This window comes from Xyrauchen texanus, chromosome 17 (assembly GCF_025860055.1).
Source record: "Xyrauchen texanus isolate HMW12.3.18 chromosome 17, RBS_HiC_50CHRs, whole genome shotgun sequence".
Classification (NCBI taxonomy): domain Eukaryota; kingdom Metazoa; phylum Chordata; class Actinopteri; order Cypriniformes; family Catostomidae; genus Xyrauchen; species Xyrauchen texanus.
The window spans coordinates 30,938,776-31,227,133 of record NC_068292.1 but is presented as its reverse complement, the minus strand read 5'-3'; the positions used below and the strand labels follow the sequence as shown (position 1 = coordinate 31,227,133).

General features: G+C 38.7%; 9 protein-coding genes across 13 annotated transcripts; 3 read left to right on the top strand and 6 right to left on the bottom strand.

Annotated features, from left to right (window-relative positions):
* Window positions 1-81,069: 81,069 nt before the first annotated feature.
* LOC127658279 (ras-related GTP-binding protein C) lies at window positions 81,070-93,212 on the bottom strand. 2 transcript variants are annotated; one of them, XM_052147483.1, is made up of 7 exons: window positions 92,759-93,212; window positions 89,641-89,844; window positions 88,011-88,210; window positions 84,126-84,240; window positions 83,601-83,743; window positions 82,788-82,936; window positions 81,070-82,690 (listed from the first exon to the last, which is right to left on the bottom strand). In XM_052147483.1, exons 1-7 carry the CDS (start codon window positions 92,936-92,938, stop codon window positions 82,539-82,541), a joined length of 1,143 nt encoding a protein of 380 aa, XP_052003443.1. In that variant the 5' UTR covers window positions 92,939-93,212; the 3' UTR covers window positions 81,070-82,538. The 2 variants fall into 2 exon arrangements, with proteins under 2 accessions (XP_052003443.1, XP_052003444.1); XM_052147484.1 differs by lacking the exon at window positions 92,759-93,212 and adding an exon at window positions 92,619-92,750.
* A 432-nt stretch (window positions 93,213-93,644) lies between these two features.
* Window positions 93,645-97,382, bottom strand: LOC127658045 (gap junction alpha-9 protein-like). Its single transcript, XM_052147122.1, has 2 exons — window positions 97,257-97,382; window positions 93,645-96,687 (listed from the first exon to the last, which is right to left on the bottom strand). The coding sequence occupies exon 2, from the start codon at window positions 96,663-96,665 to the stop codon at window positions 95,169-95,171; it is 1,497 nt and encodes a 498-aa protein (XP_052003082.1). The 5' UTR covers window positions 96,666-96,687; window positions 97,257-97,382; the 3' UTR covers window positions 93,645-95,168.
* Window positions 97,383-99,815: 2,433 nt separating this feature from the next.
* LOC127658223 (rhomboid-related protein 2-like) lies at window positions 99,816-108,723 on the bottom strand. The gene is made up of 8 exons (XM_052147395.1): window positions 108,382-108,723; window positions 107,638-107,857; window positions 104,822-104,970; window positions 104,139-104,251; window positions 102,886-102,986; window positions 102,730-102,790; window positions 102,556-102,617; window positions 99,816-102,090 (listed from the first exon to the last, which is right to left on the bottom strand). The coding sequence occupies exons 2-8, from the start codon at window positions 107,851-107,853 to the stop codon at window positions 101,908-101,910; spliced, it is 885 nt and encodes a 294-aa protein (XP_052003355.1). The 5' UTR covers window positions 107,854-107,857; window positions 108,382-108,723; the 3' UTR covers window positions 99,816-101,907.
* A 312-nt stretch (window positions 108,724-109,035) lies between these two features.
* LOC127657971 (akirin-1B-like) lies at window positions 109,036-121,798 on the bottom strand. The gene is made up of 5 exons (XM_052147012.1): window positions 121,439-121,798; window positions 115,428-115,574; window positions 114,877-115,011; window positions 109,646-109,717; window positions 109,036-109,520 (listed from the first exon to the last, which is right to left on the bottom strand). Exons 1-5 carry the CDS (start codon window positions 121,641-121,643, stop codon window positions 109,510-109,512), a joined length of 570 nt encoding a protein of 189 aa, XP_052002972.1. The 5' UTR covers window positions 121,644-121,798; the 3' UTR covers window positions 109,036-109,509.
* Window positions 121,799-122,970: 1,172 nt separating this feature from the next.
* Window positions 122,971-127,428, bottom strand: cnr2 (cannabinoid receptor 2). Of its 2 annotated transcripts, XM_052147521.1 has the most exons (3): window positions 127,340-127,428; window positions 125,917-126,013; window positions 122,971-125,719 (listed from the first exon to the last, which is right to left on the bottom strand). In XM_052147521.1, the coding sequence occupies exons 2-3, from the start codon at window positions 125,990-125,992 to the stop codon at window positions 124,644-124,646; spliced, it is 1,152 nt and encodes a 383-aa protein (XP_052003481.1). In that variant the 5' UTR covers window positions 125,993-126,013; window positions 127,340-127,428; the 3' UTR covers window positions 122,971-124,643. The 2 variants fall into 2 exon arrangements, with proteins under 2 accessions (XP_052003481.1, XP_052003480.1); XM_052147520.1 differs by lacking the exon at window positions 127,340-127,428 and having other exon boundaries at window positions 125,917-126,022.
* Window positions 127,429-137,052: 9,624 nt separating this feature from the next.
* Window positions 137,053-140,877, top strand: pnrc2 (proline-rich nuclear receptor coactivator 2). The gene is made up of 3 exons (XM_052146790.1): window positions 137,053-137,212; window positions 137,764-137,979; window positions 138,186-140,877. Exon 3 carries the CDS (start codon window positions 138,207-138,209, stop codon window positions 138,672-138,674), a length of 468 nt encoding a protein of 155 aa, XP_052002750.1. The 5' UTR covers window positions 137,053-137,212; window positions 137,764-137,979; window positions 138,186-138,206; the 3' UTR covers window positions 138,675-140,877.
* Window positions 140,878-142,573: 1,696 nt separating this feature from the next.
* Window positions 142,574-174,064, top strand: dop1a (DOP1 leucine zipper like protein A). Of its 3 annotated transcripts, none has more exons than XM_052146768.1 (38): window positions 142,574-142,907; window positions 143,893-144,085; window positions 144,203-144,384; window positions 144,479-144,649; window positions 144,733-144,922; window positions 145,050-145,148; window positions 146,591-146,690; window positions 147,318-147,400; window positions 148,319-148,433; window positions 148,558-148,678; window positions 148,774-148,893; window positions 149,219-149,330; window positions 149,790-149,819; window positions 151,997-152,230; window positions 153,979-154,531; window positions 154,732-155,003; window positions 155,093-155,245; window positions 155,360-155,460; window positions 155,572-155,837; window positions 155,947-158,059; window positions 158,582-158,693; window positions 158,915-159,097; window positions 159,485-159,610; window positions 159,720-159,854; window positions 159,977-160,032; window positions 160,135-160,239; window positions 160,343-160,409; window positions 163,442-163,586; window positions 163,697-163,776; window positions 167,311-167,420; window positions 167,641-167,790; window positions 167,902-167,963; window positions 168,119-168,271; window positions 169,913-170,049; window positions 170,285-170,340; window positions 170,871-171,035; window positions 173,110-173,239; window positions 173,475-174,064. In XM_052146768.1, exons 2-38 carry the CDS (start codon window positions 143,948-143,950, stop codon window positions 173,775-173,777), a joined length of 7,428 nt encoding a protein of 2,475 aa, XP_052002728.1. In that variant the 5' UTR covers window positions 142,574-142,907; window positions 143,893-143,947; the 3' UTR covers window positions 173,778-174,064. The 3 variants fall into 3 exon arrangements, with proteins under 3 accessions (XP_052002728.1, XP_052002727.1, XP_052002729.1); XM_052146767.1 differs by having other exon boundaries at window positions 147,291-147,400; XM_052146769.1 differs by lacking the exon at window positions 149,790-149,819 and having other exon boundaries at window positions 147,291-147,400.
* A 1,109-nt stretch (window positions 174,065-175,173) lies between these two features.
* On the top strand, window positions 175,174-229,002 carry LOC127657959 (clathrin coat assembly protein AP180-like). Its single transcript, XM_052146996.1, has 29 exons — window positions 175,174-176,039; window positions 190,247-190,389; window positions 193,602-193,677; window positions 194,031-194,133; window positions 195,179-195,272; window positions 195,492-195,603; window positions 195,727-195,833; window positions 196,119-196,160; window positions 202,149-202,210; window positions 202,572-202,577; window positions 203,221-203,233; window positions 203,728-203,864; window positions 203,968-204,050; window positions 204,853-204,867; window positions 206,096-206,284; window positions 208,242-208,322; window positions 210,489-210,707; window positions 212,291-212,371; window positions 212,582-212,650; window positions 213,824-213,922; window positions 214,598-214,669; window positions 215,769-215,951; window positions 223,884-224,108; window positions 224,246-224,270; window positions 224,556-224,649; window positions 224,738-224,824; window positions 226,036-226,149; window positions 227,163-227,257; window positions 227,352-229,002. Exons 1-28 carry the CDS (start codon window positions 175,910-175,912, stop codon window positions 227,247-227,249), a joined length of 2,748 nt encoding a protein of 915 aa, XP_052002956.1. The 5' UTR covers window positions 175,174-175,909; the 3' UTR covers window positions 227,250-227,257; window positions 227,352-229,002.
* Window positions 229,003-229,202: 200 nt separating this feature from the next.
* LOC127657958 (inactive serine protease 35-like) lies at window positions 229,203-240,236 on the bottom strand. Its single transcript, XM_052146995.1, has 2 exons — window positions 239,748-240,236; window positions 229,203-231,613 (listed from the first exon to the last, which is right to left on the bottom strand). The coding sequence occupies exon 2, from the start codon at window positions 231,598-231,600 to the stop codon at window positions 230,335-230,337; it is 1,266 nt and encodes a 421-aa protein (XP_052002955.1). The 5' UTR covers window positions 231,601-231,613; window positions 239,748-240,236; the 3' UTR covers window positions 229,203-230,334.
* Window positions 240,237-288,358: the final 48,122 nt, after the last annotated feature.

Here is a 288,358-nt window from a genome sequence, read left to right as displayed (position 1 = left end):
CTGATGGTTAGGTATAGGTTTGGTGTTTGGGTTTGGTATGTACAATTTATAACATATGCATTCCTCTTCACTGTATTCAAACTACTGTTTCCGATTTTACTGTATAGTTAAGTTAGACTATACACAAAGTACTTGACCATAGAGTTTATTCATTTTCAAAGGGCAGCATCATCTGAAATGCAAAATAATACATCATGGAAGCCTTCACTATTTTTCAGTTTAGGGAAGAACATTTTCCAAAGCATGTGATGCATTGCTGCTAGCTTAAGCCAACACTTTGTCTCACATGATGTAATTACTCAAACAACAAGAGGTGATGACAAAGCATTCAACTCACATTTGTAAACTCCTATAATCTCCACAGAGGTTTAGGAAGTTGCCACGTCCATCGTGACCATTTTTGGACCCCTTTTAAATGTATAACTCTCCCCTTCCACCACGTACAGCCATTGAGTGCATAAAGTATACAATATACATTTTTTATTTTTTTTATTTTTTTATTGAACCAGTAAGTAATCTGGGTACTCATAGTATACTATGTCTAATTGCATTTTTCAGTATAAACACACTACTTACACGATTATTCTAGAAAATATATAGTAGAATAGTGCAGAAATAGTAGAATAATGCAGAAATGTTTCATCTCATCTGTCACCTGTTGTGCATGCATTCTCCAACATTTATCATCATACAAAACAAGACATGACATGACCTGATTGAATGGAGACTTGAGAAGTGATTCAGAATTTTTCGCCCTTCCTTCCAGCAGTGGTCAGTGTGAAAGGTTCACTCTCTAGCTTCAAGCACTACCTGTCTCTTTGGGCTTGACAGGTATCTGCACTGTCAACATGGATCAGACCACCAGCCTAACCTACAGTGGCAGCACCTTACCCCTGCAGCAACACACCTCAACTCAGGCGTGCCCGCTGAACCAACTTCAAGCACAGTTGGCCCTAACAGCGGCTCTAGATGGACTCATCGGCTGTAGGGGTGGCAGGGTTGTTCTGGCAGGCTATCTCTGAATGAGGTGGATGGAGAGTATCTTGGGTGAATGTTATGAATCACTGGAATTTTGTTGTGTTTTTTTTTTACCCAAAACAGGTAGATGGAGACCAACGAAATGGAATAGAACACGGGGTCTCGAGACTTGTTTATTTATAAGTATGATTATTTTACATTTTACACATTTTAAAAACACGCTGTCTTGAAAAACGCAAAGCAAATGTCAAAGATGTCCATCCTGACATAGACCGACAATTAGAAAATGTGCAGATAGACCCGTGAAGGATTTCAATATCTTCCACAAACTTTTGGTCATCAATTAAATAATCAGTGGAACAACAATAGGAATCCATATAAAATATTGGTCAAACTTTTGACTTTTTACGTTCTAAATATTTCCGTCTATTTCATTTTAATGCTGCTTCATTTTTCTTCAAACATTTTTCTGTCCATTTTGACTTTAGCTTTCTTAGTGTTTTGTACACCTTTGTTTCATTTTAATACACATGACTATAAACCCTTCCCCACCCCCCTCACTTCTATCTTACCTTCTTTGGTGTTCTCCAGGGGGTCTCTCTCAGTTGACTGGTCCCACTGGAGACCGTGGAAAGCTGTTAAGGCTGCTGTGGCATCTCCTGATATAGTGCCATTTGTTCATGTGAGCCGGGTCCCAAAGGGAGCTTCCACCTGGGAACATGGATATTTTATGAGATTAAACAAATATGGCTTGTCTGCATTTCAAAAATGGTACAGAAAGCTGTGGCTAAACTGTAATAGAGATCAAGCAAACTGGAATTGAGGCATACAAATACATTGTTGAATAAGAGCGGAATACAATCTTGTCTATAGCCAAGCAGGTATGACGCAGGATGACCAAATCCATGGGTCAGGGCTAGGGATCCACTGCATGTAAGAACACTTTGAACTGGCAGTCATCATTCATCGAATCATTCAAATATTCAGTAGATATTAATTGCATTCTGGTGCAAATAGTGTAAGATACAATTTGCACCCATATTTGAATACTAGCATAGAGTATGGGCATCCCTGCAGTGTGTTTATTGGGTTAATTTAGTGAGTCCCACAGACACACTACATAAACATCTACCCCTAAACAGAATCTTAACCTTACCTTACAAAAAATAACCTTTGTTTTATTATAGTAACCATGGTTTCATGTGGGAACGAGTGTGATCAACAGACCCACCCCACCCCCGCCCTCAGGATCAAACCCTTCTCTGCACTCCTCGACATTCACCGTGACCAAATCACTGTGATGAAATCAACATTTGTATTCATTTTGATCTATTATTATAAGTGGTATTAAAATAAATATTAAGAGTGGAATGGGACAAAACGCTTATTTGAACCATGGTCGCTAGGACAACATTACACATTCACACGTGTCTTTACATCCCACACCACTGTAGCGACACCTATTGGTTAGTTTGTCGTACATTTAATCTCGAAACTGCCACGATATCTGTAACAAACCATGTCATTTTGCAAACATATAAGCACAGTCATGAGGTTGACTGACCACCTCCGACTATGGCTGAAGTAAACAAATCTCCAAAGGTTTTTGGACCCCAAATACACCTGACTTTATCATCGTCCAGTTTCAAACTGATCTCCCCAAAATATATCTTAATATCAGGTGTAAACGGGCATAATCCCATCTAAATAATACACACTGAAACACACATGAGATTCTATTGCAAGCAAATATGCAGTTAAATGAAAGACAATGCAACAGATACAGGCATTTTAATAACAATTGTGAAAATAAATAAATAAAATATGGAGTTCTCTTACAGTATTCTATGTGGGAAATAAAAGGTCCTTCCTCTGCATACACTATTTTCTCTGTGTCAGGACAACCTTGCTTCTGAGAATTATTAATGGCTCCCTTGTAAGCTGTCATCTTTTTTTTCCCCCTCATTTTGCATTTTCCTCCAGTCTCTACCAAACAGCACAACCACCAACCATCAATAGATCAGCTCCAGCAAACTCAGTGAGAGTACCCAACAGTCCCTTAGGTTGAAATGGGCTGCCCAAAAAGTGGATCCCCTAGTTGTGTTATTTTGATAACTAAACATCATCTAGTGAGTGTGCTGATGTTTTGCGAGGAAGCCAAGATGAAGGGGTGGGGGACAAATCGCAGCATTGGGAGCGACATGTGGCCTTCGTTTAAACTGAGTAATAAATCAGAACACTGACAAACAGAGAGAGAGAGAGAGAGAGAGAGGAGAGTGAGAGAGAATCAAACTCAAAACTTAAAATTGCCTAGGCTCATTTTCTCTGTTTTCACAGTTTTCCTCTGTTTTGTTGATTCACATTCCTCTCCTCATCCTGGTACTTTGTTTACACACCTTTTTAAATGCAATATCTCTGAAGCGTTAGCCTTCCTCCCTCCATCGCAGTCACTCTTCCCTGGGTTAAAAGTTAATAACTATAAGCTCTTTCCTGCACATACCTTTTTCACTCTCTCTCTCTCTTCTTCCCTCAGTCTCCCCCACTCTAAGTAAAGTACACAGTTCTTCCCCTGGGCTCACAACCAAATGCCACAACCACGTTAACCCCCATCCGAATTCTCACCACTTCCCCTCGCTTTCATTTGGCCCTGCATGCATTACACCCTTACGTGTCCTCTGAGCATCTCTCGAGGACACCGATCTACCCAGCACCCCGCCATCAACCACAGTTCACCGCCCAGAGAGTACATAAGGTCAGTGTGAGGAAAACCAAGGGCAATGTGGCCTTGTGCAAAAACAACAGACGAATAATTTCTCTGTATGTATACTATATGTTTTTTCCTTCACCAACAATTGCTTGTTTGTTCAAATTTAGGAATGGACACTTATCGGCATCTAGTGTATATAGATTGGTCACAGATATGTGAAAGAGAGAGTGTGTTTGTTTATACTCATTGGAGAGTTCAAAAGAGTTGAAGTGAGGAGTGAATTGAATAATAAGAATCTCAGCAGAAATCGATATCTTCAATTCATTGCTTCAATTAATTCATAAGCTACTTTGTTCAACTCAGCTGAAAAACAATACATTCATTTCAATACATTTATGCATCTCATCCAAACTTTTAAGAACACGTTCTATAACCACATACTTTGGAAAAAAATGACGTTAGGAAACGTTAACCAAAAAGATTAATTCATTGATTCGTTCATCAACCATTTCTGCACATAAAGCCTTCGCACCTGTAGATGGCGCCAAACGCATATTTTACACTTTGAACGTGTAAATTGTTTAGAATAAAAATAATAAGAGTCATTCACAATTGGCACAATTCTAATGAACCTTTATTCAAATTTGCATGTCTTCAAATTTACAAAGAGACTTCAGCACTTCAGAGTGTTAAAGCATCATAAACGTTTCCCAACGAATGACAACTAACCATATCTATCATCTCGTCCTCTTGTGCAACTGCTGAGCATGGCTTTTTATCAAGCTATACAAAAAAAGATAACATAACTTGCCTAAAAAATTATTTATGTTTCAATAACATTCACATGACATTATAATGTGTGGTCATCACTCACTTTTTGTATAGTTACAACCCCGTTTCTTGTTGACGGAGATCGCCGAACTGAACTTGAATGCATGCCTCCTCCTTTTGTTCAGCCAGTCAGTATCTTCATTCATGAATGAGATGATTGATTCATTCAATTCATTCATGAACGAGTATACCAGTACATTCACTTTGGTCATGAACAAGATGCCTTCTCTCGTTCCATGGCCAACTAGTTCAGTGAAGAGGTGTATTCGTTCATTGGCTCAAACCAATGAATGCTCCTTCACAGGCCCACTTTTGATTGCTAATGACTCACGTTTTAGTCAGTCTTTAAAAGCAGGATAAAGCTACACAAATGGAATTTGTATGTCTAAAAATGAACAAAGACACTTTCAAAATAGATTTTAAACAGCATAACCATTTTCACCACAAATGGCGGGTGTTATTTTTCCTATATTTTGTCAAACTCTGGGCTTAACATTTACCAAGACTTACACTGTGAACCAAAGCACAACACTTCCATTTGTAATTAATGTCATTTTTAACTGTACTTCATCATTCATTTTTACACATTAATAATTTGAGGATTATGTTTTGTGCATGCCTATAAACTTGTTTTAGTGCATTTCGGGATTGACTCATGCTGAACTGAACGCATAACATGCCTTCTCTCTTTCAATCAGTCAGCTGATCTTCGCTCATGAACAAGATGATTTAGTGATTCATTAATTTCATTTGCAAACAAGCTGTACATTCAGTTAATAAATGAACAAGGCATCTCATCTTGTTTATACTCAAACAACTGACTCGACTGGTTCAATAAAGGGCCATATTTGTTCAGTGGGTCAAATTAAAGATATGTTACTTCACAGCCCATGCTTGAATGCTATAGGATCAAGATACAGTCAGTCTTTACAGGCATTAAAAGTCACCATAGATAACTTGCTTCAAACAACAGCTCATTGGCTTCAAAATGGGGAGATGTCAGTGAACGAGACATATGAGTCAGTGTATGGAGATAATCAAGAATGACTCATTGAAAAGACTGTTTTATTCATGAACTAAACATCATTAATTTAATGCTTACAAAGGCCCCAAACGTATCCTTTAAGTTGTCCATGCAGCTTTTGGGTGATATTTCAAGTCTTCTGAAGATTATTTGAAAAGATTGTTTGCTGTTGTATTGAAAAGATGGGCTGGGATATTCATTAACCTCATTCGACCCTATGTCCACATGTGTGGATGTTGAATTTCGGCTTCGCTTTTTGCAACACATATACTGAATACTGAATACTGTTCGCAAGACTCTACACTTTCATTTAAGGGTTAAACTTATGGCACATCACGTCACGTGGCATAACAGCATAATGTTGATTTCCAGGAAGCACTGCTATGGGCACAGCACCAACAAAAGTGCCTCTGGTAAGAAACCTCTTTATGTGTTTTTACTGAAAAGAGTAGTGTCTCTAGTTTAATATACCATTATACTATACCTATTAAAAACTAAATTTTTCGCATGTCAACGCACTGATTAAGATGATGTCCACATATGTGGAATTTAGGACTGCGTTCACTCAAAAGTTGGAATATACATGTTATATTTTAACATTAACATTTGTGGGCCATTTTGCTTTATTTTAATATAATTTTAGTTATCACTGTACAATACAGTTCTATTCATTAACATTAGTAAATGCATTCTTATATATGTAATATGCATTTTCACATTGAGAATAAAAGTATGAAAAAGTTTGCTTTCAGAGACTTTATATGGTGTTAGGATGAAAATAACGTGCATTTCTGACTGTTCTGAGACCAGTGCAGACAGACAGCACAGAGGTTAAGTCATTCACTAAATATGGAGCAAGCAAGCAAGGGTGCATCCTATAGCTGACCAAAAGTTCAGTTTCAGGCTGCAGATGATGATTGGACCACTCAACATGTTTGGCAGTCATGGGACAATGATAACCAATACATACAGTATATTCAGAATTATACAATGCAAATTTATTTTAACATGTTTGGAAGTGATTTGATGATGCTGGCCATTACTTTTCATTAGAATGATCAATTCAGCTTTATAGAAATCAGCTGTAATATCTATAATGTCTCAAAAACAATAACCAAACCTCCTGGACACATAATAAACTTTTTGATGAATTTATATAGCTTGGTATTACTTACAATTTCACAACTTAGTTCCACTCTCCATATTTGCTCTAGAATGTTTTTTAATTATTTTTTTTTATTGTTATTATTTTTTTAGTTTTTGCTTGTTTATTAGGTGCTAATAAAGGGAAATGGAAAATGCACACATCAGTCATGCAGGGGTCTCAGGAGATTTAACTTCTTCTGAATAAGGTAGAAAAGGCCATAATGGTTTGAAATGACATGATGTTGAGTAAAGTATGACAGAATTGTAATTTTTGATGGGGTGAACAATTCCTTTAAGATGTGATAGGAGAAAGTATTTAAATATTGAAAAAAATAAGGTTTAAAAAAACAATTATATGTTTAAATTATATAATTAAAAGGTTTCATGTATTCACAGTTTTCCTCTGTTTTGTTGATTCACATTCACAAGAAGGAATTCAGATCTCCTGATGTAAAATAAGATATAGATCAATGCATTGATTTAATATGTTGCTATGTTCAACTAACAAACAATTTTGAGGCACCATATGGTAGCTAAGTAACTGATTATTATGTATTGTGTTTTCTTTAGTAACAATATAAGTAATAATAATAACAATTGTACTATTGTATCATGTTATTGTATTTAAGTCATTAAATACACAAGAGGGTTTTAGCATATCTTTTTGACCTAATCCCATTTGCATCAATTGCCACTTATCGGTATCATGCAAATACACAAGTGCTGTATTACAGTTTTTATAGACTTTCTAAATGAAGTGCAGAAGATTATTATAATTGCTCAATATTCAGCAACTTGTGCATGTAGAAGAGCCTAATAATGGTCTTTGGTAGCTGGAGCTGTAATTTTTATCAGCTTTTCAATAATCTACAGTGTTAATGTCAATCATGCAAGCACTTATTCATGGGATTGTATTCAAATCCCTCCAAAAGGAATCCAAATGCCATTACGAATGATGTAATACAAATATGATCCAAATGAGAATAAAAATCAATGTGAATTTTAAAGAATGAAAAAGAGTTTAATGTGTGAAATGTTCAAAAGTAACATATCTGAAAGTCACACAGCAGTGTTTTCGGGGCCAGCGGAGAGAAGATGCTAAATGAAAGGCAAGAGATTTTTGCTCTTTGTCTGCTTTTGCATGATTAATATTCTAGTCCATGCCATCCCACTGCGCCCCTGCAGACAGCCCCCAGCCTGTAGCTCGGACATTCCATTTTCCTCCAAAATTTCAACCCCAAAACTCTCAGAGAGGTCCATCAGTGGTGGGAAGGAACATTCTGGTGATGATGGTCCTAGTATGGAGGCTAATGATGATGATGATGATGGTCTGCAAAACAAGTGAGGAGCCTTCTGGGGAATGAGGTGTTGGGGTGATGGGGTTGGGGGGGTGCATGATGCTGAGGTGCGGAATAGCACCCCCACCCTTGGCAGCGCTGTGGGGTGTGGTGATATGCAGGGTCCATTTGTATAGCGATTATGTAGGATGAACACAGAAGGTGCTAATCTTACTGTGGGAGGGTACATGCTTGTGAATGATTGAGCATGAGGAAAAATAGAAAAGGAGGAGAGAAGATGAGGAAGAAGAGAGAGGGAGAGGAATAAGACAGAGAGAGAGAACTCCCCTTAGCAGCGATTAAGAAATGGTCTGTCACAGATTAAAGCTGCAGGGAGGCTGAAGGGAGATGAGGCGAAGCCTCCCACAGACACAAGCTCGTGAGGACACTTTGCCGAGATTACCTGCAGTTATACGCAAGCGACTGCTTGGGCACACACACAGAAGGGAGGGTGAGGGAAAATGAGAGAGAGAGCTAGACATTGAGATGGATGAGAGGGGGTAAAACAAACCTAAACCAAATAGGCTTGCAATTTACAGAAGGTGAATGGAGAGTAAGACAGAGATTGAGAAAGAGAATGGTGCCTGGGGAGAAATGGAGAAATAAAAGGAATATGGAGCTTGAAAAGCTGGCTGCCTCTACAAAAGTGACTAAAGAAGGCCTTCAGTGTCTGCAGCCAGTATTCATCGCTTTCTTGTCTAATATTCTTTTCTAAGACCTCTCTATTTATATTACTGTTTGGTTTCAGACAAAAAGGAGAAAGTACTTGATTCTGCAGGAGGGAAAGCTACTTATGGCTGAATTCTTCATCCCACAACTATCTTGTTTTCACACTCTACAGCTTCCCAAGGTGTACTACCATGTAAAGGTGAATATTTCTTGACTCCTTCATTGACTGATTGACACATATGGGCATGCTCTTTCTATCAATTCATACTATGCTGTCAGGTCATGGTGTGCTTTGGCTTCATACGGAGCAAAGGAAAAGAAGACTTCCTCGGTTTGTAACAGAAGAAACACGCTCCAGTGATTGGCAGGTGAGGCCTGTTTTGAACTGTTCGAGCAATTTATTGATGAGCCAATTAAAAAGAGGTGCCAAAGGTAAGTACTTCACAGAGAGTGAGAATGGATTTCAACTGTTTAAAACAAATGTTGACACAAGATAGACAGTGATACAGTTCCATTTAACCATATCAGAAAAAGAGCAACAGTTTTACCTGGAACCAAATTGAAGCTGACCACATTTGATGGCATTTTGTGGTTCGACATAGATGGTTCACCAATAAAAATTGGTCATTCAAGTTCTCATCAATATGTATAAATACAATTCTAACAACCAACATATTTACAGTTGCTCCACAAAGACAATTAAAAGACACTTGTTGTTACGAGTGCAGATGAAGGCAGACGTGGAGTGAGGATCTATATGCAGTGTTACTTTATTTGAAACGGTGAAAACTAAACAGACAAATCCAGAACAAAGGAAATACCCGCAATGGGGAAATAAAACAAAAACACGGAAAACATTGAAAGGTTGAACAGGCAGGATAAACATAGAAAGAGCATGGAAACAGGCTTCCACAAACATCAACGATCGACAAGGGAATGGAGAACAAACAGGGTTTATATACACTGGAGACATGATGATGACAAACTACAATCAGGTGAGCACAATGACACAGGGCTGGCAGTGATGAGGGCCGGGGATCATGTGAAGTGTAGTTTTAGACAAAGACAAGTGAAACCCAGGGCAGACAACAAGGACACTTGTATTGCATTAGATAATAAAATAACATAGTAGAAGCACAGTTTCCCAGCAAAGCATTTCACAAATACAACGTTTTAAAGGTATAGTTCACCCACAAATTAAAATTCTCTCATCATTTACTCACCCTTATGCCATCAGGAACTCATATAACATTTTTCTTCTGCGGAACACAAACAATGATATACTGTATGATGTGTGTTTTTCCATACAATGCAAGTCATTTGGGTTTAAAACTTTATATCTCCAAAAAGGACATAAAGGCAGTATAATCTATACGACTCGAGAGGATTAATCCATGTCTTCTAAAGCGATATGGTCAGTTGTGGGTGAGAAACAAACCAAAATATTACTATTTTTTCACAAAAAATCATGACATCTGCAGTCTCCTTGGCGCATTCACAATTCGATTACATTTACTCACTCTTACTCATCTTTCAAAAATACTGTATCTCTGTGTTCAGCAGAAGAAAATCATATGAGTTTGAGATGGCACAAGGGTGAATAAACGATGAGAGAATTCAAATGTTTGAGTGAACTATTCCATTGAGATAAACCAAAATGAAAATGAAAACTAAAATGTATTATTAAATTCACAAAACATGTTTACATTTTAAAGGAACAGTTCACCCAAAAATGAAAATTCACTCATCATTTACTCCTGCCATTCCAGATGTGTATGAATTTGTCTTCTGAACACACAATGATTTTAGAAGGATATCTCAGCTCTGTAGGTCCACACAATGCAAGTCAACTGGGTCCAAAACCACATGAAGGCAACATAAAAGTAATCCATATGACTCCAGTGGTTACATCCATGTCTTATGATAGGATTATAAATGTGTTTTACTATAAATCTCCACTTTCAAACACTCTTCTCTCCTAACACCATGTCTACACTGGATGTGTGTGGCTCATCACGTCAAAAGCAATATAACCCATTTTAATCGATGATGCTGTCTACACTGGAAGCGTCTGTTGAGGCAAATAAAACATTTCGAACGTCCAGTGTAGACATCCTCAAGCCATTGCGTTGCGTCAACAGATGTGGCCGGTTTAGACAGGGTGTAAGAGTTCTTCTTTTGATTAATTTATAGTTAAAAAATGACTTAAATTTTGATCAGCCACACCTATCAGGTCCAGAGCACATCAGAAGTATGGCCTTGTGAATGATATGATTTCAATCTGGGAACCCACTGGTCCCTGGTCCATCTCCACAAGCACTAATAAAACACTGATAAAACGCTGTGAGTTGTGAATTATTACTACATCACTCCCGACATGTCTCTGACAGGCTACGGTAGGCGAAGATAATTGCCCTTGCACTTGCTGCCTAATGAACATAATTACACATTATTTCCCATTCTCCCTATGATTAATTGTTACAACGTTTCTTTGTAGGGTTCCCGACAAATTGCCACTTCATAATGACACTATTGCCTTTCTGTAGAGTGCACAATCAAAAATGGTGCTGGCACTTCAGCTAGCAGGCCCGAGGTCCATGACAAGCAAAGATAAAATGGTAAAGTAAACAGTCTTGATGTGTTTGACCAGTAAGCAGTTAAAGCTCTTTTATAGTGCTAGTTTTTTACTATGTAATGAAAATGGAGGAACTTTAGCAGTAAATCACTGTGAGATAATTACTTAAATCATAGCATCAGACTGTATGTCAAGTAAAAAAAGAAGACATTTTTAGTAATCACTTGTAACCAGTTATGGATCATAATATAAAAACTACAGTATATCATTTAATGCTGTCTTTACAATGCAAAGGTGGCACAGAAGCTTTCATTTCTTTCCTCTGTAGAGGACATTTTGATTTTAATATTTCTCTGAGACCATACATGCCACAGATGTCAATCTTAGGATATGTTATCTTGGGCTTTTCAGAGATACCAAATGTTTTGGGGGTTGGCTACGACAACTTCCTCTCCTCTCTCGATATTCATTTATTTTCTTGTAAATAAACATCTGAAGAAAAAAATTATGAGTTTTTAAAGCAGGGTATGATTTTATTTTATAAGAAAGACGTTGTTTTCTTTGATGTCCTCAGTGAGGGACATCAGGACTCAGTACTTGTGTTTTCACCTATTGGGTAACACTGCAGGTGAATGTGGTAAAACAAAATAATAACAATATTTTTATGAAATATGTGATATACCTATAAAATTAGATTTATATTCCTTTGTGCTGACAAACACTCTTTATAACTAAACAGATTAAAAGAAGGCAATGTAATTTTATGTGTGTACTATAGTGTGTTAAAAAAATATAATAATCTTTTATATACATATTTTGAAATGTGTTAATTTATGCAGTGTTGCAGATTATGTGTTAAAGAAGAAAATCAGCTCAAAACGTAAAGCTTAATTTTTAAATAAAAAATTCCTAAATTCCTTTTCCAATAATAACATAAACAAATAAATTCAGAGTGTTCAAACTTTTGACCGAATAGATGAATTTTGACTCTCTCTCTTCTCTCTCTCTCTCTCTCTCTCTCTCTCTCTCTCTCTCTCATCAAAAATTGTTCACTGTAAGGATACACAGTTCTTTCAGGAAGAATCGCAGACTTGAATCGCATGACATTTATTTGATGAATATGAAACAGGAATGTAATGTCTCTCTTTGGCGTAAGCCCCATCTGACAGTCCAAATAATTTGTACTCAGAACCATCAGATCCTGCTGGAGATTGAAGGCAGGGGTGAGGAGCCTAGTGCAAAAGAGAAATAAAATACTACCCCCAAAGAGAAGACGATCCGGTCAGGTTACGAACCATGGTATTCAATCTTTGCAATAGAAGAAGCCGTGCTTACATTTACTGACGGCTTTTATGATAGAGGGGTACAGTGAGTGATATACTTATAGGAGGATAGCCCTTGTTGAGAGACAATGAGTTTGATTTTAAGTAATCCGAAGAGGTGCCCGTAGTTGTGCAGAATCTTTGCAAAAAGATGAAACATGTAATATGAGGCCCTGCGATAAGGACAACATTGTTGTGCAGAACCTTTTGTTGAAAGATAAACAACATTTGATTGTGACCCCTCCAATGAGAGCAGACGTTGTTTGAAATATCTTTGCCAAAAGATGAAGACCATAGCTTAAACCCTATAATAAGGGTGATGATGTTGTGCAATACAATCTATTGAAAGAAAAACAACATTTGATCAGCAGCATGCTCTTCCCCCAAACACACAAAACAAAACTGGTGTGTGTCCATTTCAGCCATAGAGCATAAACATGAGAACACACACCGCTTGCTTTGTTGATCAGTCATTCTTTTTCTTCTTTTTTTTTAAGAAAAGAGAAAGAGAAAGAGAAAGGTTTCTGTGCACTGCTTAATCATTCTAACTCCTAACAGAGGAAAGAAGAAAGTTTCTGACAGGCTCATGAAGCACACACAGAGTGATCTGAAGACAAAAGATCTGACGATGCACCTGTGACGCATCTATTTATAGCCCTGCTACAGGTGCATCCTATGATGTCACCGGCAGAGGCTATAAATTCCGGTCAATGTTCATTGACGTGTTGCACACATATTCACAGCTGGACACACCTAAAGTTGTTCCCAAAACGCTAACTCAGCGCGGCATCATAAGTGTAGCTTTTTGAAAGGGAACAAGGCATCATCTTAACTGAATGGAGTGATAAGACCCTGTACGTTAAGTACTGTGCATCATGACATGCATGAGTAATAAATCTTGATTTCCAGATAGGGGTACACTCGGGCATGCAACACGGTGAACAAATCATGCATTGTGAACCTTAACTGAGTTACCCTCATGGCACTTGTGGACAGTTTTGCCACTTCCTTTGGTGATCGTTGTGCTGCACTGATAAACTGAACAACGATCACATGGCAAACTGTCCACAAGTTGTAATGTAAGTAGGAAAAGCTTTAACATCTGCTTGTTTAGGGTGACAACACATTCTTACCCCTGAAAGGGACTTTAAAAATGTCCGACCAGGATTTCTAAATCGCCTTAAATGCCCAGGATTTGCTTGTTTTTATAGTGATGTACTCTCTGTAGTCATACATGTATACATGTCATAAATACGTTTTCGTTTGCCATTTAAACCTAGCGTATCAGTTTAATTGTAACCAGCTTTGCTTTGCGTGTCTCAATCTCTGCTCGTCCGCTGTGTTGGTGATAGAGGAAAAGAGAGCGTCTTCACTCTTATTCAAGTATGAGAGTTTGGGCATGCAAAGATGGCTACTTGAACACTTCTGGTGGCTTCAACTCCTGCAGGCAGTTTATCATTGTGTCAGCAATCCAGTTCTACGGGGAGCCTGCAGCTGTACAGCTGTACACACTGTGCGTACCATGAGAGGGCACTAATTAATGCTGTTTTTATTTTTTACATAATTTTTAAATATATTATTAATCTATGTACACTCAAGAGATATTTAGAAAGCAAGAGAGAATGAGAAAAAAATAAAGGTGTGCATTTGTGTGTTGTATAATGTGTGTATATGCATGCATGTGTGGGGGATGGGTGAAAAGAAATCTGATTGGTTAGTTTAGATTTTTTTTTAAATGGTGCTTTTCCACACACAAAAAATGACATAGAGTTAACGTTTGAACCCAGACTAAAAATGAGTAAACACTCGCTAAAACAGCTAAACATTATCGAAACATTTGCAAAAGGACTAAAAGTATTGTGGCAAATGAAGCAAATGAGATCGCTCATTCTCCGCTGGAGACCGCAGTCTACTCGGCACCTGAATCTAGGGAACCCCCGCCTCTTTCATCGGATGCATCTAATGCTAGCTGCTCATCCTCCTCACATGGAACCTCTTCCCTCCATCAGCAAACTTCTGCTAGTCCTGCCAGCCCACAGGTACCTGTTAGCTGCCCTCTAACGGTAACTGACGTATCAGATATTGGCAAACTTAAAGCAGATGAGCTTAAATTGGCCACTGATTCCACCCAAAGGCTGGGTTGATCTGTCAAGATCCATTTTTGGAAAGCAAAAAAAATCCCTGATGAGTTTTTCAGTGAGACTTTATATCCAACATTGAGATACAGCATATCACAGGATGGCCTGCTCTGTGTGGCCTGCATACTTTTCTCATCTGGCGACATGATTCTCAGGTCAAAACCACTCAATGACTGGAGTAATGCCAAAAAAACTATCACAAAGCATCTATCCACACAAGCACATCAGAGTGCTCAGTTACGTGCAACAGATTTTCTATGTGTGTGTACAGGAAAGAGACAGTCAATTTGTACAGCATTAGATCACTCACACCAACACACAACAGAACGCAACAGGTGTGGAGTCAAAGCAATAATTGATTTAATTGCTATTTGCAGAAAGTAAAATGTACCTCTTAGAGGTCATACAGATGAACACAGCAATTTCCATGCATTCCTTAACTTTCGTACAGATGGTGATGCAACCTTAAAGCAGTATTTGCAGCTTGCACCTTCAAACGCAAATTACTGTGGACATCAAATACAAAACAAACTAATTGAGTTGTGTGGGAAACAGATTCAGAACACAATTCTTGAGAAATGCAATTTCAATTCTCTGCTGTCGGATGAAACGGCTGACATCAGCAATTCAGAACAGGTCTCGTTATTAGTCCGCTATGTGGATTGTGACTCTGGAAACTATTCAGTACGAGAGGATTTTGTGTGCTTCATTTCCACTGCTGATACCACCTGCGAGACCTTGACAAAAATGTTGCTGGACAAGCTAGAAGAATTTAATTTACATCCTGTTAATATGGTGGGATAGGGATATGATTGGGCTGGAAACGTAAGTGGCAAGGTGCAAGGTGTACAAGTCAAGTCAAGTCAATTTTATTTGTATAGCGTCTTTCACAACACACATCGTTTCAAAGCAGCTTTACAGAATATTAGCATTAACAGACGATAAGAACTGTAATGTCTATAAAGTCGATTAATCATCATTGTGTAATTTAGATAAAATACGAATTTTAATAGTGTTTATAAATAATTAAATGATAATTGTATTAATAACCCCAGTGAGCAAGCTGTAGGCTGACTGTGGCAAGGAACACAAAACTCCATAAGATGTAGATTAATGGAGAAAAATAACCTTGGGAGAAACCGGACTCACTGTGGGGGCCAGTTCCCTCTGGCTAACATTATGAATGTAATGTAAATATTAATTATGTATAGGTAAAATCATGGTTTAAAATTATTAAACTAAGTGATAAGGGTCATTGATTAAACATAGATTGTGTTTGAACTGTAAGATTAATGACCAAAGTCTTTGAAGTCCATCTTGATTAATTGCAGAAGTTCACATAGATGCAATTGTCCTTGTTAATTGGCTGATGAAGGCTTTTGTTGGCAATAGTTAGTCTATGCATTTCATTTCAGGATCGTAGTCCATAAATAGACCGAGGTGATGCAGGTTGGCATAATTTCATCCTCTGAAGTCCGTCATAATAGATTGAAGTGATGTTTGGCTGGCACCGGCTGCATTTTGTCATCATCATTCTGCGACATGTAGCAGTGGAGTCCAACATGAAGCAGGAATGGTGCTGGATCCAGCCGGTTCTGGTGACCTCAGGATAGGAGTCCCGAGGTTGAGACAGGGAAACAAATAAAAAGATGTAAGCGTAGATGCCATTGAATTTATTTCAGAGTTAGAGATCATGGTCAATGTTTCTGGTTTCTGGTTCCGGCAGACCCAACTAAAGCAGCCTAATTGTGGGATAAATTAGGTGTATGCCTGGCTAAATAGATGAGTCTTTAGTCTAGACTTAAACTGAGAGAGTGTGTCTGCATCTCGAACAGTGTTTGGGAGACTATTCCATAGTTTAGGAGCCAAATATGAAAAGGATCTTCCTCCTTTAGTGGATTTTGATATTCTAGGAACTATTAATAGGCCAGAATTTTGCGATCTTAATGAATGTGTTGGAATATAGCGTGTTAGAAGATCACTTAAGTACTGCAGAGCTAGACCATTCAAAGCTTTGTACGTAGTTAACAGAATTTTAAAATCAATACGGAATTTAACAGGTAGCCAATGTAACGATGATAAAATGGGGCTAATATGATCATATTTCTTGGTTCTCGTCAGCACTCTGGCTGCTGCATTTTGAATCAACTGAAGTTTATTTATTGAACTTGCTGGACATCCTCCCAGTAATGCATTACAATAATCTAGTCTTGAGGTCATGAACGCATGAATTAGTTTTTCGGCATCAGCAACCGAAAGCATATGCATTAATTTAGCAATATTTCTTAGGTGGAAGAATGCTGTTCTACAAACATGTGTAATTTGATTTTCAAAGGACAGATTGGTATCAAATATAACACCTAAGTTCTTTGCTGTTGAAGATGATGTAACAGTACATCCATCTAGAGTCAAATTATATTTTAGTGGCTTATTTTTAGAGTTTTTTGGTCCAATAATTAGAACCTCTGTTTTGTCAGAATTGAGTAGAAGGAAATTTCTGGACATCCAATCTTTTATTTCATTGATACACTCTGCTAATTTTGAGAATTGTGAAATCTCATCAGGTTTTGAAGAAATGTAAAGTTGTGTATCGTCAGCATAGCAGTGGAAACTTATTCCACGATTCCTGATAATATCTCCCAGGGGAAGCATATACATGGAGAAAAGCAGAGGCTCTAAAACTGATCCCTGTGGCACTCCATACTTTACTTTTGTTTGGTTACAAAGTGAAGCCTGCATTAAACAGCTGTATCCTGCTGCCACCTGTATACGTTGCAGAAACCATGCACTTAATTTGGGAATAGTGCACTCAACGTGTATCCCGTTGGTTCGAAACACACTGAACGGCATACAAGACATTGTGTCTTTCATAACAGCTTCACCAAAACAGCCGCAAATCTTTTTAAGTGACAGCAGCACGAATCAGTGTTTACCATGTTTTTACGATACACGATGGTCTCAGCAAGATGTGTGAATTAGCACTTTCATCCAAACTATGAAAACATCTATGTGACAATGGATCAGCTAAAGACTGAGGGGGACTCCAAAAGCTGCAATTTGATTCAATATCAGAATTATTGTGATTCAGGGTTTGCTGCAATATCTACCGCCTTTTAGCAACAGTTTGCAGAACCCAACTTGTGATCTACCAAGTGCTGCTAGCAATGCCAGTGTGCTAGTGATGCTGCTTCAAAAAAAAAGGGAAGATGCAACGTTTGAAAAATATGGGATCACACTTGAGAGTTGGCTGTCAAACTTCATATCAATCCCTCAGTCCCTTGCATAGTAACAATGCAGACAAAGAGGTCAAACACACCAGCAACAACCCCGGAGGACTATAAGCAACAGAATCGGTTCCTTCCATTCATATACTACCTCACATCTGAAGTGAGAGACCGAGTTTGCCTGGCACTCTCACGACTAAAATGACAGAATTTGCTGCCGTACAAACTACCAGAATTGTCGGACACGGTGTGGCAGGAGATACGATTTTTGTACAGGGCACTGATGCCCAATCAGGATGGCACTGATGTTGAACTGGAGCTGTAGAGGAAATTTAATAATACAGCACCTAGCAGCAGTGACATTTGTCAGGTTTTAAAGAGCATGGAGGGATTCTTCCCCAATTTATACTGTGCACTGAAAGTCCTTCTAACTATGCCAGTGTCCATGGTGTCTGCAGAGCAGTCTTTCAGCACGTTGATGTGTCTAAAGGCATAATTACGCAACATGATGACAGGCCACAGGCTTACTGGACTTGCCTTCATGAACATTCATCCTGAAATTAAAATCAACAGTGAGGAAGTGCTCAAACATTTCAACGTGACCAGGAGCAGAGTAAACTTAAAATAGGTAGGCAAGGTTTATTTTGTATTAATCATTTAATGGCATTTCTTGTGTATATGCGTGTGTGAGTGCTTTGTAGTGTGTGTGGGTGTGGGGGTGGGGATGGAGATGGGGATGGGGGGGCGTTGCTTTCTGCATACCCTGAGATTAAATCCTGCAGGCACCTCTGCAGTTCTATATACATATCAGTGGTTTTATCCAATATTTCAAATTCTTTGTTATAACAATGTAAGACACAGGTAAGGATACCAAGAAGGGAGGTGATGTAACTTCTTAGTTTACATTAAGCTGCTCAGATATTTTGCCGGACGGTTGTCTTAAATCTGGAGAAGAACATAAACCTCTCTGCAAATCTTCAATGTAAAACAGTCATACTGTAAATTAAAGATTGTTGGCTTGTTGCGTATTTATGACAGTAGACATGTTATAACACACTTTGTTTGATGTACTGGCGCTACCCACAGGTATTGTGTTGATGATGGATAACTTTATAAAACTGTTTACTTCAATTTTACATGCCTTACTCTAACCCTGAGGGACTAGTATAAATATAAAGGATAGAGTCTGTACCAGTGTACCAGTGCTTTGCATCCTGGGAGCCCAACAGTCCTGGTAGTGATAGAGATACCATATTTTATATATACTGTGTGCATATATATATATATATATATATATATATATATATATATATATATATATATATATATATATATATATATATACTATATATATATACTGTATATATATATATATATATATATATATACATAGTGGTAATCAATATTATCCAACAAACACTGTTGATTGAGTTTAACTTGTATTGAACCTGAAACATTTCTGTAATATTTTATATATGACATTATGAAAATAGAAACATTAAATGATAAATGAAGAAGTACAATTATCAAATGTAGGCTCTGTCATAACAACAGTAAAGTTTAAGGCTACAATGATGCTGCATCATTTCCACAGGACCAAAGCAGCATCAGAGCTGAGGTGTGTCAGAGCTGTCATATTTTTGTATGGTATTTATGCAAAATTGCATCTTTACATTGAATTTCGAATTAAGAGCAGCTATATAAAGCTGCTTTAAAATAAGCTGTTTTCCATCTGACTGCATAAACATTCATTATGAATATATCAGACATTAAGTTCTTAGCCAGTTCCCTGGGGTTATTGGCAAGGGTAATAAGTTTTGGATGTTGTGCAAAGAGAAGACTTAATTGAGAGTTAAGAGAGGACTTTTTTAAGACAATTTGCTTAATAAAGGCATGTGCTGATGCAATAGGGTGCTTATTTTAAATTAGCCTTGACAAAGACTAATTTGAGCAAAGAGAACGTATTACCATACGTGAAACAAAGAGGGGAGACTAACTGTGACTGAGAGCCAGAAACTGTGACAAAGACGAGGGTAGAGCCTAGGGAAATGAGGAATGGTTTTTCTACAAGAGGTAAAGCGAGTTAGCGTTCCCCCAAAAATGTCTGAGGGCCAGGCCTGAGGAAGATGAAGAACTGGTCATGACAAAGGCTCATGCTGAGAGGATATGCTTGTCTCTCTGCCTCAGTTGGTGCATTCCTGCAAGTTGATTGATTTGCTTGAGTGGCAACTCGTTCATATTGACAAATCATCCGATGACACTGCAACACAAAACCAGGCCTGTACCCTGACACCTAACCTGTGAGGAGAACTGGTGACACTGGAAAGAGGGAGGGATGTAGGAGTTGGGAAGGAAGGGAGGGGGTGCAGAGTTGGCTGACCTAGAAGAAGACAGTGGTGGTAAACGCCTCTTCTCTCTTTCTTCCTATCACTCTCTCTGGAGCCGGGAGTGATGAATTCGCCTTTAGTTCATTTATACAGGAAGGCAAGGAGATGTGTGTGTATGTGTTGTGATGTGATCCATCTCAGGGCTGTTCAGGAGAGCAGACTGTCCCTGATCACAGACCTTATCAATCTCACTCATAGCCTGACATCACAGTTGTTGTCACAGACATCACTACATGTACCTAAACTGTGCTGCTTTACTGTTCCTGTGCTATGCATCCTGGGAGCCCTACAGTCCTGGTAGTGAAAGAGAAGCTATCTTGTCTGTATTATAGTGACGCTAACAGTCAAATATTTGAACAAACTTGACTGAATTTATTTATGTTTTTCATGATCCTAAAAACTTTTATTATATTATTTATTTATTCATTCATTATTAATGTCCCAAATTTGTGGAGTCATTTCAGCCACAGCAAACAATTTTGCCTCCCCAAAAGGTTTTTTCCAAAGCTAGAATACTTGTTAACCAAGTTGACAAAAGTGACATTGAAGAAAATGCTTAAGATTGAATATAAAGAAAATTCAACATAAGTATCATTTTAACATTTTATGGGGTTCCATTTCCTATTAAGCTGTAATTTTGCAAAATTATGCAAAAAGTGTTCAAATATGATTTCATTGATTGTATTCAGGACACATAATATGTTAGCTATAAAATTGGCCTTTAGAAGACATGAGTGTGGGCCGTTTAATTTTTTTAAATTCCATCACCGAATTTTATTAAACACAATACAGAATTTGAAAATGACACTCTGACGGTGGGAATTTTCATGATTTCCATAAAAAAAAGACATAAATCTCCTGTGAAGCACGAACACATACTACACAGTTGGACACATTATAAAACTAGTGAGAGTGTGAAAACATTTTTAACAGGACTTTACTTTCTAGAAATTCCATGTGATAAATAGTGCCCAACACCCATAAATTGTGCCTATATATGAATTTATTTTAAGAAATGCAGCCAGAACTTTACCAGCATACATGTTACCATCTAAAATATTTAAAAAGCATCCCAGATGGCACCTCATGAAGTTGGTTTAGCCACGTGCGACCCCATGTACACAGGCGTGGGCGTTGTATTTTGGCTTAGCTAGACACAATGCATAATTAAAATTTATTTCAAAAAACTAATCTCAGTTTAGAAGTCTCTGGGCTGTCAGTAAAGGGTTAAACTTTCAAAGTACAGAGTCCTGTGACAAAACAACATAGTGCTATTCACAGTAGAGTTTGTCTTTGGGAGAAATGCCAACAAATCTGGTAAGAAACCTAATTAAGTTTTTACACTGAAACCTGTTTGAGGCAAAATGTATAGTCTCTAGTTTCATTCCATATTACATTTTTAAAATCGAGCAATTTATTGCATAACACCACAAATCCTATATTTACTGTGCATTATCACATTGAGAATCAATAGGTTCATCCAAAAGCTGAAAAATTATGCTTTCAGAGGCTTTATGTGGAGCTTGGATGAAAATAAGGTGTATTTCAAACTGTTCTGAAACCAGTGCAGACAGACAGCACACTGGAGGTCAAGTCATTTACTAAATTTTACTTGGGAGCAAGGGAGCATCCTACAACTTTCCTATGTAGCTAAGTGCAAAATTTCAGTTGCAGGTGGCAGATGTCTGGACCACTCTACATGTTTTGCAGACATGGGTCAATGGTAATCGGTACATAGATACAGAATTTATAATATATAATTTTATTTTGACATGGTTGGCAGTGATGATGCTGGCCATTACTTTTAATCAGAATTATAAATTCAGCTGTAATGTCTCAAAAACATGAATAATCAACACTCCTGAACACATAATAAACTATTTGATGACTTTCTATAGCTTGATATAATTTAAAAATTAACAACTAAATTCTGTTGTCCACATATGTGGACATATTTTTTAGGGAAACTTTTTGCTATAGGAAAACAAATGGCCTTTTTAATAGGTGCTACTAGTTACAAATCAAAAGGGAAATGGAAAATACTCACAGCAGTCATGCTCAGGTCTCAGGAGGTTATACAATGCAGAGCTGTAATATAGGTAAAGGATGGCTACTTTTAAGAGGCTATAAAACATTTAGATACGGTTGATGTACATATGTATAGATGTACAGTATACAGCAATAACACATCCACCCATAATGAAATATGCATAGAGACACAACTAGTGTATGTTCACACCTCATTAGCACAGAAAAACAGCTCCAACTCACCTACCCTCCACAACGTACCTGTGAAATGCAAAAAGTGGAGGACAGAAATCTCAGGTGAGAACTCACTCAAGACACACTTAAAATAAACAGCTCCAATTCACCACACGCTCACACAGAGATCACACGTCAGAATCAGCAGGCCATAGAAGGCCTTGTTCGCACCCACATTTTCAACTGATCAAAATAGTCTTAACCAAAGTATGCTATTCAAGCAGGCTAACGCTGAGACACACACAGGTATCCATACTCAGCAGAGCCCAGCTCAGGCTCTGACCTTGGGAGCAATTAGCATGACTGGTGCACCCTGAGCTGCATACAGAACCTGCCCTGCACATCCGCAGATTCTGCACACAAACACACAGTATCACAAATACTGTCACAGTTTGTCTGACAGGCCTGGCATTCAGACATTTTTGATCATCTCCACTAATAGAAAAGATGGCAAGGTATTCATAAATAATAACGGCATGTTCTGGGTTCAATGCAAGTTAAGCTTAATCGACAGCATTTGTGGTATGCTGTAGTGGCAAACTAGATAGCAATTTAGCCCTGCATTTTATTCAAAAATAAAAGTTAGCATTTTTTTTGCTAAATAAAAAAAACAATTCATAACCCAGTTAATACCAGCTGAATAATTTCAGTTAGATTCATTATAATTGTTTTAACTAAATGATTGCACAATGGGATTGCACTACGGTCCCAAAAGCTACAACTGCAGTCTGGGTCCATATATCTTCATCTAACATGTTTAAATATTCCCCAGCCACAGCTGATACATACAGTATACTGGATTTAATCCGTGAAGCATGAGCACATGGATTTCTGTTGGTAAGCCTATAGAAATGGCTGTAATCCATGATTCAGAGCAGAGAAAATGGTGTTCAGCTCATAGGCCTCTGTGATTGGTTTTACTGTGGCTTGAAAGTCAATTAGCACTATAAGTGTAGATAAAGCAGGTATTCTATTACTGTATGATATGAATGTGAGTGAACTGGAAAAGGAAATAACACAAAGCATTAGTATTAAAAAATGCCAATTGCATGCTTTGCCTTTGACTGCCATAATAGCACCATCAAGCTTATGATATGTATAAAGGAGAGAGAGTTAAGAGTATGTGTAACTGCACCACAAATGCTTTTTTTCTAAGGCAGTGGTTCTCAACTGGTATGGTCTGTCCACAGACGTCAAGGAAAACAGTTCCAGATTCAAATAATAAAAATGAAACAAACCATATAATTGGTCATAGTTATGAAAGCAGAACAAATAGGCTTATTGACTTTTAAAAGGGATTAAATGCTTCCGATATATATTGTTGTTGATGTCGTAGGTAATGCCTCCAATCAAACTCAACTGTATTTTGCCACAAATTAATTTGTCATTTGGTATATAAATCAAGTTTATGCCAAAATGGCCAAGTTTTGTGACATCCTTCATCCTTGTGTAGCCAAGTGGATAAATTCCATATAATTTAAATTGGACGTAGTCCCTTTAAGACAGGATTGTTGCGACACCAGAGTTTTGCGACACCTGCTTTCACCCATTCTCTCATATTAGAGACGTAAGAGCATACATGGAGCAAGAGAGCTCCCGGTTTTGTCCGGTTAACAGTTCTTTTGGTAAATATAAAATTTTGGATAAAATTTGATAATAAATTTGTTCAGAAGAGTTGCATGTTAAAATTGAGTGTTTGTAATGGGTTATTTTTGAAAGGTGCATATGGATTGCATATGTGGAGTTTATTTAATGATTTATAGACCAGAGTGTTTTTTAATTTAGTGAATAAGTGTAATACGTATTATAAGTGGAAAATATGAGAATTATATTGTTTTAAACTGTTAGGCGTGTCCTTAAAGCCTGGTTAAAAATAAGTAAAATACTACGAGTGATTTAAACGTGTTAAATGTATATAATGCTGTGAGTGTTTAAGCATGTATTAAGTATGTGTTGAAGCATAGGAGTAGGCTAATGCCTTGTTTGTGTTTTCTATTCACATTAGCCTTTACTGTATTTCTTTCATTTTTGTATTTCATTTTTTGTAATTAATTTAACAATATGGCCCCATCGACTGCTGTATTTTATTTATTTATATTTGTTATACAGCCATCATATTAAACCCCTAAAAATTGTTTTGTATGCTGTGGTGATTATTTTCAACCCATCAGCTACACTTGAAAATCATGAGCAAAATTATGCAATGATATCACAAGTATAAACATGGTTTGAGCAGCGAATAATTGGCTGCAGATAGTATGCAACCAATAAAATTAAAGAAATATAAAATACATCAAGATACATTTAGAAACCAAAATTGTCAATTTCCCTATTCAGCTTTTGTCATATAAATATTTTTTTTTCATATGGTTGAGCTTATGTAGTTAATGGTAATATAACTACATTTCTAAGTTTGATTTTTTGTTTACTTTTGTATGGTAAACATTTTTGTGCTCTTTGTTGGGTCGCCACTTGATGTCCAATGTAAAACCTGGGTCCTTAAAGGAATAGTTAACCTAAAAATAAAAACTTCTCTCATCATTTACTTATCTTCATGCCATCCAAGATGTGTGTGACTTTCTTAGTTCTTCTGAACACAAAAAAGGATTTTTAGAAGAATATCTCCGTTCTGATGGTCCTCACAATGCATTGTGAGGACCTATGATGCTGAAAAATTCTTCTAAAAAAATGTATTTGTGTTCAGCAGAAGAAAGAAAGTCACACACATCTGGTAAGGCATGAGGGTGAGTGAATGGTTTTGAAAATTGTCATTTTTAGGTGAACTATCTCTTCAAGCAAAACAAGTAAAGAAATAATGTTCTAAGGGACACCCTCTCCCAGGAGACATACACACACTCAAACTGCTTGCACACATTCAACCACACGCTAAATGTGTGGTTTTATACCACCGCGATGTGTACACCTCCTCACTGCCAAATTACAAACAAAGCAACACTATCTATCAATTTTCTTTCTCCTTTAGTCTCTCTCTCTCTCTCTCTCTCTCTCACACACACACACACACACTCTCTCTTTCTCCTCCCTTTCTTTATCATCGGCGCAAAATCTGTCTGATGCTTACATATTTAATGATGACCAAATGTGTTTACATGCGCAAACAAATCTCTACATAATACCTTTCTCTCCTTGCATGATAACGTTTCAGTATTATGCTAAATATCCTTGCTTCAATCTGTAGCATTGAAAATCAAAAGCACTTCTTCATCTGATCTGTCTTTCTTCTGCTACACTGAAAACAAAAGGGTAAATCCTGATTAGGTGATTTTGATATTCTTGGCTTCTGTTCTCTGTAGTCTATTTATTCATTCAAAATTGTGCTGTAAACTGCCGTGTTAGTTGTCTTGTGCTTCTTTATGCATTTAATTACATTCAATCGTGGTGCTGAGATATCGAGTACACATACTTATCATTGCTTCGCTCAGCAGCAGTGTGCATTCAGCTTACCAAGCTTAGAATAGCAGTATGTGTAAACCTGTGGATGTTATAATGTGTGAATGCCATGGGAAGTACAGTGTTCGCACAGTAGATTATTATTTATTTTTTTATCAAAGTGCTTTGATAGAGTGTTATTTTTGTCTGTTGGTCTACAAAGTATCTTGTTGCATGGGCACCAATGGCAGTGCTTCAGTCTGGTATTTTGGTTTAAAATAAGTTAAGCACATATCTCAAAAGACTCAAAATGATGTGTATATTATTCCAAAAGAGTCAAAACTTATATACTGTAAGTGTCTGCTAGCCAAAGTGTCAAAACTTTAAATCTGGGGGAAGATAGAACCATATAATATTATGATCACAAGCTTAGAAGAAGAAGAAAAAAACTACTAATGAGGTGTTTAAGGTGTGTTAATCTAGTGTTATAATTTTATGGTGGTAGTAATTTTTGTTGGGTTCAGCGTTTAAGGGGACACTGGTTATATTGGAATCCCAATAAAATGTAATATAATGTAATATACTGTAAAATATATATATATTCAGTGATAAGGTGCATGTTTGTACCTTTGGGTTTGCCCGAGATCTGATTTTTAATTCTGTGTATATTCTTATGAGTGTGTTACAAATCTGTGTACGCTGCTGCTCATTAGTTGTTCATAGATAACCAGGTCTGATACATTTCATGGGTTAAGACAGCACCTAAAAACGTAAAGACTAAATGAGGAGCTCAGGAAACACTGTGGCCTTGACTAGCCGTGTCCTGCCCCGCAGCTACTTTATTGAGCCATGCTAATAACCTGCCTTCGTTCATATAAACTGACTTTAACACAATTTTACCAATTTTACACACATACACTCCCTCCTCACATTTGAAATTTCAAGCATAACAAGTCTGCCCACTCTCTTACCCACTCTCTCTTTCTCTCTCTCAAGGCTGTATGGGCACTAGTTGCACGTGTTTGCACAGATTTTAATAAGTGCAGGAGAGAGGTGTTTAAAGGAGAAGCGCCAGTAACGAGAGGCAGCAGCCACACCGTTAGCAGCACCGCTTGTTTTTGACTTAAACTCTGTACAAGCTCTGAAACTCGCCACACACACAGCTTTACTCCTGTTAATTGGTCATTAAAGGTAGTACGTTTGCGGGCCTCACTAAATCTATTAACAGACCATGAAAAAACAGAGGAAGGCCTGCAACTGCTCTAGGCCTGAGGAATGGGAGAGTGATAACATGAATGCTTTTGATCGTTAACTCAGAATTAGGCTGTTGAGAATTGTTTTTATTTCAATTTAACAATTATAAAGATGTTATGAAAGGAATAAAATAATGTATTTTTATCAGCTCTTTGAATTTTGCATTGCAGATGTAACATGATTTTATTGATTGAATGAATGCACCTTTGGAAGTGGCAGGCATTGCAATTGAAGAAATTGAAATATTTCAATATTTATTGAGTTTATTGGTATAGTATCCTTTCTTTAAAGACAGCATCACAGAATAATTGTTCTCTGTAAAAGCTCTTCTACAAATCCCACCCCTGGTCTTCACCTTCAGTGGGGGAACATTGCACATAATGTTTTAAAACAACATGCGAGTTGTTGTGCACAGACTTCCTGAGCAAAGAACACTCTGCAGTGGACAGGGAGCAATTTTTGAATCTGCTGATCTCCAGGAAATGTGTGATGTCACGTTCACTTACTCTCTGAAGAGCAATAGGACAGACTTTATCATTGATTTGTGGTCCCACTCTTTTAAAAAAAAAGTTTGGAAAGTTGCTCTCTTGTTTTCATAATTACTCTGATTAAACTATTGCTATCTAATTTATACTTAATAATGTTAAATCTGAGGGTCTCATGTCTGGACCTATTGAGGTTTCGATGGGGGTGCATGCCACAAGGTTCGATTCTAGGACCAATACTATTCTCTGTGTATATCAATGATGTTGCTCTTGCTATTGGTAACTCTCAGATCCACCTCTACGCAGATGACACCATCCTATACACATCGGGTCCTGCATTGGACACTGTGCTAACCAATCTCCAAGAGAGCTTCAATGCCATTCAAAATGCATTTTGGGGACTTAAGTTGCTTCTAAACTCGAGCAAAACTAAATGCATGCTGTTTAACCGCACACTGTCTGTACCCGCCAACCTGACTAGTATCTTGACTTTGGATGGATCTAGACTAGATTACGTGAATAACTATAAATACCTGGTTGGATAATTCACTTTCTTTTCAGTTTCACATTAACGAGTTTCAAGCCAGAATTAAATCTAGAATTGGCTTTTTATTCAGAAATAAAGCCTCCTTCACTTATGCTGCCAAACATACACTGGTAAAAATGACTTTACTACCAATATTGGATTTTGGCGATGTCATTTATAGATCTGCCTCTCCCTCCCTTTTGAAAAGGTTGGATGTGGTCTACAACAGTGCCATCCGTTTTGTCACCAATGCCACTTTCAATACTCACCATTGCGACCTATATGCATTAGTGGGCTGGCCCTCTTTACATACTCGACGCCTGACCCACTGGTACCATTTTATATATAAAACATTATTACGCAAAACCCCTCTGTACTTGAACTCTCTCCTTGTTATTGCTCTACCTATCCGTAACCTGCCCTCTAGCAGGTACATCTCCTTAGTAACCCCAAAAGCAAATACTTCTTTCGGCCGTAACTCCTTCCAGTTTGCTGCTGCATCCGACTGGAATGAGTTACAAAAGACTATGAAACTTGAGAATACCATCTCTCTCACTTCCTTTAAAAAATGACTATCAGAGTTTCTGCCGGTCCGTTGCACATTTTGACTCCTTTATTATAAATTAATATTTAATTTATCTCTGCTCTAGTTGCTTTTTTTTTTTCTCTCTCTCTCTCTCGATAACAACTTGATGCCTTTACTATAGATTATATTTCACTAATTGTTTATATACCGACACTGTCTATTTTATTGCCCAGAAAACTTGTATTTTACTTTTTGTTTTTTTTTTTTGTTTCTTGTGTATTTAATGTTTAATTTGTATAATTTCATGTGTAACTATTTGTATGTCATGCACCTTCGCTTTATCTTGGCCAGGTCGCCGTTTCAATTGAGAACGTGTTCTCTACGTGCTCACCTGGTTAAATAAAGGTCAAATAAAAAAATAAATATAAAATATATAAAAATTACATTTTTAGTGAACTCAGCATAACAGTTTAGCTTCACAGCTTTTGCATTTTAAGAAAACATACAGGGGCAAAATTGTTCTTCATATTTGTATTAACTCAGAACATCTTAATCTTTTAATGATCAAGGTATGGACATAAAAAATCTGTGATATTGTGTGATTAAGCACCATGACAGGGCAGCACTCTCAGATATTGAAATGTGGCTTACATTCCATTTCTAAGTCCATCAATACCACTATCAATTCAAGCCTGCAATGAGATAATTCTGAGACAGAGGCTTCATTAGTTAAAAAAGAGCAGATAAATGCTGTCATTCAAACATGCAGGCACACACGCAGCCTCCCGAAGAGTAATGATTTTGTTATACTTTCATGACTTCTCTTTTACTAATTTCAGTCATAATATCACCAGATCCTTTTCATCCAGAGCCTGTGTGGGTGCACATATGTGCAAAATACCAGCAGTTGGTGTCCACGCATTGTGTATGGATGTGTGTGAGTGGGAGAGTGAGGGAAAGAGAGAGAGAAAGCCAGTGTTAGGGTCTGTGGGTAAATATGTCCTATTTTCTGTGACATCTGTGGGAGCTGGGGCTCATTGTTGGGGTATCAGTTCAGCCTGTCAATAATGAGGCAGTAGAGTGTGAAGAGAAGGGCGTGACCGAGTCCTCTCCCAAACACACACACACACACACACACACACACACACACACGCAGACACACAAGCATAAACACAAACTAACCCATATCACTGACCCCTATGTCAACACCCACCTTCACTCACTCATTCTCTCTCTCTCTCTCTCTCTGCTGCCGTCTGTGCCCCTGCACCCCAGCCGGTCTCTTTTCAGTGGCTTTCACTCATTGTCCCCTCCCATCTCTCTATTGTCTCAGCTGGGGATAAACAAGGCAGACTCAACCCTAACATGTGTTGCAGACAGGGAGCCTCTGTTCTGGGATCAACCCTAAACTCACCTTGAACTAAATCACTTAGTGTGTTGAAACACTGTAGGTTAACTTGATGCTGAATTTAACCCACAGCAAGATTTGGCCAGAAAGTTTACCAGAAAACCAGAACGGCTTTTGAATGTGTTGTAGGCCTATTCATAAAATGCATAAATCGGCATGACATGAAGTTTCAAAAACTCTTAATCTAATAGAGCAGAAAATAGGTCTAAACCAAATCTTTGATGATAATAATAGCAGCCTAAACTCTTTTTTTTTCTTTTTTTTTTTTGTGTGACTTTAAATTTGCTGTAGCCTACCTTTTCCATGACTGAATGAGTGTTGAATTAAATTATTTTTAAAAGTGATCCATACACCGAGATTTGCCAATCTTAAGATTTCAGGGTTCTCTCTGTTTCTCAATCGAGTGTATTTACTTGTACACCGAACGAATAAACGTGTCTGGCTGTTTTTACTGATTGACAGTGAATCATATTTCAACTCTGCGGATTGTCAAGGTTTTGACTGCCATCTTCAGTCCGTTTGTGTTATTGCAGCCTTCTTTTTCAACGAACAGCATCTTCGTCAAAGGCGCTCCTATGGAAGAAGAAAAATAAGCAAAATGTCTTATAAGATGCATTATGTTAATATATCGGGATTTTTATTTTTATTTATTTAGCATAGGCCTAATATCTGTGTGTTGTGTAGTCCAATTGAATAGCATCAAGGTGCGTGACGTAACGAGTAAAACAACATTTAACTCATTTTCGCACAACGAGTTTTCGTTTATCTTAATTTAGGTTTAGACAAATTCCTTGTTTGAAATGTAGCCTAACTTTAGAAATACTATCACAATAAAAGTTACACTGAATGAGCTTATGAGAATGAGGGAAGCTCAAGAGTGTCCCTGATATTACACTAGTTATAAATAATCCGGTGTGAATTGAGTTAGACTAAATCCTTGGGGAGGGGGGTTTGCTGGGATGAAACAGTGGCTACTTACCAACGGAGAGAGAAGAGAATATATAAACAATACAATTATCTCTCTCAATAACTACACGATGTATTCTGCACAAACGAAGTCCCACAAGTATGTTTAAGAAAGGGTGCAATTGATTGTAGTTATGCAAATATACACAAAGATAGGAAATGTGGAAATAATTTTCCCATACCTAGGAATAATTTGGGGATTCATTCCTATTTCATTATAAAGTTATGACTTGTCCTTATTCTATATAGCATATAGAATAAGGACGAAAGTAAATACTTTTCATGAAGTATTTGCGTCATTCATTTATGAGAGTGATTTTGCGCGCATTGGAAAAAACGACACAGGTTTTTCAAATAGCCTACACTGACGCTCTTGTGTTATATGTGTTGTATTGTATTGCTCTTGCTCTTATTTTAGTATGTAAGACTGATTAAAGATTGTGAATTAAACAGCAGTGTCATTCTCTCTCCTTCTGCTCCAGATCAGCTCTCCTACCATCTCACTTGCCTAAAGTGATTTTCTCAATAATGTATTAAAGCGCTTGTTTATTATTTACTGTTTACACAAGCTGTGGTTGGAGTGACAAGCTCAGGCTGTATCAGCGCAGTGAGGCTCGCAGAGACGCGCTACATGCTCCAGCGAAGCCAAAGTTGCTGGACTGCAACATGAAAGACATCTCGCTTCATACGAGCTGTTCTACACGCACCCTTAGGTTGTCAAAGAAAAGGGAAAACTGGGGCTAAACATGGGGGTATTGAGTAGTTATATAAATATTAATGGAATTGGGTAAAAGTGACTATTGAGTCTATTATTGCATTCTTGTTTATGTCTAGTCGTTAAGTTTCAGAATTGGCATGGCAGTCTCATAAGATCTTTTAAGAGCAGCAAGGTGGATTTGGTTCCTGTGTCTTTGAATGTCAACCGCTTCTATCAATACAGTTTGACACTGCATGTGTTGTGTCACTCTTTAAAAGAAGTCAAAGTCTAATTATATTTATGTTAAACGATTTGTGTTGTTAACCCGAATGTACAAAGGGGTCAAATTGACCCAAAAAGGCATTACTTTTGTTAATAATCTTTTCAATAAAACACTTTATGTCCTTTAAATTTTCGGTAAGCCTCAAAAACTCGTTTGTGACCCTCTCCAGAGTCGTTTCAATAATTATTGTTTATATGTTCAGAAAAATTGCTGTTTTTGTATCACTACCCCAAGTCTTCATAAAGGGTGAGGGGGGATTCCCTTCCTAAAGGGATTTTTACTCATTATGGTATTGTTTTTCATAAGTTTTGTCAGTTAGAATATTGTATTCCCTGACATTCCAATTATTACTTTAAAAATGGGTTGTGACCAGACCGGCATTATATCTGGTTACATTTATGCAATTTCATATTAAACACTGCAAAAAAAAATGTTTCTTAATTAGTATTTTTGTCTAATTATCCATTAAGAATGTCTAAACATCCTTAAAACAAGAAAAGGTTATTGTAGAAGTACAGTAGAATTACATAAAATAAAATATTTTGTGTTCAGAAAAATCTATAACAATATTTTGTGGGGTTTATGCTTTAAAAAAAAAGACTATTTGCTAAGAGATAAGAAAACTAAACTTGTCTTCCCTTTGTATTTGAATGTCAACTAATATTAATACAGCATTACACTGTGTCTGTTGTGTCACTCTTAAAAAGAAAGTGAAATTCTATTTATTAATATTGCAATTAACTACTTGCACTAAAGGTTGGAGAAAGCTGGTGTTAGGACATCAAAGATATAGTCAGACATCCACAATGATTAGGCTACAGTATGTGATTTTCTTGTGCAAGAACAACAAATTATCTTATCATTTACCAAGGGCGAGTCTAGCCCCTTAATAGGGGTGCTTCAGCACCCCTAAAAAGGGGGTCAGCACCCCTAAAACTTGGAGTAAGAAATGATGTTTGTCTAAAAATTTTGTTCGTCTTTGACAAGGTTAAATAATGTCCAAAACATACTCCGTAGTTTGTGGTTTAAAATGTATGTGTTAAGGATGAAAATGAAAACACCCCCGCTTAGCAAATGGTGTCATCCTCTTCTCTTCTTCTACTTCTCCTCTGTACCTGCACCGCTCAGCACGACCGTCATCCAGCGCGAAACACACGCAGAGGGAGAACCCGTTATGTAGTGTTGTGAATCAACTAAGTTGCTCCAAAGCTGTGTCTCACACTTCTTTCCTTTTTCCTAGAGTTGTTCCGATTCCGAAACCATATCGGTGAGTACTGGAGTCAGTATCCTGAATCACCATGGTACACCTATAATAAATGTTTATTTTTGGACTATTTTAGTCCAGCGGGTCGCCTCCGCTGTGGAGTAGCACAGGACCTGGGTGACTCGTCCATAGTCATAAACGGAGAGAAGTAGCGCCGGTTACAATGTTCTTCCGCAAGACGCATGCAGTTCTGTTTATTAACTGCTAGAGCGTGAAACAAAAACAGCAGCGCGACAAATAAACTGCGTACCTGTGTAGTGCGTACGTGTGTCTCTGTTGGTAAAGTTTATCGTTAATTTGATACTCATTTTAACAATCGGAGTCATGTAAACATGACATCACGTGCGTCTTTTCTGGTCAGTCGTCATGGAAACATGAAGCCCTGGTGTTTGGACCAGAGTAAAACAAACATATCACTGTATACCACCATTATGTGTGAAAACACTCACTGTGGCTTTTTAAATGAATTGTTATTCATTCCTAGATTTATATCTGTTATTTTTCAGTTGTGGCTGACTATCAAACTAGACAATAAAAGACAGTTTAATGTTTTTCTTTTGCTGTATTTATTAATTCCTCTCACACAGAGGATTTAACCTGAACCAGGCTTAACTCCTGAACTCCTAGCATTTCTCTCTCTCTCTCTCTCTCTCTCTCTCTCTCTCTGCGTGTTTGTGTGTGTGTGGCCTGCCAGTGAGCAATGGACATACGACAGTTTTTTAAAAGAAAAAGACAGATTCAGGTGAGAGACTAGGGACAGTCCATAATGACCTCTGTCTTTTTTGTTCTTCTGAAAAGTGTTAAGCTAAAGTAACAGATAATGCAAACCAGCTATCTGTTCTTGTATCAAATTACTTATCTAGGCAATCCCCTGCTTTTATTTATTTTATTTATTTCAAACCCTCAATGGAGAATACAGCTTCTCTTGTGAAAGGAATTTGTGATTTAAAAAAGTTTCTAAGCCCAATAATAATAGTTAAGACATTGAAAATGGCACGCCTCTGTGTGCCTTTTGATCATATCCTTAGAATCTGTAAATGGTCTCCACGACATTTTTGTGACATGACAAACTGACCTCATCTCTCCTGCCTACAATATATTTGTGTATGATTGTCAGTGCCAAGTCAGGGAGATGGAGAAAGGGAAAGGGAGAGCATGCAGGAAGAACCAGGTGAGGAAACAACAACAATAAATTGACATATAGTGAATAGTGGCAAGCAAAAGAGTAACTACTCATACTCCTATACTAACTTATAGGCATTAAGTAGCCTATATTACATTTACTTTTTGTAACATTATATTACACCACATTTTTTCATAATAAAGGAGGAGGAAAACAACAGGGAGAGTCCATAAGGGATGAGAGGGAATTGCATTTTGTTGTCCAAGTACCTTTGTTCAATGACAATAAAGTTGAATCTAATCTAACCAATCTGATGACTGTTGATAGGAGGCACATGGTCAGGAAAACCAGCTGAGTGAAGAAACTTTTGTGTTTGTTACAGGGGGCTGTCTGTGTGAACTCTCACAATTAAGCTGGTGCTCTGAAAAGTTATTTTTCAATAGACATATTTTTTGTTTTTGTGTGAAAAGAGGGTGGGTGGTGGCAGTGGGGCTCATTGGGTGCTCAGCACCCCTAAAGCTCTGACCCTAGAATCGCCCCTGTCATTTACTAACTCACCCTCATGTTGGTCCAGATAAGTATGACTTTCTATCTTCTGTGGATCACAAAAGGTGATGTTAAGCACAATGATAGCCTCAGCCACCATTTGTTTTCATTGTATGAAACAATTGTATGAAAAAATAAAATGGAGTGATTGTGAATGATGACTAAGGCTGTCATCCAGTCTAGCATCTCCTTTTGTGTTCTACAAAACAAAGAAAGCCACATGGTTTGGAACAACATGAGGGTGAGTAAATGATTATGGAATTTTCATTTTTGGCAGAACTATACTATAAGTTTGATCGAATGAATGTTTTCAGAATATGAATACAAATAATTTATAGAAACTCAATCTCAATGTACTCTATGTTTTAAATATCCATTATTATCTTGTTTTTATAATAAAAAGAAAGATTCAGTGGTTTAATTTATGCTCCAGTTTGATGGAAACACCAAATGAACACACAAACAGCCAACCAAAAGCTAAATAAACACGCGCACACACACACACACAAACAAACATGCAATTTTCATATAAAAACGAGTGACATCAAATGCAGCTATTTGTTTGAGGCCTGTTGTCGGGGGAATAGGCTACACGACTGCCTGGCTTCATTAGAATTCCTTTGAAGTTGTGAAGTGCGGCGTCCCTGTGTTCATCTCTCTATATCCCCTGACCCTGACGATGCATCTCAGTGGGGCTAAAGAATGGGCGAGGCATGCATACACACACACGCACACACACACATGCACCTTCCAAACACTGTCACCCCACTGCATCACCCTCCCAGGGATAGACAGAGAGTTCCACCTTCACTCATAGTCTGGGGAACATGGGACTGAAGTCAATCTGTCAAAAAATGTGATTGTGGTAGCCTACTTTGCATTTATATGCTTGTGTTATGAGGTAGAAGGGAGAAAAGTGATTTTGGAAATCAGATTAGTCACAATCTTAAAGGGTTAGTTTGCCCAAATATGAAAATTATCTCATCATTTACGCATTCTCATGCCTTCCCAGATGTGTATGACTTTCTTTCATCTGCTGAACTCAATTTTAGAAGAATATCTCAGCTCTTTTGGTCCACACAATGCAAGTGAATGGGTGCCAAAATGTTGAAGCTCCAAAATCCACATCAGGGCAACATAAAAGTACTTCAGACGACTCTGGTGGTTTAATCCATATCTTCTAAAGTGCTAGGTGTGGGTGAGAAAAAGATCAATATTTAAGTCCTTTTTACTTCACTTTCACTTTCTCTTTCTTCTGTTTTTGGTGATTTACATTCTCTGTGCATATCGCCCCCTACTGAGCAGGGAGGAGAATTTATGATAAAAAATAACTATATATTTGTTTCTAACCCACACCTATCATATCGTGTCTGACCACATGGATTTAACCACTGGAGTCAAATGGATTACTTTCATGCTGCCTTTATGTGAATTTTGGAGCTTTCAAATTTTGGCACCCATTCACTTGCATTGTATGGACCTACAGAGCTGAGATATTTCTCTACAAATCTTTGATTGTGTTCAGCAAACCAAAAAAGTCATACATATCTGTGATGCCAGGAGGGAAAGTAAATCATGAAATAATTAAAATCTTTGGGTGAACTAATCCTTTAAGTGCCAATGTTAATTTAAGTGAGTAAAAAGGAAAAATAAAAAAGTAGCAGTGGAAATAAATACCTGTCTAAATTTCACTAATATATATGAAAAAGCCCCTAAATAAAGCAATTAAATATATATTATAATTGCTTAATTTACTGTTAAGGTATTAACAGTAAATTAGAGGGAGAGAGCCAATGGGATCATGAAAATGACTCCAGGCAGATTTGAACTTTTGTCGTCATTAGTTTTCTAATATGTTCTTATATGTTGTGAGTGTGTGCACTACCACAACTCTAACAATTCTTACTTAAATGTTTTAAAAACACAGATGAAAAGGAGATAGTACACCCAAAAATTCTGTCATCATTTAATCACCCTCATGTTGCTCCAAACCTGTATAACTTTCTGTCTTCCATGGAACACAAAAGGCGATGTTAAACTGTATGTTAGTCTCAGTCACCATTTAATGTCAATGCAGTGTTGTAGTACTCGAGACCGGACTCGGATGCCTTGACTCAGACTCGAACCAGTGTGGACTCGGACTCTACACCAAGACCAGTCGAGTCCCTTTTAAAAAAAAAAAAAAATGTGAAAGTTTTGACTTATCTGATGAACATTTTTTGACTGACAAAATCAGCAATCTTAATGTGTGTCCTGTATTTCAGTAATCTCCATAGATTCAGAACTAGTTATGCAGTAAAACAACATTGGGATATTTCAGAAAATGGCGAGCATACCAATCATTGGATAAAGTGGATATTTACCTACAATCATTTGAGTCATCACTTTGAGAAACTTCCATTGTTGCTGTGCCATGTTAATAAGGGCCCGTTCACAACAAATGCGTTATTGCATCCACCCATGCAGTTTTTCAGCAACTGTTCTATGTAAATGAGTTAAACTGACATCTTTGACCAATGCACCATGTATTGCTGTGTTTTTGGCATCTCGTGCAGGGGTGGCACTTTTTTTGAAGTTTTTTGTCAAGTTAAAAAGAGCATCAACTTTTAAAAACCTGTCTAGAGACACATGTGTCAATAATAATTTAAACTATACATTTAATACATTCATAAACGGTCTTGTCTCCGACTCTGCCTTTTCTGGTCTCGCCTCGGCTCAAACTTGGCCCTCACCAGTCTTGGTCTTGACTAGGACTTGACCCTCTTCTGGCCTCGGTCTTCATTCAAAGTCAACCTACTCTGGTCTCAGCCTGGACTTGTACTCTGATTAGATTAGTACTGATTAGATGTCACGATTCCCTTGTTGTCTGCCCTGTGTTTCACTAGTCTTTGTCTCAAATTCCTATTCCCTTTGTAAAAGAACTACACTTCCCATGATTCCCGGCCCTCATCACTGCCAGCCCTGTGTCATTGTGCTCACCTGATCGTCGTTTGTCATCATCATGTCTCCTGTGTATTTAAACCCTGCTGTTTCTCCATTCCCTTGTCGATTGTCAATGTATATGGATGCTTGTTCTCATGTTTCTTCATGTTTATCCTGCCAGTTTAACCGTTGTATGTTTTCCGTGTTTTTGTTGTGTTTCCCCATTGCGGGTGTTTCCTTTGTTTTGGTTTTGTTTGTTTAGTTTTCAACCTTCCAATAAAGCTAACCCTGCACTTAGATCCTCGCCCCTCGTCTGCCTTCCTGCTCATCATAACATTAGAAGTGAATGTTAAATGAGTAAATGATGACAGAATTTGTATTACTTAAAAGTATCTTATAATTACTACATTGTCACTTATATTGTCGGATTCAGTGTAACGGATACAATCTAAAGCATCAAGGATGCGAATAAGTCAAATATGTGATTAACAGCTGTTTAATTAATCACAAGTGAACATCATTTGTTCTGGATCAACTAAACGTACTATAAGCTGTGATTATGTTTTAAAAAAACTTGACAAGTCTGGAACTCAAATTAATTTTATAACTATAGAATTATATTTCATCATCAGGTCTTTAGCTGATAAAAATGGGTGGTATATTCGATCTCAAGAGCAAATGTTCAGTGATACAGAATAGAAGTTCATGGTAGTTAGGGACATTTGGGGAGGGGGTTGTGGAGGCCTCTGGAAGGTGGCCTTTGGCAGGAGTGGCCGGATGGCTAGTGGTGAGTGCCAGGCCACGTGGGGTGAGGAGGATAAAGAAGAGGAGGGGGTTGAGGAAGGAGCCTGGGCTGCCCGTCACACCCCACTGCCTGTCTGACGGGTCAGGGGCCAGACTGACACCCATAGAGAGAGGGAGGGGGGAGGGGGAAAGTGAGAGTGAGAGTAAAAATCTCAGTGCCCGGCATTGTGTACAGTGCCAAAGTGGCCTGAGGGCAGCTGCTCAGTGAGTGTGTTAGCAGCAGAGCAGCCCTTGTGTGACACAACCAGAAGGTGAAGAGATAATAGACCAAAAAACAAAAAAAGAATAGTTCACCCAAAAATAAAGATGTTGTCATCATTTACTCACCCTCATGATGTTACAAACCCATATGCCATTCTTTATCACAAGAGAAGAAAATCTACGACTGTTGATGCTTTTTCCCTTATAATAAAAATGAATGGTGACTGAGGCAATCAGTCATGGAAGACAAAAAAGCAAGAGGGTGAGCCGAAAATTAGCTGCCAATGTTCCTCTGCTGTGTGAATAGACTTATTTGTAGATCAGAAGAATGAACCTATAAAGCACCAAGAACATCTCCTCTAATTAAATTTAAAAGGTTACAATTAATATCATTGTCAACTACTGAATCTCGCCATCTTCATGTGTCACCACATGTAATGTTTGCACACAACAAAGCATATTGACTCAATACTGTCCACCTAATGGAAAGCCTATATGTTTAAAGGGTGTTTTGTCTATATTTACTTTATTTATGCTTTACATTTAGAGTTATGTTTACATACAATATGTGTCTGTATTGTCTGCATGTAATAGTTGTAATAGAAGCATTTTTACATCCAGTGTCCCTTTGTAATCTGTGCAAATGACAAATAAACTAAACTTGACTTGGCAAAAGACTTATACAGTATAATACATTTCCTATATAAAGAGAATTATTTGCAATTACAGTAGCTGCACCTGAAATTTGGAATAATGAATGTGTTGTCTGCCACTGCCAGGAAGAATTGCACTTTCTCGGTGTGCTAACACAAGACGTAATGATGCTGACTTTGATCTGTAAACACTACGATCTTCACAATCATTTCTAAAGTGCTTGTTCACACAAAACTGTAATGTAAAATGTTTGATTTACAACTGATTTACAAAGTTTGAGAGCACAAAGTTGCAAATGATGTGTGCATGCACACCTTTATGTGTGTGTCTTCGAGAAAAAGTAAATAAAAGGCTGACAACTGGGGGGCATATTTTTGACAGTGAAAAATGTGTTTGTGTGTGTGTTAGCGTGCTGACATAATGCCTTTCAGGGTAGTTGGGTGCCAATGTAAACATGACACCATTACAGAGAAATGCTTATGTAGTGACAGTGGTAGCCTTGTTGATTCAAATTACTCTAATTCGCTCTCTTGCTCGCTCTCTCTGTCTCTCTCTCTCTCTCTCTCACACACACACACACACACACACATAGTCAGCCAGTGCCAGCCATTAAGTCAGTTAAGTGAGTTATGGTTATGTATATTGCTGTGTTGTGCAGTCACATTTCTGTATGCGTAAAGGTAAGTACTGTTTATTACAGTACTGTAGTATATAAAAATGTTTTATATGTATATATGTGTATATGTGCACAAAGAGTTGGGGGCCTCAGGGGCCCTTACTAATGAGCTATCTGTGTGTGTTTCTAACAAGAATGCACTGCAGCGCTCACAGCACTGTCATCAGGGGCCGTGGCTGACCTTGCTCTGCTGCTAGGCTCTGTCATTTGCTATATTTATGGAACCGGCACCTATTTTGTGTGTGTGTGTCTTATAAGAGTGGGGAGGGAAAGAAGGAGCCTGTTCAGGAACAAATTCTGTGTATATCAGCATAATGAATCAAGTGCCTGAGCGGGGTAAAGAAAGAGAGAGAGAAAAAGAGTGGGAGGAAAGGAGATCCATTTTTCTCTGTTGCTTTTTCTCCCTGCCAGACACAAACCCCTGTGGTTAGTCTTCCTTCAGTTAGTCATTTGGTCTCTCTGTTTTATTTTTCTCTCTCTTGAACAAGAACTCTCCCTTTCCTTCTAGATGGAACGAATGCTAATTTTGTCCCTCTTCTTATCACAGGCTCTCCCATGCGTTCAGCGGTCACTCACTAGGGGACGATCCTCCACGTATCACTCACTTGATAGTCTTCGTGGCAGGTTCAACCAGTCTCAGATATCGCTTTGCTCTTCAAACCCTTGCGAAACATCTCTGCAAAGTTTACTTGACGTTTTGGTAGTATTACCACAGCAGTGCCAGGTGGTGATAACAGACAAACCCAGGCATCGGCATGAAGTCACTGGAAACATGAATGCATGTGCATGTAAATTTGCGTTCATTGCCTGTCTTTATGCAAAGCCCTGGGCTGTAGTTTAAAAGTCAGCAGTTCTGTGTAGAATACTCATTGGCACATATTGGCACAAAAAAGTGTGTGTTTCTAACGGTGAGCAATGCCATGAGGCACGTGCCACATGAGAGGATCCAACCATGTAGGATGCACATGTATGAGATAACATAAAAAGAAACAGGCCTGGAAAAAGTAAACATTTTTAATTCTGTCCTCAAGGGTGGATGCTTACTCATCCTTCCATCCTCACCTGAGGAGGGCTCTCTGTCGGAAATCTATTTAAATCACATTTTCTCTGGCTTTTATTGCATTCCGCATCATCCCATTACCATATGACAAATCACCTGTAAGGCTGCAGACAGACTCGGTCCCACTGCCCAAGTTCCACCTCCAACTGAAATGTTCTTTATTTAAGTCCTTAAGTACTAAACAGATAAAACTCTGGAACATACCCTCACCGCAAGCACCTGCTGTCTGTCTGAAACTTTTTAAAAAGTGAAAAGATAAGGTACAATGGGTGTCAACAACTCCACGCCTGATGGAGTCCCACTAAAGCTCTCACCCACATGCACTTATACAGGATACTCGTCTCCTAATAAAGCCAGCCGTTGAGAGTGTTGGAGAGGATAATTAGTTTATCCCGACACATGACAGCGGCACTGGCTGAATTCTTATTATTTCCTCTCTCCCGTTGCTGTGACACTGGCGATGCTTCTGCGCCCCAGCCACCTCTCCCCACATCTAGCTCAGCTCCACTTGATATATTCCTAATGTTCCTTAATATTTTCATTTTGATGTAATTTGTGGCCCCGGTTTTTTAAATATCCGCTCAGTAATAATGTTTAATTTCAAGGGTCAGTCTGCCAAGGAGTATATTAAAGCAGATAAAACTCATTTTCCAAAGCTCCAATATCGTGCCCAGATCAGGTTAGGAGGCCAGCCGCCGTGAATATTTCATCTTTTATCATGCTGATAATGGGCTGATGACAGAGGCGCATTATTACAATGAGAGAATTGCTCATTTTCTAGGAAAGGGATGGGCTGTGGGAAGCTGGGGGGTCTGTGTGTGTGTGTGTGTGTGTGTGTGTGTGTGTGTGTGTGTGTGTGTGTGTGTGTGTGAGAGTGAGTATGCGTGTCGACTCACTCAATAAAAGGCAATTCTTCCAAACAGGAGAGGAGAGTGGTGAGGAGAAATAGTGGGATAAAGGGGGTGTTGGGAGAAAAGCAGCTTGCTCCAGTCCGCCTTTGCTCTTATTTGATTGGGATGAATAATAAATGTGGGCTGGGTGCGGCGGTCATGAGGCTGAGTAGGGGAAGGTGATGAGAGCTGATTTGAGGAGGGCCGCCTTGGAATTAACCTCTTTAATTGAGCCATTAGAAAGAAACAAAAGATGATGAGAAAGGTGTGGAGGAGAGAAGAGGGTAGGAGAAAGAGAAGGGCGGGGGTGCAGAGCTCAAATTGGACTTGAAAGTGGAATGACTATGCAAGCATCCCCGGCCCTTTGGCCCATAATAAATAGAGCCAATCGGAGGGGTCCTGGGGGCCAGATGGGTCCTGTACAGGTCAGAGCCATTACAGTCAGATTAGCCTGCTGACAGACCCATCATATCAGTCAGTCTAAGCCACTGTCATCATCTTAACTCAATTCTGCTCCACTTATAGCTCACACCCTGGCAATAGGGGCGGATATAGAGCTAGGCTAGAGCAGCACTGTATTTGTCAAGACCCAGAACATCTAACTCAGGTGAGAAGAGAGACTCGAAAGCTAGTAACAGCTTCTAATATGGCTTGTCTTGAATTTAACACATTGAATTAATTATTAATTAGAAGTGCTTGCAAGGCAAGCTTCCCTATTACTACTGGTCATCCTAACTTCACTGTTATATCGGTCTGCACTGTTTGTTCGATTTTTGCCTGGCAAACAATGTAATGGGTGGGGAAAATACCATAAGCTTAAACTGAAGGAAAAACTTAAGCCATACTTACACTAGAATTGTTTAGCTTCATGTGGTAATCTCTAAATTAACTGGTTTTATTCACATCAAAAACATTATTTAGTATCACTGAATTAGCATGAATGCATTAGGTTACACCAGCAAACTAATTTTCAAGGATTAGATCAGGTAGATCAGGCAGATACCTTAAGGTAACAATTGGAGGTTAGAGACCAGAAAGTCATAGAGGCTTAGGGGTAGCCTCTTCTGACTTTTGACCACATAGCAACCACCTAGCAATACCTTATCAACCAACCAGAAAACCCTTCATAACAATTATTCCTTACATTTATATAGCACTTTTCTAGACACTCAAAGTACCTTACATAATGAACAGTGGACTCTCCTCAACCACCACCAGTGTGCAGTATCCACCTGGATGATGCGACGGCATCCATAGTGTGTCAGAACGCTCACCACACACCTGCTATTGGTGGAGAGGAGAGGGTAGAGTAATACAGCCAATTAATGGATGGGGATTATTGGAGGCCATGATTGAGAAGGACTAATGGGCGAAATTTGGCCAGGACTTCAGGGTTACACCTCTACTCTTTACGAGAAGTGCCTTGGGATTTTTAATGACCACAGAGTGTCAGGACCTTGGTTTAATGTTTTTTACAGTACAGTGTCTGCGTCACTATACTGGGGCATTTGGACCCACACAGACCACAGGGTGAGCACCCCCTGCTAGCCTCCCTAATACCTCTTCCAGCAGCAACCTTAGTTTTCCCCAGGAGGTCTCCCTTCCAGGTACTGTCCAGGCTCAACCAGAACACCCTTACGCCATAGCAACACATTAAAAACCACTGAGAACACTTCAGCAATGCCCTAGCAAACATCCCTAACATTCCAGCATTGTGAAGGCTACTTTTGCACAGGAGAGCACCACTCACATTTTCTTCAGAAAAAGTTAGAATCTATGTAAATTTAAGAATGCATATTTCCACATAGTAAATTTCAAAACACGCTAGATGTTAAATACCTAAATGTTAAGAGTATTGCATTGAAAAGAGTCTGAACACAAATGTGTTGAATGTATAGAGGCAGATATGTTAAGTCAAGATTAGAGCAGCAAATTTAATTGATTGTATTAGAAGGAATCGGGTTGCCCTAGGTGGTAATGTTCAACTCATATACCTGCCTTAAACAGCAGGAGATACAAGGACTACACTAATCAAATCATTCCTCCCTTCCTGTTTCTCTCTCTCTGTCTCGCTTATTCTCTGAAGTAATCAGTGTAGCCAGCATTGTGCAACAGCTCCAGGATAGTCTATCAACCCCCTCCCGTGCTCATGCAAATATTAGAGTGGCTCCTCTAAGTCTCTCTCTAAGTGCTATGAACATGTTCATGCAAGGTGTGTGATGTCATTAACAGCAGTGTAAGTAATTAGATTCAACAAACTTTTAACTTTATATTTAAGGCAATGGTATTGGGTGAGGTGGATACAGATGTCAATATGTGCTTACTTTATCGCATTCACTACTTGAGGCCAAACATATAAAAAAGAAAAAGACATGGTTTACCACAAAATCTTTTTCTTGTTCAATATCAAATGTTGACATTAAGCACTTGGCTTTCCATAGGGTTTATAAACCGAAGCACATCATAGTTAAAGTGGCAGGTAGCTGAGACCTAATCAAATCAGTGCGTATGAGAAAGATATTGAGAGGCAAGTGTGGAAACCCACAGTTTGTCAAAGGAATAGTTCATCCAAAAATGAAAATCATGCCATTATTTACCCACCCTAATGTCACTCCAAACTCGTATAATTTTTTTTCTTCCATGGAAGCTGAATTTTGAAAAACTCTTCAAAGGGTTTATTTGCCATATGATGAAAATGAATAGTGACTCTGGTCTTTTGCAATTTGATAAAGGGAAAAAAAACACACACACCATTAAACCACAGTAAATTCAAATCTCATGCACTATATTGCTAGTCTACTGAAGCCATACAATCATTTTGTGTGATGAACTGAACTAAATGTAAGCTGTTAGTCACTCTCAAATCAAATCTTTTATAAACTTTGTAAATCAAATATGGCGGCAATGTTGAGATTAGAAATTAGAATAGATTTTTTCAAAGAAAACGTTCTGGGCCTCAAGAGAACGACAACCAGCTAAGGGCATCTGGGGGGCACCGGAAGGCAGGGTCTGGTACAGCCAGTGGCTCACCTTGCAGCAGACTGCCAGCCCACTCCAAAGATCCAAGTATGAGATTTTTAACTTATACATGCATCAAATGTATCAAATGTCATTTTTTTAGCAACATGACATCATGACGTTTGGTCACAAGACACGATAGGAACCAAATGCTTTTCACTATAATTACATGGCAGTTAAAGGGATAGATCACCAAAAAGTTATGTAATTACCCTCATGCTATCCCACATGTGTATGACTTTCTTTCTTCTGCAGAACACAATCAAAGATTTTTAGAAGTATATCTCAGCTCTGTAGGTCCATACAGTGCAAGTGAATGGTGGTCAGAACTCTGAAGGTCCAAAAAGCATATGAAGGCAGCATAAAAAAAAATCTATAAGCTTCCAGTGGTTAAATCCATATCTTCAGGATTTATATGATAGGTGTGGATGAGAAATAGATCTATATTTATGTCCTTTTTTACAATATTTATCCACCTTTGACCAGCTCCAACCAGTAGGTGGCGATATGCAGAAAGAATATGAATCGCCAAAAAAAAGAATGTGTATGTGAAAGTAAAAGTGGAAATTTATAGGGGGAAAAAAGGACTTAAATATTGATCTGTTTGTTACCCACATGTTTTGGCCAGCATTCACTTGCATTGTATGAACTTACAGATTTTAAATATTCTACTGTAGAAGAAAGAGAGTAATTTGTATATGGGATGGCTTGAGGGTGAGTAAATGATAAGATCATTTTCATTTTGGGAGAACTATTTCTTTAAAACCCTGTGAAGACTTTTTAAATGTTCACCTTTTGTAATTCAGATAGGTAAATAATGACAGCGTTTTCATGTTTGGGTAAACTATTCCTTATAAAGTCAACACAAAACTGCATTCCAATTCTAATTTACCTTAGTAATGTGATGTTTTTTTTTTGTTTTTTTATGAAACAGGATATTCATTGACAAAAAAATTTATACATTTGGAAGGGACTTGATTTTATACAGTTTTAATAGATTGGATCATGAAAAAAAAAAACAATTCTAACTCTGTTTAGCTTACCAATATGGTGCTGGCACTGTTGTATGATGTAAAAGGAATTTTATCTACATGACAGGTGGTTGAATGGGAGGGGTTACAAATATTGAGTTTGGTGATGTCAGCCAAAAACAAGTTATAACATTTTGTTGAAAGTTTACAAAGGCCAAATTTTTCTTTGGAATAACATGCACTGATGAATCATTTATAATAGGACAAGGACTGTGTATTAAGAAAGTAAATATAGTCCATTTTGATTTCATGCTGACTTTAAGGTGTGAAACAGATGAGAAGGAGAAGAAGAGGAAAGGGTGGGGCAGATGTCTTCTTCACAGAACTAACCATGAATGGGGTGCCAAGTTTGTCCCCAAAACCCCCAGGCCAGGGTGGAGAGAGGGGGGGATGGGCCAGCAGGCTGGGGCACCTTGGGGAGTTGAGGAGGAAGTGGCATGCACCACATGTCTTGCTCCTGTTGTTCCCTCATTTGATTTTGATGAATAATGTATGGGGAGGGGGGCCTAGTCTTAAAGGGGCACCGCTGCCACAGTGGGAGTCATTACTGAGAACAACACACTGATGAGGCGAGAGAAAGAAAAAGAGAGAGAGAGAGAGAGAGAGAGAGAGAGAGAGAGAGAAAGAGAAAAAGAGAGGGAGAAGCAGGGGGATGGGTAAGAATGTAAAAACAAAAAAGAAAATGAGGGAAGTAAAACAGTTCTTTCAATCTTCTTCAAACATCAGATGAATTTCATTTCACATCTGTTTCTTTGGCATCTGCATTTTAATCAGAAATATTTAGTTTTGGGATATGTTTTTCCTTCACTTACAATATTAATCATGGCCCCTGTTCCGGAAACCCACAAAATAGAACCAGAGTCCTGTTTGCTATTGTACTTAGGCAGGCTGCGGCCTGCTTTGAACACTCAAAATGTTCCAAAGTAAACGCTCTGGGCCCCAAGAGAACGGACAACCATCTTAGGGTATCTGGGGGGCACCGGGAGGCAGGGTCTGGTGGATTTTACGTATATTTATGATGGAAATTTCTCTCACTTTGTCCGCCATATTGGATTTATTTTTCCACGAAAAATACCAAACTCATAACGGTGCATTTTGGGAATGTCTACACAGGAAAGTATACATATGATGATACCTTAGAATTATGAGATATCTTAGGAGGCAGCATAATTATGATACCTACCTTTTGGGACACCGTTCGCATCAGGAGCGTGCCTGTGTTGCCACTAATTTTTGGAACAGACCCATAGTAAAAAAGGACTTAAATATTGGTCTGTTTCTCACCCACACCTATTATATCACTTCTGAAGATATGGATTTACTGTATCTACTGGATTTGTATGGATTACTTTTATGCTGTATTTATGTGCTTTTTGGACCTTCAAAATTCTGCCCACCATTTGCATTGTATGGACCAACAGAGCAGAGATATACATTTAAAAATCTTTTAAAAAAAATTTAAAAAGAAAGTCATACACATCTGGGATTGAATATACAGTATGATGAGATAATTTTAATTTGTGGGTGAATTATCTCTTTAAAGCGTCATAAGAGTAGTCAATATGACTCTTTTTATGTAATTATTCACTGAATAATGAACCCCTCATGGTCATTATATGGAAAAGAGCAGCTTAGATACTGCTATAAATGACTGCTTTTTTGTTCCACAAAAGAGTCATGCAGGTTTCAGAAGACATGAGGGTAAGTAAATGATAACAGAATGTACACTTTTGGGTGATCCCAAAATCCCTTGAATTTGATGTATATCTTTACCATTAATCAAAGTTCCATTCACCTTTTTGCAACCACCAAGCAAAATGAATTCTTACAGTTCTGGCTGGACTCTGTTCCTTATGAGCAAAATGTGAGAAACAACCCTTTACTTTTATGTTACCAGTTTGCTGATGTTATTTATCAGCGTGGTGGAAGGCCGTCTACAGTATACTCCCTTTGGACACTAGATGGGCTGCACTACAGTCACAGAGCTCATCTGCTTTATAAAACTGGCAATACACAGCATATACATTCTTAAAAGTATGGCTTTCGATTTTAGCATTACAACCCCAGTAAGTCACATTTACAGAGCAGAGTTGCTGACTCACATGAGCAAAAGGCATTTCCACTTGGGACCAGACACTGACTTCTGAGAACACATAAAAAAAGTACCATGTTCAAGCAGAAACTGGAGGCAGAGAGAGAGAGAGAGAGAGAGAGAGCAGGGTAATGCTACAGAAGGGAATGCAGCAGCCACAGTGTCATCACTCATTGTGATTGGGTATTACAGCATGACGGATGGGGCCCCGCGGGCCACTGTGCATCTCCTTTGTGCTTATTACGGCTGTTCATAAGTGGGAGTTGATTTAGCTTAAATAGGTTGTTTCATAAGGAGAAGACACCGGCGCTGTCACCGCATCTCTGTTCCCTCGCACTGTATCCCGCCACTTTAATTGAATAATACCTCCTCTACATACCTATTAGTGTGCTTAGCTACATACCATGCCCCTATAATTGCTTATACAACCCAGCTAATTCTACAGCTACCCCTCCTTTCCTCTCTTTTCATGTGATATTTCACACGGTTAATATAGAGAGCGTGCAGGTGAAGATAAAGACGGCTTGTTTAAAGGGTTATCAGGTCCATGCTGCAGCATGTTGTCTTTTATCCATACTCTGTAATATATTCGTGTAATCATTAAGCTGCAGTTTATTGTGTTTTAGGGCCTTTATTAATTAGTAGGCCTATACTCAAGCGATTTCATGGCACTTTTTACACACATTATTGGGGTCACTTAATACGCAAGCATTTGTCACGCTGCCTGTAAAAGATAGATGAACAAGGTTTTCACAATTGTGTGTGACATAATTACAAATATTTATCGGAGATCAGAATGGGACTGCTTTAATTTGAATAATTTAAACTCAGACAATCTGTAATTGTCCTGTGATACAAATTACTTTTATATTATGACAAGGCTCTCATTTCGTCATGGTTCTCATGGATCTTATATTATCATTAGCTCACCCTCGTGTTGTTCTAAACATGTATGACTTTCTTTCTACAGTGTAACACAAAAATAAATGTATGGTTCTGTATGTTTTTTCGATACAATGAAAATAGGTGTCACCATTCATTTCATTGCATCTTTTTTTATACAATAAAAGTAGTTTTTAGGCAAAATGTTAGCTTCACTCAGTCACCATTTACTTTCATTGCATTTTTTTTTTTTTTTTTTTTTGCATACAACGAATGAAGATGAAAGGCAAAATGTTAGCCTCAGTCACCATTTATTTTCATTGCATCTTTTTTCCATGCATTGAAAGTAGATGTTAGGCTAAATGTGAACCTCAGTCACTTTTTCCATTCATTGCCACTTTTTCTGTTCATTGGACGTGAATGGTGACTTGGCTGTCTAGCATCTTCTTTTGTGTTCCACGAAATAAAGAATGTTCTATGGGTAAGCAACATGAGGGTTAGTAAATGATAACAGAATTTTCATTTCTGGATTGACTATCCTCTTAAAACTGGTAAATCTGTGTGGGTCCTGCCAGGAGCTCTCTTGCACAATGTATGTTCTCATGCTTCTAATACGAGAGACTGCTGGAAAGCGTACCTTGCAAAACTCTGTTGTTCCAAAAGACTAGTCTTAAAGGGGCCATGTCCAATTTATGACTAGAGTTAAATTGCATGTTATTTCTCCACTTGGCTATGGTTCAATATAAGTTTCATTTAATCCAAAATCTGCTGTTTAATAATACATTTGTTGGACCAGTATTCTTGCTGAGATATACAGCTAAGTCATTTGGCCAACAACAACAAAGTATTTGGCCCAGACATTTATTTGTGGATGTAGCAAAATTTTTGGCTTTCCTGAACTGTCCAGTCAGCACCATCAGTAGAACCCACTTACATCAGCACCATAGACAGCTCCAAATAACCACCCTTGCTTTCCCCGTAGAAAAAACTCTTCGGTTAGGAATTTTTTGGCATGATGTCCTTTCTTGTAGGAGATGTTTTACATTTTGCAAAATATAGCAAAGGCTAAGTTGCCTTTTTAAATATTTCTTTCTTTCTATCTATCTTTCTTTCTACAATTCTACTATCATCTGATTACTTTGTTTTGTTTTTTATTTTTATTTATTTTTATAAAAATAAATTCACAAACTGCACTGAAAAGCTCCCAACATACAGACTTTCATCTTTCTAGTCAGGGATATGTAGTCCACATTCAAGTTTATATTCCAATAACAGACATGTAAGACTGTTAAAATGATGTTGCTATTTGCTAGCACTGATTTAATTATGCTCTTTTATTGTTAGATCTAAAAGCTTACATCTAAGCTGCGGTCACATTGCTGATTAAGTCGCAGCCTGCAAAAACTCCACACAGCAGAACTTGAATTCCTGTTTGCAAAGTAAGTTGGCATTAATTGCTGATGCAGTGGCACATTTGTATCTGAGCTGTGGGAGCTATGGTGTGCTTTTAGAACGGATGTCAGCTTGCACAAATTAAGAACAAGGCAAAGTGGAGCTGTGCCAAAATACAACACACACAAACATGGGTGATGCCAAGTGTGCTGCCAGTCATGGCCCACAAACCTAAACATTGAAATTTGTTATCAAACCCTTTAACCGCTCACACATACAGTATCTGTCCCACCCTACACAACACCAGCCCGGCTGCCTGAGGTACCCGCTGGTTCCGCATGATTGATGATGCCAATTGTGAGGTAGATCATTTGGGTGCCTCTCACTACCCAGGACGTAAATCACATCAGCCAACTCTAATGATTTCTCCCAGACCCATTTGGCACAATTCACAAAAACCTATTGAGACTTGCACAGGAACAAAACAGAAAAAAACATCAGTAAAATCAAATAATTATTTTATTTAACCACTTTATCAAAGATTGACACCCATTTATCCAAAGTTGGATGGGGAGAGAGAAAAAAAGGAAACTGTCAAGGTGTGTTGGTATGTTAAGCCTCAAGGGTCATTGCTTAAAACATTGAGGACTGACAATGTCCATTTGAGCTTGACAGAAGTTTGCTGTAAGTTTCAGTTTTCTAGGGTGTATCACACCTCTTAGATAGCTGTTATCAGTGATAAATGACTATTGGGACAGCAGATTTGGACACGCAAAGCCCTGAGGGATGACCCATTTCAACTTTCATTAAAACGTCCAGCCCAGGCCAAGACATGATTTGCTCCTAATTGATGAGGTGATTATGATCTAATTAACCACACATCAGATACTTTCCAAAGATATTTTGTAAAGCTAAATATCATACTACCAGTGTTGGGTGCAATACAGTACTAAGTAATTAATTACTGTAATTAAACTACTTTTTCATTGAAAAAAGTAATTTGTCATTAATTTAATAACAGTTACTTCTGATTTAATTTCATTAAATACCGTATAGACTGTAGAACAATTTTATGTAAAATAATAGTGAATTTAAAATCGAAATTTAAAGTCTAATGTTAAAATGTATGTTTTCTAAATTAATGCAGCCCCCTTAAATTTGTTGGCCAGTTCATGAATAATTTATTTTATTTTATATGATTTATTTGAAAGAATTAAAAAAAACAGTTTCATGTCTATCATTTTTTCATCTGGTCTAGGTTGCTCAGGGTTTTGAAAGTAATTCGTTATAAGTAATGCAATTACTTTTCAGAAAGAGTTCTTAGTACAGTAATCTAAATACACTGTTGAAAATGTAATTAGTGGTTAGTAATTAATTACATTTTTAGGTAACTTACCCAACACTGCATACTACAGGGTGAATACTGTATGTACTGTATTTGTATACTGTATATGCACATGTAATTTAGGAATAACATATTCATAAAATGATTAATGCAGTCCAGATTAGCATCATTGGGCCTAACAGTTGCCTCTTGAGTAATATTGCATAAGGTTAAAAGTTCAGAGATTTGGTTCACAGATTTTTCTATTTAATCTAAGTCAGTTCCCAAGTTTATGCCAGGACTCAGTAATTGAACCCTGTGATTGAAATGTAAAAGCTTGTTGTTCAGGTGGTTGGCAGCGTAATAGCTCACAAAACTGGCTGCCAAACATTTCCTTATGGTCCATGCCAAAGATTAAATCAGTGAGTTGCATTGATGGAGATTAAAAGTTTGTATAAATAGTTTTAGGGCCAGTTTTGCCCAGTTTAGCTCTCCCCTCGTAACTGAACCAAAATTCAAAGAACATGCCAACAACGGTGTCTATGCAATTCAGATTATGCTTAGCCTCTAGTCCCAGAAGCATTCATTTGTTTTATTGATTGATATTAAAAGTTGTTTATAAGGCTTTTACCCAAAAAGCATTGCAAAAAGCACCTGAACTTTGGTCTTTTGAATCGGGACTCTTCTGGTTAAAGATCATACTGGATAAAGTCTTTCCAAAGTGTTACATGTGGTTTCCTGTTGTTGAAATAGCTGAAATTACAGCACATGCTGAAGACACATTTCATGCAATGACAATGACTGTCTTCAACAGTTTGCCATGAAGAAGGTCTGATCCAGTCAGGGCACCCTGGCATGAAAGTCAATCAAGTGAAACTTGAGTTTTTGCATGCTTTATTTCCTTATTAGTGACACAAAGCTGGGTAGGGTGAAGTAAAGTTCCATTCAAATAAACTTGCTGTCCCCAGGCCAGATTTTGAGTGTGTGTGTGTGTGTGTGTGTGCGTGTGTGCGTGCGTGTGTGCGTGCGTGCGTGCGTGCGTGCATGCGTGCGTGCATGCGTGCGAGAGAGAGAGAGAGAGAGAGAAAGAAAGAGAGAAGGCCGGGAAAGAACAAGATGGAAGAACAGTTGAATGGTTGAATGGAAAACTTTCTTTTAATTTGGAGTCTTGGGGGAAATGTGCATATGCAATTACAGCATATACAACTGGAGCCAGAGAGAGGGGAATGGCACAAAGAAACTGAGAGAAATAAGATGATCTGGAGTGTTATCATTTATTCCTCCCTCCTCCCCACAGTCTATCATGCAGGAAATTATAAATGTAAGTAATGCCACTGTAATCCATTACTAAGAACTGACAGTTAGCATGAATAGGCCAGAAAAGTTGGTGAGGGAGGGGGTGTGGGAGTTCTATCATCAAACTCAATTATCATCTTATTACAGGCACTAAGTGGCCTCATATTAGGGTCACTGCCCTTAATTTTAAGGGGGGAAATAATTGGTAGCCCCATAATAGCAATACACAGACACCATTTAGCAAACCCTGAGGGGATCCTTCGGGCTAATCAATGGGAAGTCTGATTACGCAATATGACAGCCATCTGAAAAATGTCTGTCTCTATTTTTCTTTGATGACTATAAAATGTCATCAAGACTCACTAAAACAAGCGGTGATTATGTAAATATTGCTCCAATAACGCTCCATTCTTACTATATACAAGCTTGCAATTAAGTTCAATCATTTGTTTCAAAAGATCAGGTTGGATTTTATTTTATTTTATTTGCCAGTTTGCCTTCAAAGTCTTTATATTTCTGAGGACCTTTGGATATGCAGTGTTCCCAAAACGTTTTTGAAACCTTTCACACATAAAACAAAGTATTTATATTTATTTTTTTGGTTATCATTTTGAACTTACAAACTTTTTAAATATTTAGTTTGCAAAGTTTTGCTAACATTAGTGCCACGTGGTTTGATATTTTGTTATATAATGCAAAGACATTCATAAATTATTAAGTGTGGCTTTAGATTCCAAATACTTTTTGGGACCGCTGTATATGGTATGTCATGGAACCCCATGTGGCGCCCTCAACTATCGCATTTAATTTAGAAGTAAATTCCATCTCTATGAGCCAAGCTGAGTGAAAGGCTTCTGAGAGGCAGATATGGGCAAATAACCTCTCTAAAGTGATATTGATATCAGATTTGACCAAACGCACATTCACAGCCCTATTTTTCATCACCCAAAATATGCACCTCAAGTCTCAGGAAGGATCGGTCAGAGATGAAATAATCCATCTGTACTGTAAAAGTAGTTTTCTTATTCAAAGAGCAGCCCCTCCAGCCCTCTGTTTTTCAGATTGAGAGTGACATGGCCCATAGGGCTCCACACACTGAATGCTTTTAGAGACCCCTCTAAGTGAGTTACCTAACTCTGTGGACACCACAGATTCAATAAAACCCTTTCCTGTCTGTTTTTTCCTCTACATACGCTTACTCCAGCCTTTTCTTCTTACATCTACTCCTCTCTCCATTCCATCACTGTTCTATTAACTTGACAAGTAAAAGTAGTCACTTTAATTTAGAACTTTCACTCCAAGATTCTTTAAAGTGGAATGGTCTCTTTAATTGAAGCAAGAGCTGAGGATGGTTAAAAATCAGGGCTTCTAACCAAAAAGTTGTTGGTTAAAACCTGGGCACTTAATGGAACAGTGCACCTAAAATTTTAATTCTGTAATCATTTACTCACCTTTACATTGTTCCAAACCCCTATGACTTATTTCCTTCCATGGAACACACACAAAGATGTTAGGCAGAATGTTAGGAACTGACAGCCTCAGTCCCCATTTGTTAATGTTTTTAAATAAAAAAAATCATTAAAAATGTTTTTCTTGGGTTCTACGGTAGTGGTTCTCAACCAGGGTGCTGGGGGCCCATAAGGAGGCTTCAACAAACAAAAGACATTTTGTAGTGCAACATTAAATATTGAAAACGTATTTAATGTTTTAATTCAAATCCTTTCAACAACTGTTGTTTTTATTGAAGAACATACAGTTCTTGGGACTGGCGACCTGTCCAGGGTGTCCCCCGCCTTTCGCCCAATGTTAGCTGGGATAGGCTCCAGCCCCCCGCGACCCTGTACACAGGATAAGCGGTTGACGATGGATGGATGGATGGATACAGTTCTTGAAGCCTTTGGAATCACAAAATGAATAGTGATTGATTATTTTAATATATTGACACTCCCAGTTTTTCTTAATAAAATTTGTAAACAAGCAGCTTTGTCATAATTTCAGCAGTAATACCCGAGGAAATGTATTCGCCTGTAAGTTGGGTCCTTTGAATAATGTCTTGGACAGTGGGGGGCCTTAGACTCATAATGGTGGAGAACCACTGTTCTACAGAAAAAAAGGGATTTAGGTCATGAGAGTGAATAAATGATGACAGAATTCTCATTTTTGGGTGAACTACCCCTTTAATCCAAGGTAGCTCCAGGGGACATTCCCATGCTTAATGTGGTGACTATGTTAAAAACACAGAAACAACGGGTTGCACTACAATAAATTAAGATTCTATTTTATTCAAAAGAATGAGCTCTGGGGTCCATGAAATAAGTAGAGTGTGTGTATGCAAATATGCATTCGGTTCACTCCTCTAAGCATACTCTACCCATCTTATCACTATCCCATTTTGGTTTCCTCTTACCATGCTCTCTTCTTTATTTCCCAAGAGTGGAGGTGCCCAGGACACCTGGGGATACATGACAGTACTGTACAAAACAATTAAATAATAAAAGACTCTTCGGGGACTTCTTAAGACTCTGTATTTTGTTCCTGTCTGGCTTACATGCCCTCTCCATCTCATGTATTATTGTGTCTATTACTATTACATTCTGTATATTACTATTCTGTTTACTAAGTTTTTAAAAGTCATACATCAGTCATTCATTTTCATTAAAAATGTCACATTTATTCTGAATTTATATTACGTAATTCAGTTTGATAGAAAATTTATCACACAATCGAAATACAACAATCTTTAAAATAGACTGAAATGTTTTGTGTATGCAATCTCTTCAATTGATTAGATGTTATTCAGAGTGCAAAAAAGTAGGAACTGTCTTCGTAAAATGTTTTCTGAATGTACATTTCTGCAAAATAAATATAAGACTGTCTGTAAAATAAATGACCAAAGTTCAGCCATGAAACTCTATGTGGCTCAAATTGACAGATCCTTTGAACTTGTTGTCTGTTATCCAATTGACTTGCTCACATGTTAAGCCAATCAGCTCATGTGGTGTAAGCTGACTGGTCCTTTGAAATGTAATTGGTTAGCCAATCAACTTGCGTCTCTCTCTCTCTCGTTGTCTAATATTTAAATTGCTCAGTTTTGAAAATAAGCCAGTTTCTCTGAAGCTCACTGTAAACGTTTTTCTCTGAATCCCACCTTCACCTCAGCTCCACCTGTCTAGATCTGTTACATGGGGATTGATTATACTGTCTATTTGTGCAGCAGCATGTCATACATACTCGATGCAGTATGTCTTGCATTTTGTCTATATGTGCAGCAGTCGCAGCATTTCCACATGCTTAACTTAGTATGTATGTGTATTTTATAGCAGTAACATGTCTGTGCAATTGCTCTGCAACAGCAGCAGCAGTAGCATAGCAGATCGAGTCGGCCAAGACCAATATCATATCAATATGTCATACCCACATGCTAAATCATTCTGATAGTTGTCATGACTGAAATGAATTAGTAGTAAAGTAGCATCATGTGGGACTTTGTTTTCTCTTTCAATTAGGGGATGTAAAACTTCAAATGTAATACTTCACCAAAATGTTTTTAAAGGTGGTAATTTAGTTTGTATTCAAATGGGTCAATTCCAAACCTATCATTGTACACTAGTAAAAAAAAAGTGTCACTATAATAAAATAAGCTAAATCATACATTCAAGTGTAAGACCATTGGCAGAAATACATTAATCAATCAGAAATCACCAGCACACAGAATGCCAAAACATCTCTCTCAGCCTGCCACAAGCAATTTATATTTTCCATACAAGTCATAGTGTGCTCTTCTTTCCTGTGCTGGTCCTCCCCAGGAGACAAGGCTGGTCAGAAGTCAAGATCATTTTAATTCCTCTCGTCTCCATTTCCACGGCAGCACTGCAAAACAACTCAGCCTTTCTCCAGTGCCATACTGGGCAAACTTTTCCTCTCTCTAAGGGAGATACTGAACTATTTTAAAAGGCAATTACTACAGTTTTAGGGGCTCCACTGAGGAGAGGGCGGAAATGTTGAGAGAAAAATAGTGGACTGAAAAATAGGATAAAGTAGAAAATATGTAAATGAACATCAGGAACTTTAGCAGAGCAGGAGTTGTGTGTGAGTGTGTGTATGGGTGATCTAATGTGCTGACCTGACCTGTGAGGTGTGTGTTTTGGTGATAAGGGCTGAAGATGAGGTGGGGGGGTGCAGTGACAGTTCAGTAGTTGTAATTATTTTCAGGTTAGGTCACTTTGCCTGAGAGGGCAGAGGTAAAGGAGGCAAGAGAAGGAGGGAGGGAAGGGTTAAGAGGTCATAGTGTGGTTAGCAGAGCAGTTCTTACTTTCTTTCTCACCCTCACACACACAGACAAAGCCCTGTCCCAGCTACATGGAAAAAGCTGCACAAATTACTCACATAACATGAGAGGTTCTTAAAATTACTCTCTTCATTTAAACAACTTAAACTTTTGTTTCTAGGCCTGTACTGTTCTGTTATTTTTGTTTACTGTCTGTGTTACAAAAATGAAGCATTTTAGTTATATACTGTTTTTAAACACCCAGAAATAGATAAAAAATGTGATACTTTATTCCAGAAGCAATGTTAAAGGAAAAAGAACTAAGGCAGTCATCTGTGGAGGCACACCCCACACTTTGAGAATCACTGCATACAGCATCATGAGATACTCAGATTTCAGTAATGAGAGATACATGACATCTTGAGAATAACTTTGAGGACAACATATATGCCAATAAGGTTTGAGGTTAATAATGTCCAATGACATTGGTTATTGTTTGTTGACCGCATTGTTGGGTGTAATCTAATTACAAAATTATCAATTACATTAATCAAAAAACTTTTATTGCAAAAAGTTATGTATCTAATCAGATTACAGTTACTGACTTTGAATTATTTACTTTTAATTACTTTTCTTGGGTTATACATATTTCCAAAATAATATTATATTGCATGTGTGGAATATATTTAAAACATAAATTACATTAATATGCACACCTGTTGCTGCCTGGGTAGCTCATCGAGTATTGATGCTGACTACCACTCCTGGAGTCGCGAGTTGGAATCCAGGGCGTGCTAAGTGACTCCAGCAAGATCTCCTAAGCAACCAAATTGGCCCAGTTCCTAGGGAGGGTAGAGTCACATGGGGTAACCTCCTCGTGGTTGCGATTAGTGGTTCTCGTGCTCAATGGGGCACGTGGTAAGTTAGCATGAATGTAGCTGTTATGTCGTGTTATGTTTTGTCATGGTATGTCTTGTCCCTGTTCTTTCTCTTTACTCTGTCGCCCTCTGCTGCCCTCTTTCGTTACCTCTCCTTTCCCTCTTCTCTCCTTCTCCAGCTGTTCCCTATCTTCCCTGAATACTCCGCTAATTCTCTTCCCACCTGTTCCCGTTTTCCTCTGATTGTCTTCTCTACTTCTTTCTCTGTTTTCGCTGCTTCCTTTGTCGAATTCTCACTTGAGTTTCTCTCTCCTAGGAATACATGCTCTGTCCAGTTTGTCGCTGTCCAGCCTGTCCTGTAGGCTTCCGCCTCACATAACTACCTGTTCACTCCTAACACCCGTTATTTGTATTCTGTCCAGCTCGCCTGGCGCTGCGAGAGAAGCGGACTACCACTACGGGTTGTTTATGTTCACTTTTATTCTCTCAAGGAGAGATTTATGTTTTTCATTATTGGCAACTTGAACCTACATTAAAAGACTCCTTTTGTTAATTCGCTTTTGGGTCCTCACTTACCCACACAACAGTAGCATGAGCCTTCACGTGCTGGGATTCTCCACGGTGTCATGCATAATGAGCCGCGTGATAAAATGTGCAGACTGATAGTCTCAGAAGTTGAAGTAACTGGGACTTGAGAAAAAAAATATGCACACCTTTTAGCGTTTTGTGACAGCTGAAGAGTCCCCATATGATCAATGAACAATGAGAAAATATAGATATTATTTTATATTGGCTGTACGGAATAAAGACTTATCTAAAAAAGTGGTTTTTTGAAAGTATCTTAGTAATTAGCAATGTGATAACTTTTTCAATAAAATATTTGTAATTGATTACAATCAGTAATCAGATTACAATTTTAGATTAGTAATTTGTACTAAATTACTTTTTTGAGTAATTTACACAACACTGGTTGACTTATCATGACCACTAGTTTGAATATTCAGACATGCAAAATAAACATGCAACCTATGGCAAAGGGGAAGAAATTAAGAAATTAATAGCTTAAATTTAGCTCCTTTCCTCACAAAGCTATTGAACAGCTTCAGAACACTTTGGAATAGTGTACAAGTGTTATTGTGTACTATTAGTATTCTTATTTTTCATTTTTCTCTACAGCGTCCATCCACATTCGTTGAATTGTATGGAACAGAGCAGCGGGAACATGCAGCCCAACATCTCCTTTTGTGTCCCATAGAAAAGAGAGTAAGTTTGGAAAGTGAACTAATCATTTAAGCAAAAGTTCTGCAATGTTGCAGCAAAGACTATTTTATTTAGAACTTCATTGAAGTGAGCAGTTCACCTATTAAGTATTTTTATAGACCGGTTTCTAAAAAATTATTCCAACATCATGTCTTTTTAACACAGGACAGTTTAAGCTTGCCAAACCCTCACTGCATAGTACTACATTTCAGCATGCAAACACATTGGGCCACAAAAAGAGGTTATTTTCAATTAGAAGATGAGCCAGGCCATCAGCATATGATCTCCCCCTTTGACCCACTCACAACTGTGGTCTTTTTCGTCTATTTTCTCTCTTTCCAAAAACACCCTACTCTTTATCTGTGCAATTATCACACAAACAGATCCATCACAGTCCCAACTGTCCTCTTGAATCGCCTCTCTTTCACCAGGCAACCTAATTAGTCCTAAAGAGATAAAACTGCTGCTGGAATAGAAAAACAGAGAGAATGGACCTATCATGTCCTTCTGTGTATGTTTGCAATTGTGATCGTGTTTATCCTTTTCTCCCTCGCTTTCTTTTTTGTTGTCCCATTCTTTATATTTTTTATCAGTGAGGAGAAAGCCTTCAAAGGAACGATTGTGCAGGCGGCAGGCTGAAGTGGCTTGTTGGTAGCGGCAACAGTGAAGGCGGACAACACAACATAACAAACATGGTTGCATCTAATCAGGGGCCTCGGTTAATGTAAGCAATGTCATTTTTTGGCCTTAATGAGCCAATTTTCCCTAGACACGAGAGGCTAACAATTGGGCCAGCACCTTTGATGTTCTTCATTTGAAGGTTTGTTTGTGATTGCCGGCACTTTTGTTGGAAGCCCCTGTGCCGGGCTTCTTTCATCTCACTGAAAAAGAGTCACATCTCACTTGGATACAAAAAAAGGAGTGAGAGAGAGAGGGAAAGTGTGAAAGAGAGATGACATACACCCTATTTACCATAAACAATCCCTCATCAGCTGATCTTCCCCATTCCTTTTCCCAAACCCTCCTCCTCTTTTTCACCTTCCCCTTCTTCAGAACAAACACACACAGGCACATCAAGGTATAAAACAAGCACATAGGTTTGGTGTCCATAACTATCAAATGGCAGGCTCATTAAAAGGAGCCCCGGTGAGGGTGCATGTGTGTGTCTGTTTATACGCGCGTGTGTGTGTGTGTGTGTCGTTGACGGGGCTTAATTAACATGAGCCTGACAAAAGGTGACGCAGACCAAAGAGGCAGCCGGTGAGCCAGGTGTGTGTGTGTGTGCGTGGTGCCTTTCAACATCATACTGTGCAGATGTCCCATGCTGACCAATATCGACTATGTTATACATAGCGAGAGCAAGAGAGAGAGAAACAGAGTGTCAAAGCAAAGTTCATGATAATTAAGCATCTACTTTCCATAGATAAGACATGAGCCATTTATAATGTGTCATCTCCCATGTGTTGGAAAAAAAACTTTTAGGAGCATGTAAAATTTACTCCAGAGTGTTGAAACAAAAAAGAGAATGGAGGAAACTTTTTTCAACAGCACAATATTTTATTTTTTCCCTCGAGTGTAGTACAAAGTTTCATTGAGATGAACTTCAAATTAAGTGTAAAACATAAAGTGAAACATAATTAAACTCATAAAAGTTTACATTTCAAGAAATGTATAAGACAAGATTTAGACAAAATAACAACAAATTTGTCCAGGCTTTTATGAGTCAAGTAAACCCTTTTAGAGTTTATACACAGACACACACACAAACACATACTAGCTCTGTGAGTCAGGGGCCTTTGGGGCCTTTTCACTGCACCTGCTGGGCCCTGCGGAGGCCAGCTGTCAGCTCACATGTGCACCGGACTCTATATGTAAGTGTGTTTGTTTGTCTAGAGGTGAAGGGTGACGATGTCCAGGGGAGAGAGGGATGGAAAGAAAAGAAACAGACAGAAAAAGAAAATGCAAATAAGAACGAAAGTTACATGACTCGGTTGTTAAAGTCGAAGAAACAAGCAGGGTAGAGGCTGAACGTGTTCTTAAAAAGTTCTTATCTCAGGGCATAGTATTATCTCAGACAGTAACGATTTTGAAGAAAACGTCCTCAAATGTAACAGAATCAAGTGATAGCACTCTGTTAACTGTAGCATTCCATCTTTGCTGACTAACTGGATCCATATTTTTCAGAATTCAATGTTAAAAATGTAATTGGAAATTGGTAATTTAATTCTGGAGCTGAAACTGCAGCTGCAGCCTGTTGTGCAAACATTTTGTTTGCCAACATAATGTCAAAGAATAGCAGAATATTCAGTACATGTACTTGTTTTACCCTTTTAGCATATTCCTCAGTAAATGTACTATAAACAAACACAGTTAAGACGTCCTTGGCAACCCTGAAAAAAGTTCATTAAATCAGTATGCTCAAGTACATTCAAATAACTGGATGAAAGGAGACTATGTCCCAAAAACAATTCTACAAAATTATTTATTAAGAGGACAAAATGTGCTGAACACTTTTGGCTCTTCATAAAAAATCGAGTAGGATGTTTTCCTTGGACATGTTTTGTGAGCTCTTCTTTTCAAATTTGAATGATCTTTGAAAAGTCTTTGAAAAAAAACAACAACATTTAAGTAACCAGAGTAACTGTGGTCTGTAAGCTCATGCCACTGGAGATGGGGAAGGGGTAAATACACTCAAGAGACAGAACTGTCTCAACACACCTCAGGTATCCTCACCCTGAACCACTTCAGTCCATTTCAGAACACAGCAGCAGTCACTTCTGATTGAGCTCTCCCAGGGACATTTTGACAGGTGAACAGAGATTAACGTTCATAAGGAGGATCACAAGACATCATCATCTTCACAGTGCACATGCTCAAAGACTGTTTCAATCTCTTAGGGACACACCAAAGCAATTCAAATCAACTGCATTGTTAAAGTCTATAATTTTCACATGCAAAACAAATCAGTGGGTTAAGTGAATCGTAATTTCCCTTACATGGTGTCCTGTTGTATTCATTTTTAAAGCATATAAATCAATTCATAATGTTTGCCAATTTACTGCCAATCTGAAAAACATTATAAGCCAGCCTAAAATGGTTTGCTGCAATCCCAGTCTGGTCAAGCTGGCTCAGTTTGCTTGTTTTAGAAGGGCTTTGGGCACAAGCCAGCTAGCTGACCAAGTACACCAGCTGAGCACCAGTTTAGCCAGGTTGGGAAACCATCTTAAATCAGCTAAAACCAGCAGTCCAGTTTAGGGTGATTTAATTTAATTTTGTTTATTTTTTTGTTATAATCGGAGGTAATTTGCTCTCTGATAATATATAATTAATCTTCATGCTTATTACCATTAGGAGAAACATTCCTTCTATGACAGTTAACGTGTAAACAAAAATTCTGTTGAATTTTACACCACTGTGTTACTTCTAGAAAAGGAAAAATGGTGATAATTGTACAATGGACAGGTGTTCTCTACATCTGACAGCAGAAAACAGCAGATGTGTAACCTGCTGTGGAAGAGAGAGAGAGAGGATAATAGAAAGAGACACAACAAAGGCAGAGAGGGAAAAAATTGGCCGTTTTGGAAAAATCAATAATGTTCACTGATATGAATCATTTCCCAGCAGGACAATCTCTGCTGTGCAATCCGGTCTCGTTCCCCTGAGGTCAAGTGTGTATGTATGTGTGTGTGTGTGCACGAGCATGTGCGTGCGTGCGCGTGTGTGTGTGTGTGTGTGTGTGTGTGTGTGTGTGTGTGTGTGTGTGTGTGTGTGTGTGTGTGTGTGTGTGTGTGTGGTTTATGAGGAACATTTTTTAGGTTACAAACTGGTAATTACATGGGTATTATGCTATAAATGTGGTTTATGAGGTCCCCATAATTCAAATAATACAACAAAAAAACACTAAATTACATTTTTTGGAAAATGTAAAAATCCAGAAAGTTTTTTGTGAGGATTTAGGGGTAGAGTTAGGGTTGGGGGATAGAATCTATAGTTCGTACAGTATTAAAATCATTATGTCTATGGAGAGTCCTCATAAGGATAGCCCCACCAACGTGTGTGTGTGTGTGTGTGTGTGTGTGTGAGAGAGAGAGAGAGAGAGAGAGAGAGAGAGAGAGAGAGAGAGAGAGAGAGAGAGAGCGCGCACGTGTCTAAGCCTTAGAGACCTCTTTCCAGGCTGTTTGTGCTGGAATGTATTGGAGCAGACCATGTCAAAGCAGGATAAAGTGCACTTGGCATGGGATAAATTCCACTGGGCTATTCTCACTACCCTGCCGGACCTCTGTAGAATGCCCTCTTTAGAGACCAGAGATACATATCCCCTCATTAGGCTGCAACAGTTCAGATTTTGTCTTTCTGATTTTCTTTTTATTGTAATCGCTGTACGTATAAGAAATGATGGACAATTATGCCAGAACAGATAGAGATCCATTAAAACAAAAGGCTTGAGCTCTTCAAAATGGGTATATATAGAGTAACAAAACAGTCTCATGAGGCATTATAAGATACAACATGATATGATATTTGCTCTATATATATATATATTGCTGATGATTTTAATAAAAACAAACATTTAAATCTTTTAAAGCTGTAAACCATAAATAATGAAATAGCACTGCCTGATCCACTAACAAAGCTCCTTCTAATAAAGCACTTGTAAACGTACAATAAAATGGGAACATATCTTGTTTGAAAGCACTAATGGCCAACAGTAGTAACTGTTGTTAGTTAGTTAGTTAGTTAGTTAGTTAGTTAGTTAGTTAGTTAGTTAGTTAGTTAGTTAGTTAGTTAGTTAGTTAGTGAAGAAAGAAAGAAAGAAAGAAAGAAAGAAAGAAAGAAAGAAAGAAAGAAAAAGAAAGAAAAACACAATAAACGAATGATGTTGAACTGCTCAGATTTATCCTTAGAACCTTATATCTTGCATTAATATGAAACAGTATTAATGCCTATGAAAGCTAGTTTTACCCTCTCTTGCTTTGTACAATTATTGAGATAAGAAATAAGACAGTGGCAAAATAATTGCACAATAACAGCAATAATGAGGCAGGATGAACAGCACTCTTCAAAATAAAATCAGTCAAATGAGGGCATACAGAGTAAGACAGCTGGCTAATTTTCAATGACCATTCCGTTCTGCACAAATCTTTTTCTGTTTTCTTCCCTTCTTTCTTATCTCACTTTCTCCCCACCCTGGAGAATGTGTGAGTGTTTGCATAATGGCTGTGTGTTGTGTTGTTTTGTGGGCAGGGAGGTGGGTCGAGTTGGGCTGGCACTGAGATAAGTTTTGCCTTATTTAATTCTGACCAAACCACCCACTCTCCTCCCTGCTCACTTCCACAAGCCTCCCAAACATTCCCTCATCTTCACCCTCCTCCATCTACATGTCACCCCTACACACTGGCTGTCCCCATCTCTCCAGGAGGCAGTTGTCAATCATCAGCATCTCTCAGAATCCCGCTGGAGCTCATTGTGCCTGCGGTCGCCGGTGGAGGCAAGCGCTCGGAGGCAGCGGCGGGCCGCAGATGGAGAGTGCGCTGTCAATCATTGTCACTAATTATTAATTTCTGTCACTCAGCCCCATGGCAACCACGCTCTCTGGCTCCATCTCCCTCCCCTCTTACCTCTTTTTCTCTCTTTCTCTCTCTCTCTCTGTGGCTTTTCTCTCCCAGGATAAGTTGATTTGGTATGCCATCTTCGTGACGGAGAGTTCAACCTTTCATTATATGTCACACACACACAGTAGTCTCACCTAGGTCACTTCCCTTGACTACCTGGTTGGTTTTAATTGTATTTTACCTTCCACCCCCAACTGAACCCTTTGCACCCTCTATCCTCCATCCTATACTTTAACCTCCTACCCAGACCTTCTCTGTACCTTTGTCTTAACTCTATCATAGTCAAAGAAGAGTAGATTAGAGGAGAGAGGTGGACAGTTATTTTGCGGCATCAAATAACATCTCATTCAATTAAGCCAATGATCATTAGTTTGATTCGATGGGGAGGAGAGAAAGATTTTGACTTGCTGAGTTGCACTTTTCCCATCCTGATCTGCTCATTATCCCACACTAAGTTCTACATAGGAGCTTTTCAGAAGTTCATTCAGGCCATGACCAATTTCAACTCCAATTCAGATTAATATTTGAGACTGAGATTTATACTCTGGGAAAGTGATATAATAGCTATGTACAAAACTATCCCTGCACAGATGCCACTACCAAACCAAGCAACTTCCTAATAGTCAATGCTGCGAAATTGCATTTTAATGTTCACTAAACTTGAACCCCTCATGAAATTTCTTCTTCGTTGGGAAAATTATTTGCAATCAAGCGAAATTCTTGATTGCACGGATTCCCATTGAGATGACTGTTTTAATCCTGTGTAATTTCGCTATGCAAAGATAAATGTGACTGAGCCTTTACACCCCCTCCCCCATACCCATTTGCATTACATCTTCTCATGAACATGAAATGAACATGGTGTGCAAAATTTCACTCACATATACTTTGGAGCCCAGTTGAATGTTAATATAATAAAAAAATAATACAGCATTATTAGTAGTAGTAGTAGTAGTAGTAGTAGCAGTTATTATATGATATATATTATTAACCAAATTTATATACTGTATTCCTGTCATATTTCTTTCACCTTCACTTGGAGCTTTCATTTTGGCGAAACACTAAGATTGTTGTGTATAATTGTCCATTTACAATGTTGCAGTTTAATAATCAAATATGACAATATTGGGATTTTTTATGTTCTTTTAATCAATTGTGCAGCCTTGAATGATCGTGAAATTAGTCTAATGGTGGGCTCTTAAGGAAAATGTAGTGGCTAAATAAAGCACATTAAAATGATTGCAATATTCATGATATTTCATAATTTTACTTCATCACAGTAATATTGTAAATATTAAATACATTGCCTGGCCCTACTTTGTTTCTCAATAACTTCCTTATCCCTGCTGGTTCTATTCCTATCCTATACTCAATACCCCCATCGCCCACCCTCTTCCTTCCTTATTCCCTATGCGTCTCTGTCCATTCGCTCTGTTCTACATCTTTTTTCACGATGCATCGCATCACTTTACATCCTTTACACATATATATCTCTCTCTCTCTCCTTGTGTTTTCAGCCCTGCAGAAAGAAGGTGTTTAAAACTGAGATGATGCACTTATCAGAACCCTTCAGCACATCCTCAGTTCATTCTTTAAGTCTGAGAGTTATGAAAAGAGGATCCTCTCTAACATTAAGCACTTGCATCCTCTGGATCCGGCAGCTCCGAACCAGACTCTCAACGAACGTCAGTGGGCAAATAAGACATCACTGCAAACTAAGCGACTTGATATTCCTCAAAAACAGCTGTGAGCTGCACAGAGAACAGCAAACACCATTTAACTGTCTGATATCATAGAAAAAAATTTTCAAATCCAATTCTAATCTGTCTAATCTTAATTAGAAATACCATATATGTTTGGACTTTTAATTAAGTGAAGTGATTAGGGTTCTAACATACAGGCCAGCTGGTTCTGAACTCATCTATCAGGTACATCATGGTACAACAATATTCCTCCTAAACATATTAAAATATTACCATCTGAGGATGATTCAGTGGTTGCAATGAGTGTACTCTCTCTGTTACTGGAACAGCAAAGAGAATAATTCAAATGCTTTTTCTGCTGATATTGGATGGAACATTAACATAGCAATTCTGGATGCTTTTGTTTCCATTGATGGCAAAAAACACATCAAAGGAAGATTCTGTTTGGCTGAGTGTATAAAAGACAAGTGAACTATGTCTGTTTTCATACACTAAAGAAATAACAGATGCAAGGTGGCAGTGCTGTTTTTAAGTGTACACATCATGTCCCAGTCTGACTTAAAAGCCATTAAATCCAACAATACGCATGCTGTACAATACATTTCATTTTGTGTTCCCCTTTTTTGACATTGAAGACTTGAAGAGTTATGTATATAATTGTAAGAGAAACCAAAATTAAAATTGCCCACCAATTATAATTAAAACATATTTCCAGAATTGAGCTACGTCTCTGAGAGAGAGTAAAATGTTCTTGTGCATGTCTTTTGAGCATTCTATCAGGTATATTAAGTATACTGCTTTAAATCACTGCTATATCCCTACTAAACAAAAAGACAAATCATATTGAGCCACATGTGATCAAAAATGAAGCAAAATGTCCAGAAAGCAATGGATTACATTTCCAATATGAAACTTCTTCCAGCTGAACACTCAAATAAGCTAAACCTGTAGTAAAGACTATGAAAAGATGGAGCTGAAACTAAAAGCCTGCTTTGTCTACACTGATTGGAGTGTTTTTGAAGCTGCAGACACCAATCTGGATGAGCTCACAGATACTGAATCAGTATATAAGTTTCTGTGAGGATATGTGTATTCCTACTAGGACATATTTAAGGTTCAACAACGACAAATCATGGTTTAAAGCAAAACTCAGGCAGCTTCATCAGACCAAAGAGGATGCTTACAGAAGTGGGGAAAACATCCTGTATAATCAGGCCAAAAAAACACTGGCAAAGGAGATTAGAGTGGCTAAAATAAGCTACTATGAGAAGCTAAATACATTTTAGGCTAACGACCCTACATCAGTGTGGAGAGGCCTGAAAGACATTACTAACTACAAGACACCATCCCCTAAACAGTAGGGAATCAACAACTGGCTGATGACCTGAATGTTCTTTAATGTAGATTTGAAAAGCCCAGTCTCACACCCCACACTCACTCTGACCTTCACTTCACACAAACCCCAACACCTCCTGCATCCATTCTTCTCCCCCCTCCTGCTACTCAACCTGCACTTAAGATCTGTAAAGAGGATGTGTGCTGTGGCTTCCATTAAACAAAAGACAAGGAAAGCACAGTTCCCAGAACCTGTGTGTTTCACCCACTTGTATAAAAGCCTATGCCAAGCAGCTGGCCCCCATCTTCACACAGATCTTCAACACATCACTGGAGCACTGTGAACCTCAAATCACGGGACTTAATCAAATCCCTTTACTGTCACTCAACCATATACACAAGTGCAACAGTGAGTAAAAGTCTGGTTCCCACCCAAGACTTTCACCCACTGTATCAGTGTGACTACAGATCCGTTGCTCTGACGTCTGTGGTCATGAATTCATTTGAGAGACTGGTGTTGGCCCACCTGAAGGACATAAATGGACTCTTTATGGATGCCCATCAATGTGCTTATCAAGCAAACAGGTCTGTGGATGATGCAGTCAAAATGGGATTGCATCATATCCTGCAACATCTGGACAGGCCAGGGACATATGCAAGGATACTTTTTGTGGACTTCAGTTCGGCTTTCAATAACATCATCCCACCTATTCTCCGGACTTAATGAATCCAACTCTCTGTTCCCACATCTATCTGTATGTGGATCACCAGGTTTCTGATGGACAGGCAGCAGCTATTGAGAAATTCACATCCAGCACCTGTACGATCAGCACTGGTGCCCCCCAGGGATGTGTTCCCACCCCACTACTCTTCTCTCTGTACACAAATGACTGCACCACCAAGGACCCCTCTGTCAAGCTCCTTAGGTTTGCAGTCGACACTACTGTCATCGGCCACATCCAAGATGATGATGTGTCTGCATACAGAAGAGAGGTTGAACAGATGGCTGTCTGGTGCAATCAAAACAACCTGGAGCTGAACATGCTCAAAACAGTGGAGATCACTGTGGACTTCAGGAGGAACACACTAACATTGACCCCACTCACCATTCTAAACAACACTGTAGCAGAAGTGGAGTCATTCAGGTTCCTGGGCTCTACCATCTCACAGGACCTGAAGTGGGAGACCCACACTGAGGGTGTGCACCCTCACAGCCCGGCCACAACCTCTGCTGGGCCTTTTTCACAACTTCATTGTGAAAAAGACCCAGCAAAGTTTGTTCTTCCTTTGCCTGTTGAGGAAGTTCAACCTGCCACAGGCACTGCTAATCCAGTTCTACTCAGCAGTCATTGAGTCTATGAACTATGAAATCGGACATCAGAAGACTACAAAGGACAGTTCAGACTGCTGAACAGATTATTGGTTGCCCCCTGCCCTCCTTTCAAGAACTGTACACTTCCAGAGTGAGAAAATGGGCTGAAAAATAATTCTAGACGTCACTCACCCAGCCCACTACCTTTCTGAACTGCAGCCTTCTGGCCGGCTCTACAGAGCACTGAGCACCAGAACCATTAGGAACAAGAACAGTTTTTTTTTTCCCTCAGGCTATCCTATTCATGAACAGTAAAAACCACCCCATTGAGCAATAAATATATGCAATACACAGTTTAGTCTATTTATATGTCTCTAACATATCCTATCTCTTCTGCCATTACTTTCCCTTGCACTATTTGTATATAACAGATTTGTATTTGTACATACATACATATATATATATATATATATATATATATATATATATATATATATATATATATATATATATATATATATATATATATATATATTCTGTTCACATTTTATTTTTATTCAAACTCTGTCTTGTTGTTGTATTGTTTCTGTACTGGAAACTTCTGTCACCAAGACAAATTCTTTGTATGTGTAAGCATACTTGGCCATAAAGCTCATTCTGATTCTGATTGTTGTAATGGGACTAAAGTTTACCACTCACCTCTACAGCCAGCAATATAGAAAGCCAAATGTAAACACCATCCTCTTTGTATAGGAATAAATATAGTTTACTTTTAAGTAAAGTGTTACTGCGCTACTCCAAAAAAAGTAACTAATTGTGCAACACTGACACTTTTTATGGAAATTAACACATACTATACATAGATAATATAGATACATAGTAGATAGATACTTCCATTACCTTTGCATTTAGTTTTAAAGCCTTGTTCAAACAGGCAGCAACTTTTAAATTTAATATGACAACTTACAGTATGTAGACATGCCAGCAACAGCGACTACAGTCTGAACAGGAAAAAAGTCTAGCCACATATAAATTGCAGTTTGAACATTTTATATCCAAATAATCGGATTTAAGAAAAAACTAATTGGATTTCCCCTGCAGTGTGAACAAAGAACAAGATGCGGAACAGAAGCCACACGTGAAGTAGCATATATTCCATGAAATGGTGCTATTAAACAGTTTTTATGTCAAGGCTGAAATATATTGAACAGAGTGATAGTAATCTACACCTTGCCTAGTGGTGTTCTTTACCTGAGGGGAATTACAACTTTCTAACACATAGAACAAAATAAACTGAATATTGTACAGCTTTCAAGAAAAAAAATACACATTTGTAATTCTGAAATCATACATTCTGGTTACAAAGATTAAATAGAAGAGAGATGGAGAGAGAGAGAGAGAGAGAGAGAGAGAGAGAGAGAGAGAGAAGCCATTGGATTGAAAGCCAATAGCCAGAGGTGGTTGTCCTGTCTGATTTGCTCTTAGTACAAAATGCTTTCACACAGTAAAACCGCCCCATCACTACAGGTGTTTGGCACAATGCTGTGATTGCCCTTGACAAGAGAAAACAGCGGAAGGGCTCCAAAACCAGGAAACTTTGAAAAGACAAGGTCACAACTTTGCTTGACATCAAAGTTTTTTTGTTTAGTTTTTTTTTAAGTTATATCGTAGAAATAAAAGAAAAAAAAAACAATAAACAGGCAAGTTTATTCAATGTCCTTGAGACATCACCTTCACCCAAAGGGAATAACAGCTCTTTTGTTTTTCAGATTTTTCTGTTAATGTTTCTTGGACAATGGTGAAGTTTTAAATGAATTTTCCTGTGAGGGAAACTACTGGTATGGCTCCAAACATCGAAAACGAATGGGTTACAAAACACTTCCCTTTGCGAAAGAAAGATTGTGACTGTGTGATTGTGGAATAAAGACAAAAAAAAATGACAACAGACTGAAACGTCTGCAACAAAACATGGAGAAAGGGGAAATAGTTCAATCCCCAAATAAAGCTGGGGGAAAAGGAAAATTCTATCATTTATTCAACCTAATGTTGCTCCAAACCAGTTTGACTTTCTCTCTTCTGTGGAACACAAAAGGTGACGTCTTCAAGGATTTATTTGCCGATATGTAAGTAAAAAGGGACTCTGATCTGACAAGCTAGAAAAAACAAATACATAAAATCACACTAAAAGTAATCGAGATTAATGATGTACTATTTTCCAAGTCTTCTGAAGACATGCGTTCACTTTGTACTATGAACAGAATGAAATTAAGACGCTATTAAATCGAATCATATTAATAAAGTAATGTGGCGAATTAAATATGTCGACAATGTCAGTAACATCAAACCTGGTCAGTTTTCATTGCATCTATCCTCAGTGTTTATGTCTGTGTGCCAAATGCAGTTAGCGTCTATCAGTACAGCAGATATAATGTACAAAATCTATACAGTCTTACCCTGCCTGCTGCGCATTTCTCCATCTCTATTTCACATTCTCTCTTGCTTTCTCACCGACAGACACTCTATACATTCCCTTCCATCCTCACAGCACATCTTGTTTGTATCGCTTGTTTCTCTGAGATACATATTTGATCTGTGCAGTCAGTCTTAGCTGTACTTTTTTCCATCTTTTTGCTCTTGCTTAGTTTTCAGCTTCACTACTATGTAAGCACATGTACAGCGCACTAAAACACTGTGCTCGCAGTAGCAGTTCTCCAACTGTCACTTCTATTCCTCCACACTTTCGTTCCATCATCCAACGAAGGCCCTAAGCCTGACAGTTGCAACAAACACCATCTCACACAAAACTGAGAGAGTCATCACTTTTAGATTCAGCAAAAAGAGCATCACTGAAAACAGTATGTTTGCCAGAGATCTGACGCTCCCTTGCAGAATTGGTTGCTCAATTATAAACTTTTCTCTGAAATATAAAATTCTGCTGATGGTCTAGCATGAGTGAAAGTGTGACATGCATTACTGTAACACCAGTGTTTCTGTCATTTGAAGCTAAATACTGTTTAGATCAGTGGATAGTGCATTGCTACTGAAACATTTAACTGTGTTGCTCATGTGGGTTGTAGGTTCAAGTCTGGCTGGTGCTATGTTCTAATTCCATTCCCACCTAGAAATTATATTTTTGTACTTTATCACTACTGTAACTGTCAAATTAAAAAGAAAATGCATTTGGTGAATATTCTTTACTCAGTCTAGAAATGTATAATGCATATGTCAGGGTTCCCCAAACATTTTGCTGACATTTTGTTTCCAATAGGGGCTGTAGTGAGCCTATGATATTTTTGTCACAGAGATTATTTTTCTGCTTTTATTACATGGATTAATTCTATATTTAAAACGCATTCACTGAACATGATTCTGACCGGGACAGTCAAAACATTTCATAGGGCCGTATTCAGCCCGTGGGTTGTAGTTTTGGGACACTTGGCATATGCATTGGTTCTTCTCTGGATTAATACCCATGTTTAACAGAGGCTCAGTAATTGTGAGAAATGCTTTTATTCAGCATTATTTAATTTTTTATTGATTAATTTACATTACATTTATGCATTTGGTGCAAATGACAACGTGACTTACAGAGCATTCAAGTTATATAGTTATAAACACTTGCCAGCTATATGGAACAGGAAGCACAGAAACTACAAATGTAATAGTGGCTACCAGGTACGTGACTGCTGTGCAGTTTGTAAACATTACTCTCCTGGACTTAAGAGACACACTAGCGACCGAGGCTAGTGACGATGGCTTTTATAGCCTCCTTGCTAGCGCATCCGACTCCCATGGTGAGGTTCGTCGATTCAAATCAAATATGACCACATACACTGATGCCGTTACCTGGATGGGAGTGAGGTTTAGGGGGGCGAGTGGCCAGCTGGTACGTGATAGCTATGCAGTGTGTAAACCTCACTCTCCTGGCCTTAATATACGCACTAGCAACCAAGGCTAGAGGCAACTGCTTTGATAGAGCTTCCGACTCCCATCCGACTGGCTGGGGAATGCCGGTTCGAATCTCGCTTGGGCAGGTCGAATAGGACAGGTGACACAAGGGCATAAATGTGAGCAGGCATTACAGGATAATTTGCGGTGCTGATTTAAATCACCCTCATTTAATATATAGGATTTAAATCACCCTCATGTTGTACCAAACATACATTACTTGCTTTCTTCCATGGAACACAAAAGGAAAAGTTAGGTAGTTTATTAAGCTGCGTTCACACTGCTAGCTGCTTTGTCGCTGCATGTCACAAGTGGCTGGTGGTTAGGTTACTAGTGGTGTGTATGGAGAGCCTAAACAGCACAGTTTCTTTACAATTAATATTATTATTAAAATATTAGGATCACGTGAGCTCTACCATCTTCTCTCGTATTGGATATCCCTCCCGAAAGTCGCTCGTCATTTGCATAAAGTTAAATATTTCTCAAAACTGTAGCATCACTGGACACGCCCACATCCGGTTGCCAACGGTCGGCATCACTCTTGTTGCCGGAAGTCGGCAGCTCTCATTGAAATGAATGAGTTGAGGTTGTTTTGTCGCTGCGTGTTGCTGGCAGTGTGAACGCAACTTTAATTTCAGGAAAAATAGTCATCCCTATGACATCGTAGCAGCACAGGCTCGCTCGGGCAAGTACCACCTACATCCTCTTCAGAAAATTTAAAATCTAGTTTTCAATATACTGATGCTAAATATAATATACTGATGCTAAATATAACAAGTTAAGCACAAAATGAGGGCCAATGTGAACCTAAAAGTGTGATCAGATGGAAGGGTTTAGATTTTTAAACAGTTTCAGGTCTTCACACTACTACAGTACATGGTTAAAAGCATTTATACTGTAGTAATTGATTCTTGGTGCATATCACAAGGCAAGATGTAAAATAGCACAGGCTGAGAGCAGGGACATCAGGCTGAGCCATTCAGAAGTGCTGAAGTAGGCCACTTCAGAGTCTCTGACAGTGACCATGCTGTTCCTGACCAGTGGAGAGGTGTTACAGTCTGAGATGTGGTTTCAGTGGGATTTATTACCACCATGGTATTCTGTCCTCAACTCTCACACTGCAGAAAAATTTGATCTGCACTGTCCTCCGCTCTACAACCTAAGACTGTCTCAACTCTCAAATGGTAGTGGCCCATCTATCATAGTTACAAAATAATGTGAGATCTTTACAGTTTTCTTTTTGATTTGAGTGTCCATGAATTGTCACTGGTCTGTCGCTATGGATTCCAAACTCACTGGTGCAGGAGCTTTGCCAGCAATGTGCATTTGATACACTGAAAGGAGGACAGGAAACAGAAAAAGGACTCTCATGTGAAGGACTGGATGAAGAGACTTTGATTAGTCCAACAATGTCAGAATAAACCTACAAAACAACCTGTGGACCGAAAGTAGCAGAAAAAGACAGGAGAGAGAAGGGAGACAGGCCCACCAAACAAGAGAAAGATAGTTGGAGTGACAGGCAGAAAGAAACAGAGGACTCTGAGAAGAACACAATGGTCACTTCATCTGCCACTACTATAGAAGGTTTGGAAGTAGTGGAAGAGAAAGAGCAAGAGGAACTGTGAGACATTTCAAATGTGCCCCCAACTTTCTCATCCCATCTCTGGATAGTCATGGCAACTTCATATCTGACTTGAGACTCTAGCAAATGATTTGAGAGGTGCCATCTCACTGTCAACAGCCATTGCCATGGTGCATATCACTGTCCCATGTCACAGCACCAAACTGAGCAAGGATCACATTTGTTATAATCCCAAAAATATTGCCTAATGACTCCCTCTCTTTGCCAGAGCCCTCTATGCACACTTGCACACTCTGCCCAACTGCCGTCCACCCAATAGCCCAGCAATGCGAAAACAACATGTTTTAAATCCAAACCTGATGAGAGTGGAAGGCCGGCAATATGTTTTTCAAGATGCCCCTGAATAGGCAATGAGTTGAGCAATGTGTCAGTGAAGAGCGCACGTATGTGTTTGTTCATGCATTTCGACAGCCTTGGACAGACAAGAAGAACAGGCTATAATAGTCAGTGAATACCCAATCCATCGTGTTCCATTAAGTTTAAACAAGCGTGGGGGTTGTGCTCACACACAACTTCTGCGCTGGGCTGTGCTGTCCAGGACATTGTATCTACATGAGGATGAGATAATGGCATCTGTCGCTGTTCCTTTAGTCACAGTCGACCCAGTGCTGCCCATTAGCCGGCTGCTGGCTGACTGCCCCAGCTCGACACGCTCTGATGGCCCAACACAAAAAATACAGGATCCGACCAGCGCTCTTGTCTCGCTCCTTACTTCTCTTTTCTCTCTCCCTCCCCCTCCCTGTCTCTCGTCTTCCTACTGTCATGACTAGAGGCTGTCTGGTGCTGGATATTGTTGGCAAAGCAGTGCTTTAATAAAAGAGGGCCCTGACAGTCTTGAGGTATGAGTACTGCTTCCCTCTGATCCATACCAGAGTAGGACAGGCCTGCGGATCAGCTTCCTAATTCACAATCAGAGTCCTGTTCCTGTAAGGCAGATCTCTCCTCACAGGACAGCTTGCTGTAAAATTGACCGTGGACCTGCCAGACTGTGCTGTCTTGATGTAAAAAAAAATAGCTAGGATAAGACAGCTGGCAAAATGGCAAATGGAGTGGTTGTTTTGTTTAGAGAAAAAAAACAACCATTGTTTCATCTACCACAATGCTTCTGGGTTTTTTAAGAATACAAAAAATAATGAACATCTACAGTGACAAAAGATAAAAGTGAATACCCTCTGACAAATATCTATCAACACTGCACGATTCAATCTTCAGTGTGTTCAAGGCACTTTCTAAACTTGGCGATATCATAGCACCCCCTTAGTGGTCACAAAAGCTGAAACGCATTAGTATTTGGAAAGTAAGAAAAAAAAAATCACAGATCGGCAAAGGAGGAGGAGTGAAGCAGTAAGTGTTCCCAATTATCAGCCAAGTTTGGTCATTAATGTTTGCGAGCAGAGGGTGCTATGCAGCTGCATCACTTTTGATAAAGCAAAGCATTTTCAGTGGCTGCTATTCAGCCAAATTACAGTTGTACATCATGATAGTTTCTCCCTTATTGCACAAGTGCATAATGTTAACATTTCATTAGCATGTTGGTCGCCACTGGAAGGGTGAGGGAGAAATACAATACAGTACAATACAATAACTTGATATAGCGAAAGAGAGAGAGAGAGAGAGTGTGTTATTCTGGTTTAATTGATTAACATTGGCGCCATCTAGTGGATTCAATACAGCAGAGCAATGCTTTTGTCTTTGTGTAACAGTTTTACAGGATTTGTATGTTGTCCTAGAATGCAAATATGGAACTGTTTCAAACAACCATTTAAATAAATAAATTTCAAGCAAAAAAGTATAGTGCATAGATAAGTATCACAAGGTGAAGTTAAGCTGAATCGTCAGTGTTTCTGGCATACTATTGATAACCCCCCAAATGATTTTGACTCCGAAAGTCAAAAAATAGTGGTTACAGTTGGGCACTTACAATGGAAGTAAATGGGGCCAAAAACATTAAAGTACACATTATTTCAAAAGTTTAGCCACAATGTCTAAACATTATACATGTTGACATGATTTCAATGTGATAAAATCGCTCACTAACCTTATCTGCATAAAGTTATTATAAAATATTACAACTTCGTTGTTATGACAAAATAATGCCAATAAACCCTGTAATCAGGTAAATGTCATAGCACTGGTACATCTGTGATTTGATCACACTAAAATAACACATTTAATATTTACAGTTGAAGTCAGAAGTTTACATATACTCCTTAGCCAAATATGTTTAAACTCAGTTTTTCACAATTCTTGACATTTAATCGTAGAAAATGTTCTCTGTCTTAGGTCAGTTAGGATCACTGTCAGAATAATAGTAGAGAGAATTATTTATTTCAGCTTTAATTTCTTTCATCACATTCCCAGTGGGTCAGATGTTTACATGCCTTTAAATTGTTTAACTTGGGTCAATTTGTTTGGGTAACCTTCCACAAGCTTCTCACAATAAGTTGCTGGAATTTTGGCCCATTCCTCCAGACAGAACTGGTGTAACGGAGTCAGGTTTGTAGTCCTCCTTGCTCTTTTTCAGTTCTGCCCACACATTTTTTTTATCATATTGAGGTCAGTGCTTTGTGATGGCCACTCCAATACCTTGACTTTGTTGTCCAAAACCAAAAACGTATATTGTTGTCCCTATGTGCACTTGCAAACTGTAGTCTGGCTTTTTTATGTTGGTTTTGGAGAAATGGCTTCTTCCTTGCGGAGCAGCCTTTCCGGTTATGTCGATCTAGGACTCGTTTTACTGTGGATCTTGTCTAGCTGTCTCTTCCAGCATCCTTTCAAGGTCCTTTGCTGTTGTTCTGGAACTGATTGTTTTTGCTGTTTTTGCGCCAAACTACGTTCATCTCTAGGAGACAGAATGAGTCTCCTTCCTGAGAGGTATCATGGCTGTGTGGTCCCTTGGTGTTTATCCTTGCGGACAATTTTTGTACAGATGAACGTGGTACCTTCAGGCGTTTGGAAATTTCTCCCAAGGATAAACCAGACTTGTGGAGGTCTACAATTATTTTTCTGAGGTCTTGGCTGATTTCTTTGATTTTCCCATGATGTTAAGACAAGAGGCACTGATTTTGAAGGTAGGCCTTCATTTGACTCCAATTAGCCTATCAGAAGCTAAATAAGGCTTGAAACAATTGTTTTGAATTGTCCAAGCTGCTTAAAGGCACAGTTAACTTGGTGTAAGTAAACTTCTGACCCACTGGAAATGTGATAGTCAAATAAAAGTGAAACGATCTGTTTGTCAACAATTGTTGGAAAAATTACTTGTGTCATGCACAAAAAAGATGTCCCAAGCGACTTGCAAAAACTATAATTTTCTAATATGAAATCTGTGGAGCAGTTAAAAAAAAAATAGTTTTAATGACTTCAACCTTAGTGTATGTAAACTTCTGAATTCAACTGTATATCTTGTACTATATTTTTGGAAAACTGTGTATTTTAATGTTTATGGACTGGCCCAATTGACTTACATTTTAAGGGCCTACTGTAAAGATCCTTTTTTGTTTATAAACGAGGGACTAGGTGAATTATTTTGATGGCTATTATTCCACAAATGCAGTCGATTAATCTGAACTTCTATTGAACCTGGAACATTCATTTACATCAGCTACTTGTTGATTGTTAGTCGCTTTTCAAAGATTACAAATAATCCCAAATTAATATTTTATGATAGAACAGTAATAACTAGATAAAAGTTAGTCAAGGCAAAATTTGATGATGTCTTGACAAAGCCTTGTCTGAAAGTCTAAAATAGTTTAAAAGTTTGATGGCTATACAGACATTACAGTAACAAAACAGCTAGCTAGAAAGTCAGTCAGACAGACTCTATCTATGCAAGTTTATGGGATTTCTTTTTTGAAGATTTGATCATCCACCATAAATGCGTTTTTTAGTTTTAGTTTTTTGATGTGATATTGCAGACACATATTTTTCTCATCTTTTTTTATCTCCTTTTCTCTCAGTGTGGATTGCCCAATTCACACTACTTAGTAAGTCTTTTTGGTGGTGCGGTTACTCACCTCAAGATACCTCCGTTACTTAGACCGTCAATACGCTCATATGATCACGTGGCTCCTTGTGCATGACACTGCAGAGACTACGCATGTGGAGTGTTAAGCTACACTCCATGATCCACACACAACTTACCACGCACCACATTGTGAGCCAGAACCACTAATCGTGACCACAAGGAGGTTACCCCATTTGACGCTACTCTCCCTAGCAACCGGGCCAATTTGGTTGCTTAGGAGACCTGGCTGGAGTCACTCAGCACATCCTGGATTCAAACTCGCGACTCCAGTGGTGGTGGTTGGCTTCAATACTCGCCATCTACCCAGGCCCCATATTATAATTTTTTATTAATGCCCAAATGATTCAATGACTTTAAATCCCAACTCATAATTGACCAGAATCATTTGTTTAATTACCATATTAACACACAAATCAGAAGATAAGAGTTGCTCGATTTGGCACAATTTTCAGCAGAATGACAAGTCAGTAGCCATTTCAAGGATTAATGCAACATTATCTACAAGAAAAAGCTTAATGAATTTGATGCTGTTAGTGTTTTATAACCTGTAACTTGTGATGTGGGGGTCTCTTAATGATTCGTGACAACAGCTGAGGCAGCTAAAAAATTGTCATCTAGCGATATATCTGCGTTATTCAAGCTCGTATTTAAAAAGACAATCAAGTAATGGCTGCTACAGCCAATAGTGGTCTTCATAAAACTGTTTTGGCCTTCACCACTTCAAAAAAAAAAATTATAAATAAAATACAGATCCCACCACTTTGTTATTAGACTTTAGCCAGGGTATATTGTGTAATGACCCTTTTCTTCCACAAAATTTTCCATAAGGACTTAAAATCAAGAATATTAATCAGAGGTAAAATGGTTTCAAAGTCTTTGGACATCCTCCTAGAAAGGGACTTACCTCAGCACCATGAGCAAGTACTTTGTTGAGAATGTTTACAGTTAAGGTTTAAGTACTGTACAATTCAATGGCACCCCCAACAGTCAAACAAATTGTTTTAAAATATGGTCGGTTTAGATTAGAATGCAGAGACCATATTTTAGAGCTCGTTAAATTACACAACACATCTTTAATAGTCTCTAACTGATTGGGGTTCTTAATGTGTATGGACTCAAGAATGATGATTTGTGGATATTTTGAAAATGTTCTTGCCCAAAGTTAGCCTAAATTCAAAGGTTTTAAAAAACTGTCCCAATTTAGGCTTATTAATTATAACTTTTATAATAACCTTAGTTAAAGGCATAGTTTACCCACTATGGGTAACTATTAGCAGCACTATTAAAAGTGAATGGGTACCAATATTTTAAAGCTCTAAAATGCACATACTGGCAGCATAAAAGTAAAAGATAAGACTGCAGTGGTTAAATCTATATCTTCATAAGCAATATGATAGGTGTGGGAGAGAAACAATACAAAAAGTCATTTTATACTATACATTCTCCTCCCTGCCCAGTAGGTGGCCTCTTATATTGCTTCTGAAGATTTGCTTTAACCACTGGAATCGAATTGATACATTTCATTCTGCCTTTGTGTCAAAATTTTGGAACCCTTTCACTTGCATTGTGAGGACCAACAGTGCTGAAATGTTCTTCTTTTTTGATCTGCAGAAGTCAGTCTTACACATCTGGGATGGCATGAGGGTGAGAAATGAATTTTTCGTTTTTGGGTAAACTGTCCCTTTAAACAGACAAAAAGTTACAAGACATACATTTTACAATCTCTCTATCTGGGCTCCACAGACAAGCCAATGACCGCACATGAATACTGTTTCCAGTGTGTGTATATGTTTATTATTTGTGAAGGGTGCCACCTTTGGCAAAGACATTCATACTCTTTGTACTATATGTAGTCTGGGAAGCAAGACTCACAAGAAAGCTTGAAGATCAAGCAACAAACAAAGATGTCTTCTGATAATCATTAAATGACACATACGTTTGAGTTCTCTCACTTGCCATCTCATTTAGGTAATGCTTTTATCCACTATCCAGAAAATTAGAAAGGTTCAGCTGTTTGCAGACAATATAAAGCATCTCTATAGACATGCTTGGAATGGATCTAACGGATACATTGTCCCGTCACATCCGCTATCCTTTATCTTTATTTTACAGCACAATTTCTCAAATTCAAAACAACAAGCTGATTGGTGATTTGAGGAGTAAAAGCAAAAGATTAGAGAGTTTTAATCGGAGCAAAACTGTATTGGCACCACAGAACCGGAATGTAAGTAATTGAACTTCACCCTACAAAGTCCTCAGATTGCATGAGCTACATGCCATATAACTGAACTGGAGAGCAACAGTACTGAACAGCATAGTAGTTTAAATTTCATTAGTTAGCATCCCTGACATCCTCGGAGGTAAGTGCAATCACAGTGTCCCAGAGGTCGAATGGAATGGTACAACTCTTTCTTTGTCTTCAGAGACATAAGCACTTTCTTCTTGTGTGACATTACAACATCTAGGTCCCTTTCACGCACCTGTGCATGCAAGTACAACCACACTCACCCATTCTCTCCAATGCTTATATTCAAACACATATACATCTACATGCATGCACGCATACACAGTCTCCACTACAACAACCAAAAGACATACCTAAATCCACATTTCAATCCCTTTAGTTAACCTTTCAAACACAATACAGGGGCAGTTTGGTGACTGAGTGTGCATGTGTGGAGTAGGGGTTTGAATCAGGCAGGCCTCTACTGCATAAGGCTTCAGAAGTGTTGGTGTACACTCAACCAAAGCTGTCTTCAAATGGGTGCACCACAAATTATTCCACATTCACTTGAGTAAACCATGCATTTTAAAGTTGGCTACTGTGTTAAAGTGACCAGCAGTATATCATAGAGCATTCATCCAGATTCTGCCAAGCAGTACTAGCCAGATGGGTTTCTTGCTGTGCTTTTTTTTTTCTCAGTGACTTGCACTTTGTTGCTTGTTTGCTGTCTTTTATTTTCATCTTGAGGAACAGTTTGTTAATGCCTTTAAGTCACAAAAAATGTTCCACCTTATTTTGTGCCTCTTCCCTTCCATCCTGCTGCAGCTTTGCAAGCTTATGCATGTTACATTTGAGCATCAAGTGTATTTCAGTAACTTTCAAGTCTTTTGCTTTGCTTATAAAGATTTTGTGAGCAGAAATGATGGTTGGCATCCTCAGAAAGCCATCTCATCCTGTAGTCCCTCTTTTTTTTTACCTTTTCCATCGACTCAATTCTTCATCATTTTCTTTGTCTCCATCGTTCTACACAGTGCTCCTGGGGGTGCCATTTAAGGCAACAGTCTTCATAAGAGCGGTGCCAGTTGGCCGGATGCTTGTCCTTGGGGTGGACACGCCCACCTCAAACACCTCATGAATGGCTTTCCGGAAACAGTGGAAATTGTAGTCTATTAGTCCTGTGGCACAACGAGATGAAAAGAGCATTAAAATGAACCATTGCTACAAGAAATAAAGCTCTCATTTGGAGCACATAACAGAATCATTGTGGTTTACCTTTGCGCTCAAAGCTCTCTTCTCTCAGGATGCAGACCAGGGCGAGGAACTTGGTGACCTCTTTCAGGTAGAGCACTGTGGTGTTGTTGAGTTTGATGATAGCCATAGACTCCTTATCATATGCACTGCTGCTGCCATCCTCCTTTAATCTGCAAAATGCAGACTCACAAATGTTACATTGACAAAACTCGAGCCAAAAACCAGAACATGTCAACTCATATCTCTAAAACTTAAATAGTTTTAAAGCTATTTGTTCTAATTGCTTGTAAATTGTTTCTTTGTTCTTTAAGGTGAGAGCAGGGATTAAGAGCTGAGAGCCAATCATAACAGTGTGTTGTCAAGTCTTAAAGGAGAAGAAGCGTCAAAACCGTATTTTAAATTTTTTGTGCCAAAAAAAAAACTGTATTAATATTATAAGTGAACCTCAAAACAACATATTAAAAATAATTTAAAAAAGGCATGTAATGACCCCTTTAACATTTGCAGTGGTATTGAAAATCATGACATTTTACTGATTTTGGTACAGACCACAGATATTTTTGTATCATGACCCCAGTAAATACAACATCTTCTACAAACTTGTTATGTCCTGTTTTTACTTATAAACAGTGCAAATGAAAAAAAACAAAAAATGTAACAATGCAAAATTTTGCATTGTTATAATGTACATTATTAACATAATGAAATTCACAGTTTTAACACTGGAAGACACAAACTAAGTACAGACTTAATATTGGTATTATCTGTGCTGATAATACCAATAACCATATACATGTACTCCAATACAAGTACCTATAATATACAAAGTCTCACCCATAAATACAGGAGACGTCGATGACCACATCGATCATGTCACAGCAGAGCTCATAGGACTGCATGTCCACTGGTGAGCTGTCGGTGGCGATGTAAATCTTACTGACAACATCAAACAGGAAGGCCTTCTCAATACCTGAATTCTATCAGCAGAGAAATGCACATACATACGCACGCACGCACACACACACACACACACACACACACATTACATAATGCCCTACAGGCTTTGATATGAGACCTTACAGCAGTGAGAACATAATAAAACATGCATGAGCATGACTGCGTTTACAGAAAGCAAAAAGCCATTTCCCCCACACAATGGAACTATTTTCTTACCATCTGTCAATAAACACTGCATATTCCTCATAATGCCAGTCTACATAGTTTAGAAAATGCATCAGAATAAAGTAGCAATTGAATAACATATGAAAATATATACCAAACATAAACGTATGACCATCATTAAGGTAGCCTAGCCCACTTGGAACCAGAATAATTGAGTCTTGAGGCTGAGTCACATACAGATATAAAGATGTTGAGAAGGTTCTCCAGCGTAGGAAGCTGAGGGATGAGCTTCTGCACCACTTTACTGAAGGCCTCGAAGATGGAGTGATCATAGATACTAGTCAAATAGAAACTGTGGAGGACATAAGAGAAACTAAATACATTAGATCAAACAGAATTTTTGGGGTGTGAAACAGCAGTTCAACACAAACATCAAATGAACTATCGCTAGTGTCCCAGAAATGGGACACGTGTCAATATATAAAATTGAATCTGTGTATTATGCCTTGCATTGGCAATGCAGCCCATTTGTGATCAAGTTTATGCAGACAACTATGTTGCCAAATAAACAGTAATCAAGACAAAAGGACAGCAGAATCTTGCAGAACAGAAGTATCAGAAATAGCTCTGCAGTGTTGGATAGCACACTCTGCTTTAATAAAATATTCACATCATCCTTTGCTCATAAAAAGCTCTTTACAAACTGAATATTTCACTAACAAATGAGAACTATAAAAAAAAAAAAAGGATGTTCAAAATAGAGGTCAAGTATTACAAATACAAAATAATTAAACAATTTAAGGACACCATAAGAGGAAAAAAAAAAAAAGAGCAAAATATCTGCTCAAAAAAGGAGGTCTAATTTCTATATTTAATGGAGCTTTACATTATAAAAGTGAATTCTCAATTAACAAGACAATGTTCAGAAAGCAATTTTCTGCACTTAAACAATTCACATTACTAGGCAAATGTCATGGAAGAATCTGACAATGTTACAGTATGCGGAACATCCTAGAAGAATGCTCGCAATTCACCCTTGCTTGTTATTCACGAGGCATTGGAATACTTCAACTGCACTGGTTTCACAAAACAGAGCTGCAGAAAAAAAAAAAAAAAAATGCTCCTTTCGTCCCTGGTTTGGCATGTAATTAATACTTTTATGTAAGTGTTAAGAATTCCTGGGCAGGGCTGAAGATTCTAAGTCCTGGCCTCATTGGTTCCAATTTTTTTTTGTTTAAACACCATGTCAGCAACTAGGCTATTCACATAGCAAACAAGGGTTCGTCACTACATATTTGCAATATTAGATAAGACACTAAGTTTATACAAGATAAAAACTTCAAAATCTGTTCAGATGTATTTTTTTTATATCTATTAAACAAATCTCTGTATAAAAACATTGTCTGATAGTTCTAAAAGTTTTACAATTCAGTAGAATGTGCTTGATGGTCACAGGGGTTTGGCAAGGTATACATATGGGAGGATCTTTACCAGTCAGTAAAAACGCATGGGTTAGTCTTGAATGGCCCAGTCGGCATCTGGTAAACACTATTTGGTCATGCCTAGATTTGAAATTTTGAGTAATTTCTTTGGATCCTGGGGCTCATTTCAAATAACTTATTGCTGTCGCAACTCATTCCATTCTGATTGCCACTTATTGGTGATATACGAGTTTATTAATGGCCTGAGGTCAGAGGGTGGCATCAGACATTCTGAGATCTCCCAGTTTAATTCCCCTTTTGCAGCTGTATCTGCTTTTTCATTTCTTGCCAGACCAATATGTCCCGGCACCCAACAGAGGATAATGTTGAAGCCCTTCTTCTGTAATCTATGTATTTTAGTCAAGATGTTTATAATAATGGGGTGATCAGTCTCCATGGATTCAAGTGCATGAAGGCAGGATTTTGAGTCTGTAGCAATTAAAAAGTTTCGACCTCAGCCCTGCTCAATGTTTTCCAGTGCCAGTAGCAGCGCTCGGGCCTCAGCTGTGAAGATAGAGCTCTGTTCTGGAATACGTATGCCGTATTGTTTGTCTCCAATCACTACTGCTGCTGACACACCGTTCATCGGTTCCAATTAACTATTCATCAGTCCAACTTCAACTGCTTATGAGGGTTGGAACACAGACCGCCTGGTAAATTGAGAGCTTTGCGTTCAGGCTCAGCTCCTTCTTTACCTCCACAGTCCGATACAGTGACCGCATTACAGCAGCCACTACACCAATCCAATTTTCCCCTCACTCATGAACAAGACAAGAGATACTTGAACTTCTCTACTTGGGGAAGTTGCTTGTTCACTACCTGACGAGGACAATTCACCCTTTTCCGGCAGAGAAACATGGCCTCAGATTCGGAGGTGCTGACCCTCATCCAAACCGATTCACACTCATTGCAAACCACCACATTGCAAGCTGGAGTTCACAGAGTGACAATGTCATCAGGACAACATCGTCTGCAAATAGCAGGAATGCAATCCTAATGCGCCAAAACTGGACACGCTTGCCATCTCGGCTGTACCTTGAGATCCTGTCCATGTATATCACAAACAGTATCAGTGACAAAAGAGAGCCCTGTTGGAGTCAAACGGCTACAGGGAACAAGCTTGACTTAATGCAGAGGATGCGGACACAGCTCTCACAATGGTTATATAGGCACCGAATGGCATGCACAAACGGCCTCGGTACCCCATACTCTTGCAGCGTCCCCCACAGGACACACTGGGGGACACCGGTGAGTTGTATGCCTTGTCAAAGACCACAAAACACATTGTAAACTGGATGGGCAAACTCCCACGCCCCCTCTAGAACCTAAGCCAAGGTGAAAAGCTGATCCACTGTTCCATGACAGGGATGGAATCTGCATTGTTTCTCCTCAATCTGAGGTTCAACAAATCAACAGGTGTCTCCTTTCCAGGACCCTGGCATAAGCTTTCCCAGGTAGGCTGAGAAGTAGACCCTCAATAGTTGGAACACACCCTCCGGTCCCCTTTTTTAAAAAGGGAAACCACCACACCTGTCTGCCAATCCTCAGGTACTGCCCACAACCTCAAAGCAGTGCTGAAATGAAAATTTCAGCCATGACAGCACAATAACATTCAAACCTTTATGCATCTAAGGGTGAATCTAATTAACCCCTGGTGCCTTGCCACTTCGGAGCTCTTTGACCAGCTCGGTACCATGGAAGTGAGCATAGATACCCCCTCCAAAACAAAAGAACACATCCAAACACTTATCTACTAGCACTTAATACAACTGTATTGTATTATTGCTGGCACGTCATGCTTTTGTCTTAATACTAGATTTCAATTTCTTAAAAAAAACTGTTTTAGCATTGAGAAATTTGTTTTCTTGGCCAAAGTATTATAAAAAAAAATAAATCTGGATTTTTTTTTTAAATCCTTTAGTAAAACATGCCTGCAAAGACAACAACGTAAATGAAAAAATACTCAAATGCTTTAAACATTAATTCAGAATTAAGACATTTAGCAGTCTCTTATTCAGAATGACTCACAAATGTGCTTTAGCTACACATTCATTCTCTCGCTTAAGTGAAGATAGCAGTAAGACCATGTAATCTTGATCTGACCAAGCCATAAGAGGCACGCTTTTCAAGCCCTTATAAACTTTAATTAGCCAATTAATATTGCAAATGTCTATAATCACCAAGATTTAAATTGGCTCATGAAATACCAACACGGCAGTTTCCTTAGAGTACAAAGGAATGGGTATAAAGTCTATTATACCCATTCAATTTCAACACTAGAGTGGCTCTAACTAAAAATGTTTTCTCCGCTTTCAGTGGCATAAAATAAACAAACCAGTTGCAAGGAAAAGCCTTGTTTGATACAGATAACGTGGCAGAGAGTTTTCCATGAAACATTTTAAAGCATAAAATCAATCTAATTTTTAAAACCATATAAACAGTTTAGAAACATCTTTTAAGACCGTAATTAGATGTTCAGCTAAATGAAACCACTGATAATGTCACATTTTAAAATAATAATAAAAAATAAATTCACTGTGTGTATATACACCAGTGTTAGCTTTCTCTGATCCCAAAAATAGTGGGACACACACACACACACACACACACACACACACACGAAAATATAACACGTGCTTACCTGAGATGTAATTTCTCTAAACTGGCATCGGCCAGGTCATCATTAGCTCTCTGGTGTATATCTCTTTGGGTCTCAATCTTGTGGTCGTCAGACAGACCGTCCACTTTATGAATGAACACTTCGAAATTAATCTCAGGGTTGACCCTGTAGGCACGTGACACTGTTAGGTGGAGTCGACTGAGGGCCTCTACATAGTCATCCTGTGACACAAAGGAAATATGCAGCATGCCGTGAGATGCCATAGGTCTGTGACTCACAAATTAAATCTATGCAACTTTGACTCCTGTAGTAAACAGTATATTTATATGCAACATACATGACAGTGGTTGGCCAGGTTAAACTAATTGTAAATTTAAAAGTTACATTTAATACATATTTTTTTATAAAAAGAAATACAGAATTACAAAAACAATTATTGATAGAAAATACCTCTGGTTTCCCAAATAGAAGTCAAGAACCTAAACTGCTCTTCTTGATATAAAAACATAACTTCATACAAATTCCTATCATATTACATACAGACTGCTACAATTCCACAAAAACTGCACCAGTTCTACAGAAACGTGATCTAAACGACCACATTCCCAATGCGCTCCAAGTCATCGTGGTGGCGTAGTAACTCGCCTCAATCCGGGTGGCGGAGGACGAATCGCAGTTGCCTCATCGTCTGAGGCCATCAATCGACGCATCTCATCACTTGGCTTTTTGAGCGCGTTATTGCAGAGACATAGCACATGTAGAGGCTTCACCCTATTCTCTGCGGCATCCACGCACAACTCACTGCGCACCCCACCGAGAGTGAGAACCACATTACAGTGACCACAAGGAGGTTACTCCATGTGACTCTACAATTCCTAGCAACCGGGCCAATTTGTTTGCTTAGGAGACCTGGCTGGAGTCACTCAGCACGCCCCAGATATGAACTTTCAACTCCAGGGGTGGTACTCAGCGTCTTTACTCGCAGAGCTACCAGGCCTCCACAACCCCATCCTTTATAATGCACTTTCAGCTAAAAGTGATGCAGAACAGCCAACAAAAAATTCTGATATATTCCATTTAAGCAGTAAACATTGCTAAAGACACCCAATTGCTGAAACAGAGTCAATCTTGTATCTGTTGTTACCTAAAGCCAATAAGATTAAGTAAGCTAAGCCTCAATAGCAAACACTACTTAATTGAAACCAGAATGTCTGGACTCTATGCCAAGACCCAAACAAGCTAACCGTTTATAACAATTAAGCCATTCAAATGAACAGAAACATTATCTTTAAAAAAATAAAAAAATGCTTCTCTATAAGTTCAATGAAGAGGAATTCTACAGAAAAAAGCTTAAAACATTTTATTTGACATTATGATGATAGAATCTAAAGATCACATCAACTTTAGTTTTGAAACAAACATTATATTTTATGTCACTTGAAGCCAAATTTTACATGGAAAATTTTTTTCCCTACAAATATGAAATAAACAAAACCAACAAAAAAACAAACTACATTACACCAAAGCTGATCAGTACTTGTAATTTCACACTTTCATGAAAAGGATTACTCAAATTATTATTGACCAAACTACTATGTCATTTGGGTGTGAACAGCAATTAGAGTCAAGGTTTTGAATTTCCCCATTTCACCTGTGCGTCGATGACAAATATCAAGGCCCCGGTTCCTCTAAAAATCATCTCATAGTCAAAGGTGGGATCGAAAAAGTCCACTTGTCCAGGGAAGTCCCAGATCTGGAAGTTGACAAAGGAGCTGCTGGAGATGTCATCTTTATAGATCTTGTTGGTGCTTTCCAGAAAGAGGGTCTCATTGGGGGACATCTTATGAAACACCACCTAATCAAAGATATTGCATTTCAAACATTAAATAATTTTAAAAGTGGCTCATTTCAACTCCAGTGCATGGGAGCTTAATAAAGTCAAACAGTAGTTAAACATAACTATAAGCCCAGTCACATGCTTCACAGCCTACAAAGAGCTTGCAAGGTTTAATACTAAGAGGGCTCAAACGACTGCTGTATTGCCAGATTCTTAAACCAAACAGTCACGAAATCTGTGAAGAAAAAGTCTTGGGCATATTTTAACCTCAAATCAATAAAGAAAATACATAAAATTACGACCATTAGGATATTTTGCATTGTAACATTATTTTCAGGACACTTAATTACATTTTACCCCCAACTCTCATTACTATAAAACAGCAAAATATCCAAATATTTTTACTTTAATATAATATTTTGTGCATTTGTGACAATGTAAAAATAAAAATCTTTTTAGGTCAGGTGGAATCTGTTATCTCTGATCCAGTTCATTTGCTGGCTTCCATGGCTGCAGCACGTAGTGTTGTTTGCCTGCAAACTTGTTCAAATCCGGCAACCCGGCGATGTCGAAATACTATTGGTGAGTGGGATCACACAGGCCAAAACATACACAGGAATTCTGGCCCATGGAAACATCAAAGTAGAATATACTGGCTGTGGCATTGTTATCGGAGAAGCCAATATTTCAACTTAGCAGGTTTCCTAATTCTCTAATGACATATTATGGTATTAGCAGTAAAAATATTACATATAGAACCTTTAAAAGGCAAAAATGTGAAGCTCATAAAAGCACTTACATTAATTCTGCTTTTAAAACTGGGGTATTATTTCAGCTGTCAATTTGTTTAAATAGTTCCTACAGTCGTTTTAGGGTTTGCAACGTAACATTGTGGTGGCCAGTTGTAAAACTGGATATAACTTAACACAATAAAGCTTAGTAAGTGATTTTATCATACTAAAATTGTTAATGTGCATATTGTTTACGTATTGTGGCTATACCTTTGAAACCGTTTTTAGGCCCAATTGTAATTTGTACAATTGCAAGTGCCTCACTGTGACTTCAATTTTTGCTTTTTTTTTGGTTTAAAGAAAAATGTATTGTCAAATGTCAAAATGTACTTTTGTGGTAATCAATATTATGCCACAAATATTTTTGATTGAGCTTAAATTGCAATGAACCTGTATTCCTTTAACTATTCCAATTGTTTTCAATCATGATTCTCATTACCACAATACATATTTTTTTTATTACATTTTAAAAAGATGCTCTTGCAGTGTTAAATTAAAATCTATGAAAATGAAAGGCAGTACCAAGGGAGAACTACTATATAAATAAATGTACAATTAAATAAAAAAATTATTCACATTGCGGTAATGAGAAAATTATAATGGCCATCTTTTTTTTAGCATTGCTGTAATGAAAATTGGAGGTAAAATATCTGTCATTCATATAAAATTGTCACAATGTGAAAAAAAAAAATCTTAATGGCCCTCAAAGTTTCAGTTTTAATTGATACATTGAAGAAATAAGAGGGAATATCTGGGGTGGCTTTAGATTGTTTTTTTTTTCCTACTTGAACAGGAAATTTGTAGTGAGATGTCCTCCTCTTCAACAATAAATTGTTGTGTTTCACAGGGATCCCTGTTAGGGCCCACTTCGTTTTCTCTATATATGCATAGAGAGAAGCATTCCACTGCTTGGTTCTCCGATTAAAAATTACAACATACATTTTCATTGCTATGCAGTTGACCTACATTTGTATTTGTTGTTGAGTCCCAATGATCTGACTAATTTAAATGTTCAAGCTTGTATAGCAGCAGATTAAAAAAAACTTGATGGTATGTAATTTTCTTCATTTAAATACTGATAAAGAGGTTGTTGTAAAGTCAGATTGAGTCAGCACTTAATTAGGTGGTTCCAAATATTCAGCAGGTAGTGAGACATTTGCGTGTCTATTTTGATACAAATTTAAATTTTGAATATCATGTCAGAAAGTTAGTTTAGTTCTGTTTGTATCAGTCAAGGAATTTCCAAGAGGCGAGACATGTTTTGAGTTTTATGGGTACAGAACAGTTTATATATGCTTTTATTTTGTCCTAGATTATTGTAATGCCCTGTTTTTAACGTTAAATCAACACACTTTAACATGGCTACAATCCGTGCAAAATGCTACAGCTAGACTTTTGACATTAATTAGGTCTTCTAATCATATTACTCCAGTTTTAGATTCCTTGCAATGGCTACCAATTAATTTTAGTTATTTTTTTAACGATTTTATTAATTACATATAAAGTATTATATGGTTTGGCGCCAGAATATTTAGCAGTATTTTTAAGTCCTCACAAAATAGTTAGACCTCGTAGTAGATCTTCTTGTCAAGATCCAGATAAAAAACTAAACGTGATAGAGCTTTTGTAGTGAAGGCACCGCGATTATCAAACAGCCTGCCCTGGGATATCAGACCTGCTGAATCTGTCGGTTTAAAAGCTCATTTGTATAGATTTGCATTTACTAATTAGTGATTTAAAAAAAAAAAAAATTAAGTAATGATTTTAAAATAAGGCTTTATTTTCTTGACAAATTTCGTGATAACCAACCGTGAATACGCATTTCAGTATAATGATATAACGAGATCACGTGACACATCAATTCCGGTTATCACAACATGAACAGGCTATATGTATGGGATGTACATACAGTATTTTGTCCAAGTCTCATTTTATTTAAACGTATCTCTGGGTAAGAATTGGATAGCTATTATGCATGCTGTTTTGTGAGAGGCTGGCAACCTGGGAAGGCTCTGACCGCCTGAATACGCTGATGGTGTCCCGTTGTACATGATGCCACTGCGTGACTCTGCGACGGTTTCAACTTGCTCAGCTAAGTCAGCAGGGAGAGGCGATTCTAGTACACCATCTTTTCCTCCTACCTTCTGGATAGACGACTTTCCGCTCCTCCGCAACCCCATGAGCAGCATTCTCGGTTTGCTATCGGAGGGTGTCGGGCTGTCCTCAATGTCGCCCTCCTCTTCTCCGTAGCCGAAATCTTTGGGAAACGAGTCCGCCACCCCGTAGCTGTCCGCCAGCGGTGCATCGTACTGGATCGACATATTAAAAAAAACAACTCCCAACTACTTTAAACCTGGCCAATTTTAGCGCACATCTGTTGCGCTATAATCAGCACTAAAGAACTTTTGAGTGAACGCATATAAAATCCCTTTTGAAGATCAAACTTGTGTTAGTCTTGTGTTTCCCTTCTCGATGAAACGCCCACTTAAGATCGACACTCAAGTATGATTGGGCGGCCGTCATTTGCCTCGTATGCTGATTGGCTAAAAAAAAGTGTCGCTCTAGTAGCCAAAAAAAAAATGGGAGGATCGTTCCAAGTCATGTGCTTTAGTGGTCATCTGACTTACGGATTTGCGTGAACTGGTTGTGTATTGTTGCGATCTTTCACCTCAAACTTCGTTTCTTATCTGGAGATGCTGACTAAGATTATTGGTAAATGTTAATTGTTGTTTAACACAAATATAAAGGTTATATTTCAAACAAATCTACTTTTTAACACTGTTGTTCACATGAACATTTTCATGTGAACAGCAGGCTGTTTACAAGTTGGGCTTTTAGACAATAACATCGCTGACTGACCATTGTGTCACAAGATAGACCAGAGCCAACGTTGTGCAGTTTCATTAATCTAAAGCCTAGTCGTTTTTGCAATTTCAGCAACATAGAGGGTTGTCTAAAATGTAATTTATAATATATTTGAATTTAGAGATATATATAATATTGATATTAAACTGTTAGGGGGAAACATATTGGTGGTTAGGACCAAATATGGGATTCGATCTTAAGATATCTTGAAATAGTCAAAGTTGACCGTTTTCAAGTAAAATGGGAATTAAAAATAATCTGACAATCCTCCTCTTTATTTTTTGTAGTTCAGAGGACGTTTGATGTGTTCTGTTGTTAACACAAATCTTCATCTTTAAAACAGCAAGACAAATAGATCCAGTTCTTAACACTCAAATTCGAGCACTTTAATTAGCTAATATCTTAGACATATTTTCAGTGTGAGGATTTCAAATATATTCTACAGTCCAGTAGATGGTGCTATGAGAACTTCAAATAGAAATAGTTTGAGCTCCCATAACTACACCAGAACTGTTGTTCAAATTGAGGGAAACATGAGATTGTTAAATTAAAGAGAATGCTTGGTCCCCTTTTAATACAAAGTAACATGTTTTGTTTATCAAAATTGTTCTACGAATGTATGAAAAATAGTTTAAAGCCATAGTGTGACATGTAACGAGAGATGACAGCATTTTAAGCTGACATTAATGGCATCAGACCTTGATGTACAGACAAAAAAAAAAAAAACAGTAATAAACACAAGCATGTATATTTGGATTTAGTAATGTAATAAAAAGTTCCATTCAGGCCTAAACTTTCTATTAGCCATCTTCCATCCGGAACATCTCACAAACGTATAACTTGGACCAGCAGTGGTAGTTACTAAGCCAACTTCATCCTGTTGGTAAAAAGTGCATGATCATTAAAGATTACCCAGTTGCCCACTCATATCTTGCTAGCAAAAAAACAAAAATGTATTCTACTATATATTTACATATATCTTTCTGAGACTTTATATATTCCCACTGTTGCAACCTTGTTTAGACATGATGATTGTCCAAAAATGGGAAAATGGTTTCCTATAGCTCAGTTGGTAGAGCATGATTCTAACTCTCTATGCCAAGATCATCGGTTTGATTCCCTGGGAACATAAAAAATGATAAAATGTATACATTGAATGTACAGTAAGTTGCTTTGGATTTTCAGAGAAGTATCTAAAATTTGGCATGACTGCATTGTAATTGTTGTGACCAGTTTTGTACCTGTAACAAATCATTTTTGAAAGTGTTACAGCTGTTAAAATTTTGTAAATAATGAAACTGAAGATCTATTGAACAGGTTGTTCTCTATTTTACAGTCATTCTGTTCTTTATTGAAATATATTGCTAATTGTTCTTAAATTGATATGTAAAGAAATCAACAACAATATATTTATTACATCAGTTGACACTCCGTTAAAGGAGTCAACTGATGTAATATGGAAAATGCGCTTTTGAGTTTTCTGTCTTTCTGTCCTCAATTTAAATAATGGTAAAACTTTAACATCTGAGCTTTATAGACATTAACAGCATTATTCAAAATATGAATTATTTAAAGGAAATGTCCAAAAATATAAAAAAAGCCTTGCCAAAAAATGTAATGTGAATATCCTGAAATGTAGGTAATTTAATAAATAATCTTTAATTGTGAATAGACTTAAAGTTGTTGTCATATCTGTAAGTCTGTGGGAGCTGCCCGTCTGCTACTGGCACTGCTAGCCAATGAGGTGCGACGGCTTGGTGACAATCGTTGTGGACTATGCCGGGACTCTGAGCTGGATTCTTCGATTGAATCAGGAGTGGTGGGCCTACTTCTTCTGGGGTCGGACCTGGAGGACGTACGTGCCCGCACAGTTGCATATGGACAGCTGGCTTTTGCGCCTTCCAAAGAATCAGAGTCTGAGACGTTACCTTCAACAACTGTCGAGCAATTCCAGGGTGCACTGACTTTCCATGGCTTCTTTCCCACACCAGATGATGTGTGAGAAGAATCCCTTGGGTGGCTTGAGGAGTTGGAAGTCTTGGACTCCAGCTCTTTATTATGTGGAGGTATGTGGGCAGAATCGTCACCCTCCTCTTGCTTTGGTGGTGTGATAGAGTCACAAGGTGGCGAGCGTGTGTCACTGCTAGTATTGTTAGAATTGCTGTTGTGCTCAGTGGGGCTGTGCTGTGAGTACTTTGGTGCATCAGAGCCATTTTTAGTTGGCATATCACCCTGAACAGGCAAGAAACTGGAGGATGGGTTAATCAAAGGAGGGTAGCCAGATCCATCAGGTGGTTTATCCAGCAAGAGGTTGTAGCCGCTGGGTGCTGATGCAATTGTGTCTTTGTGGCCAGTGGAGGTCCCAATGCATGTCTGATGCACCACAGAATCTTTCTTCAATTTGTTGGGATAGTAGCTGTCATCAATATCATCCCTAAACTGTGGGTAAAAGTTTAAGATGGCCTTCTTCAGCTTCTTGTAGCCAAGGTGCATGATCTCCAAAATATTGAGAAATAATGAGATGGCAGCTATGCATTGCATAAACACCATGAAGACACTTTTCTCAGTGGGTCGAGACACAAAGCAATCCACCGCATTTGGACAGGGCTCCCGCTCACATTTGTATAGCGGATTTAGTTGGAAGCCATAGAGAACATATTGTCCTGTCATGAATCCCACCTCTACTGCAGAGCGGGTGACTATGTGAGCCACATAGGTGCGCAACAGGGACCCTCGCAGTGGAGCTTTGTTTAGCTTCCCCTGGTCAATCTGCCGAAGCTCACGTTCAATCTTGCGCCGTACCTCTACCATCTCCATGTCCACTCCCTCAAGTTCACGTCTCAGTGCCATTTTTTTGCGCTGACGTTCTTTCTCAAGGGCTCTGAGACGGTAGAGGGCATGGCCCATATACACCAGCGAGGGTGAAGATACAAAAATTACCTGCAGCACCCAGTAGCGGATAAGGGAAATGGGAAATGCTTTGTCATAGCACACGTTGCGGCAACCAGGCTGCTCGGTATTGCAGATAAAATCAGCCTGTTCATCGTTCCATACGTCCTCTGCCGCTACTCCTAGCACTAGCATGCGGAAGATGAAGAGGATGGTCAGCCATATCTTCCCCACCATGGTGGAGTGGATGTGCACCTCCTCCAAAATCCCACCGAGAAAGTTCCAGTCCCCCATCTTCACTCTTGCATCTTTGTGTCTTTTCAGAGGAGATAAACACAATGACTCATGAAAATTAAATGTGCAATATCATTAATGAAAGAAATTAAATATTGACATCTATTGAAGTAAAAAACATGGTGAAATTAAGTACCAATAAGGCACCAAACAATAAGATTGTACAGCATGTCCCTTTCATGATTATTTAAAAATGTTTCGCTTATTCATTTTCAGTTGACATTTTCCAAGAGAAACTAAGAATGTCTTAAAGTAACCCAATAGATTTATATAAATGCACAAACCAAATTTTTTTTTGAATAGCATGCATTGTTTTAATGAAATATATGAATAAGGTTTAATAGACACAAAATGATTATGCCATACGGAAGCGTGATCATAAAGTCTCCATCTCAAGCGTAACAGCATCTCAGTCATATCGGGTGTAATTACAGAAGGCTTTTAACTAACATCTTTGAACAACTAACTATATCTTAAACAGCAAAACTACTTGTGCAGTTCTACAAAATATTATCAAAATGCATCACTGCCTCTAGCATCTTTTTGGTGAGACTAAATATAGGTAAGTATAATTGTGTAACACAAACATACCTTTACCAATCAAGCAGTAAATAAGAATCTTCATTGTAAATCAGAACCTTTTCCAACACCCTCCCATTGTTAAAGTACATAAAGTTAATCTAAACTCATGTCATCCTGGTCATTGTTAAAGGTCTTGACTAAACACAAAACAAGCAGGTCTTCTTGGGTCCAACTTATAGTCATGCAGGAGAAATCAATGTGCCAGCCGATGCCATTTACCTTACAGCAGAATGGACAGACTGCCGGTGATTTAAACCCCCGCGGGTCATGTAGGCACGACAAGGCCACCAAAATATTTAAAAATCGTTGGTGCCCTGCACATCTGACACAAAACATCACCTAAACTATTGTGACCCCCACTGTCCTCTCTGCTGGCTGCAAACAAAGGTTTCCGAATGTGCCGGGGTCTGCTGGCAAGCACACCGCTTCTGTATGTCAGCAGCATACAGTGCGTCAATAACCAGTACTCCTCTGTCAACATGAAAGTAACACTGAATTGATTCAGCATGCCAATGACTGCCATGCGTAAATAAATGATTGTGGAATGATAAAGTCCCCTTCCCTATGAATTTGATGCTCAGCTACACTTATGTACATTTCATGCTCCTGTGCTCTTCATCACAGAAGATGCTATTCATGTGTGTTTGATTGCTAATTGACACCCGTCATGGAATGATTTTTCAGCAGAATTGCAAAAATAACTAAATGAGCTATATGCACCCTTAAATCCATGCCAATTGGAGCCAAACTCGCACATAACCTCAACTTGTGCACATTTTTAAACAGGGAAATTAAGGCCTGTTGTCTATTTTAAAAACAGAAATAATGGGTGACATTATTAGTGAAATATGGAAGAATATAGCAAAAAAGCTGAGGGGGGATGTGTTTATTGTTATCCATGACTGCTACAACACCACTCTTTCTAATTGCACACATCCACACAGCCTACATTGGCACTACTTTTATTAAGTCAATACTTTGCAACACAATCAATCGGTCATGTCCGATTTCATACTCTGCTGGGTCCAGCCCAATGTAATTAAGTTGTCTCTGCTAGTTGTGGTGATATTTTATTCCATTTAAAAGAAATCAATGGCGCAGCCCCATTAGACTCACTATGCCGTTGGTTGGTTTTATCAGAGATATCAATTTAAGGGCATGTCAGGCAAGCCCTATTTAACATAGTCTCTTCATTACACAAACTGATTCATTATCAGTTTTAATGAATAGCTGAATTATGAGCTGAACTATGCCAGTGTTCCACAAATTTGGTATCTTAAGCTTATATGAGTATTTTGAATGCATATTTGATGCTCTGTCCTTAAATTCAAGATGCATGTCCATATTCATAAATATTATATTATTTATACCTCATCCTGTTCCTCATAACGCAATATGATAATTCTCTGTGGCTGAGCCATTAAGGTGCATTAACAATAAAACATAATTTATTGACATAAATCTGAGTTCACAGCTCACTTTAATGTTTAAACTATCTACTTTACATTACTTTAGGGTACAGTAGATGTGACAGACGATGACTAAAATCCCACATCTAACAAAATATGTTATATCATATAATACCTGGTTGTGGGTAGCAGGGAAATGCCCCTGGAGGTGGCCAATTGATCATTCTGTATGCAGGTCAGGGACAAATAATTGAACTTTTGATAAACATTTAGTTGAAAACACCGTCCAAGACATAATCAATTATTTTCTAAGAATAGCCAAGAATTAGACCAATACACATTATTCTTGGAGCGAGTTAACCAAATATTTTATTTAATTCTACAATTATGGTGTCTACTGGTTTGAAGGTTTCACTAGTCATAAAGTTGCCTAATTTGTCTGGTTGGTCCGCATAGGCTGATACAAGACATGTGGCCTCTTAGCAAAAACCCTCTTCTCATTCTCAAAGGTCACACCAGGTATGCACAGTTTCTGTAAATTTAGACATGCATTGAATGCTCAATGGCAGTAGAAAAGCTAAAACCACTATTCAGACCTTTGTTAGAAAAAGGGTCAAGGTTATATGGACATAATAGGATCACTTAATGAAAACATACTTAAACAGCCAGTGAACAATTATGTGCCGTGTGACTGGATTTTGTTTTTCATTTAATTAAAAAAATGTTTCATAAATTTTAAGAAGCTTTCCAGGCAGAAAACACAAGTTATAATACTAAGCATTATGAAAAACCTCAAATGCTTACATGCCATTAATAATATCACACAAGTGTAAATTAAAACTGTCAAAATTGATTTTCTTTGACTAAAAAAAGCATGGAATGTTCTATTTAGGCTGGCAAGAACACTGTATCCATACTGGCCAGCAATCAATTATGTTTTTTTGGAGAGCCCCATCAGCTAATTAGAATTGAGGGAACAGAAAGACTCAGAATAGCATTTGTTGTGGGAAACGTTCCAATGTAAACTCACTTCACCTTCAACCACTCATCTTCCAGAGCATTTACCTCAACAAATTCATCAACCAGGACACAAAACAGCTCTAAAACAAGTGAATATAAAATATTAAATAGGCCAGTGTGGACAAATTGGTCTTTCAAATGTATAATCATTTTTATTTAATTTTTTATCTGTAGAAATGTAGAAACAATTCTCCTAAAACAATTTACAAATATCTTACAATTCCAACCTTAAATCCATCTTTAAAACAGAATGAAATGGTAACAGGGATTTGTTTTTTTAAAAGGTAGTTCTAGATGCGTGTCATTGGCAATGATTTGACATAATTTCATATTGATCACAGGTCAATAGCTTATGCAATACCACATTTAAACTACATTGGTGTGACCTCAGTTTGAGGTCTGCCCACATGTTGATCAGTGATGCCCTCTACTGGAATTCTAAGATGAGAAATCCAATGAAAACTACATGGCATTACGTAGATTTTTCTAGACTAGGGGTGGGTAAGTTGTAACCATGAAGGTAATTTTTGGCTCTAGATGTCTAAAATCCATCCTGAAACCACAAATTGGAGAAAAATGGCCAATTTATTAGCCGAGTTTCAGGCCTATAATGGTAGGGTTCCGTTGGGCCATCCATGAGTGGTGATGGTGTAGTGGTCTAAAGCACATTACTGGTAATCTGGTAATCAGAAAGTCGCTGGTTCGATCCCCACAGCCAACACCATTGTGTCCTTGAACAAGGCACTTAACTCCAAATTGCTCCGGGGGGTTTGTCCCTGTAATAAGTGCTCTGTAAGTCGCTTTGAATAAAAGCGTCAGCCAAATGCGTAAATGTACATTTCTGGCATACTAACATGCCAATAAAAAAAAAATTCCTCCCATTTTTTCCTCATGACAACGCGGAAACTCCCAGCATGTGGAGCCTCATGCTACCCTCTGCAATCCATGAACAACTTACCACATGCCCAACTGAGAGTGAGAACCATTAATCATGACCACGAGGAGGTCACCCCATGTGACTCTATTCTCCTTAGCAATTGGGCCAATTTGATTGCTTAGGTGGCTGGCACACTAAGGAACCAAGCAGGTCACTCAGCACACTCTGGATTCGAACTCGCGACTCCAGGGGTGGTAGTCAGCATCAATACTCGATGAGCTTCCCAGGCCCCCCTGAAACTTAAGTAAAAATTATATCTATGCATTTTATCAATAATCTTGTCAATAAAATGACAAAGCATTTCAAATAACCATTAATATTCTGGGTTCAATCCAATTTAAGCTCAAGCAATAGCATTTGAGGCATAATATTGATTACCACAAAAAAAAATTTAGACTCATCCATCCTTTTCTTAAAAAAAAGCAAAAATTAATGTTACAGTGCTGGCACTTACAATGGAAGTGAATGTGGTCAACTTTTGGAGGGCTTAACATGCAGAAATGTAAAGCTTATAATTTTATAGAGGCACTTTTACATTAATTACTCTGTTAAAACACATTCATTATTCAAGCTGTACATTACTTAAATTGTCTTTCACTGTCATTTTAGGGTTTTGTTGACATGACATTGTCATGGCAACAAAGTTGTAAAATTGGCTATAACTTTACACAGAAATGGTTAGTATGTGATTTTATCACACTAAAACCATGTTTACACACATACTTTTGAAATATTAAACATTAAAATATTGGCCACCATCCACTTCCATTGTAAGTGCCTCGATGTAACCCAGATTTTTACTTTTTTTTTTTAAAGAAAAGGAGGAGCAAGTCAAAATACATTTTTGTGGTAATCAACATTATGCCACAAATGCTGTCTATTGAGCTCAACTTGTATTGAACACAGAACGTGCTCAATAATCATGTTAATAAAAAATAAATGGTCCTGTAGAAACAACCCCATCAAAATATAAATATTAAACTTATCTTTGTTCCTGAGGATTTAAATATATGAGGAGGTATGCTTAGGTCTCCAAAAAAGTGAATATTTGGATATCAATTACAGCATTTCACAATCCAATTCAATCCAATCTACAGTACATTTGATTTACTTTAGAATCTGTGTAGTGTATTAGCATCCAACCTTAAATCTGTTGACACAATGACGAATAGAACGGTCTTATGAGTTTTATTGACCTGAGAAAGGCTTATTTAAAATAAAATAAAAAACAACGATTGTCCATTGTGAACACAGGCGTTGTGAACAAGGCTTAAACCATTACAGATACGCACCCTCACGCGGGTGCTGGGGACAAGAAGATGTTGAAAATGACAGCAAACAAAAAGAAGGCAATGTATCCCACAATGCACATCCAGAAGCGAGGGTCCTTAAGGAGTTTTTTATTGTAGTTGGTGAAAAACACATAACCAATAGTCATGCCGGCTATACCTCCTCCAATGTGGGCCACAAAAGACACCTGATAAAGAAAGATATGGGACATTCTCAATGAAAATGTAATGATAATAAAAGAACACATCACCTTGATTAAAATCGATTCCAGATACGTGATGTATGAAAACTAAATTCAGAGGGAATTCTTGTTGTAAGATGTAGCCTAAAGCATTCTAATCAAGCATCAAAAAAACCTGATACACAGGTTTAAATGTCAGATACCTGTTAAAAGTAACCAACAAATTAACAAATTACCCCCTAACTTTAAATGAAAGAAAAAAATATTTCAGCCTTCAGTTCATTTGTCTGGTGAAAAGTGTCAAAAACATAAAATAAAAGAGGTAAATGAATGGAACATTTTACCTAAATTAATTTAACTTTAGGATTTAAAATGGTTTAACTGTGTAGCTACAGCAACAGACAGACAAAAAATATATATTCAATGATTTCGCAACTGCTTAAATTCAGTGAAAAGGCAAAAAAGTGTCACCTTCATGGCAGTCTCATGGACAATAAATCTTCTGTAAAGTGCAAAGCCAACGTCTGTCCCAACTGAATAAAAATATATTATCATTAATTAAATATCAGGCAATAGGTCAGGACTCAATGCTTAGTTTTTTCAGATGTCAATAGTAGAGTAGAAAGTAGAAATACAAAGACGCACCAATGAGAACAATAACTAGGATCCGAAACACTCCCAGAATCGGAAACATCTCCCTGAAATTCTGAAAGGAAACTTTACAGTTTGGATGTCTGAATATAGAATTTGAATCAGAATTGTATTTTACATTTCAAATTATATGATAACTGTAAATCTCACCACCACAGCATTCATGAAGTAACCACCCATGAGGGCATAGACACCACCTGAGGCCCCCACAAGTGCACTGAGAGGATCAAAAATGGAGCTGGCGAGGGAACCTGAAAAAGTATTTATATAAATCTTATACCTTTTAGTATGCCATGAGAATATGCAGGGGGCCAGAGAAGACAAATGTCCAATATAATATACATAGAGTACTATGTAAAAGTTTTAGGCACTTGTGAAAAATGTTGCATAGAGAGGATGTCTTCAAAAATAACGCCATAAATAGTTTTCATTTATCAATTAACATCATAAGTCCAGTACACAAAAAACACCTAAATCAATACTTGGTGTGACCACCTTTGCCTTCAAAACAGCACCAATTCTCCTAGGTACACCTGGACACTGTTTTCCTTGGTTGTTGGCAGATAGGATGTCCCAAGCTTCTTGGATAACTTGCCACAGTCTATTTAGCTGTCAGAACTTCTTCAACTCTTCAAGTATTCCCAGACTGACTCAATAATGTTGAGATCCGGGCTCTGTGGGGGCCATACCATCTGTTGTAGTGCTTCTTGATCATCTTCTATTCAGTTCTATTTGAAGGGAATGCTGAAATCTAAAATTGATATTTCCTTCTGATACACTAAAGGCAGAATATATAAAATAACTGTTTTGTGAAAAACTATAATGTGCCTTAGACTTTTGCAGAGTACAGTATATAGTTAAAAAAATATCAAATTTATAGTAAAGCAAAAAGATCAACAGAGTAAATTCATATCAAGCAATGTCTAGAGTTTCTTTCCAATTGGTACAACACAGAGTCTGGAAATGTTTTTAATTTCAAAGGACATTTTAAGACTTAAATCTTGTTCTTGTTGAGTACAACACAGTGTGCAGAGTCTAACAAACATTTTAAACTGTTGTACACTATATTGCTGTCACAAATATCATGTTGAAACTAAGTTTTGGTAATCTAATCAAACAATAGTAGTCAAAAAGTAAATAATAAGATTGCGATTAAATTCATTTCAGGTTCATTCATTACTCGAAACAGAAGGCCAAGTCAAGGCATTGCAATGTTTGATACAGTTTCCCATGCAGTGTGCTCTAATTGAATACTCCATTTGCCAAAATATGCAGTAGGTCATCTAGGTATTCCATGCAAACAGATAATTTGCATACTGTGCACAGAATGATGCCCATAGTATCCCAATAACAAAACAAATAAAGCATAAAAAAACAGACTGATTATACTTGCAAAAGCCCACCTGCAAGGACCCCAGCCATATAGACCATGCCCACTTCAAAACCTTTATGCACCAGCTCCAGGGGAATGCCCAGCAGCAGTTGCATCAACAAGTTACCCATGATGTGCTCCACCCTAAACAAAGACAGACAATCAAATACATTTATCAAACACCAATAAAGCACTAAAGTTGATGTCTGCTACAGATTTCAACCAGATATGTCATTCTACAGTGGAACAGGAGTTACATATGGTCACTGAAAGAAATTGATAATTTGGATTATTTTCTTCATTTGTGGATATTAAATGGATAGTTCACTCAAAAATAAAGATTCTGTCATAATTTACTCACCATTATGCTGTTCTGAGCCTGTATGACTTTATTGTGTGGAACACAAAAGGAGATGTTAGGCAGAATGACAGCCTCAGCCACCATTCATTTTGATTATATGGAAAGAAAGATGCAAGTAAATGGTGACTGAGCCTAATATTCTGTCTTACATCTTTTGTTCCATGGAAGTCATACAGATTTGGAACAACATGAGAGTAAATTAATATTCATTTTGGATAAACTATCCCTTTAGGTTCCTTGTCCTTCTCTTCAATAGGCTAAACAAATGTTTTTCAGTGAGTAAACACAATTGTCTTACAATAGAATGTCATACTAAAAGTGCAGCAAGTAGAGAAAAGAAGCAAGCCCCTTACCCGGCATGCACAAACATGTAGGAGACAAACCGCCATGCCTCTTCGCGTTGTTCAGGTTTGTAGGTAAGGGGACTCTCCCATATTCCCGTACCTAAGGTTATCCACTGCTTCTGGGGCTTCCATACTGCGTAGTAGATAAATACTGCCAACTGAAACGGGTTAAAAAAAGAGGTTGACCTAAGGAAATTGCATACACAATTTTAAACACCATTGCGGCCAAAGTGTATATTATATTGTTCTGCTTTTGTTGAAGCCTTTCATTATGGAGTATAAAAGGCTCCTTTTAAAAAACTTTTGACTTTCTGACTTGCAAATTATAAGAATTTTCAATTCAGTTCAGTTTTCACCCATAAAAACTGAGGGTAATTTTTTTTTTTCCCACGAATTAAGCAAGGGTTATAACACCAATAACACCACTTGTTAGGCCTTTCACTGATGTATGACCTGAGAAAAAAAAATAGTCAAAATTAAACAGAAGTGGTTTAACAGATGAAGAAGACAGAGAGTTTTTACAGGCAACTGACAATTTCAAATATATTATTTCCAAAACATTTGTAAAACAATATAGAGTCAAACCATTTCTTATTATTTCATTAAATTATATTATCATTAACCCCCATATCACCCCCATGCCTCTCCAGATATGAATGACTTTCTTCAGCAGAACAATTATTTTTAGAAGAATATCTCAGCTCTGTAGGTCCATGCAAAGCAAGTGAATAGTGGTGATCAGACCTTTGTAGCTATAAAAATACCAAAGGAAACATAAAAGTAATCCCATAAGACTCCTTTTTTTTTTTACTCTAATCGAAACTTTCAGATGTAAAAGAGAAAGTGGAGATTTAGAGTATAAAAAAGGACATACATTTTTATCCGTTTCTCACCCACACCTATTATATCGCTTCTTAAGATATGGATTTAACCAATGGAGTCTTAACGGATTTCCTTTATTACACCATTCACTTGCATCATATGGACTATACAGTGGAGATATTCTTCTAAAAATCTTTGTTTGTGTTCTGCAGAATGAAGAAAGTCATGCACATCTGGGACAGCATGAGGGTGAGTAAATGATGAGAGAATTTTCATTTTTGGGCGAACTATACCTTTAAAGGTGCAGTATGTAAGATTCAGAAACCCTTGTTCTTAATGACACCTGTGGCCATTAAATGAACTGCTGCCAGCTACCTGTTGCTTGTGCTAGAGAGCATCGCCCAAAAACAATGAAGTAACGTACAGAGACTGAACGTGATCATGCTGACAGATGAGGTAGTATAATTAAAATTCCGCAGTTATGATTGTTTTACTACAAACATAGAGACTAAACTAATACTACTTATCAGCTAACATATCATACTGATACACATACAGTTACATACTACCGAACTATACCAGACAGTTTACTGTTGCACTGCACTGTTATGTTGCACTATTGTATGTTCTTATTGTACTGTTCAAGAAACCAGCATATTTGCTTAAATTTATCCTGTATACCTGACTTTTAGTATAAAGAGAAGATCGTTGAAATTATTTAAAGTTAAAAAGCAAGGTAGCTTGCAATTCGTCAGCATTAGCAGGCAAGATTAAGTTAGCTAAAATTATACAGATCAATCCTTATGGCACTATATTTCACATGCTTTGCATTAATGTAAGCTTAGCTGTCCAACAAGAGGAACAACAATTCTGGGTTGATCCCCAAAACCGAAAGAAGGTCTCTCCAGGAATCAAATGCCCTGCTGATGTTCACTCTAGTTTTCACTCGACCACGATCACGTTCCCGCTTAGCCAGACGGGATTCAGTAGAAGGCTACTGAATCCTTTGGATTTTCCCAGCAAATCTAACCCGATCCCTTCGCATGAAAATTAGTCAACAGGCTTTAATAGGCAACCTAGTAAGTCCAGGAAGGGCTCATTTTTTTAAGTTGTGTTAAGGCTTGTTCAAACATTGGCAAAAAAAGGCGAATATTACATGAAAATTGTTACAAGTGCACCTTTAAAGGTTGGGTTAAGATGATGCCTTCTAAATGGGGTAACTTTTTAAAATCTTTTTCATGACTAAAAAGTCCAGAGACACGTTTGACACCATATTTTGATAATGACACGATACAGAAGAGCAGAAAAAAATTACTCTCAGAGACGCAAGGCAAAATGACTTGGCGGAAGAAGAAAACAAGGAAATTTCAACAAAGCTTTAAGCAATATGTGTGAGCTCACTGTGCCAGTTCAGTTGTCAAAAGGCATTGTCCAAAATGATGGCCAAGCAGTATTTAACACATCTTAAGGCACATGCCAATACCAATGAAAAAATACAATTTGTGTAAGTAGCAGATATAAACTCTAGTTAATGCAGGATTTACTCTTTTTCTAGTGGGAGTTTTGTAACTTCATATTTCAAAACACTGATTTTTAGTGACTAGTGGACAATTTTGAGACATGCCAAACCAGGATGAATCTAGTTTTTCAAACACTGTGGCTAAGATTTCCCATACAGGAATAGAAAAGTGGAAAGCTAAGCTGAAAAGACTCCCTGTTCTCTCACAGTGCCACATCCCAACCTAAACATTCTAAAAGGGATGGAAATCTACTGGTTACTGTGAACAGTTCTTGCAATGGCTTAGCATTAATACTTTATCAGTTAAAATAATAATGACTAAAATAATAATAAAGGCAATAGGCCTATGGCACAAACTTTGGAGTGTGTTATAGTCTGACATACACTTTGGAGACAGTAGAAACCATTTTCTTTATCATATCACTAGAAAGATAAATGTCTAATGATACAAAGGTTACTGTTTTGAGTCAATCATTAACAGTACCTCTGCTAAACTGATGAGGATGATGAAAATAGGTGGCGGACAGCAGTTGGCTCGCTCCAAGTACGTCTCTTGTAGCTCCACTGGAAGCATACATCTAGAGACTTTCTTCTGAAACTTCTCTACCCTCAGACCCCTTCTACTCCGTTCTGCTCGGTTCTCACCACCTTCATCCCTCTGCACTGGAAAAGTATCTTGCTCTTCGATGTCATTGTCCATTTCTCTGATTTGAAATGAAAAACGCACATCAAAGGGTTGTTTTGGCTGCATGGAAAAGAGTTCAATCTCATACCCATGACTGTCAGTACCTTAGTCAGTCTTGGGAATTACAGTCTATGACGATAAGTTGGCGTCTTTGTATAAATAAACAAAAACAAGCATAAAATAAGACATTTCGATAGGCACCGGTACAGAAGTTTCAGCCTCAGAAGTTTTTGTCTTTTTTTCTGTCATTTACCCTCTTCTGAGTTATTAGCTCTTCCCGCGTAAACAAACTCATCCGGACTGAAATTTTATTTCAGGTCACTACACTTTTTTTACAACATGGTATTTCAAACGTAATTTTCTGTCCTCTTGTGAGACAATGATTCCTATTCATTGAAAAACGCACAAAACTTGACGCGTTATGATAATGTGGTCAAACGAGCGCTAGTTGCATTTGTAAGGCTGCAAAATAAATCCTTTATTTTTGATGGTACTCAAACCTATATTAAATCTAAATACATGTATAGTACCGATTCAACTTACCCCTTCTGCTCGTGCACCTCTCACGCAAGCCAATCAAATTTGTCCAGGAGTTGACTCAACCCAATGCGCAGTAATGTTGTTGATTATTTGAAGATCGAAACAGAAGCTATTTTTATTTATTTTTTTTTTTAAAGATATCTATGAGAATATTTCAAGACAGAGTGACCACAACAAACCAAAGGACGTTCTCCTTGAGCGATAATTAGAGAGAGACTTCATCCGGCTTTTCCGGTTGCAGTTTTCTTTTCGCTCGTTACTAGCCGCAGGGTCTGCAAGATCGTTTTGCGTTTACTTTAGTTGAACAAAAAGCAACCTCTGATAAGTCAAAGTTGGGAAGACGTCCTCTTTACATGCGTTTCCTCAAAAAAAAAAAAAACACACACCTGAAGTCACGTGACTGATTAATAATAATTTCCTTTAAACAGTTCGTCAGATCAATGCATAGCAATGCTAAAACAGTAGATTCTAATAAACAAACAAACAAACAAACAAACAAACAAAGACAGTATCGGCAAAAACAGTGCAACTAAACCTATTAAAAAACAAAAATATGGCATCGATATTTTAAAACCACTAGAGGGAGACACATTCTTGAACAGTGAGCTGTGATACTGTCAGTACAATAGACATTGATACTCAACACAAACCTATACAACTTTATTATTTACAAAGTAACTGTAAGAAAGAAAAATCAGTCAGATGGTTGACTTACAGGTCTTTTATTTTTCAAAAAAAAAAGAAAAAAAAAATGATGGAGAGTTAAAAGTTAGATTTAAGGAAAGAGTGACAGTCTGGTATATCTGCTGCAGGTCAGTGACATTACATTATACAGAGATGATCACATCAGCCAAGCTTTTACAGCGATAATTTGACATCTTTTCCCAAATATTTTCAGAGAGCTTAAACTTTCTTAGAATGCATCTACATATGCATGTTTGATGTTGGGCCATCAGTAACAGTTCAGCAATAGAAATTAGTTAAATGTGGATATACCATGGCACCAAAGCATTATTTAAAAAAAAAAAAAAAAAAAAAAATGTAAATGGAGGAAAATTCAAGTGAAATGAAGGGGGCTGGTTCTATAGCAACCAGTTGCTGAGGGGTGGCTAGTACCATATATAATGTTCTTCAAGACACATCTGCAAATACAGAAAGACAAAAATGATCAGCAGGCATTTGGACAAAGATGGTGTATCGGTAAAATAATTTACACTGATCACATAAATCTTTAATGAGAGAACTGCAGACAGGGAAAGATACTTACAGCTTGCGGTCCTGGCGCCATATCTTCGCATAATCTGGTCCTGTGTGAATTTCACAAAGGACTCGTATTGTTCTTAGGAAAGAAAAACAGCGCATTATAAACAGGGTCCACATTTTATGACAGGACAGATGTGACTGTAAACCGTTAGTAAACCAGAGATCAGAATATGAAAAAAACCTGTTACACTATTCATTGAAGTGTCAAACTACAATATTATCAAACTTTCCAATGGGTTGCAAATTCCTGACTGAAGGAACATTAAAAATGTATAAATAAAGAATGGGATGCTACAGGAATAACCTGGGTTATGTACAAATTCAGCTCAATCTGCAGTATTTGTGGAATAATCTTGAATATCAAAACAATTAATAAAATAAAAATACAATTGATTTGTTCCTCCTGTTCTTTTTTAAAAAAACAAACAAAAGTAAAAAATATTGGTTACATTGAGGCTCTTAGGCAGGCTTCAATCTCTTTTCAAATCTAAATTTTCCAGGACATCTGATGCATCCAACGGGTATGGTATTTAAGCAAAAAATGGCAGAAGTAATGATGTACAGTATATTGTGGTAATTGGATGGTTATTTTTCTGAATTCCAAATTTGACAGTTGCATTCAATTTTATTATCAAAATGGTGTCTAATCAAATTAATTAAAACTTTAATTCAAAGTAGAATTGTTTTAATTAATCACATTTTCAACATAAAATTTCATCACTTTTATTAAATGAAGCACTTTTATATAAAAATCCTCATAGCACAAGCCGAAACAAAACTGGAAATATATTTGTCAAATGAAGTGCTGCACAACAGAACATCACAGATGTGAGATATTAACATTACTATATAGTAATACATTTTAGTCTTTTTCCCTATTTTATACATCTATTAAACATCATGATGGTGCTGCGGATGGCCGCCTCGTTGTGGAGCGCTTGTATTCTTTTGTTGTTGTTTTTTGTTTGTCCTGTTTTTAGTAATCATTTTCCAGTCAGTTTTATCAGGGACGAACTGCTGAACATTCGGCAGCATATATGCCAGACAACCTTTTCCCAGTTTTTGAATAATCGGACGCTTTGATGGACATTTTAGTCGGAGGCTCAGAGGCCAAATACAGGCCCAACCAGATACAGAAATATACTGGATCAATGCTACACAACAATAAAGGATTTTGCTGTAGTAGACTGTAAAGAATGGACCCAATGAAGCAGAGCTGGAACTACAAGCCTGCTTTGACTGCACTGATTGGAGTGTTTGAGGCTGCAGCCACCAACCTGGACAAGCTCACAGATAAGGTGACATTAAATATCAGTTTCTGTGAGGATATATGCATTCCTACTAGGACTTAACATTCAACAATGACAAACCATGGTTTACAGCAGAACTCGGGCAGCTTCGTCAGGCCAAATAGGATGCTTACAGAGGTGGGGATAAAGTCTTGTACAATCAGGCAGGGAACACACTGAATAAGGAAATCAGACTGGCTAAAATATGATATTCTGAGAAGCTGAAAAACAAGTTTCAGCTAACGAATCTTCATCAATGTGGAGTGGCATGAAACAACTTACGAATTACAGGAATCCTGCACCCAACCCTGTGGTTGACCAACAACTGGCTGACGACCTGAATGTGTTCTACTGTATTTTTTTTTAACTCTTTGAAATCCCCAATCTCACACCCCACACCCGATCTGACCGTCACACAAACACCACCACCTTCTGCAACCCCCCCCCCGCTACTCAAGCTGCACTTAATATCTGTGAAGAGGAGCTGTGCCATGACTTATGAAAACAAAAGACAAGGAAAGCACAGGGTCCATAAGGTGTTTCACCCACGTGCCTTAACACAGAGCTAACCAGCTGGCCCCCATCTTCAGACTGATTTTCAATAGATCACTGGAGCATTTTGAAGTCCCATGCTGCTTCAAACACTCAATCATCATTCCTGTCCCAAAGAAACCAAAAATCACAGTAATTAATGATTACGGACCTGTCGCCCTAATGTCTGTAGTCATGAAATAATTTGAGAGCCTGGTGTTGGCCCACCTCAAGGACATCACTAGACCTTTTCTTAGGGATGCACCAATGTATCGGCATCGGCCAATATTCGCCTTGACTGACATCGGCCTATCTGCAAATACAATGTCATTCACTGATAGCAGTGGCCGATGTTTATATGACTTTGTTACCTGTGGTCGACTTGGACAACAGTTGCCTACCCAGCTGCAGTTTCAGAGAAGATCCAACAGGTGGTACTACAATACCACACACAGCCACAAAACTCTGGCATGACATAAGAGGGCAACGGATGCCGTGGCATGTGTGGTTGGTTTTCAAATAAGTGCAAGAAAATGTCGGTGTGTGGGAGTATTTTACTGTCTGGTCTGTGATTCAGTGAAAAATTCTGCTGTATAGCAGGCTAAAAAGGCACTTGAAAAAGTATTTTTTCACAAAGAGTCTGTTATTTTAAAGAAGGTTATATTAAACATTGTTTCATAAATTTGTATGGTTGAATTTGTGCTCATTCAAAGATAGTGTGATGCAGGGCTGAAAGATTTAAAAACAGCTCATTTATTTTTTTATAATGAAGATTTGTTTCACTGGCACAAAAGGGGATTAAATAAAAGCAAAAACAAAACGGTATCGGCAATATTTATATTTTAAACGTCGGTATCGGCCCAGAATTTCACAATCGGTGCATCCCTACCTTTTCTAGATCCCCATCAATTTGCTTAGGAGCAAACAGGTCTGTGGAGGATGCAGTCAACATGGGATTGCATCATATCCTGCAACATCTGGACAGACCAGGGACATACGCAAGGGTTTTTTATTTGTGGACTTCAGTTCAGCTTTCAACACCATCATCCCAGCTATACTCCAGAATAAACTATACCAGCTCACTGTTCCCATGTCTATCTGTAAGTGGATTAGCATCTTTCTGACGGATAGGCAGCAGCTGATGAGACAGGGGAAACTCACATCCAGCACCTGTACAATCAGCACTTGTGCCACCCAGGGATGTGTGCTCTCTCCACTACTCTTCTCCATCTACACCAATGACTGCATCACCCTCTATCAAGCTCCTGAAGATTGCAGATGACACCGCAGTAATCGGCCTCATCAGAGATGACGATGAGTCTGCATACAGAAGGGAGATTAAACAGCTGGCTGTCTGATGCAGTCAAAACAACCTGGAGCTGAACATGCTCAAAATGTTGGAGATGATTCTGGACTTCAGGAAGAACACCCCAACACCGACCCCCCCACACCATTCTAAACAGCACTGTGGCAGAAGTGGAGTCATTCAGGTTCCTGGGCACTACCATCTCACAGGACCTGAAGTGAGAGACCCACATTGACTCCATTGTAAAAAAGGCCCAGCAGAGGTTGTACTTCCTTCACCAGCTAAGGAAGTTCAACCTGCCACAGGTGCTGCTGATACAGTTCTACTGAGCAGTCATTGAGTCTGTCCTTGGCACTTCAATAACGGTCTAGCTATGAAATAAAATATCAGAAGACTACAAAAGGACAGTTCGGACTGCTGAGAGGATTATTGGTTGCCCTCTGCCTTTCCTTCGAGAACTATACACTTCCAGTGAGGAAAAAGGCTGGGGGAAAAAAAATAAAAATAATCACTCTAGACCCACTCACAACATTTTTGAACTTTTGCCTTCTGGACGACACTTCAGAGCTCTGAGATCCAGAACCGTCAGTCACAGGAACAGTTTTTTCCCTAAGGCTATCCATCTCATGAAGTTAAAACTGTCCCATTGAGTAATAATTATGTGCAATTCAAAATTAACTTTTTATATTTTTCCAACACATCCAACCTCTTCTGCCATTATATTCCCTTGCTCTGTATATAACAGATTTGTATTTAGTTTTGCACTACATATGTGTATGTATGTACCTGGTGTATGTGTGTATATATATTTTGTCTATTTGTGTATTCTATATATAGACTTTATTTTCTATTCAACTTATTTACTTTATAAAAACATTTATTATCAATGTCTTGTATTTTTGTGCACTGGAAGCTTCTGTCACCAAAGCAAATTTCTTGTATGTGTAAGAAAGAATACTTGGAAATAAAGCCATTTCTGATTCTCCATTTAATTCAAGCTTTTATTTTGGCATTTCAAAAAGCTGTGATTTAATAAATATATAGTCTGTATGTGCTTCAGAGCTTTCTGCATCACACACTACACACACATACGATTCATGATGCTTGTTTTCAGTGTATGAGCACCTGGCTTCACACATTCATTTTGAAGTGTGCAGCATATGCAGATTGTATTTATTTAGATAATCCTTGGGGAATTTTTGGCCACTCGTACCATCCACACCATGCGTGGAGACAATATAGACACAAAAAATTCTTGTAGCTTTTGTTGTTTTTACATCAACAACAAAAATAATGCCACTTGATGCATGCCCTTATACTTAAAAGCCATGATCAAACTATGCCAGATAAAAGAAAATGCGACCCAGGATACATTAAATACAGGTTTACATTTTTACTATAGTGGGTCGCCACTTGACTTCCAAATGTAAAATCTGGGTCCTGAAGCAAAAGCAATTGAGAACCACTGTCTATAATATTAAATCTGTGGAGTGGTTACATTTTGTTTTTGAATGTCAACTGTAATTACTTTCCAGAATATTTAGGTATTTTTCCAACATGACTGGAAAACAGCATTGCAAAATTCCAGGATGTCCAGGATGCGTGGGATTCGTTAAAGTGAAAGTAAAAAAGGCAGAAATGTGAAATGTATAATTTTATAAAAGCACTTACATTAATTATTCTATTAAAACGTGTATCATTTGAGCTGTAAAGTGTTTTAAATCATCATTTACGGGAATTACAGTGTATACAGACGTCATCACAGCAACAAAGTTGTGAAATGGAATAATTCTTCAAAAAGATTAGCAAGTGATTTTATCACAATAATATCATGTTAACATGCATGTTGTTTACATCTTGTGGGTTTACTTGAGTATTTAAATGTTTACGAATTGGCCCCATTAACTTCCATTGTAAGTGCCTCACTGTAACCCAGATTTGAGTCCCTCGGGTCAGTATTAATTTTTGTTATAGTTATTATGCCACAAATGCTGTCGAATGAGATCAACTTGTATTGAACCTGGAATATTCTGGGTTTTTATTAAAAATAAAAAATAAAAAAACTGGCCAGCATTCTTTGAATTGTGTGGAACATGCCTTGTGTTGTACCTGCAAGCTTTGTGTTCATAATCTGTTCGTACTCTTCACGGATCTTCTCCTCATGATCTTTGATAAGGCGTTCACACAAATATCCAACCTGCCTCAGTGTGAACAATGGCTGATCCTTCTTCAATGATGAGGCACCTACAAACATCGACACACAAATCTGAAATAACCATTCTTGATCATGTCACTTTGGTGTGCATCCTAACAAATCAGTAAATGGTTAATGTTCGCAATAAGCCACAATTGAAATATGTGCTCACGGCTTTAGTAAGTGCTGAACAGGCATGAAGAGTGGCTTCTTCTCACTGTCACATATCACTTATTCTATTGCATTTCATCCTCATGATAAATCACTGCTATTGAGAAACACACTTTTTAAGACTGGTGTATGCACTTTTAATTTCACACTCTGACATGTCCAGACTCAACTGCCCAACTCTGCATATTTTCACCCTTTTTGTGTTGAACCGAACACTAAAACAGTTAATAAATAATGGTTGGCCAATAGTTTGAGCAGCCAGTGGAGTGGGCATTAGATTTTTGAGTGGACTGACCTGTGGGGGAGCTGGGTGAGGTGAGGGTGGGGCTGGAGCTCTGGACATCATTGGAGCTGCAAGGCTCAGTCTGGTTGAAGGCCCCTTCTAATTGCCGTCTCCTCTGATAGCGGCTGTACTCCTGGCGAATATTCTGGAAGATCTGCTCTGTAGGGCCATATAATTACAACTGATAAAATGTAGGGAAATGTTTTTTGGGGGGGAACACCATCTTTGAGAATAAACAGCTCAATATTTAATAATCTTTGCTAAATAACACTGAGGTGGAGAAAATAACTTGACTTGCCCACAATAATCACTGGCATTACTTCAGCAATACACAATGCACAGAGGATAATTGTGTAAAGAGGGTGTAGAAATAAGTTTCACTTCAGTTTTATTGCCACAATACTTCACTGACAATGTCACTCATGAGTCAATACAGCCAAATCAGACACTAATAAACCTTAAATCACAGTAGAACTGCATTTGATTTTATTTTAATGGGAATGAAAACAAGGCTCTGAGGGATAGGTTTAGTAGTAGTAGTATGTTTTATTTAATGCCATGTCAGCGATCAAAGCTATTTTCATGGCAAGAATTCAATTACAAAAAACAAATATCATATAAATACAATAAAAACAAAACAAATATAAATAGCAAGTGAGGGATAGGTTTACAATCTCTTCAAAGATATGTGCAGTAAATAGTTAAAAGCAGGGTTAGAAATCATTACAAGGAATGTAAACCATTTTTTTTGGCAGAACATAACTGAAAATGTGAACTTTCAGTTGTTCTGGTGTGAAAGGCATAAATGTTGGTAACCAGTTATTTTTGTTCCAATAATTGTTCTATGAAAACAAAGTCTAAATGGTTTATCACAGTACATTTTCAGAATTACATCACGTCCTGTCACCCAAAAAGGCTTCTCACTTTTTAGTTGAAAATAAGCATTTGCTTTGATTATGAAGGAAACTGCTGCACAAATTTCTTTGCCTTAATGCACATTGTGGATGTTGCCTTCTATGACATGCTGCTATGACATTGTTTAGGGTGAGGCAATAACATAAACTTGGGAAAACACACACACAAAAAAAAATGTTTATGCCTTATATTTATAAAATCCACAGGGGAGGAATAACTTCAGGGGTGAGCAAAGGCCAAAATAACAAACAAAAAAAACAACCTAATACCCAACAGACACTAAATTGCCCAGCATAAGAAAAGAGAAGTAAAATACAAGAATAACATAACACTAACTAGCAACAACAACAAAAAAAAAACTAAAGCTCTCACCCCCTACAGCTTCCCAAGTCACTAAGCTACAGATATTTACAATTATTTACCAAATGTATTAAAGTTACAGTATCACAAACAATGAACAAGGAGCACAGATCAAACAAACAAGCAGACAAGCTAGGAATCTGGAATAAACCACAGCAAGCACTCCAGTCAAACAGGTTTAATCAAATGGTTTAACAGGAAGTCCCAAAAATCAAGCAAAGCCCCCTCTACAGGAGTAGCAGACTAATTTATACTTCTGGTCTCTTGGGCCAAACCAATCACAGGATGGGAGTTATCAAGATTGGTCCAATCCTGTGAAAGGGAGACCGGAGAGACAGAAAAAAAAAAAAAACAGGAGAAAAGAAAAAGAGAAACAACAGGAACAAAACAGACCAGTATGTCTATATATATATATATATATATAAAAATATATATATATATCTTATATAAATCAATACGTAGCAGATGCTGAAGACCTTTTAGACAACTATATTATTACGTATCCATGTAGTATACATTTAATACCAAGAATACATTTATTTAAAAAGACCTTATTTTATATATGCTACAGTATATTTTGCTTATGATTTTTTTATGATTTATGATTTCTGTCTGATGTATAAACGCTGCATATGCACAAAATGGGCATTGAAATGTGCATAAACTATTTTTCACAAACATATCGCGATTTATAAAAAGATAAACTTGCCGTAAATATGTGCGCACCACCAGGACACTCTTGACTCTGCGTTCACACTCTTTTACTTGTGTGTGTGAAGTGGCGACTCCAGCTGGACAAATAATATACTAAACAGACCGATTATAAACTCTGATTTTCATTTAATACACATTTAGAATAAAAATTGTAGTTAAGCACAGAAGCTATATTATTTTTATGCAACTACTTGAAAAGGCATTCAAATTTAAGCTGTAAATTGGAAATATTGGTTTGGGATGTGCTGCGTTTAGAGAACATTCCCGTGTCATCATAGAGAAGGAAAATACAGTGTTATAAATAGGCACGACAGTACCGTTTTACAAATCTGAATTTATTTTGTGCATACGCTTTTGCACTTACGCACACATTTAGGAAGCATTCCAAACAGAGTTTTATACATGAGACCCAAGGTCTCTTTTCTTGAAAGACCTAGTAACACTGAAACTGGTTTATCACCCACCCTTAACACAGAGTACTGTCATTAAAAAAAAAAAAGGAACGCTACCAACGATTCTTTAATTTCATTCCAACCAGTTACCAACTGCAGCAGAATGCTGGAACAGGAACGAAAATTAAAAAACATTTTGTATTTAGCTCCTGGTTTAAAGCTCCAACATCACATCTAATTATCCACAACTTATATAAATAGCTGTCAGTTTGTCCAGATACTCGGGTGACATTTCACCCCACAATTCCTATAGCACTTGCCATAGATGTGGCTGTATTGTAGGTCACTTCTCACGCACCTTCCAGTCTAGCTGATCCCACAAAAGCTTAATGGGGTTAAGATCTATAACACTCTTTTCCAATTATCTGTTGTCCAATATCTGTGTTTCTTTGCCCACTCTAACCTTTTATTTTTCTGTTTCAAAAGTGTCTTTTTCTTTGCAATTCTTCCCAGAAGGCCTGCGCCCCCGAGTCTTCTCTTTACTGTTGTACTGAAACTGGTGTTGAGCAGCAAGAATTCAATAAAGCCAATGTACTTATCCTCTTGTTTAGTTGTACATCTGGCCTTCCACATCTCATTCTATCCTTGATTGAGCCAGTTGTCCTTTGTCATTGAAGAATGTAGTGTACACCTTTTATGAAGTCTTCAGTTTTTTGGCCATTTCTAGAATTGTAGAGCCTTCATTCCTCAAAACAATGATTGACTGACGAGTTTCTTTTTTTGCCATTTTTGACCTAATATTGACCTTACGACATTCCAGTCTATTGTATACTGTGGCAACTCAAAAACAAAGACAATGTTAAGCTTCATTTAACGATCCAAATGGCTTTCAGCAGTGTTTTATTTAATGGCAAGTGATTTTCTAAAACTTAGCAATTTAGTATGATTTCTCAAGGATAAGGTGTTGGAGTGATGGCTGCTGGAAATGGGGCCTGTCTAGATTTTAAAAAAAATTACTTTTATCAAATAGTGATGGTGCTGTTTTTTTACATCAGTAATGTCCTGACTATAATTTGTAATCAGCTGAATGCCACTTTGGTGAATTAAAATACCAATTTCCTTACAAAACGGCTAAATCTGTGCATGCATATATATATATATATATATATATATATATTATACACACACACACGCGCGCATATACATATATATACACATACACACATATATATTTTATTTTTTCCCCCAAAAAAACCTTTTGTCAGTGGAATGTTCCAAAACACTTTAAACAACATTGACTCATAGAACAGTACGACATATTCCTCAGCTTTTTTTTTTTTCTTCATAAAAAATGTAAGATGCCATTACTGTGAATAAGGCCTATGGAGCAGGGGAATATAGATGCAGGTTCGTTTCTTTTGGCCTTGAGGTGGGCAGGCTTATTTCTGGTAACTGAATCTGGGTGACAGGACTGCAATGCGGAGGGGAGCAATGCAACCAGGAACCTCTTCTTCTTGAAAAACTGGGTTGGGTTTAGTCCTAATCTTCAACACCAGCATCCTGAGTATTATGAACCAGTATTATGGCTTCCATGAACTAAGGTTAAACTCTTTAAAAATATATCCTTTGGTCATTTGAATCTATCAGACAGCAAAGTATTTGAAGTAGTGACTAGTGTTATGAAACTCTGATAAGTAGCTCATTTAAAGCTTCAAAGGTGGAGAGAAACACTTTTGGTCCCACCAAGCAAACTAGATGACAGCTCATATCTATCCGAGTGAGGCTGAATCACTTATCTCGGGTGGGGAGCTATGGGTTTTCCCACTATTAGCGTCTGCCTTCAACTAGAGGAAGAAAAAGGGGGAGAATTCAAGGGGTGCCAGCTTTCGATCTTGATGCTAATGCATTCCAGCAAAGCTGGCTGTGTGGCTACAAACCTAACAGAGGGCCTCACTGCAGAAGAGATGTCCTGTGTTTACAATGCAGCTTTTGTTTGATTGGTTTTTATTTATTTAAACACAGCAAGGCTTTTTGTGTCCAGTAAAGAGGTATTATGGGGGCTCACGCGTAACCATACACCAGTGTTCGCTCTAGTCATGACTTAAAAAAATCCAACACTCGCCAAGCATTCTTGTCATAAGGGTCTGGATCACACTAAAGGAAATCCATGGAGACAGCAGATCCTGATTCTGATACAGACAGGCACTAATCAAACAAAAAAAACATGATGGAACGGTTTTGACAATATAAGGGCAACACCAGCCACCTTGAATGACAGGTGAATGCTAAGGAAGCCAAATACTAAGACTGGGTCCAACAGGTTACTTAGCAACTGTAACCTTATATGGAAAAACCAAGCAATCAATCACAGTGGCTTCCTGAGAGAAAATGGGGAGTGATTCATGGCCCAACCACAAAACAGGGAGGGATAATACTACCCTACAATGGAGGTGTGGGATGAACTGCACTGGGGGGGCACGCAAGAGGGTGTAGAGATGAGGGGTCTAATTCACTTCCCCATTGATGCTTTGAGGAGGGAATTTAAAAAACCCAAACCACCAGGAAGTGCCCCAAGCTAGGGGCTCAAATCTATGGTATTTTCCAAATACTGCAGGGAGCTTATTTCATTTGGGATCAGTAAAAATGCTGAATAGAAAGGCTAGTTAGATATTCTCAGTCAATTTCCACTTTCTTCTTGTATTTTTAGAGATTCACATTATTTGTACATATCGACCCCTACTGGGCAGGGAGAAGCATTTCAAGCCAAAAAATACTTTAACTGCTTCTCACTCACACACCCATCATATCACTTATGAAGATATGGATAAAAAAACAAAAAACATATGGATTACTTTTGTGATGCCTTCATTTTGGCACCCATTCACTTGAATTTTAAGGACCAACAGAGCTCAAATATTCTTCTAAAATCATAATTTGTGTAGTGCAAAAGTCAGTCAGTCATGCACATCTGGAATAACATGAGGGTAAGTAAATTAGAAAATGTTCATTTTTGGGTGAACTATTCTTTAATGGACAACAGCATAAATTGGGATGTTAATGAGGGTTGTCCTTTAAAAACAATAGGGCCCTTTGGTTTCACAAAGGCACGACTATACCAAATTTGGCATTTGCAGTCTCTGCACATACCCACCTTTCCTCTTTGTTTGGACATACTGGTTCAATTCTGCCGATAAACTAACTCGCTCAATGCTAAGACAAATGTTAAACACCCAGGCTAGTGCCAGGCGTTTGGAGAGAAAATACATTGTCATGTGTATTGTCTTCGGCAGTAATGGTCGATGACTGTGTGTTCAGACTAAGCCATGGGAGTTAAATGAAGCTCTCTGTCAGGCAGCTAGTCGGTGTTATCGGCCGCTTTCAATCTAGCTAGCCGAGCTCAAAATAGCTATTCGTCCAAACTGCATAATTGACTACTGCCCAACCACCACCATGCCCTCTATTAAGAACTAACTTTACACATTAGGAATAATTATTCAAGGCAGCTTGACGGAGGACTTAATTAACGGACTGCTGAAATTCAAATGTCCAAGAGCTGGTTAGCTAAGACTAAACAACCTCCCCATCCCCTCATCCATGTTAAAATGCCAACGTTAATCGAGGAGTATCAAGCCTTTTTCTCACCTGGGGTAAGCCGGTGTTCTCCGCCCATGGGCTGGGGCGACATCGAGTGTCCTGGGCTCTCTGTTGGCGGGTGAAGGCTGCACCTCTGTGGGGAAGGAGTAGTCGCAGTCCCCGGTAAGGGATTGCACCTCCTCCGCTTGGGGGACTGCGGGCTGAGAAGGGCCTCAAACTCCATAGATCGCTTCAATGTCGCGCCACAAGCCATGGTCGCTGATTTAATAAAACGAAAAACAAAACAGAAGGTAAAATAACACGCTTTCGATCATAAAATGCCGTCTAATCCCCTAACTGTTTCGCTTTTATTCTTTTTTTGTTGTTGAGCTTTGTACTGTATCTGTGACTCCCCCTGTGCTCGCACACCGGTTTAATCGTCAAGTGCCAGATTTGTAGCAAAAATGCTAAAAAGGCACAGTCGAGGACTGTACCATTCTGGGAGAGGGGCGCATCTTACAAACAAGTTTGTTTCCCATTAATAAAACTAAATAATAATTTTATTTGTAACCAAGCACGTACACGCTGCGGAAAATATAGTACAATAATGTAATCCATATCGTTAAGAAAAGATACTTTATTAGTAAGGCTGCTACAATAGTAAGCGTCCTTACCTCCAGCCAGTAATTGTTTATTTATTTATTTATTTTATTTACAAAACTACAAAACTTTACAACAAAAATTAAAAACAAAATGTAAAAAAAAAAATAGGAAAAAAAAGCAGTTTATTAAAAGGAACCGAACATCCCTCAAAGAATCGGACTTCCCAACGTTTTTTGTGTTGCTGTCCTGGCCTGCGGTTACAAATCGCAATGATTAATCATTGTTGAAATTAATTGTTATATTAACTTGGATTTAGTCAATATTGCCAATGTTTAGCTGATCCTGCACAAGGCTTCTTGCACCAAATTTAGTTCTATGACATTCTTTCATCTGCAAAACACAATTTAAGATATTTTTAAGAATAGTTCTGCTCTGTAGGTCCTCGAAAAGCAAGTGAATGTGCCAAAATGTGAAATTACGAAATCCACAAAGTGAGCAGCAATCCGTACAACTCCAGTGGTTAAAACAGTACTCCAGATGACTCAGGTTGTCAAATCCATATTTTTAGAAGTGATATGATAGGTGTGGATGAGAAACAGTTTTACATTTATTTAATTTTATTTATAAAAAATCTCTTCTTTCTGCCGAGTAGGGGACAAAATGCATGAAGATTGTGAATCACCAAAAACAGAAGGAGAACAAGAAAGTGAAAGTGGAAAAAAGCAGGGAGAATAATTTATAGTAACAAAGGACTTAAATATAGATCTGTTTCTCACCCACACCTATCATATCACTTCTAAATATATGGATTTGACAACCTGAGTCATCTGGAGTACTGTTATTTTGCCCTTATGTGAATTTTGGAGCTTCAAAATCTTGGCAACCATTCATTTACTGTATATTGTATGGACCTAAAGAGCTGAGAAATACTTTGATTCAATCTTCGATTGTGTTCAGCAGAAGTAAGAAAGTCATGTACATCTGGGATGGCATGAGGGTGTGTAAATAATACGGGAATTTTCATTTTTGTTTGAACTAACCCTTTAAGTGTATGGTGACTAAGCTTACATTCTGCATAACATCTTATGTGTTCCATTTAAAGAAGAAAGTCATATGGGTTCAGATCAACACTAGGATGAGTAAACAATGACAGAATTTTAATTGAGTGAACTAACCTTTTAGATGTATAGGATAAATTTACATCAGTTACACTCCAATTTGCGTTCTTTGCAGACAAACATGTTAACAAATCAATGTACAAGAATAAAGGCCTACTTATATTGTTTCATCATAACAATTACTTTTCATAATCTAGTAAGAAATACAAACCAAGAACTGTGATTAAGCCAGAAACTAGCAACAATAATATACTGCCACAAAGCACAAGTTACAATCTATCAAAAGGGGAAGTAAAGTTTAGTAGTCATCATTAATGCTGTGGGGGTATTTTATTTCACAGTGTAAACTACTTATACTCTGGGAAAGGAGTCTTTTATGCTTGGGTCTAAACTCAGCTGTTCTTTGTGTGTTTAGTAGGACATTCCAACCCAGAAAGTTTATCTGCAGAGATAGCCTTTTACACAGAGAGATAGTGAACTTTTTACAACTGAGCACAATGGCCAGATTACGTTTTTTAGTAAGCAAGCTGTATAATTGTTGTACTGTATGAAATACTGATTAAAATGTGTTCTTCTGTTTACAAATATAATCTCTAGATGATAATGAAGCTAGTGTACTACAGAGTTTTATCAAGTCTTCCCAACACATTCTACTCTTAAACATAAATAAATACAGTTCAGAACAAGTAAACTTGAAGGCATCTATACTATATATAGGAATTTCTAAATTGTATTTCTTATTGTTTAATTTATTGTTTATATCCTGCATTAACAGCAGAATATTTTTACAATGCAAATGTTGTGTGTGCTGTGGAATATTTTACAGATTGTTAAACACACTGTATGGCTTTCAGGTATGTCTAGCTAAAGAACTTGCCCCATCAGTTTATCAGAGCCTTGTGTTGTGACTGTTGCCAGGGTCCAGTGAGCAGCTTTCATTATTCTTTGCATTATGGTGTTATGACTGGGTGAGTTTATAAATATTTAACTCAATTTACACAGCTTAATTTAGAACAGCATCCTGTCGGAGATGAGTATAACCTTCTTCAGACATTTAAAATGATGCAAAAGAACCTCTCTTCCCAAAGTTAATTCTCACTGGACCCAACTATTTTGGCTGGTTCTTTATATATAAATATAGATGAACCTTGAGCAAAGCCCTTTGATGGAAAGCCTTCATAAAATTGAGTTGATTGATTTGTCATTGGAGACATTTTATGCAAATTAGGTAATGGAAAACATTGTGGGCTCATAAACTTATAAACCTGTTAAGCAGCTTGTGTTGCCTAGGTTTTTGTTCTTATTAGAATGCCATTATTATCTGATGTCCAGTACAATTATTACAGCAAAACAACAGAACTGCAATGAGAAGCTTAATGTCAGAAGCAAAGCATTATCGTTGTAACATAGCCATGATATCACACTATGCATGATAATATTATCCTGAAGTCCTACATTTTGTGGGCTTTCCTGCATCCTTAGCAAAGATGAATAAAAGAGTTGACAAATTATTAATATGAAAATTATTAACAAAACACTTCACTTTATGATATTTATACGCTGTTTTGCTGCTCGTCAATACTCTCAGAAACAGTTTCTTGTTTACTGTCACTGAGAGTAAGATCCTTATTATTTCTTGTAAACCCACAACCATTTTTATATTGTTGAATGACATGAGTATTGTCCAAATTACGTTCCCTCAATGCTTTGAAACATCCCAGCAAGTTTAAAAGTTCTCCCCTCAGCTCTCGGCAACGCAGGGCATACAGAAGCGGGTTCACACATGAGTTCACCAGGCAGAGTGTGCTACAGAAAGCAAACATTCGCTGCTGTTCATTTGTAAGGATCATTGAGACATCTATTATCATGAAGGAAAGGACAGGCAGCCAGCACACTGCAAGGATCAGGAGGATCAAACTGAAGGTCCGTGCAAGCTGGATGTCCATGCGCATTCTAGCTTGTCCTCGAAGACTCAGCCTCCCCATCTGCGGTCCACCCATTACTGCTTCATGCTGATATGCCTTCCATAGAATGAGGGCATAGGACACAATGATGAGGGAGAGCACCACGATTTGCAGGCCTGACCAGCAGGCCTGGTAGTGATGATCCACATAGGGGAAAAGACGGGAGCAAGGACGATCCAACCAAGTTGCGCACCTCCAACCCATCAGAGGGAGAAAGGAGATAAGAATTGTCATACACCATAATAAAATTATAGCCAGCTTGGCTCTAGAGCGTGTTAGTAGCACCTTGTAATTGGAAGCCTGGTAGATGCAGAGATAGCGGTCTAGCGCTGTCAGCAGCAGGCTTCCCACAGAGCCTGTGAACGCCATTGTGACACCACCCAACTTGAAGAGATATGTATTAGGGCTATCACTGTTACTATAAAGATGGAAGTCTAGAAAACTGAAGGTGAAGAAACAGCTGGCAAAGGTGTCTGCCAGTGCCAGGCTGCTGATGAACAGGTATGATGGGCGACTGCGCAGGGTGGCAGAGCTCGCTATGACCCCTAGCACTAGAATGTTCTCCAGGAAAGTCACAGGACCAGCCAGGAAGCAGATTGAGCCAATAGCTTTCTTCTCTTGTTGAGTCAGGACCATGTAGCACTTAAGGCTGTTGCACAAGTTTTCTGCAACAGTTAAGGATCAAGATTAACAGATAAGGAGCAGTTAGTTACAAGCTATAAGTGTTATTTGTATATTAGTCATAACTTAAATATTGAGCTATCACAAAGTTTAAAAACGTATATTTTAAAATGGCACAACAAAGCTTTACTGCAGATCAGAGAAGGAAAAATATCAAAATGAGAAATAAACATTACTGTACCTGCAGTTGAAACATTTTGTCTACTTTCATTTAAATAAAGCACAGTGGTTGCTCCTTGTTTGGTTAGGTTCTCCATTTTCCACAAGACAAAAATGATCTGTTTAAAATAAATCTATTAATACAATTTTAAAAGTGGATAAAATGAATAATATATTTCAAGGGACACTTGGTTTTAAAAAATTTAATTTCAGTCAAACGAGTTGGCACATTGAAACTGTTTGAATGTGTTTTCAGCTTTTAAACATATAACAGTCAATGATACATTTGTACACATTACAGATAATACTATATATTTAAGAGAGAAAGCTACAAAAAGAAAGTGTTAAGAGTAAAGCATGAAGAATTCAGAATTCCAACATAAAATCTTTAGTTGAATTTGATCAAGTTCTGAAATTGACATGATAAAGAAGGGTAAAACACACACACACACACACACACACACACACACACACACACACACACACACACACACACACACACACATATTTATTTAGCTCTCCTAACGTGAGAAGTCCATAACATAGACATATAACATAGACTTACAGACAAAATCTACAGAACCCTAAACCTTACCCTAATAGAAAACATTTTGCATTTTTATATATATATATATATATATATATATATATATATATATATATTACTTCATGTATAGATGGTATTCCAAAATGTGAATGGACTAAAATGTTCCCAAAGTACAAATTTGTCCCCAAATTAAAGTAACTCCACACACACACACACACACACACACACACACACACACACACACACACACACACACACACACACAATAAAGTGAAATAAGTCTCCAAGCCAAATTTTTATTAGGCTAATGCATTCTATAAATACAACTGTGCATTATTCAGGCTGCGTGGCTTTAATTGGGAAGAGAGTTGATATTATCCTGAATGAGAAATAACCAGCCTGGCCCATTGCTCTACATTAAAGTCATTTCGCTTAGGACTTAAAAGAAAGTCTAAATTAATATAAAATATAACAGTAAAAGTTGGAGATTGACCTCTGCTGGACAGAACACCTCACAGTTCTATAAGTTAAGGAAGGTTAAAAGGGCAATTGAGGCAAAAATATGTGGTATTGTTGTGTTCTCTCACATTATTATATCATAACAATATTTTCTTAACCTTAAATGCTACAATTGCCATTCATTAAAACACCAAAAAGTAGCAAAAGTAATGCAAAGATGTACTCTGAGCTGTTATCTGAAAAGTTCAACAGAAAATTGACTGAATTTATTTATGTGAGGATCAAACGCACATTATCTTAAGCTGCATCACACTCTCACAAGTAAAATGTACCATTCGTAAATGTGACTTGTCATCACGATGCATATTTCTTACAATTAAATTACTATTATTATTAAATAACTTCTCAAACTTACAAGACAAATGAAATGGTTGCTTACCTTTTGTTTTGCCGTTGGTAGTGTATTTTCAGAGGAAAGCAGATATTTTTTTCTCTGTCTTTCTCATATCCGATCTTTCTGCAGTTGCCTCTGATTACAACACAATAGCATATACCACACCCCCAATGACAGAGAGAACCTCAATAAATACTCAAATTTCAGTGTAACTTCCTTCCAGATGGCTGTTATCATATTAACTGTGATGTATTCATTTTTATATGAGTAGAGATGCAGGTAATCGAGATTACAGTGACCAGAAAACTATTTCTGAGCAAAGAAAATAAAAATATTGACAGTATCTAATCTATCTATCTATCTATCTATCTATCTATCTATCTATCTATCTATCTATCTATCTATCAGCAAGCTTAAAGTACAGTATGTGTTTATTTTTCTGGGAGCATGTTTACATCGATATGTTTCTCCCACAACATAATCAAATTTGGCCATTTGACCTTGTGGCACGGCGAAGGGCTGGGCCAAGTCGTGATCCTACGCACCCGGTCCCGTATTAGGATAATTATGCCTCCGTGAGGTTTAAAGGTCGACTGCGGAGGATCGTGCGGGGGGGAGAGAGATCGTTAGTAGACATGTCTGTCGTGTGTGTGTTTGTGTCTTCTTTTAAGTTTACCATTAAACTATTATTTATATCACCTCCTCCTTTCCATTGAATACCTTTACACTGGTGCCGAAGCCCGGGAAGGAGGAGGGATACGCCGTAGTAGAGTTCTCGCCACTACCGTCCACCCCAACGGAGCAGCCATCTGCTGGGGGATGAGAAGCCCAGCCGCCTGAACGAGGATGATGGCTGCCGACCGCGAGGGGAGAAGGGGCTCCTAGCCGACCGCCTGGAGCGGTCAGGGCCGCTGTCAGGGGCACAGGAGTCGCCTACCGGCCGCTGAAACGCAACAGGGTTTAAGACCGCCGACCACGTGTACGTCAGGCCGGGGGCTCCCCAGCCTGAGAGAACGAGGGAGGAATGTGGCAGGGCGGAGGGCGGGGCCGGGTCGTGATCCTACGCACCCGGTCCTGTATTAGGCTAATTATGCCTCCGTGAGGTTTAAAGGTCGACTGCGGAGGATCGTTAGTTGACATGTCCGTCGTGTGTGTGTTTGTGTCTTCTTTTAAGTTTACCATTAAACTATTATTTATATCGTCAAGCCGGTTCTTGCCGCCTCCTTTCCATTGATCCCTTTACAGACCTCTTCTCAAATCATGTGTTACTGCAAAAACCTTCCATCCGACCTAATGTCCAAACTTAGGTTACAAACTTGGGCCAAGCCCCAGATAGCCCAAACCCAAGGTTACAAGAAGTGGGCGTGCAATTCCATCTCCAAATATGGATTTTGATTAAACCGGCAGATAAGTGACGTGTTATGCAACAGGTTTGCTGCTTGTGGGATAAGTATTTCATACATAGCTGAGGCCATTCAAACAGTCACAAAGATCAGCAATCAACAATACTGGTCCAGACCTAAATATAATCTCTGTGGAGTTCTGAACTTGAAAAACCACAACAACCAAAGCTGAATTACTAATGCTTGTATATAGCCAAGATAACTTTATTCCACCCAGAGATCAGATCATGTCAACACTGTTTTATTAATGTCAAGTTTTGAATTCTACATTCTAACAATAATTTATCTGAATTCCAACAATATGCAGGAAGAATGGCATAACTCATCCATTGCACACTGAAAAAAGTTTGTCTGTGAACATGTATGTCAAACAGCAATGATTTACCAAAAGTCAAATTTATTTTCAGAATATTTTATATTCAGATAACTGTAGGGTGTTTATTTAGATTAAAAGAATAGTTCACCCAAAAATGAAAATTATCTCAATGTTTACTCTCCCTCATGCCATCCGAAATGTGTATGACTTACTTTCTTCTGTAGAACACAATCAATAATTTTTTTGGGAAGAATATCTCAGCTCTGTAAGTCCATTAAAGTGAATGGTGTCAAGATCTTTGACGCTCCAAAAACCACATTAAGGCACCATGAATGTAATTAAGTGGTTAAATCCATGTCATCAGGAGGGATATAACACATGTGGGTGAGAAACAGATCATTTTAAAGTCCCTTTTCAAAGATTTGGTCACCATTCACTTGCATTGCATGGACCTACAGAGCAGATATATTCTTCTAAATATCTTAATTTGTGTTCTGCAGAAGAAAGAAAGTCATACGCATCTGGGATGGCATGAGGGAGAGTAAACATTGAGATAATTTTCATTTTTGGGTGAACTATTCCTTTAAACACTGACAGTGCACAAACACCATTTCCTCAGAATTTCTTCTTTCAAGACAGTAATTATTTATTGTCAAGAAGCCCTAATGGCATTAAGAAGACTCTCCGATCCCCTGCAGTGCACCAGCGAACATCACTCCATCTTGCCTCTTGCCGCTTCACTGGAGAACGGGCCTCAGCATCCTGATTCCCCGCAGCACATCAGCAGGTGTTGTATATCCTTACAAAAGCAATTGCATAATGTGTATTGTATATTGTGTGAAAGTTATATTTCTAAAAGAGTCACTTAAATGTTTGCGTTTGTTCCATAAATGTTCCTTATGCGAGAGGCACATCCCAGTATCAGATCAGCATGAATGCTGCTAACGCTGTCTGGGCTATGCCCGTGCAGAGTCAGCTCTCATGGAGACAGACTGTCCTCACAGTGAGGGCATTCTGTCACTTCCTTTGCACATTGCCCTCATTCTGAGGGATGATTCAGCCTCACGTGCCCTTGAGTGGTCTCCCCCAGAGGAACCTGCACAGTCTCACCTGGATGAATGGTTCCTGCAGTCCGGACACTGTCAAGCGGCCTCATTCCACGAATCTGACCCATTCATCCCGAAGTTTATAACGAACTGTCTAAGTCCAGGCATGCGCCCTTCTCAGCATGCTCGTGCAGTGATGCCATCCTCTCTAATGTGGATCATTTGGAAGAGAATGGTTATGCGCAACTACCCCCTGTGGAGGAGGTGGTAGCGGCACACCTCTGCCCAGCAAGTAACAGGGCGTGGTAATCAAGGCCCATACATCCTTCCAAGCCATGTCAACAAACATCTGCACTGGTTGGAAAAGCTTACTCAGCGGCAGGACAAGCTGGATCAGAACTCCACACAATAGCGGTGCTCCAGTTATTTCAAGCAAATGAACACACAAGGCTTCAATACAGAGACATTCATTGAGCTCTGCACCAGTACAGATTTAGCACTGCGTGCCATGAAAGTCACTGCCATCGGCAAGTCCATGGGCAACCTGGTAGTTCTGGATCAACATGTATGGCTGACCCACACAGAAATGAGTGATAGGAAAAAGCCACTCTGTTGGATGCTCCAGAGTCTCCAGCTGGCCTCTTTGAATAAGTTTTCTGAGCGTTACTTTGCGACTCCGCAGCAATCACAGGCTATGAAACACTTTATGCCAAAACGGAGTATATTACAGCCAATTTGCCCTCACTTTCAAGCCAGCGCTCGACTAAAAGCCCCATACCTTCTGCCTGAGCCACTGGTGAGGCCACTCCAAAGAAGGCTCTATTGGAGACATAAAATACTGTTCCCCATCTCTCCACTGCTGGTTGTTGAGAAAGGAATATTGTTGTTCACAATATTGTTCAAAATGTTGTTTCTGTGTCTTCCTCTCAAATAAATGCAATAAAAAAATTAGCACTCATTGCAAATACAGGAGATGCTCACACATTCGCAATAAAGAGATACCATCAATGCGGTTCTCCCCCCTCTAAAACTGAGTAGCGTGCTCATCTTGAACCATCTCAATGATTGGCTGTTACTGGCACAATCAGAAGTTCTGTTATGTCAGCACAGAGACTTGCTGCTTAAACAACTATACAGCTTGGGCCTCAACGTGAACTGGGCTCTTGGGCCTCAACGCTCTTCCCCCAGCCAACAATTCTCCTTTTAGGGAGTCTGCCTCGACACCTCACCAGTGAGTGCATTCATGCCATTCTACAGTGTCTCAGTTCAAACTGGGGAGAACACTTCCACTGAAGCGTTTTCAAAACGCAATGGGGTTTATAGTTGTGGCATCCACTGTCATTCCATTAGGTCTCTTACATATGAGACCTCTTCAGTGCTGGCTCAAGTGCTGTGTACCACGACATGCTTGGCGCCATGGGCGCATGCACATCACTATATCCCACCTCTGTGGAAGCCAGAAAGTGGTGACTACAGATACTTCGAACACAGGTTCGGGGCAGTGTGTGATGGACACCCGACTTTCAGAAACTTGGACAGGTGCAAAGAAAGTGTGGCACATCAACCACCTATAGAGCTATCAGCTGTATTCCTTGTCTTAAAGTCTTCTCAGTCAGATAGCAAACTGTCATCCTAATTCGCTCAGACAACATGACATCTGTGGCATATATAAACTGCCGAGGCAGAATTCATCCACCACCACTGTTGAGACTGACTTCAACTCCTATGGAGCGAGCGTCATCTCCTCTCGCTGAGAGCGACATATGTCCCAGGCTGCCTGAATTACTGCATGGACCTATTGTCATCAGGGCTCCAGACTAACTTTTCCACTGGTTGCACTGGTGCTACCAACTTTCTCAGTTGGTCGCACCAGCATATGATTTGGTCGCACCTTTTTTTTTTTCTGCTATATGCAATGGGATTAATCAATGCATGCTAATGAATAGTGGTCTTAATCTGCATACCCTAGTTTTGCACTGATGTAAAAAGACTGACAGTAACACAAGACCTCATGTTAGCAAAATGTTTTAATCTTTTAACTATCAAATCAAAAAAACTATTATAAAAATATTTGTTTTATAATGTTTGATATATAATTTTACTGTCTTCACAGCTGTTCAACCCCCGGAGGAAATTTTTTTCAGCCGTCTTTTTTCGCAGATTGTCTGCTATCACTCCTATAAATTGGGCACAAGCCATGTCGTTGGCATAAGTGGGATTAACATTCAATCCGTTCTTTTTCATCAGTATAATTTCTGATTTGAATTTTGTTAACGGGAGTTCCTCTTTTGCTATGTTAAGCAGTGTTAAATTTTATAATCATTTCCTTTTCCTCTGTTGAGCGATTACTCTCATCTAACCGCTGAAAAGACGTAGGAAGGGGCTCGGTGTTTCGTGAGACACACCGGTCCCTACAGGTTTTATGTTTTTTGCTTTAATTGTGCAGTTTAATAGACTCAGTCTTAAATTGCGTAGACCCTGTAACAAATTTAGAATGACCTGCAATGGATGGGCCACACTGTTTACAGTACAAACAATGCATGGCATTAGCCTCGTATCGCAACCACGGGTACTGTCTAAGCCATTGCTGCTTGAAGTTGTGCCTTTTCTTTTTCCTTTGCTCACTCGGTTCCTCTCTGTCCGCACCTGTGCTCTCGTCATCAGTTGTGTCTGTGTGCTGGCTCGTTGGCTGGTCCTTTCCACCAGCATCCTTGACTTCCACACTTTGTTTTTTTAAAGTATTCAGCAATTGACCCTTTCATTTTAATTCGTGAATTCGGAATTGGCGCGTTTCACCATCAGTGTGCAGTGCGCGTGACGTGTAGGCCTACGTTGTTTATAAATAAACTGCACGTTTCTTGCGGAAGAACGCTGTAGCCGGAGCTACTTCTCTCCGTTAATGTCTATGGCGAGTCACGCAGGCACTGCAGCAACATCGCAGCCAAGCCGAGCCCGGGATAAAATAGTCAGAATATAAACACTTATTATAGGCGTACCGTAGTGATTCAGGATAAGTCAAAAACACGATTTGGAAAACGGATTCATGATGTACTCGTTCATTTTGAGTTACGGACTGCAGCAGTTGCTGTTGATACAACGGCGTTCTGTTGCGCGAGCGTCCATTCGTACAAATGCGACCACATAAAATTTGAACTCGCACATTCTCAAAAAATGCAAGTACAACAAAAGTACAATGCACACTCATCTGAAAAGGCGTCCACTAACGGCAGGTGAGGAATGATGCAAATCATCTCAACAGCAGTCAATTAGCAACTTAACCAAATGTCCTGCTGTGACAAGAGAAAAGACGGCAGCAAATCACCAATATGCTAGTGAATTTTATTGTCAAAGACATTCCAACTTTTGCTGCAGTGCACATAGAAAGTTTTAGAGAAATACTGCACTTTTTTTTTTTAACCTGGCTACGATGTTCCATCTTACAACACACTGTGGTACACTATCAAACACCAGTACAACAGCATGCGTGAAAATATTGTGAAGGAGATGTGTGTTGCTAACAGCTGACTTGTGGACATCCTCCACCATGGAGCCGTACATTACGGTAACAGCTAAATACATCACGGACACATACGTAGAAGCTGAAGGCCTGAGTACTGTGGACATCTATGATGCCAGAGAAACATACTGCAGTCAACATTGCTGACCGTCTGTCTGATATAATCAAGGAATGGGCATAGTTGTGTTTTGCACAGTCCACAATAATGCCAGTAACATGAACTTAGCCATGGAGCTATGTGAAGTGTTTCCTAAAGATCTGGGGTTCACCGGGCACACCCTACAGCTAGCAATAAAAACTGGCTTTGTCTTACCTGACATTGCGAAGGCTATTGATGCAGCAATGAGAGTTGTCAGCCATTTTCGCCACTCAGTGTTGGCCACTTGTGCCCTGAAGAAACAGCAGGAACAACTTGGCATAAGAGCCAACAAACTCCAGACTGACTGTACGGTCCGATGGAATTCCACATTCGTAATGCTCCAGCTGCTGTTCGAGCAAAGGATTGTGGTGCAATCTGTGCTCGCAGATGAAACAGTTACCAAACCAGTTGTCCAAAAGTCACTCGCCATGAGAGCATCACAGTGGGAGCTGCTGGAACAGATTATTCCAGTGCTGCAACCTTTGGCTAAGACCACTGAAATAATGTGTGGTGATTTGCATGTGGGGCTGTCTTTCATCTTTCCAGTCATTTTCAACATGATCAGCACCACTCTGCATGTCAAAGCAGCTGACCTAACAGCTGTACTTGCCTTTAAGAACACAGTTCGACAGCAGTTGTGTCAAGACCCAGTCCAGAACTTGGGTCTCTGGTGTAAAGAGCTAGATGGTAATACCACTGAGCCACCAGAAAGCAGGGGTAGGATCCAATCGAAACACAGGATACGAGGTCTCAGGTAAGATAGTTTAATAAACAAAAGATGATTACAGAAAACTTCAACAAAGAATCTCCTAAAAATGGAGGTATGACAAAAACACAAAAAAAAAAAAGGTGAGAAAAGCAGGCAGAAGCAAGAGAACTGCTTTAAATAACTTAAACCAGGAGAATTGTTGGCTGGGGGAGAGCGTTGAGGCCCAAGAGCCCAGTTCACGTTGAGGCCCAAGCTGTATAGTTGTTTATACAAAAACCAAGTAACCAGGGAGAACAAAGACGGAGCTTAAATACACAGGGGGAAACGAGGTGCAGGTGGAGATGATTACATAAACGAGAGGCCACAGGTGAGTGGAATGACATCTAGTGGCAGAACTAAGGAAACAGCAGTCCCAAATGTTGACAAGTTGGAAACACAGTTCAAATTGGAGTCCGACGATCTGACAGAATCCATCCCCACAGTGGCCTGTATGCTGGATCCCTGGTTTAAACATCTTAATTTCATCCCAGAGAGTAAAAGAGAGGCCGTCCACAGCCACCTGAACAGCCTGCTCCAGATTGAGGGAGAGCTGCTTGCAGCAAAAGATGGGTTCACTGAATGAATCTGCGCTAGCATTATTGATTTAAAATGCTGATCTGTTGTTGTTGTTAATAATACGTGCAGATGTGGTGACTTTATAGCCTAAATAATTTTCATCCTAGGTGAGGATGTACACAGCGAGGACACAGTTGATAACGAAGGTGAGCCAGTAACTGGGAAAAAGACCTGACTTGAGCAAGATTTTGAGCATCTTTTTGGGCCACACTATCACAATGGGAGGAAACTGGGACACCACTCCTCAGCAGCCAAAGAAGTTAACAAGATTATATATATATATATATATTCCCACCATGGAGAACCCCCTGCAGTTGTGGGCCCGCAACCAGGACAAATTTCCCTGTTTGGCCAAGCTTTGCAAAAGCTACTTGGCTGTCCCAGCTACCAAGCGAGATAATTTTTTCACTGGCTGCATGGAAATACCATCACCCGACAGCGGGCGAGCCTCCATCCAGCCCATGTCAATGCCCTCATCTTCTTTCATGCAAACCAGGATCGAAAAGCAAAAATGGAGACTGAGCAGGACTGTGACAGTGAGTAGGCTTACAGCCTAGATCTTGTGTGTGTCATTATTTTTATGCCGAAATGCATCAATAATTTTTATTTTGCACTAAAATTAGAGTTAGCTTTATTGCTGCATTGTTACCGTTAAGTTACAACATGTTATGAGCTGTCTGTCAGCATCTGTATACTTTTTTGCAAATAAATTGCAAATTGTGGCATGTTGCAAGCATTCCCATCTCTTGTGTTTCATCAGCGATTAGTCAACATAGACTCGACTTTAATCACTTTAAACTATCGACTTCAAAAAATCTAAGGTCGTTCAACCCCTAATCACTATAGTTCATAAATACATACTGAGTGCTCACCTCCTGGCTCAACACAAGGGTCACTTACTGTGGCATACTCATGTTGATCGCCGTCCCACGAGACTGCGGCGGCATGCTTCCTTTCTGGGAGGTTATGGCTTGTAGTGCAACGTGATGGGATTCTGTTCCCATGCACTAATAAATGCAATGTCAAGTGTACTGAGTTGTAGGGGAAGGTCTAGGTTAAGTTTGTAACCTTGGTTCCCTGAGACGAAGGGAATGAGACATTGGGAACGTTAGCCGTACTACATGAGTTCTTGAGTCACGAGCGACGCGCTCCATGTTCTCAGTCAGAAATTCTAAGGAAATGGTGTTTGTGCACATGTTTTTACAGTGGACAGATTTGCGCCAAAACAGGGCTCAAACACTATAGCCAATATTAGAATATTGGTATTATTGTAGAGAAGTTTCAACTAGGTCGTGTAAGAAGGCACTCCCCTTTCCTCATGTTTTTACCACAACTCAGCCTAGACACAACTTAACAGGTTTAAATCTGCATGTTGTCACTCATGCAATACCTCTGAAGGATATGTGTCATGGAAGTAGTTTCTTCTTGGTTTCAGGAGAGAGTATTTCCTCTTTCTCAGTCACATCTATCTTACAATTATGGTAATGTCTATAAGCTCTTTCCATAGAGAAGGGAATTTTATGACATCCTCTAAAAAAAAGCTTTACCACATCTAAATCCTGTTCTTTTCATCCCATATGATCATTTCCACAACACTTATGTATCTTTTCTGAAGCATGTACGCAAATATTACACGAGGTTCAACATTCTTTTTCATCATACACACTGATTCTTTTTGGAATCTATTTTTGGAATTTTAAACCGTTTAAAAACAACACTGGTCCATTGTTCATCTGAATATTACAGCATGCTATGTACACCTGTGCTGTACATTTACGTCCTTGTAATTTTCATTGTTTGTATTAGGAGAATACAACCGGAAATTATCATGTGACCATTTTTATGCTTTCAAGTAACATTGAAAAACAAAATTTCCCACAAACACGTAAAACGCTAGGTGACGTAGGAACGATGGCAACAGGCATGTTCACCGCTCCCATTGGCCAGACGATGGCAGTGACGGTCCCTGATTGGTCAGGACTGCGCACGACTGAACTACTTATGCATTGTGAGGAACCATTTTGTTAGTAGACGGAGACAAACAGGAGAAAGAGAGTGTCGTTATTCTGTTGTAGCCTCGAATTTCACTTATCGGGAAAGTTTTTTTCTCCATTAACAGCTAGGCCCAGACTAGACCAAGAGGAGCTTGTTCCATCGAAGCCCAAGGGAGTCGGTAAGTTATTTTACGGAATTATAAACGAAGGGATTTGTCGAAGTTATTGACGCCATGTTGCGTCCTGGAGTCTTTGTTTTGGTTCGGAGTCAGAAAACATGACCTAATTCCTTTATTTTTCATCTGAAACATAACGTTGTTATTCTGTTTTGCACGGTAACCTCATCCGTTTATTTGAAATGTCAAAGCAATTTAAAATATGTAATTTCCTTTGATTACTGCCTTTTGAAAGGAACGTCGTTGGGCAGACTGGAGGAAGATCAGATGTTTATGTAATACCAAAATAAAATTGCAATATTTTTCTTGTTCAAACAAGGTCTTACTATAAATTTTACGTTTGCATTAACAATTGATTAAACTATTTTATTAAGATCGACCAATTTTTAGTTGTATTATTTTTAGCGGATTTTTTTTACTTTGACGCATAACATTTTGTTTGTTTGGCATTGGATAGTGGTGGAACTTTTATGCATTCGAATGTAGTTATTATATAGTAACACCAGGGAAATACTGTACTGAAAATGACACAAATTTAAATTTGTTTTTGATAGATTCACGGCTTCAAGAGCACCGTGCGCCGAGGTGAATTCATGTTCAGCTCGGTTTCACGACAAAACAACGCACATTGGCACATGAAAACCTCAGCTCTTGCTGGACATAGATGTGCAGCGAGAAGTAGATCAACTACTTCGAGGACCTGGAGCCCGATCGGCGAGGAAAAATTAAAAAGTAAAGAACCCCATGCACTCAACTTTTACCACAGAAAGGTAAGTAGAGGCAGCTGGTGGGGGATGGGCGTAGACCCGATGGCTGACTCGCTCTGCACGTAGTCCTTTGTTATGAGTCTGCGAAAAACACTAATTTTTATCTTAAGCATTTTTTTTTTTACAAAGATTTGCTCACTTTACCGTTGCGTAAAATGTCGCAAAATGACTTTTTACTTATTAAGCTGTTTCATTTTCCTCTCTGATAGGTGGCATCTAATTAAAGCAGTATGGGAGGTGGAGAGAGATACAACATTCCAGATCGCCCAGCACCCAAAAAGAGCCACCAGATTGGCAGGGGCAAGCAGAGAAGTCGAGACCAGAATGGAGTGGTGCATTGTGCCTCCTCAGGAGCCTTAGGGGTGCCTCATCACCACAGCTACCGCAGGGGTGAGAAGGGCACCAACTATTCTTGGTCTCCTGAGGCACGGCAGGCCGTGTTCGTAGACAAAAAGAATGCCTCAGTTTGTTTTGCCACAACGTATGATCAGAATTGGGAAGGTACCATGTCCCATCTGAACAAACTTTTGTCAGCTCAGTGTGGTCAGAACTATGCTGGAGCCAAGTTTAGTGAGCCCCCATCCCCAAGTGTGCTACCCAAGCCCCCAAGCCACTGGGTGTCTCTTCCCATGGGCCCATGCGATCACCGCGAGGTGATGACCTTTCAGTTGAAGAGCCTCCTGAAGGTTCAGGCCTGAGAAGGTCTCTCACTGCTGCTCTCTATTAGCCAATATTTGAATGAAGACTCTGCTTTGGATTCTCGTCCTCCCCTAGAATGCTTCAGTGGTGTAATATATTTTTACAGCTATTTTTAGATTTGTGTCTTAAGGTGATGCCCATTTGTTTGTGCTAATGTCCCTCACCTAACTTTTTTTTAAAGAAAAACTAGTTATTATGCCGTTGTAGCCTTAAGGGGTGGTAGAATTCTTAGCGGAGTTATATGCCATGACATATGATGAACTGGATGTCCTCCTCAAATACTCATTGCTCTGTTATGCTCCTTTTGTTTTGTTCTTTTTTTTGATGGCTGTTTGTGGCAGTCAGTGTGTTTTTCTTCTCAACCAGGGCTAGGTATACAAGTCCAAAAATGTACACCCATTTTCTTTTCCAATATCTTATTTTCACTTTATCGCTCACTGAGGTTTAATGCACAACCTTGGCTTGAGTTTTATTCATGTAAGGAGTGGCAGAAACCTCTTGGTGCTAAGCAAAGCAGCATTTGTAGCGCTATAGTGCATACTGCATTTCCAGGTTATCTTTTTTTTATTTTGCTTTTTGGGAAGTTAAAGACAATTGACTTCGTTCTGCAGGGAGAACTAAGTGAATAGAATATGGAGGGGGAACAAGCTTAAGTGAACATTGGTCATATATGACTAACCTCATACTTGATGAGGTTGCACAATGGACCTTGTGCTTTCAACACCTGTACTTTTTTTTTAAATGGCGCTGTGCGCATTGCACTATAGGTGTTGAAAATCACTATGGTTCCCAAGTTCTATTGCAACATTACACTTTTGCATCCCTTATGTTATAGCTTAGAATATTCAATGTGATTTTAATGTTTACCAAAGGTATGTAATCGGCTACTTTCGGTTGGGATCCCTTCTTGCTTACTAGATATGGTCACAAGTGCCATAAATCATTGAGCAAGGCATTCAAATCAAAGTTTTGATTCATTTGACAAATCACATTTGGAATGAATTTTTCTAACTTTTGCTGTACTTTTTAGAACGATCGCACTGCAATAATGCGGAGGAGGTTTGTGTAAGACCACAGAGAGGGATTTTTCCGGTCTCGTTTCATGGCCTTGTTTGCTGTGCGATTCGTTTTAATGTTATGAGCATTATGTTATGAAACTTGTGTGTATCATGGCATTAGGGACTTGCGACGTGGCAGTCCAGTGTGGACATGTTTACATGTTTTAAAAAAAAAGGCAGTCTGACTGCATTTTACACACACACTGCCCTTATTCACTTGTTATTTTTCATGCACTGCTGTTCATTTGAGTTCCAAAGTTGTAGACAATGTTGCACTTTCAACTCTGGATATGTGATGAAGCAACCCCTTTCACTTAGTTACGAGTGTGGTGATAACTACCTCTGGCAGAACGTGTTGTTAATAGCCATCGTAAAGATGACAAAACAAAGTTGATGAGTTTTATGTGTAATAGAGCCATGTAAATAATGAAATATATAACATGTTGTAGCATATTGTACATTTGTGCAGGAATATTTGAAAACCTGTCTAAAGTATTTTTTAGTAATAACACTGAATGTATAAGTCATGCTAAGGACGTGGCTTGTTTTCAAATGCTGAAGAATATTTTGTTAAGAAAAAAGAGAAAATTTACCTGTCGTGCATCAAAACCCCTGCACTGTTGCCAGTGACCTTGCACATAATTTTTTATTTTGTATAATGCGCTGCGTAGGGTCAACGTCAGCTTTAAATTTAAAAAAAACTGAACACTTTGAAATTGAAAGGGACTTTTATACAAATAAATTTTTTTAGTTTTATGTAGCCTACTCAGATGGGTAAATTTATTTAGTTTTTAGTAGATTATAACAGGCATTATTTGCCCCATTTTCAAAGTTGAAAAGCAGTATACATTTGCACCAAGACATTGGTCTTTCCTCCGCAGACCGCTGTTTGAAGCTAATGATGCTGCAGTTTACCTCCAGAAATATCACATTACACTTTTAATCAAGTAAATTGTTTGAATTTGATGTATAAAAGTCCTTTTCTTAAATTTGACTATCCCAGCTAATTGACTATGAATTTGTCCCAAAATTGAAAATGTCACTGAAAAGAAAACAAAAAGCCCATGTGATAAGAATTAGTACATGCTAAAAGATTGTAATTTGGTTGTCTAAAATAAAAAAGAAAATCTCCCCCTCCCCCCAATATTTCTTGTGTGTGTGCTTTTTATCAGTTTTCTATCTAGATAAAGCTTTATTGTAAACAGTAACACCAATAATCAACAATTAACTCATGAATTGTGTCATGATAATCAAGGGAAGAAAAAAAATACTAGTTTGCAAAACTTATTTTCATTTCTGAGTGAAGTATACATACAATTTGAATTTAATTGAAAATTGCAGTTAGTTTATTACAATTGTCGAGACTGCATATCACTTAGCCATGTTGATACTATATAAAGTCTTTACAGAACAAAATGCCATTCTGTCTCACATGTCCACACCCACACGTGACTAGGAGCATCACACAGAATGGTAACAATAAGTTAAGTTCAAAAGTTTAGAAAGGGAGGTTGCATTTTAAAGTTAATGAAAGTCTTGTTTATGTCATATGACGTTCTTATCACAATCACAAATCTACCCCTCCATTTTTCTCAACACAACTTTCTGAGCTACACACATTTCTACACGTTTATTTGTAATGCCATAATACATTAATTGTAATGCAATGTTATTGATTAAAAGAGACATATTTGTAGATAAATTAAGAGAGCACATTTCTCTGTGGTGATGGTGTTGCTTTACGGATTAACTGGTCCATTTTAGCTAAACACAGCAGTGGATAAGGATAAGCTTAGACTATTATTATTAGTGGTGGTGTAGTGGGCTAAAGCACATAACTAAATCAGAAGGTCGCTGGTCCGAACCCGAAGGTCGCTGGTCCGAACCCCAAGGCCACCACCATTGTGTCCTTGAGCAAGACATTTAACTCTAGGTTGCTCCGGGGGCTTTGTCCCTGTAATATGTGCTCTGTAAGTCGCTTTGGATAAAAGCGTCTGCCAAATGCATAAATGTGAATGTTATATATTTTCAATATGAAAGGTAAGAGGTCAAAATTAACAAAGAGCCGTCTAGGCATACACATTTTTAAGGAGAATTCCAGGCAAGTTCAATAGACAGCATTTGTGGCATAATATTGATTACCACAAAACTTACAATTTGAACAACTTGCTCAAATATGACATGCGTTTAACAGAATGAATGCAAGTGCTTTTATAAAATTGTAAGCTTCACGTTTCTGCCTTTAAACCCTCAAATTGGCCACATTTATTTGATTCATTATATGATTATTCACTTAAATTGATTTTTATCGAAAAGGAGGAACGAGCCGAAATTAATTTGTGTTAATCAACATTATTGCCGCAAATACTGTCCGTTAAGCTTCATTTGTATTGAATCCGGAATATGACTTTAATGCTCCATCTACAGTTAGGCCAAATGTAATCACATTCAAATACACTGGTGTGTGTGAACTAACATCTTTAATTTTAACACATTTCAATAATAGCATAAACCTGACAATTACACGCGCTTGAACTAGAAACACGTGACGCTGGATTTAATAGTTTCTGTTTTGAATTCGCACATCACCATCAGCTGGCAAAATACACACAATTTCAGTCGATCAAACAAACGTAAATGATTATTAAACAAACAACAACCTTTCCGTTATTTGATTTAAAATAAAACCACTTAGTGCAGCCAGAATACTGAGCATTATTTTGTGCTAAAACATGTAACGTATGTTACAAATTATTTGAAATTGAAGGGCACGGAACCTTTATTATGAAAGGATGACGTCTCTTTTTTTTTTTTTTTGGCTAGGAACTGCTCACGCACGCGCAGTATTCAGCATATCACCTGTCAACGACTTTCATAAAAAATGGGTCTATCCGCTGAGTGTCAACGCGGCCTGGACTGATGTCAACATAATACTGGTGTATAACAGATGGATTTGATGACAGCAGATATGTAATCTCGCCAGCGGTATCCGGGAAAGCGTTTATTGCTGTCAGTGTACCCATCGTCGTCGCCGCATCTGACCGTATATATCTCACAAACTGTCTTTTTCCAGAGACCTATTCATCTATCTATCCATCCTTCCGTCCACCAACAACACAAATAAAAACAGGCAGCCCTTCAAAAATCATCATAAACGCCGCCTGACTGACAACGGTAAGCAACAGCTCATCACAGAGGATCAGTAGCTTAGCCGGTTAGCGTGATTTGAAAACATTTGATCGTGTTTGTATGTGGAGGTTCTTTACATTGGGGTTGTTAGCCGTCGTTCCACAAGAAGAGGTTTGGAGATATGTTGACTAGGAAGCACTAATTCATAATTTTCACACTGGCTAACTGCTATAGAAGACCTCATAGGGGCCTTCTCATCATCACATAATGGTCCCTTGTTCTAGCATCAACAGATCATGGGAAATCACAATCAGCATGCTAAAAGCAAGGAGCTGACAAATGCACTTCCACTGCATGCTGTTAAAGTCAGTGGGAAGTTTAAAATGTAATTCCGACCATTAGAATTCTGAGGCAGATTTCAAAGGATCTAAGCTATACCTGTGTACTTTGTCTTAGATTTTTTTATTTGTTTGTTTTTACTGTTTGTATTGTTTAATTACCCTGTAATTTGGAAGGATATCTATCTATCTATCTATCTATCTATATAAACATTGTGCTAATGAATTGCACCAACCAAACCTCTTTGTCTTGTTTAGCTTTTCTTTGTTCTGTTGTTGTTCAAATACCCTTTGAAGGTTATTTTTGGCAAGAATGTCATGCTCTCATTAATGGGGAATGGCATAACTATTGATAACTGACATTTCCTGTAGTAAAATTTGGGCTGCTCCCCCCGTCAGGTGTTTTATAGCTGTTATTCTTTGCCCTTTATAAGGTGCCTCACCTACACTGAGTCATACAAGTTAATAATTTAACAGCGTCTCACAGTGGCCGTGAGATCTTTTGAGCACTAAAGAGATACTGTGTGTTTGGTTGAATGTAAAAATATACCATGCAGCATGTTGGAATCTGGGTTTGAGCTCTTTATTTAATCATCAAGCATGTGATTTACACTGTAACATAACTCTTTGTGTGATCTCACATTGTCAGTGTTTAACCTTTGTGCAATTCTCACTCTTCCTCTGAAATGAAGGTGTGATGTTCGTATGTGACCTCAGACTCGGCTTTTAGACCCATCGTGTAGGACGATGAACGCAGAGGAGTTGGAACTCCTTGGTGACTCAAAGTACAGGAATTATGTGGCAGCAGTGGATAAGGCCCTAAAAAACTTTGAGTACTCCAGTGAATGGGCCGATCTGATCTCAGCGCTCGGAAAGCTTAATAAGGTCCTTAATATATTCTAACCATCACTTTTAAAGAAAAAGAAGCTGGTTGAAAATGTTTTCACTTGGTTTAATGATGTTTTTCTATATTTATAATAAAAATCAGCATATTGTTGACAGGTATTGCAAAACAATGGCAAGTACCAAGTTGTGCCCAAGAAACTGACAATCGGGAAGCGTCTGGCCCAATGCCTTCACCCGGCGCTGCCCAGCGGGGTTCACCGCAAGGCCCTGGAGACTTACGAGATCATCTTCAAGATAATTGGACCAAAGCGCCTGGCGAAGGATCTTTTCCTTTATAGGTAGAAGCTATTTATAACTTATATTTCATTTCAATTATCAGCTACAGCTATGACACGTTGTGGCTAATGTATACCTTTTCTCTCTCCTCCTTAGTTCGGGGCTCTTCCCTTTATTATCCAATGCAGCTATGTCTGTGAAGCCAGTATTACTTGGGTTGTATGAGACCTACTACCTGCCCTTAGGAAAGACTCTCAAACCAGGCCTGCAAGGGCTCCTGACTGGAGTACTGCCTGGTCTGGAGGAGGGCTCAGAGTACTATGACCGGTAAACTGAAACAGTAACACACAATTAATGGTCAATGGAACCTGTTAATAGATGTTAAATGACATTTAATCTGCTGTGTGAAGGACCAATACCCTGCTGGAAAAGGTGTCCGCAGCTGTGGAGCAGCCAGCATTTTATGGTGCCCTATGGGGCAGTATTCTAACCAGCCCTGCTGTGCGTTTGCCTGGGGTCACCTTCGTTCTTCTGCACCTTAACCGTAAATTATCCATGGAGGACCAGTTGTACATCATTGGCAGTGACATCGAACTGATGGTACACAGATTATTGACAGGGATGAAAAATAATCATCCAAATTGCTGATACAGTATACATAATTTGTGTTTTAGTAACATCACGTACAGGAAAGTGAGATTGTTTATCATGTAATTGTTTTTATCAGGTGGAGGCTGTCAGCACATCAGTTCAGGACTCCAGTGTGCTAGTGCAGAGGAGCACCCTGGACCTCATTCTGTTCTGCTTCCCCTTCCACATGAGTCAGGTAACAGAACTCATTCTCTTGATTTAAAAACTCTGTTAACTAGCTTTTTAACATACCGTATGAGTTTCACTTGTGGTCCAGGTCTCAAACAATCTCCCACCTAGCATTCCAGGAGGCAGAGTTTCCTGTTCTGTTTGTTGTATTCGTTTTTGGCCAATATTGTTTTTTCAGTGGCCAATGTCATTCTAATGCAGATATAGGCTAACATACTTTAATTATAACTAGGGATGCACCGGTCCAATACCTGGATCTGTATCGGCTCCGATACTGAAGCTTTTAGATGGATTGATTATCGGTCCGATGAGCCTGATCCAAATCCGATACGGCGTGTTAGTCATGTTCATTACTGTCAAGCTCAAACAATGACATAAAAGAACCATTAAAGCACAATTAAAGTACTTCATATGACTCATGCATTTTATTCAAAGCCACTTGAAGATGCGCAATAGCTCTGTGAATCACAAAAGGCAGTGTTTCATAAGTAAATATATAAAATGGACGCAGCTCCAGCGCTGCTCTGTTTACAAACACACACACACTCGCAACTATTTTTTAGCATTCACGCTTTGTGCAATATTTGAGCGCTACTCACGAATAATATCTCAGATGTAGATGCTCAATAGTTCGGTTCACTTTTAATATGCATTTAGAATGGCACTGGAGGTGCATTTTACTAGAATTTGTATAAGAAGCTAATTAAACTACTTTGAACTTGCCTACAAACAGACACTTACAAGACTTCCTGGAGAGTTCAGTATGTCAATATAAAAGCATGAGGGTTTAAAAATTAAAGGTGCACGATTGAGATATATTTCTATATATTAATATTGTAATATATTATTATTTTTTTACAAATGATAATAATATTTAAGTTGAATGGGTTCCAAAAAATAACTATGTGAATTAAAAGTGTGCTGATATCTTACAACTATGTTGTAAAAAAAAAAAAGTAGTATTGACACCGATATTGGCCGATATTGAGATTTCCGATAACAGAATCGGATCGGAAGAGATAAAGTGGTATCAGTGTATCCCTAATTATAACAAATGAGATGTACACATACACTGAAAATAAACTCAATATTTACTAGAAATTCACTAAAAATATTTGAAAACTAATGATGCATTATCCATTGATAAGGCTGCTGGTAGATTTTAAAATGGGCAAAAGGGCGCATCTGTTAATTGGCCAAACGGGCATGTTTATCTGCTGATAGTCTCAAAATTAAATAAAATTGGACAATTTATTGGCCTTGCTGATATATATTGGTCTTTCACTAATTTGTGTGAGTTAAGTCTGTATTTGCAAAGACAATATGGTTATAAAGTGTTTACATAGAAAAGAAAAGAGTATTGTAGGATACTAATATACATAATACATATACTATAAATATAAGCATGTGGACATTATTTTGCTTATCTTACTGTTTGGTTTGTGTCAGGCTACACGTCCAGACATGATCCGGATTCTGTCTGCAGCACTTCATGTTGTTCTAAGGAGAGATATGTCTCTGAACCGGAGACTTTATGCTTGGCTGCTGGGTGAGACATCCACACTTCACACACAAACTACATTCAATCCTTCATTTTTTTATTTTCATTACATTTTTCCCAACCTGCTTTGAAATGTAAGTATCCATAAAAAAAAATATTTTTTTATTAAAACACCACAAATATAATTGGAGAGCAACGTAGCACTAATAAAGACATTGAATAATTAAATATTTGCTCTTTCATGCCATCAGTTGAAATCAGTTACTTTGATTTAAATTTGATGATTTCATAAATCTGAATAAAATATGAAATAATTTTTCTAGTGATTAATTGGAGATGTGGATCTTCGCAGAATGTTGCACAGAATATATGTACATCATTCTCATATGATGACTGTCCATTTCTGTGAATTGTTTATTGTTGATGTTATTTTTTTTTTTTTTTACTTGCCATCTCTATCTGGGAATGAACACTGTGGTAAGTTTGTATTCCATGAATACTGTTATGTGGTACTAGAAGAATAATCTTTCTTATTTATTTCCTTGTATCTATGTTCACCTTTAAGTCATTAAAGGGTTTAGGAATTAATGTCTATTTGTCAAGTCACTTATATCTATGTGCTATTGTGTGTGTGTGGTGATGTTTCAGGTTTTGATAACAATGGTGTGCGAGCAGGCCCTCGCAGTACACGTCTCAGCAATCCAGAAGAGCACGCCACACACTACTTCAACACTTACTCCAAGGACATGCTCATTCAGGTATGGTGAAGTATGTAAGCTTAAAGAAGAACACGCAGTCCAAACAGTGATAGTCTTGCACCAGTGTTTCACCCAAATTATTCTTGATGCAGTGAGAGGGGTCGATCTGAAGTGTTCTTAGAATAAAAAACTTTGATGGTGCATCAGAAATCTATATAAATGTTTCTATACACAGAGATTTCCATTAAAGCAGCATAGAAACTTCAAGCGTTCTTTCTTTTTTAAGATTGAGTTTGCTTTTGCTGTATGATCCAACCTTATTGTTCTGTCTGCGGTGACAGTTGGATGCACGCATCTTTTCAATAAGTCTCTTTTTGAGTGTAGACTTCTCTCCATGTGGTCTGTATGCATGGCTTGGCTTGCAATGAGACACTGGTCCCTACAGAAAGAGCATTTTAGGTCCATGCGTTTGACATCCTGGTACTCCTGGGGTTAAGTTTGGGGCCTTAAAGTGGGGGAGTTTTGTTTTTGGCCTCTTGTTTTATTTGATGGGGATCTGTTTGATTTTGTGCCATCTGCTTTGGGCCAATTGTTGGATCACGCTTTTTTGGGAAGTAGGTTACTGCAGGGACCGTCTGTTCCTCTGCCTATGCAGCAATGCGTTAATCCAAGTATGAAATTCCAGAAGAGCTAAAAACGAACACACTTTCATGGTATCTAAAGGATAATGAAGAAGGAAAAACTGTCTTGAGTACTTGAGTAAACCTAGTCCTTACCTTCTACTATATGGCTTCAGTCACACCACCATGTTATTTTGATAGCGTAAGAGTTTGTAATCGAGCTGAAGCTAAAGGACTTGAAGTACTTAAGTTCATTTATTTACCCTCTTGTCATTCCAAACCCAAATGGACCATCTTTTGAATTGTCCCTTTTAAATAGACTGATATAGTGTCTTGGAATGTGTCTGTGTTTTTCTAGGCCATGGTGGGGATCCTGCAGGGAAAGGCCAGAGGAGGGGAGGAAGAAAGCATCCTGATGCATGACTTAAAGCCCTTCCGTATCCTCATCAGCCTTCTCGACAAGCCTGAGCTGGGTACAGCCATTACTACATGCATCTACAAGATTGCTCTCATGCTCTGTGGTGTTATGCTCAAACCTGCATCAAAGTGCTTGTGGGTTCTCTTTCGCCTTTAAAACTTCTTCTCCACTTTTATTAGGTCCAGCAATCTTGGAGGATGTTCTAATCGAAGTGTTCCGCACCTTACACACTCAGTGCCGTGCTGAGCTGGACCTTCAGAATCAAAACCCTTACAGCAAAGACCAAACTCAGCTTAGCAGGTCTGCAGAGCATTGCATCCACTTACTCTTTTGGCAACAATTACATATTTGTTTTCTTAAAATGTATTAAAAATATTTTTTCCTGGTTCTTTCAGCAAACTCAGAGAAAACAAGAAGACGGCAGAGCTCATTAAAACAGCAAACCTCTTGTTTAACTCCTTTGAGCCCTACTACATGTGGGATTATATTGCTTTATGGTTTGAGGAGTGCTGCAGGTGTGTTTATGTATGTGTTAAAGGGATTGTTTATCTAAAAATGAAAATTCTGTAATTTACTCACCCTCATGTTGTTTCGAAACCCATGTGGCTTTCTTTCTTTTGTGGAATGGTGACTGTTAGTCTCAGTCTCCATTCACTTTCATTGTATGGAGAGAAGATTCAATAAAAGTCATACGGGTTGGGAACACCATGCGCATGAGTGACTGATGACAAAATTTTCATTTTTGTGTTGACTACAGTATACCTTTAATGATTGAACAAAATATGAGTTTTTGAAAACCAGTCTGTTCCATTCTTGTATAACATTCCTGTTGCATTTTAGGTGGACTCAGAGCAGTCATGTTCCAGGGCAGACTATGAACTCTGAGACATCAGCACGCTCATTGGTTGAGTTCTGTGAGCTGGTGGACTTCCTGTTGGATATTGTGTCTTTGGTTGGTAACTTTTGCCTTCACACTCTGCTATAGCTTTTAATGTGCACCTATTTTTATTCAAATCCCCTCATATTATCAATTTTCTGCTTTGAGAAAGTGATCTTTTGACAGCAGGAAAAATACATTAAAGTAAATATGAAAAGGTTTAAGTGTCAAACTTCTGTTTTAGTGCAGTCTCAGTTGATATTATGCCCTGTTTGTAACTGTTTAGTTAGAAATCCAACTGAGACACTCAAACATTTTTGTGCCCTTTGCCTGAACCTCATAGTTTAGACGTTTTCTGCATGTGCACAACTTTGTGTGTTTGTTGATGTCCTTGAAGGAAAGCTTGTGAGAGTTTCAGAGATTGGTAATGAACCAATAGGGGTTTCTGAAGTGTGTTTTCTGGCTTCTACTCTGCTTGCTTCTGTCTGTTGAAAATCTATGCTCTCTCTCTCTCTCTCTATCTCTTCCTCAAAGCCTACTAGAAGCATGAGGGTTATCTGCCAGGTACAGTAATGCTCTTTCTTGCCTCTTCACCTCACCTGACTTCACTGCTTTAATAGGATTTGGCTATCTTTCCAGAAACATCCATATTAATTTCTAGAAAGTTGTACTTTTCTGACTGATTCTTGAGATAAGGAACAAAACATGTTTTATACCATGGTTTTCATTTTTTAGTACTAGATTAAGCTACATTTTAAATGGATATACTTGTAGACAAAGGTCTCAGCCTACAAACCATGTAAGGGTTTAAAAAGGCATTTTTTATAAAATGCTTTTTTTCTGAAAATTGACATTTATTCACTTCATCTTTCTGTAATTTTTCAACTTCGTCAGACACACTTAAAAGCATGCTTTTTTAATTTTTTATTTGATCCATCCAACAAAAGTGTAAATTGTCAGAATTGACTTAATTGAATATTTTTCCATCTTAACCATGTGTTGTTCACTGGAGCCATTTCGTTTTTTCCTCATTTTAAGATTCCTCTTTAAATGATTCAACAATTCTTAACAGAAAATGGGATGAGGGTGTTGACATGTCGAAGCTGTGATAGCTTTGAGGCTTAAACATTGTTTATATAAAATATAAGTATGAAAAAAATACCAGACATTGTGTTCTACTGTTGCATCCACCATGAATAGATTGTGGGAAAGGGATATTTGGAGTTATAGCCGACCATGACATTGTCTAATTTATTCAGGATTATTAAACAATTTGACAGTTGATGCAATGTGAGGACACAAATTTAATAGGCAGTTTTTTGGGAAAATATAATTTAAAGTTTACTTTATATATTGTTTGATATCTTATACATTCACCTAGAACGTTATTAGGAACAGTATGGTCCTAAAAATAGTTCCCAATATGGTCTTCTGCTGTCGTAGCCCATTCGCCTCAAGGTTCGATGTGTTTGCATTCTTAGATGCTATTCTGCACACTACAAATGTACAGAGTGGTTATCTGAGTAACTGTAGCCTTTCTGTCAGCTCAAACCTGTCTGGCCATTCTCCGTTGACCTTTTTCATCAACAATGTGTTTCTGTCCACAGAACTGCCGCTGACTGTATGTTTTTTGTTTTTGGCACCATTCTGAGTAAACTCTAGAGACTATAGTGTCTGTTGTGCATGAAAATCCAAGGAGATCAGCAGTTATACCAGTCAAACCAGCCTGTCTGGCACCAACAATCATGCCACCAATTTTCCCTATTGTGATGGTTGATGTGAACATTAACTGAAGCTCCTGACCCATATTTGCATGATTTTATGCAGTGCATTGCTGCCACATGATTGGCTGATTAGATAATCAAATGAATAAGTAGGTGTACAGGTGTTCCTAATAAAGTTCTAGGTGAGTGTAGATCCCTACCTTTCATTTTATATTTATTAATTTGTTTCATTTTTAAACACTTTGTTTGGCAGTTTAACATTGTGACCTCTTGCTGAGTATAGGTTAAGTTACTAAATAGAGCATGCTATTTAAAAAATTTCTAGTGACGTTATTTAATAACTTTATGAAGTAATACATTCCTTTTTAGATGTATAATTTTCAGTATTTTTATTATGATAGTTTTTGTTTTACATAACTAGGACTTTTGTATGTAGGACATGTTTTGTCCCTTATCTCAAGAATCAGTATTCAACTATGTTATATAGAACATCATATATAATTATACTTTATGTACCATATTTGATGTATCACTTTATAATTGTTGTAATAATTTGGATCAAAGTTGTCAAAAATTGGCAATAATATTATGCTAAAAACAGTAGACATGTCTATTTATGGATGTTTTGGAAGTTAGAACAATAATTTTGCATGTGATGTACATTTGACAAACTGCTCACTGGTTATTAAAGGTCCTTAAGCTTGTACCACTTACATCCCCTTTTTACTCCACACATAAAAGCCATACTTGTTTAATATTTTCAGTTTTGCTTTTCAGAATTTTAATCTTTACTTTTAAGGTCATTCTGTCATTATTTACACACCCTCATGTTGTTCCTTCAAAAATGTACCTTTTGTGTTCCATTGAAGAAAGAAACTGGTTTGGAACAATATGATGATGAGTGAATAATGACATAATTGGGATGCAGGGATCAACCTCCTGATAACTCAATATAAGCCAGCATCTGAGCCCTTCTCTCCTTGATATTTTTCTTTCTCTGTCTCTTTGTCTCTTTAGGAGACATACATAGAGATCCAAACAGAGCACCTACCTCAGTTGCTCCTGCGGATGGTTTCTGCTCTTACCAAACACCTGCTGGCCCTGGGCCTCAGAGAGCTCACCCACTGTCTGCGTCTCTGCTCAAAGATCCTCAGCAAAGTTCAGCCCCCACTGGTGTCACCCTTGGCACTGCCCTCTGGCCCATCCACTGGTGCCACTACCCCTTCAACCAGAGACAAAGAGGAGAAAAGGGTTAGAGTTGACAATCAAGTGGTTCAAACTCTTTAAGTACATTTTACTCATAAAGCAAATCTTTATTAGTGCTTTAAAAGCTTAAACTAAAGCATAACACATGCAGGGTTCCCACAGTCCTGTATAACCTTTAAAATGTGGGGAATTTAAAATGGTGATTTCTGGGCCTGGAAAGATCATGGACATTTTTGTAATTAATATAATTTTTTTCTTGTCAGCTCAAAATATTTCAACAGCCAGATTTATTTTATATTATTAATTTATCTTATGGAGTTCAATTTCTGATTTTTAAAAATCCTTCTTGAGTCATGGCATAAAGTCATGGCAAATGATTGGTCGAAATGTGTGGGAATTCTGTAAATGTTAATAACTCCATCAGTCTTGGATATGATGACAGCAGACAGATGGACATTGCTGCTTTATTTTTTTTAAGGCTACATGTTACAATCAAATTAATAGGAATTGTGAGTTTCCAGTGAGCTTTTAATTTATAAAGACCTTGAATATTCTATATATAGCATATCTTTTTACTGTATATGTAAATCACATATGCTTCCTGTGAAAACTACAAAAGAAAATACATCAAATAAGGTTCAAAGAATCCCATTTTAATTTTAGTGTCTTTTAAAGCTTTGAAACAAGCCTAACTATTAAAACTCATTGGCACTAGTTCATAGGCAGTGTGTAGTGCCACTCTGACACAAAATAGCTGTTCACTCTCTCATCTCTGCCCTTTTACAGTTTGTATAGATATTTCACATGGGGAATATGTAGTTACTTTCTGATTGGGAATGCCAATTCCATGTGCTCTTGGCCACATAAATGTGTCTAGGCAGATAAAAATTGTGGTCTTCTATGTGTCATATGCACATAAATTGAAGTTCACTTCCTTGATGATGCTAATGCCAGTGAGTGAAAATGTTCTGCACTTGAAGTGGCTCTTACAGACTACAAAGAGTGGGTGGCTAAATTGCTAAAATTAACGTTAATATTGTGCTATAGAAGTCATTAGCTGTTTCTGTATGTGCAGCATTTTCTTTGTTGTCTTGGGCTCTCAAAGTTCTGTATGTTGACGTAGTTCTGTTTGGGGGGAGTAAAGTTTCTATATGTGGCCTGAACAATCAAATGCATTTACACTTGGCTGATCACACATCTTCAGGGTTTGAAATTAACTTTTTGGCTCACCGGCCACTGTGGCTAGTAGTTTTCCATGGTCACATGACACTCAGCATTTTCACTTGCAAAAAACACCCACCTCGCAAAAAGTGATCAAGATAACTGGAGACTGTAATTGCATACATTTGTTTGGACATTTTTTTTTAAACCAGAATTATGAGTTCTGAAGGACATGGGCCTAATTGTTTAATGAACCTATAAAATATATAAAGGCAAATGGCCACAGGTCCCCCCTCTGGAACAGACCCTGCTTGAAGGGAGTTTACACTTAATGATCAGATGGCTATCTGGTCTGTAAAATGCATGAAGTGGCCATGTGTAAATAACCCAATATGATATTATATTAACGTTATGCAATACATTTCACGACATAATGAAACTGCCTTTACTGTGATGGATATTGAAAATATTGATTCTGGGTTAGTTTGAGAACTTTTATGTTTACATGCTCATTATGATGTCATGATACACTCTATGTTGTTTCTTCTCATCCCATGTAGGAGAGAAATAACAATAACTTGATACTTTGATATTCACAGTCTTTTTCTGCTTTAATGCCCCATCTTGCTCAGACACTACCAGTCACCCAAGAAGTCCCTGGCAGCACTGATGTATTTGAGGAAGGCGAGAACCCTTCTTGCAGCAGGTTGTCAGAGAGTGGATTCACTGACTTCATCCAGTACCAGGCAGAACGTGGGGTGCAACCTGACAACACACAGCACCCCGAGGCTGATTCATCCAGCCCTGAGAATGGGCCCATCCAACCCAAATCGAATCCCAAACCTGGATTGAGTAGTTCAGCCAACGGCAAGCCACAGGACAAGCCAGTGATGCAATGCTGCCTTGAGCATTTCCAACAGTTCCTTTCTTGCCTGGTAAGGCTTTATATCACCCCAGGTGGACAGGCAGAGGCAGGGAGGTGCAGCAGTTCTGAGATGGACACTCTGACAGTGTTGGTTGACAAAAGAAGGAAGAATGAATTTGAGGAGCAGATGCCTTCTAAGCAGAAGGAATGTCTGGCTGCTTTCACAGCTGCCTGTCAGCTCTTCCTGGAGTGCTCAAGTTTTCCAGTGTACATTGCTGAGGGAAACCTGAAGTCCTCATCCACCAAACAGGAGCAGGCAGGTAAAAAAAAAAAATACCAACGCTGCTATTTCTCCCTTTGTACCTTGTATGTATTATCACAAGAAGCTTGAATTTAATGAAAAGGGAATTTAGGGTATTTAATGCACATACTTTTTTAGAAATGCAGTGTATGTTTTTAGCTCTAGTGGCAAAATCCCTCTGTGTTGCATATTAGCAATGTGCCTATGCTTTGCTTACAGGTGAGAGTGTTCAGCCAGCGGTGTGGCTTCAGACTCTGATGGATGCGTGCTGTTTAGCTGCTGATTTCAGTATCAAGGCAGTGGCTATCTCTCTTGTCATGGACCTTGTTGGTCTCACACAGTCAGTAGCTATGGTGACAGCTGAGTGTGTGGGCAGTCCAGACTCAGGCCAGCCAGTGAGTCCTAGCCATGGTCGTGTTGCAGTGGTGATTCGTCCACCACTCACACAGGGTATCTTGAAATACATTGCAGAGAAGACAGATTTTTTTAAGGTTTGGAATAATTCCTTTCTCAATTTTATTTTCTCATTTAGTCTCTCCTTCTATATTGATCAGTGTCTCATTTGTCTCTACACTTGTAGAATGTAGCCCTGATCTTGTGGGATCAGTTGGGAGAGGAGACCCCCCAGCACCACAAGCGCAGTGTGGAGCTCTTTTATCAGCTACACAACCTGGCTCCCTCTCCCAGCATTTGTGAAGATGTTATCAGCCAGCAGCTCATGCATCGCGACAAGGTTGGTCATACATGTGCACACACCTCACAGACAAGGGGGTTTAGGTGAGCACATACTGTATATATACGTGCATAGATATAGTTTCACATATTTCATTTCTAAATTCTCTTTTAGAGAATACGGTTGGAGGCCCATGTAAAATTCTCTGTTCTCTGGCACCTGACCAGAGACCTGAACATAACCAAGTCCTCCTCTTACAATCGCACCTTTGACAGGTAACAGCAGTTTTACTTTGCAATTTTACTTTGTCGTGAGGTGATTTTCACCATTTGTCCATTGGTCTCTCAAGCTCCATACCATCCTTTTACCTGCACTGTCTCTTGTAGGTCTCTTTTTATTATGTTAGACTGTCTCAATTATTGGGATGGCTCGGCGAGTGCTGTTGGCCGGGCCTGGCTAAACCAGGTTTTGCAGAGACATGACATTGCTCGTGTTCTCGAGCCTCTACTGCTGTTACTTCTGCACCCTAAAACCCACCGGGTGTCCATCCAGCGTGTTCAAGCACAGCGTCACTGGGCCCAGGCCTTCCCCAACCAAGCAGAACAAGAGTCTTCTGACCCCATTTTCATGAGGGATATGAGCTATGCTGAAAGTAAGAAGGTTTTTATCTTTATAGGTTTTTAAATAGATATAACATCTTTTGCATTTTTACCATAAAAATATATAGCATGGTAATGAAAATATATTTGTCATCTCTACAGATTATAGCGAGATATCAGTGGATGGCCACAGGGGTTTCCAAGCATGTGGCAGAGGGCTCCCATTGGATGATATGGAACCCTTTAGCCTCACGGTTAATCCTTTGAGTGACAGTCTTTCACTCTTGAGCCTTAGCAGTGAGAACCTACAACTCTGTGGCGAATATCAACCTCCTGATCAACAGGGGGAACACCAGATCTCTGATTCCAGTGGCTCTCAGTCATCCACTGTGGACAATGGCAGCTTTGATGAACCTGAAGGAGGTGGTAGCACTGTTAACATATCTGACCCTGTGCTTTGTCAGTCCTCTTTGGTAGAGGAAGAGTGCTTAGAAAAGGCAGTTTGTGCTGTGCTCACTAAGCTAGTGGACAAGGTGGTGCAAATGGAGGAGAAAGAGTCAGGTGATACGGCATCATCCCCTGAGGCCTGGCCTCAGACAGACTCTGATAGCACCAACTCTTCCACAGATATGTCCACTGGGCCATATGTCTCACTGGCCCCCTTTTCCAACACACAACCTAGAACGCTCCCAGAACTGGTTGCAGGAGGAACCTTGGAGTTCCTGACTGTGGCCACAATTGATGCTTCAGGGGAGGAGGAGCATCGGGAAGGCATCGCCCGCCATAGCTCCTCTCCTTCGATCGTCATGTTTCCGGACAGTGGTGGCAATGCCTCCTCTGAACAGAGCCTCCAGGTCAATGACCCGCACCGCAAGCGTAGTCACAGCAGCACACAGCTAAGCCTAAAGGGCAAGATAATGGAGCGCCTGGTGGAAAAATCTCCTGGGGCCAAGCCCAAAACCAAGAAGGTCAAAAGAAAAGTGGATGAGAGACGCAAGACCAACCAGACCGAGAAGAGCCGGACACCCAGCATCTTCTTCGGGGACAGTCTGGACTTAGAGAACTGGTACAGCTGTGGGGAGGGTGAGGTTTCTGAAATTGAGAGCGACATAGGCTCACCTAGTGGTGGGGCTGCTAGTGGTGTGGGAGGATCTCACACATCTGGGTCATCTCCTCGGTTTAACATCCATCCCCTATACCAGCATGTGCTGCTTTACCTTCAGCTCTACGACTCCTCTCGCACTCTGCATGCACTCTCAGCCATTGCAGCAATGATGCGTACTTCACCGGCAGCATTTGTGAGTTCCATCTCCACTACCAGCATAAATAACACGTACACACCGCAGCTCTCTCTCCTGCAAAACCTGTTATCACGTCATCGTGTCTCTGTCATGGGCAAGGATTTTTACTGTCCCATCCCACAAGACTCGCACTCCCACTCTTTCCGAAGTGCCATGTTCTTGGAGGTCATCATCTCCCTTTGCCTCTATTTTCTGCGCAGCTATTACTCGGCCCATGTGCTGGCTACATCACAGGACCTGGCAGGCAACCATTCCATGCAGCTGACAAGCGTGGAGGTGTTGACGCTGCTCTTCAGTGAGCTTACCAAGATCACTGGGGGCTCAGCCAAGGGCTTTGCAAGCTTTATTTGTGACGTGCTGTCCAAATGCAAGGTGCAGAAGGTAGTGCTACACTGTTTGCTTTCCACCATCTTCAGCGTGCAAAAGTGGCATGAACATCATGTCCTTGGTACCAATGTGGCTGCAGTCGAAGAGGGTCTTTCAGAGGACAGCATCATCAATCTGTCTGAGGACCAGCTGGATAACTGCAGCGCCATACAGTCGCAGCTTCTGCGGCTTCTCCAGAGCCTGGTGGTTTTGGAGCATCGCGTGCTGATCCCAGTGGAGGAGGGTGGGGAAGGGGGTCCAGGGCTGGCATGTTCTGGTGGAGGAGCTAGTGGACCAGGGTCAGGGTTTGAACTAATCGGAGGGGAGGTAGAGCACGTCATCCCGCAGCAACCCATGGCTTCCCTGCAGTATCTGCATGGGCAGCCCATCACAGCGCAGGGCATGTTTCTGTGTGCAGTGATACGGGCACTACATCAGCACCACGCCTGCATGATGCACCCACAGTGGATTGGCCTTGTCACAGCCACTCTACCTTACATGGGCAAAGTGCTTCGGCGAGTAGTTGCCTCTGTTACGCTTCAGCTGTGCAAAAACCTCGATAACCTTATCCAGCAATATCGTTATGAGACGGGTCTTACGGATACCAGGTACTGGTTTACTTCTGCTGTGTAACAGAGGAACAGTGTAATTTATATTTCACACAAAAATGGAAATTCTGTCATTTATTCAATCTCATGTCGTTCCAAACGTATCTGACCTCCGTGAAACACAAAAGGAGATGTCAAGCAGAATGACGGCCTCATCACTTTCAACATATGGGGGAAAAGATTCAGTTAAAGTGGATGGAGTCATTCTGCCTAACATCTTTTTTGTTCCATGGAAAAGAAAAAGAAAAACTGTCACAAATGGCGCACTACATTATGCACGTACACACAAAAATGCACCTTAAGTCATAAAAGTTTAGAACAACAAATGTAAATTACTGGAGTAAACAATGACAGAATTTTCATGTTTGGGTGAACTATCCCTTTCAGGTCAAATGGCAGTATAGACTTGAAAGGGATAGTATTATAGTATTATAGACTAGTATTATGCACTTTTGAAGAAATTATTTGTTTATGAAAATGGAACCAATTTGTGCATGTTTACTCTGTGTATCATATCCTAAGGCCCCAGTGGATGGCACTGTGTATTCCTCCTGACCTGATTCTGACTGTACTAGAAGGGATGACAGCCATAATCCATTATTGTCTGCTAGACCCAACATCACAATATCACCAGGTGAGGGAGCTAGTCATCCATCCCTGTGTTGCAGCCCATGGTAATGTAATTTTGTAATCTTTTGACAGCCCAATATGTTACCTATAATTGGTTTGCTTATGAAATTTGTTCTCTAATTTTGAAAATTATTAAACTAATGGACATCAAAAACTATAATTTAGTGTTTAGCACGAAAAATCATATGAGTATGTAATTGTTCTTATGTGCATTTTTTTCTTCAGCTCCAGGCGAATGTAGATCAGAAGCACCTTTCAGAGGCCCGGGCTGGGATTCTCTCGATCTTGCACACCATCATGTCCTCTGTAACCCTGCTCTGGGGTGTCCTATATCTGGCTGACAGCTCTGACCGGCCGCCTGCAGCCTCTGCCTGCTCCACCTCAAACATCAACCTAGGATCCACAAAGGTACCATGAGGCGACTGTACAGTGTTTTGGACTTAAAGGAATAGTTTTCCCCAAAATAAAAATGCTTCCATCATTTACTCATGTTGTTCCTGAACCTGTTTGACTTTCTTTTCTCCATGGTGCATAAAAGGAGATTTTAGCCACAATAACAACCTCCATAATTATTTACTTTCAATGTATGGAAAAAAGATACAATGATAGTGAATGGTAACTGAGGCTCCACTAAAGAGTCAGTCCTACAGGTTTGGAAAACATGTAAGTGGTAACAGAAGTTTAATTTTTGAGTGAACTCTCCCTTTAAGATGGAGATATAAGGCCTACGCTTATGATCTTGCCTGTGGTCAAGGTGCTGTGCTAACTAGAAATTATTTCAATGGTTGTTCACAGAATCTCAGGCAGCAAATCCTAGAGCTACTGGGCCCAATCTCAATGAATCATGGAGCTCACTTCATGGCTGCTATTGCTTATGTGTGGAATGAAAGGAAGCAAGCTAAAACTCCATCCAGGAACAAGGTATGAACAACACCAAGAGTCATCGGTTTCCCTTATGGTCTCAGAAAGCCTGACACTTCCTGAGACATGATTTTGCTCACATTTATGTGTGTATTTATATGCATTTCAGGTCATTCCCACAGCGAGTGAAGAACAGCTTCTCCTTGTTGAACTTGTTCGTTCCGTAAGTGCCATGCGAACTGAGACAGTGATACAGACAGTGAAGGAAGTCCTTAAGCAACCCCCAGCCATCGCCAAAGAGAAGGTGTAGTGTCCAACATACACTTACAGCATTTGTGTCTTCTTTAGTAGTCTGATTGTTTTGATACTCTTGTTGGTTTTGTAAATGGTTTTGTAGACTCAACTTAGTCTTTCTTTATTTCACAGAAGCATCTTTCCTTGGAAGTCTGCATGCTTCAGTTTTTCTATGCCTATGTGCAGAGGTGAGTTAATTGACTAAAATAATATCAGTTTGTGCCAAGTGAACTGAGTGTATTGTAGTATTTACACTGCCAGTCTCACAGCTCTTGTCTTGTCTCCTTCAGGATTCCAGTGTCTAGTCTGGTAGACAGCTGGCCATCACTTTTAGCTTTGCTGAAGGACTCTGTGCAGCTCAGTCTGCCCGCTCCAGGACAGTTCCTCATACTTGGGTATGTGCCATCTCATAGATCCTAGCATAGTTATTCTTTCATTTGCTCTTCTAAAATTGCAGTCTGTATTAGATTTCCAAAATTAATTTGATGTTTTCTTTAGTGTATTGAATGAGTTTATCCTGAAGAATCCCACCCTAGAGAGCAAGAAGGACCAGCGAGAGCTACAGGTGTGCGGAATCTCTCACTCGCCAGTTATTTTGCACCTTCACTTCCAAAAGCATTACCATGTTTTTTGATATGATAAACCATGTAAATATAGGACAATGCTATATAAATATGATAATCATACTTTATTATGGTATATTGTGTAGGATTTTATATGTAAATAATTAGTTTATGAATCTTGGCCATGTTCAACCACCATTATATGTTGGGAATTAGTGACTTAATATTTACAACTATTGTATTTACAACTGCCAGCATTCATCACTAATCATATCTAGGGAACTTGCATAATGGTTAGCTTATTGCTTTAAGTTTATGCCTGCATCATTTTCCAACCACTAATGCAAAGAATTTAGCTCAATGGGAATCTTGATCAGGGGAATAATATAAGAATTTATCTTTACGTAAGATCAAAATTTTCAGCCAGCGATTGAGTCAATCTGAACCTAATGTTAATTCATACAGTAATACTACTTTCAATGTGATTTGAAAATTATTTCACAAATAGATTTAAGCTGTAATTATGTAGAGTACTCGGGAAGTACCGAAAGGCTAAGTCATAAATATAAAGGATCGCTTTCTTATGGAAATTGATCCACATGATTCAATTGTGTAGTGTAATGTCTTATTTGTACAAGGCTTTCTGAATGCTCTATGAATTTTTGGTGGCTCATGAACGAAAAGCATAAGGAGTCAACCCTGATATAGTTGTCCGATATAGTCATAGTGCCATTGACTTTCTTGTTGACTAATTGGATTCGCTTTTGCTAAGATGAGTCTGAGTGTTTCCTATCGTAATGTGGGTGTATGTTGTACATAACCAGTGTCGAGTGGGTAGTTTATACTTTTATGAACTTGGTGTAGGGTAGCTAGTGTTTTTTGGTACCTTAAATTAATGTCAGGTGTTATGCCTATGAGGAAAACAGTTTGAAATTTTCCTTTAGTGGTTGGATGTGTTAGTGGTGTACTGTAAGAACAGTTCAAACTATGTTTTAAACTGTGTCAGACTGTTTCAAATTCTCCCCTTTTCTGGGCTTCCAGAGCTCTTGTTTTTGACTTTGTTTTGGTGGACCCATTTGAAGATTGGTGCATTGTATCTTGGCTAATCTGGATCCTCTAGGTGACTGGTTGCTGATGAAGCCACAGTTCATGGAAATCTTTGACACAGTTCTTGATGTCTGTATATGACTCATCGTGAGCTTCTGTATGACTAACCATGCGTTCAGACCAGAGGCGGCGAGAGCGTCAAAATTCTCTCTGGCTGCCCTGCCAACAACGCTATCGAAAATTCGTGGACGCTCTGACGCATTTGAAATAGGCGGCAACGTTCGTTGAGTGCTTGGTTTTGTGAACTATGTTTAAAGGGGCCAAAATTTCCAGACATGTCGACCAGTATCTTTTTGACAACATCACAAGTAGCGTATATCCTCATGAAATATTTAAATATAATATTACATAAACCATAATATCCACTTCATCAACTCACCTGGCACACCAACAATTTTAGACACCTTTGTCCACGCATCATTTTTTTATTTTATTTATATCCCTGTAAGCAAACAGGGACATTTCAAATATTACGGGAAAACCCACCACGCAGTAATCAGTTTCTCCTCCATTTTGTCTTCGGAACTAATGTTTGGTGGGAACCAAAGTTTACACTGTTTTGCTCTCTAGACTTCGCTAGATCGGAGCACTTCTATATTCCAATAGGTTGCTGCCGAACCGCGTCAAAGCTCATTACCGTAATGGTGGCTGCACTTAAACTTTCCTCTGACGTCCACACCGCCCAAGACTCGCTGCGCTGCAGAGAGACACTGGCTGTCATAGAAAATGAATGACTTCCGGTCGATTTGATGCTCTCGACGTCTCTGGTCTGAACGCACCATAAGTTTCTGTCATGTTGTGAGTTAGGATGTGGTTGAGGTTAAGGATATTGGCTGAGTTTTCAGTCCATAAGTCAGTGTTTTTTTGTCACTGTTGTGCCTGCATTCTGCTTGAAGCATGCTGTGAGTAGCTTCAGCAGTTCTGGTGAGTCTTCTGCAGGTGGCTTATCTTGTTTTTGTGCAGGCTCAGTTCTATGTCTATCTGCACAGTTTTAAAATGGCTTTCATTGTTGGTTGCCTTTTATACATCCATATGGATTCCCATATTGTCCTTTCTCTTGGAATGCTTGAGGGATGTGGTTTGTTCCACAGTTTCTCCCAGTGTTTAGATGTACATTTGTGTCTGGCGCTGATGTGGGGGTCACACTTTTGGTCGCCAAGGGGTTTACTTCACTCTATGCTGTAGAATCTGGCTTTACTGTGATGCCACATATCTTCTAATGCCAGCCCTTGGTTTTGGGAGGTAAGACTTGAGACTGACAATGTCTTGGGGGGGCCTTTCTTGAGGCTATTCTATGTTTAACATAAGCCTTATAAGCTCTATCCTTTAGAGGTGAGGGTCTTGTTGCTGAGATGGTAGAGATGGCCGTATCAGTCATGTGATGACCATTAATGTTTAGGTCATTTCTGATTTACAGCATGGACGAAGAGGGGTCTTAGTGCGTAGATCTACCTTTGTCCTCAAGATGGTTAAGTTTAGGCAGATGTGCATTTTGTCTCGTTTCCACAGGGTTGATTCAGACTTTAGGTAGCATGGCCCAGGGTTGATTCAGACTTTAGGGTTCCAGTGCAGACTGTGGGCCTGTATCTTAGTTTTTATAATTTGGAAGAAAATATCAGTGTAAATCCTGGATTCAAGTCATTGAATCTGTGTAGAAATTATTAATTCTTCTGCCCATACGTTAGCCCTACAATTGAACAATTGCATTACCATCTGATTTCATCACTTCACCATGTTCGCAACATTACCACATTATTTCTATTTAGAAAAAAACTTTCCTAATGAGAATCTTATATTATCATAAATTCAAAAAAGCCACCTAATACTTTTAAGATCTTTTACTTACTATTAGACAGTGTTTCAGTATAGACTGTTTCTTATGTTTCTTTACATGTTTACATTACATAATTAAATCATGATTCCCCAGGATGTGACTCATAAGATTGTAGAGGCCATTGGTACGATCGCTGGCTCCTCCTTAGAACAGACCACATGGCTGAGAAGAAACTTGGAGGTCAAACCCTCTCCTCAGATCATGGTGGATGGGACCACTCTGGAGGCTGATGTCGAAGGTCAGTGATTGTGTGTCTATCTGATATAATCTGTGCAATTCACCTCCTGTTAGCACATACATCTGCATGAGTGTATTGTGAGTCTCTCACTAACAGTGTGTACATTTCAGATCTAATGCTCACTGTGATGGAGGCCTCCAGCTTTACTCCATCTGTGTACAGCGTTCATGCCCTCACATTGCTGGCTGAGGTAAACACAGAATGTCAGGTCTACACCTTATTCATCTAAGTTCAAACCCAGCACCACAACCAAGCAAACCTTTATAACTTAGAGGCCTAAAAAGATAGTCAGTTCATGAAAAGTAGTTGAGGCATTGGATAAAATTGATAAGAAACTGGAAAGTTGCATTGGAATCTAAGAACATTCATAGGTCAGCTGAGCTTCAACCACTTTTTTTCACAAGGTATTGTGCTCCCTCAGACCTACTTTATCTTTGTTACGTCCCCTAGGGGTAGGACACAACAAGGTGAAGGGAACGACTTACACACAACCATCAGACCAAACACAAGAGAACAACGGAGTATAAATTAAACAATAGTTTTTATTGTTGTAAACAATTAATATTTTATTAACAATTTTTATTGATTCTAGTCACAGATTAAATAAACATGACAGAAAATACAGATTCAAATTATATGAACTTAATACTCCTCCCTCTGAACATTTCCACCCCCACCCGACACATACGCACCTCAGTGGTCTAATAATAAATTAATAATGACACATAAATAAATTAATCAACAGGAAGTATTTAGATAAAACAAACAAAAATATGTAATCTTCTATATGTCATCCCCTCAAATGCTGCCACCCTGCCCATCTCTGTGCACCACTCCCACTCCAGTCGACTTCCATCCCCTAAGGATGACCTGTCTTCAGATCATAACACCAGCCAGGACCTAATTATTTATGTACCATCCCCTATATTAATGGCCTTCCCATCACCTAGAATACAGAGTTTGTGGCAAAATTTAATTTGAGTGCCCAAAAGATCATAATGCAGTGCTCCAGTGCCACCGGATCGAGCACTCCCTCTGTGTCACGATACTCAATCAGCAGCGAGGACTCCTTAATGGGGCATCCTTTCTGGGTTTCAGCACCAGTTTAGCAATTAGGTAGGTAAGGAGGAAGCTGGGACCTGCTTGACTAACACACAGACATTTAATGACACTTTTCAGTTTACAAAGAAACAAAAACACGCACTGCTTTTCCACCAACTGCATCAAATCATAAAGACAAGTGGACAAGCTTCGTATATCTCTCGCCCGTCTGCCACTGTCTCATCTCCTTAAATAATCCTGCCTCAAAAGATGAATCTCCTCCCAATAATATATCATGAGGGGTGCCAGCGGCTTACAACATCCCTTCAAGATCTATAAAAAAGCCCTTATCATCAGCGTTATGTGCGTAAATATTAGCCAAAATGAAACTTTGCCTCTGAATTTCTGCTAAAACTATAATGACTAATTTATATTTAATCTGTAGAGACTTTTGAATTGTAGATGCTTGCTTATCAGTGTAATGACTCCCCTGCTCTTACTTGAGCCAGCACTTAAGAAATCATGTCCACCCCATATATTCCTGCAAGGAAAGATGCATTTCTTGAAGAAACACTCATATCACATTCTTAAATTTAAGAAGAGAAATAACCTTCCTTCTATTTATGGGGTGTCCCAACCAATTCACATTCCATGTGGAGAGAGAGACAATTCACTTATATTAACGTTTGACATTTTGAGATATTAGAAAAAATAGATTGTGTATCAAAAATAAAATGATAAAGTCCACATTCCAACATTGTAAATTGTCATCAAAACATGAACTTCCCCAGAACAAAACAAACAGAAAAAAAGAAAAACATGTGCATTAACCTTGCACACGACAGAGGCAACTGGCATCCATCCCTCTAAACTCAAACAGTCCATGTACGCCAATGAGAGCCCCCACGACAACTTTGCCATCGGATTGCTCAAGTCAAGTTTCTATACAAATTTTGTGAGACCGAATTACACAACAGAAGATGATCTATAAAACAAACTCCAGACAATAGGCGGAATAAACACAAAGAACATGTAGACTTATCCACATAACTGTCCCGAAGGTGTGCTCCTCCACAAAACAAACTCCAGCCGCTAGCAGAACCAGCACAAAAAGAAACATAAAGGTGCCTCGGACAGTCATATGAATGTTCAGTGAATTGATCCACTTGGCTGCAACGTGAGTACCACAAAATAACTTACTCAGTCCATTGACTTGATGGGGACATGTAAATATCTTACGGCTATCCTTAGCATCTTTTCTCAATTTGGCCGGGAACATCAGTGCAAAAGCAAACTTCCGTTGATGTAAGAGTTTCTTGCATTTCTTGTATCAATAGTCTTTCTCTCTTTACAAATTTGCAAAGTCTGGGAATAAGAGAATTCTGTGGTTTATCCAAGAAAGCCTTCCTTTACTCCTCGCCTTTATTGGGTGATCTCAGAAATTTGGCCAGAATTGATCAGGCCTGTCTCCCTCAGCGGATCTCCGAGCCAGAATCCTGTGAGCCTGCTCAATTTCCAGCTTATGGCCTGTTATGTCGAGCAGACTGAAAGAGCCCATCCAGGAATTTCACCATATCCCTAACTACTTTGTCCTCAGGAATTCCAACAATTCGGACGTTTTTCCGCTGGTTCTTTTTTTCCAAGTCCTCCAACTTTTTCCAGACACGTTCCCAAATCGACCTTGGTCACTAGCGGATTAGCAGCTAATTCCGTCTCTGATGACTCCAGATAATCGATCTGTTTCTCGATATCCCTCACTCTTGTAACCACTTCAGTGAATTTTGTCTCCATGGCAGTGATCAATCGACGTATTACAGCAAGATCCTCCAAATCAGCAACAACCTTTGTCAGCATTGCCGACAAGTTCAACAATTCTCGCTGAATTTCCCTCACCTCTCCGGTCTGGCTTGCGGCCTGCTCAGGGGCATCAGCTTGAGCACATAGGTGTCTTTTACTGGCTCCAGAACCCATGGATTCTTTGACATATTGTCTTCCCAGAACAGTTAAAGATCAGGGTGTATCGAATCACACTTCTTATGACATAAAAAGTATTGAAACTAGCAAAGTGCACAGAGCTCAGTGTTCGAACATATTAGACAACATAGACGAACCTCGCATAGCGTCACGTGACTCCATAAACAATGAATATTAAAGAAATCGACAGGAAAGAGACTTCAGAGTGACCCATTAAGATAAAATAAATAAATAACCTAAATGTATGGATAAAAAAAATATACTAACAAAAATGGGGACAAATGATATTCAAACAAAAAGGGCAGGCCACCCCCTACACCTGTCTGCTTTAAAGCCAGAAACTAATCGTGGTTTCAAGTTTAAATTGCATTGAAACCACACATTCACAAAGCACACAAAGTCTGGTCTGGTGGGTGGCAGAGAGTCGGGAGCAGCACAACCAGTCGAAGTTATGACAGCTCCCATATGAATGTCTGTGCAGAGATTTTATCCAGAGCCCAATCAGGGACAGCTAATCACCATTGCACAGGTGGAACAAACAATTAGCAAAACGGCTGCACTTGAAAAAGACACAAAGAAAGTGAGAACAAGCACAAAACAACACTGGACGTAACATTATTTAGCTTTATGAGTAGCATGACTGGCTTTTGTGTTAATTAATTGTTCTCCTGTTTGCATGGATGTTTAAATGAGTCTCCCTTTCCTGCAGGTGCTGGCCCACCTGTTAGATATGGTCTTCTACAGTGATGAAAAAGAGAGGGTGATCCCTCTACTGGTCAACCTTATGCATTATGTGGTGCCCTATTTGCGCAACCACAGGTACTTGCCCTTCAACACCCAACGTTTTAGACAAGGAAATCACTATTAATCAGACCCAAATGCCACTTAATTTGGCTTGGATTTTTTTAATTGGAAGTGTATTGTTTTCATGGGCTCTAAACTAGCCTTTGGAGATGCATATTAAAATAATTTTGGGATCAAGATTTTAAGAACTGCTTCTCAATGCCCCATTATGTTACTCGGTCTTACTTTCCTCCAGTGCTCATAATGCCCCCAGTTACCGTGCATGTATACAGCTGCTGAGCAGCCTCAGTGGATATCAGTACACCCGGAGGGCCTGGAAGAAAGAAGCCTTCGACCTCTTTATGGACCATACGTTTTTCCAAATGGACTCCTCATGTGTCAGCCAGTGAGTGATAGCTAGCAAAATATCTCCTTTCTTCTGGTTGGAACACAGTGTAATGCCACTTATGGCTTACTGTGACCCATAATTGACCACATCTTTCTTTCTTTCTTTCAGCTGGAGAGCAATAATAGACCACCTGATGACTCATGATAAAACCACATTCAGAGACCTGATTAGTGAGTTTTCCCTTTTTACTAAATGGAGCTTACATCTGTGTCCATCTTTTTGCTCCATCATCATTGTGCTGATGTTTTTGTGTGGTAGGCATGTATTTGAATGTTGTAGAAGCCAAATGTGTTTCTTAATATTTCTAATGTTTGTACATATGCAGCACGAGTTGCCGTGGCCCAGAGCAGCTCTTTGAGTCTTTTCACCAATCGAGATGCAGAGCTTGAGCAGAGGGCCATGCTACTCAAAAGACTGGCCTTCACTATCTACAGCAGTGAGGTGGACCAGTACCAGAAGTACTTGCCAGATATCCAAGGTAAACCCAGACACACTAACATCATGCCACCCAATAGTGGCTATACATTGTAGTTTCCGCTGTATCAGAGAGTGATGCCAGTGGGCATTATGCAATGCCAGGACTTAAAGGAAAAACGGAAAACAACTAAAGGAAACTGATGCTCTGCCATGCCACTAAAAGTTTTGCTGCAGTGCTGTCTGTCGTAGGGATCTGTTTAACACTGAGACAGGTGGGAACAGTTGTGCATTTGTGAAAACACATTTTTTGTATTCCCATTTTATTTCAAACTGAACCTTAAAAACAGACCAACTGTCCACCCCCTTAAAATAGGTCTTATGCATTCCAATCTATCAAACGCTCCATCAGACTTTATTCTAGTGTGTAAGCACACTATGTTGGTATAGGAGGATGTGGTTATCTAACTGTTTGATTCAATATACGATGAGGTTCACGATTCGATATTATCTTGATTCAATATGATAACACTTAAATGATAAAGTATGACAGAAATATATATTTTTTAATGCTTGCACAAAATGCACATTTTAATTTCTCATCAAAATAAAGTTCTTTAATACACAATTTACTGTAAATGCTAAAAGTTTAAATAATAGAGTTGGTCATATACCTGTCACTATAAGAAACAATTTCAATCAAATAAGCCTTCAAAAATAGTGGTCTACATTCTGGCTGATCAAGTGCAGAATATGCAATAGAACTGAACAGAACCTGTCCCGAAAGAGTATATATGAAAAATATAAAATAAAATCTATATTCAATTAAATTAATATTATGTCTTAATATCATTCAAGAGAATGATTGCGTCTCAAGATGGCGCCGAGTATGGCTGCTGTGTTGCGAGCTCCGACACACTGCAGTTTATTGTTTGTTTTGTCATTTCATTATCATTTCAAGAGAATGATTTAGATGTAATAATTCTCTTGAAATTCTTTATATGATAATAAGAACTATCAATGTTTGAAATAATGTGTACAAATTACAAGTAATAACATTAAGGTTGTTTATTTGTATAAAAACACTATAATTGTACTATCCCTGTAAGAGTTTAATGTGCATCTCACAGACTCGCACAGGTGTTGCAGTTCATTTATTAATGAGCAAGAAGTGACTGTAAAGAACATAAAGGAAATTAAAAGACATTATTCATTGAAAGTGGAGTGTGGGATCTCATCTTTGATGGATACATATTACAAGGAAGAAATGGTCCGTTTTAATCTCAAGCACGTGACAAACAAAAAGAGGTGATATTCCAGTACTTGCATTTCTAAAAGCTAAATTCAGGCAATTTAAGCTCTTCAAAGACTCTGTAAATTGTGTTGAAAAAAGTGCAGTAAGTGTAAAATCAAGCGATTAGAGTCGGAGTGATTATGATGTTTGATGGGTATTTATGATCACATGGACCGAAAACAATGTTTCAATTTTCGAAATATCAAGTTTTGCCTTATGGGTAGTCACTTTTTTTTTGTTTGCGTTATATCGAAATTCGATATATCGTCCCATCATCCCCAAGACATTTTGGGTGCATGCAACACACAAGCATGCTCACAAACATGCCAACATTTTTATAATAAAGTAATGGTTAACAGAAGTTTTCACCAGTCCAGTCTCAAACTCAAACACGCACTGATGTAATTTCAGAGCGTCTTGTGGAGAGCCTACGACTCCCGCAAGTGCCCATTCTCCATGCTCAGGTCTTCCTCTTCTTCAGAGTGCTGCTACTGCGCATGTCCCCCCAGCACCTGACCTCACTTTGGCCCACTATGATCACTGAGCTGGTGAGAACACCACACATACCTCTCTTTCTCTTTCTCTCTGTCACACACACACACACACACACACACACACAGCACAGAAATGTCACCCTTTGAGCTCATGTCTTTGATGGTGGAATAATGATATTTTAGAGGACAATCTGGAGTGGATGTTTTTATTTTGTGAAGAATTAGAATAGAGCTGTTCACTGGGTTTAGAAGAGAAAAAGATCCCTTATTTATGTTTTTCCTCTCTTAGGTTCAGGTGTTCTTACTCATGGAACAGGAACTCACTGCAGATGAGGACATCACCAGGTATTCATTAATCAGATCTGTTGCAGTACTTGATATTTTAGCTATTTACAACAGTTTTATCTTTCAGGGTTCTCATTGTAATGGAAAACCATGAAATATAAGAGACTGTTTAAATTGTGTTTTCCAGGCCTGCAAATTTATGAAAGTGGATCTTAAAAAAAAATGAAAAAATACTGACCATATATTTGACTACTTAAGCTCTGCTTTAAAATATTTCATCAACTAGACATTGGTTTTGTGTACAGTGAAACTTCCTCATAAGCCACAATGTTGTTCGATTTGTGAGCGAATCCTTTTTGTGTAGGGTTATTTTAATATATTTGTCAAACTGTTTCTAAAATGGCAAACCAGTCTGAATCAAAACTATGTTTAAACTTATACAGGAATCACAAATCAATGGAAAAGGTCGTGGAAATTCATTTGTCATTGATCTTTAGCTGTTCATTGGGATGCAAAATCTGGCTCTACTCAAATTCTGGGTGACTTTAAATGCTGATTACTAATGGATGTTGCCTCTGGCCTCCCTTTAGGACCTCATGCCCCTCAGTAGCAGGGCTTGAGACAACATATTCGGGGGGCAACGGCTTCTCTACCTCCTACAACAGCCAGCGCTGGCTCAACCTATACCTATCTGCCTGCAAGCTGCTGGATCTGGCCCTTGCTCTGCCCTCTGAGGGTCTGCCTCAGTTCCAGATGTGGGTGCTCACATTACTGCATTTAAACCTTCACAGATGACTTGATGAACTTTAAAAATATATACAGGTGAAACTCGAAAAATTAGAATATCGTGCAAAAGTTCATTAATTTCAGTAATTCAACTTAAAAGGTGAAACTAATATATTATATAGACTCATTACAAGCAAAGTAAGATATTTCAAGCCTTTATTTGATATAATTTTGATGATTATGGCTTACAGCTTATGAAAACCCCAAATTCAGAATCTCAGAAAATTAGAATATGACATGAAATCAATAAAAAAAGGATTTTAAATACAGAAATGTCGGCCCTCTGAAAAGTATAATCATGCATATGTACTCAGTACTTGGTTTGGGCCCCTTTTGCATTAATTACTGCCTCAATGCGGCGTGGCATGGATGCTATCAGCCTGTGGCACTGCTGAGGTGTTATGGAAGACCAGGATGCTTCAATAGCGGCCTTCAGCTCTTCTGCATTGTTTGGTCTCATGTATCTCATCTTTCTCTTGGCAATGCCCCATAGATTCTCTATGGGGTTCAGGTCAGGCGAGTTTGCTGGCCAATCAAGCACAGTAATACCATGGTCATTGAACCAGGTTTTGGTACTTTTGGCAGTGTGGCCAGGTGCCAAGTCCTGCTGGAAAATGAAGTCAGCATCTCCATAAAGCTTGTCTGCTGAAGGAAGCATGAAGTGCTCTAAAATGTCCCGGTAGATGGCTGCGTTGACTCTGGACTTAATAAAGCACAGTGGACCAACACCAGCCGATGACATGGCTCCCCAAACCAACACAGACTGTGGAAACTTCACACTGGACTTCAAGCATCTTGGATTGTGTGCCTCTCCATTCTTCCTCCAGACTCTGGGACCTTGGTTTCCAAATGAGATGCAAAATTTGCTCTCATCAGAAATGAGGACTTTGGACCACTGAGCAACAGACCTGTTCTTTTTTCTTTAGCCCAGGTAAGACGTTTGACATTTGAAGCCCATGTCCAGGACCCAGTCTGTGTGTGGTGGCTCTTGATGCAGTAACTCCAGCCTCAGTCCACTCCTTGTGAAGCTCCCCACACATTTGAATGGCCTTTTCCTGACAATCCTCTCCAGGCTACGGTCATCCCTGCTGCTTGTGCACCTTTTTCTTCCACACTTTTCCCTTCCACTTAACTTTCTATTAATGTGCTTTGATACAGCACTTTGAGAACATACAACTTCTTTTGCAATTACCTTTTGAGGCTTTCCCTCCTTGTGGAGGGTGTCAATGATGGTTTTCTGCACAACTGTCAGGTCAGCAGTCTTCCCCATGATTGTGAATTCAACTGAACCAGACTGAGAGACCATTTAAAGGCTCAGGAACCCTTTGCAGGTGTTTAGCTGATTAGAGTGTGACACTTTGAGCCTACAATACTGAACCTTTTCACAATATTCTAATTTTCTGAGATTCTGAATTTGGGGTTTTCATAAGCTGTAAGCCATAATCATCAAAATTATATCAAATAAAGGCTTGAAATATCTTACTTTGCTTGTAATGAGTCTATATAATATATTAGTTTCACATTTTAAGTTGAATTACTGAAATTAATGATCTTTTGCACGATATTCTAATTTTTCGAGTTTCACCTGTATATATTGAATTACCTTGTGCATTTATGGCATAGTTCAAGAATATACATGGTGTCTTTTCACTTGATACAACCTCTAAGTTCAGGTGTTCTAAATTTTCATTGGGATTCAGTGCAAAACTAGTGCAGGTTTGAATCTGTCCAGTATTTGCCCCTATGTTAAACATTCAATTGAAATGTTTCCAATGCGTTTTAGAAGGAGAGGAGGCAACTCATTTTGATATTTCTTGTTGAAAGGTTATGAACGAGTCCCCCTGAGACATAGAGTACACTGAAACTATTTTAAAAGTAATGGCAGGGCTATTCCTTTTGTCCTAAAAACCTTTCATATCGATTTAGACTGTCTTGCATCCTGTATTAAGATATATGAACATTTTTCATCATTTTTAGGCAGCAACAAATATTTTATAATATTTTTAATTTGAAGGAAATAATAAGCAATACACTACACCACAGGTATCGATGGGCTTTCGTGCCTGAAGCCTCGGATGACTCTGGTTTGGAGGTCCGCAGACAAGGGACCCATCAGAGAGATTTCAAGCCCTATGTTGTCAGATTGGCCAAGCTGCTGAGAAAAAGAGCAAAGGTAACTCCGCTACGAACCGTAGACTTAAAGAGACATCCAGTACAGTACACTTCTATAGTAATTATATTCTATCCTTTTGTTGTCTTGGCCTTAATAGTTCAGTTGAAATAAAGTACTGTACATTTAAAAGCATAGGTGTAAGACCACTAACATTGATGGATGATTCATTTGGTAATGCTCTTCTTGGACTAGCATATTTAATGGCCCCCCATGGGACTGTCTCCATTCGTTTTAGAAAAATCCAGAGGAGGACTGCTCCACTCGCACTCTGTCTTGGGAGCCCGGCCAGCTCCTGCTCACCCTTTACGTTATCCGCAGCATGGAGCAGCTCCTGCCCTTCTTTAACCTTCTCAGCCAGGTCTTCACCAGTAAAGGGAACAGCCGCTCAGGATCATACCACAGCCCAACTCTCAGCGGCAGCACGTTCTCTGGCAAGGACGGCAAGCTGGAGAGCCAGAAAGTCTTCTGGAGCCGGGCCAGACAGAACATTGAGGAAATGGTTGAGAAGGACTTCCTTGAGGGACTCATCAAAACATGACCTGTCATGAACAAAAAGTGAAACTGTTGTGCTATAGCAGATCTCTAACACCTCACCTTTTAAGACAAACACAAAAAAAGAAGTTTGTACGTTTTGTTTTTTTCTTTTCTAATTAATGTATTTTTTTCTTCCAAAAGCTGTATTATTTAATTTATAATATTTTACTTGTAAATATGACCAGTTGTGATTTTTTTTTCCATTTGTTTGAGCCCATAGGATAGTATGAAGATACTGTGCCATTCCATATTGTGGTTACATGCCTAATAAAAAAAAAACCATATATGAAATTTAATTTATTTTTCAAATTATTTTCTTTTTTCTTTTTAATTCCCACGTCCATAGACAGGCTTGTAGCAGATCTTGTGTCCATATCTAATGAACTAAACTTGCAATGTGCATTGCCTTTTGGATTAGATTTCAAGGGTCTCTAAAAACATCTGTTTGTATAAGAAAAAAATATATATATATACATGAACAGCTCTAACATATGTGATGTTGCTTTGAAAATAATAAGAGCCATAATAAAAAAATCTAGTAATGCATATCAAAGAAATTGGGAGACTTGGAATAAATCAGAAATGTTTCATGTGTGCAACAGCAGTTTGTCCTTGATTAAATACTGGTCTACTTAGGTACTGTAGTTGCCTGCATCAAAATATTGTGAATGGAACACCCTGCCACATTCTCGGGGAACAGAAGGGGTCTCCCCTGCCCCTGGCAACGGCCCTGACCACTCAAGGCGGTCGGCTAGGAGCCTCTTCTCTCCTCGCGGTCCCCAGTTCCTCTGCTTCCAGGCGGCCGGGCACCTCCGAACCCTGGCAGATGGCTGCGGTTGCTTCATTGGGGTGGATGGTAGCAGTGAGAACTCCACTACTGTGTATATCCCTCCTCCTTCCTGGGTTTCGGCACCAGTGTAAAGGGAGTTATGGAAAGGAGGAGGCGAGAACAGACTTGACAATATAAATAATATTTTTAATAAAGAACTTTAAACGAAAAGACACAAAAGTGTGGGGCAGCTGCCCGTAAACACTCTCTTTGTCGCATCACCATCAACAGTCGGCCTTTATCCCTCTGGAGGCTTGATTAGCCTGATAAGAGGCCGGGTGTGTAGAATCACGACCCCGCCCTCCGCCATGTCACATTCCTGCACAAAACGCTGAAAACAAATAGCACACAAACAAACAGCTGGACGCGTAGCAACGATCAAATGAGCCCTTCTGGTTGAAATGGAAACGAAAAAAAAAACATGTTCGGTGTGAACGGCCCAAATAACGCTCTGAATGGGCGCATATAGTAGTATCATGCAATCTGGGGTTTTAATGACGTGTGACCTGAATCATGTGTGGGGGCGGAGTGATACCACAAATAAATAAATAAATATTGAGTCCATCAGGGACCACGGCTTCCCGTTATAGCAGCATTTCATCCTCCTTGATAAGAAATTGTCCGGTACTGGACACAGCCACAGCGTGAATGAAAAGGAAGGCGAACGTTTCTTTAGAGATGAAGAGAACAACGCAAGCCATTTGAAGGTTTGGGCGACTAACCCAGCTGGGTTTGTCGGGAAAATTAATCCTTCATCTGGAGGAGAGAAGGACGACTGCTCGAGCCGAGCATCATTGTAAAAGCCTCCTCCAAGACAACGCTCGAAAAACAAGGAATATCTTTGAAGAATTTAGATAAATAGCCTTTTATAACCCCGAAACTTACGGGTTACTCTTTTGAAAGAATTATTTGCGGTTGAAATAATCGTTACGCATCACTTACGTGATCCCCACAAGGCGAACAGACAGCGCTGTGATAACGCAGGCGTTTACCTGCTATTTATTACAGTAATACTGAAGTCTGACGATACCTTGTTGTGTTTTAGTATTATTTTAGGGTTGTCCGTTTAATAGTTTGACTATAAATGAAACCGAACTGTAACCTTGCTTACATTCATGGTAAAGACTACATATCAGCTCGGCCTTAATAAAAATAAGACCATCTTATTATCTTACATTGAGGTTGAGAATCCATTTTAAGGTCCTCAACTTTAAGGTATTTAGGTAGACGCTTTGGAACAAGTCGACGCGTCTCTTTATACGGAATAAGGGCGTTTGATTCCTTAAATTTACCGCGATTGAAGAAAAATGTCCGGCCAGACTTTGACGGACCGCATCGCCGCGGCGCAGTACAGCCTCACGGGATCCGAGGTGGCCCGTGCTGTGTGTAAAGCGACCACTCATGAGGTGATGGCTCCCAAGAAAAAACATCTCGAATGTAAGTGGGTTCAGGCTCAGATTACACCTCTTAGGTTTGTCATGCTTTGCTCTGACTTGGTCTTGTTGTTTTATTTTATTTTTTATTTAATATTGAATAATAATTTATAATATCATTACTGTCACCTGCCTATCACACACCTACACATAATGGTTTCCCAGTTTGTCATTCATGTTCATGCAATGTTTCCTCAAAGGTCATCAAATGCCACTGGATGTGTCATGGTGCCAGTATTGAAAGAAGGAGAGATGCAATAGCTCTGTGACTAATGGGCCCTCATTTCACAGTGTGTCTGTCACTAAGCAGAGAGATACTAGAATGAGTGCATAACATGGCTACCTTCCACTGTGCTTGGAATCACAGAATTTTTATCAGTTCCAAGTTGTGCGTTTGTAAATTGAATTTTCATATATATATCCTGTTAATATTAAAGGAATATTCTGGGTGCAATACAAGTTGAGCTCAATCGACAGTATTTGTGGCATAGTTTTATTTACCACAAAAATATTTTCAACTTGTTCGACTGTTGGTAACAGTGAGGCACTTACAATGGAAGTGAATATAAACGTTAAAATACCCACTGTTTCAAAAGTGTAACCATAAGATGTAAACACTATGTGTGTTAACATGATTTTAGTGTCATAAAATTGCTTATTAACATTCTATGTGTAAAACTGTATCCAATTTGATAATTTCATTGCCATGATGATGTAATGCAGTAAACCATACAACCCTTAAATGACTGTAAAAACTATTATGATTTAACAACATTACAGCTCAAATAATACACGTTTTAACAGAAGAATTAATGTAAGTGCTTTTATATAATTATAAGCTTCACATTTCTGACTTTTAAACCCTCCAAAAACTGTCCCTATACACTGTCATCTAAAGGGCCTCATTGTAACTTCGATTTTTGCTTCTTTTGTTTTTTTTAAGAAAATGGGGGACAAAGCTAAATTATTTTGTATGGTTATTTACATTATATGCTACAAATGATCTCAATTTAGCTTGAGTTGTATTGCACCTGGAATATTCATTTGCTAATTAATTAATGTATTCATAATACTCTTTCAACACAAGATTTGTGATGACTGTAACATTTTATGTTAAAGGTTACTCCTATGTTCCAAATGTTATTTAATTGTACTACAATTGTTTCCCCAATCCATAACAGCAGTATGTTAATTAGTTCATACATATAATATTGGCAGAAATGCATATGCTTGATGGCAAGGCATTCAAAGAATATACTGTAGAACATTTAGTCTGGCCTTGTTGTTCACTGCGCACACAAGTAAGTAACTGTAAGTTCACTGCAAGTGAACTCAATGTTGATAGCAAGGCAGGAAGTGCAATCGAAGATTCAAGTAATCAACCCCCAGATGAGGTTGAGTAGCAAGTGGCCTGGAATTGTTCTGTGCTTTCTCTGCCTCTCAGATTCACCCCTGTTAAATTAAACATTCCTTATTCATAGGTCAAAGTTGAGGAAGTCACCATGAGAATTAAAGGGATAGTTCACCCAAAAATAATCATGAAGAATTGAGATAAATAGTCTTTTATAACCCGAAGCTTAAAGTTGACTTTTTTGAATAAATAAATAATGTCATCCCAGATGTGTAAAACTTGTTTCTACTGCTGAACACAAACACAGATTTTTAGAAGAATTTCTTAGCTCTTTTGGTCCATACAATGCAAGTGAATGGGTGCCAAAAATTTGAAGCTCCAAAAATCACACAAGTCAGCATAGAAGTAATCCATAAGACTCCAGTCGTTAAATCAATATCTTCAGAAGTGATATAGGTGTGGGTGAGAAACAGATCACTTTCACTTCTTGTGTTTATGGTGACATTCTACAGGCATATCGTCCTCCACTGGGCAGGGAGAAGAATTTCAAGCAAAACAATTGTACTTCAGTATTGATCTTTTTCTCACCCACACCTATCATATAACTTCTGAAAATATGGATTAAAACACTTTAGTCAAATGGATTACTTATATGCTGCCTTTATGTTCTTTTTGGAGCATTGGAATTTTGGCACCCATTCACTTGCATTGTATGGACCTACAGAGAAATATTCTTCTGAATATCATAATTTGTGTTCTGCAGAATAAAGAAAGTCATATACATCTGGAATGGCATGAGGGTGAGTAAATGATGAGAGAATTTTCATTTTTGGGTGGACGAGAACAGACCAAAATGTAACTACTTTTTCCACTATAAATCTTGCCATTGCAGTCTCTAGTTATGATCATGATTTCAAGCTCGATTACACATCCTAGTGCTGGACGCATACACAGATATTATTCATCCAAGTCTCTCAAGACAAATGAGGAGGCTGAACTAGGGTAGGGTAGCATTTCAACCAGTGCTGAGTTTCTCTTAAAGCTTAACCCATTTAAGCCTGGGGGCTTTGAATATTTTTTGAGTGACTGTAGATGTTTTAAAAACAACTGCCATACAAGTAGGCAACTTTAGGAAGAGCTTGTAGTGGTATTTTATTCATGCTTACAATTCTGGCCGATTGCTAAGAAATAAACCTGGAAACTATCGTGCAAACAAAGCCCTTATTATCTCACTCTTTGTACTGGTTTCTAGAGGAGTTTCTATATTGGTGTATGTGCCCTTAAATTACTAATATTGCTGTATATTAAAGGGGTAGTTCACAAAACAATTATTTACTCACCCACATATTGATCCCCATTGAATTTATTTTGAATGGGAAAGAGCAGCGTCAACAGTCTTTAAATGTATTTTCTTTTGTTTCACAAAAAAAGAAAGTAATATGGTTTTGAAACTACATGAGGGTGAGTAAATTATTACAATTTACATTTTTTAAATGAAGTCACTCTGTCTCCCCTCACTCACTCTCTTTCATTATCTTTATCTCTTTAAGTCTGTCTTTCACTAGCTTGATCGTTCCATCCATCTCTTTCACATGGCGCAACATTAGCGATACTCTGCAGCGTGTGAAAGCTTGTGCTGCACTGATGTTTCACAGTAGTGCTCTGATGTCACAATCAAAATATGGCTTTCAGCCAATCATGATGCATTGGTATTTAGAACCGTGGTTCTGAGTGCTTTCAGAACCTTGGACAGGGACACCACCACAGCAACTGAATTAATACCTCCTCTCTATTCTTACCGCCAATTCCTGTTTTCCAACATCCCTCCCGACACAAGGTCACTGTGTCCTTGGAGTCATAATCATTGTGCATTGTCATTGTTTATGCTGAGTTAAAACTTGGAAAATGAGTCTTTTACGATGCTCTGTTTTTTTTAACAAACTGCTTGAACACACAAGCACACACTCATATTTACACTCAAGAGTAGCCAGAGATGTTCGTCAGTCCATTAGTTGCACAGATGTTCGGAGTGCTTATTAATCAGCGATGAAAGTTCTAAATTCATCATCCAGATAATCAGGAAATTTGCAGGCATGCACATGACAGCAATGGGTGCTGTTAGTACACTGCTGTGCCATGAATAATGCAGGCAGAGATGTGTTACCTGTGTAATTTGACTACCACACTTCTGGGCCCCTAGGAGCCCTAATCTCAGGAGGGAGAGCAGAGTGCAATTCATGCACATGCACAGGGTCTGCCGTTTCAGATTAGGCCACACTGGAAGATACTGATTCTCACACTGGAGGTGTTGTCAAACAGATTGAGATAATACATGTCATGCAAGAGCAGGATATTTCTAAAGGGGGAAGGGTGTGTTTTGAATTGGTTGGACTACAGATTAGTTAGGAGAGGTAAAATAGAACACTAAGATTATAATATAACAATTGTGTTAATCTGATGTAGATACTGTATGTCTGTGTAAATGCTTTTGTATTTTTGAACATAAGCAACATTTAAAGCAATACAATAAACAGTTGGGTCTGGAGAGCTACACTGGCTCAATGGCCAATAAAGGAAATAAAAAATATATATATTTATAATATGTTAGTGTTGTATTGTAATAGTTGTCATGAAACGGTTGTTAAGGATGATATTTAGCCTGAACTTGTATTACATTTTAGCTAAAATATTTGTGAAAAAGGCACATATTTATTTTAAGGCCAATCAAATTAGTAATCAGCTCTTGTTGACAGCTCTTCTAAATTATTGTGGTTGTTGTTCACTTAATGGCTGTATAACACACAAAGAAAGATCTTCTATTTATGACCTTCTGCCTCATGTACAGGCTGGTTTATGCTGGTTTCTTCTTGGATGCTATGTCGCCACACTGCTTGCCAGTGAGGGCACATGGGCAATCTCTCCATGGAGAGAACTATAAATAAAGAGAGCTTTTCATGCTCCATTCATGTGCAGCTGAATATGGCTATTTTTGATCATAACACACATATTCTGCAGGGTTAAGACACTGTTGTTGTGTGTCTTACCAATTCAATTTCTTCTAATACATAAATAAAATGAAGCTGGACCAACGTGGTAGTGTAGTATAACCTTCTGCACCAATGTTGCTCTTCTTACATTTCAACATCATTTAACCCAAAGTATTGTCTATGTGACAGACCTTTATACCTGATCTCTTTGGGATCTCCTGAGAAGATCCCAGCTAATGGGATCTCACATAAACCTCTTTAAGATAACCCAGGCAATAGATGGGTTTGATGAATCATTCCCATCTTTACAAACACAAATGCAGTGGGTTTGCATCTGAGGCTCAGTCCTATTGTTAAATGCATCTTAATAGAGAAAATGCAAAATAAACATAAATCTTAAAACTGTAGCAACACTATAAAACACTACAGTTCTTCGCAATATTTTAGTGTTGGCATATTGGGATACAATCACTTTTCCTATTAATGGCAGATTGTACTGTGTAATGAAATTTTGCATGAAATTTCAAGCTGGATGCACACTCATCACTGTACAGGCTTGCATTGAGGCTCAAAGCAGCTGCTGGTGTTACATGATACTTCACTGATGGTATCACTTACACTTTACCATTAAGAACTGAAGAGTGTTTGTAATTTGAAGAATGGCTTATTTGTTTGTAGTATCAATAATAGCCCTCCACTTGCAGCAATATAATATTATGTCTTTCACTATTAGAATATGAAATAAAATTGCACTTTTCCTAACTGTGAGTACATGGTCAGTTTTTGTACCAAAATTGCATTGATGATGTTGGACATGCCCAAGGATGCTAATTTATGAACAAAATATAAAATGGTGTTACATTGAAGTATATGGTGAGACAGTAATTTGCATGACATACAATATCTTGCAGTATATAGCCTAGCTTCTAATTAAGATAAGTAACTACACAAAACATATTTCTGCTATTTTAGTAAACCGAGATGATAAAAGACAAAAAATACTGCAAAGTAGTGTAGTTCACTTGAAAATTGTGTAATTAGGTTTTCTATTTGTTTACACACACACACACACACACACACACACACACACACACACACACACACACACACACACACACACACACACACACACACACTATATATATATTACTATTTACAGGTTTACTATTAAAAGTTAGTCTTATGTAAAACCCAATTCCAAAAAAAGTTGGGACAGCATGCAAAATGCAAATAAAACAAAAAGGAGTGATTTGTAAATTCTATTCTATATACTAAACAACATATTATTTGATGTTTTACCTTGTGAATTTAACTGTGAAGTCATTTCAAATGAGATGATTATAACACAATCCAAAAAAGTTTGGACAGTCGAGTTTACCACAGTGTAACATCACTATTTCCTCTAATAAGACTGATTAAGCATTTGGGCACTGAAGACACAAGTTTGTTAAGTTTAACAAGTGGAATTTTCTCCCGTTCATCCATTATGCAGGTCTTTAGCTGCACAATTGAGACAGGTAAGGACTGCAGGAAGGCCAATGTAGCACCTGCACTCTCAGGCAGTAAGGGGATTGAAGTTCCTTTTTATTTTTCATGGATGAAAGAAAGTCAGAAATGTTTGTAATGACATGAGAGTTAGTAGGCTACATGATAGAATTGTTTTTTTTTTGGGAACCATCCCTTTAAGGGTACTCTGAATACTGTGGCAAAACCATGTAAATGTTGATAATGTGATGGTAATTTTGTTCCCCCTGTCATTTCATGATTAAATGTCAACCACTCATTTGACAGTTTGCCCTTAAACGTAAGCGTCCTTAAATAAGTTCAAGTGCATTTGTGCATAATGTTGTGTTTTGAGTCACAAGCAGCTGCTTGAAGCTGTCTTTGCACACATGCTATCAGATGAAGTGGATGTGGTAGAGAATTATCTCTTTTAATAAATAATTCTCAACTATATGAAGGACGCTCACTATTAACAGGCTTTTAACTGGCCTCTTGTTTCTCTCCATGGCTGCGCAAATTGACTAATTTAATGTTGCCATGTCTTAATATTCAACAAAGGAAACCTGGTTTCCAGACTTAAAAAGTGCTGCAGTTGCCAGGGAAACAAGCTTTTTCAGCATGTCTGTCTCCCCTCCTACTCCTGTAAAGTGAAAATTACTGGCTCAGCAACTGACTGTTCTGTGCTTTTAACACATGGCATAATACATAATGTTGGTGTTTTAATTGGTAAAAGAGCTCTCCACATGCATAAATGCATGATGCAATTAATCCACAACAGCTTTTACTGTCTGATAAAAAGGCTTTTGTAATGAAACCACAAAACGGTTAATTGAATGTCTAAAGTATGTTGATTTTACCTTTGGCTCCTTAACAGCCTGTTCTTGGGCTTTCTTTGCCTCTAATGACTGCCTTTTGTGCCACTTATTACCCTTAAATGTTTTATTTTAGTCAGACTAAAACAATAAATAATATATTTAAAATCAGGTAAATGCTTTAGTCTGACTGAAATTGTTTCAGTTCTATTTTTGCAAAGTTGGACAAACAGACTTAGATAATATGATTGTAACTTGGCTTCAGCATTTTGACCTGTGTCAGTGGTCACTTTTTCATCACCGCCACCATATTTGTGACCATCAGTGGGAGGAAACAGTGTTGGTGAATGGAAAAACACCTCTGACACGATATCAAGAAAAACATCAAAAATTGCTTCCGATCCATGCCAAGTCCCAGGAAAAGTTCACACAGGTCTGAAGACCAAATTGGACTTTCGCTGACATTGAAGTGTATTTTATCCACAAGTCATCTCTGTATGCCAGAGAGTCTGATGTGTGACCGATGACACACCCATCAGAACATCAACGGAAACATTTCATTTGGAAGTTACAAATGTTTTTGTGTTGTTTTCAGATCTAAATTTGGCCATAATACTTGAAAACGTCTTTGATGATCCCATCTATATGAGTATAAAAGCTTATTTTAACTCATGAAGAAGGATTTTGTCACATCTCACAGCGCAGCACATTGAAGGTATATGGAATTTTGGTGACTCACAAACATGGCGAGGCAGTCATACAATGACCTAACATAAAAACGGGAATACAAGTTTATAAGACTACAATTGGCCTCAGCGTTGTGTACATGTTCCCAAATGCAGTTGTGACGCAAAATGTGTCTTTATCACTTCCTCAGCTGACATTCTTCATTCAAATATTTGATGACACATTGTGTCATGTATACTTGGACAGACATTTGAGGACTGGAGCTCAACTACACAAAAACCTACTGTAGCACAATTATCTGATGGTGGTCAGTGCATGTATATGGCATAAACTGTAAATATGAAGTCAGCTTTTATGTACAGTATTTGTGATTTTATTTGTTTAAACTGCTAAATCAGCAGTTGGAAATGTGAACTAATCTATTATTTTCAATTCATTTTCAATATTAAAATTCAATGAAAAGTTCTCACCATTCTAGAATGCCAATGCCATAGTGTGGCCCATTGATCAGCCAAAAGTCTGTCACTGATATTGTATTCAGCTTCTGATATTGAACACAGGAATTGGCCTGTGGGCCAAGCTTACAGTCGATAATAGTTTGGGATCACAGAGGCTGTGAGTCTGAAAGATAGTGCAGCTGCTCCTTACAAACTCAGCCAGGAGGCTTCTACAAGCCCTGCAATTATGGCCAGTTTGACTGCTGCCCTTTTTTTCTCTGTGTGTGTGTGTGTGTGTGTTTGCAGAAGTTTTGCTGATATGGAAGGGACTCATTTGTTGTTGTTTATAGTGGTGCACCGATCAGGAAAGAGATAGCTCACCCAAAAATTAATTATCTCATCATTACTCGCCCTAATGACATCACAAATGTGTTTCTTTCTTCTGCACAACACAAATTAAGATTTTTAGAAGAAAATCTCAGCTCTGTGGGTCCATACAATGCAAGTGAATGGTGGCCAGAACGTTCAAACTCCAAAAATCAAGTCTGCATAAAAGTAATCCATATGACTCCAGTGGTTAAATCCATGTCTTCAGAAGTGATATGATCAATATTATTTTCTACTATAAATCTCCACGTCAGAAAGAGGAAGATCTATAGAGATTTATGATGCCTTTATGTGATTTTTGGAACTTGAAATGTCTGGCCACCATTCACTTGCATTGTATGGACCTACAGAGCTGAAATAAAGTCTTCTTCTTCCAGCTGTTCCTGTTAGGGGTGATCCATATATTTGACTTGGCACAGTCATATATATCTCACTCACACCTATGGGGCATTTTAAGATCTATCCTTTACAAGCTCCAAAACTGCCCCAGTGAGAAATTATTAGTATCAATGATTTGATTTCAAACTTTGGAGTTTTGTTGTAACACAAATATACACAGGGAATACCTCTTGGTTCATATTGGATCTAACACATATTGTGGGTTTTTCTATGTTTTGATAAGTTTTGTTAGCTCTTCATTACCCATTACAGCGAAGGATTGAAGTTACCCATGAGGAAAATTATGAGACACTGTTTTCTGAGGTGCTGTGACAGACAATTGCATAATTAATTACTATTGTGCTGCTATTGAATATCTGGTTCAGTCGAGGCTTTATTCCTAACCAATTTTGCCACAGTATTGAATTAACACCTAGTGTTGTTGTGGTTATTTTCTATGAGTTTGCTAAAATATGCTGACCTGGCAGCTTTTGGTGCCTGCTGTAGCTACAGACACTATCCTCGCATGCACCGTGAAATACCTCTAATTTTGTATTCTCCTCTTGAGAGCATAAGTGTGATCATTGTACCTTGGTGCAGGGCTTTTTACTTTAATTGTCTTTAATCAAAGGGGGGCAACACACTCAAGAGTGCTAGAGAAGACTGTATTTATATTTTATTAATATTTATATATCAAGTTCGTCTAGACTTTTTGGCTTACTGAATATTTGAGACAAATCTGGAAGATTACTAGTGAAGCTTAGTGCATATTAGTGGTCTTTAGTGGTCGAAAGAACTAGAAAGAACCTGAACTAGAGTGTGGTGTAGATTGAGTGACATTAGCTGATTGCAGCATACAAGAGTTGAGGTAATGATCTGTGATGTCATTGCTCTGCTGCAGAATTTTGATATTATCAACATCGACACCATATGACATAATTAAATCTAGCATATGATTATGGTGATCAGTTGGTCCAGTTACATTTTGTCTGACTCCAAGAGAGTTGAGAATATTGATAAATGCTAATCCCAATTCCAATGTCTTTTTCATGTGAATGTTGAAGTCACAAACAATTAAAGCTCTATTCATAGTAACTACTAGATCTGATAGAACATTTGCTAATTCACCAAGGAAATCAGAATACGGCATGGGTGAAGGGCAAAATACGACAGAGATTTTTTATTTATCTGTCGATGTCACATTAAGCATTATTAGTTCAAAAGTCTTAAACTTATATTCTGTCCTCTGAGTAACACTAAAAACTTCACTGTAAATTGACCCTTCAGGCGAGGCTCATGTTTATAACAATAGTCTTGGGAGCAGATTAATATAAACTAATATATGAATCCGGTTAAAGATAGGTTTCAGTCAAACAGAGTGCATCCAAACTATGATCTGTAATAATTTCATTTACAATTAGTGCTTTGGTTGAAAGAGATCTAATGTTTAGTAGCCCTATCTTTATGTGATGTTTACTTATTTTTTTTATTTATTACTTTTGACCTTAATAACATTTTTCTAAATGATTTAGTGAGGGGTTTATATTTGGTAGTTCAGGGAACAGACACAGACTCTATGTGATATCTAGGTGATACAGTCTCTGTGTGTTGTAGTTTATGTGACCTGTGTGACGTCTCAAGGCATCTTGCAGACAGATGGTTAATTCATTCTGTGTGCTTCCTGACCTGGGCCCCAGTTAGTCAAATACTATCATTATTAAGACTATGAGCCAAATTACTAGAGAGGAGAGCGGCACCTTCCTTGGAGGGATGGAGTCTGTCTTTTTCTTTAGCAGGTCAGACCTGTGTCCTGTATATAAAAGAGAGCTTTAAAAATTCTTGATTGCTCAGGAGTTTCTGCATAGATAGGCTTACAATACCCATAAATCTTAATTCTTCTTTTAGCTGATTTCTTTCTCTCTCATATGCTTTGCATCTTAATAGCATGCTCTATAGTCTCTGAAAGACCACATTTTTAACAATTTCTACATTCTTGCTTCCCTATTTGAAAAGAGACTGGTTTAGCGAAGTGTGCCCAGTACGAAGTTGAGATATTATATTGTCATTCCTTCGATTTCCATAGGTTGTTCTCTCTATACCAACTTGTTTTTGAATATTATATAGATATCACCAGGGGTTGTGTTAACCAAGAATTCTCTATTTAATTTTTTTTTTTGAAAGATTGACAGAAAATTTCAAATGCTGTCCATCATTTTGACAAATAAAAAAAATCACCTAGTTTTCACCTAGTGCATCAGTTTTTGACTTCACTGTCTCTTTCACATACACTCCCGCTCTGTTTGTGTGTGTGCCCTGTTTATTGCCTGGTATTAAGATGCATATTAACAGTTCGAATCCAGGGTATGCTGAGTGACTCCAGTCAGGCTTCCCAAGCAACCAACTGGCCCTGTTGCTAGGGTGGGTAGAGTCATGCTGGGTTAACTTCCTCGTGATCGCTATATTGTGGATCTCGTTCTCAGTGGGACGTGAGTTAAATTGTGCATGGATGCCACGGAGAGTAGCGTGGGCCTCTGTAACGTAGTTCAATGGAAAGGAGGAGGCGAGAACCGGCTTGGCAATATAAATAATATTTTAATTAAATAAAAGTCCCTTGTCATAACTAGACTGGACTACTGTAACGCTCTCATTGCAGGCCTTCCTGCATGTGCTATTAGACCTCTGCAAATGATTCAGAATGCAGCAGCATGTCTGGTATTTAATGAGCCTAAGAGAGCACATGTTACACCACTTTTTGTCTCTCCCCACTGGCTGCCGGTTCATGCACATATTAAATTCAAGGCCCTGATGCTGGCATACAAAACAGTCACTGGGTCTGCTCCAGCATACCTAAAAACATTTATGCAGAGCTAGGTTCCCACCAGAAGCCTGTGGTCGGCTAAGGAACGTCACCTTGTCGTACCAAAACAAAGAGGCACCAAAACACTTTCCCAGGCTTTCAGATTCATCATACCACGGTGGTGGAATTACCTTCCCAACTCAATGAAGCTAACTCACTCTCTATCTTCAAAAAACGGCTAAAAACACATCTTTTCCAAAAGCACTTAACCGGTCACTAAAAAAAATAAATAAAAAATAAAATATTTACATTTCTTGTTGCACTTAAATCTGTTTTGTATACTATTCTGATGATAGTGAAACTTTGTAATATGGCACTATTCTAAGTAATATACCACTGTCTCACTAAGATGATTCGCTGATGTTTTTTCCTCTTTTGTAAGTCGCTTTGGATAAAAGCATCTGCCAAATGAATAAATGTAAATGTTTTGGGTTGCCTTCCACAAGCTTCTCACAATAAGTTGCTGGCATTTTTGTCCATTAGCAGGCTGCTGTGTCATTATCACCTTAGATACAGATGCTGATAGAAATCTCTTTGTGTGTGTGCGTGCTTCCTCCAGTAATCAATAGTCGCTTTCACACATAAAGCATTTTCCAGAAAATGACATGCAATTTTCAGTTTAGAGGTCATGTGTGAACATGCCCTGTTCAAAAATATGGTAAAGTTTTTCACTGGCTATTTCCCTGAATGAGCAGTTGTAACATTACCTGAAAAGTTGAGTTTTGATTCTATGTCTCACAGTCGTAAGATTAATGGTTTGCTTTCGAAGGAGGTCAGGATGCTCTGACATTTTACTCTAGAGCCCCAAAAAATACATTAAATTGGACCGATAGTGAAATGATTCCATTTAATCAAAGGATTTTAAAATATTTTTTATTTTAGAGCAGACTATAGAGGACATTTCATAGTGTATAATGCTCCTCGACTCAAATCTGAAGACATATGTTGATCAGCCAATGGAAATCGACTCAACACTGGACCACAAAGAAATGTAGATGGCAACAAGCGCTCAAAGTGGAGAAAACATTTAACAGCACTCCCTTTCATCTCGCTTCATTTCCTCTCCTCTCTCTACCCAAGACTGCACACAATGCACTCTGTCCGTTTCTTTTGAGACTTGGAACAGAGTAGCAGCACCATCAACGGCAGCACTACCGTACTTCCATGTTTGTTTACGTCTGTCATGCGTCTCAAAGAATGGGGGCATGTGTTTGCACATGAATTTGTGATCAGCTGCAGTGACAGCTGGACATTGTTTTGTGTGTGATGGCCAATTTTGTCTGTACTCATTTACATAATCAGTAAATGTATGATACCTAGTATTTATAGATTATTTTCAGATTTTACATCTCAGAGTTTAATGGCATTTTGTTGCAGTATGAATGGTTGCTAAATGGAAAAAGACAAACTTTTGCATGTGTGAAAAGCAGGTGTGGTACATTTACCAGTAAATGCAATCCAACAATTTTACTGCAATTTATCAGGTAGCATGTATGAAAAGGGCTGATGTGTGATAAGAGGAAGAGAGGTACAGTGAGAGCAGAGAAAGAACAAGTAATCCATCCATATCCATCCATCCATCCAGTCTGTTTGTTTGTCTGTCTTACTACCTGTCGTGTCTGTCTAGCTATTTATTGTTCTTCACTGTCCCTTTCTAACACTCTCATTTGTCTTTTCCTTGCTCACCTTTACCATATTTTGCCACATTTTCAGATGTCATACCGAATGACAAGTCAAACGAAGAAGCCTTTTTGTCATGTGCTGATGCACCAGAGTTCCCGTCATGCTGCATTCTTCAATATAATTACAGCACTGTAATATTAATATCACCTGCTTTGTTCCTTTCATATCTGCATCATTAAAACGAAACCTCTCTTTATACACAGTTTGGGTCTGTTTCAAAACCTAGTGAGCTGCCTTGCGTATAAAGATGCCTTCTAAGGTGTCCTAAATGAGATGGAACCTCGGAAGAGACCGATATGCAACGCTCTTCATAGGCAGCAAATAGCACAAAAATCACACCACGTACTAAAGACTTGACTGACTCTCAACTAATTTCAATAGAGTATGGCATTAACATGTTGCTATAAGCTAAAGATAAGCCTGTCAGACTCCACTAAAATACATAGCACACTCAAAATATTATTAAAAATAGTTCAATTACATTTAATTATTTTCTTCTATATATTTTGGTATTCAATATTTACATTACATATATTAGAAAGTTATGATATGATACTATTGTATTTTATAAGTATAATAGTAATATACTTATTAGTAAAAATATATTATATGTGTATTTATTGTCAATATTTCACTTGCCTCATCTGCCCTCTTGGTTTTACTTTTTTAAATGAGCTCATTACAGTACATTCTGTGATTACCAAGGGATACATGCAATGCAATGTTGCCTTAGAATTTGGCTCAAAAGAGGCATCTTAGGAGGCAGCATAATTATGTTGCCTACTTTTGGAACAGCCTTTGTGTCAGGAGGATACCTATACCTTAATATTCTGCCTTAGTAAGCAACACACTAAGTTTTGGAACAGATCTTTTGAATGCAGCACAACACTGAATAACATCTGCCAAGGTGTGTTGCTCTTACCCTGAGGTCATGGTTTGAACAGTGTTGTGTTTTGGACTTTGTGATTATTATAAACTAAATCAAAGGGTGGTCACACCTACAAGCAGTCTGGCAGTAGTACCGATCTCTGCAGCTGGGTGAAAAAAAATATTGATCAGAGATGTTAGTAGATTGAAGGTCTTTAGAGAAATTCTTAATTTTTCAATACAAATTTATATTCACTCACAGACTTGATCCAGGCAACCCAGGACTCCAATGTCAATATTCCTCAGATGGCAGATACCCTCTTTGAGAGAGCGGGAAATGCCAGCTGGATTGTGGTCTTCAAGGCTTTGGTCACCACTCACCACCTGATGGTCAATGGCAATGAGGTGAGGTGCAGTTCCTTGTTTGCTCTGCAGAAGCAAGCAGTTGATTACTGCAATATTATTTATGTATTATTAGATAATCTGGTTTTAAGCCTAAATCATAATGTTTTGAATTGAAATTATTATTTCAACTGCCAGTTGCTGGCAGTTCAGTCACGAGTGGCAGCCTGTGGTGTCAATATTGTGCGGAAGTGTAATACCATCTTTACAGTTTCTCCCACCTTTTTCTCTTAGTTTCAGCTATTAAAGGACTAGTTTGCCCTGTAAATAAATTAAGCCAAATCCTATTAGCATATATGGCAATATTAACATCATTAAGTTTAAACACATGTTTAAAACAGTGGACAAACTTTCTATTGTATCCAAAGCTGAGAGAAATTTTTACCTTACTTCACAGACTTTATTCAGACACAAAATATCTTAAATGGCTTAATAGTAAAACTTAAAAAGTAGTTTAAAAGCTTAGCCCCAAATTGCGCTTATTGATTCTGGCTTGGGATGCAGATGTTTGCAGTTTTGAAAGACAGCAATGCAAGGTCTGTATAATATTTACTTACTGTATCAACAGCGTTGTTTAAGGATAAGACTAAAACAAATGTTTCTGGAAGCTTCCCTTGAATTTTAACGGTTTTCCGAGGAGCTATCTAGGGAGCTGGCCACCTATTGCATTCAAAGCGTCACTCACTTCCACTTATCACTGTTATCACACCCATCAGGTTTTACAAAGGAGCAGAGACAGACAGACAGGCAGATGTTCCGATCTCCTCTCTGAAAACACAGTTTACTCTTTCAGACAAGGCTGGTGCTCTATGGAGACAGGGACATTGGAGAGTGAAAAGGCAGATGGCAGAGTAAGGCAGATTAAGATAATGAGAGAGAAAAATGGAGGAGAAAATGAAGGAGAATGGAGGAGCACAGAGCGTAAGAGGCACAGAGATGAACAGATAGTGATGGAGAAATGCAGAAATGGAGAAGTTTAATGGAACATTTTATTAAAATTGCTTGGTTGAAGTGTGTGTGCAAATGTATTATAAATGACATTCAGTGACAAATACTGTATGCTGGCTGAATTCGTGTCAAGGTCCTGCTGTCGTTTTCTATTTTGTGATAATGACTGACTGGCGGCATATTATCTGGCTTATTAGACAGCTACTTATCAAATAAATAAATATATAGACATGACATTTTGATTTCAGTTGAAATGATTTTATTATCTTACTTGTAGATTAGCTTAAAGCTTCCAATAAGAAAAATAGTCCATTACAATGTAGAAAACAATAGGTCCAGCAACAAGATGAACACTGTTACAGAATTACATTGATTTAGATGTTATTATAAATCTGAAATCCAAGTTTTTATGTACCAATTTGTCTAACATATTCCTTCATCTATTTTAAGTTCTCTCTTATCCAGCTGTTTTTGTCTCTTATGGGTTCCTTGGTCCTCTGAATAATGTTGTTGTTTTCTTACTTTAACTAGGGACTCCTGAACTTCTAGCGATCAATCAATGGTTTTCTGCTCACCATATATATTAAAAAGAATATAGAAGTCCTTCAAGGCATTTTTTTATACAGTCATAGCTAACTGATCGTTTTCAGTTGCAAAATGGTGCTATTAGCTATTCTAACGTGTATTGTATGAAAAGAGAGAGACTGCAGAACGATATGAGGGACATGAAAGTAGCACTGGTATGTTGCCACGGACAACAGTAAAATATACAATTTAAAGTCATTATATAAAAATATTTTACTTCTGAATGCAGTGAATAACCTGCCAAAATCAAGTATTCCAAACAGTCAAACAGAGTTGATTACTATTAAATTCCCTTTTATTCTGCTGAATGCCACAGATGCGTTCAGGGAAAATATGCTATAACTTATAATATATAGTTGATGAGCTCACTGCCCAATATTCTAATTGAAGTGTGCTGTTAAATTATGAATGTGACCTGCCAGTACCTACCATACTGCTTTGTCTGAGGGGACAGATGTGCTGCTTCACGATTTCCCTCCTAATGTCTGATTCGTTATTGTGGAAGAGAAATAAATGAGAACAAAAGTGCAGCTGCTACTCAGGCATGAAGTGATTAGCCATTTATACTAACACTCTGAAGATAAAGAGCATGGCCTTTATATTTCAATTTCATGGATGTTTGCTCTTTAGGTGGATAACATCAGAACATGTGATTTCACATGAGGGAAATATTTACCCATCATGCCCATTGACACACTGGGAGGGCATGGGCTTATTGTGACTGAAATAAAATGTGTTTAAATTTGGTTTAGGTTCATATGCTCATATGACCTTTTCCCCAACTGAAACAGTAAAGATGTTACTTTACAAATGTTAAATCTCTTTTTCAGTTGAAATTTGGCTTGATTTAATAATAATTTGAACCGGGACCCCCTTCCACGCTAAACATAAAGACTAATATAAAGAGCTTCTATGTTTTTTAAAAAAGGTTTTTGCTTGTTTTCCTTTCTTTCTTTTTTTTTGGCTCATCTTGCCTAGGGCAACAAGTGAGTCAGAACTGCTTCTGGTGCCCCCATAAAAATAGGTGTATGACGCTTGAGCTTTTTACATACTCAGGTTTGCTTTGTCTCTTCATTGAATTCTTAGAATTAGAGGTTGTAGCTTTGTACACAGAGCTCAGTTTTCTGTTTAGAGATTTGTTTTAGTGAAAAGAATATGTAATAAATTACTTTTTGCTGCCCTTTTGTTTTTCCACTGTTCTTGTTTGCCAGTAAGTTTTTAGTTTATAAATGTCATTTTAAATTCATTCTGTACTTACTATGTGCCAGTCTTGTTAAAGCCTCTGTTGTTATATTCAGATTTAACAACAATTAAATTTGATTGTGAAAACGATTTGCAATTTCTCCCACTCACTGCTTTATTATGGTTTATAAGTGATTACTCAAGAGCTGATGATATTGAATTTTTTTCAAATGGGTTTTGGACTGCAGTTATCTTATGCATTTCTCTTGAATGAGACTATCATAACACATTGTTGGTCAATTCTTGTCTAAACTTACATTTTATAATATGAGGACAGTATTTTAAATATTGTGTGTCTTCTGCATTAAAACAGCATTAAATCTGAATTAGAATGATTCCATGTAAACTGGAAATATACTCATAAATATGTTAGTACGTTTTAAAACCCACCTTGTGAATTTTGATGCATTTGAAAAGGTTACATTTTGGTCTTTTTTCAGAAATTCGTCCAGTTCTTGGCCTCCAGGAGCACCCTTTTCAATCTTAGTAATTTTTTGGACAAAACTGGCTCTCATGGTGAGTCATTTTATTTGTGCAGTGCTAACTGACAATTAGTATTAGCATGCCCTATGAAAATGAAAATGACTTAATCATTTAATGATCAGAATACAACAGCCAGACAAAATCTCTATGACAAAACTAAAAACACTATTGAAAATCACTGGAGTAATAATTAATAGCTCTGTATGTCAATTTCACAGTTTTCAGATTTATAACAGATTTAAATCAGTTTTGATTTTCAATGTTCCATTGACTATGTTACTGTTATAGAGCACACATTTTTTGGAATTATGTATTCATAACAATTAAACTGCACTTTGAGGTAGTAATATTAAACATTTTTGATTTATAAAGTATTTTCCTTTCAGGTTACGACATGTCAACATTTATTAGGCGATACAGCAAGTACCTGAACGAGAAGGCTTTTTCCTACAGACAGATGGCTTTTGACTTTGGCCGAGTGAAGAAAGGGTAAATCAGGTCTCCATAAAACCACCTATTCGTCTGTGCTGTATGACTGAACCCTAGACTTAACAAATGTGCCTAGTCCATTGAAGCGCTACCGAGCTGTAACATATTTGATTGGAATGCTGGGAAATCTAAACAACCTCTTGTTCTGGAAAAGAGCCTTGTGGTAATTGCAGAGCGGGGTGGGGTTTTACCAGATTCCCTTCTCCCTTGGTACCTTTGTGCATTTCTGCGTGTGTGTTTGCAAAACTAAACTCTTTTTATAAGTAAAGAAGGACATTACTCAGAGGCTGTCTTGTGTTGGCAACCAATGTCTCACTGCAGACACAATGTTAGAGCTACAGCATACAGATTAGCTGATTTAGCCATCTTATACATTCCTCACACAGTGACAGGTCACTGCTTTTGCCTCGAACACACACATACAATGACACATTCAGAGGTGATCTAGACCTCTAGATAAAAAAAAAAAATCAATACTCTGATGAGTAGATCTCTCTGATGATTTAATAATAAATGAATAACTTATACTAATTTAATGACATCAAACAATATTATTTGAATAAATGTAGTTACATTTAGTTAATCCTAAGTGATTTATGTTGATGCTACTTAAAAGTAAGCAAAAGTGAAAATTAGGTCATCATTTACTCAGTCTAATGCTGTTCCAAACCTTAGGCAGAATGGCAATCATTCATTTTCATTGTATGGAAAAAAAAGTGAACAGTGACCGAGACTAACATACTGCCATACTGTCTATAACAAGTTTTACAACCCTGGATAAAACAACATGAGGAGCAAGTTTGAGAGTGAGTCTGGCCGTGTTCTCAGATTAACTTAAAAGCAATGCTCATGTTCTCGTTGGCCATATTTCACTTAAGCTATTATACATTTATTTGTGCTGTTATATATAGTATATTTGCACTTATATATTCTTAACTTAACAGTTGCATTTGTTTGAAACCCAAGGTTTGTTATTATATGACTTCTTTGGATTATGTTCAATTATATATAAAATGTTATTTTTGTGTGAATGTGTGTTTATTAGTGCTGATGGTGTGATGAGAACAATGTCTACAGACAAGCTGTTGAAAGGCATGCCCACACTGCAGAGTCAGATCGACGCTTTGCTGGAGTTTGATGTGAGTCTACCTACTGTCATGATCATCGGCTGTATTAACAATCAATGCTGTTACACAATACAGAAACGTGGTCACACTGGCATTTTAATTATGTTTTCACAATTTGAAACATAATAGAGTCTGTATTTAATGTTCAGTACAGCTTTTTTGTCGGTCAAATAACTGGAAACTGGTGACAGGAGTTTCTTTGGCCCCTAAAGTCTTTCTTTGTTCTTTCAGGTTCATCCAAAAGATCTTGTCAACGGAGTAATCAACTCTAGCTTCCTGTTGCTCTTCAAAGATCTGATCAAGTTGTACGCCTGCTACAATGACGGGATCATTAATCTCTTAGGCAAGACTGTTTTTATCAAATGAAATTGAATTAGGGATGTTGTTTTCAGACCGCAAAGACCAGGTATAGTATAGCACAACAACAACAATGTGACTTGTGTAATATTTCCTTGTTCGTTTTTAGAGAAATTTTTCCAGATGAAAAAAGGGCAATGCAAAGACGCATTGGAAATTTACAAAAGATTCTTGACAAGAATGACCAGGGTCTCAGAGTTCCTTAAAACTGCTGAGGTAAAGCATATATTTAATATCATTGCTTTGATAATAAAATGTTCCAGTATTCCGTGAAGATTTAATTGGTTCCCCAACTAACAATCAGTTCCTAGAACGTCCTAGGAATGTTAGTTTGTGGTTTAAAAAAATAAAAACCTAAAAAGAACAGTCCTTGAACGTTAGGAATTGGTTACCAAAAAAAATTAAAAAATAAAATGGGAACCATACTCTAATGTTTGTGGGAACGCTCTATTTATTTGGTCAGAAGCTAGTTCAAATAACCTCACCTTTTTCTCCCAACAGCAAGTTGGAATCGACAAAAATGATATACCCGAACTTACCCAGGTAAGGCTATATTTAGATTGCATTTTCAATCTTTTCATTTCATTCTTCATGATGTCGACACACTCTCTGTTCACAGCAGTACTAACAATGCATGTCAGTGTTGTGGTGTTGTTTTAACATGATGTTGCATGTGTTGTATACTTAGCCTACAAATTCCCTAAATCCAGGCATTTTAGCCAGTTGAGCCAGTTGAACTTTCCAGGCTGTTGGGCCAGACACAGACATCCATGCGCTACATATAACAGGTCATTCTTGTCTCATTGTGGGGCATTTCTCAGTAGGGGGCTTGTTCCAGGGATCCATTCTGTCACCTGTGCAGCCTGACAGAACTGACAGATTCTGTATCCTGTCTTCTTATTTCAGCGGTGCAGAAAGATCACACAGGCTGAGAGTGTGAGTAGTGTGTGGTGCATTCCACAGGAGTCAGCAAAAGTCAATCCTCATGAGCAAATTGTACAAGAAATCTAGTTTTAGAGTCAACTTGGATGTGACTGAAGGATCATGAGCGGAGTAGCAGCAATGCTTGCGGTCTGAGGCCAAAGATTAAAGCTGCAGCCACATTTGCATCTTAGTAAAGCTGAGGAACTGTACAGAATAGAGTTTCCACAATCATTAGTGTCCCTTTCAATACATAGAACTAAATGCATTGCCTGTTGGCAATTGTATATATTTAAAAAATATATATTTTTTTTTTTCTTCACAAAATTACTCACAAATAGACCATATTCTGAGTTAACAATATTTAATTTGACACAAATGAAAATTAGGCTGTGAGGAATAGATGTACTGTCTGTTAAAAGTGTTTTTACTGCATAAAGGTCACATCTATTTTTATCAATTTTTTATTCAAATTTTTTACCCGAGGTCACATGTATTTTTTATCCACTAGAATTATTTTGCAAATACATATTTAGAATGAGCAACACCAAAGTACACAACAGTACAACTTATTGAACACTATATCTATCCTCCACAGCCTCGTTTTCACATTAAATATGGAGGTCCATAGAGTGTCAGAATGACATGTTTCCTGTTTTGGATGAACAAAACTGGAAAACAACATCTTTTGATACACATCAACAAAGCAGAATAACAAGCTCATTAACCCAATTTTCAGGCAAAATAAAAAAGCTATTTTACCAAGCCTTTAACAAACTTGCAAACTCTATAAAACAGAAGACTCTTATGGTTTTGCCGTTGTGGAAGCTCTGTTGAGGTTAGGAGAGTTTTTTTATACTGGCAAAAAGGGGGGAGATGGTGGGACAATGGCTTGCTATGAATGCATGCTCTGTGTGATGTCAGGACAGGAGTGGTTGGCTTTTTGGATTAGAGGCGGAGTGCAGGCCATGCTGGAGGGAGTCGTGCATGACGGTGGTTGTATTTGGGCTTTGTCCTGGGATGCACAGCTGTGTAGTAAATTACATTGTGTACTAAGGTTCTTTTCTCCAATGAATTTCAAGATTCTCCCTTACACCCTATTTACAGTAAAACGCATAGGATCACTGGAATCAATTTATAGCTGCATTGGCTGTTAAATTGGTTGCATATGTGATGACTCATCGATACCATAGTGATCAAGTGTGCACGTCATCACTGTCAAAACAGAATTGTTTACTTAGGGACCATTTGTTTTTGCTTCTATGGCTGAAGAAATATGAAACTGGGCTTTAATTTACAAAGGCTTGGCCCATTCATTAAATTCTGAATCAAAGCAGCCCCTTCCACTCTGTGGAGGAAAAAAATGAATACACAAATAAGCAAATAAATAAATACAAATATTTGTGCTTAAATAAATATATAAATAATGTGTCAGAAGATATACAAATAAATAAATACAAATATAAATGCACCCATCAATGCAAAAATAATACAATATTGTAAAAATAATAAAAATTGTAAAGTTAATTAATTCTTTCTTTAATAATTCATTTATTTCTGTTTGTAGTTCAGTATTTATTATTCCTTAACACAACAGGCCAATGAGAGGACTGTAAAGCAGCCGTTCAAACTATCACAGTCAAACTATCAAGTGGTCCATGTCAAATGTAGCTATTAACTGCCCCAAATCATCTATGCATGCATCCACTCTGAAGAGTATAATCAGCAGATAACATAGTTATTAATTTAACCGTGTCAGAGAGCAGCAATTGCAGTCAATGATGAGGCAATGGAGTCATAAATTCTGCCTACTGATGTTAATTAACATCCTCTCATTAGCATATTGCGTGAAGGAATAATAAAAATGGATCTACACTACACTACTGGTCAAAAGTTTTGAAACACTTATTCTTTATTTAAAACCTTTTTTCATCACATGTTAGTATAATAGTAAAGTCATCAGTACTATGGAATAGCATAAATGGAACTATAGAAATTATGTTGTGACTAAACAAAATCCAAAATAAATCAAAACTGTGTTCTTCAAAGTAGTCACCCTTTGCCTAGAATTTGCAGAAATGTACTCTTGACATTTTCTCAACCAACTTCTTGAGGTATCACCCTGGGATGCTTTTTAAACTGTATTGAAGGAGTTCCCATCTATGTCGGGCACTTATTGGCTGCTTTTCTCTATTATTTGGTCCAAGTCATCATTTTTTTTATTATTATATTTTTGTTTTATAATGAAATAAATTAATATAGTGGCACAATTATACTGTACATATAGAAATCAGTGAATGATTAAAGACATTTAGAAATATATAATTAAAAATCAACTTTCAATTTTGCATTTCCTTTTACATTTTTGCATTTCCCCAATCATTTACATATGTTTTATATTGCATTATTTTTGCAGTGATGGGTGCATTTATTTATTTATTTGTATATATCATTGCACATTTCATTATTTATATATGTATTTATGCACGAATATGTGGATTTATTTATTTATTAATTGTTTTGTGAATGTATCTATTATTTTTGCAGGTTTCGTCCTCCATATCACACACTGCAATACAGACTGATCCTTTATTTCATTAAATGGATGCTCATGTTTTAGTCAGAATCAAAAGAATTGTTTTCATCACAAATGTTGTTTTCAGTTAGGTTTTTGTTCTACGATGTATAAACACTCTAACATGTCGCTATGCTAGAGTTCTCTTTTCAGGAACATAGCAACACACACTGTTGAAAGATCACTGTCAGAATGGTTGTAAGCACATGTAATTAAAGGATTAATTGTATACAAATTAATCTCCATTATACCTTTGTGTGTGACAGTCTGTGTATACGAGAGAGAAGGAGTGAGAGAGAAATAAATAAATGGAAATGGAGGTGAGAGATGGAGAATGCCTCAGGTTGGTGTATATCAAGTAGCTCTGGCCAACACTTCAGCCCATTTCCCCAATTCTCAGAAGCAGAGCTCAAGCCACCAATCTGTCTGCTAGGATCCCAGTGCAATTGTGTATGAGAGTGCTGGTATAAAGGCCTGGTTTAGCTGCCACTACTGCCATTGTCATTGCCATTATTGTATGAATTATCATACTGTGTTTCTTTGACGAACAGTCATACATTATATACATATATGTTAATACCTATATGTCTTCTGTTCTCACAGACAGATAAATAATGGTGACATCACACAAAACAACTACTTGCAACAAAACAACATAAATAATACTACAAAAGAACTAAAACCTCTATGAATTTGTAACAGGGGGTTCAAATTATAAAGGAGGAGGTGGAAACCGGCTGAAAAGTCAAAGTAATATTTAATGTAAAATTAAAACTTAGACACAAAACACAAATGCACACACGACAGCTGCGTGTGGCTCTCTCTCTCTCTCTCTCTCTCTCTCTCAAACTGTCACATCCGGCTGAATTTATCCCTCTCCTTGGCTGATTAGCCCTCCTCCTCGTCACACTCCTCGCTCCTTAGCCTCAGGCCCGGGAAGCCCCGGCATAATGTACAACCCCCCCTCTTTCTGCCCCTTTTCCCCATCTCTCCTGGGAGGGAGACAAGGGGAGGGAAAAAGGAGAGAGAGAGAGAGAGAGAGAGAGAGAGAGAGAGAGAGAGAGAGAGAAAAAAAAGCACGCCGGTTCCCAGACATGCTGTCGCCTGGTCCTCCACCTTCTGGCAGATGACAGTCACTCCTCCCCAGGTGGAGAGAAGCGAGTCCTCCGATCACTGGCGGATGGAACGCCCCTCCGTGTTCTAGCGGCCGGTAGCGAGCCCCTCCGACCCTGGCAGCGGCTCCACCACTCCAGGCGGCCGGCAACGAGCCCCTACTCCCCTCACAGATGGAGGCCATTCCTCCACGTCCAGGCATCTGGTAGCGACTCCTCCATCTCCCGGTGGACGGTCGGGGCTGCTCCTTTGGGTGACACTCCACAACAGCACATCCCCCCTCCTTTCTGGGTTGCAGCACCAATGTAACAGGGGGGTTAAAATGGAAAAGGTGGAGGTGGGAACCGGCTGAACAGTCAAAGTAATATTTAATGTAAAATGAAAACATAAAAATAGAAAAAACCAACACACAAACGTCAGCTGCATGTGGCTCTCTCTCTCTCTCTCTAGTCACGGCCTGGCCCCGCCCTCCTCTTTGTCACAGAATTCTTAATAACAACTATTTAAATGTACACAAAAATTCCCTTTGACAAGGAAACATAATTCAATAATTAAAGTCAAGGGATTATGGGTATTTCCCATACCCTATATTTTGTACTCAATCGTTTGAGTTATTAACATTTAAAATCTTAAGTCTATATATTTTTTAAATACAGTAAATAAGTTCAAGGAACATATATATTTGAGTTATGAGCCCAAAACTTGACATTTCATGTAACGCTTTATTAAGACAACTTGATTTTTACAGTAATGACAACATTAGTGTTTACAGTGCAGAATTGCACTGTAAAGTTCCCATGTAGCTGGAATAGTATAGAAGCTATTACAGAAGAAAGAGACAGACAAGAAAAGTTTTTTTTTTATAATTATTATTAAATAATTAAAATGTTAGTGCAATTAGGATGGACTGCATGAGCTTGTGGAAGAGATGTGTGTTCAGTTGGTTCTTAAATGCTGATATAGTTTCACCAGATCGGGTGGAGGTTGGAAACTCATTCCACCACACAGGAACAGAGAAAGTGGCTGTATCATAGGACAGTGGAAATAAAGGCTTATTTAATAACCACAAAAATAACTATATATTTTTTTAATTGTCTGATTTGTTTGGCCTATAAAGCTGTAACTGCATGCCATTTTTACCCATGAGATACACCCACCTGCGTCTATGTGTGATGTCTGGCCAATAATGTGCTCTGAAATCTCTCTGCTGTGCCGGAATGCATGACTAAGCATGTCTGGTGTATGTCTGTAAACCCGAATTTAAGAAATAGGTCTCCCAAGAATGAAAATTATCTTATTATTTACTCACCCTTGTGTCTTCCAAAACCATATGCTGTGTTTTTTTTATTATACAAAAAATTTGAAAATTGAAGCCATATAAAACTTTGTGTGACACAGATTGTGATCTGTTTAATCTTCGGAGAACTATTCCTTTAAATAGGCCTACTATTAAAGGTATAGTTCACCCCAACATTAAAATGATCTCATAATTTACTCACCATCATTCCATCCTAGATGTGTATGGCTTTCTTTCTTTTGCAGAACACAAATGGAGATTTAAGAAGAGTATTTCAGCTCTGTGGGTCCATACATTGCAAGTGAAAGGTGGCCACCAATAGAGATATTTTTCTAAAAATCTAATTTTATGTTCAGCAGATGAAAGGCAGTCATACACATCTGGGATGGCCTGAGCATGAGTAAATGATGAAACAAGTTTTATTTTTTAGTGAACTATCCCTTTAACTTGGAATGGCTTGCATATTAACTTTGTTGTCTTTTTTAGCTCAGTTATAGTTGTTTTCCCTCTACTTCTTTTATCTTAATTTAGTATTAGCAGCTTGACTGTCTTTTTGTGTTTACGCTCTGAAACATTGTCCTTAGTGGTAGGCCACTGTAACAAAACTTTGTTTTGTGGTTTGCAGGCCCCTGAGAGTCTGCTGGAATCTCTGGAGACACATCTCAACACGCTAGAGGGGAGAAAAGTGTAAGTTAGACTACATTAAAGGATTAGTTTACCCCAACATTTTTATTCTACCATTATTTACTAACCCTTATGTCTTTTCCAAATCTGTATGACTTTCCTTCTTCTGTGGAATATATAATGAGGTATTAGGCAGAAAGACTCAGTCTCAGTCTTCATTCACTTTCATTGTACTTTTGTGTTCAATGAAAGAAAGTCATGCAGGTTAGGAACTACATGAGGGTGATTAAATGATGACAGACAAACTATCCCTTTAATTGAAGTCTCTTTGCTCTGTGTTCATAAGTAAATATTTTCTTCTGATAAGAATAAAAAATAAACTATACAAAAATAAAATTGTCCATTCTTTGCTTTGTGTTAACAGTGATGAGTAAGTATTTCTGTATTGTATGCCAGAATTAATTTTTATGTCAAACAGGATTATATTTACATACTGTAATGGTTGTGTTTTTGTCATTGTGGGGTTCACAATTCTATGGAAAAGAAGGTTGAATTTCAGTTTTAATGTTACATTTAAAAATGCTGAAGTTCCCACTGTCTATAGAATGAACATGAATGTTAAATTCACATTGTAAATGCTGAAACAGAATTAACTTAGCATGCTTACATAACTTAAACAGACTTGGTCAATTGGTCAATGTGAATTTTATGTATTTTGTTCCTGATAGTGTCATGATACATGTGTATTCCCAATATCCCCAATGCACATTGTTAATACTGTATTTTATATTGATTTGAAAGAGATGCTGTATATTTTGGTACTGGATAATTTAGATTATTCTGTATGCCTGGTAAAACAAGTTAATTATTTTTTGAGCCAATACAATTTTATTTTATTTTATTTTATTTTTTACTGGTGCATAATGCCTTGTCCACCTGCATGCTGTTTAAAATGAATTCCTCATGTCATGAATTAAGGATTCCATTATGTTTTCCATCATCACTTTTGAGCATGATGTTTTATCAAAGTTATTTCAAAAGCTATTCTCATATATTACATTTTCTCTCTCTAGGTCACCGACTAAGGTGAGCAATGTGAAATTTATTTGTATTATTAGTTAAAGGGGCACTCTTTTTTTTTAATTTTGTTTACATTTTAAACAAAGAAATAAACAGTTGTATGGAAAATTTTTATTTAAAATGATGTGCGCTCATATGAGATGAAAACTCATCTATGTACAGTATATCAGCCATAGAGAAAAATCTGAGCGGCACTAGGTTGAGATCACTTGACAAGCCGAATTTTACTTACTTTATCTCGATAATCCCTTGTTACTAGATGCTTTCACTTGTGTAATACATTTATCATGGCTGACTGAGACTGGTGCATTTCTACAGTCACGTCGGTAACTAAAAAATATTTGTCTTTGCATTATACTGCTTCTAAAATGCTAGTTGTCAGCAAATATAAACAGAAAAATGACTGAGTGGACCATTAACTATGGGATTTTATCATATTTATCATTCATGTTACTTTGTATTACATCAAATCAATGGTAAATCCAATATGACATATATAGAAGGGATCTCCAACAAATAACGGAACACCTGGTGGTACACCTGCAAAAATAGCAGAACCCACCGCTGAAGCAGCTACAGTTACTGAGACCACCGCAGCTGAGCCTGCAAAAGCTGCACCGACTACAACCACCACCAAGTGAGTTACAAATATCTTGTTATATGTATGAAGACAGAGCCATTCTTGATTACTTGTCCTTATTGTAGATGCATCACTCTCTTGTCACTTTCTCTCTCTGCAGTAGTGGCTTCAGTAATCTTGTGGATTTCGATCTGTTGGCGCCAAGTGCAGGTGCTTCAGCGGCTCCCACAGCATCATGGGGAGGTAAGCTGGTGATAATTCTTTTTTTCTGTTGTTATTGGCAAGCCCTCCTCACCAGTGTGCTGAATAGTACTGTGCAATTGATCATCTTTTAGGTCAACTGGTCACATTTCAGGTCTTTATTTTCTTCAGTGAAACACAAAAGGAGATATTTAGCATAATGTGCAAACTGTTATTTTCCTAAAAATGAATGTGAATGGGGACCAAGGGCTGTCAAGCTCCAAAAAGGACACAAAAGCACCATAAAAGGAATCCACCATAGATTTGTGTGAGAACCAGACCCAACTTTAAGTCATCATTCATTAAAAATCATGCTTTCTAAATTGCTTGACAGTTGGGGTCACCATTCACTTTCATTAGAAGAGCCTGAACATCCTGCTAAAATGACATAAGAGTGAGTAAATGATGACAGAATTTAAATTTTTATGTGAACTATGCATTTAATGCTGTGTTTATTGCGGCAGGGAAATCTTTGTATTAATAATTCATTTTGCCACTATATACTAGATAGTTAATTGTGCTACACTGCTAGGGCCATTTTCTTACCCAAATTAGGCCAGTTAGAAGAAAATTTAGTGAGAAATCTAATGAGTTATAGTGACAGACTAATGGGAAATGTCCCTTCTGTCTCTTTTTCTGCTTAAACTTTTCAAGCCCCATTTGTAAGCTACAGTTTCTTTAAAAATACAAATGAGCCAATTGGGATCTGTTCATCCATGGTTTTTAACTAACACACTCTCTCATTCTACTTCTCATTCCTCTCCCTTCATCTTTGTTCCTGGCTATTTCTCTGCCTTGGCTTCAGATCTACTTGGTGAGGGTGAGTAGAGATGTTTTTTTAGGTATCACATTCTTGAGAGTGGTCCATTCAGACACAAATGTATCATATGTCATAGTTTAAAAGTGCTGACCTAGGTTCTAAGCCCTTACAACAGTGGTTCTCAAACTGTGGTCCGTGGACTACTAGAGGCCTGTAAACGATTCCAAGTAACCCACAAGCTAACTGGTTGATTAATACAAATCGACAAAAAATAAATTAGTATAATTGATAAAAAAGTACCAACATTGAATTAATCAACCAATTATTAACCCATAACAAGGTATTAATTGATTGTAAAACAATAATGACATTATTTTAGCATCTTATGATAGTAAAGTTCTTTTGTCTTCAATAGTGTACCTCACAGTTATGTGTTAGTCAGTGTGTTTACATGCACTTTAAAAGTTTGATTTTAGTTGGACTAATTCTTTTTGAAATGTCATGTAAACACTTCAGTACAACTGAAGATCTGCCAGTCCGATTTTTGTGAAGACGGACTAACAGACCTTGATAATGCGGTTGTAGCTTGGTTTCATCCAGCATGTATACACATTTATTGGTTTGACGTTGTACACATGCCACGAAAGGCAGAGATGCAACGTGTATTCAACTCTTCCTCAGCTGACAGCTTCCTTGAAATATTTGATTATGCATTGTGTTATGTATTTATGGACAAACTGATGAAGACCGTGGCTTGACTATACAAAAACCCACTGTAGTGTGAAGAAGCACAAGTAAATGTACTGAATGTACATGAGGCTCATTAAAGTTTATTAGTTACAACTAGTCTAGTTAATTTCAAATGTATTAGAAAAGTAAAGCAGTCTAGAAAAATATGGATCGGTGGCTCAAGACAGGATCAGCGAAAAAGATGTTACATGAGACTCCAGGACGAGATTTGGGGTGTTTGGTGGTCCACAATTTTTGTTTTACTGTTAAAGTTGTCCACCATCTACAAAAGTTTGAGAACCACTAACTTACAAGGAACTCTCTGAACAAATGTTGCTTTATTTAAATCTTCATTCCTTTCTCTTTATTCTGCTGTAGCTTTATGATGTCATTATGCAAAGTCTCTCCACAAAAGATATTCTCTGAGCCATCTTTCATCCTATCTACATACTTGCCTCTCTTTGCTTTCTCTCCTCCTTCTCCGCTCCTCTCCTCTCCTCTCCTTTTTTTTTTTTTTTTTTTGTCTGAATGCTTTGGTTTTGCTGTGGCGGGGTTCCAGACTCTCTAGCTGCTCCTGCCACTAGCTCTGAAGCACCCCTCTCTGAGGCTGACTCTGCTTCTGCAGTTCCCCCAGCCTCTGCTGCCGCAGCTACCGAACCAGCAGCTGATGCCAACGCTGCCCCAGCCACTACCTCGCTGCCAGTGCCTGCCCCTTCTTCCACTGTCTCAGACATGGACCTGTTTGGAGGTCAGTTAGGTAGTCTTCAGGTTCAACCATAAGTGAAGAATGGGTGTGGATTCATGCTTAGTGCCACTAGCGTTGCTTCTTTGTGAATCACTGCTTGGTACTTGGTTGGTTTGGATACATGGACTGGTACTATTTAATGTTATATAGGTTGTAGTTGTGTTACTGTTGTAAAATAAGTTACTGATTAGTTCAAAATACTGTATAAAGAATGGGTCTGTTCCATAATGTAGTGAGCTGACTCTCTGACTCCTGCCTTCATAGGCAGCTTTCTTCCATGGCAGCATCTTTACTGAAATGATTCCTCATAAGAGCAGCAGCTCCGTGCATCTGATTTCATTACAGGTGACGAAAGAGAAATTACTCAGCATAAATATGCATAGCACACATATTTTGGGTAAAGTAGCTGGTTTTGTATCATATTAAACTGTTATTTATCGATAATTTTCAGTATTAAATTGATTATAAGTATATTTATAGTCTAAATTTCACTCACTTCATCCGCCATCGTTAATTTATTGTTCTGCCGACTTCATCATGGTGCATTCTGGGATCGCCTTTATGTATGAAGGATACATTCAATGCTACCTTACAATTTGGCCAAAACGAAATATCTTAAGAGGCAGCATAATTACCTACCTTTTGGAACGGACTTCATGTCGGGAGCATGCCTATGATGTCTTAAAATGCAACCTCTGTAGGACGCTCACTAGGTTTTGGAACAGACCCAGTGTTTCAATAACTAATAACTAATTCTTTACTGGCACATTTGTATCTAAATAACCAAAATTTCCTCATATTGCCCTGCACTGCATTTGAGATTTTTTGTCTGATACTTTATATGATCAATTGCATCAAATTATACGTGGCCAGGACCAAGTATGAAGCACCAGATCACCTTGGATGGCTCAAATTTAATGCAGTAGAAACTTTTCATAGCAAGGCCAGCTGAAGTGTAACTCAATATTTGCCAGCGGAAATGTGTTTTTAATTATTATTATTTTAAGTTTCCAGACCCAATCAATCAAACAATGAATATTAAATTAAAATATAAAAATTGGTTTACTTGTGATCAAAGTAACAAATAATTGAGCATGTTTAAACCAATACCAAAAATCAGCATATTCAGGAAGTCTGACAAGCAAGACAATACTTTACACAGTATGAGACCTGAAATAATTTGTTAATTCTTTGCTTTTGACGTTAACAGACATGCGCACAACTTAATGCATACATTGGATAACAACGGTTAAGGTGTTTGAATGCAGAGTGAAATTGGGTTAATGGGCAAAAATCTATGTGTGCTGCTGATTGCTTAAACTGTTTTGATGACCTTACCCCGATAAACGAATGCCTATGTTTACATAAACTTACACATTATTGGCTTATCAATCATATGTGTAAGAACATGCATGTAAACGTGCTCACTGACCCTCCCAAATCTGTAGTTCTCATTATTTTCAAGGAGAATATTTGCATACAGTACACTTTGTTTCTCGCAAAGCTCTTAAGTCAGCTGATTTAATTTTCTCCATTTAAATCAACGTGCAGTTAAACAACTCCAAGCCATTTTTCTCTCAGCTAGTAAATTATATAATTCTTACCTGGCTTTATGATGGAGTCATGCAAGGGGTTTGAAATACCAAACGCCACAACGTTTATCTCTACCTCAGCTTCAGCTAAACAGAAGCCATGCTGTCAAAGCCAAACACTTTGTTTCTTCTACTCAATTGAAGGTCCTGATGGCATTGACAGGATGCAGCCTTATTCATTTCCCTCAGTGTGTGCATAGACACACTGAATTACACTGTATACAACCTAGACTGGTCTATTTATCGCCATTTTGGCTGTATAGAGTGTTTTTGCTCACTATAATCACTGACATTAAAATCTCTCTCTATTGCCTCTTCATCCTCATTTATTTTTCTTTATTGGGTTTTGTTTGTCTGGTTTGGCCCAGACGCATTTGCCCCCTTCCCAGGCGATGGTCTGAGCGATGGTATGGCCCCAGCAGCTGCTGCCGATGCATGTGCCGGATCTGGTGGGTGTTTATCCATACACAAGATCTTTTAGCACCATGCTCTTTATGTGTGTGTGTGTGTGTGTGTGTGTGTGTGTCTGTGTGTGTTTTAAGGGGCCCATACACAAGCTATAGTGTGTGTGCACGCAAAGATTTTCTTTGCATTGCTTCAGTTATTAAAGGGATTTTTAACCCTAAAATATATTTGTTTTCATCATTTACTCACCCTCATGCCATCTCAGATGTCTATGACTTTATTTCTTCTGCAGAATACAAACAAAGTTTTTTTAGAAGGACATCTCAGCTCTGTATTTACATAAAATACAAGTGAATGGTGACCAGAATTCAAAAGGTCCATAAAGGACATAAAGGCTGCATATAAAAAATCCATAAGACTCCAGTTGTTAAATTTGTGTCTTCAGAATTGATATGATAGGTCAAGGTTAGGAAACAGATCACTATTTAAGTTATTTTTTACTATTAATATCCACCTTTGACCAGCCCCAACCAGTAGGTGGCTGAAAGTGAAAGTGTAGATTTACAGTAAGAAATTACTTAAGTATTGATCAGTTTTTCACCCACACCTTTCTTATTTATTCAGAAGATAATGATTAAACCACTGGAATCTTATGGATTACTTCTAAGCATTTACTTTGTGCATTTTGGACCTTCTGAGTTATGGTCACCATTAACTTGCATTGCATGGATCTACAGAGCTGAAATATTCTCCTAAAAATTATGTTCTGCAGAAGAAAGAAAGTCATATGCATCTGGGATGGCATGAGGGATTTTAAATTTTGGGTGAACTGTCCCTTTAAAGGAAGAATTCACCCAACAAAAGAACATTGTGTCATCACTTACTCACCCTCATGTGCCTAACTGTGTGATTTTCTTTCTTCTGTGGAAAACTGTATTGAAAAGAGATGCAATGAGGTTGAAAGGTGGTTGAGACCGAATGCCTAAAATCTCCTATTGTGTTGTACAGAAGAAAGAAACTCATATGGGTTAGGTACAACATGAGGGTTTGTAAATTATGACAGAAATGTCATTTTTGGGGTGAACTATCAATTTACACCCTGCTTTTGCCCACACATACAGAAGTGCTTCTGTAATAATCATTCTGTCCATGACCTGCCCGAGAGGTGTGCTGTCCCAGCACATATACTACATTATTCTGTGTGACCACAGTTAATATTTTTTTCCTGGGCCTTTTCTTTCTGCTTTGTTAACCTTCCTAATCATTCAGCTGAACACAGTAGAATTACCCCTTTATTTTAATTCCCTGCCAACTTATATTTGCAGTATCAGAGATCCTTTCTAACAACCTAAACTTTTTTTTTCATGAGGTTTGAAAATATGATTTATAAAGAGCTGTCCTATAACAACAGAAGCTTAGTGGTTGTATTGACTGTACATAATGCTTATTTGAACTTGTGTAGATACCATGTCATAGAACATTAACAGAGTTACCCTTACCTTATTTTATGTGCTTTTAGCAGAACATTACTGCTAGATTCTTACAAATCTCACACTTTTGCCTTTAATCGGTGAATTATTGGCTACAACTATATTTAATCTTCTTTTAAACTACATCCAGTTTTAGTCTTGTTTAGTCTAGTAGTAGTCGGCATGTTTAATTTGACATTTGAGGGATGGAAATGCAGTCTGTTTAAAGTCATACCTTTGTGTACTTGGGTGTGACGAAACATTGAAAATGTATTTCTCCAGAAATCTAAGTGGGCAAAAAATTCTGTATTTTCAGTGTTTGGTTGACTGAATGATCAATGACCAATTATACATCAGAAAACAGTCTTGTTTCCATTAGCTTCAAATTAAATATGCTGTCTCTGACTTTTGTCTATAACCATAAATTGTATTCTTGTACCTTATGAATAGTTTTTGCCTACCAAACAGAAAGAGGCATAATTGTGTTCTGTAGGATATTTATTTAGTTTCACTGAGTTGGAGAATATTGAACTGCTTTTTAATCAGTCTGGTGGCTGCAGTACTAAGGTTAATGGTGCCTTAAAAATGTACTTTTCAAGGTCAAATCCATCTCTTCTCTCTCCCAGACTTCAGCACTGCTGAAGTTGTGATCTTTCAGTGTGTTTCTTTTTTGGTGTCCAGTGTTTGTTATTTAACAAACCTTCCCCATTCCATTCTCACCCCTACCCCTCCTTAATAAAGACCCCTGGGCCCCATCAGAGGGGAGTTCGAGCATTGCTCCAGAGCTGGACCTCTTTGCTATGAAGCCGGTAGAGAGTGTCTCTGCTGCAGCGTCCCCTACCAGCGCTGAGCCGAGCATCTCACCAACAGCAGCTCCTGCTGCACCCTCTCCTCCCTCCACCACTACCACATCCTCTACAATTGAGCCTGTGGCCCCACCAACACTAGACCTGTTTAGTGGTAATATATCTATGCTGTAATTCTGTCTCTGTCTTGCTTTTCTCTGTATTATGACAGTAATAACTTGCTAAGCTCGTTACCTAACATTCTTGTTAAGATTTGCATTTTTTTTATATTCCTCTCATTTATATTTATATTTTATGTTTTTTAACAATCTGGTTTTTGGATCATTATGAATCTTGAACTTAACCACCTTATCAAAGTAAAGGAACTTGTATATGTCATGAATAGTGTCGGGTATAGCGTGATTACAAATGAATTATGTTACAATTATATTACAGTGGTAACACATCTCTAAAACAGTAATATTTATATAGAATTCATTTAAAACATGAATTAATAAGTCAGTTATGTTTGTATGTACACTACCGGTCAAAAGTTTTGAAACGCTTGTCTTAAATGTTTCTCATGATATTAAAAATCTTTTGATCTGAAGGCATATGCTTAATTGTTTGAACATTTTTTGTAGAAAAAAATATAATTGTGCCAACATATTAATTGTATTTCATTACAAAACTAAAATGTAATTAAAAAAAAGTTTTTGAAATTGATGACTTGGATCAAATAATAGAGAAAAGCAGCCAATAAGTGCCCGACATAGATGGGAACTCCTTCAATACAGTTTAAAAAGCATCTCAGGGTGATGCCTCAAGAAGTTGGTTGAGAAAATGTCAAGAGTACATTTCTGCAAAATCTAAACAAATGGTGACTACTTTGAAGATACTAAAATAACACAGTTTTGAATTATTTTGGATTTTGGTTAGTCACAACATAATTCCCATAGTTCCATTTATGTTATTCCATAATTTTGATGACTTTACTATTATTCTAAAATGTGAAAAAAAGAAGAATGAGTGTTTTAAAACTTTTGACCGGTAGTGTATATCTGTGTTTCTATGAAATCTGAAGGGCACACGCCCACTAATGAGTCATTGTAAGGGAGAAATGCATTGAGTTTATGACATTACTTTAAACTTGTTGATCAGAAACACAACAACATTTCTGTGAAAAGTGTTTGTAGGGGTTTTAGAAAGTAACATAAAATGTATGTAAATTAGTAATGTGATACCTTTCACCACAAAGTAATGATTGTGGTAATCTGATCCCAATTTTAGGGCTGTAATAAGTAAACTGTTGTGGATTAATGTATTTGAGTAATTTACTCAATACTGGTAATAATACTATATTACCTCTACAAAAAAACAACAACATAATATGTATATATATATATATATATTCAAATTGGTATGTGTTTTAAATTGTGATAGATTAAGATGGGTGGTCAATGCTCCTGATTCACATTGAACCTTTAATATTGTCAAATCCAGGATTTGCAGTGACCATGTCCTACAATCATTCTCTAGCTTTTTTGACCAGGATCTGAATGCTACTGTATCTTTGAAGTGTTGCGTTCTTGATTACTGCTCTTAGTTAAGTATTTGTACAACTTTCATGTTGATTTCTCTCCTCCTCAAAGTGATAATGAAAAGTAGTACACAAAACAAACGTTTTCTCTGCTAAATAATAACCACCCCTATGTAACTGACTGGATCCATAATGCATATGTATGTCCTTATTTGTAGATATGTTTGATTCTATGCCTGAGCAAAGCTCCTCCACAGAGCCCAAAGCAACCACTCCTAGCGTAGACCTTTTTGGTGCAGGTACAGGAGTTGATTCCCGTAGTTCTGTTGAACGTCTCGTCTCTTCTAGTTTTCATCTGTTTTTTTGCCCCACTTCGTCTTGGTTTGTCCTCATAGTGGAACGTGGACTTGTGCATGTCTGTGCCCTCAAAAGACTCTGTGTCCTCTCTGTGCTTATACAACATATTTATTCATTTATCTTCCTTTTCCTTCTTTGAAATGGTCATGAAGATCTTCCTGCTGTCTCTTGTGGACCCTCACCTTTTCCAGAGGCCAGTGTGACTGGTGACCTCTTGTCTGGTGAGTGTCGGATCCATGCTTTATTTTCTAAGTCTTTCTGTCAAGATTTGTTTTCTGAAATGTGCTTATAGTAATTTTGATTCTCAAGTCAAGTCATTTTTATTTGTATAGCGCCTTTCACAACACACATCGTTTCAAAGCAGCTTTACAGAAAATCATGCATTAACAGAAAATGAAACTGCAATATCTATAATGTCTTTGAGTCATCATTGTGTAGTTTGATAAAATACGATTTTTAAATGTGTTTAAAAATAAGTAATTAAATAATAATTGTATTAAAAAACCCAGTGAGCAGGCCGAAGGCAACTGTGGCAAGGGATACAAATAAATTGAAATAATAGGGATTTGGACTGGGTCAAATTTGAGGTTGTTTAAATAATTGCGCTCTTCCTTTGAACGATCTCGATATCTATTCTTAAAATCCCAAGTTCAATATTTTAATATGCAAAGTTAAGCACAGAGATCCTTTCGCTGCGTGTTGAGAGTAAAAGTTTGATTTGATCTTTCCGTGTAATGTGTGTCCAAAGTCGAGATCCACACAATCCATTTGTCACTGATAATGTGCTTTCTGTTCTTTACAGTTAGTTGTTGATCGAAAAAACTACAAAAGAAACATTTAATTCTAGTAAAGAAGCTGTGCAACTCCACTCTTGACAATATGCATTCAACCAAAACAGAATGTTGAACTGCCAGTATTCTTAAAGAGACAGTAATGTTTACAATGTAAATACTTAGAAAACAATTCTGTATATTTAAATATATATATATATATATATATATATATATATATATATATATATATATATATATATATATATATATATATATATATATATTGTATTTTATGGCTCCTATGACCTGGTTTTGTTGTTGTTAATGAATAAATGTCTTAACTGCCAACTTTATATTTTTAGTTTGTACATCAGGGATATTACAATATTAATGATCATTTTAAATGATAGTTAGTCTTTGTACACATCTTTGGTTTTATGTCAGTGAAGATCTAACTGAGCCTTACTGATGGTGATGATTTTATTTAATTTTTATTTTTATCCACTGCACTGCTACTTCTACTGTACTTTACAGTTGCTTACCAAACTACTAGTATTAGGCACATTATATTTAGATATGGCAAGACAATGGTGTCAAAATCTCTCTCTTCCTCTTTCTCAGATGCATTTGTTGCTCCAGCTATTGCTCCAGTGGCTACTACAACCGCTGCTCCTGTCTCCCCTCCTAAACCTGAGCCTGGACTTGTGCTAGATCTTCTTGGTGTGTCCCATACACTCCCTCATACAAAAGCACCCATCCAGAAGACCAGATGATGTTTTCATGCAGAATGCTTAATCCAGTCCAATATGATGAACTATGATTTGCAAAAGGGCTTGCTTTTTGCTTGAGATGAAATAAAGTTTTTTTATAACATTTGAAAATTAGCTTTTTCCAATTTAATGTCTTGGTATAGACATTTAAGTTTAAGAATGTTAATTGGTAAGTATGCAACAGCTAAGATTCATAATGCCCAGTGACTCCATAATTCAACTACTTGACAGCCTTTTAGTTATAGAGCATAGTTCCTTGAACTTGAACCATTGCTGGTGTCTGTTCATTAATTTTTTAACTGTTAAATGAGCTGATGATTAAGTTGTAAAGACAGATACTTCTTAGATGTACAGGAACTTTTTGACTTTGGTGTATTTGCATGCTGTGGTGTTGTGTACATGACTGTGTGTGTGGGAGTACACACAGTATGTGTATTTGCATGTCTATTTGTCAGTGATTATTATGGTTTGAATCAGTGTGTGTGTGTTTGTTTGAGTGGGAGTCTGTTGCCTGGTGTATCATCTCTCCATCTGCCCCTCTCTCTGTGTGTGCAGCTTTAAGGCTTAACTAATTCTTCTCCTCCTCCATGCTGCACTATGGGACGGCTGTTTCTGTCTGGGGCAGACACATTTGGGGACACCACTGGGGATACCCTGTCCACTGCTCCTGTAGCACCATTGTGTGACCTGCTTGGGGGTATGTGTTATAAATCCTGATTAGGAAAACTCTAATTTTGTACTGATCAGGAAAAAGAAAGTTTAAAAATATGTAAACAAAATAATACAAAAATAAATAAAATGGCAACACTTTTAACAAGGTTGTATATGTTAGCATTAACACATGCACTAGGTATCACGAACTAACAATGAACAATAATTTTTTATTTTTTAGCAGCATTAATCTTGGTTAATGTTAATTTCTTAAAATAGTATTGTTATTTGTTTGTTCATGCTAGTTCGTGATCTAATAATTAATGTTAACATAAAACATTTAAAATTAGTAATGTAAAAATTGTATTAGTATACAGTATATAGACACATGAACCAGGATTTATAAATGCTATAAAAGTATTGTTCATTGTTAGTTCGTAAACTTCACTGAAGTTTTGCTAGTGGCCACATTCTCCATTTTTTACAACTGCCAGGTAATTCCACCCCTTCCACTATGTATGGCAAGCTGCGAGTACTGAGTGCCTTCCACACTCCGTTTTGAAGGTTGAAGAATTGTATTATCCGGGTACTCTTAGTACACTTCTTTTTGTTGCATTTTCAGTGTTAACATACTACTCGCACTACTTACACTATAAAATGGCCGTAGAATAGTGTAGAAGTGTGCGGTTTGGGACGCACCTTAAAAGATATGTTAATTTGTCCAATGGTTATATCATGTATACATGTCATATATTGCTTACATGACATTAATGGTGCTGTAAGCAATTTTAACCTTCTGGAATGTTCACAAGACTTTCCCATCTTTCCAAAACCCCGCCCTCCAAAAATAACATTGAGACCCAAACCGAGTAGAGCAGTATTGCGTTCCCATGGATATCAAATACAACAGTAGAACAATAGCACCCTCAACTGACAAATATTATGAATCTGAAAATGACATCAAGCCTCACTAATCCACTTCAGCTACAACACTATGAGAATGCACAAAATTATTGACTGACTGAAAGCGTCAGGGACCGCGGTCCGCGGACACATTTTTTTATTAAATTAAATTAAATTAAATTAAATTGCTAGAGTGTCATGATGGTGTATGTAGATTGTTCTTCATATCTTCATGTTTGCAGGGTTGATTTCACCAGTTGCCCCCATGGTTACACCAACCCCAGCACCAGTGCCAGCTTCAGCACCTGCTGACCTGCTGGATTCAGATTTTGATGCCTTTGTCTCCATACCGGTATCTGCAACGCCAGCAGCATCAGACAGTGCCCCTGCCACTGTGGCACCCTCTGGTGGCTTTGATGCTTCAGGTGAGATGAGGATTCCTTTGGGTTTTTTATATGAAATGATGTACATTACATTGCCCAAACGTGTTATACTGTACTGTCAAATGTTAAACATGAAAACTGTTTTTAGTTTTTTCTGAGGAAGTGACTAATGCTAATGTCCAGTGTTGAAGACAGCGTGGCATCTTTCAAGCTTGCCTGATTCTCAGCACACTATTCTTCTTCTGCATGAGCTCTTCTGTATTTGCTTATCTCCTTATATAATACAAAGAGGATGTGGCATTACTGAAGGCATCTTATAAAATGCATTCTCCCTGTCCTCTTTTTTTTCTGTTCATTTTGTGTTCTGTACATCCTTGCTCTGAATTTCTGCTGTGACAGCATTACTCTTGATCTCATACTGTAATGTTTATTTGGCTTTTTTCTCAACTTCATCACCTGTTCTGTTCTTCTGTCCTGTCTTTCGTGGTCTTTCTCTATCTCTGTGCTTCCCTTCTGATATCTCTCTCCTTGCACACTGCTCTGACTCATTGCTTGCTCCCGCTGTGCAAATGGTGAGTTGGCGAGTGAATTTAAGGCAGGGCTTTGCAGCATGTATTATTTTACCCAATTACGCCACAGGGTTTGGGAAGTGTGGATGTTTACTTCTTCACTGCACATCCTTTGCCCTCTGCCCTCTTTGCTCTCTGTCCTGCTTGCACACATTAGTGATCTTGTGCATTAGTACATTCAAATAATTTGCCTGCCTCAGTATTTGTTGGTATTGGCTGAAGTATTTTTTATTTATTTATTATTTTTTTTAAATGATTGTTTTTAAAAGTATTAAATATTAATTAGTTCTTACCTCCATGTGGTCTTTGCTGTTGAACTTTAGAAATTAGGAATTAGAAGTTTGTTTTGGAACAAACCAGTAGTGTAATCTAGGGCACACACAGTCATATGCCGTATGCCCACCTATCTTTCTTAGGATTTTGCGTATGCCCACCTAAAATAAGTGACAATACGTATGGCCACCAGAACAACGAGTATGCTTTTGACCCAGAATTTTTTCAATGTACTAACACGATGCCGCAGCACCGTTGAGTAAGAGGCGGGACATTTCCAGCGTCTAATGCAAGAGCATTCCTGGAGTAACCAGGTAAACATAAATACATATATATATTTAAATTATGCAATTAAACTTTGTGAAATAACTGCATGTATTGAAGTCGTGCTAGATTTTTATGCTCTTTGCTGATGCTGGACAACTGTGTCCCATAATTATACATTTATTTTTTCATTTCAATTTATAAATCTAAGTAGGAAAAAAAATGTCACTATAGATAGAAAAAGACATAGTACACAAATAAAGAAAATTACCATTAATTCTTATGTAGGCTATATATAGTAATACAAGATAATGTGTTCATTACTACATTCATATAGCAATGCAATGCTTAATAGTTTATTGCATATTATGTAGGCTATTAGTTTATGAATTAGAGTACTTCCAAAGTATTAACAATTTTCATAGTAGCCTAATGAAAGGAACATTAATGACACCTATTATTTAATACATGTTTAACACCATGGTTCTTAGTGTACTGTGCACCATGCCAGCAAGAAACTTACCCTGATACATTTTGTAAGTTCATGTGGGACTATAATTACAACATCCTTTTAATGAAAAAAATATATTTCGTACACATTTTATGTATGTAATGTATATAAATGTATATATATTAATTTTAGAGACCGGGTGCATGTGGGGTCCTTCATACATTTATAGTATGACCACTCTCTTTTCAGAGCACTACTACTACTATATATATATATATATATATATATATATATATATATATATATATATATATATATATATATATATATATGTATGTATGTAAATTTGAAGTCTTTACATAGTTTATATACACCTTAGCCAAATACATTTAAACTCAGTTTTTCAGAAGTCCTGACATTTAATCATAGAAAACATTGCCTGTTCTAGGTCAGTTAGGATCACTATTTTAAGAATGTGAAATATCAGGATAATAGTAGAGAGAATTATTTATTTCAGCATTTCTTTCATCACATTCCCAGTGGGTAAGAAGTTTACAAACACTTTGTTAGTATTTGGTAGCATTGCCTTTTGTTTAACTTGGGTCAAACGTTTTGGGTAATCTTCCACAATAAGTTGCACAATAATTTTGGCCCATTCCTCCAGACAGAACTGGTGTAAGTGAGCCAGGTTTGCAGGCCTCCTTCTCGCATGCTTTTTCAGTTCTGCCCTCAAATTTTCTATCAGATTGAGGTCTGGGCTTTGTGATGGCCACTCCAATACCTTGACTTCATTGTCCTTAAGCCATTTTGCCACAACTTTGGAGGTATCCTTGGGGTCACTGTCCGTTTGGAAGACCTATTTGTGATGAGCTTTAACTTCCTGGCTGATGTCTTGAGATGTTGCTTTAATATATGATGCCATCTATATTGTGAAGTGCACCAGTCCCTCCTGCAGCAAAGCACCCCCACAACATGATGCTGCCACCCCCATGCTTCACGGGAGAGTAGTCTTGGTTTTTTATGGTGTTTTGGAGCAGTGGCTTATTCCTTGCTGAGTATCCTTTCAGGTTATGTTGATGTTGGACTTGTTTTACTGTGGATATAGATACTTGTATACCTGTTTTCTCCAGCATCTTCATAAGGTCCTTTGCTGTTGTTCTGGGATTGACACATCTAGGGACAGAATGTGTCTCTTTACTGAGCGGTATGATAGCTGCATGGTCCCATGGTGTTTATACTTGCATACTATTGTTTGTACAGATGAATGGGATACCTTCAGGCAGAGGCGTTTCCAGCATTGAAGGACATCCGGGGCTTAGCCCAGACAATTTTATTTTCACACTAGCAACCACTTCTCTGTAGTCCAAAGCTGGTGAGAGGGTATTCTTTGAGTTTTGCTCTGGCTGGGCCTGTTTCTACAGTTCCTAAATCTTCCACTCTAGTATCCTCTCTCCTCCCTGAATGTGATGCAGAAGAACAGATACAGCACATAGCGTATTGCAAATCAGCTTCAAACAACTAATTCATCAAGTGCTACATATTTCGAATTGTAGACCAATACCATTGAAGAAAATGTATTGGGAAGAGCAGATCAGTGGGATTGCCCTAAGATCTATCATGACTCTTGAATTTTCATGTACATTACAATTAAGTCATCACAAAAGAGTTATATTATAGTGAGTAAAGTGAGGTAAAAAAATATTGAATATAAATAATTTATGTTTTTTGACATAAATACTCAAAATGATGTATAAGATCCTAAATTAAAGCAATACATGAATGACTTTAGTCTAAGTTCATTGACACACCATGGCATCGAACTGTATATAATTCTCCATGTTCATCTGTCAAAATCCTTTCATTAGGATCATTAGGAGCATTGGGATAAACAATGTTTCACTTTTAACTTTCTCTAAAGTAAAGTGACTGATTAATTGTTACCAGTTTCCATGCCTGATTCTGGCACAGCTGCTGCTGCTCCTCAGTCTGTTGCTCATCTTTGCTACACTCTACAAAACCATTGAAACAAATCAAAGTGTATATTTACTACAAAGTAATATCACAAAACAAGTCACACGTACATTTTATGCTAATGCTTATTGGTTATCCTTAGCGAAAACAACACCTGATAAACAAGAAAAGTACACTCCGAACGGGATTCGAACTGCGGTCTCTGGCGTAAGAGGCGGGTGCGCTAACAAGGAGGCTAGAGGCTACAACATGTAATGACAGTCGGTAGTGGACCTCTTGAAGTTTAGCCTACTGTGGGTGAAAGCCAGCCAGATGATCATCTTCAGACTTTAAGGACAAAAACAAATGTGAATTCTTACCCACTGACTTCTTTCGTAAAAATCCCCAAAGCCTCATTTGCTTCATTTTTGCTGTCTTTCCTGCTAACTGCTGTTAACTCGCCACTAAGTAACATTACTTGATGTCAATGACTGTGCAAGCTCCTCCCCTACCTGCTGCATATTCAACAGAGAGGAAGAAACAGAGTAGCCCATAGGCTACCGACAGCAAAGAAACGTATTCTGTAGGCTAGATTATTTTTAAGACCCATGTCTATTTTTACAGGCTGTATGTGCAAAGCCAAAGCACAATGAAATAAGGCAACTTATGATTTCGGGAGTTTACATAGGCTATTGTCCAGTTTCATATTTGTCAGTCAACTTTTCAAAATACATTCGGGGCTGAAGCCCCGGTAATATCGGCTGCCGCCGCCTCTGCCTTCAGGCATTTGAAAATTGCTCCCAAGGATGATCCAGACTAGTGGAGGTCCACAGTTTCTTTTTTCTAAGGACTTGGCTGATTTATTTTGATTTTCCCATGATGTCAAGCAAAGAGACATTGAGTTTGAAGGTAGGCCTTAAAATACATCCACAGGTACACCTCCAATTTACTCCAATTAGTCTAATCAGAAGCTAATTGGCTAATTGCCTAAAGGCTTGACATCATTTTCTGGAATTTTCCAAACTGCTTAAAGGCAGAGTTATCTTAGTGTATGCAAAGTTTTGACCCAGTAGAATTGTGATGTAGTCAATTAAAAGTGAAACAATCTGTCTGTTAACAATTGTTGGAAAAACGACTTGCAAAAACTAAGTTTGCTAATGAATTCTGTGAAGTGGTTCATAGATTAGTTTTAATGGCTTCAACCTAAGTGTATGTAAACTTCTGACCTCAACTGTACTCTAGAGACCTCTGGTCAATTAAATTAGTAAATGTCATGTTCTACCTTTTCTTTTACCCCAATACTAGTTAATAAAGCAGCATGAAATTTGTTTCTGGAGTTTAAAAGCTCCAAATGAGTTTGTGTTGTGCATGGGCTATGCATGGGTATAACCATAATTTAAAGGGTAAGTTCACCCAAAAAATTATAATTCTCTCATCATTTACTCACCCACATGTCATCCCAGGTGTGTATGACTTTCTTTCTTCTGGTGAACACATTTGAAGAAAAATAGAAAAAACATCTCTGATCAAAATGCACTTAAAATGCAAGTGGATGTGATCTGATTTTTGAAGCTCCAAAAAGAACAGGCGGTCAGCATAAATGTCATCCATACGACTCCAGCTGTTAAATTAATACCTTATAAAGTGAAACGATTGCTTTTGGTGTGGAAAACAAAAACAAAACTATATTTAAGTACTGTACTTTTTAACTATTACGCATCTCTTTCGGGTTAGCTGCAGTATGCATGTCTGATGTAATCATGTTGGCATGAACTGATGCACGTGCAACACACCCGGAAGAGCAGCGCTGTTTACAACTGAGGAGTGCTGTGCTGAAGCTTAGTTGATTTTGGTTTAGATCTGCATTTGTATCTGTTTCTTAACTCACAATAGTGCACGATAGTTTGTGCTTATCCTGGATGTCTCAACTGAGAGAAGAACGTGAGATTACGTCCGAAATATGCCATCGCAAATTCGTTGCACGATAGACCACGTGAACTCAGCGATTGTATGAACTCAATCTTTTTTGCACCATAAGCAATCGTTTCACTTTATAAGACAAAAAATTCACTGCTGGAGTCGTATGGATGACGTTTATGCTGACTCTGTTCTTCAACATTTTTGGGAGCTTCAAAAGTCGGATCACAATCCACTGGCATTTTAAGGGCCTACTGAGCTTAGATATTTTTCTATTTTTCTTCAAATGTTTTCAGCAGAAGACAGAAAGTCATACACATCTGGGATGGCATTAGGGCGAGTAAATCATGAAAGGATTTTCATTTTTGGGTGAACAATCCCTTTATCAATTACAAAACATCCGTCCACATAAGATTTTTCCATTGCGGCCATTGTCTTTAAATAAGATTGACACCCTGCCCTAAACCTTTCCTTTTAGAGTTAAAGTTTTGGGTCACTGACAATTGAGAGATAATGGAGCTGGAACCGAGAGGGGTTTAATCCCTGTCCATGTCCCCTTTCAGTGCCTGACAGAATTTGTCCAGCCATGTTTTGCTGCAGCCTCCCAATGCATGCAGTAAACAACCATGGATGCAGATTTGAATACCTCTTAACATGAATTTTATGATAATTGTGTGGATCTTTTTTTACTCTTGAACTTTTATATCAGACTTGGTATATTATGGATTTGCTGACCAGATGTCTGTTCAAATAGTTCTGGGCTAAAACAAAGGCCCTGTTTAAACCTGGTGTTAAGATGCATTTTGGGCTTTCCATTTTAAACAGGACAATGCTAAAGACAGGTGTAAATGGGATCCAAATTGTTTTGAGATTTGTCCACTTCAGCTAAATTCTGAGGTGGTTGAATGTGGTCAAAATCGCATGTGACCACATTTGGCTCATAATGTAAATGCTTATTCATAATGCGTTCAAACAACATTGAAGCACTGCTTACTCACTTGTCAATCAGTCGCTGCGCTAAAACAAGTGTTTTAAAATTTAGCTGGTTACAGTTTGTGCGGCTTTAAAAAGGAAATGAGTGTCTGATTGGGGAATTTTAAAGCACATAAATACACATGCACAAGAACATTACAGAACTTCTACAGTGTGTCTGATATTAACAGGCAGAGACACAGATGTGTGGCACACACACCAGAAGATCAGTTAATAAAGGTATTCCTTTAAAATAACAAAATCTGGCATGTGATCAGCTAAGCACAAAAAAGTTATCAACATTGGTTAACATTAACTAACAATTAAAACCACTTCTACAGCATTTATTAATCTTTGTTAATGTTAATTGTAACCAGTGGCGATTTCTCAGGGCCAGTAAAGCCTTCTCTGCTGGCGTAACATGCCTAATAAATACATATTTTTTCATCCTTTCATTCTCATTGACCTTTTTGATGTATTTTCAATCGCTTTCCACTCCTAATTAATCTACAAACGAATAGCAAAAAATGAAAAAATTTCTACAATCAGAATTCCTTGATGTTTACAAGAAAAGTGTGACAACTGTTTCACAAATGGGATGACCGAAGCCATGCTCCTTAACCAAAGCAGCGCGTGAGTCTGAGCTCTGCCCCATCAGGTTTTCAGAATTTCCACAGAATCCCTCAATACTGCAGTAAATAGGCATCTAAAGTCAGATTGTCAGATTGTGGCTACATTGCAATTTCAATTTTAATTCACTCCATAATGCTGCAGATTTCATATCATATATCAATGTCTCAGAGGTCAATGTTTGCAGAATTGAAAGAGATTTTCCTCAACATATACTGTTCCTGTGCTGCTTTTACAAACATCACACTGATTTATCCACATTGATGTAAAGCAGAATTCTGCTCTAAATGTCATGTTTGTGCTAACATAAAAGGGATAGTAAAAATTATGTCATTATTTACACACCCTCATGCTATCCCAGATGTGTATGACTTAAATATTGATCTTTTTCTCACCCACACCTATCATATCGCTTCTGAATATATGGATTTAACCACTGGAGTCATATGGATTACTTTTATGCTGACTTTATGTGCCTTTTGGACCTTTTGGAAGTTCTGGCCACCATTCACTTGCATTTAATAGACCTAAAGAGCTGAGAAATTGTTTGTGTTCTGCAGAAGAATGAAAGTCATACACATCTGGGATGGCATGAGTGTGAGAAAATGATGAGAGAATTTACATTTTGGGGTTTTAATTGCAAGTATAACTCTATCTTCTTTTACTTTTTTGCACTTTTGTATCATTCTTCAATTCACTGACATAGTGATTGATGTATGTCATCATGAAATCAAACACCATCCCCTTGAAATTTGAATACAAGTGGCCAGAAGAGTTGCATATTACTATATGACCAGGTTTTAATGGCGATGTTTCTCGGATAGTCCAAAATGCATCTTAATACCAGGTGGAAATGGGGCAAAAGATGCTCAGTACTTTGGGAACTACACTTACAAATGATGCTGAAAAAATACTTTATTCATGTTAGATCTCCTTTGCCCAATCTAGTGTTTGACGGATTAGGAGACCTTCTAATGCCATCTATAACACCTCAGAGTACAGGCGGGACCCCTATGGCTTCAACGACACCAGTGGCATCTGGAATTGTGCCTGCTGCTGGGCTATCGATGGCACCAGCAATGGTACCGGCGATGGTACCAACAATGGCACCAGCAGCAGCTGCCAAACCTATTGGAGGAGACTTAGACTCTTCACTTGCTGATCTGGTTGGAAGTATGTATGGAAATATGAAGGACTGAGGATGTAGGGCTCATTGAATGCCAGAGACTGAGCTTGGCATGTGTAGCACCATGGTGTTGTACTCTTAGTCCCAGCTCAAACTTATCTCTCATGTTTTTCCTCTCTTGTAGATTTGGGGATGGCAAGCCAAAAGAAGTAAGTTCAGTCTCTGAGTGTGCCCTTTTGTTCTGTGTCTATGTATTTTCTAGACCCCTATTCATCTTGTCGCTTTTAATGCCTATTTGCAGAATTGACCAGTATTGACAATACATTATGACTGTTATGGTGGCTTGATTGATTCACTCTGCCTTGGAGGACAATTTAATCTGGTTCACTTTGCGTGGCACTGGAGTGCCAATTTTAAATGGTCTGCACTCAATTAATGAATCGAGAAGAATAATTTGTGGATATTAAGTTGATTGACAGCTGTTTTTTATGCAGAGAAAACCAGTGGAATGAGAAGAAGCTGACTGGAGGTGCTAACTGGACCCCTCAGGTAGCTCCCACTAGCTGGGGCACACCTGGTGCTCAGATGGTAGGAGCTGCTCCTTTTTTTTTTAACATATAAATCAACTTTCACTCTTACTGTATGTACAGTATCTTATGTTCTGGTTATGTTATAGCCTGGCTCTGCCCCTGGAACCTCAGGAGCTGCCGCCCCACCAGGAGCCATGGCACCAGTAATGGGAGCACAGCCAGGCTTTGGCATGGTGAGAAATCACTGTATTAACCTTCAATGGTATGATGTTGCCATTTAGCGACACATTATTTTCCTAGACTTTTGCTTTACTTTCATTGGTGCATTTCTGAAATAAATAAAAAAAACCTATGAAAATAAAAGCTGCAGATTTTGATAATAAATGTGAAGTGCTCCTATTTCACATTACAGTACAATTAATAGCAAATGTTCTTGGTCTTTGCGGGTACATGCACACAGTGTTTATGACACACAGTGGCACAGAGGAGGAGATGCCCGCTTTATTTCAGTGGAGATGATAGAATAAAGATGTTAAATACACACAGAATCTCAAAGGTTGTGAGTTTTAATCAGAGAGCCTTACAATAATGTGTGAAAGTGAAGAAGTACAATATATTATAATATAATACAATACAATACAATCTAATGTAACATTCAGGTAAAATTCAATTAAAAAAATTCGAGCAAAAAGAGAGAGATATTTTAAAAATTTTGAAATATTTTTATATTTAAAAATATTGAAATATTATCATTCTACCCATGTGAAATAGGGGTTAAAAGCCTTAAAGTAAATCATATGTCCTTATTTTATTATATGATTCCTAATGACATTTTATTAATTTACTTATAACACATACTAAGAAGTATGACAATTTGTTTGAAAATGAATCTTCATAATTGTGACAAGCCCTAAAAATGGCAATTACATGGCAATTAATTGTCAGCCAAATTTTCTAATCTCGACAGCCCTATTTTCATGTACAGTTAAAAAGTGGGAGCCACATATACAAACTGTTGTAATTCCTACACCGTTTACCTGATTTGGATGTAAATACCCTCAAATTAAAGCTGAAAGTCTGCAGTTAAAGCACATCTTGTTCGTTTCATTTCAAATCCATTCGATGTCGATGTCCCAATATTTATGGACCTGACTATATTAGCGTCACATTTATAGTTTGTTATAATTTATGTAACCATGAAGAAGATTAATGCTTGTATGAACAAAACAAATTGGGATTTTGGAGTTCCAGGTGTGACCATTTTCCGCTTTTGGAACAGAGTTACCACAAGGCTATGTTTACCAAAATGTTTCCTTCTTTTTTTGGAACTTTTTATGGAAACAAACATTGTTTACATGGCTTTATGCATGCCATGGAAGGTTAAACTGTTCTGGAATAAGGTAATGTTCTGTATCCTTACTTCTCTGGGCCATTTTTCACTCAGCCCCCAGTAGCAGGAGTCGGAGCTCCCATGATGCCCCAGCCTATGATGATGGGTCAACCAATGATGAGACCCCCATTTACAGGGCCAGCAGCATCAGCAACACCTGGAGTACCAGTAAACAAGTTTTCACCTAACATACACAAAAACACAGTGGGGGAAAGAGTACTGATTTCTTTACTTAAGTAAAGAAACAAAGTAAAGTTACTTGAGTGCAAGTAGAAGTACTGAGAAATGTTATGACAAGTAAATAAGTAGTTTGCTGAAAAACTACTTAAGTAATTACATTACAAGTTACTTTATGAAAATTATATTATATATAGTATATACGCTTCCATTTTTAGATACAAAGACATTTTGTTCTTGAAAGAAATTGATGGTTCCTTTCAGCAAGGATTCATTAAATTGATCAAAAATACTGCCAAAATCATTAATTGTAAATTATTATTCTGGTTTGAAATAACTTGTCATATTTGTAAAAATGTTTCTTTTCCCATGATGGCAAACATATATTGTGTCACCTATTCATTACAAAAGCATTCTACAATGCTAATTTGGTACTAAAGAAAATGTTCTTATATTTTCTTATGTTAAACGTGTTCAGACAGTTCCCTCTTACCTTAATGAACGGCTTATTTCCAGAATAAAATGAAATATTCCGAAAATCACAGTATTACAGTTCTTGTATAGTGACAGGGCAGAAAGTCTTGGAGAAGCTAGAGAAGAGAAGACACCGGCGGCAGTTTATGCAAGCTGCTGTGCTCATGATGTAGTGAACTGCGGGCTTCCGTCGTGCTGCGTTTTAGTTTATAAACAGATTTAGCGCTTATAACTTGCTGATTTCATCCTTCCAAAAAACTTCCCAAAAGTTCTGATATATTGTTTTTTTTTAAACTTTGTAATTGTGGTGAAAAATAACTGTAGCGAAGATGAATAATTAATCAACTCAAGTAAAAGTACTATTTATTTATACTTAAAGTAGAACAATTTGAAAAATGTACTCAAGTACTGTAACGAGAGTAGTTCCACCTTTGCAAAAACAAAAACACACATAAAGACAGTTTTTAGGCACTATTCTTGATCCTATATATCTGCAATAATTTTAAATTGGTTTTAATATGACTTCTCAGTTGTCTCCTGGGCCAGCTGTTCAGAGCCCCAAAAAGCCTCCCTCCAAGGACCCCCTTGCAGATCTCAACATCAAGGACTTTTTATAATCTCCCAGGTATGATTATTTTTCAAATGGCTCTCTTAATTGAGACACTAATTTACTTCACTTTTTAGAGCACGATAATGTGACATTTCTGTTCTCTTTGCAGTATTCTTTTCTCAGAGATTGAGCTCTACTGAGAGAGGTCTGCTGTCTGTTTACACCCCCAGATGCCCGAGGAGCCCACTGCTAGATCCACTGACCCTGCCCCAAACATGAATCCAACCCACTCTTCCCAACCCAACCTTCCTGTGTCATGTTGTAGCAATGAACTGTGAATTTAATCATAAAAAATGAAAGAAAAACAAGCCAAGAAATTAAGATATGCTTATTTCGATGTCATAATTTGTTTAGCGAAACAGAACAAAACTACTTAAAAACAGATAAAAAAAGATTGTGTATGAATGTCAAAATTTTCCAGTGTTTAAATCTGAAATGAATGATGTTTTGGTCTCCTCAAAATCACTTCTGGTACCTCTGGGACTGCCCTCTTGGGGTCAAAGATGTGGCAATCTGCCCTGAACACGGTTGTTCCAGCGCTTTCTGTTGTATGTTAGTTTTGGAACAGTGTGCAATGTATATTATCCTCATTAATGAAGCAAAGATCTCCCCTCTTCTCTGATCTTTATGTGTGGACAACTTATTGATGTGAACCTGGTAATGAAATTATAAGAAGACATGATGTTGTTATCTATCATCAGCTGACATGTATGTTTACAAATATAAATAAATTAAATATATACATTGTGTATATATATATATTGAATAGATTAACAAATATGTTTTAAATTAATAACATATCCAAGCTCCTGTTTCCTAGATGAACCTCTGGATGATTACATGTCATTTCTGTATTTTGATTGATTTGGTCTGTCATATATTTTTTTACTTTACTTTAATTCTTCCTATGTATTTTCAGTTCTCTGTTTACATTCTCATACATCTCTGGATTTAATAACCTCCTTATTTTTTTTACTTTAAAACCAGATGAACACTTAACTTCAACACAACTAATCTCAGATGAAGTTTTTCAGTCATTTAATGATGTAACCAATATGTACAGTACAGCAACTTGTTAAACTGGTTATCTGGATGTTTCCGAAAACCTCCTCAAGATCTTACAGTTGTAGTCAGTGGAATGCTGTTGATGTTTGAGTGTCTTATTTACTTGTGCTTGTATGAATTCCAATTTGAAGCTGGTACATGTAGTGTTATTTTGTATAACTGTACAAGAACCATTCACAAGTTTGTTTTTCAGTCTTATCCTAAGAACCCCTACTACTCCTAGTTTGTTACATGTAACTGTAAAATAATGCTCTCTCTGTTGGTGAGTGGTGGTAGTGTAGTTTGTACAGCAGAATGGAGTGTGGAGGAGATTTCTTGTATGGATGGAGTGTTGTGTTTCATTCTGGATAATAAAGGGGCATTGGTGCACATGCTGGGTATTAGCAGTGATAGACTCTTAGATCTTTGTAATAGTTTTCAGAGGAGGTCACTGTTAAACAGTGTTACAAAAAGGTTTGATTGACAGCTCTGTAGAACCTCTACACTCTGTAACTCACTATCCAAGATAGATCTCTGTATTCTGTTGTCATTGAAATGACAAAGGCAGATCTTTGGATCACTCTTATTTCAATTCTCTTAAAATACATTTATTTTGATTTATGGCTTCATATTTGACACCCCTACATAGTGCATGCCAAGCCCTTTGAGATGCAATAAACACACTGATGGGATGAATTGCCAACCCGAGTTCTTTGTCTGTTTTCACCAGGATGTCTTTTAATTAAGAAACAAAAATTATGAATGGATAAAAACATTCTACAAATTAAGTGATTATCATTAGATTAGAACTAGATGTGTTAAATGATGTGAGTTAGCAGTTGTTTTGTTGATGGAAAAAGAAAACATTATTATTTATAGATTTTTTTTTCCTCAGACCAATACATATAAATCTCAGTTTATTTGGTCCTTTAAAACAAACATTTGAAAACTCAATGCAACATTATATTAAGAGTTTTTTTTATTTACATCTCCTATATAGCTACATTGCTTTGCTCTATATCACAATCACAAAAAACAAACAATATTTACCATTAACTATATCTAACTTTAAATAACTCTGTGTATTTTATTAAGAAGGACATTGTCTTACGTAACTATTACGTAATAGTTCTACAGTAGGCTGTTACTCTGATTGGTCCTCAGATATTTTATATTTAACATTAAATTAGCACCAAAGGTCAACAAGGGCAACATTTCTGACTCTGCCTGTATTACGAAACAAAAGGCAGAAACAACATAATTGCAATTTGAAGCCCATGAAGACAGTTTACACTTTAAGCTTTTATAGACAAACAAATAAATCATGTATTATAATGAGAACAGTAACAAAGTGTTTTCAAAGAACACCAGCACACTGATTAAAGAATAATCCGATATGTCCTTTAAAAAGAAAAACAAGATCCACAAATAAGGATCAAAGCTGCTTCTCTCAGAAAAAATAAGTATTTTTTTTTTCTGTGTCAGCTAATCAGATCTAGGTTTTACACATCTACATTTCAAGACATCCGTACAGACAAACAGACATAATAAATGCCTCCCATTGCAAAACAACACTGATTAAATTTAACAGTACATTGTCTACTTCGAAATTACATTACCCCGTTTAGGATATAATTACCTCTCATTTAAGACAATTTAATCTAGAAATACATTCACTCTTAATGATTCATATAAAAAGGTATCTAATAAAATAAATTAATGTATTAAAAGACCCATCATACTGTAATGAATGTTGTGATGTAGGCTATACTGTGAATGAATGCAGCAGTTTGTGAAGTACAATGGTACTATGGTACAGTGATGGTATCAGATGGTAATACTGTACCATGGTACTCTGACATATACCATAGTTTTGAAATTCATATATCTTGATGTTTGCATGGTACTCAAAGGTACTACCAAGAATACCATAGTAATACCAATGGAATGTTTTGGAACTTTTGTAAGTACAATGGGAGGCGTTGTAAAAGGGAAGTGTTGGTGTGTGAAAGGACAGAAGCAGTCAGATGGGTCAATGATGGAGTCTCTCAGGTATCCTGACACTGACTGGAGTCCCCATGAACCCAGTGGCATATTTGTGCATACTTCAGAGGTGTGATGCGCACCGCCACATTGTAATCCTGCTGCACCCCGTTCACATCCACCCACTGATGACCTGAGAAAACCCCAATGATTTTCCTCCTCCACTTCTTCTTGTTGGGCTCTTTGAGGCGAATGTAGACGCCAGAGCCACTGGAACCGGGCTTGGCATCACAATACTGGTACAGCAAGTCGTGGGACTCCTCAGACACGGAACAGAAGCGGTACACTAGATTGCCCGGCCGGTCATCGTCGAAGCCCGAGAAGTGGATACGTCCGGCTGGCAGCTTCTTGATTGAGGGAATGACACCTAGATCCATGTACTTGGTCTTCTGCGCCCTCTTAAGCTCCAGGATGGCATAGTCATAATCAGCCACTACGTTCTCAGAGACGCCTTTGAACCAGCCCTTCGGCACCTGCATTTGTTTAACTCGCGTCCAGCGGAATGAGGGTTGCTCAGAAACAGTGCTGCGGCTACTGCGGTTCCTCCTTCCTTTGCCTTCGCCCTTACGTTCGTGATTCTCTCTAATCCCTTTGTTTTCATCAATTTCTCCTTCCTTCTCCTTATTCTTTCTTTTTCCTTTCCCTTTTCTTCCTTTTCCTTTCTTGCCTTTCCTACTGCGAGATTTCTCTTTCAACACCCCCACGCTGAGTTTCTGTACCCCATCCAGGTAGTCTGTTCCATTGTGAATGCAATGTGCAGCCGTCAACACATGCTTGGGGGACACCAGCACTCCAGAACAGCCCGTAGAGATCTTCACAGAGGTGGAGAAAGGGTATTTCAAGGAATACAGCTTGTCAGCGATGGTAAAGCGCGTGTCTGTGCCATAGACCTCTCGTCTGTGTCGCATGTGGGACAAAGAGCTTCTCGTCCAGTCGTTGCTCACATTTAGTTCTTGTACTGAGACTGTAGTTAGTGTGCGTGTTCCATTATCGTACATTGTTTCATAGGACAGTAGCTTCTCCAAATCATCTAAGTTGGGCTCAGGGAGGCCCCGCTGGCACTCGATGCCACATATTCCTTGGAACTTGCTCTGAGATTTGGCTGAAAACTCTGAACTGTTCAGAAGCACCGTTTGCTTTTCTTGTACCAGTGGTAACTTCCTCTGCAGCCAGGTGTACTCATCATCACCTGTGGCATCATCCAATGCTGCAGCTACCAGCACAGTTAGTGCTGAGATGAACAGCAATAGACTAAAGGGTATGGGGCCCATTGCAGAGAGACCCCTAAGCCAGACAGAAAGAAAACAAAGGAACAGAATGACAGTGAGATATTGAAGAATGAGACATTCATTATCACTTCTATTACAGTGTAGCTCCATTATGACTTTTTCAGGCTGATGTCATGAAATATTTGTAATGGCAAATATTTTCCAATATCACCGTCCCCTATACTCTTATTAAGCAGTCTACGTATGGCACCAACTCCCTAAATGGGCACCCTTTTACTCTAGGGGGCACCAGAAACTTGATGCCCTTTGTTGCACTTATACGTTATTCAAGGACCCGATAGAAGATGCAGAACACAGACGATCACCTCGCAGTTTGCATAATGTAAGATTATCATCTCTCACCCCATCTCATCAGACAACTGCGGAACTATGTGTAGGGCATCAATTTGGCGAGCGCAGGTTCTGATTTTTGCGAATCAAAATTGCATTCTGTATTGCATGTTTCGCTGCAGTTTGCCAGTGAATTGTCCAGAGGGGAGTGACAAAGACAAGTGAAATGTTGTAAGCAGACAAGGTTTTTTAAAAGGAATTTTAGATGGAGGTTTTAATGAGGAAACATCCCTAACAGTAAATTTCCCTAACCTAAAACTTTAGACTTACCATAACTAATAGTGTCCTAAAAGAAAAATGAGATGTGAACAAAATAAACATCCTTATCCTTAACCAATGCCTAAACCTAACTGATAGTGTTTTTAAAAGTAAATTCAACATGAAAAGCATTATGTTTCTGAAGCAACAACGTTATATCGTGTCGCTTTTATGTCACTTTGGTTTTACTTTCACAAACGTTTCTAGCATGTTTGGTTGGATTAGGACGGTGGTTTCATTATGACTCAGTGCACTTAACATTGCGTGCTAACACATATAAAGGAGTTGTCAATCCACACAACATAGTTGAAAACTAGTGGAAATCATGCCCCATTCATCCTTCCAGGCCCTGTTGACTGACGTCTTCACTGGCTGGAAGAGCATACTAAGTGGCGGGCCAAGCTGGTTCAGCTCTTCACGTGATGGTGGTGCTCCAGGTCTTTCAAGCCAAGCTCGTCAAGCAAATGGATGAGCAAGGCTATGATCCAGAGACATTCAAAGAACTACATTGGCAAGTCAATGGGCAACCTGGTAGTTCTGGATCGTCACATCTTGCTGACCCTCACAGACATGCGTGACAAGGAAAAGACGCTCTGTTGGATTCTCCAGTGTCTCCAGCCAGCCAGTGGCTCTGTAGATAAGTTTGCCGGGAGCAACAATCACAGGCTATTAGACATTTTATGCCGATTAATGTTTCACAGTCGGCTCGCTCCCGCTCTGTTTCAAGTCAGCGCCCGGGCAAAAGCCTCATGCCCACTGCCTCAGCACCGCCGCCGAGCCACCGGTGAGGCCAAGCAAGGCGTGGCTCAAACAGAAGCCCACCTCGTGCCGGTGGAACAAAACTCGCTCCTGACGAGCACAGCCCTTTGAAAAGGAATGCAGAGCTCGCTGTTCCCTCCAAGTCTGCTCCGCAGAAGCAATTTTTGTTGTGCCTTTTATTTTATGTTATGTTGGTGTAGAGAACTAAAAAGTAAAAAAAATATTATTTTGTATGTATGTAACTGGTGGCTTTTAGAGCTTATCTGTGGTATCTTTTTGTAATTTTGATAGACTTAATCCTGTCTGGCACCCGAACAATTTAATTTAGATCAATTTATTTAATTATTAATTTATATTGTTTCTGTTTTTTCTGTTGTGTGTAACGGAGCTGCCACAATTACACACAACACTGTTTCCCCATCTCCCCATTGTTGGTTGCAGGGAAAGGAATATTGCTGTTCACAATCTTGTTCAAAATGTTGTTTCTCTTTCTCACATTTGTATGTCTGGAGTTTGGCCCCGGTCTTTCAAAAGCCACTGCCAAACCCAAATAAGACTATGTGCCTAAGGTTCTAACCACGGCCTTCAGAGCGCAGGTGGTTAACCTTCAAGCTTTCGTCCTTCCTCCATTTAATTCGGATGAGGAACAATCCTTGCATTTGTAATGCCGTGCGGATGCTACATGCATATGTTGAGTGCACCCGCCATTTCAGACTGTCTGATCAGCTCTTTGTGTGCTATGGAGGACACACAAAAGGAATGTCCATCTCCATGCAAAGACTTTTTCACTGGATCGCTGATGTGATTACCCTGGCCTATGAGTAGGGTAAGACTTGCCCAATTGTTGTTAAAGCACACTCAACTATAGGCATGGCCTCCTCGTGGGCATGGATGAACGGTGTGTCTTTACAAGACATATGTTTTGCAGCAGGATGGTCTTCTCAAAACATGTTTGCAAGGTTTTACAACCCAGACGTAACGTCTCTCTCTTCACAAGTCCTCTCTGTTCAGAGTGCTTGCCATTACGTTTGCCAAACTTATGCCCCTAACTTTAAGTACGGGCTCCCCATAATTTTACATAATCGCCTGCATTCAAGCAGTTGTAATTTACTATAAAGTCACAAGCACTTTCACGCTTCGTGAAGGGGTTAATTCATACTACATGACAATAGTTCATAAATTCATTCCGAGTTCTCCCCTCCTTGCCCAATATGAGGGTCACTCACTTGCAGCATACTCTTGTTGGTCGGCATCCCATGGGACTGCCGCATCATGTTTCCTTTCTGGAAAGTTATGTTGTGAAGTGCGGCGTGATGCGATGCTGTTCCCCATATGCGTTAACATGCAATGTCAAGTGTACTGAGTCGTAAGGGAGCGTCTCAGTTTCGTACATAATCTTGGGAACGAGACATTCTGGTCGCACTACAAGACTCAGATTTCTTCTGAGGTGCGAGCGATGTGCTCCTTGTCCCCCAATCAAAAAAAAAAAAAAAAAAAATGAGGAATGGTGTTTGTGCACCTGCTTTTATAGTGGACAGCTTCGCGCCTAAAAGGGCAGGGCTCAAACACCATAGCCAATATTGGAATATTGGCGTTATTGTAGAGAGGTTTCAACTAGGTCGTGTGGAAGGACAACTCCCCCGTATGTGTTAGCACGCAATGTCTTGTTCCCTTCGTCTCAGGGAACCAAGGTTACGTACGTAACCGAGACATTTTCAAAACAGCAGCAAAACATAGAAAGTGGCCATAAAAGTCAGTTTTTAAACAATTTTGTTATAATAAGTTCATTCTATGAGACTAGGTTGCAGTCAGCTGGACTCTTTATACTGAGGTACAGGACTTAATGCCAAAAGAAGCCCTTGATGTCTAAGCATGTGAAGGATATCAAGCATTTATTGATATCAACAATTACATTTTAATAGTTAAAATTCTTCTTAATATAAGCATTGGAATTTCTACTAATGGAAATGCTAATATCAGTAATTAGGTTTGCCCTAAAAACTTTCAGAAATGTTCTACTTGAAAAATTATTTTCAATTTTCTATATACATTATTACATTGTTACTAAAGTGCAAATGTCTATTGCTGATATCAGCAATTGAATTACGTGTAAAAATGGTAATTATTGATATCATTACTGAATTAGCATTATCAAGAATTAGCATTTTCACTAGTGGTTATTCCATTGCTGATATCAAGAATTCAAGCTAACCAGTGAAAATGTAATAATTCTGCATGTAATTATGTCAAAAAGGCTTTTTTCTGAAAAAAATCTCTTTTTGTGCTGCTCAGTGTTTCCTCGCTATCCTAAGCAGAAATGACAATAATCTGCATATTTCTTCAGCATAAACAAAACAAGTGGTTTAGAATGAATTGTCCCTTGATATACTACATTTTTAACTTTGCCTAAAAAAAAAAAACAGTACAGCCATTGCCATTCATTTTCGTTTAATTAAGATATTTTTTTTCTTTATACGTTTTGTTTAAACTAAATAACTCCTGATAGTTGTCCCATTATCATATTGCCTATTATACAAATGTAAATTACATGTAAGCATTTCATTAGCCTATATATAGCCATGACCAATAGGGGGAGACAAACAACAACTTTTAGGCACCTTTCAAGACCTGTTATCGTACTTGCATTCTCTATAGCTTACAATTCCCCATCTTACCATTCCGCAGATATTTAGACCTAATTGTAATTTCACCTCTGAAATCAACAATAGTATTTCAGAAGATTCCTAAACACAACTTTTGAATCTCTCCTTTTAAGATGAGCATTATTCCTAACACACATCATTTTCATTACATAAGAAATAACTAAAATATCTCTTCAATGCCAAACTTAATGCATTAGCTTAAGAGCCTAAACAGATGTGTGAGATAGCAGACAAATATGTTCACAATTAAAAACTAGACTCTTTAGAGAGATTTAGCTGTCTCTAAATAGCACTGACAGAAGAAATCTACATTTATAGGATAATGATTCTGTCTGTGGAGACTAGAGGCATGTTGGGCTAGAGGTGGGGAGTATAAGACTCTTGAGCTTTTTGAGTCAGTGGTTTGGAAATGTTCCCTACTCTCTGGCTGAATGTCAGTAATAAGTACATACTGGGATCTACTGATGTAGTATGCTATTGGTACTGTTTCTAACAAATCTGAGGACAAAATTATATGATAAACATATGTAGACACATGCACACACACAACAGTAGCTACACAAAACTATCCATTCAGTAGGCTACTTCGGCATTCGGTTGTGCCTCAGGTAAATTCTATCTATCTATCTATCTATCTATCTATCTATCTATCTATCTATCTATCTATCTATCTATCTATCTATCTATCTATCTATCTGTCTGTCTGTCTGTCTGTCTGTCTGTCTGTCTGTCTGTCTGTCTGTCTGTCTGTCTGTCTGTCTGTCTGTCTGTCTGTCTGTCTTCGTCATATGTCTGTCTTTCTTTCTTTCTAGACCATCAATTTGCTAAGTAATGAAAATATATTTGTTTGTCTGCAGCTATAAAATGCAGGTTACACATGGAATCACTCACCAAAAATAAAAATAAAACATGTACAAAGTTGATTTTGCATGGATGCAGCATAATTATACATAATAATAGATTATTACATAACTTTCTGCTAAAAATATCCATCTGGAGTGCTGGCCTTAGCTGGCTTAAGATGGTCTAGCTAGTCTCCCAGCCAGGCCAAGGTGGTCTTTAGCTGGTCTGTGAGGTCTCTCAACTTGACTGGCTTTCAAATGCCCAGCAACCCAGGAAACCAGGCAAGCTTGATCAGGCTGGGAGACCAGCTTAAACCATCCTAAGCTGGTTTAAGCTGTTTTTTAGTAGGGTTTGTAGATGCTTTTATACAAAGCGACTTAAAAACAAGGACAAACTCCTCTAATTATTCATTAGGAACCTACAATAGCAGTGGCACAAAGCAAAAGTAATCCAGAATAGAACACAAAGGACAAAAACTAAAGGAGAGGTACAGTTAAGTGTATTATGGCAAAAATTATTACCACACACACACACACTCACCAAAGGGGTCTGGCAAAGCTGTCAGCAAAATGCAAAATTTAGCATTTCAAAGTCACCCTGTGTCAGCACCATTTGCTAGACTTCTGAGCACTTCCGGAGAAAAAAATGATTACAGTAACATTTTCTCATCAGGGGCCGATTTGGAGGTGGGGAGGGTAGATCAGAATATATATTGCTACCACATCCTTGACTCTGTACAGTTTTCCCCCAGGAGCGCAAACCCCTCTCCTCCCCTTCACACTTCATTCTGACATGCCTCCACTGTGGATTATAAAGACTGGCCACCCCATCTGTGAGGATCATCTGCACAGACGAAACAGTGGGGCCTCCGTGGACAAAGTGTGAGGAATAATATGTGTGTGGATCTAGGCCAGAGGTTCTCAACCCTTTTTGATGAACGCCCCCCTACTTCATTCCCTTCCCTCACATAAATTGAAAGCGGTGACTTTGTTGTACCAAAAAAAAATTAAAAGAGAAAAAAAAACATAAAACACAAAACTCAATATTTGTGCTATTTGCTTCATTTGCTCAATGCAACTTTTGCATTTTGTTGAATTGATTAACAAGTTTTGTTTATCAATTCAACAGGCTTCCATGTTATGAATGTGAGACCAAACCTTACTTTTCTTGAATTCAAGCAGATGGAGGGCTTTATCTGGGGCCTATAAAATGAAAATGCTAAGACAAAAACTAATAATAAAAGTCATATTGTTAATATATTTGACATTTGCCTTTTTGAACAGTTAAATATATTCATACATTATTTATTTTTATAGTTTTAACAGAGGCATTTGTAACCAGACCATAGTAAACGCGAAGAAGCATAGACCTTCTTCACCACCATGGTGTAAGATGTAACATCAGGGGCAGACTGGCCATTAGGAGAACCGGGACTTTTCCCGGTGGGCCTGCCTTGAAACGGGGCCAAATGGGCCGCGATCAGGGCTGGGTTGGTAATCTGGCATACTGGGAACTTTGGGGCTGATCAGTTGGCACTTCATCTTTATCAGCACACATGGATGTTTTGTCTAAACTGTACACTTACAGTATATACACAGAATGGCAAAAGATCTGGCAGTTTATTAATTCTTTCCTTTATTTATTTTATTGAGTTTACTTGCATGCAGACATAAAGTGTAGTGTACTAAAGGTTTGGTTTGAATAATTTTTATTTGATTTTGTGTCTTTTCAATAATCTCTTGATTATTTTAGTGTTGTGCTGCACCCAGAGCCGCCTCGCTCACGGAGGATGTGTGAACCCGCCGTTAGAGCTTTGCTCTCGTGCTGCTCTGTCCATTGAACCATATCCATCTACAGAGCCACGCAGGTGCATTAGGCCGAGGTTGTGCCTCCGCCTCTGTATTTGACGCTGCTAAACAAGATACTTCAGATGCATCGCTAGACTTCAAAATCAGATGAACCGCAATACAAATGTGTACCAACCCATATAATTGAGAACCAACTGAACCAACAAGTCTAGATAAATGTTTTAATGCAAATTGGAACTTGATGATAGATTTGATTATGACTGATAAACGCCCCTCATTTTTAACCTAACGCCCCCCTCTCTATTAATTTGCTCTCAGCCCCCATGGCATCCTTTGAACGCCCCTGTTAAGAACCCCTGATGACAAATCAAATGTATTCCTAATGGAGAGGGATATGAGAAGTTCAGGACTTCCAGAGGTCTAAGCAAATTCAAAAATGTTGACATTTCCGATGACTCGTCATTATGGCTGTATCTGCCTTGCTCATGAAGATTGACAGCTTTTTTTTTCCTGCCGTAGAAGGATGGGCTCTAATATAAGTAAGAGAAAAATAAATTTGAAGCAGCAATTTTCTCCTGCATGTTATCATCACCTCCTTATCCCAATAGAAGGCCGAAGTCTCAATCTTGCACCTTTGCATTTCAACCAACATACTGTTCAACCAAACAGTGGCGCAGATGGTCCCATTTTAAAATACATTCATAAACATGCATTGGTTAATTAATGCAAAGTTGACTGGTTTTAGTTGCATGCCTTTCCCTCACTGTCAATCATCTTTTGACGAACATTTACACCAGTAATGTAGGCCTAACATTATCTTCAGAGTAATGATCTACCTTACAGAAATGTACTATAATAAACCATGGTTTTCAAATACTAAAATAGTAGTTACTACAGTATAAAACAGCAAATACAATAGTCCTATATAAACACTATAATAATTTTTTTTTTTTTGGTGCAAATTATGATTAACATGGTACATTTTTGCAAATGCTTGTTTGGGTTTTTTGCTACTTATTAGGTTTTAGATTATTCAGTTTTATATTTTTCAAATTATGAAAAAGTACGAATTCAATTAATTTCAACCAAACAATTTTTATTTGTTTATTTTTATTATTATTTAAAAAAAAACTTTTTTATGAGATCAGCAAACTTTGTATTTACTATTTTTTTCCTCTCAGACAACTTTTAATTACAGTTTATCCATCAGAGACTTGTAAGCTTTGCGACCCATTTTTTATTTTAAATACTTCAAAATGAGGTTACAGGAAAGATGCACTAAACGTTTTATAAATTAACCAGTTTACAATAGAAGATGGAAAAGGTTAATTTCATAACGCCACCAATAAGATACTTAATGAAGAGTATTCTCTTTTACGAACAGTTACAAATATACTCCACATATCAGCAGGAAGAAGGCCTACAGAACTCTATTCATAACATCAGTAAAAGATGAAAAGCTTCATACCTGCTATCATTCGATTGATGGAGATGTTAAATCCGCAAATAGATGTTATTTTAATAAAACCCGCGTTCAGGGAGATTAATTCATCTCAGAGGTCTTCTTCTTAGAAGCTGATAGTCCGTTTCTTCTCATATCTACTTCACCTTCAAGACAGGGAGAGCACAGAGACGAAGCCCTCGGTAGGAATTACACTTGACGTTTAAGTGAAAAGGGAGGAAAAAGTCCCAACAAGATTTTCACAAAGGATCTCGTATAGGGGAGGGACCATATCGCTCTCCAACGATGGAGTGGCGAAAGTGAACTTCAAACAGTACAGTTTAGCACTTCATCTCAATAAATCGTGGGGTTATGAATGATTATTTATTTAAGAATTCTAAGACCCGTTTATCCCCTGGATTGAAAGGGGCTTTCATTGGATCTGGGCGATGATTCGTTCCAGTGCGCGGACAATAGCGCTGCAGCGAGCGTTTTATTGTTGTAAGGTCCCGTTCCCACATCAGTGGCAGTGACTCTTGTCTCCCAGCACATGACGCTGTAAACGCACGAGTAGGGGGTTTTCGAATAAAATGTATGCAAATTTGTACATAAGGGTCAATGAAGTGATCTCTCTCTCTCTCTCTCTCTCTCTCTCTCTCTCTCTCTCTCTCTCTTTCTCTCTTTCTCGATCTTGTCCGGATCTATTTAGTTGTCAAAAAAATGTAAATACAAATTATGCATTTTTAATACAATATTTAAATTTTAATATACAATCTAATATTTGGACAATTTTATGAAAAGGCGCATTTTGTTCAGGTCAAATGGTGTAATCAAGAAAACTTCTTGATATTTAAAAAAATCATTCTATTTGTAAAATAATAATAATAATCCTAACAATCATAATTGTAATATTAATAATAATGTACTGCATGCGTAATAACAAATTTTAAGCAATTAAGTTCAATAATTAAATAATATATATTTGTCTCATTTCAGAAGTCACTTAAATTCTATAGGACATAATTTAAGTGACTTATGAAATGAGAAAGAGTCACAAGAAGTCACTTTTTCAAACCCAAATTAATTTGTTTCAGATATATTGTCCTTTTCTTGTATCATGTTGTTTTTGCTTTCTAATTTCCTGTCCAAAATAACTTCAAGCCTCTGTGCAGTCTTGTTGATTTTTCCCTGAGACTCAGGAAAAGATCAACATTTCTGCACCTTTCAGAGAACTGTGAGGTTCCCTTTCAAGTTTGAACAGAGCAAGGTGATCTCATTGCCTTAGACTGTGGCCTCCACCCTTGAACTTAGAGAATGTGCAACCACAATGATCCTCATGTGGGGGGTGGGGGGGGTCATAATGTAAGGCAGAATCAAACTCTTGTTTACAGCATGAGAAACACTTTGCTATATGTCTTGATCATGTCCGCTGACTGCTTATACGGCTCCAAGTTGTTACACAAAACTCATAATTCAATGGTGTGCAAACTGTGTCTAGTTTTGGAGGAAATGTTATTAATACAGTTGATGACATTTGTGCTGACATTATGAAGAGAGCAACTTGTGTTCTACTGATTTGCTCTGAAAGGAATGGCAGTGAGTGATATTTCTGGTCATGGTTGTGGGATACACTGGTTGCATAGAGGGGCCTTTGTCTGGGGTGATGCCCAAACAGGAAATCATCCCTTCATGATCCAGGGTGTACCACTGGGTTTTGTATAAGATGTTTTATAGCTCTTATCAAAAGTGAGTTTTAGAAGATTGGGTCAATAAATGTAGTTAATAGTGTTTTAGTTGCCTACCAGTGTGGTACTCCCATGGGAAAGAAAAATCACAAATGAGATCTCTTATACCTTGTTTTTTCCCTCCTAGACAACAATGAGATGAGATGGAAAACCAATATAGTCTTTTGCTGAAGTCTTCTGCTTTTTCAGATTTTCTTATGAGAAAAGGCCCTGTAATCTCACATGTGTTTTATAGTTTCAGAGTAGATCCCAGCATCAGAATGTCTGAAACTGTGCTTAGAGTTGCCAATATGCAGAGGTTTCAATGTGCACTCAAAAACATTTCTCATCAAATTCATACAAGACCATGTAATCTCAGCTATGCTATCCACATTCATTTTAAAAGCAGGCATTATGCAGCCTATTACAAACCAGCTAAGATCATCAGAGGCCTGCATTGCTTCTTTCTCTGCTGATGGTCTCCAATAAGCAAAACACCAGTTGAGTCTCCTCTCAAAAATCTCAACATTTTGGAATCTCATCATGATTGGATTCCAATTTACTTGACTGCCTGTGGTCAGATTTCATCCACAAATTTTGCCACACACTTGCTGTTAAAATTGCACTCATGATATCATTTATATGCTGAAGAAGACATCAAAGGCTCAAGGGAGTATGATTGGCATGTTGAAGGGTTGCTCAGGCACATCCTTAGAGAGTTGATGAAGGTAATGTAGATTAAAGAGGTAGGTTTATTCATGCTTGCCAGACTCATAAACCATCTCAGCAGGCTTTCATGACCCACCACTCCATCACTTAATAGAGCTTCCTCCCAGACAGAGAGAGCCATTTATAAGGAGTCTTTCACTTAACCAGCCTCCCCCTCCCTTTCTCCCTTTTGCACTAGTTTGAAGCTAACCTTGGGTCCATACTGCAAATATTTAGACATCCAAATTTGTCAAAGGTCAGGCTGCAGGGTCATTATGCAGCAAACACATACAAACAGTAAAGCAAACATGGCAAAGATATGCACATTTGTGTTGTGACAGCCAACATGCGATGTTGGGAAGTGTTTCAAATGGACAAACAATTGCATAACCCTAAACTTAATGGGCATTCTGTACATACATGTCATTTTACGTGTACTGTACATATTGGTGGTTCCGATGACTAATTTGTACAAGATTTACTATTGCTAAAACAAATCTCTTGAAAACTTCTCCCATTTTCTCACAACTTTAAACACAAAACCAAATCTTCAAACTACTTTCTCAAAACCTCTGACTCTTCTGGCAAAATCAAACAATCGTCTCAAAACCATTTCATCTGTGCTCAAAATCAAACAATGCTTTCCGATCATACACACAAGCAAGTCAACATATAAACACTACAGAGCATTCATTAGACACTACATCAGAAAATCGAGAACACAGCGTCCAGGGAATGCAGTTACAGATTTTTTTTTTATTGTATATAATATACACATTTTGCAATTACTATCAAAAACGTATAGTAATCACAATTTACAGTAATACAGTGAATATATATTGTATACTGTAAGTACTGCATGTAATACAGTATTGAATGTCTGTATTCAGCATTTGCATACTGTAAAAATATAGTAGTCCAACTGCAAAACCCCAGAGAACAAAGAACACTAAATGCAAAACACATTACACTATACTCACTCATAAATGTTGTGCAACTGCAAAATCAGTCAATGAGAGATTAATTCTGCCTCAGCATCACATTTTCACCTCATTAGAAACAAGTGCGAACAATTTTGAGTCATTGTGTGTAAATGAGTTGTGAATGTAGACAAATCGGTTTAGGCCACTGAGCATTTGGTTCAGAGAATGGGGTTTAGTGTTGTAGCAATTAAAAAAAACTGCTATGGTTTCACTGAGTGTGCCTCAAGTACACATTTTAGTGTCTAAGCGATTGTAAAAAATAAAAACTGCATTTCAAGGCAAGTTATACATATCATAACCCTAAAATGCAAATTCTATCATCATGTACTCACTCCCATGTTATTTCAAACTCTAATGACTATTTATTTTCCTCTGAACACTAAAAAGAAAAAAAATATTGGAAACATTTTAGACAGAGTGTACACTCTCATTCCCATTCACTTTCCTTGTAAGGTAAATTATGCAATGAAACTAAAAGGTAATTGAGACTCATTCGGGTGATTAAATCATGTCAGAATTAGCATTTTTGTCTAAACTATCCCTGTAAGTTCCGCAAGGATTTCTCTAAGGGATCTAGTTAAAATATGTTATTTTACCGTGTTTAAGTGCAGCAATGTGCAACAAACCACATTTCCTCCTCTAGAGAAGGTTTTATTCAGAGCAGAATACCTTCTGATCATTTGTATACATACAGGATGTTATAAGTATGTCCATGTCTTGATAAAAATAGTCCACCTAGACTGTTGTTAAACTGAGACACTTGGACAGACTTCTCTAAAAGACATGACCTCCTGTGCTCAAGGCAAAGCTGCCAATATACACAAAAGAGGAGCAGAGTACTTCAAGCATGCTACCACTAATACAAACTAAACAGTAATGGTTCCTAAGCAAACACACTGATTTGGCACAGTGAGTCATTCTACTACAATATTCACCAAGACCTGGTCTACAAGCTGACCTGGAACTTGTAGACCAGGTGACTTTGTGACTTGATGGAAAACATTTGGTCCTACATTTTGTAATGAACGGATAAATAGCTGCTTACTTCCCTTTTTGGTTGTAATTTTCACCTGGTCCTCTTTGATGAGCTAGGTTTAGTTGTTCTTGCATTAAAGTCTATGCAAGATTTTTATGCAAAGCATTCATAGGGAGTACAGTATTTTCAGTTGTTAATTTTATGCATATGAAAGCTATCCAATCATGAAAAGAAGGTTAAATGCCCTCCAATGTGCATTTGAGATTAATCGCAATCATGTCAGGGGATAGTTTGGGATGCACCGATCAGCCACAACATTAAAACCACCTGCCTAATATTGTGTAGCTCCTCCTCGTGCCCCCAAAACAGCACCAACCCTCATCTCAGAATAGTTTTCTGAAATTATATTCTTCTCACCACAATTGCACAGGGCAGTTTTCTGAGTTACAGTAGACTTTGTCATTTCGAACCAGTCTAGCCATTCTCTGTTGACCTCTCTCATTAACAAAGCAATTCCATCCACAGAACTGTCGCTCACTGCATGCTTTTTTTGGCACCATTCTGAGGAAATTGTAGACTGTTGTGTGTGAAAATCCCAGGAGATCAGCAGTTAGAGAAATACTCAAAGCAGCCCGTCTGGCACCAACAATTATCCTTGGGAGTATCTAATCAGCCAATCATGAGGCAGCAGTGCAGTTTACAAAATCCCACTGATACTGGTCAGGAGCTTCAATTAATGTTCACACCAACCATCAAATTGGGGAAAAATGTGATCACAGTGATTTGGACCATGGCATAATTGTTTGCTGATTTGAGTATTTCTGTAAATGCTGATCTCCTGGGATTGTCATGCACAACAGTCTCTAGAATTTAATCAGAAAGTGCCAAAAACAAAAAACATCCAGTGAGCGGCAGTTCTGTGCAAGGAAATGCCTTGTTGAGCATTTTGAATATACGGGCACCAGTTTCTTGGATTCAACATGTCAAGTTTCTGAGTGATTAAATAATAAAATGTGCATACCCAATCGGGGTGAACAATATAATCGATCAAGACGCAAAGAGTAATTATAAATAGGCCCACAGTCAGACTATGGAAACTTTAGGTGAGAGCTTTAATATTGTCATCAAGGAACTTCAGGGTCAGAAGCTAAATTTCCTTGAGGTCAAAGAAGGTATCAAAGCTCTAAGCTTTGACACCATGTGTTGCTAATACAGAAATCCCTATTTCCAGACAGAGATTAGAAATTAAGAGCTGGGATTACATTATGACATCCACACAACTGGCTAACGAACTTCTTATCTGGCCAAAAGTCAGAAAATCAAGTCTGTAATATTACGGTAAATACCTCAATCATGCTGGCCTTCCTCTTTGTGCGAGATCACTTCAAAGAGCCAGAAAAGTTCAAAAGCAGCACTTATTCCTCCTCGTGTGACCCTGAACCCACCTCACATTTTCAAGCCTCTTCAAAAGAGCTGTGCATGCCTGATTAGTAGGAACTTAAGATTTTATTGCACTCCTTCTCCTTATCTCTCAGTCTATCTCATTCTCTATTTTATCATAATTTTTTGGATCTTTCAACCCTGTACTGACATGCTTGACATCTATCTATCTATCTATCTATCTATCTATCTATCTATCTATCTATCTATCTATCTATCTATCTATCTATCTATCTATCTATCTATCTATCTATCTACACACACACACACACACACACACACACACACGTTGTGCTCGCTTATTCATTGCGCACAACACAGGAGTGCATTTACTGCACAGAGAATGAAGATGCTTCATCTGCATATTTTCTTTTGAGGCAATTAAATTAAGTAGAAACAATAATATAATGTTAATTTGAAACAAAGTGCTATTAGCTGTTAAAGATATGTAACATGAATGAGGTTTAATTAAATAAAATTGAATTAACTCGTCCACTTGTGAATATCTAACAAAGATTTGTAATTATGCTGATATAAAATTACTGTAAATGAATTTACTTCAAAAGCATAATACTAAAATATTAGATAATATTTTACGTAAATCCAACACATAATTTTTTATATGCAAATTCCGGGGACAGACTTTTATCGGTCTGTTTAATTCGATTAATTAGCCATGCCCCCTCTTCCGAAAACCCTGCATTCCAAAGATACCAATGAGACTGACAACAATAAGCAGAAGAGCATCATTGCATGAGCATCCTTGGTTGTCAAAGTATAATTGTACTTTTGGATGGACAGAAATTCGATCAAAATGGCTTTTGCAAATTACACATTTTGCAAATTTTTTTTCTTTTATTGTGGTATTACCTATTTCACATAATCCTGCCACTAAACCATGCATATAACAAAACAAACTCTGGTTCTCTTACGAGAGGTTCTCTCGTATTGCGTAAGCTAGCTTACGCTACGGGAAAGATTCATCTTTTCTGAGATATTGAAGCCAAAAAATTATCCTTAATTTTGTATCCATTGTCAACGCAGTGCGGCAGCTGCAGACCTTGAGCGGGCTAGCTAGCGAGCTCATTGGTTGCTCTGCGGCAACTGCTGCAGCCTATAGACGAGCTTGGGCTGAACTCGCGATCCAATGAGAGGCGTCCGCGCTCATTGCATCAAAGCCCGCCAAAAGGGCGTGACTAGAGTGCATATAAGCATAGTTCGTGAGGCTGGAACCCTGATTTTCATCTCTTCAGCGAAGCTCTTCGCATCTCTGAACTGGAAGCCGCGTCGCCGTTCGAGGGGCATCTAGCAAGCGTGGACAGCGCTCAAAGAAGCCGGCCGTCTTCGCCACCTTCAGCCATCCTGCGAGCTACGCCATCCGGCGACGTATCCTTTTTTAGAGCAAGCTAAGTTCCTCAGCGAACTTCACAAAAGAGTATCGAGCATCTTTTTAAAGATGCCTCGCACTTCCTGCGGCTCATGCCGTGCTCCTCTCAGCGCCGGAGACCGACACATCATCTGCACTCTCTGCCTGGGACTGGGGCATGCAGAGCTCGCCCTCGCTAATGGCGGATGCGACCTCTGCGAGGAGCTTCCGATGTCGACCCTGCGGGCTCGACTCGAAGTATGCAAAACCGGAGCTGCCGCGCTGCCTTCTGTTTCGCCGCGCCGGAAGAAGCGCCGCTCCCAAAGGCTGCCAGAACCGGTTTTAGAAGCGACTGTCTCGCCGGAGCCCCTCCCTCGTGCATCGCGTTCACCCTCCCCGCCCCCCCAGGATGCGCAGTTGCCGCCGAGCGGCCGCACTGCTGCCACCTCGGAGAGCGAGGCGGAGGACAAAGGCTGCTGTTCCATCATGGCTTCGGACAGCGAGGAGTGGTCACAAGCCTCCTCAACGGCCCAGGAATCCAGCAGGACCCGCGCCGGAGTCAAAGGGGAACTGATACGCCTCCTCACACAGGCTGTCGACCGCCTCGGGCTCGAGTGGTCACCGCCCCCTGAGCAGGCTCCCAACAGACTCGACGGCTGTTTTCTTCAAAGCCGTCACCGCGCGGCGCCCGCTCCACGCCGAGCTCTCTAAATCATGGAACGCGCCTCTCTCGGCCAGGACTCGATCCCACGTCTCCACCGCTCTCGCTTCAGTGGACGGCGCCGCCGAGAAGGGCTACTCTTCCATCCCCCCGGTCGAGGATTCGGTAGCAGCACACCTTTGCCCGCCCTCCGCGAGATGGCGGTCTAAACCAGTGCTCCCGTCTAAGGCCTGCAGAACTACTTCCGCCTGTGTTGGCCGCGCCTATTCCGCCGCCGGCCAAGCCGCATCTGCTCTGCATTCCATGGCCGTCTTGCAGATCCTCCAAGCGGACCTTCTTCGGGAGTGGGATGAGAGAGGCAGGCACCCAGAGGCTGTTACAGATCTAAGGAGCACGACGGACCTCGCCCTTCAGCGCCACCAAAGCTGCAGCCCAAGCTATAGGGAAGTGCATGGCCTCGCTGACTGTAACCGAGACACCTGTGGCTAACGCTAGCCGACATGGGAGAAACTGAGCGCTCCAAGTTCCCCAACGCCGCTCTCTCTGTCCGGTCTCTTCGGTTCCGCGGTAAGTGGCATTGTTGACCGTTTTCGAAGTCCAGAAAGCCACCCAAGCCATGAATCTCTTCATGCCTCGCCACGCTAGCTCCTCTGCAGGCCGCCCACGTAACCAGCCTCCTGCACGAGCATCTTCACAGCGCCCAGCTCAACAAAGCCAGACTTCCCAGCGACGACAGGGCGGCCGCCCCAGATCAGCGCTCAGACAGCCGCCGTAGACCACCGCCCCGCGGGCCTCGGCCTAAGATTGCGCTGAAACCTGAACAACCGAAGTCCTCCTAGCTTTGTTGAACAAACGACGGCTCAGTCCCGCCGGGCCGGACCACCGTCAAAGCTTCAGCCCCTGTCAGTCCCCTTCTCTCAGGCTACTGCAGTGGTGAATTTAGCAGCCAACAAGCCGGTGACACTGCCCGCTTGCTCTGCACTCAAACGCCATTTTCACGGCGACCCAAATAAATCTTGTAAAGAGCAAACATGTCTTATGTGTAGAAAATGTGCCCACAACCCTGTGTTCGCCCCTACACACAAGCATAACACATCCCGTGCCCCTATCAGAGCACGCTCTCATAAAGCGGTTACGAACCGCTCGAGCGTCAGAGTCAATGAAGGCGCCCACAAATGCGTGCGCGCCCATTCTCTGGCCGCTCTGTCACACGACCAGCCCTATGTGTAGAAAACGTGCCCACAATCCAGTGTTCACTTCTGCACACAAGCACTGCATGTCTCGTGTCCCCACCAGAGCACGCTCACATAAAGCGGTTACGAACCGCTCGAGCGCTAGAGTCAATAAATGCGCCCACGAATACGTGCGTGCGCCCATTCTCTGCCTGCTCTGTTACACGGCAAACATTCCTCTGTGTGTAAGTCCCGTGCCCATGACTATGCTTGCGCATCACGTAACAGATGTGACTCTTTCCCCATTCATTCCAATCGGGAATTCACTCACAAAACAGCCTGTTCATGCTGTCTGCGAGCAATCATGCATAAACACACTAAACGCGCTCACACATTTTGTTCAGCGCTCTGTGTGTGGCAATCAGAGCGAATTGGCCATTCACCCTCTAGCGTTACGCTTCAAAGCATGGGAAGCTATTCCAGGGATATCCAAGTGGGTGTTAAGCACAATACAACAGGGCTATTTGCTACAGTTCGATCGCCGCCCTCCTCGCCTCAGAGCTGCTCGAAACCACTGTGAACACGGAAGCAGCGTGCATGCTTCGCTCAGAAATAGCAAGCCTTCTGTGCAAAAGGGCCATAGAGAAAGTGCCACCCTCTCTGAGCGAAGTCGGGCTTTACAGCCGTTATTTTCTTGTTCCCAAGAAAGACGGCGGCCTCAGACCCATATTAGATCTCAGGGTTTTGAACAAGGTGCTTGCAAAAGACCGCTCAAAATGCTTACAATCAGGAAACTCCTCGCGCATGTGCGCCAGGGGACTGGTTTATTTCTCTCGATCTGAAAGATGCATACTTTCAGATTCAGATAAATCCCCATCACAGGCCATTTTTGAGATTCGCCTCGACGGCCAGGTTTATCAATACACCGTCCTTCCGTTCGGCCTGTCCTTAGCACCTCGTACTTTCACGAAGTGCATGGATGCTGGCGCCGCACCCCTGCGGAGTCAGGGTTTGCGAATTCTGAACTATTTGGACGACTGGCTGATTATGGCTCAGTCACATATGGAGCTTCTGTCTCACAGAGCAGTTCTCCTCAGCCATCTGAACAGTTTGGGTCTTGCAGTCAACTGGACCAAGAGCTCACTACAGCCCAGTCAGACAATTTCCTTCCTTGGGATAGAACTAGACTCCGTGGCAATGACGGCTCGCTTATCTACACAGCGCGTGCGCCGTGTTCAGCGACTAGCCGCATCTTTTCAGATGAACAGCCTCACGCCTCTGAAGAAATTCCAGAGAGTGCTAGGTTACATGGCCTCAGCCGCAGCAGTACTTCAGCTTTGTTTACTGCACATGCGCCCGCTTCAGCATTGGCTAAGCACCCGCGCGTCTCGCCGGGCTTGGGCCACAGGCCACCAGCCCATCAAGGTGACTCAGACCTGTATTTCAGCTCTGCAGCCTTGGACAGTGGCCGAGTGGTATCAGCGAGGAGTGACAATGGGAGCTGTATCTCGCCGAAAAGTCATCTCGACAGACGCATCCAACACGGGTTGGGGCTCTCCGGTTTTCGGCATATGATCAGTTCAGGAAAAGCTCCTTCACATAAATTGTCTGGAAATGATAGCGGTCGAGTACGCGCTCGTGCGCTTTCTCCCGGTCATTCAGGGTCACCACGTCCTGGTCCGTTCGGACAACAGATCTGTGGTATCCTACCTAAACCGCCAGGGCGGTGTCAGATCCAGGAACCTTTTCCATCTGACGGAACGCATACTGAGTTGGTCCCAGTGCCACCTGCGCCGCTAAGGGCGACGCACGTGCCAGGCCACCTGAACGACGGCCCGACAGACTGTCCAGAGACAATATTCCCCAGGGAATGGTCCCTGCACGCTCAAACAATCCAGATGTTATGGCACCTATTCGGCAGAGCAGAGATAGACCTCTTTGCGTCAGAAGAGAACTCTCACTGCCCGATATTTTTCTCGAAGCGAGGACGCCGCTGGCCCAGGACTGGCCCAGGCGCCGCTTTACGCCTTCCCCGCCTCGCTATTGCCACAGGTAATGCAGAGGATCAGGGAAACGCGCCACCGGTGCTCCTCATAGCCCCGCTGGGGAGAATCAGACATGGTTCCCGGAGCTTACGCAGCTGTCACTGACAGCGCCGTGGCCCATCCCAGTGAGATCAGATCTCCTCTCTCAAGCTTGCGGCACAATCTGGCATCCCCACCCAGAGCGCTGGGCGCTGCATGCGGGTGATCAACGACTACCCGTCGCTCTGCCAGAAGGAGTAATAAATACCATTATACACGCTAGAGCCCCTTCCACAAGAAGACTCTATGCGTCAAAATGGTCTGTGTTCTCAAAATGGTGCACCGACAGAGACCTGGACCCGCGGACATGTGGGGTGTCGTTGCTGCTCGTATTTCTACAAGAGCTGCTGGATAAGGGCAGATCCCCATCCATGCTCAAAGTGTATGTGGCAGCCGTTGCGGTGTTCGCTGAACCCCTGCACGGCCAGTCATGGGGAAAAAATGAGCTGGTCATCCGCTTCCTTAGGGGAGCTAGAAGGATGAACCCCCCGCGCCCCCCATCGGTTCCTATCTGGGATCTTTCTATAGTTCTCGAATCTATGAAAGCCCCCCCTTTCGAACCACTTCAATCCGTGGATTTGAAATACCTTTCACTCAAAACCGTTTTTCTGACTGCCCTGTCATCTGTCAAACATGTGGGAGACCTTCAAGCGCTGTCTGTCAGCGCTGCATGTCTTGAGTTTGGACCAAGTGACTCCAAGGTCATTTTAAAACCTAGACACGGCTATGTTCCCAAGGTGATCGGTACTCCTTTCAGAGCACAGGTCATTTCCCTATCGGCGCTACCAGCATCCGATAGCGAACGCGACGCCAATCTCCTTTGCCCAGTCAGAGCACTGAGATTGTATACCACAGGCTCCGCTGCTTTCAGACGCTCTGAGCAGCTTTTCGCTTCGCTCGAGGGCGCACCAAAGGTCTCGCCGCTCGAAACAGACACTATCTAGATGGATAGTGGACGCTATTGCTGCTGCATACGCGCCAAAGATCTGCCATGCCCGTTGGGCAATAGGGCTCACTCCACTAGAGGCATGGCATCCTCGTGGGCATGGTCCAGCGGGATTCCCATTCACGACATATGTGTGGCAGCGGGATGGACTTCCCTCCACATTTGTCAGATTTTACAATATGGAAGTGCCCGCTCTGCAGGCAAAACTACTAGCGGTTTAATACGCTACAGCTCCCCTGGTGAGCTGCACTGATGGGACACATTCCACACAGACCGGCACCGCCGCTCTGTCGCTCCCTTCCCACTATGTGCTTATATATTACACAAACACTGACCCGCATTCTTGCCGGCCAAATCTTATTTCCCCACTCATAAGGGCTCCCCGGTTCCCCTTAATTCCCTGGGGCTCATACAGTGGATGCTTGACGCGCACGGCGTTGACAATGGGTTCCTGTAGCGTAAGCTAGCTTACGCAATACGAGAGAACCTCTCGTAAGAGAACGTATCGGTTACCTAACGTAACCTCGGTTCTCTCTAGATGAGGGAACGAGTATTGCGTGAGTCGGCCGTGCTCGCGCCACGAGCTGACTTTTCGCTTCAGTCAATGAAAACCAGGGTTCCAGCCTACTGAACTACGCTTATATGCACTCTAGTCACGCCCTTTTTGGCGGGCTTTGATGCAGTGAGCGCCGGATGCCTCTCATTGGATGCGAGTTCGCCCAAGCTCGTCTATAGGCTGCAGCAGTTGCCGCAGAGCAACCAATGAGCTCACTAGCTAGCCCGCTCAAGGTCTGCAGCTGCCGCACTGCGTTGACAATGGATACAAAATTAAGGATAATTTTTTGGCTTCAATATCTCAGAAAAGATGAATCTTTCCCGTAGCGTAAGCTAGCTTACGCAATACTCGTTCCCTCATCTAGAGAGAACCGAGGTTACGTTAGGTAACCAATACGTTTGTCACTTTACCTGTCAGTCAAATGGCCTCCCTTCTAAATGGACAGTTTTTGGCCAGAATAAGATTCAAAGTGAACCAGAGTTTATGCCAATTGCCAGAAATCTGGCTTTGTGAGACTATAAAAATGTTACTTCATGACAGGTTTTAATCAAGAGCTCTAAATCAAGAAAGAAATGCTCTACAGTGCACATCCAGTGTTCTTTCACACTTATTTCCCACTTATCTACATATAGTTCCATCTTAACTTACCTGTTCCGTAAGTGCTCTTTTATCGGCAAACAGTATTCAGAAAAAAACGCTTTGACAGTTACTTGTCAAAATAAAATGCAATATTAATGGGCTATGATGTCTTACTTTAACTCCCTCTCTTTTTCTCTCTGTTACAGGCATCTTGAGGGCCCACAGATCTGTGTGTTCTGTTTGAGTTTTTTAGAAACTCACCAGGAGTCTGATGTGTGTGTTATCCTGTGCTCACCCCTGCTGAGATTCTAATGGGATACAATGATTGGGCTTGTTAAAAACCACATGAAAATCCTTCACAGGGAACTAATGTATTTGAATGTTGGCCTGTTGTGATGCAGCTCACTAGAACCTTCTAAGAAAACTCCACAGGGCAAGACCATACAATGTGTTTAAGTATTTATCTGTTTATAGCATTTGAAGACAAAGCGGAAATTGTTTCTGTCCTATGTGAACAGTAAGAAAAATGCAAAACACTGTTATGGGCTTCTAGAACTTTTAAAGTCCATCAAGTAATGACGTTTTGTTTTATTGTTTTTTAATTGTTAGTTCGCTTAGTAAAATGTTTTACTTCTGTTATCCTTTTCTTACCTTAATGTCATCCCAAAACATTCTTTGGAAGAATGTTGGGGAATGGCATCATCAGTTCCTATTCACTTTTATTGTATGGAAAAAAGATGCAATGAAAGTGAAAGGGGACTGTAACATTATATAGAGTGGGCAAGGAGGAAGCAGGAACTGGATGAAACATCAAAATAAAGTTTAATGAAAACTTAAAAAGACACAAACGCAGACACGGCAGCTGTGTGTGGCTCTCTCTCACCCAAACTGCTGCATCCAGCTTGGCTTTATCACTCTCCTCAGCTGATTAGCCCGATTGGGGGCCAACCGTGCACACTCATCGCCCGGCCCTGCCCTCCTCCTTGTCACAGGGACTAAGAATTTCTTTCCCTAACATTCTGCCTAAAATTTTGCTCCACATAAGAAGGATACACATTACAACATGAAGGTAAGTCAGTATATGATGACAGAATTGTCTTTTATGGGTGAACTCTCCCTTTGAACATTGCATGACATTTTAAAGCCTCTTTTCCATTTAATACCATCCTCTTCTGATTAAAATGACTGTAAATGCCCTGCTCTCTTATCACCACCTGAACCACAGAAACTGCAAAATCTCTTCACTTTGTTCTTAAATAGAGTATTATGGCATTGATATACTTTCAGAGAAGTTAATTTTTGGTTTTCATTCAGGGGTAAAAAGAAGTTCTAAATCCATGATACAAGAGCATCAATCCTTTAATTCACAATGACAAGAAGGCGAGGATACACAGAAGACAATGACTAAGGATACAAAACAAGACAGTTGTTTGGGTTAACATAAACTAGAGGGTATTTATACACAAGGTGCTGATGAGGGAAACGAGATCAGGTGAGAATGATGGGGAACAGATGGCAGTGATGAGGGCAGTGCATTCTGGGAAAGGTAGTTAGGGGGAAATAGAAGACAGAGGACAAAAACCACTTCAAAATTAGAGTCCTTGGAAACAAGGTGATTATGACCCCCCCCCCCTTCACAAGGCGACTCCTGGCACGTAAAGGTGGAGGAGGGCAGAAGGAAACAGGTGACAGGGGAGGATCCTGGAAGAAAACCATGGAGTCCAGGAGGGTTTGGCAGATGATGCTGTGGCCAGGGAGGAGTCTGGGGATGATCAGGAGGCCAGGGAGGTGACCATAGGACAGGGGTAGAGTCAAGAGGCCTGGGAGACAGCAGCAGTGCAGGAACAGGGTCGGGAGGCCTGACAGGCAGCCTCAGGGCAGGAACAGGGTCAGGAGGCCTTTGAGGCGGCCACAGGGCAGGGACCAGGTCAGGAGGCCTGGGAGGCGGCCACAGGGCAGGGAGGCGTGGAAGGTGAAATCATGGGAGGCTCGAGGAGTGAAGCCATGAAGGCGGGGCCATGAGGGGCTTGGGGGGGCGAAGCCATGGAAGGTGGAGCCATTGGAGACACGAGGGGCGAAGCCTAGGAAGGATTCATGAGAGGCTCGAGGGGCGAGGCCGTGGATGGCTCAGAACAAGAGCTGTGGAAGAGACACAAAAGACTAAGTGGACTAAGACCCATGGATGACTGGGAACATGACTCCCGTGGTTGAGAGCATAGGTAGAGACTGGGGATCGACCTCCATGGTCGTGAGAATGGGCAGAGACTGGGGAACGACCTCCGTGGTCGTGAACATGGGCTGAGACTGGGGAACTACCTCTGTGGTCGTGAGCACTGGCAGCGACTGGGGAATTACCTCCATGGTTATAAGCACTGGCAGCGACTGGGGAGTAGGTGTCATTTTCTTCTCCTCCTTTTCCAGATAGCTGGGACCATTGCTATAGGAATGGTCGAGGCTAAAGGCATTGGCTCTGGAACGGTCAAGGCTACAGGCATCGGCTCTGGGACGGTCAAGGCTACAGGCATCTGCACTAGCTCGTTAACCGTGGCAGGCATGATCCCACCATAATTCACAGCATATGGGGAAATACCACCTCTGTGGTCGCTACAGCTGACTGCAGCGGGGAATTGACCACCTGAGCTTGGAGATGGTGAGCCCCACCCTCAAATTGTATTTAGGGGAAATGTATGGAGAGGAGTTACCTTGGAGACAGGGGCCATGGAAGGCTTGGAGCAAGGAGCCGTGGAAGGCTCGGAGCATTTGTCCTCATACTCCCTTCCCACAGTGAAGGGTGAGCCACATAGTTGCAGAGCCACCTCCATGTAATCGGCCAGCATCCAGTGAGGATCTGCCGGAGGCATCAGTTCCTTCAGTACACTATTCAGACCAGCTCTGAAGAAAGCCACCAGAGAGTGGTCTTCATAGTGCACCAAATTTGTCAGATGGAGAAACTCACGGACATGATCCTAACTGCAGGTATATATGTTTTGTGGTCAGTGCTTCTGTCACATTTAATATTGATGAGACGAGAGAGCAGCAATCCATTAATTCACAATAACATGAAAGCGAGGATACACAGAAGACGATGACTAAGGATACAGTCGTTTGGGTTAACATAAACTATGCGACATCTAACAATGAACAAGTACCGACAATGATGGAACTAAACTAGAGGGTACTTATACACAAGGTGTTGATGAGGGAAACGAGAACAGGTGAGAATGATGGGCAATAGATGGCAGTGATGAAGGCAGTGCATTCTGGGAAACATTGTCCGTGGGAAACAGAAGACAGAGGATGAAAATTACTTCAAAATATGAGTCCTTGGAAACACGGTGACTGTGACAACTTTAGACAGATGTGTGAATGGCTTTCGCTGCAGATGGCACATGAGTGAATGGGCACTTGAGAGTATTTGAGAAGGTTTTATTCCTTTAGTAGACTAATTAAACAAAAATAAATCACATGACATGATCTTGGAAAAAGTCTTGAAGCGAATGTTCATACAGATGTACAGTAGTTAAGTTGCACCAGGTCGCTATTAAATCTACACGCCAGTGTGTTCATGTTGACTCATTTTGAATCACTAATTAACATAAAAAGAACTTGCTATCAGGATCTAGGTAGGTGGAGCTCTTGGTCACACCTACCGATGACGTGGACCAATAGCAGTAAGAAGGTGTTTGCTGTCAAATAGAACTTTTCCTAGCCCTGGCACCAGCAAGCTGTTATGAACCACCAAAATGAATGCAAAAACTCTTTCTTTTTTGCCAGATTTTGGTCAAAATGACGTTACAACCATTCGTTCTTTGATTTCGTAGGACATATATCTTGGCCTACTCTTTAGATCATAAGCTATGTCACAGTTTCAGCCCATTCTAAATCATTCATCCAGAAATCTCCAGTGTTAGAGTTTGTATTGGCAGGTATATATCATGACACAAGGAGTACAATTTCCTCATTCCTGTAAGTCTAGCTATTTCAGTGTGCAATTACTATGTAAGAATGATTGAGCTAGCATATGAGGGTGTGTGCTAATACCACATCACAGCTAAAGCAGCACTAGGTATTGGTTTTCAGGGGTTATGGAGGAAGTTCAGCAATGTGATATTTACTAAATGTTCATCCAGGCTGAGGCAATTACCTCAGCAGCACACTCTATCAGCAATCTACAGCTTACAGAAATGAACAGTGCACTTATGGAGATAGTGACTAAATGTTCCAATAACAGGGACAGTCCTGATTTTGCATGCCGTAACAGATTACAGTCAGGTTGCCTTGTGTCCAAATCTTAGCTATTCTAATTTTATGTCCACTCCAATCCATGTTCATGATGCCTAAATATTAATTTATCATTCCTTTTTATCCAAAGTAACAGAACTCTTTTTTACATTACATTTATCAATGGGACACAATACCACAGGTATTGGCAAAAACAGGTACTACCAAATAATGCAATTTTAATAAAAATAAAAATAGATACACCACGATGCGCCAAGCAGCAATATTCTAATACATATGGCATGCATAGTTTACAGTTAGTGGTGGTTCGGGACGATATTTAGTGAAAATTTAGACAAATTTGCTGAGCGATCCCAACTCTACTTCTAGTTTATGGGATTAAGGCAGTAGGTTACACACCGTTCACATGCTTGAATGCGTTTGTTGTTGCACTAAAATTTCACACAGCGCCACAAAAGAGCAAAAAGTATGTGTCTCGACTAGAGATGATTAACAGTTCAGGTTCTTTTTAACTTGCCGTCTAAACATGAACAAGCCATCAAAGATGTCTATCTAGTGCACGTTTACATTTAAATCATTTCTAACTTGTGCAATAGTAGTATATTTAGATGACATTTTCTTGTACACATGATCAATCAATGTTCCATTTTCAGTGGTAGGTTCATTGACACACTGAACATAGCCTAGGTTTGCCATCAATGTAGACATTGCATGTGTTTTCAATTCATCATGGTTCCAATCACCAATTCAAAATATATTATCAGACATATTGTTTAATGTATTGCAGAGTTTGGTAATATATTTTTGAAACAAAGATAAGCGATATTGTGGTGGCCTGTAAATAACAACTACGATTATATCAAGTTTGTTGAGTTGACATTTTATGCACTTTCTGTTAACATTGGGAATGTCCAAAATATTGTAATCATTATTAGTTCTATAGTAAATGCCAACACCACCATGTTTTTTTGTTTCAAATTGGGTTTAATAGAGGTTTGTCTGTACTGTAAGCAAAACAATGTGGAGCACTGTGAAAGTGGTATCCTTCAATGCAAGTGGATTCACTTGATATGTTTACAGGCAGCCATGTCTCTGTTACAGCTATACAGCTGTAATTATAGGATTGGATTGAAGCCGTTAAATCTAGCAAATGGCAGTGTAAACCCTGAACATTCATTAGGAAAATGGAAAAAGATTTGTTGGTGTTATGTGGTGAAATATTATAAAGTGTGACATTGTGTTGATACATTCTTGGATGTTGATTTGCATAAAAATCGCTTTATCAGCAAAATCTTTAATGATCAACCCACTTAAAGTCTTGACTCCACTTAAAGCACCATATGCCTGTCCAGCTGCAAAAATATTTTTTTAGTGATATGACTGCTTCATTGACAGTTCTTCCTTGCACTTTGTGTACAGTGCAAGCACTGTCACCACATGCCATCTTTAATGGGAACTGCTTACGCAACCCACCATTGCTGTTAATTCGCTCTTAATTAGCTTGTTTGTATTAAGGGCCATGTCTATTACAGTACCACAGACACAATTTACAAGCCCATCAGCAACCTCATTCACCTTTACCTAATAGAAACGTTTCCGGTAAACAGGAATTAAATACTTTGGAAACGTGTCCCTTTTTAAGTTGCATATGTCCAGTTTGTTTATTTTTCAAAAAATCCTGAGCCTCTACAGAAATGTGGTCTTTGCAATATCCAATTATCTGTTTGATATTATGCTCTTCCACTTGGGTATTTGTTGGGGAAATGTGTAAAGTGGAAGAGGTTTGCCCAGTTTCCCTACTTTTGAGCATATTTAAGTCATTAAGTTATAGTGGGGAACTCTTGCTACATGTACGCAATCTCTTCAATATTTCCTCAAAAGCTGAGTCTTTTTGTCTAACAATGATTGTTAATTCTGACAGCGCAAATGTGCTGTTCCACAAATCCAATGGAGCATTTTGCAAATACAATGGTTTTCCTCTCACAGGTGGCAATTGGAAAAAATCTCCCACAGCAATTATACTAACTTTACCAAATGGAGAGTAGTCACCTGTCTGCTTTATTTATCTAAGCCTACAATGGACATAGGCTAGTAGGCTGTGGTTTACCATAGAAATGTAATCTATAATCAGTATATTCAAGTCACTAAATACGACACGCAGTGTATTTACTTTTTCTACTCCTAAAGGTGTGTAAGGCAATTTTACATCTTTCCCGATTGAAAATGTACTATGGAAGGTCTTGGCACCCAAGTTTAATATGGAAATTCCAGTGCAATAGAACAGGAATTTTGTCTGGTGCAGTTGGTGTTTGGGATAATAATCTGGTTGCTTCATTATGAATAGCTCTGATTATATGTGACGTTTCTGTTCTTGCACCTATAGTAACAAATGCTCTGGCTTTTTACCTCTAACTTTCTCCAATCACCACTGTCAAATATAATTTTGCATGCTCAAAGACCTAAGTAGATTGAGAGAATCTGATCTACACAAGACATTCAAACTAGATTCAAATTGATTGCTTCTTTCAACATGCTCATCAAGTTCTTTTGATGAATCTCTAATTTCTCGTTGATATTTGATATTCCAAGCGCTCTGACTCCTGCTCAGGACACATCTCACACGCATCTGGGCATACATCCCCCTGTGACAGGGGGACCCCTCGTTTCTATTCTAATTCTGACATGTTTAGACATCTCTAACCAGTAGCTAATACATGTCTTGGAAGGGCCTATTGATACCATATCCTTCTTTTGTAAACATATAAGGCCTGTTAATACAATTTACTTCTCATATAAACAAATTCAAGATAAGAAGCAGTGAGTTGATTTTACTGTAGTAATTCACTTTATAAAATAGGGCGAGGAAGAAAGAAGATAAATTCTGTAAAATTGAACTTTTGAACATCCAATGCAACAGGAAGGTAGATTGCTACAAATGAGTTCTATATTTTATTTTTATTGAATGTATTTTTACATATATTGTGCTGATCAGTATGGCAGTCATCTTGGACTTATTCTGACACATAGTGATGTGGATGGAGCATCATGCAAAAGCAGTAGTGTTTGGTTAATATTACCATTGTAAAAATTTGTTTTTCACAGCCAGCCATGATTGTTCCATGAGCAACATGTTCAGATATTAGAGTGGTTACTGAGAGCAGTAGCTATTTGACTGGTCATAACATCTCAACTTGACAGTCTCCATGAGGCAACCTGCTCCATGTCAAATAAAACAGCTTTCATGAGGCTACTGATATGGCTGGATTATTCATTTCATGTGAGTGTACATTATTTTAAACTATTCATTTCTTCAGGGTTAACTTTGTAATGAGGATAAATTATTGAGTGCACCTTTAAAATGTAGTGTACTCTAATCATGTTCCTGTTGTTAGTTTAAGGTTTATTCTTACGTAGCTATCACCCATGTTTAGCCAGTACAGGGCCAAGATAAAATGACAAAAGCCTGGGGTTACACATAGCATATCATTGGGGTTACACAGGAATGCACAGTAACACACTGCCCTTGAGTTACACTTCATATGTTCAGGGAAGTGTCTGAAGGTCACAAATAATGCAATAGTTTCCTCAATGAGGCACTTCCTCATTAGTGCCGCAATGCTGTGTCATTTTCCTGTGCTATTTATGAATCTATATATTAGGACAGAGTGGTCTCTATTCTGTAAAATAACTTAAATTCCATTGTAAATTAAGATCGTAGATATATGTTCTATCTACATATTTCTTCATATTGGAACAGTCACTGGTATGGGCAACGTTTCTAAGCAATTTCAGCATTTCCCCCCCCCTGTCATGTAGTGTTGGATCATGGCCAAATGCAAAAGCTTAGAGTAACGGTGACTTAGTGGCTCTTTATGAGGATCGTAATTAGTTGTCTGAATGTACATGCCAGTATACTCTACGCACACTTGTGAGCACGCACACACACACACACACACACACACACACACACACACACACACACACACACACACACACACACACACACACACACACACACACACACACACACACACCTACATGAAAGCACTTCCACAATCACGTATCAGTTTGCTGATAACATCTTATGAAAACTTTACAACCCATTTATTCGCTTCACCATTTTTCAGCATGCCTCTGTGTTGCTTCAGTTTACCTATTCCTCCCATTGCAGTGTCTACCTAATCAATTTCACATTATTCAACGGCTATAACCTTAAACAGATTAATTAATACAATGAAATTTGTATTGTGAGCTTGCTCTGCTGGTCATCACATGACACCACACCACAATGTCTTTTAAACATATTTTTTATCTTTATTATATTAAATGTTTTTAGAAAGTGTACATTTTATATGAAATAATGGTAACACTTTACAATAATGCTCCATTTCTTAACATTTGTTAACAAAATTAGTTAACATTAACAAACATTTACCAATACGTTTACAGCATTTATTAATGTTAATTTAAAAATGTAATAATACACTTTTAAAATCAAAAGTTCTACAGTATTTGTTAACACTAGTTAATGCACAATTAACTTGCATGAACTAAACATTTACAAATGTATTTTTACAAGCTAAAGTTAACACAGATTTATAAATGCTGTAAAAATATATTGTTAAATGTTTGTTCATGATAACTAATGTGTTAACTATGTTAATGAATTGGACCTTATTGTAAAGTTTTACCAAAATAATTATAATATTTAATTTATATTTATAAACATAAATACACATTTATAGTTATTGTTCCCAGTCTGTCTAGGGTAACCAGAAGGATTCCGACGACTTTTTTGGGGCATTGGGGAAGGGTATGTGAAGTCTGACACAGCTGGTCGGCTGTGCACGTAAAATACCTGCCCGCTTCTGTGTCAGCAGAACATGTACACGGCTCAGCGCTTGGCGTGATATAAATTGGACTCCTAGTGTCGCTTCTCCGACAAAACGTCGAGAGAGCAACAGACGGGGAATGTCTAGGTTACTGATGTAACCTCCGTTCCCTGACGGAGGGAACGAGACGTTGTGTCCTCCTGGCCACGTCGCTGAGCTGAGCCACTGTAGTGGCCAGACCATTTCCGGCTCCTCAGAAAAATCCTGAATGAACTCATAGTATTTCCTTGCCTTTATACCCGTATGTCCGGGGGCGGGGTATGCAAATACTGACTGCCAACTTCTCATTGGCCTTTTTTCATAGATCAGAGGTATATTCAGCGCTTAAGAGAGACCCTTAGTGTCGCTTCTCCGACACAATGTCTCATTCCCTCCATCAGGGAATGGAGGTTACATCCGTAAACTAGACGTTATTCATTGAATCCAGGGGTGTAAAATGTATTCGGAAATTATACTTAAGTGAAAGTATGGATACTTAGGGAAAATTAAAAGTCCAAGTATCTAGCCAAAAACATACTTGACTGAAAGTAAAAAAAGTATTCACATTAAATTGTACTTAAGTATTACAAATTATTCACATTGAATTGTACTTAAATATTAAAAAAGTAAAAAGTAACTCACTAGAATGATATAAAGAGAGGTGATTGTATGAAAGAGGATGTTGTTAAATTCGATTGGTTTGTTAAGTCGCCTTTTTACTGTCTCTGACAACTGTTTTACCCCCAGGTGCAACAGCAACCTGGTCATAAAATAATTTTACAATAACAAAATTTTTGGTAAAATGAGTTTTATGTGGCCTGTTGTATGTAACATGGCCATTTCCTAGTGAAATGAACACTAGAGATGCTAAAACAAAGACTTTTATTCACTTTCACTCAAATCACACGTAAAATAGCAGATTACATAAGCAATTGTTTTTCGCTGTGTTCCTCACGCATTGCCATCTTATGACATATCTTAAACACCTACTATAGCGCATGACTCATTTTTACATTTGCATTACATTTACAAGCTTGTTCGAGTGTGATCAAATTGCACAATAGCTCAACTGATAGAGGGTAGGATATGCAGGTTTGGGGAGCAACGGAATACATGTAACTGGATTACGTATTTAAAATACAATACGTAACTGTATTCCACTACAGTTACAAGTTAAATCATTGGTAATTAGAATACAGTTACATTAAAAAATTATTTTGATTACTGAAGAGATTACTCATTTGTTTCATTTAATATTTAGCCCTTTCAGATGGAAAACATTTATACATATAAATGATGCGATCCAAAGTGCATTTGAATAGCAGTGAAACACTTTCTTATGATGTGTTACCAGGGATGGAAAGAGTACTGAAAAATAATACTCAAGTAAAAGTAATGAAGTTTGAGGAGAGTAAAGTACCTATCCTAAAAACTACTCAAGTAAGAGTAAAAGAGTAGCTCATTTAAAAGTACTCATGTTTAGTGAGTATTGAGTACTGAGTTGCAAAAGCTATGCCCCTTTATAATTAAAAACTCGATGCTACAATTTCAAAATGTAGCACACGTACTGTAATTTACATTCCCTTCATGGCTGTTTTCCAGAAAGATAAAAAATATAGGTATATTATAGGTGTTTGTGACTGCCAACTTTTAAACACTTATCTATGATACTGTAAACACTACATGAATCTGATTTAAAAAAAATAAAATAAAAAGATAAAAAAGGTTATTTTCAATATCATAATGTATGAAACAATGTGTATTGTTTGCGCAAATAATTTTACACCAGACTGCTTAGTGAATGAGTGTCAATATAAAGCAGGATTTTCAAAACATTTGATTCTCAAGCATGGATCAGTACCAACAGTTCGTGTTCCAGCTTGATATCCTAAAGATGTAAGTATCGCAATTTATATTATGTGAATGTTTACAAATCACCTTTCCAAATGTGCTGTCTTTACTGTTTACTCACTACTTCTACAGCAGGACCGTTGATATCAGTTTCGAGAGGAACTATATTTAGATTTAATGGAACTACACACTCACCTTGTCCGCAGTTGCTACCTGTGTCAAAAGCAAGCCCCCTTTGTTTTGTGGTTTACAGATGCTTTTGAACAGATGTGGTCCACTCAAACAAATGTGCGCACCGTAATGTCCCACATTCAGTGTCAATACACCAATATAGTGCAGATTACCTGCTCAAAGCCACGAGAAATGTCATATTAGGCCCCATGTTTCGCAATAACATCATAAACAGCAAGAAAAGACCCAGAAATATATATATATATATTTGAATCTCTGTCCAAGGTGCTGACCGACCGTTGCAACAACATCACATCAAGAATTTGCACTGGATGTGCGACCAGGATGCTCTGGATCTGAGATTGTTTGTTTACTTGTTCATTTTAGGCTGTGTAAAACATCTGTATGTATCTGTAACTTTGTTTTATGCAATCAATTTGTCTGAATTGTACAAGGAAGATCTTTTTATATTTCACCCTAGAGTTCATCGCTCTTGTCCAGTTATCCCATAATTATAGGTATTTGTAAGTCAAATCAAGTAGCAAGACTGGCTTTTCCACCAGCTAGCTAAGACCCAACCTTTGTACATTCAATTATTTTTCAGCATTATATACACAAGCATAATTGAACAGTCTCAGTTTGACTTTTAAAATACTTTCACTCTCTTACACTTTATCTTTTTTGCAATTATGGTTATTAGGGGTTATCTGTCACCATTTGACCCCGATTTGTAACACATTATACTTGACCTTGGATCATTCTATCTTTGGAATTTTTCAGTCATCTACTGCATGTTCTGAAAGCTGATTGTGTGCACTCTGCCTTTATGTTTTCATTAAGGAGACTGTCCTCTTGTAATAAGTAATGAGGGGCTATAGTCTAGGCTGATCAAACGTCATGTCTCTTGGCACTCTGCCACAAGTGAGTCACCGATGACAACACAGCACACTGCCTGTCGTTAATGTTAATAACTCGTAATCTGCAAGTATGTGTGTATGACAGAGAAAATGAGGTCATATATTCGATCCAGGTGTGCACTACCAAAATGTTCTGAAAGGTGTCTTTATGTGTACTAATACTTGGTTGAGGTATGAAGATCAGTCTCAATTCATTCAAGCTATGCTGACCCCTTGTAAAATAAAATAACATTTTCATAGGCCTTTAAATGAAGCACAGGGCCCCCTTTAATCAAAACTGGTTATTGAATGAAAGCATTTTCATCTGTCTTCTGGCAGTGACCCGCTCATTATAGAGGTCATGATGCTGTTTTTCAAGAGTATTGAAAGTAATTTTTTATATTTATTTTTAATTTGAATGGGGCTCTCTGTAACAGAAATGGATATAGAGACTTTCAGTGGCACTCTGATTATGTGTTGAATATTTCTAATTGACCTCAGATATCTGAGTTGAAAAGCTCCTTTATGCAAAATAAAATAAACTCAAGTTAATTAACATAATGTGTAATTTTGTTCAGCCTGCTCTTAGCATGATTTTAATAAAATGTTGTCAACATAACTAGCATATGATTTAGAAATCACTAGATCATCTTGACAGGTGTTTTAACAGATTAAGCTGTTTTGGTTTCTTGAGGTGTCATTTTAGTTTTTACCCTCCATGGGGAATCTTACCTGTTCATTAAACAAAATCTTGGTTAACTGTAATGGGCCTCATTAATGCAACTCCTGTGCCTTTGGTACTGGAAGTTGTCAGACTGGTGCCACAACTTAAAGCTCATGTGGTGCTTTGGGGTTTGAGAACAATTCTAACTCTTTCATGTTTTATGGCATGTCTTTCCAGCTCAACCCATGTTCTAAAGACCTAAATTCAGAGTTATTGGCTTGTTTTGTTGTCAGAGACGAGATTTAATGAGATTAATTAAAAGAGAGGCTCGAGCGTTGCTCTGTTGCTTTGTTCACTTGAGAATCAACCTTTTCTGTCTATAGAGTTATTATAAGGTGAGAGGATTACATAAATATTTGGCAGTTAGATAGAACCTCCAGCACAAAAGGCTATGTGAGATTGATGTCATAACTGGTACAAAAATGTAAAAAGGTTAGCATTTCTTCATTATTATATGCCAGTTCAAATAATTTAAAATATAAATTGCATGGTTTTACGCAGCTTAGTGTCACTATAATGGTTATCTTACCTTTAGAATGCATCATATATGTTTCCAGAACAGAATTTATTTGTTTTGCTAACTTTTCAGACCACACTTGAAATTCTCATCATACGCCACAGTGACACAAACCACTACTTTAGTCCGATTACTGAACGAATGACTCTTATGAGCTGGTTCATTTGAATATACGTACAGACAGCAAACATACAGCACAACCGGTGTTGTCTGATTCCTGAACAAATTATTCTAATGAGCCGGTTCTTTTGAATCTATAGTGCGAAACATATAGCGTGACATTTGCAGTCCGATTCCTGAACAGATTACTCTTACGAATCGGTTTGAATGAGTCATCACACTCTGTTCTTTTAAAGAATGAAAAACTTACTAAACCCCAAGTCATTCATTTCATCTTGTCCGACTCAAAATCAACCAAGATTTGTTACATTGTTATATGTACTTTATAGATAAATCAGAGTAATTACCTGGTTGTTGATATGACAATCTCTTGTTAAAAATACACATTAATAGTTTTGTTGTAATTAGATGCATTTTATAAAACAAAAAAATGAATGGCTCAATAAAATATCTTAATTAAAAAGTCTGTGTAAACAGACCTTTGGCAAGATCATTTTTAATATGAAATAATCTCATAATTTGGTATCAGACTGCTGAGGGCATTAAATGCAGTAAGAATTGCCTTTCTTATTTCCAAATATTTATTTCATTTGTGTGATTTATAACATATCTCTCATTCACATGATAGGTTTTAGTTCATGATCAGATAGTCAAGCCTGCTCATGCATACAGTCCCATACTGAGTGAAACATTTGCCTTTTTGTGCAGCCTTCTGAAAATCTACTGTCAGAACTCTATATGAACCAAAACAAGGAAATGAAGGGAGATGTTAGGAAATTACCCCTGAGAGGAGTAGTGCAAGGCTATACACTTGGTACTCTGTGGTTCTCCAGTGGCACATTGTTGCCTTCCCTTGGACCCAGGAATCACAGGGCTTGAGTGTTCTCCCTTTTCCGTGCTCTGAGCTGGAGGAAAGCAGAGCACAACTTGCTAATTGTTGCTGTGGGACTAAAACTTAGAGGCCTCACATCTGGAGTTTACCTTCACAGCTCCTCCCCTGTATCCCCTCTGACCTCCTCCCTTCTCAACAGCCCTTCCCCATCTCTGCCTGAGGTCCAGGAAGATATTATCCCTGTGTTTGTGAGAAGCTTTTCACAGTAAAGAGAGGAGAGTGAAGAGAAAGAGGTCTCTGTGGAGCACAAGAGAGAAAGAGAGAGCTGACCTGTTCACCACAGAACTTCTCTGTGTCTCTGCTTTAGCTCTCATTAATGACCGCCTGTGTGAATCGAGACCAATGGCGTTACATCCTGGCTCCATGCCAGGGCCAAAGAAAGAAATAACCAAACAGCAACACACAAAACTGTCCTAGTATCCAAGCAAAGATCCTGTTTCACATGGATAAATGTGCTTTTAAGAGCTCAGGTGACTAACAGATGCCCATTCAACTTTGGTGTGGATTACAAGAGCTCAGTTGGAAATGTGTCACCTTGAAGGCTGAGCGATGGTGAATATGAGGCCCCCTTGTGGTGGGTATGCGTGCCAAATACCACAAAGTTGCAGTGATCTAATGAACTATGGTGCAAAATCATCCAGGAAGGGATTGACTCTAGAATGTAACATTCAAACTAATTAAGGCCTTCTTTCCAATTGTGGTAAGAAATGACCAAACTGGACAGTTGTGTCCTATTTGAAACCTACTGCTGGTAGAGCAGTTTAACTGCTGTCTTACATCTGTTTCCCCAACAAACTTGACACTGCACACATGCATGTCCTGTTATGGCACAAATGTGATGTATGTAATCTCAAAAGGGTTGGGGTTTTCCTTAAGACTTGCAATTATGCATTCAAATTAAAGTAAATAAGGGTAAGGTAAATAAAATAAATGCTGTCAAGTGTAACCAAGCGCTAACCTTATACCTATCTCCACTATACAATCATGGAGTTCTCTAAAGCCCAGTATCCTAGTTGAATGCTCTTATCAAAGAAGCTTTCCCTTGAAATCACTCTAAAGTCTGATTAAGTATAAAGACGGGAAGAAAACAATAAATGTACATCTGTTTCCTCAGCAGATGCTTTCTTCCCAAAGTAACTTAAAAATGCATTTATTGAGAAATTGTGTATGAATGAAGCTTAGTACTTTAATTTAAATGCTAATGATTTTCACATCTGACGGTGGAAGGTGTATACTGTAAATCTTAATTGAAAAAGCCCAACTTTATGCTTAAGTAACCATGGGACCTTTTTTTCCAATTTTCTTCGCCAGTACCTAACGTGTTTGTTTCTGACTTTAAAATTAGCAGATGTTTGGTTGGCATCTCAGGCATTTTAAATACTTTTACTTCTACCTGGGGTTTTGATTCAGATGGAGGCTGCTGAATAATTTGAGCCTATGTCATGTATTATTATGTATTGATATACAGTATTCATGGAAATGTCACTTTTTTAAAGGATATGTGTGGGCAATGTAAACAGTAAAGCTAATGCATATACATGCAACAGAGGTGTGTGTGTGAGTGTGTGTGTGTGTGTGTGTGTGTGTGTGTGTGTGTGTGTGTGTGTGTGTGTGTGTGTGGAGTAAGCGTGTTAATGATTGGTTGGTGGAACAGACCTAGCTCTGTTTGGACTGGAGAGCATCTAAGCTCCCAGGGTAGGTCTGGTGCTGCTGTCGGTCACCTCTTTCTAGGTGGGAGTCTAATGAGTGTGTGTGTGTGTGTGTGTATGTATGGTGTGCCCAGGTGTGCCCAGGTGCATGTGGAAGAGGGGTGACCACCCACAGGGCAGTGGTAAAGCATTACATCTCCAGACGCGAATTAAGTGATTAAATGAGGAAAGTGCTCTACTGTTCACATTCTGAAGATTAAGAGCTAGTCACCCTTATCCAACTCTCCTGCACAGACACACAAAAGCACAGATCACCTGAACAGCCGCTGATTTCAATCTCTCTGTTCATTTGGCTTTCACTCCAGACAGTGTTTCAGCAGAACAGTATTTCAAACCGAGACATGGTGCAATTAATTTGTGTCAATTTGCATGAAAATGGTTAGTCTCGGAATTTAGAATAGATTCTTTGTACCACAATAAAGTCATCCTGGTAAGTGCAGGAGGCAATTTGAATAAATGTTCCTTACTCTTTGTTTGAAATGTGTTTTTGTCTAGAACATAAAAATGTTTTCATGTCATATTTATAAATGTTTAACTAAGATAGAAAGACTTCTCAGGAGCAGACATGATAAAACAGAATTTATTTGGCCTTATCTGCATGCAATATTGCCCAGATAAATTATTTTATTTTTAAAGTTCACATAAGGCAAACTAATCAGCACATGATACGATTTGTGACCTTACAAGCACCAAGTAAATGTTTCACTCAACATGGTCGCTCCCACAAGGCGATGCATCCTGTAAATTATTATTTTTAATGAAAGATAAGACCACGTCTAGTTTACTGGAATTTAGCATTTCAATTTTCTGTCAGTTATTTCATTTTACAATACTAAATATTAAAAGGATAATCTTGAAAAAATTAACAGTTTTAAAATGTAATCAATGTAATTTTCTGATGTTACACAATTAAGTTGTTATAAAAACCAACATGATCCTTAGTTCAATCATTTAAAATTGTCCAATCTTATTCATTTTACATATTGTAATTCTCTTATCTCACTAATCTAGTACAGATTTATGAAGTCATAGATGCTGGTGTTGTGGGCTGCTCCTCTGAGGGCACACACGGTTGTCTGTCAAATCATATTTTATGCCTGGATTTCTAGCCTGGCTTTGTTTTTGTCTTGCTGCTGTCTCTCATGTTCTCATTGCCTAAATAAAGTTTGCCAAACCTAAGTGATCTAGTGCATATGTTTTAAAATGTCTTGATGACGGGATATCAACTAATGTTTTTTTTTTCTAGCACGTATCAAGGCTTTACAGTAAACAGTGCTCTGCAGTTATCGTGCATAGTAATAAGCATTGACAAGCTAATTGTATGATTTTGAGCAGTTGACACAAAATGCAGAACTACAAATGTGCTATGATAGGAAGGATTTAGGCTGCACAACAGCAACATAAAAGGGATAGTTCTCTTAAAAAAAGAAAATTCTCTCATGATTTACTCACCTTCATGCCATCCCAGATGTGTATGACTTTCTTTCTTCTGCAGAACACAAACAAAGATTTTTAAAAGAATATCTCAGCTCTGTAGGCCCATTTAATGCAAGTAAATGGTTTCCAGAATACTGAAGGTCTAAAAAGCACATAAATGCAGCATAAAAGTAATCTATACAACTTTAATGGTGAAATCCATGTCTTCAGAAGTGATATGATATGTGTGGGTGAGAAACCGATCAATATTTAAGTCCTTTTTTCACTATAAATCTTTCACATTCGCATTCTTCTCCTTTTGTTTTTGGCTATACACATTCTTCGTGCATATCGCCATCTACTGGGCAGGGAGGACCATTTATAGGAACATCTACTTAAAGGGATAGTTCATCCAAATATGTTCTATTACTTTTTTTCCATGGAGCACAAAAGATATGTTAAGCAGAATGTTGCCTCTGTATCCATTTATCGTCATTGCATCTTTGGCCATACAATAAAAGTGAATAATGACCAAGGCAACCTTCTGCTTAACATCTACTTTTGTGTTTAATGGGAGAAACTCATATGGGTTTGGAACAACATGATGGTGAGTAAATTATAACAGAATTTGAGTTTTTGAATTAATCATCCCTTTAAATCAATCATTTGCATATCAGATTTTAGAAGATCTACAAAATGTACTTGTTCATTTCACAGCGGAGGGATGTGGGACCTCCAGTGAGATGATGCCAAGGCATCAAACCCAGTGGTTTGTGACGGTTCAGTGTAATCTCATTTTGAGGAGCTCAGGGGATCTTAAATCTGTTCAGATTATCTGCTTGCTTGCTTTTTGCTCATACACTTCCCATGGGGAATGGGGCAAAAGCTGGGAAGAGTGGTCACAGTCTATGGCTGTTTTTAAGCGAGGTAGAGAGTCCACTACCTTTTCGCCTTTTGCTTTCTTAAAAATGTGCAGCTTTTTCACATGGCTGGCCACCATGTGGGTGGGCAAGTGGATGACTTAACTAGATGTAAGGAGGATGTGAATGGTGTAAGATTAGGTTGCTGGCACAATATAGGCCCAAAGGGCCAATCCTTCAATGGTTGTTTGGGGGATTCAACAGTACCTGTGTCAACAGCCAAGAGCTTTCAATGGACATACCTAGAATATACAGGATTCTTATGCAATGATCAGAGCAACTGTTGCCCCTTTCTAACTCTTTAGAGTTTCCAAATTGAAATAACCCACATCATTAGTTACCACACAACAGCATCAACATAGACATTCAGTCTGTTGTGAAAGCACTTCCTTGGGTGCTACTTGACACATCCTACTAGTCATATATCATTTTCGTCCAGTATTATAGGAAAGGCAAAGTGAAGAAAATGCATTTTAAAGCATTCAGGAAAAAACTAAACATGATGTGATATTTGTCATATGCACATTTTTGTGGCTTTACAAAATAGACTGGAATCTGTAAAATAATTGATTGATCAGGCTTGAGCATAGTACATGTCCACTGAAAAATGCCTCTGATCATATTTATGGTATTAGGGCTGCTCATGCTCATGGTGTGTCACCTTCAATTGCCACTGACTGATCATCAAGTGTAATAATTATGGGATTGTGATGAAAATGGCTCAGCCTGATGAGAGAGTTGCAACCCCCATTACAAAAAACAAAATGATAGAAAATTGTGAAAACACAGTGTGATTCAAAAATAAACTGAGACTATGGGGAGGGATCAGTAATCAAAAGCCATGAACATGGTACAAGAACTTGCACGAAATACATGCATGAACACATTTAACACCAAAAGAAAAAACAAAAATACAAACAAGCGGAAGATAACATTACGTGAGTTGTTTCGTCACTGCTTTTCTGTGAAGATGAATCTCATGGGTTGAGCTTACCTGGACAAGTCAAGTCAAGTGGTTTTTATTGTCGTTTCAACCATATACAGTTAGTACAGTACACAGCAAAACGAGACAACGTTCCTCCAGGACCATGGTGCTACATAAAAACAACAAAGGACCAACATAGGACCACATGAGACTACACAACGAAATAATACCTATATAAACTACCTATATATACCTATATAAAGTGCACGTGCAAACATGTGCAAAAAGTACAGGACAGTACAACAAATTACTGACAATGAACAGGACAATAGACAGTGCAGCGCCGACCAGTACTCAGTAGTGCAAAAAGATGACAGTTTCTAAAAATGTAAACATAACATATTATGAGATAATGTTCTATGCACATAGCAGTTATTGAGGTAGCAGACAGTTATAAAGTGACAGTTATTAAAGTGCAACTCAGGACACGTGTGTGTCAAACCAGTCTCTGAGTATTGAGAAGTCTGATGGCTTGGGGAAGAAGCTGTTACACAGTCTGGCCGTGAGGGCCCGAATGCTTCGGTACCTCTTGCCAGACGGGAGGAGGGTAAAGAGTTTGTGTGAGGGGTGTGTGGGGTCAGTCCACAATGCTGGTTGCTTTGCGGATACAGTGTTTTTTGTAAATGTCTTTGATGGAGGGAAGAGAGACCCCAATGATCTTCTCAGCTGTCCTCACTATCCTCTGCAGGGCTTTGCGGTCCGAAACGGTGCAAGTCCCAAACCAGGCAGTGATGCAGCTGCTCAGGATGCTCTCAATAGTCCCTCTATAGAATGTAGTGAGGATGGGGGTTGGGAGATGTGCTTTCCTCAGCCTTCGAAGAAAGTAGAGACGCTGCTGGGCTTTCTTGGTGATAGAGCTGGTGTTGAGGGACCAGGTGAGGTTCTCCGCCAGGTGAACACCAAGGAATTTGGTGCTCTTGACGATCTCCACAGAGGAGCCGTCGATGTTCAGCGGAGTGTGTTCACCTTGTGCTCTCCTAAAGTCAACAACCATCTCTTTTGTTTTGTCGACATTCAGGGACAGGTTGTTGGCTCTACACCAGTTCGTCAGCCGCTGCACCTCCTCTCTGTATGCTGACTCGTCGTTCTTGCTGATGAGACCCACCACGGTCGTGTCATCGGCGAACTTGATGATGTGATTCGAGCTGTGCATTGCTGCACAGTCGTGAGTCAGCAGAGTGAACAGCAGTGGACTGAGCACACAGCCCTGGGGGGCCCCAGTGCTCAGTGTGGTGGTGGTGGAGATGCTGTTCCCGATCCGGACTGACTGAGGTCTCCCAGTCAGGAAGTCCAGGATCCAGTTGCAGAGGGAGGTGTCCAGGCCCAGCAGGTTCAGCTTTCCAATCAGGTGCTGGGGAATGATTGTGTTGAATGCTGAGCTGAAATCTATGAACAGCATTCGAACGTATGAGTCCTTATTGTCTAGGTGGGTGAGGGCCAGATGGAGGGTTGTGGTGATGGCATCGTCCGTTGAACGGTTTGAACGATACGCAAACTGCAGTGGGTCTAGTGAGGGGGGCAGCTGGGTCTTAATCTGCCTCATGACGAGCCTCTCGAAGCTCTTCATGATGATGGGTGTAAGTGCGACGGGACGGTAGTCGTTGAGGCAGGACACTGAAGACTTATTTGGCATGGGGATGATGGTGGTGGCCTTGAAGCACGTTGGAACAACGGCGCTGCTCAGAGAGATGTTGAAGATGTCGGTAAGAACATCTGCTAGCTGGTCTGCACATCCTCTGAGCACTCTGCCAGGAATGTTGTCTGGTCCAGCAGCCTTCCGTGGGTTGACTCTACGTAGAGTTTTCCTCACATCTGCCGTGGTAAGACAGAGCACCTGGTCGTTGGGAGGAGGACATCACCTGTGATCATGATTGGGAGATACTCAGAGCCAGAGACATAATATTCTATTATCATGTTGATATTATGTTAATTTTTTACAAATTTAAAACCGAAATATTACTTGCTTTGATAAAGATAAACACACTTATTTACATATTTTGAACGAATTAATACATAGTACACTTATAGAGCTTTTTTGATTCTACACTCAAAGCACTTTTACATTGATAACAAACCTCCACCACCAGTTACCAGCATATTTTAAAATGATCATTCAAGTGTTTTATCTACTGTTAATAGTTGTATTGTACTACACTTATCAGTTTAAGAGGTGAAACTTGTGACATGGCTGATATGACTTTTATGGAAAACTTTATTATTTTATATTATATAGTACAGCCTCAGTTGATAATGCAGGTAAAACTGTAATAGTACAATAGTATCCACTACACACAATACTACTGTACACTAAAAGCATAAAACAAGGATTCAGTAAAGATAAGGATGAAATACACATTATTAAACATGAAAAATAATATGCAGAAAAATGCAATATAAAAATTACAATAATACATTTAATTGAGCATTTCTTTAGCAGTAAAGTTACAATAGATATATGGTTACACACTAAACAGATTAATATGTACATTACTGTGCTTTGAAATTGGTACATTTTAAACAATTTGAGATGATAATACATTGTAAACAGACAGACAATCTGCTAAAAGGACAAAAATGTAAAGCTTTTGCATTTCTGCGGCTGGGGAAAAAGATTTGAGAAAACAGCGGCACACATACCCTTAGTGAACCTGGAAACATTAATGTTAATGAACGAAAATGTTTAAAATACTCATTAATACTGTATGACATAATGGTTTAAGGATTTACGACATAAGCCTGTGATTTCATGCCAAATCCGACCTGACAGTTGAAAATCATTTTTGTAGTCTTTTTGAAGGACATTGTTTTGAACACTGATATTTTTTTCTTTTTTATGTACTCAATCAATAATGGAATTTTGTTAATTTTAACAAAAAAAAAAAGAAAAAAAAGAAACTCTTCCGTAGTGCAGCTTTAATGGCCAATAAAAGTTTGTTATAGTGGACAGACAGAGGTTGTGGCAGTGGAGGACATCGCAGACATGGCGAATATCCTGTTGAAGAGCCTGGTGAAACTCCTGGTGCAATTCATGGCTCTGATGTAAGCAGATAAGTCCATGATTTGGTTAGTGAGGAGCCTGGCTTTAGCCTTAGTGATACATTTGGTGTCACTGCTGGCTTGTGGAGCCATACATTTCACTGGAAAAAGTATTATAAATATAATGAAACTTTTGCAAATTATGTGTTTTTTTTTTGTTGTTTTTTCAGAATACACAGCTAAAGGCCCAAAATGTAAGGCTCTAAACAGCCAACTTAAAATCAGGAGAGGAACACAAACCAGTGCAATGTTTTGCATTTTTGTCTCTTCCTGTTATGCTTGAGTAACGAGGCTGACGAAGAGATGCGGATCCAAACGCAGTTTGAACTTCATTTAGTCAAGAAACACAAAGTAACAACCCACGATGGGGAAAAGAAACATAAACTAGTTAAGGAAACCACGGTAGACACAAACAGGGAACTCGGGAGGGAAAGATACACCGGGTTAACATCAAACAACGATAGACGAAGACTGAACAAAGACACAGGGTATAAATACATAAACAAGGGAAAAAGGGACCAATGAACAACCAGAACTCAAACAAGATAACAAGGTGATTAACAGAAGTAAAAGGCAAACTAATGAGGACAGGTGAAAACAATGAACAGAGGAAACACGAACGCTAACAAAGAGACTATGGAGTTACATAAGGGACTAAAGTGAAAACTAAGAAATGCAAAAGTGACAACAATGTTAAACAAAAGGGCAACAGAGAAACAAGACAGGGTATTCATAACACTTCCACTTGAGTCAACACTTAAGACAGTATTCAGCCATTTTCAGGGCTATTTAACCAAGTCAATTTATACATTCCAAAGATGTCATGTCTGATTTATGGGGCTGCATTTGTAAAGAAATTCAATGTGGTGCAATCACCCTTTTCCCTTTGTGTCAGTTTGACAGACTGAAATGCATTTTTAGGGAAGCTACTTTGAAACTGTATCCAAGCCACAAGTTACTCATAACTTAAAGCTAAATTGTCAAGCTATTCTATTTTGAAAAAGTTGTCTGCTAAACTACAAGCTTTAAAATATTTAAAAAGATCTAAATGGCTTTTGCACCACATGAATACGATTTTAAATAAAGAAAAGTATTGTTTGGCACAAAAACAATGTATCGGCTATCTAAGTGATAACCTTAAATTGAACATATAGTTCCCCTTCTGTCGCTCTCTCCACGTTGTGTCAGAGAAGCGACACTAGGGGTCTCTCTTGAGCGCCGATATCCACCTCTGATCTGTGAAAAAAGGCCAATGAGAGTTGGCAGCCGGTATTTGCATGTCCCGCCCCCGGACATACGGGTATTTAAGCGGCGCAAATACGGGAGTTCATTCAGAAAATTTCTTCGGAGCCGATGGTCGTGTCTGCAGTTGCTGCGTGTACACACCGAGTTCCTGACATTCCTCTGCTGCATGCTGTTGGATTCTACGGCGCACAACAGCGGCTTTCTCCTGTTTGCACGGATGTGCATTCCTGCCCCTGGGCGCATCGACAGTTGCAGATTAAAAGAACTCTCACAAGTTTTTTCATAAAAGAGTGATTTTATTTAAAAGAGTAATTTCCTCTAAAAGAGCAAAACACAGCTGCGTTGAACGTCCTTTTAAGGACGCGTCTTTATAAAGATGCCTTTCCGCCCCTGTGTTGTTCCTGGATGCGGTAGAGTGCTCTCCGCTTCAGACGGCCACAGGCGTTGTCTCGTGTGTCTGGGTAGCGATCACACCGAGGCTGCGTTTGTGGATGGTTCATGTTCTCACTGCGAGAACATGACCGTGACAACGTTGCGGTCGCGGCTTGCTTACAACCGTAAGCGAGCCACTCCAGCCGCCCCCCGCGTCGCTCCTTCTTTCTGAACACCTTCAAACAGGTCAGCGCCGACTGTCCGCGCTCGTTCGTGAGGCGTGCCGTCATCAAGACTGAGTCCAACTCCAAGCTGAGAAAAGAGATGCTCTGAACACATCCTTCAAGTCTACCGCTGCAAATCAATCTTGATGTCAGATGCTTAATAGAATGCATTTTTGCGTCAGCATCTTGAACGGGAGTCTGTGTAAAGCCCGGTTCAGTACTCGCAGGTTCAAGATTGGCCGGAGGGGCAGGGTAGCGATCCTTCCGTAGGAAGCGATTTCCGTGCACAAGGTAGCGGCATTCTTGGCCTTCATCGAGGTGAAGTGAACACACTGAACCTGGGAGGACACCTGGTGAACTGAAAGAGTGGAAAGAGCAAGACGGGCGAGGGGGGACCAAGGGGACAATCTCGTCAAACGTACCGGCGGGTGGGGCCCTGTGCTGAGTCGAGGGACGTCGAAACACTTACCTGGCTCCAGATACCCACCAGAGGTTCGTCAGGGGGGGGGGTACATCATCCCCACAGTTGGTCAAAACAGTCCAGGTGTGGGCGTGTTGTGACACAGCTTGGCACGCAGGGACGGGGGGCTGCCTCTGGAGCGTCAGACCTGCCAAAATGGAATGGTGGATGGTGATCATAATGACGGCCATGCACACCGGATATGTGACCCAAGGAATAAGGAAACCGCTCTTTTGTTGAACTTTTGAGTACCGCAGCTACTTGAGCGTGCGGCAAAATTAAAATGGAACAAAAGATTCTCCTCCCGGCCCTCCACTGGGGGATGGAGTTAGGCAAACATTGCAGAGCAATAGAGCAATAGAGGGGAATTGACATACAAATGGTTTACTTAAATTATATTTCTTTATAGTAACTTAAATAATTAAAAAAAAATGAAAGAAAAGAAAACCTAGGCTCTCAGGCATCTTTCAAAATTGCACAAGTGGACATTGCATTTAACACACTGAAAAGTGCCTTGTGCAAACTGCGAGGAAAATAACATTGTGTGATTTTTCCTGGACAGTAATTGGTGAGGTGGATTCAGGGAAGGAGCAGACTACTTCTGCCAAAGATAATGATTACTTGACAGTATAATCGGCTGTAAATCTCATGACTAAATAGAATTACCGGTAGATTTTTTTTTCAGCATGGCTGATTATGTCAGAATTAAATCTTTCTGGAAAAAACATCCACAGATTGATTTTGATGTTTTTCAGCAATGAGCTAATTGACCATGGCCCTGGTTTGGGAATTTCTGAAACAGTGCTATCCACAGTCTCATATTATAAATTCCAGCTAAATATATTTGTTTATTATGTAGATTCTAAATGACATAGAATGTCACACTAGATTATTGTTTGTTGCTTGTAAACCCTTTGTGATTTAAGTTCCTTTTTGTCTTTCATCTTTAGTTGTATTGATCTGAAACACTGTTTCAGTTCTGATTGCACAGAGATAATTGAAGGGTTATGCAGTGCAAAAAAATATGATGACAGAATACTTTGTGAGCAATAGGGGAAAAGTATGGCCATATCAAAGAGAGAATGAGAGGGGCAAAAAATAAATAAATATGATATGTCAGGGTGGTTGAACTCTTGATTCTGACCACAAACTGAAGTTCTCAAAATTGGGTACATACTGAATTTACTCAATCTTGAAGTCTTTGCCCAGAGGATTCTGATTTTTTTTTTTTTTTCCATTTTATAATCCATTATACAAGTCCATTCCACAATCTGATCTTCTGTATCTAGTTAAAAAAAAAAGTGAGAAAATGAAGTGTTCAATTAAAAAAATTACAACACTACACTGTTTACAGAAACAATGATAGACAGAACAGGAAGAAAGAATAGAAAGAAACATGTTGTCAATACTTAAATGAAATGCTGATACAGTAGATACATTATTTTTTAACTTGATGCAAAATACACTTTTGGTTAGATCAGGACTGATTCAGAATAGTTCCCAATAGAGACCATTTTTGTACCATTTTTAGAGGGCATGATGAATATTCAATGCTGCTTTTTTCATTGCAGGTCTTACACCTGTAGCCCAGGCCTGTAAACTTTTCACTTGCTGTACAGAATGAGACTATTAAAGTTCACCAACCTTCCTATGACCCTGCTCGAGTGAAAGAATGTTTTACAACCTTACCAGAACGCACACCATATCTGCCTCCTAAATTTAAGTCCTTTTGCCTTTGTGGAAAATATGGTGAAAGCTTTGAGAAGAGAATTGCATGCAAAGTTCATGTTTACTTGTTAATGATTTCTTTGTGTCCCAGAGCTATGGCAACCTTTTAACAATCCTCTTACCTAACAAAGCAGGGTCAAAAGTCAGAGAGTAACTTTTAAACAATTAAAGAGCAGCACAACAGGGCAGTACCTTTTGTGAACTTTGTGTCTCTTTAATCCTTATTAGCCCCACTGAAAAAAGATGGCTTGAATTGTTGTTTTTCTAAAATTAGCTGGTCTGTTTTTGTGCTAGATTCCTAGATATAAATAGTAATTTTAGATTAGAACCAGGCTGATAAAACTTTACAAAAACTGCATTGTACAGATGTGTACATTATCATTAGTTCACTCACAGTTGGTTAGCTTGTAGACAAGAATAAATCATGATAATATTACAGACACAGTTGTGTGCTTGTGTGACTGCCCTTTTGCCTCTGTGTTTGTTTATATGTTAGTCAGCACTGGTGGGAATCTCGAAAGAAATTAAAGCTTGATTTATTATAGTGCTTGCAGTATTGATATTCCTCAAACATTCCAGTTAGGGTTTGTTCTAAACCCATATCCTGAACAGATATGAAACATAGAATACCACGAATATAAGCCAGATTTAACTGAAATAGGTGCCATGAATTACCACATCTGTCTCTGTGACAGCCCTAGATTGTGTAAATGCTAGAAAAAATATTGGTTGCGGGCTGTGGTCAGATTTTAAGAAATTTTGCATAAGTTGTTGAATAAACATTTACATCCAGAGCAACAGTCAAACACTATCTTGCGTAAGTTCACATAAAAAACTATTGAAAAACAGCACTACTGGACACAAAAACGTGTTCGGTATGATTGCATTTTAACATTGTCCTATGTGCAATTCCAGAATAATTATGTTCGATTTGATAATGTTAAATACAATTGACATGTGTACAGATAACTGATATGTCTGAATAAATGAGCAAAAACCAACAAGTGTTTTTCTCCCTGCTACCCCCTTCTTTGCTTATTTGCTTTGGCGAAATGAAGACGTGTCACTTGAAAGATTTTCTAATTTTATTTGAAAGAAAATGGACATTTTGTCTTTATTACTACAAGATTTTTTTGTTTGTGGTGCAGCACACACTAGGTGTATGCACAGTATATAGATGCATGTGTTTGTTCTTGTGTTCAGTTGACTGAAAACAAGATATGTGTTTACTATGACAACAGCTGTGATAACATTAGTATCTCTAATGTATGGGATTATATTTGTGCCAATTGTTTCGAATGTAACTTTTCAAGAAACAAAAAAATATATCAAATAAGAATGAATAAAAACAAACTGAAACTGAAAAAATCTAATCAAACCAAAGGCTAAATTTAAACTCAATCCTCAAATAAACAGCACCCTTCGTTAAAGATATTCTCTGCTTGTGTTTTCTGATAAGGAATTATGAATTTCCTGCAAGAGTTTTCAGTCACGAATACAACGTTTTCAGTTCCCCTTCTGTCACACACTCGACGTTGGGTCAGTTGTAGTGACACAAGGGGCTTCTTTCGGGAGCCTCGGATACCTCTGAATATGAAAAAGGCCAATGCCAAATTTGCAAACAGAATTTGCATGTCCCGCCCCCGGACATACGGGTATAAAAGGCGAGGATCGTGCATCTGTTCAGTCAGATTCTTTCTTCAGAGCTGAGCGGTTGTGTGTGTTCAGCGAGCTGAAACATCACACTTCTGTTCCACTCACCTCTAAAGAGAGCTTTCCTGTTGGATCTATGGCGCATTGCAAGCGGCTTACTCCCTCCTCTGCACGCCAGTGCAGTCCACACCCTTGGGTGCTTCGACAGTTTCTTAAAAGAGCAAACAACTCCTCTAAAAGAGCATTATTTCTCTAAAAGAGTTAACGCATTGGCGTCGAACGTCTTTTTGAAGATGCGTCTTTATCAAGATGCCCTTCCGCCTTTGCGTTGTTCCTGGATGCGGCAGATATCTCTCCACTTCTGACGGCTATAGGCGCTGCCTTGTGTGTCTGGGTCGCGAACACACTGAGGCAGCATTTGTGGATGGTTCATGTACTCATTACGAGAACCAGACCATAGCATCGTTGCGGTCGCGGCTTTCCTTTCTCAAGGGTAAAGGATTGAGGACGACCCGGCTGGTGATGCAGGTGATTTGGGGAGTTCAGCGGCGTGGTTTTTTAAATCCCCACAAACCACACTCCCCCCAGCACACTCTTCTGTCTTCTGCTTCTGTCTGGGCTCGACGTGAGCCCGGCTCGCCTCATGGCCAGTCTGATGTCTCCATTGGTGCCATGGAGCAGGATGATGTTGTCGCCTCTGCATTGGAGAGCTGCTGCCTTCGGAATTGCCCGCCCAGTCTGGCTGATGCTCGGATGTCCGATAAGCTTGCCCGGGCCGCCGTGAGCGTGGGGCTGGACTGGAAGCCTCCGTCCTCCCCTCAACCCTTACGGCTAGACGATTGGTTCCTCGTGTCAGGGCACTGCTCAAAGCTACTCTCCCTGGCTTGGGCCCACATCAAGGGAGGATGGGGAACAAGTCACTCTACTGGCCCCTTACTGGCCCACCCAGACTTGGTTCTCGGATCTTACGCTCCTGTTCCCCTGAGGTAAGACCTTCTTCGGTCCGGCAGTTCCTCATGTCATCCTAAGACCTCGACCGGGCTATGTGCCCAAGGTTCCTACGACCCTTTTCAGGGACCAGGTAGTGAACCTGCAAGCGCTGCCCCGGGAGGAGGCAGACCCAGCCTTATCGTTGCTGTGACTGGTATGTGCTTTGCATACCTATTTGGACCACACACAGAGATTTAGACTCTCTGAGCAGCACTTTGTTTGCTTTGGCGGACAGCGGAAGGGAACGCTGTCTCCAAACAGAGGCTCGCCCACTGGATAGTCGACGCCATCGCATTGGCCCATCGGACCCAGGCCGTGCCTGTCCCCTTGCAGGTACGAGCACACTCTACAAGAAGTGTGGCATCATCGTGGCACTGGCCAACGGCATCTCTCTAGCAGACATCTGTAGAGCAACATGCTGGGCAACACCCAATACCTTTGCAAGATTCTACAATCTCCGAGTTGAGTCAGTTTCATCCCGTGATTTGTCAGGTCCGAGCATGTAGAACTCGGTAACATGGGACGACTGACCGGGTGTACCGCTTGCGGTTCACTGAGGCGAATACGTGTGCTTTTACTTCCAGGTGAGTCCTCAAACTCGTGCTCCGTGGAGGTTCCTCCTCCCCAGCCCTCTGGCTCGTGAATTCAGCGGAGGTACTAGTTACTCTGTACTGGAATAGGTGCTCCATACATGCCGTTTATCACGGTAACCCCCTGTGATGTATTTTCTGCAGTACAGTCAGGCGGACCCCAGTGTCCCTTGGGCAGTGTCCTCAGCCCCGGTCGCCGTGTTGTAGCAACTCCTCCCTCGCTAGGTTGGATCTACCAGCGCTCCACTTCCACTTGTGGCCTGAAAACCCATGTGATGTATTTGCCAACATTTTCACATCCCCCAACCTGGGCAGGATGTGGTCTTAACGGGGTCTTTTCCCCCTGAAAGAATAGGACTGAAAAGAATGCCTTCCCCGATGCGTGTTATAGCCAGATGGCCCCAGCCACATCTAACACTCTGTGAGGAGAAACATAGAGAGGAAAAGGGTGATGGCTGGCGTGGCCTGCTCCCATGCTTGCCACATCGCTTGTTCCCACCCCTCAAGGGAAACACCTTGTGTCACTACAATAGACACAACATCGTGTGATTGACAGAAGGAGAATGTCTAGTTTACTGGTGTAACCCCTGTTCCCTGATAGAGGGAATTAAACGTTGTGTCATTGTACCAAGCCCGTATGTCCGGGCCGGAACATGCAAATTCTGTTTGCCAATTTAGCATTGGACTTTTTCATATTCAGAGGTATCCGAGGCTCCTGAAAGAAGCCCTTTGTGTCACTACAATCGACACAACGTCTTTTTCCTTCCATCAGGAAACGGGGGTTACACTAGTAACCTAGACGTTTCGTTCCCTGAATTTTTGGTGGCAGTTCTGGCACAAATCTCTCAAATGGGCGGGGCTAACTGAGATGAGTTCTCATTGGCTAGTGAGTTTTTGATTGACAGGTTTTTAACCTGCAAGAAGATTTCAGTCAGTGGAAGGGGATCTGGTTCAGTTTTGCGTGTAAAAGTGCGAGAATCTGCAAGTGTCTTCATAATTCATTAATGGAGTGATATATATTTAGGTGTTTGCTTTTGTATTATATCTGTTTTTTATTTTCCCCTAACACGTTGTAACAATAAGCTTTCAGGAGCAGCACTGACGAATGCCGTCATAGTTGTCATCACTCGAGGCAGCCTGAGGTAAGTCATTTGGGAGGATTTTGAAAGTCTCATAAAATGTTTTTTTTTATAAAAAAAATTATATATATATATATATATATATATATATATATATATATATATATATATATATATATATATATATATATATACAAAAATAATTAAAAGAAATGAAACAAGATAGCCTCGATGACTTATGTGGCCGACAAATGCGACCTCCGGAGGACGCATCCTTTCAAATGAGACACAGCTACAAGACTTTTTTCACCCTCTGGGTTGTGGAAAGCAGAAGTAAACGTTTGCAGGGTAAACTTCAACAGCGGTGAATGGGAGATCACAGCAAATATAATTTTCAATTACCCATTTGCTCCAAGAGCAAAAGAAAATATCCACTATTACATTTGAAATTGACTCTACTCACCCTAGCAACTGAGCCAATTGGTTGCTTAGGAAGCCTGACTGGAGTCACTCAGAACACCCTGTATTCGAATTTGCTACTCCAGTCAGCATATTTACATGCTGAGCTACCCAGGCCCCCCAATTTAAATTATTATTAACCATGGTTTTACTCAAGGAGCTCTGGTTTTACTACAGTAACCATAACTATGGTATTTGTTGAAAAACCATAGTAACAACAAAATTATGATTTTTATTACCATATAGTTTTCGTTTTCCTATATTATTACTATGGTTTGACTATGAATAGTCAAATATATTCTCCACAATATAACTACAGCATATATATTTTTATATACTCTTATTTTGTATTTTTATTATAAAATGTGTATTTTATATTGTGTGTATTGTTTACTGTACATTGTATATTAGTATTGTGTTGTGTAAGTATGTTGTTTATTGTCACTGTCATGACTGCTATGTTGCTCGGAACTGCACACAAGACTTTCACCTACTGTTGCACTTGTGTATATAGTAGTGTGACAATAAATGTATTTGATTTGATTTGAATATCATGGTTAAAATATGGTTACTATAGTAAAACCATGGGAAATGTTGTGATTACTATGGTTTTACTACAAATACCTTAGTTTGACTATGGTTACTGTTGTAAAACCATTGTTAATTTATTGCAAGGGAACAAAACTATTTCAGGAAAAAAAAAAAAATCCTTCCCTGTCTTATAAGGGGCTCCTTAGAGAGCAGAACAGTATAAGGCAGTTTGAGCTTGGTTTGGCCATTCTTTGATTATATTGTGTTTACTTGTTAATTAGTTGTCAGGACATATTTATTCTAACCAGATTAAGGAATTCCATATATATGTATGGATTTAGCAAATGCGAGTTCTGTCATTATTTACTTGTATGACTTTCTTCCAAGGAAGACAATAGGCAGAAAGTTATAATTCAGCTTCAGTATTTATACTTATACTTATTTATATATACATACAATGAACGTGAATAGAGACTGGGGCTGTCAGTCCCAAACATTCTGCTTAAAATGTCCTTTTATCTTCCATGAAAGAAAGAAATTCAAACATATGGGCTTGAAATAAAATGAGGCTATATGTAATAACATTATTGTAACAATACAAAAAGTATAGCCACATCCACATTCTATAAAATAGTTTTAGAAGTAATTAAATATATAATAATATAAAACAAATACATTAATAATTTAGAACAGCTATTTGTTACATTAGAGTCCAAAGCCATTAGTGTTTACCTATAATCTCTTTTCCATTTCATTTAACAGCACAAACAAAATTCTGATGACACGGATGATGGAATGGTGGTAACAGAGATCCATTGCCCTTTATCAGACTATAATCTCACTATTCGGCATGGATAATTACATCCCCTGACATCACCTTTGAATGACCTGGAGCTCCAGACACTATTATACTCTGATATTATGCAGACTATGTTCTACTAAATTTGTTTTGAGTTCTAGATTCAAACAAATGCAATTCACAAGTACACAGACAGTTATACTTTATTAGACTACACTAGACACTTTACATACACTAGTCTCTGACTAGCATTCTGACAAACAAATGAATATGTTTGTCACTAATTATGATTAATTAGTAATTAATCATAATTATGATTAATTAGTAATTAGTATAATTACTAATTATGCCTGATGTTGCACTAATTACCACATACTATAGAATGCATATTTGGAAAAGAAACTACTTATGTTACAGATACACCACTAGGAAGGACCCTTGCATCAGGCACATTCCATTTCACATTCAGGCTACAACTGCTTGACATTTCTTATATTAACATCTTTTATGCTTTTAAAAATATCTGAGACCACTTGAAGATTATAGCAAAATCATATGAGTGTATTTGTTGGGCTTAAAAAAATATCTGTGAAACTGTCAGCTGTGTTAAGGGTTTTAAAGTTTTATAGATGATAACACATTAAAAAACAATATGTATATACATTTTCTATTGTCTATATTATTTATTGTTTTGTTGTCTGTATATTGTATACAATGTGTGTATAATGTAATATGGATATTGTGTACTACAGTGGCGGGCCGTGCATTTAAAATATAGGCCTTCAGTGTGATTCATGCCATTAAGAAAACACAGTTTCACAATGAATAAGACATCCTATGCCTTTGGGAATCATATATTATGTCGCAGTTAACTAGTAATACCAGTTGACATTTTAAAAACACGTCGATGCATGAAAGCCTTGAAATGACACTTAATGTCTCCCGAACAGACATTCAAAAATCATAATTTCTCAAATTAATCTACCAAGGAGGTACATAATACCTGGAAAAATCTATCTAATAATATTTGTGATTTAAATGTTGCTTGCAATTAATTTTGATTCTTCGGGGTACACGGTTATGCTGCTATCCATTCAAGTTGGATGTGGGATATTCCTACTTAATATCTCAGACCATAAATGCATTCCATTCCCCGATATTTGGAACTGCAATGCTCCTGTTTGCTTAGCAGGCATTTGACTCTCATTAGAGATGTCTCCTAGTAACCCAACTGATAAACAAGGCTGCAGCGCTAGCATTTGTGCTTCAGGTGTACGATTATCAAAATAGATTATAATGTTTTGTACACCTGTTTCTGGAGGTGTTTGTTAAACAAGTTTTAATATCATGTAATGTGTAAACAAACTCATTTATAAATATTACTTAATAAAGTGAACTTACTTTGTATATCTCCTTGAGTGTCGACATGTTTGTGTGACATCATGCCCCATCATCTCGCGAAATTGGAGTTGAGAATTTCTGCATGAGCCTACAAGTTTTAATTATGACTTAAAGATGCATTCCATTGCACTTTTCCTTGTAGGAAGTTGTAAAATCGGACTTTCCGAGTTGAATGGAACACAGCACTACTTTTCAAAACTTGATCTGACACACTGAATGCTCAGGCAGCCTATTTTACACGTTTATACATGTTGCTATAACAATGTAAAAAGTTGAATTACGTACATCACTTAAAGCATTACTTAAGGCCAGCTAGAAGGCCCCGACCAGGACATATCCTAAAGTCAAGTCAAGAAATTTTTATTTGTATAGCGCCTTTCACAATACACATAGTTTCAAAGCAGCTTTACGGATGATCAGGCAGTAACAGAAGATAAAACTGTAATATCTATAATGTCTTAGAGTCATCATATTGCAGTTCTTCTTGGAAGTGCATGATGAGCTGACAAGGTTGTTGAGTGCACCTTATGCCTTATCCGCCCTCACTAACATTGACAGTGGGGCGGCCCAGGTTTATGCCATTATTCCCCAGGTGGATAAGGCAATCGCGGCACACCTGTGGCAGCCGGAATCGGCCGGCACTCACTTCCCGAGCCTGTAGGACGACGTCTAAAAAGCCTACAGCACTGCCGGTCAGGCCGCCTCCACCTTGCATGCCATGGCCCTTCTACAAGTGCATCATGCCAAGGCACTAAGAGATTTGCACAAGGGTAGTTCTAGCCCAAAGCCCCCCGCAGGAGAGCGACACCCTGCCGCTTCTCGGCCGGCCACCAACACCCCTAAAAGAGCTTCCAAGCATCCCTGAGACGGGACACCTGAGGAAAGATCTGACTTAAGGAACCCAGGATCTGGTGTACAGGCCACTCCTCCCCCGGTGGAGGGCCGGGAGGTAAATCTTTTGTTCCATGCTTCTCTGTTACCCTTGTGGGTTGCGGTACCCACATTGTCAAGAAAAGAGCAGTTTCCTCTCTCCTCAGGTTACATTGCCGGCATTCTCGGTCGCCACCCGCACGGCCATTGAACACCGGGCGATTATGGCCTCGGCATCACGAACGCGTCTCCCCACCTTTTCATGCCCTGCTGCACTACACAAACCACATCCCTGACCAGCCGCCATGTGCCGGACAAACGAAGCAAGGTAAGTGCTCGGAGGTTCTCCTCAGCGATCCCGCCTCGGGTCAGAGCCCCATATCCCGATGCACTGCTCCCTGCTACCCCGCTGCGAGGCCCCACCCCCAGAAACGTCGGATGTGATCCTTTTTTTGTTTTGTTATTTGTAACTGCAATAACTGATTGACATTTTTTGGGAAAAATCAGTCATGTGGCAGAAGGAGTTGGTATTAAATGGAATCATGTTTTCTTCCAGAGCTATGACTGCTTTATTGGAAAACGTCTGCAGCCTTACCTCTGATTTAGCTGAGTGCAAGTAGATTGTTATTCAAATTTTTTATTTCTCTGGTTGAGTAGATATAGAATTGGATCCTTAAACTTTAAAGAGTGCT

Bases quoted from the DNA above. Each gene is read 5' to 3' on its own strand.
- LOC127657959 (XM_052146996.1), top strand. From the start codon at position 175,910: ATGTCCGGCCAGACTTTGACGGACCGCATCGCCGCGGCGCAGTACAGC. The intron at 212,651-213,823 runs GTGAGTGTCGGA...CCTCTTTCTCAG, and splicing joins GACTGGTGACCTCTTGTCTG to ATGCATTTGTTGCTCCAGCT. The intron at 224,650-224,737 runs GTAGGAGCTGCT...GTTATGTTATAG, and splicing joins GCACACCTGGTGCTCAGATG to CCTGGCTCTGCCCCTGGAAC.
- dop1a (XM_052146767.1), top strand. From the start codon at position 143,948: ATGAACGCAGAGGAGTTGGAACTCCTTGGTGACTCAAAGTACAGGAAT. The intron at 144,086-144,202 runs GTCCTTAATATA...TATTGTTGACAG, and splicing joins CGCTCGGAAAGCTTAATAAG to GTATTGCAAAACAATGGCAA. The intron at 167,964-168,118 runs GTGAGTTTTCCC...GTACATATGCAG, and splicing joins CACATTCAGAGACCTGATTA to CACGAGTTGCCGTGGCCCAG.
- LOC127658279 (XM_052147483.1), bottom strand. From the start codon at position 92,938: ATGTCGATCCAGTACGATGCACCGCTGGCGGACAGCTACGGGGTGGCG. The intron at 83,744-84,125 runs GTATGTGACTCA...CTCTGCTGATAG, and splicing joins TTCTCAACATCTTTATATCT to AATTCAGGTATTGAGAAGGC. The intron at 82,937-83,600 runs GTGAGACTTTGT...TGCATTTTGCAG, and splicing joins GACGTCTCCTGTATTTATGG to ATTAAAGGAGGATGGCAGCA.
- cnr2 (XM_052147521.1), bottom strand. From the start codon at position 125,992: ATGGAGAACCTAACCAAACAAGGAGCAACCACTGTGCTTTATTTAAAT. The intron at 125,720-125,916 runs GTACAGTAATGT...TAACTGTTGCAG, and splicing joins ACAAAATGTTTCAACTGCAG to AAAACTTGTGCAACAGCCTT.
- LOC127658045 (XM_052147122.1), bottom strand. From the start codon at position 96,665: ATGGGGGACTGGAACTTTCTCGGTGGGATTTTGGAGGAGGTGCACATC.
- LOC127657971 (XM_052147012.1), bottom strand. From the start codon at position 121,643: ATGGCTTGTGGCGCGACATTGAAGCGATCTATGGAGTTTGAGGCCCTT. The intron at 115,575-121,438 runs GTGAGAAAAAGG...ATGGCCCTACAG, and splicing joins AGAACACCGGCTTACCCCAG to AGCAGATCTTCCAGAATATT. The intron at 109,718-114,876 runs GTACAACACAAG...TTCTTTCCTAAG, and splicing joins TATGAACACAAAGCTTGCAG to AACAATACGAGTCCTTTGTG.
- LOC127657958 (XM_052146995.1), bottom strand. From the start codon at position 231,600: ATGGGCCCCATACCCTTTAGTCTATTGCTGTTCATCTCAGCACTAACT.
- pnrc2 (XM_052146790.1), top strand. From the start codon at position 138,207: ATGGGAGGTGGAGAGAGATACAACATTCCAGATCGCCCAGCACCCAAA.
- LOC127658223 (XM_052147395.1), bottom strand. From the start codon at position 107,853: ATGGACAATGACATCGAAGAGCAAGATACTTTTCCAGTGCAGAGGGAT. The intron at 102,791-102,885 runs GTGAGATTTACA...GTTTCCTTTCAG, and splicing joins ACTTCATGAATGCTGTGGTG to AATTTCAGGGAGATGTTTCC. The intron at 102,091-102,555 runs GTGACACTTTTT...TTTCTTTATCAG, and splicing joins TCCATGAGACTGCCATGAAG to GTGTCTTTTGTGGCCCACAT.